General features: G+C 47.5%; 2 protein-coding genes across 3 annotated transcripts; one reads left to right on the top strand and one right to left on the bottom strand.

Moving 5' to 3' along the window:
• The first annotated feature begins 52,687 nt into the window (after window positions 1–52,687).
• Window positions 52,688–101,635, top strand: irf7 (interferon regulatory factor 7). 2 transcript variants are annotated; one of them, XM_080190103.1, is made up of 9 exons: window positions 52,688–52,755; window positions 72,297–72,462; window positions 74,788–74,962; window positions 76,801–76,919; window positions 83,186–83,246; window positions 87,765–87,926; window positions 90,317–90,685; window positions 92,387–92,499; window positions 98,460–101,635. In XM_080190103.1, the coding sequence occupies exons 1-9, from the start codon at window positions 52,745–52,747 to the stop codon at window positions 98,625–98,627; spliced, it is 1,344 nt and encodes a 447-aa protein (XP_080046229.1). In that variant the 5' UTR covers window positions 52,688–52,744; the 3' UTR covers window positions 98,628–101,635. The 2 variants fall into 2 exon arrangements, with proteins under 2 accessions (XP_080046229.1, XP_080046228.1); XM_080190102.1 differs by lacking the exon at window positions 52,688–52,755 and adding an exon at window positions 72,069–72,140.
• A 9,494-nt stretch (window positions 101,636–111,129) lies between these two features.
• Window positions 111,130–223,869, bottom strand: LOC145344430 (malignant fibrous histiocytoma-amplified sequence 1). The gene is made up of 11 exons (XM_080191567.1): window positions 223,842–223,869; window positions 218,024–218,909; window positions 208,139–208,433; window positions 206,737–206,923; window positions 129,461–129,639; window positions 126,725–127,206; window positions 125,571–125,728; window positions 118,696–118,858; window positions 115,776–115,891; window positions 113,447–113,547; window positions 111,130–111,596 (listed from the first exon to the last, which is right to left on the bottom strand). The coding sequence occupies exons 1-11, from the start codon at window positions 223,855–223,857 to the stop codon at window positions 111,576–111,578; spliced, it is 2,604 nt and encodes an 867-aa protein (XP_080047693.1). The 5' UTR covers window positions 223,858–223,869; the 3' UTR covers window positions 111,130–111,575.
• Between the last annotated feature and the right edge of the window lie 8,935 nt (window positions 223,870–232,804).

Here is a 232,804-nt window from a genome sequence, read left to right as displayed (position 1 = left end):
CCTCGCACTTGCCAACATTAAATTCCATTTGCCATTTCCTAGCCCATTCGCCCAGCCTACCTAGATCCTTCTGTAGACTCTCACCACCCTCCGCACAATTTGCCTTTCCACCAATTTCCACCAAAACATGCTCTGGCAGATCTGGTAGTTTAACTATTGCTCCCAATGGTGGGAGAGTCCAGAACTAGTTTGAGGATAAGGGGTAAACCTTTTAGAACTAAGATGAGGTGAAATTTCTTCACCCAGAGGGTACTGAATGCATGGAATTCACTACCACAGAAAGTAGTTGAAGCTAAAATGTTGGCCGATTTGAAGAAGAAATTAGGTATAGCTCTTGGGGCTAAAGGGATCAAGGGATATGGAGGAAAGGGGGATCAGGATATTGAATTTGACAATCAGTCATGAATGGTGGAGCAGGCTCAAAGGGCCAAATGGCCTACTCCTGCTTCTAGTTTCCATGTTTCCATATTAACGGCTGAACCAATTACTCTTATGATGCTCTGGAACTCAGCTGATGACCTATCAGCATCATTAGTGGTGGATCCAGGGGAGAGAGCTAGATCCTGCCATTAAACCTCAACTCAAACCACTGCCACAAATGCTAAGCTCTTCCTTGCCAAACAGAGAGCAGAAACCTTTCCAGTGCTTTTAGTTGTCCCACACATACTAAAGGATCCTGGACCTTGACTATTCCTAATCTGTGCAGCCCAGGTCTCCTGCTAAATGGGATCTGTTTTTACAGGAGACAGTAAACTATCGGAAGTGTTGTGATGTGAGGTTTTCAGTACCACTATTCAGTTTGGGGAGAAGAGATGGCAAACAATTTTTTATTTTACTCTGTAAATAAGAGGAATGTACATTAGGATTTTCTGTATTTAATGTAGCTTGCTTTGTGAATATTGTATTCTTAATTTGCACTCAGATATGTATCCACTTCTTTAATACATGTTTCCAATGAATATTGATGTAAGAACATTAAAGATTGGTTCAAATCACATTCCAGTTTGTGGGAGCTTGCTGTGCACAAATTGACTGCCATGTTTTCTACTTGTAACAGAGATAACACTTGTACATCTCATTGGCTGTGCAGCACTGGGGAATACCCTAAACTTGCAAAAGGGACAATAGAGACACTTGTCTTTCCATCTCTTTATATTGGTGGATGTGATTATCACAGAAATATTGAATTGGTTGAACTCACAGGGTGGAATTTTACTGGGTCGCCCCACCTATCGATGTAAAATCACGCGAGAGTCAAGACAGCAGGATTGCACCCAATTGCTGGGCTCTCGCGATCTTACCAGAATCAGATTTCCAGTGAGGTCAGCCTCTTGCCCATTTCCGGCGAGAGGCTGAATAATTTATTCAAATATATTTGAATGTTCATTACCACGTGTTTAGTGAGCTCGGCGCTCAATCGTCCTGTCTCACTTGTCTTTTTGGCCTCACCAGGAGAGGTTCTCTCCAGCGAGGAAAGCACCTGGTTCCCACGAATGGGGAGCTCTCATGATGGCCTCGCCAGTAGAACCGAAGGGCATTGAGCCCCCCAGGGAGGTGGAGAGCAAGGGGGGGTGCCTCTTGGCCAGTGCCAGCCTGGTAGTGCCAGCCTGACAGCTGGGCAATGCCAGCCTGGCACCTTGGCACTGCCCACTGGACAGCGATGGGAGTGAGACATGTGGGCATAGGGCCTATGCAGGTGGGACCAGAAGGGGTTCCCTCTCACACTCAAGTTAGGTAGATTGCCCCTTCGAATCCCAAGGTGTTAGGTTAGGGGGATTAGCGAGGTATTTGTGTGGGGTTGCAGAGATAGGCGGTGGTAGTCCTAGGTAAGATAGTCAGTGCAGACTCAACAGGCCATTGTCCACAGCAAACTACCCAGCCTTCAGGAAAACAGTGACCATGACAACACACAACCCTGCCACAGCAATCTCTGCAAGACACGCCAGATCATCGATACGGATACCATCATCTCATGTGAGAACACCATCCACTAGCTTCACAGTACATACTCCTGCAACTCGGCCAATGTTGTCTACCTGATACACTGCAGGAAAGGATGTCCTGAGGCATGGTACATTGCGGAGACCATGCAGACACTACGACAATGGATGAATGAACATTGCTTGACAATCACCAGGCAAGACTGTTCCCTTCCTGTTGGGGAACACTTCAGCAGTCACGGGCATTCGGCCTCTGATCTTTGGGTAAACGTTCTCCAAGGTAGCCTCCACAACGCACAATAACGCAGAGTTGCTGAACAGAGACTGATAGCCAAGTTCCTCACACATGAGGACAGCCTCAACTGGGATCTTGAGTTCATGTCACACTATCTGTAACCCCCATGACTTGCCTGGGCTTGCAAAATCTCACTAACTGTCCTGGCTGGAGACAATACACATCCCTTTGACCTGTGCTTGACGCTCTCTCCACTCACATTGTCTGTACTTTTAAGACTTGATTACCTGTAAAGACTTGCATTCCAACCATTATCTTGTAAATTGAGTTTGTGTCTTTATATGCCCTGTTTGTGAACATGATGTCCACTCACCTGATAAAGGAGCAGTGCTCCGAAAGGTAGCGGCTTGTGCTACCAAATAAACCTTTAGGACTTTAAGCTGGTGTTATGAGACTTCTTACTGTGCTTACCCAAGTCCAACACCGGCATCTCCACATCACATTCTTTATTCACACAGGGTAAGTCGGGAATCAAATCCAACATTCGGAATATAGGAGCAGGAAAATGCCTTTCAGCTTTCACATTTAAATTTCACAGGTATGATTAGCATAAGCAAGGCACACTTCCAGAAATTTTGTTTGTGTTGACTCTCTGGCAGTACAGCATTCCCTCAATATCCCTTCTCTCACATTTCAGCACACTCTGAAATGGCCCCTGACATTGTATAGCTTCCTCAATGTTGTCCCTTTAACGGTGCAACATCCCCGTGGTATCGTCTCTCCAATAGTGTTTGCCTGCCTCAGTACTGACCTCTGACAGTGCAGCACTTCTTCTGCGCTAACTCTTCAACCATACACCCGCCCTCAGTGCTGTTGCTACATCTATGTTGTATTCCCTCTGTACTGACCCTCCAACCATTCAGCACTCATTCAATTCTGACCACCTATTAGTTCACCGGCTCTCAGTTCTGACATTTGGTCATTGCACCCTTGCTCAGTGTAGGCCCCTTCAATAGGGTACTGCTCCTTCAATACTGCTGTGCTGACAATGCAGCACTCCCATATACTGCCCATTGCACAATGTAACACGGCCTTAGAACTGTCCCTCTGCCAGTGCAGCACTACTTCAATCTTGGCCTTCCAGCAGTACAGCTGGACCTTAGAACTGATGTGGATGTGCCGGTGTTGGACTGGGGTAAACACAGTAAAAAGTCTGACAACACCAGGTTTTATCCAACCGATTTATTTGATAGTAAACTCACAAGCTTTCGAGGAGTCTCCCTCTTCATCAGGTGAATGGAGACTTCTCCACTGACCCTCTGATGGTGCAGCATTATGTCATTAATGCCCCATCCCACCTGACCAGTGCAAAGTAACCTCAGTACTGACTCTCTGAAAATGTAGTGCTCCTTGGTACTCCCCAAACAGTGCAGCATTCCCCAAGTACGACCACCACAACAGTGCAGCATTCCCTGAGTAATGCTTCTCCGCTATTGCAAAACTGACCCTCCAGCAGTGCAGCACGCCCACAATACTAAGTCTTTGACAGTGCAGCACTCTCTCAGTACCTATGCTCTGACAGTGCAGCACTCCCTCAGTACTGACCCTCTGACAGTGCAGCACTCCCTCAGTACTGACCCTCTGACAGTGCAGCACTCCCTCAGTACTGACTCTCTGACAGTGCAGCATTCCCTCAGTACTGACCCTCTGGTAGTACAGCACTCCCTCAGTACTGACTCTCTGGCAGTGCAGCACTCCCTCAGTACTGACCCTCTGACAGTGCAGCACTCCCTCAGTACTGACCCTCTGACAGTGCAGCACTCCCTCAGTACTGACCCTCTGACAGTGCAGCACTCCCTCAGTACTGACCCTCTGACAGTGCAGCACTCCCTCAGTACTGACCCTCTGACAGTGCAGCACTCCTTCAGTACTGACCCTCTGGTAGTGCAGCGCTCCCTCAGTACTGACCCTCTGGCAGTGCAGCACTCCCTCAGTACCGACCATCTGACAGTGCAGCATTCCCTCAGTACTGACCCTCTGACAGTGCAGCATTCCCTCAGTACTGACCCTCTGACAGTGCAGCATTCCCTCAGTACTGACTCTCAGACAGTGCATTGCTACTTCAGTATTGTGTTGGGAATATCACCCTGGTTTATGTGCTCAGATCTCTTGTGTGGGATTTAAATCCACGACTTTCTCACTCAGAATCAATAATGCATTGAATTGAGAGCCCACCACATTGATAGTCTTCACGCATTGGCTCAATCCCAAGAAGGAAGTCAGGCTTCCTTCTGTCAAGAACATTAGTGACCAGTTGAGTATTTTTTACAACAATCTGACGGTTTGATGGACACTTTTACTGAGACCGTCCCCCCCACCTCCAAACATGTTTATTGAATTGAATTCAAATCCTTAAAATTTCATAGAGGGGTTGGAACCCAGATTCTCTGGGTCATTAGTTGAGTAACCCAAAGAATCCACTTTATCTGCTAGCAGATCTCCAGTGCCGATTCCTTAACACAATGGCCCACATCTGATTGATCAGACTTTTTACCAGATCTGATTGTCAAGGAGGAGGTGAAATCAGGGACCTCCCAGCCACAGTGAGATTTAAACTACTTTGTGGACTGACTGTGACATTAATGTCAGGAGTAAAGAAACTAATAGGCACATGAAGATTCCACTAAAATAACATGCCTTGTGGTAGAATGTTAAAAATCTGATGGATAACCCCGCAGAAATCAACAACACTGAGCAGCAGAGTGTAGCTGCTGGAAAGTAATTGTTCAACCTTACATAAGGGGGCAGTCTTGTGCATATTATAACCTGCGGGCAGAGTGTGCGTGCAGGCACACAGCTCTCTGCAGAACACAGCAAGCAGTCGATTTAACCGAGATTAACCTCCCTAAATGGTTGTGAGCGAGGGGTGGAGCACTGTCTGGGTGGGGAGTGTTTTTTGCTGGATAAATGAACTAGATAATGACTAAATACCAATGTTACAGGATTAGTTATATCAAAAGGCTCCAAGTTCATAATATTTCAGTAGTTCAGACTGCCCATTTCAGCTCCATTCCAAATATAACCGCACATTCTGAGTCGGAAGGCTCATGACTTCTCATGTGGTACTTTATATTAAAGGTATTTTAGGTGCTTTTCCCAGAATTAATAGATAGTTTGCCACAAATATTTGCCTTTGAATTGAAATCATGTTATTTATTTTCCAGTGTATGTACCGAGAAGAATCAGAAACTTGGGCAGCACAGGAGGCGCTGCACTGTCAGAGTGTCAGTACTGAGGGAGTGCTGCACTGTCAGAGTGTCAGTACTGAGGGAGTGCTGCACTGTCAGAGTGTCAGTACTGAGGAAGTTCTGCACTGTCAGAGAGTCAGTACTGAGGGAGCGCTGCACTGTCAGAGGGTCAGTACTGAGGAAGTTCTGCACTGTCAGAGAGTCAGTACTGAGGGAGCGCTGCACTGTCAGAGGGTCAGTACTGAGGGAGTGCTGCACTGTCAGAGGGTCAGTACTGAGGAAGTTCTGCACTGTCAGAGAGTCAGTACTGAGGGAGCGCTGCACTGTCAGAGGGTCAGTACTGAGGGAGTGCTGCACTGTCAGAGGATCAGTACTGAGGGAGTGCTGCACTGTCAGAGGGTCAGTACTGAGCGAGCGCTGCGCTGTCAGAGTGTCAGTACTGAGGGAGTGCTGCACTGTCAGAGGGTCAGTACTGAGCGAGCGCTGCACTGTCAGAGTGTCAGTACTGAGGGAGTGCTGCACTGTTAGAGGTTCAGTACTGAGGGAGTGCTGCACTGTTAGAGGGTCAGTACTGAGGGAGCACTGCACTGTCAGAGGGTCAGTACTGAGGGAGTGCTGCACTGTCAGAGAGTCAGTACTGAGCGAGCGCTGCACTGCCAGAGAGTCAGTACTGAGGGAGTGCTGCACTGTCAGAGGGTCAGTACTGAGGGAGTGCTGCACTGTCAGAGTGTCAGTACTGAGGGAGTGCTGCACTGTCAGAGGGTCAGTACTGAGGGAGCGCTGCACTGTCAGAGGGTCAGTACTGAGGGAGCACAGTACTGTCAGAGGGTCAGTACTGAGCGAGTGCTGCCCTGTCAGAGGGTCAGTATTGAGGGAGTGCTGCACTGTCAGAGGGTCAGTACTGAGGGAGTGCTGCACTGTCAGAGGGTCAGTACTGAGGGAGCACGGTACTGTCAGAGGGTCAGTACTGAGGGAGTGCTGCACTGTCAGAGGGTCAGTACTGAGGGAGTGCTGCACTGTCAGAGGGTCAGTACTGAGGGAGCGCTGCACTGTCAGAGGGTCAGTACTGAGGGAGCGCTGCACTGTCAGAGTATCAGTACTGAGGGAGTGCTGCACTGTCAGAGGGTCAGTACTGAGGGAGTGCTGCACTGTCAGAGGGTCAGTACTGAGGGAGCACGGCACAATCAGAAGTGTTGGTATGACGGAATGCTGCACAGTCGGAGGATCAGTACTGAGGAAGTGCTCACTGTTGGAAGATCAGTACTGAGGTTGTGCTGCACATTCAGAGGGTCAGTACTGACGGAATGCTGCACAGTCAGATGTATCAATACAGAGGAAGTGCCACATTGTCTGTGGTGTCAGTACTGAGGTAGAGCTGCACTGTCGGAGTGTCTGTACTGAAAGAATACCGTTAGCATTGTCAGTACAAAGGGAATGCTACACTGTTGAAAGTGTCAGTATTGAGACAGCGTTGCACTGTCAGAGAATCAGTACCTAGGCAACGCTGTATTGTCGGAGAATCAGTGCTGAGGGAGCATTGCACTGTCAGAGATGTCATTTTTTGAATGTGACTTTAAACTGAAGATCTATTTGCCTTCACAGGTGAATGAAATTGATTCCTTGGTACTATATTGATGAAGAGCAGGGAAGTTCTCACTAGCACCCTGGACAAATGTATCACTCAACCAATATCATTAAAAAGATTGGGCCTGATTTTAACTCACCCAATATACAATCACTTAGAGTTAAATTGGGCAGAATATTCTGTGGCTATCATATTAATGTTGGTGGGAACTTGCTCTTTACAAACTGGCAAAAACACATTCCCTGCCGTAAAACAGTAACTACACTTTAGAAAGTACCTCCTTGACTTTGGCCTGGCTTTGTGGAAAGTGTTATAGAACGGCAAGTTCTTCATTGACAGGGACTTTGGGAAAGCACTCTTTCTGTGAATCCGTTTTGTAGCAGTGTTTGGGAGTCATGGTTGGTATCCAAGTGACCTGTACATCTCCCCACCCCCAGGGGAACCCATTTCTTCTTCTTTATTCTCAAGATGTTAGTGTCATTGGCAAAGCGAGGAATTAACTCCCTCATTGTCCTGGGCTGAGTGACCTCACTTGACCCACTCCGGAAAGCAGCCGATGGAGATACCTATTGGCCAGACCAGTTAAGGGTGACAGGTTTCCTTTCCTAAAAGGCGTTAATGAACCAGTTGGGTTTACCTCAAGTTAACTCCAGAAGTTACAACCAATGTTGTTTCATAGCGGAGTGTGAGTCTGATTCATTGATCATAAACGGTTGTCTTTTTGTGAAAATGAGGATGAATTAATGATCTTATCAGCACTCAACCCCAGTCACATCTTTAGAGTTTTAGGTTTATTAAAATAAGGCAATTAAAGTTAAGCACACAAAACTCCAGAAGACTTGCTTGATCAAAAATCCCTAGCGTGCCAAAGGAGGCCATTCAGCCCATCGAGTCTGCACTGACTCTTTGGCAGGATATCTTATTCAGATCTTCTCCCTCACCCTATCCCCGTAAACACCACACATTTACTATGGCTAATCCATTTAACCTGCACATCTTTGGAGTGTGGGAGGAAACCGGAGCACCCAGAGGAAACCCACGCAGACACAGGGAGAATGTGCAAACTCCACACAGTGACCTGGAATTGAACCCGGGTCCCTGACGCTGTGGGGCAGCAGTACTAACCGCTGCATTTCTGCGCTACACCTGAGTAAGTAAACTACCTTCTTGGCAACAACCGCCGCCACCTCCCCCCCACCCCCCCCCCCCCACCCCCACATAGAGATAAGCATAAAAATACAGTAATATTATCCAAGTCAAGGAACCATTGTGGCTTTAATAAAAGTATACCACAAGACTTCGCAAACACTTATACTCTGATGTGGAATACTGAAGGAGAGGTTCAGAAACAAACTGTTCTTTGAAAACAAAGAGTCTTGTGCTTAACACTGGGTGCCTGCCTCCCATTCAAAACTTTTACTGCAACTCACACACAGAAGAGCTTGCCTTCAGGGCTTCCCCCGACAGCCACACAAACGGACACTTCAACATCCTTCCTCAAATTTGAAAATCACTTAAGTTTTTCTATTTTGCCTTTACTTTCATGTCAGTAGAACTTAATATGCCCCCCCCACCCCCGTTTACCCATGAAAACTTTGTAAGATATAAAAGTTTCTTGTCATCTCTGAACTCCCTTTTTGAAATTCAACAGCTGAAAACCAAGTTTCCCATTTATCTTACAATGCAAATTTCAGATCGAAGCAATCTCATTCATTGATTCTGTCTACACTTCCCATTGCCTTAGCAAAGCAGTTAGCATAATTAAGGACCTCACGCACCCCAGACATTCTCTCTTCCACCTTCTTCCAGTGGTAAAAAGGTACAAAAGTCTGAGGTCACGTACCAACCAACTCAATAACAGCTTCTTCCCTACTGCCATCAGACTTTTGAATGGACCTAACTTACATTATGTTAAACTTTCTCTATATCCTGGCTACAACTGTAACACTACATTCTTCACTCTCTCCTTTCCTTCTCTATGAATAGTATGCTTTGTACAGCATGCAAGAAGCAATATTTTTCACTGTATCTTACCACGTGACAATAATAAATCAAATCAAATCAAATCAAAAATTTATTTGTAGGTCAAACTAACCGTAATGTCTCACTACAAATGCATCAGCCGAACTACCTTCATCTTAGTCCTCACAGACAACTGTCCTTAGTAGCCTTCCTGTTTAAATAACCCTGGACCCACAACTTTCTTTACCTACATAATCCACCCCCCCGAATTCCTGGAAAAAGATACATCTCTTATCCCATCAGGTTTACTCTACAAGTTGGTAATGTCAGGGTGAAATGAAACCTGTTGCGTTAACCTGCTGATTTAGTGAGATGATCAATGAGATAGGGGTTACTAATATCCAGGTTTAAGTCAGCAATCTACCTTCCATAACCCAATGTGGCAGCAATATAAATCGCAGTGACGTATTAACTTCTGTGAACCCAGAAGGAGTACGGAAGGAAATTAACTAGCATAAATCTCTGGAAATTGCCATTTCCTTAATTTAGTTTTACTTCATGTTACAAGCTAATTGAAACTTAAACTGATTAAGTCTGTGCTGTTGGTTCAAGGGGATTTTATTTGCGCTGAATTTGACTCAAGTGCTTTCTGTCTTCAATTTCCCAGTACTCCGAGAGCAGGCTGTTGGATAGGCAGGGTGGACTTTATTTTCATGCAACTAATTCCAGCATGAATGCTCCTTTAAATGCTAGACCAGCATTTATTACCCATCCCTAATTGCCTTTGAGAAGGTGGTGATGAGCTGCCTTCTTGAATTTTTGCAGCCCTGGTATTGTAGGTAAACTTCCAGTACTGTTGGGAAGGCAGTTCCAGGATATTGATCCTGCATCATTGACGGGATAGTGATATATTTCCAAGTCAGGTTGGTGTGTAGAATCATAGAATCCCTACAGTGCAGAAGGAGGCCATTCAGCCCTTCGAGTCTGCACTGACCCTAATCCCACCCAGGCCCTACCCCCATAATCCGTGAGTGGTTTGAAGGGAACTTGCAAGTGGTGATGTTCCCATGCACCTGCTGCCCTTGTCCTTCTAAACATAGAAACTAGGAGCAGCAGTAGCCCATTTGGCCCTATGAACCTGCCATGGCATTCAATATCACAGCTACCTATCTCCACACCATATTCCGTAAAACCATACGACATAGGAGAAGAATTAGCCCACCCGGCCATCGAGTCTGTTCCATCATTCAATCATGGCTGATATTTTTCTCATCCCCATAACCCCTGATCCCCTTATTAATCAAGAACCTATCTATCTCTGTCTTAGTGACACTCAATGATTCGGCCTCCACACTTTTCTGCAGCCAAGAGTTCCACAGATTCACCATTCTCTGGCTGAAGAAATTCCTCCTCATCTCCGTTTGAAAGGATCGCTCCTTTAGCTGAGGTTGTGCCTTCTGGTTCTAATTTTTCCTCTCCACATCCACCCCATCCAGGCCTTGCAGCATCCTGCAAGTTTCAATAAAATCTCCCCTCATCTTTCTAAACTCCAACAGCACAGACCCAGAATTCTCAACCATTCCTCATATGACAAGATCTTCATTCTAGGGATACTCTTGTGAACCTCCTCTGGACCCTTTCCAAGGCCAGCACATCCTTCCTTAGATGCGAGGCCCAAAACTGTTCACAATTATCTAAATGGGGTTTGAACAGAGCCTTACACAGCCTCAGAAGTACATCCCTGCTCTTGTATTCTAGTCCTCTCGACACGAATACTAACATTGCATTTGTCCACCTAACTGCCTTCTGAACCTGCACGTTAACCTTAAGAGAATCTTGAACAAGGACTCCCAAGTCCCTTCGTGCTTCTGATTTCCTAAGCATTTCCCTATTTAGAAAATAGTCTATGCCTCCATTCCTCTTTCCAAAGTGCATAACCTCACACTTTTCCACATTGTATTCCATCTGCCACTTCTTTGCCCTCTCTCTTAACCTGTCCAAGTCCTTCTGCAGCCCCCCTGCTTCCTCAATACCACCTGTCCCTTTACATATCTTTGGATCATCTGCAAATTTAGCAAAAGTGCCTTCAGTTCCTTCCTCCATACCATTAATATGTATTGTGAAAAGTTGTGGTTCCTTCACCAAACCCTGAAGCACACTGCTAGTCATGGCTGCCATCCTGAAAAAGACCCCACACTCTGCCTCCTGCCGTTTATGACATGGGGATGCCAGCATTGGACAGCGGTAAGTACAGTAAGAAGTTTCACAGCACCAGGTTAAAGTCAACAGGTCTATTTGATAGTCCAAGCCACAAGCTTTCGGAGCACCGCCCCTTCATACAAAAAGAACAAAGAACAATACAGCACAGGAAACAGGCCCTTTGGCCCCCCAAGCCTGTGCCGCTCATGCTTCCAACTAGACTATTTGTTTGTATCCCTCCATTCCCAGTCTGTTCATGTGGTTATCCAGGTAAGTCTTAAATGATCCCAGCGTGTCTGCCTCTACCACCTTGCTTGGTAAGTGGGAGTTCTGTTCAAAAACAGGCCACATAAAGGCACAAACTCAATTTATAAAATAACGGTTGGAATGTGAGTCTTTACAGGTAATCGAGTCTTAAAGGTACAGACAATGTGAGTGGAGAGAGGGTTAAGCACAGGTTAGAGAGATGTGTATTGTCTCCAGCCAGTACAGTTAGTGAGATGTTGCAAGCCCAGGCAAGTTGTGGGGGTTACAGATAGTGTGACATGAACCCAAGATTCTGGTTGAGGCCATCCTCATGCGTGCGGAACTTGGCTATCAGTCTCTGCTCAGCGACTCTGCATTGTCGTGTGTCGTGAAGGGGGCCTTGGAGAATGCTTACCCGAAGATCAGAGGCCTCATGCCTGTGACCGCTGAAGTGTTCCCCAACATGAAGAGAACACTCCTGCCCGGTGATTGTCTAGCAGTGTTCATTCATCCACTGTTGCAGTGTGTGCATAGTCTCCCCAATGTACCATGCCTCGGGACAAATCCTTTCCTGCAGCTTATCAGGTAGACAACGTTGGCTGCGTTGCAGGAGTATGTATCGTGTATCTGGTGGATGGTATTCTCACGTGTGATGATGTCATCCATGTTGATGATCCGGCATGTCTTGCAGAGGTTGCTGTGGCTGGGTTGTGTGGTGTCGTGGTCACTGTTCTCCTGAAGGCTGTGTAGTTTGCTGTGGACAATGGTCTGTTTGAGATTGTGCGGTTGTTTGAAGGCAAGAGGTGGGGGTGTGGGGATGGCCTTGGCGAGATGTTCGTCTTCATCAATGACACATTGAAGGCTCCGGAGAAGATGTCGTGCCTTCTCTGCTCTGGTGAAATACTTGACGATGAAGGATACTCGGTCCGCCATGTCCCGTGTTTGTCTTCTGAGGAGGTTGGTGCGGTTTTTCACTGTGACGCATTGGAACTGTCAATTGATGAGTTGAGCGCTATATCCTGTTCTTATGAGGCGTCTTTCAGCATCTAGAAGTAACGATTGCGATCCTCCTCATCTGAGCAGATCCTGTGTATACGGGGGGCTCGTCCATAGGGGATGGAAGCTGGAGAAGTGGAGCATCATGAGCTTATCTGTAGGCTTGCAGTATAGTGAAGTGCTGAGGTGACCGTCCTTGATGGAGATGCGTGTGTGCAAGAATGCAACTGATTCCGGAGAGTAGTCCATGCTGAGTCTGATGGTGGGATGGAACTTGTTGATGTCATCATATAGTTGTTACAGTGATAATTCACCATGAGTCCAAAGGAAGAAAGTGTCATGGGTGTATCATCGGTGGAGGTTTGGAAGGTGCTTTTGGCATGTTACCGTTCCTTGTAGATGGTACATGCAGCAACAACTGTGTGCCAATGGCAAAGGGAGTGAATGTCAATGAGTCAAACACACCGAGGAAAACTTTATCCACATTCATCCTCTCAATGGAATTCCAATTGGGATTTTGCCCTTGACTTTCCGCCCTTTTCTCCCACGTTGAATGTGTGAATGATGAAGGGATGAGCAAATTTCCTGTAGCCTGCAAATTAGACTTCTTCCCAGAAAATCACTCTCATAACTGAATAGTCTTGCCCCGTCACTGGGGTAGCTCGCTGGAAAAGATCTTAAATGTTCAAGTCATATCTGGAGCTAGCAGTCACGGGGAAAACTGGGGAGTGGAGTGGTCCTGTCTACAGCCCTGTCAGATTACCGGTCTTCAGTCTGCTATTGTTGGACTTCTATGTGGTTAAGAATGCACATTCTGCAGGCGCTGGTTCCAACACAGCATCCTGCCTGTGAAATCAGTTGGTGAATCATTTCTTCCTCGCCGTGACATAACCACTGTCAACAATCAGTGGCTTATGTAGCCCAAGACTTTTGAATATGAAGTGTTTGAGAGCAAAGATCCAAATTCTCTCTCTGAACTCTGATTTCCTGGAAAGGAACTTCAGAGTTTGTTCACGGACTATAATTAGCGAGCCGTGCTCTCATTCGTCTGAAAGGCGAACCAATAGTTTTCAAAGTCTGACTGATTATTCCAAGATTGAGGAAGGGGTCAGGGGGAGGTGGGGACAACGGGGGGTTGGGGGGGGGGTTAGTGGGCATGGGGTGGTTGCAGTGTAGGGGAGGGGTTGTGAGTCATGTGAGGATGATTATCACAGGCAAACATTTTAAAAGGTACAGCAGAAAGTGCTATGAATTTTCTTCCTTTGTATAACAGATGAGGCCAGAGGGACAATTGCTTTGCGACTCCAGTCCAATCTCACTGGCTGAACAAGTATCGCTGTCCTGCCTGCCTCTGTCAGCACCTAGACTCTGTCTCTGTGTCCTGGTACCTTTATGGTTCCCACGGTTTACGAACAGCAGGTTGAATCAGACTGGTAAACTTTTCAGCCGGTTGTCACTCGCATCAGGTTTTTGTGATTCACTGAATGGGAACATGCTTTCTTCAAAGCTTACTCTTACAATCTCTTATCTACTTATCTCTTACAATCCCTCACACAATTCTTTTTTTATTCATTTATGGTATACGGGCATCACTGGCTGGGCCAGCATTTATTGCCTACCCCTAACTGCCCTTGAACTGACGGCTTCCTCAGCCATTTCAGAGGGCAGTTGAGAATCAACCACATTGCTATGGCTCTGGAGTCACATGGGGGCCAGACCGGGTAAGCACAGCAAGATTTCCTTCCCTAGAGGACATTAGTGAAGCAGATGTCTTTTTCTGACAATCGACAGTGGTTTCACGGTCATCAGTAGATTCTTAATTCCAGATTGTTTTTATTGAAATCATCTGCCGTGGAGGAATTTGAACCCGGGTCCTCAGTAGATTACCCCGGGTCTCTGGATCACTAGTCCAGTGAGAACACCATTGTGCCGCTGCCTCCCCAATTATTCTGAGCAAGTTTCTATGCCGGGGGCCATTTTTATGTGCTAAAACTGCATGGCAGGGCTGATCTGCTTTGTGATAAAGATATTTGAGCTTACGTCAATGTGATCACCTGCAACTTCTGTATTGTGTGTATTTTTGTCTATGTTTGCATTTTTTACTGAACTGTTTTAGATGCTAGGCAATGCCAATCAGAAGTCAGAGCCGTAGAATCAGGGACTCATTTAGCATTGCAGGAGGCCATTCAGCCCATCAGGTCTTTGCCAGCTCTCCAATTTGTCCCTGCTCTTTCCCCACAGTCCAGCAAATGTTTCCAAGCATTCCTCCAATTCTCTCCTGAAAGCCATTATTGAATCTGCCTCTGTCTCTCTTTTAGGCAGAACATTCCAGATCACAACAGCTCACTGTGTAGGATAAAGCTCTCCACCCTTGGAACTCCCCGGGGGGGGTGGGGGGGGGGGTCACTGTCTGTGCGGAGTTTGCATGTTCACCCCATATCTGCGTGGGTTTCCTCCAGGTACTCCGGTTTCCTCCCACACTCCAAAGATGTGTAGGTTAGGGTTGATTGGCCATGCTAAATTGCCCCTTAGTGTACCCGAACATGCGCTGGAGTGTGGCGACTAGGGGAAATTTCCCAGTAACTTAATTGCAGTGTTAATGTAAGCCTACTTGTGATTAATAAATAAACTTTAACTTTAAGTTTAACCTTCCCTCCCTCACAGCACTGTAGGTGTACCGACATCCACAGGTTACTGCAGCGGTTAAGGCACTCAGATCACCAACCACCTTCTCAAGGACAATTAGCGGTGGGCAACAAAAATGCCAGGGTGGCCAGCAACAGCCGCATCCCATGAAAGAATAAAAGGAATTGGAAACAGTAGGAGTGGGACCAACATGTCAGCTCCACAACAGATTTATTTTGTTTGCTTTAAATTCCAAAAATGTTACGACAGAACTGGTTGCAAGTTGTGCAGGGATTTGATTCGTGAGTCAGTACTGCTTGCCAGAAACTCTGGTAAAGTTAAAATCAGTTTGGAAAACTAGAACACAAAACAAAGATGCAGAATTATTAGTGATAACATTGAGTTACTGTTACTGTTTCAGTCATTCCCTGAGACAAAGCTCTTGCTTCTTTTCATGTGTGGGGCATGAACGTCTCTGACGAGACAGGGCATTTATTTCTCTTTCCTCATTGCTCTTGAGAAAGCACAAGGGAAGAAAGATTTGCATTCCCAAGAGCAGCCAACTAGTACAAAAGCATTTCCCCCAAACTGCAATGTCAACATGACCTGATTATCTGCTTCAGGGATACTGGTCCACGAACACTGCGGCAAACTGCTTTTTCTGCCTCAGAATAGTGCCATGCATTCTTTTGACCCACCCGAGAGGATAGAACGTAGAACATAGAACAGTACAGCACAGTACAGGCCCTTTGGACCTCAATGTTGTGCCAAGCTACGTCCAAAGCCAAGATCAAGCTATCCCACTCCCTATCATTTTGGAGTGCTCCATGTGCCTATCCAATAACCGCTTGAAAGTTCCTAAAGTGTCTGACTCCACTATCACAGCAGGCAGTGCATTCCACACCGCAACCACTCTCTGAGTAAAGAATCTACCTCGGACATCCCTCCTATATCTCCCACCATGAGCCTTACAGTTATGCCCACTAGTAACAGCTACATCCACCCAAAGAAATGGTCTCTGCATGTCCACTCTATCTATCCCCCTCATCATCTTATAAACCTCTATTAAGTCGCCTCTCATCCTCCTCTGCTCCAAAGAGAAAAGCCCCAGCTCCCTCCACCTTTCCTCGTAAGACCTACCCTCCAAATCAGGCAACATCCTGGTAAATCTCCTCTGCACTCTCTCCAATGCTTCCATATCCTTCTTATAGTGAGGTGACCAGAACTGCACACAATATTCCAAATATTGTCTCACCAAGGTCCGGTATAGTTGCAGCATAACCCCATGGCTCTCAAACTCAAACCCCCTGTTAATAAATGCTAACAAACTATAAGCCTTCTTCACGGCTCTATCCACTTCAGTGGCAACCTTCAGAGATCTGTGGGTATGAACCCCAAAATCCCTCTGCTCCTCCACATTCCTCAGAACCCTGTCGTTGACCCTGTAATCCGCATTCAAGTTTGTCCTACCAAAATGAATCACCTTGCATTTATCAGGGTTAAACTTTTCTGCCCAGCTCTGCATCCTATCGATGTCTCTTCACAGCCTACAAGAGCCCTCCACCTCATCCACTACTCCACCAGTCTTGGTGTCATCTGCAAATTTACTAACCCACCCTTCAGCCCCCTATTCCAAGTCATTGATAAAAATCACAAATAGCAGAGGACCCAGAACTGATCCCTGTGGTATAGCACTGGTAACTGGCCTCCAGTCTGAAAATTTTCCCTCCACCACCACCCTCTGTCTTCTAGCTGGGCTCTTGATTTAATGTCTCACCCTTGCCAATGCTGCACTCCTTCATTACTGCCCCTCCGACAGCGCAGCACTCCCTTAGCATTGTTCCACCAATAGTGTTGAACTCCCTCATTACTGTCCCTCTGACAATGTAGCACTCGCTCAGCATTACTCCTCTGACAGTGCTACACTCCCTCAGCATGTTCCTCTGACAGTGCAGCACTCCCTCAGCACTGCTTCTTTGACAGTGCTGCTCTCCCTCAGCACTGATCCTCTGACAGTGCTACACTCCCTCAGCATGTTTCTCTGACAGTGCAGCACTCCCTCAGCACTGTTCCTCTGACAGTGCAGCACTCCCTCAGCACTGCTTCTTTGACAGTGCTGCTCTCCCTCAGCACTGATCCTCTGACAGTGCTACACTCCCTCAGCATGTTTCTCTGACAGTGCAGCACTCCCTCAGCACTGTTCCTCTGACAGTGCCGCACTCCCTCAGTACTGAACATCTGACAGTGCAGCACTCCCTCAGTACTGACCCTCTGACTGTGCAGCACTCCCTCAGTACTGACCCTCTGACAGTGCTACACTCCCTCAGCATGCTTCTCTGACAGTGCAGCACTCCCTCAGTACTGATCTCTGACACTGCAGCACTCCCTCAGCACTGTTCCTCTGGCAGTGCCGCACTCCCTCAGCATGCTTCTCTGACAGTGCAGCACTCCCTCAGTACTGATCTCTGACACTGCAGCACTCCCTCAGCACTGTTCCTCTGGCAGTGCAGCATTCCTTTAGTGTAGGTCCTCTGACAGTGCAACTCTGCTTCAATAGTATCCCTCCAATGGCACAGTGCTCCCTCAGTATCGGTCGATGTCATTGATCTATTAAATGTCAGTTCGTTTGCACTTTCAGCAGGAAGAGTTCTTTTAACATTATTGGTGACTTATTTATAAGAACATAAGAACATAAGAAATAGGAGCAGGAGTAGGCCATCTAGCCCCTCGAGCCTGCCCCGCCATTCAATAAGATCATGGCTGATCTGTCGTGGCTCAGTTCCACATTCCCGCCCTCTCCCCGTAACCCTTAATCCCCTTGCCTATCAAAAACCCATCAACCTGCGTCTTAAAAATATTTAGCGAGGCAGCCTCCACCACCTCAACGGGCAGAGAATTCCAGAGATTCACCATCCTTTGAGTGAAGAAGTTCCTCCTCAACTCCGTTCTAAACCGCCCCCCCCCCCTTTATCTTGAGGCTCTGCCCCCTAGTCCTACTGTCCTTTCTGAGCGGGAAGAGTCTCTCCACCTCTATCCTATCCATCCCATTCATCATCTTATATGTCTCAATGAGATCTCCCCTCATTCTTCTAAACTCTAACGAGTACAAGCCTAATTTATTCAGCCTCTCCTCATAGCTCAACCCCCTCAACTCCGGCATCAGCCTAGTAAACCTCCTCTGCACTCCCTCCAAGGCCAAAATATCCTTGCGCAAGTGCGGCGACCAAAACTGCACACAGTACTCCAGCTGCGGCCTTACCAGTGCCCTATACAGCTGCAGCAAGACCTCCCTACTTTTATATTCAATCCCCCTCGCTATGAAGGCCAGCATCCCATTCGCCTTCCTGACCACCTGCTGCACCTGCAGGCTGGGTTTTTGCGACTCATGCACAAGGACCCCGAGGTCCCTCTGCACCGTCGCCTGCTGCAATTTTTCGCCACATAAGTAATAGTCCTTCCTACCATTATTTGTGGCAAATGCTAATCTATTTTGTCAATCATCTGTTCTATATGTTCCAACTGCAGTCTCCTTAACTGTGCAATCACGGAGGAATTTAGCTGAGGTATTGTAAAGATCAATTTCATGCATGATTCCTTTTCATCAGTAGCCTTAGCATTGCAGCAAATAACCAGAGGCTTAGAAATTATCAGAACATTTTCTGGTAAACTCCTTATACACTGCGTGGCCAAATTTCCCCTCCAACGCAATTTTCAAGTTTGTTGACGACAGCACTGTAGTGGGTCGGATCTCAAACAATGATGAGACAGAGTACAGGAATGAGATAGAGTATCTGGTGAACTGGTGCAGCAAGAATAACCTCTCCCTCAATGTCAACAAAACAAAGAAGATTGTCATTAACTTCAGAAAGTGCAGTGGAGGGCATGCCCCTGTCTACATCAATCGGGACAAAATAAAAATGGTCAAGGGCTTTAAGTTTTTTAAGTGTCCAGATCACCAACAGTTTACCCTGGTTCCCCCCATGCCAATACTATTGTTAAGAAAGCCCACCAACGCCTCTACTTTTTCAGAAGACTAAGGAAATTTGGCATGCCCACTGCAACTCTCACCAACTTTTACCGATGCACCATAGAAAGCATTCTTTCTGGTTGTATTACAGCTTGGTATGGCTCCTGCTCTGTCTAAGTCCGCAATAAACTACAAAGGGTCGTGAATGAAGCCCAGTCCATCATTCGAACTAGTCTCGCATCCATTGACTCTGTTTACACCTCATCATAGACTGCACGCATCCCGGACATTCTCTCTTCCACCTTCTTACATCAGGAAAAAGATGCAAAAGCCTGAGGCCAGACACCAACCGACTCAAGAACAGCTTTCTCCCTTCTGCCAAGAGGCTTTTGAATGGACTTACCTCGCATTAAGTTGATCTTTCTCTACACCCCCCGCTGTGACTGTAACATCACATTCTGCACACTCTCCTTTCCTTCTCTATGTGAGGGATGCTTTGTCTATATAATGGGCAAGAAACAATGCTTTTCACTGTAAGCTAACACATGTGACAATAATAAATCAAATTCAAATTCAATATGGAATAGCTCATTTGAATTCTGAGAATTGTTTTACATAATTATCTTCACTCGTACAAGCGGAGGAGGTTACTTCTGAAACAAAAACACAGAAAACAGGAGCGGGGGGGGCAGAGTTCAAACAAACACTTGCTGGAGAAAATGGCAATGTCAGTTCTTGTTCTACAACAACAACTGAAGCATCAAAAGCAGCACAGGAAGAGGGCGAGGCCTGGTCCGCCATTGGATGAGATCGTGACTGATCTGTGTCTCAACTCCATTTTGCTGCCACTGCCCCATATCCCTCGATACCCTCACCCTCCAAAAGCTATCCATTTCAGTCCTGAAATCTCCAACTGGCACCCCAGTCTTCACAACCTTTTGCAGCGCAGAGATCTACATTTCCAATCAGTAACATATTTCCTCCAGATTAATAGTCCTTGAATTTTACCCACAGAGAAAATAATTTACTTCCATTTAACCTTTTATCATTTTAAACAGCTAAATAATAGCTGTTTAATAGTGGGCGGCACAGCGGCACAGTGGTTAGCACTGCTGCCTCACGGTGCCAGGGGCCTGGGTTCAATTCCTGACATTTGTCACCGTCTGTGTAGAGTTTGCACATTACATTGTTCCCCCATGTCGACACTATAGTTAAGAAAGCCCACCAATGCCTCTACTTTCTCAGAAGACCAAGGAAATTTGGCATGTCAGCTACTACCCTCATCAGCTTTTACAGATGCACCATAGAAAGCATTCTTTCTGTTGTATCACAGCTTGGTATGGCTCCTGCTCTGCCCAAGACCGCAAGGATCTACAAAAGGTCATGAATGTAGCCCAATCCATCACACAAACCAGCTTCCCATCCATTGACTCTGTTTACACTTCCCGCTGCTTCGGCAAAGCAGCCAGCATAATTAAGGACCCCACGCACCCCGGACATTCTCTCTTCTACCTTCATCCTTCAGGAAAAAGATTCAAAAGCCTGAGGTCATGTACCAACCAACGCAAGAACAGCTTCTTCCCTACTGCTGTCAGACTTTTGAATGGACTTACCTTGCATTAAGTTGATCTTTCTTTACACCCTAGCTATGACTGTAACACTACATTCTGCACTCTCTTGTTTTCTTCTCTATGAATGGTATGTTTTGTCTGTATAACGCACAAGAACCAATACTTTTCACTTTATGTTAATACGTGGCAATAATAAATAAATCAAATAAATCAAATCTCTCTGTGTCTGCGTGCGTTTCCTCTGGGTGCTTCAGTTTCCTCCCACACTCCAAACATATGCTGGTTAGGTGAATTGGCCATGCTAGATTCTGCCTCAGTGAACCTGAACAGGCACCGGAGTGTGGTGACTAGGGGATTTTCACAGTAACTTCATTGCAGTGTTAATGTAAGTCTACTTGTGATTAATAAACAAACCTTAATTTTACTTTCATAATACCGCTCTAAATAACTTTAGCTCCACATCTCAGGGCCTCACACATTCTCACATTGAACTCAACCTTTCATAGTTTTGTCAACTCACTCATTTCTCTTGCTGCCTTCTGCTTTTACAATTTATTCTCACAATACTGGCATCGCTGTCAATGCTGCCCCTTACGCTGGTGGCGATGAGCCGTGTTCTTGAACCGTTACAGTCTGTGTGCTGAGGTTTCAGACAGAGGCAGGATGAGATGCCGCAGTTAATTTGAATCTTGTGTTTCCTGGGGAATGCCTTAATATTGTTATTATACAGTCAGGAAGTGCAGGAGGTACCATCGTTAGTTTTTACCAGTGAGTCTTCACTGGCACTGTTTCCTGCTGAGTTGGAGAATGTGTAAGAAACATAGAAAACAGAAGCAGGATTAGGCCATTTGGCCATTTGAGATATTTCATAATAATCAGGTTTACCAAAGAGGTGCGACAAGACAAAGTATCACTGGAAGAGTTATCACTCCTGCAGGAAATGCAAGATGCCTAATATAGTTGGATGCTCGATTCATTTGCGGGGTGGCACAGTGACAAAGTTGTTAGCGCTGCTGCCTCACAGCGCAAGGGATCCAAGTTCGATTTCTGAATTGGGTCACTGTTTGTGTGGAGTCTACATGTTCTCCCCGTGTCTGCATGGGTTTCTCCTGGGTGCTCCTGTTTCCTCCCACATTCTAACGATGTGCAGGTTAGATGGGTTGGCCGTGTTAAACTGCTTCATAGTGGCCAAAGATGTGTAGATTAAGTGGATTAGCCATGGTAAGTGTGCACCTTAGGGGATATGGTGGGCAGAGAGGAGAGCCTGACTGAGATGCTCTTTCAGAGAATCAGTGCAGATTCAATGGGCTGAATGACGTCCTTCTACACTGCAGAGATTCTATTTTAAAATTTTCACCAAACTGGGATGAGGCATTTTGAGCAGTTTAACTTCCCGCTGACAAACACGATCATTTAATTTGGTTGATAATGCTTTGTCACACTGCTGGATTCAGCAAAGCGAGTGTTGGTTCTTGGCAAACTTTGTGATAGAGAATGAGGTACCTTACTCACGAGTTTGGGTCTTGGAGATATGGAATGTCCTTCACACCTGCAGCAAAATTAGTTCTCAGCTAGTGGCTGGCATTCTCATTCTTAAACTAAGAACAGTAAGAAGTCTCACAACACCAGGTTAAAGCCCAGCAGGTTTCTCCTGAGCAGTACTCTGAAAGTTTGTTGGACTTTAATCTTGTGTTGTGAGACTTCTCACTGTGCCGACCCAGTCCAATGCCGGCAACTCCATGTCATTTAAAATAAGAAGTCCACGGAATAAGGCTCACACGACAGATAATGAGAATATAATTTCCCAGGAACATTGATTGACAACCCTTTAGTTTTAGAACATTAGGAAACTAATATTGAAGAAAAATGACAGTGATGATCATTAAACCAGAACAAGCCTGTCATTCAATGTCTCCACCAGAAAAACTTTTACCAAAGACCCACGTGCAACTCATGGAAATCTCTGGCACATAGACAAACAACACTAACTCAACCTCAAAAGATGTCAATAGATTTAAGGACACAAGAGAAAACTAATTGAGCATCTGCTTGTAATGTGTAATGTGTAATCTTTAGGTAAGCAGCATGAAGAGGTTCAGAGGCTGGGAATAGCAGTGAGAGGAATGTAATGAGGATTGATAACTGGAAATACAATGTCAGGATAGTAATAAGGATTAGTGATTGGGAATAGCAATGTGAAGATTGTAATGAGAACTGATAACTGAGAATAGCAGTGAGAGGAATGTAATGAGGATCAGAGACTGGGAATAGCAATATGAGGACTGTAACGATAATCAGTGACTGGGAATAGCAATGTGAGGACTGTAATGAGGATCAGTGATTGGATGATGTCTGCAGATTTCCTTCTCTTTGGAGATCTCATTTGGTATTTAAATTGTTTTACTGTGATGACCGTTAATTGTGACATTACCCTGTTCACATTGAGCTTTCTCTTATTTACATTTTGCAATAATGTCAAGGTTTACATGAAGCTTAAAATCAGATTAACGTGAAGAAATTAATTGCAAACAGCTCGCTGTAAGATTTGCAGATATTGGACCCACATCCTGCTATACCTAACAACGACATTAATTTAGTACTCTGTGGCCTCACTGGAAGACGCATGAGTCAGTGAGAGGATGTGGGCAGCATCTGCGCAGATGCAAACAGAGTTAAACTATCTGGTCTATGGCTTTTCGACAGAACAGTGGGGAGTTTGCAATGCGACAGGTTTTGAGCAGATGCAGAAGAGAATGTCTGAAAGAAGGTGAAGACAGGAGAGGTTAAGCGTCAAAAGGGATGAAGGTGAAGGGTAACAAAACCTCAAAGACTTGCAATTATACATTACCCAGCCTTAGCATGGCACGTGGCACAGTGGTTAGCATAGCGCTAGGGACTTTTGTTCAATTCTTGGCTTGGGTGACTGTCTGTGTGAAGTTTGCACATTCTCCATGTGTCTGTGGGGATTTCTTCCGGGTGCTCCGCTTTCATCCCACAGTCTGAAAGACTGCTGGTTAGGTGCATTGGCCATGCTAAATTCCCCCTCAGTGTATGCAAACAGGAGTGTGGCAACTAGGGGATTTTCACAGTAACTTCATCGCATTGTAAGTATAGGCCAACTTGTGACACTAATGAATAAAATTAAACCTTAGGATATAAGAACAGATGGTTTAGTACTTTTAGTATATTTTACTAAGTAGCCTTCATTGCATTTGCTCGATCTGTCGCTACTCTTTCAGGTAACATCCTACGACTAATGTTCATCTGTAATGATGAGGTAATTCTGCTGTAAATAAAGTCAAGGCCAGAGTAAACGTTACCCAAATGACTGGAGGAGGCTGATTGGAGAGGATCACACACGCACTTTTGAAAAAGGCTGAAATTGTAAAGGGACTTTTGGCAATTCTTTTTAAAAGATATATTCAGATGTTAAAAGAAACCCCTGTAATTTCCCCTCATTAGAAGATTGTCCCAGTGACTCCAAAGACAGCAAATGATCAGGCGTTCGATTCTGATCACCGGAGGATAACAAGAGGAGGATTGAGTCGCCATGAGATCTTGGGGCACTTATTCCCTGAAGTCGGCAGACCTGGTGAATAGGATAGTCAAGAAGGCATGTGGGACATTTGTTTTCATCAGTCGTGATATAGAATATGAGAGCGAGGAGGTAACGTTGGAGTTATGCAGAGCGTTGGTTAGGCCACAGCTGGAGTACTGCGTGCAGCTCTGGTTACCTCACTACAGGCAGGATGTGATACCACCGGACGGAGTACAGAGGAGATTCACCAGGATGTTGCCTGGGGGGATGGAGCATTTGATTTAGAAGGAGAGACTGAATAAACTTGGAGTGCTTTCTTAAGAGCAGAAACGGCTGAGGGGGGACATGATTGAGGTGTATAAGATTATGAAGGGTATGGAAAGGGTGAGTAGAAAGCAGCTGTTCCCCTTGGTTGAGGGGTCGATCATGAGGGGGTATAGTTTTAGGCTAAGGGGCAGGAGATTGAGGGGAGATTTGAGAAAATCTTTTTCACTCAGAGAATCTGGAATGCACTGCCTGGGAAGGTAGTGGAGACCGGAAGCCTTACAACCTTCAAAAAATATTTGATTAAGCATTTGAAATATCATAATATTCAAGGATATGGGACAAGTGCAGGAAAATGAGATTAGCATGCCTTTAGTTATTGTCAGTGTGGACTCGAAGGGCCACAGGGCCCATTCTGCACTGTATGGGCCCTACTGTATCATTTTGATTCTAAGTGCTGGGCAGACTTGAAACTTGAAGAGATCTGACTTTCAGACCATTCTGAGACACCTCCATTCCCACTCTGCCTGAAGAAATATCAGCGATTCCGAATCGGACTGCAGAAACCTATGGGTGGGGCTTAACGCAAACCCTGCAGCTCCGATCGGCGCCTCCAACTGCGCATGCGCAAAAAAGAATGATAGAATGCTGCTCCCCCGCCACATCCCTTCCGGGCCTCCCCCTGGCCCCCACAGACATTGCCCCAGCCCCCCCCAACATTACTGACCTTCTTATCACTCCACTCCCTCCGCCACCCAGACTGATTGTCCCTCCCCTCCCCCTCACTGATCACAGACAGAGTGACAGCGGACCCTCCCCTCCCCCTCACTGATCACAGACAGAGTGACAGCGGACCCCCCCTTCCCCCTCACTGATCACAGACAGAGTGACAGCGGACCCCCCCTTCCCCCTCACTGATCACAGACAGAGTGACAGCGGACCCCCCCTTCCCCCTCACTGATCACAGACAGAGTGACAGCGGACCCCCCCTTCCCCCTCACTGATCACAGACAGAGTAACAGCGGACCCCCCCTTCCCCCTCACTGATCACAGACAGAGTGACAGCGGACCCCCCCCTTCCCCCTCACTGATCACAGGCAGAGTGACAGCGGACCCCCCCTTCCCCCTCACTGATCTCAGGCAGAGTGGCAGCGGACCCCCCCCTTCCCCCTCACTGATCACAGACAGAGTGGCAGCGGACCCCCCCCTTCCCCCTCACTGATCACAGACAGAGTGACAGCGGACCCCCCTCCTTCCCCCTCACTGATCACAGACAGAGTGACAGCGGACCCCCCCCTTCCCCCTCACTGATCACAGACAGAGTGACAGCGGACCCCCCCCCCTTCCCCCTCACTGATCACAGACAGAGTGACAGCGGACCCCCCCCCCTTCCCCCTCACTGATCACAGACAGAGTGACAGCGGACCCCCCCTTCCCCCTCACTGATCACAGACAGAGTGACAGCGGACCCCCCCCCCTTCCCCCTCACTGATCACAGACAGAGTGACAGCGGACCCCCCCTTCCCCCTCACTGATCACAGGCAGAGTGACAGCGGACCCCCCCTTCCCCCTCACTGATCTCAGGCAGAGTGGCAGCGGACCCCCCCTTCCCCCTCACTGATCACAGACAGAGTGGCAGCGGACCCCCCCCTTCCCCCTCACTGATCACAGACAGAGTGACAGCGGACCCCCCTCCTTCCCCCTCACTGATCACAGACAGAGTGACAGCGGACCCCCCCTTCCCCCTCACTGATCACAGACAGAGTGACAGCGGACCCCCCCCCTTCCCCCTCACTGATCACAGACAGAGTAGTAGTGGACCACCCTTTCCATCCCCGCACTGATTTCATGCAAAGAGCCATCAGACACCAGGCACTTACCTCCTCACTAACTGTAGCACCCGAATCAGATTTCTATGGAGCATGTCTGTTTCTTGCCGATTCTGGATGGGCAAGCGTGGTGGTAAAGGGGGAAGTGCTGGTAAAGTGGGGCGTGCAGCCCATTAAGTCAATTTAAATGCATGCATTTCGGCAATCATGGCCATTGTCAGGCCTTGATAAAGGGGGAGTTGGTGTGGAGGCCGAAGCAGATCGGCCCACTCGTCCCACACCCAACTTTACCAAGTTTTCGTGCTTGAAAAGGGGCACAGCACGATGGTAAAAATTGGGCCTATGACTCGATGCTCCTGCTCCTGGCCACTCTCTGGGTGGGGATATTGTTGAGCTGCATGAGAACCGACCTGGTTGCAATGTTTCCATGATTAGGAAGAAGGAAAGACTTGCATTTATTTAGCCCTTTTCACATCCACCAGTTGTTTTTGGTGCTTCCCAGCATTGAATTACCTTTTGAGTCATGGTTGTAATGTAGGTACTCCGCAGCCAGCAGGTGCTCAGCAGCCTCCCAGCAATGTGATACCTACCAGATACTCTGTACGTTCTGATCGATCCTCCGTCAATCGCCACCTTGATGTGGTGGAGAGGGGATGTGTGTTTTGGTGATGGCCTGAGAAGTGTCATCAGGTTCTTCTTTCTCCTGGTAGGGGATGCCTTGCTGGCAAAGTCATTGAAGGTTCCTAGACAAAGCGCAGTCCAAAACACCTTCAATGACAATACAAAAGAAATGCGTCACACAGTGCTCCGAAGAAGAGTCATACAGACTTGAAGCGTTGGCCAGAATTTTACCAGCACACCTGCCCCGATTCCAGAGGCGGGTGAGGCTTGGAGAATGGCATTCTCCGTTGGCCTTGGTGGAATTGAAAGAACCTGGGGTGAATGTGCCATTAAAATTCCACCCGTTAACTCTGTTTCACTCTCCACAAATGCTACCAGACCCTCAAGATTTCCCAGCATTTTCTGTTTTAAGTGTGAATCTCACTTGTGGCATAGCACTCACCAAATCTGACTGCCCACTCATTCCATTCATGTGGCAATGCCGTACCCAGGATCTCTTTGATGAATTATAATTATTTTCAAGATTGAAGCGAAATCATGCTGTGGAAAATCTCGAGGCAGTTTCTTTTGTCACAGCCACTCACACAGTGTTTATTTTTTATTACTTCTTCTTTACTGGAAACTTAACCATTTGTTGTTCTTGCATTTCCTTAATTTTGCTGAGAAATAGTTTCTTTCCTTAAAACCGCCAATGTTTCTTGAAATTAATTTTATTGCTCAGCCAAACTTTATCTTTCCAAATCGGATGCCAATTAGAGCTTCTTTTTATTCATTTGTAGGACATGGGGGTCGCTAGCTGGCCAGCATTTCTTGCCCATCCCTAGTTGCCCTTATGTAGGTGGTGGTGAGCTGCCTTCTTGAAATGTTACAGCTCATATGTTGTGGGTTGACCCACAATGCTGCGAGGGAGGGAATTCCAGGATTTTGACCAGCGACTGCGAAGGAATGACAATATATTTTCAAGTCAGAATGGTGAGTGGCTTGGAGGGGAACTTGCAGGTGGTGATGTTCCCATTTATCTACAGCCCTTGTTCTTCTAGATGGAAGTGGTCGTGGATTTGGAAGGTGCTGTCTAAGGATTTTTGGTGAATTGTTGCAGTGCATCTTGTAGATAGTGTACACTGCTGCTACTGAGTGCCGGTGATGGAGGGAGTGGATGTTTGTAGATGTGGTGCCAATCAAGTGGGCTGCTTTGTCCTGGATGGTGTTGAGGCTCTTGAGTGTTGTTGGAGCTGCACCCATCCAGGCAAATGAGGAGAATTCCATCACACTCCTGACTTGTGCTTGTAGATAGTGGATAGACTTTGGGGAGTCAGGAGGTGAGCTACTCGCCGCAGTATTTATAGCCTCTGACCTGCTCTTGTAGCCATTGTGTTTATGTGGTGAGTCCATTTGAGTTTCTGGTCAATGGTAACCCCAAGGATGTTGACAGTGGAGGATTTAGTGATGGTTACGCCATTGAATGTCAAGGGACAGTGGTTAGAGTGTCTCTTATTGGTGATGGTCATTTGTGGGGCACGGATGTTACTTGCCACTTGTCAACCCAAGCCTGGATATTGTCCAGATCTTGTTGCATTTGAAAATGGACTGTTTCAGTACATGAGGAGTCACAAATGGTGCTGAACATTGTACAATCATCGACGAACATCCCCACTTCTGATCTTATGACGGAGGGAAGGTCATAAGCAGCTGAAGATTGTTGGGCCTAGGACACTAACCTGAGGGACTCCTGCAGGGATGTCCTGGAGCTGAGATGACTGACCCTCCACAACCACAACTATCTTCCTATGTACCAGGTATGACTCCAACAAGCAGAGATCTTGCTGCCTGATAACCATGATTCCAGTTTCACTAAGGCTCCTTAATGCCACATGTGGTCAAATGTGGCCCTGATGTTAAGGGCTGTCACTCTCACCTCACCTCTGGAATTCAGCTCTTTTGTCTGTGTTTAAACTGAGGCTGTATTAAGGCCAAAAATGAGTGACCCTGGTGAAACCCAAACTGAGTGTCACTGAGCAGGTTATTGCCGAGCAGGTGCTGTTTGATAACACTGTCAATTCCACTCCCATCACTTTACTGATGATCGAGAGTAGGCTGATTAGGCAGTAATTAGCTGGGTTGGATTTGTAATGTGCAACTATAGCTCAGTGAACAAAAAGTTGAGATGAACCAGCACTAGTGTATCCTCTCTCTCTCCTGCATATCTCTGTCCTACATATCTCTCTCCTGCATATCTCCGACTTGCGTATTCTCCCTTCTGCATATCTTCTCTCCTGCATATCCATCTCGTCCCTCCTGTGTATCCTTCCACCTGCGTATCTCCTTCCTGCGTTTCTCCTTCCTACAATTCTCTGTTTTGCATATCCCCTTCCTGCATCTATCCCTCCTATGTATCTTCTTCCCGTTTATCTGTCCTACATATCTCCCTCCTGCATATCCTCAGTCCAATGTATCCTCATTCCCAAATAGCATCCCTCCAGTGTATCTTCCCTCCCAATATGCCTCCGCCTACATAACCACCTTGCAACAGATTCTTCCCCAAGTGTATCTTCACGCCAGTGTGTACTCCATCCTGCATATAAAACAAAGAACAAAGAACAATACAGCACATGAAACAGGCCCTTCAGCCCTCCAAGCCTGCGCCGCTCATTTGTCCAACCAGACCATTCTTCTGTATCCCTCCATTCCCAGTCTGCTCACATGACTATCAATTTTACACACCTCTATTAAGTCTCCCATCATTCTCCGTCTTTCCAGGGAGAACAACACCAGTTTACCCAATCTCATAGCTAAGACCCACCATACCAGGCAACATCCTGGTAAACCTTCTCTGCACTCTCTCCAAAGCCTCCACGTCCTTCTGGTAGTGCGGCGACCAGAACTGGACGCAGTAGTCCAAATGTGGCCCAACCAATGTTCTATACAGCTGTAACATCAGACGCCAATTTTTATATTCTATACCCCGTCCTTTGAGGGCAAGCATGCCATGTGCCTTCTTCACCACCTTCTCCACCTATGCTGCCACCTTCAAGGATCTGTGGACTTGCACACCCAGGTCCCTCTGTGCTTCTGTACTTTTGATGTTTCTGCCATTTATTGTATAGCTCCCCGCTACATTAGTCCTACCAAAATGTATCACTTTGCATTTATCTGGATTAAATTCCATCTGCCATTTCTCCACCCAATTTTCCAGCCTGTCTATATCCTGCTGTATTCGCCAACAATATTCATCGCTATCTGCAAGTCCAGCCATCTTTGTGTCATCCGCAAACTTACTGATCACACCAGTTACATCTTCTTCCATATCATTTATATATATCACAAATAGCAGAGGTCCCAGTACAGAGCCCTGCAGAACACCACTGGTCACAGACCTCCAGCCTGAAAAAGACCCTTCCCCCACTACCCTCTGTCTTCTGTGGCCAAGCCAGTTCTCTACCCATCTAGCCACCTCTCGTTACACATTCTTTTGTCTATCCTCTCACCTGTGTATCCCCCAAACCTGGGAGATTGCTCCCTTATATCCTCCAGCTGCTTATCCTCTCCCCCATGTATCCTCCTTCCCATGCATCACTCTCCCTTCTGAGAATCCTCCTCCTGTCTATCCTCCTCCTTGTATGCATATCCCTTCTGGGTATCCTCCTACAGTGAATCTTCAGACGTGGTCATAGGAGAATGGTGGGAGAGAATGGTGAAAGACATAAACTAAAGATGGTCTGAGATACTAGTCATATGATGAGATGAAGTTTTGACAAATGCTTGCTCAGTTTATATTCTTGACTCTCTTTCCTTTTGCAAGCACAGTCTATGCCTTGTGGAGGAAGTCACATTGTAGAATTTAAATTTAGCTCTTTCCACAATGGCATCGCACCAAGTACATTGACGGTCTCAACCTCAACCGTTCTCTGTGGCAGCAAGTTCCACATTCTTACCACTTTCAGTGGAAACTAATTTCTCCTAATCCGTTATTTGTTCTATTGCTAATGAGTTTCTATTTCTGTCCCCCTAGTTGCAAACTCATGGACAAGAGGAAAAGTTCTCTCTACAGTCACCCTATCAAAGTATTTCCTAATTTTAAAGTCCTCCCCTCAGCCTTCTCTTCTCCCACAGCAAAAAATCTCAGCCTGTTCAACACAGGCTCATTTATGGAGCAGAAGAGAGGCCATTTGCTCCATCGAGTCCATGCTAGCTCCCTACAGCAATCTCATCAATCCCAGTCTCCTGCTCTATTTCTGTCAACCTACCAGTTCATTCATTTCAACTGGTCTTCAATGTTCTTTTGAAATTGTCTCTGCTTCCAAGCACCTGCAACAGGTTCAGCTTCCTGATGGTTTTCACCAACTGTCTTCCACTCTGATGCCCCATCAGCAACGCTACATTTTTAATTCATTCATGGGACATGGGCATCGCTGGCTGACCAGCATTTATTGCCCATCCCAGAGGGTGGTGAGGGATTGGAATGCCCTGCCTGCTGCAGTTGTAAATGCGCCTAGTTTGGGGGCGTTTAAGAGATCCGTGGATAGGTTTATGGATGAAAAGGGATTGGTTTAGGTTAGAGGGTCATTGTTTTTTAACTGGTCGGCGCAACATCGTGGGCCGAAGGGCCTGTTCTGCGCTGTAATGATCTATGTTCAATGTTCTATCCCTAATTGCCCTTGTTCAGAGGGTAGTTGAGAGTCAACTACATTGCTGTGGCTCATGAGTCACATGTAGAATCCCTACAGTGCAGAAAGAGGCTATTCAGCCCATTGAGACTGCACCAACAACAATCCGACCCAGACTCTATTCCCGTAACCCCAAGTGTTTACCCTGCTAATCCCACTGAAACAAAGAAGCAATGTATCATGGCCAATCAACCTAAACTGCCTGTCTTTGGAGTGTAGGAGGTAAACTGTAGCACCTGGAGGAAACTCATACAGACATAGGGAGAATATGCAAACTCCACACAGACAGTGACCCAAGGCAGGAATTGAACCCAGTTCCCCGATGCTGTGCTGCTGTGCCGCCACCATGTAGGCCAGACCACGTAAGGACGGCAGATTTCTTTCCCTAATGGACATACCAGCTACAAATCTCATCAATTTTTACAGCTATCCATAGAATGCATTCTTTTTGGCTGTATCAGAGCTTGATATGGCTCCTGCTCTGCCCAAGACCACAAGGAACTACAAAAGGTCGTGAATGTAGCCCAATCCATCCTGCAAACCAGCCTCCCATCCACTGACCTTGTCTACACTTCCCACTGCCTCAGCAAAGCAGCTATATAATTAAGGACCCCATGCATCCTCACTGGATATTCTCTCTTCCTCTTCTTCCGTCAGGAAAAAGATACAAAATTCTGAGGTCACACACCAACCAACCCAAGAACAGCTTCTTCCCTGCTGCTGTCAGACTTTTGAATGGACTTACCTCACATTAAGTTGATCTTTCTCCACACCCTAGCTATGACTGTGACACTACATTCTGCACTCTCTCCTTTCTTTCTCTATGAATGGTATGCTTTGTCGGCATAGCACGCAAGAAGCAATACTTTTCACTGTATGTTAATACATGTGACAATAATAAATCAAATAAATGGGTTTTTCTGATATTTGTTTCATGGTCATCTATAGATTCTTAATTCCAGATATTTTTTATTGAATTCAAATTCCACCATCTGCAAGGTTCATGCCCAGGTCCCCGGAACATTAGCTGAGTTTCTGGATTAGTCATCTAGCAATAATACCACTAGGCCATCACTTCCCCTTGACTTTTCAAATTTTTCCAGATGTTATCTGGAATTTCTGTTTAATGCATTGTCAGAACATTCAGATAAATGAACCTGTCGCCCCTTTGCTTCTCTACCTCCTGCTTCATTTATTCTGACCTTTTCTAACATAGACATTTCCTCCTTTCACCTGCTTTGTCTTCAACACAGTGTGCATGAAGCCCTGCTCAATTAACCATCTCTCCAAGTCACTACTCACTTCCTGTTATTCTGGATCTAGCTTGGGCTCCCACTGATGTTGAGTGACTTCCATTGTGATACTGGCAGTGTCAGGAGATCAGGTTTCAGCGCCTCCACACGGTTATTAAACAACCTTCTCATCTCACACATCACCTCACTGGCAATCCTTGCCATCTCATGTTTCCATTTCCTGCGTAACGTTTGTTCTTTTGTATCGGATGTTTGTCTCCATCCTTTCAGCCTGCTGCCTTTTCAGTGTCCTGACTCACTGAGTAATTGGCAGTTTGAACCAGAGTTAAATGGGTAAAGGTTCACTAATCTCCCTTAGGGAAGGAAATCTGCCGTCTTTACCTGGTCTGGCCTACGTGTGAGTCCAGAGCCACAGCAACGTGGTTGACTCTTAACTGCCCTCAGGCAACTGGGGATGGGCAATAAATTCTGGCCCAGCCAGCAACGCCCATGTCCCACAAATGAATGATAACTAAATGTCACATTGGCAGCTGTTTCCACATGCCTCCAGATCGATGCTACTGGGAATGAGAGGGTGGAATGGGCAGCTGAATCCATACTGCCTGCTTTATAGTAACCCTCCCAACCCTCAGATTGAAGATGCCCCTCACTGAGTGCCAGTTAGAGCCCTCAGACTGGCAATAGCAGAACATTCCCCCACAACTGCCCAGTAAAGTGCCATCAGCAATTCCAGGCTTCAGAGACTGAAAGAGACAATTCAGGTCTAAAACCAACCGGTGCACGGCAGGCCAGGTAGCATCTGGGAGGAGGTTAATGATTCCGGTGCTCTTCTTGAAAATTGGAGGATATTGCAAGTAAAAACATAGGAAGAGAAGGAGGCCATTCAGCCCTGGAGCCTGTTTGCCCCCTTCATTTGTATCTTGTATTTTGATTCCATTACCTGCCTTGGTTCCATTTTCCCCAATAGCATTAGCCAAGTAAAATCTATCAATCCCAACATCGATATTTTCAGTTGAGCCCCAGCTTCGACAGCATTCTGAATCCCATGATCATTTGTGATGAAGTGTTAAGGTATGTCCTCTTGTTCTGGACTCCCCATCAGAGGGAATAGTTTCCTTCTTAGTTTAAATGTCCACTCTGAATTTGATTCGATTTGATTTATTATTGTCACATGTATGAGTATAAAGCAAAAAGTATTATTTCTTGCACACTACAGAGACAAAACTTACTGCACATAGAGAAGGAAAGGAGAGAGTGCAGAATGCAGCGTTACAGTTATAGCTAGGCTGCAGAGAAAGAACAACTTAATGCGAGGTAGGCCCACTCAGCAGCAGGGAAAAAGCTGCTCTTGAGTCAGTTGGTACATGACCTCAGACTTTTGTATCTTTTTCCCAGAAGAAGCAGGTGGAAGAGAGAATATCCAGGACGCGAGGAGTCCTTAATTATGCTGGCTGTTTTTCTGAGGTAGTGGGAAGTGTAGACAGATCAATGGTGGGAGGCTGGTTTGAGCGATGGACTGGGCTTCATTCATGACCCTTTGAGGTTTCTTGCGATTTTGGGCAGTACAGGAGCCATACCAAGCTGTGATAAAACAGAAAGAATGCTTTCTATGCGTCTGTAAAAGTTGGTTAGAGTCGTTGCTGACGTACCAAGTTTCCTTATAAGTGAATATAGGTGAATGGTAATTGAGTGGATAGATCAGTGGATGAGGAGGGTGAGAGGTTGAGGTGCTTAACTGGGTAGGTTGGTGAGGTGACCGGGTAGGTAGGAGATTAAGGTGGGTAGATGGAGTTTGGGTAAGGGTTTAAGGTGGGTAGGTGAGTGAGAATTGGTGTTAGCTAGGTCTGGTTGCAGAGTAGTTGATTCTGGTCTGGGGTTGCCAGGTCAGATCGGGTCAATGTGGTAATCGGGTCAGGCTGGGGAGCAGGGTCGGTCAGGGGGATGGGAGGTGTGGGGGGAGGGTGCAGGCTGATCAGGACAGGTTGGAGCAGTAGTCAGGCAGTTGGAAGTTGAGGGGTGGTCTGGTGTTTTGGGGGATTGTTGAGAGTGTCATGGGATAGTCAGGGAGCCAGAGTGATAATCGGCAGTGGGACAGAGTTAGGAGGATTGATTTACCAGGTCAGTTGTGTCCTTACCCAGTTTGGAGTAGGTTTAATCTATCCAACATCTCCTGGGTTTGTCCCACAAAAATATCTGAAGTCTCTGAATTTAGCTCAGAGTTGGAGACCTTTGTGGAGGATCCCACGGAGCACTTCAAATGAATGAATTAATCTAAAAAAGCTGGAATGATAGCTAGTATTAATTATTGACCACAAAATCTTAATTTTAAAATATATGTTCCTGCAGACAGATTACTGATAGACTAGGGTGTCAAGAGTTAAGGGGGAATAGATGGCAAAGTGGAGTCGAGACCAGTGAATAGCAGAGCAGACAGAAAGGGCTGAATGGCCTACTCTTGCCCTGAAGCGTGTGTTTCTGTATCCTAAGGCATTTCACAGGAGGGTTATCACATAAATGAGATATTAGGGTGGGTGACCCAAAGCGTAGTCAAAGTGGTAGAGATGATGAACGTAAAACATAAACATAAAACATTAGACAGGGGTCGTGGGTGGAGAGGTGGACTGGTGGTGTTGAGGTGGCGGCACAGGCTCGTTGGGCCGAAGGGCCTGTTTCCCAGGCTGATTTTTTGTTCTTTGTTCTATTTAATGTAAGAGAGAGAGAGAGAGGAGGAGAGATTTAGAGTGGGAATTCCCAAATTTAGACATTCACAGAGTGTGCTGGTAATTGCTGTTTATGAGTCCCTCCACCTCCCTTCTTGTTAGGGAGAATGAACTCAGAAGAATCATTCAACACTCAAGTCTGATTCAATCGACAAACAGTTTATTGAGTTACACCAGCAGAGAGAAGCCACAGGGACTGACCATGTGCAACTCCACCCAGCAAAGAAAATCATCAATTCCTATACAGTTACTCAGCCCATTCCGGCTGGACACAATCCAATCATTATGGTTATAGGTTACATATAGCTCCAATGAAATTAGTAACTAGGCTGTGTGATCAGCTCTGAACAGTTCTGGGCCATCTAAAGACATTTACCCGGCATGTTATCACCTGTCCCTGAGCCTTCACAATCTATCTTCTCAGGGCATTTTTAGCACTGACTTGTCTGCACTGGTAACAGTCTCACAGAGCAGCTCTCTATGTACTGATATCAGAGGCTCTGTTGGGCAACTTTAATGCTCTATGACTGTGTCTAATGACTGAATAACTATAGAACTGTGTCAGCTAGCTAGCTAACACCACAATGTTTCTCAAACCGTTATACTCCATTTTGATTGATATTGTATATTGCGAGTATGAAATGGGATATATATATATTCCATACACTCCTGCCATTCCTCAAAGTGGTGATGGACAAGTCTGGTCTTGCAAACACTTGGGAGTAAAAGCTCTGGGGGCATTCTGCGATAGGAATTGGAAACTTAGACCGAAAGAAAACTGGAAGTTGGGCAATCAGCATCTGTGGGTGAAGCGGTCGTTGAATATTGCCCTTGTTTATCCTTTCATTGTACTGAGCTGTGTTCACCTTCCGCAGGATCCAGCTATTTCTACCATTCCTGGTCATATTTCATATATACACAGAATTAACAAGAGCAGAGTCAATGGGCAGAGTTTTCTAACCGCGCTCACCTCAAGGCCGGAAAATCCTGCCCGAGGTCAACGGACCTTTGCGTGGTCTGTATCCCGCCTGCTACAATTCCCATGGCGGACGAGACGGTAAAATTCCGGCCAACGTGTGACACAGGTCGCACTCTGGTTCCCTGCCACTCTCAGTCTCACTGCCCATCACGGATCCTGCCGCTGATACTCCAGATAGTGGGATATTGCATACCAGGAATTCCGGACACCTGATACCAGGAATGCCAGCCCATCATGTGGCCTCTGCATTCACATGTGACTCCATTGTGCCCCGAGCTCTCACTCCAGACAACCACTCTGATCTGTCCCATTCCCCTCCTTGACTCGCCCCGTCAGGCACCAGCTGACTCTCCCACCATGTTCCAACCTCCATCACATTGTTCCCCTGATCGATACCATCGGTTTATTGTTAAAAATGTGCTGTTTCGACCTCTTGCAGTAGGTGTGAAGGTGGATGTGAACTTGTGTATAAGCCGCCTGCAGCTAGACAAGAGGCAGCACTGACTTGAGGATCAAAAGGTGAAGGAACAGCCACTGGTGTTGAAGCTCTGTTGCCATCACTCAGTTCTGTCAGCAAGATTAATTTGGCAATTGAGACAATCATGGGATTTTTGAGTCAGACAACAGTTTTTCTCAAGTGGAAGGGAACTAACAGATAAATGTCAGCAACATTGACACATCCTGTTGGTGTGCAAACTGTGTACTTTCTACACAAATGTCAGTAGAGGAAGTTTTGAAATTAGTTTTCATTCAGGACAATTCAAATCAGTTAGTCTGGTCATATTTTAACATGTGCACGACCTGCGGGTTCTCCTTCCTATTCTTGCCACTCTGTATCTATGAGTTTGCTGTGTGGCTGGTTGATACATGAGGGCACCTGTAGTCTGCTTCCTTACTTCCTATTGGAGAACGCGGAGGCCAACCTTAGGGACCTTAAAGATTTAGGCATCATAAGGCCCGTGCAATTTATGGAGCGGACAATACATATCATTCCTGTCTTGAAGCCATATCATTCAGTGCACATTTGTGGGGATTATAAATTAATGGTCAGCTGGGTCTCTGGATTAGATAGGTTCCTGATGTCCAGAATTAATGGCTTTTATACCAAGTTAGCTGGTAGCCAGTAGTCCTCTAAGCTGGATTTGAGCTAGGCCTACCTTCAGTTCAAATTAGATGAGGCATCCTGAAAGTATGTTACGATCAATACGCACAGTGGGTTATATGAATATATAATTCAATCTATCAATCGGGGTATAGATTACAAAAGCAGAGAGTCATGGTGGAGTTGTATAGAACTTTGGTGAAGCCACAGCTGGAGTACTGTGTAGTTCTGTTCGCCACACTATAGGAAGGAAATAATTGCATCAGGGGAGTTGCAGAGGAGATTTACCAGAATGCTGCCTGGGATGAAACATTTAAGTTATGAAGAGAGGTTGGATAGGCTTGGGTTGTTTTCGTTGGAGCAGAGAAGAGTGAGGGGTGACCTGATTGAGGTGTTCAAGATTATGAGGGGCATGGATAGGGATAGGGTAGATAGAGAGCAGCTGTTCCCCTTAGTTGAAGGGTCAATTACGGGGGGACACAAGTTAAAAGTGAGGGATGGGAGGGGGGATTTGAGTAAAATTTTTTTTACCCAGAGGGTGGTGACAGTCTGGAATGCACTGTCTGGGAAGGTGGTGGAGACGGGATGCCCTCACAAGACTATGGGCTGAGTGCTGGCAAGTGGGGTTAGGTGGGCAGGTAAGGGCATTTCATGCGTTGGTGCAGATCTGTGATTCTGTGAATATACTCATCTGCCCGTTGGGGTCTCACTGGCAGGGAGAACCTCCTTAAGGGTTTCCCTACCGGCAGTATACTTGGACAACACCCTGGTCACAGGCACCTCAGATTTTCTCTCGCTCAGTGCAGTCTGTAATTGTTCAGATCAGCTGCTACTCATTTGTTACCCCCAAGAGATAAACCAGAGACAAATGATCTTCACCTCAACCACCCGCTGTGGTAGTCAGTTCCATATTTTCACCAGAAATCTCTCCTGACTTCCCTGCTAGTGACAAACACATGAGAAGATTGATGGCAAATTACAAAGAGTAGCTGGTCTACCCCCTGCCCACAAGTCACCCAGCTGTGTGGCTCTTGGGGAGGCTGCCTCCAATGGTGTCAAACTGAGGCAAGGTGGGAATTGGTAGGCAGTGTAGGGAGGCAGTCAGGGCAGTCAGGGTAGGCAGTGTATTGTCACTCCACTAGAAATCCAGAGACCCAGGGTAATGCTCTGGTACCCGGGTTCGAATCCCACCACAGCAGACGGTGAAATTTGAATTCAATAAAAATCTGGAATTAAGAATCTAATGGTTCTTAATAAATTCAACATGAATTGTTGATTGTCGTAAAACCCATCTGGTTCACTTATGTTCTTCAGGGAGGGAAATCTGCTGTCCTTACTTGGTCTGGCCTACATGTGACTCCCGAGCCACAGCAATATGGTTGACTCTTAAATGCCCTCAGGGATGTGGGGGTTGCTGGTCCAGCCAGCGACACCCATATCCCATGGGCGAATAAATTAAAATTAACTGGAATAGATTCACACACTCATGTAGTTGGCAAAGAGTGGACGTTGCAATTCAATTCCTGTCATCACTTCCTCTAGGTCCCAGGAAGATAGAAATGTCTTCTGATACTCAGCAGCTGCTCCGAGCTATTGCCCAGTCAGCACGATGGGTAAACCCTGCTGCTCCAGTGCTGCTGAGGTCAGCCCTGCGTCTGCTCTGGCCACTGTTCAAAAGTTGGTTGGATCTCATCAGACAGGGGACCGGGGCTGAACACTCCACCATGGCCTGCTGGGAAAAAAAAACCACCTGCATTTATATATCACCTTTAATTCAGTAAAGCACCCCAAGGTCTGCTTCACGGGCATGTCATCAAACATAATCGACAGTGAACAGATTGTCGAAGAGGTAGATTTTAAGGAGAGTGTTAAAGCAGGAGAGAAAAGTGGTCCAGCTCCTGTCAAGCCTTGGATTTAACTAGATACACATATGTGTTATTTACTATTTTGCATAGGACACAAAAGCCTAAACTGAGCATTGCGGTGGATTTCTGGCTGTCTCAGAAAATATTGTCCCTTTTATTAACTTGCGAACTGTATGTGTCACCAGAGAGGACATCATTGCCAATCTCTCTGATTCCTTCAGAAGGTGACGGTAACATTTCTTCCTTTGGACTTTAATATAACTGTTCAAGGGATAGTACTGAGGGAATGCTGCACTGTTGGAGGGGCTGTGCTGAGGGAAAGCTGCACTGTTGGAGGGGCTGTGCTGAGGGAATACTGCACTGTTGGAGGGCTGTACTGAGGGGATGCTGCACTGTTGGAGGGGCTGTACTGAGGGAATATTTCACTGTTGGAGGGGCTGTACTGAGGGAATGCTGCACTGTTGGAGGGGCTGTGCTGAGGGAATGCTGCACTCTTGGAGGGGCACTACTGAGGGAATGCTGCACTGTTGGAGGGGCTGGGCTGAGGGAATGCTGCACTGTTGGAGGGGCTGTGCTGAGGGAATGCTGCACTGTTGCTGTGGCAGTACGGAGGGAATGCTGCACTGTTAGAGGGGCTGCACTGAGGGAATGCTGCACTGTTGGAGGGGCTGTGCTGAGGGAATGCTGCACTGTTGCTGTGGCAGTACGGAGGGAATGCTGCACTGTTAGAGGGGCTGCACTGAGGGAATGCTGCACTGTTGGAGGGGCTGTGCTGAGGGAATGCTGCACTCTTGGAGGGGCACTACTGAGGGAATGCTGCACTGTTGGAGGGGCTGTGCTGAGGGAATGCTGCACTGTTGGAGGGGTGGTACTGAGGGAATCCTGCACTGTTGCTGTGGCAGTACTGAGGGAATGCTGCACTGTTGGAGGGGTGGTACTGAGGCAATGCTGCACTGTTGGAGGGGCAGTACTGAGGGAATGCTGCACTGTTGCTGTGGCAGTACTGAGGGAATGCTGCACTGTTGGAGGGGCTGTACTGAGGGAATGCTGCACTGTTGGAGGAGCTGTACTGAGGGAATGCTGCACTGTTGGAGGGGTGGTACTGAGGGAATCCTGCACTGTTGGAGGGGCTGTAGTGAGGGAATGCTGCACTGTTGGAGGGGCTGTACTGAGGGAATGCTGCACTGTTGGAGGGGCTGTACTGAGGGAATGCTGCACTGTTGGAGGGGCTGTACTGAGGGAATGGTGCACTGTTGGAGGGGTGGTACTGAGGGAATGCTGCACTGTTGGAGGGGTGGTACTGAGGGAATGCTGCACTGTTGGAGGGGCTGTACTGAGGGAATGCTGCACTGCTGGAGGGGCTGTACTGAGGGAATCCTGCACTGTTGGAGGGGTGTACTGAGGGAATGCTGCACTGTTGGAGGGGTGTACTGAGGGAATGCTGCACTGTTGGAGGGGCTGTACTGAGGGAATGCTGCACTGTTGGAGGGGCTGTACTGAGGGAATCCTGCACTGTTGGAGGGGTGTACTGAGGGAATGCTGCACTGTTGGAGGGGCTGTACTGAGGGAATCCTGCACTGCTGGAGGGGCTGTACTGAGGGAATGCTGCACTGTTGGAGGGGCTGTACTGAGTGAATGCTGCACTGTTGGAGGGGCTGTGCTGAGGGAATGCTGCACTGTTGGAGGGGCTGTGCTGAGGGAATGCTGCACTGTTGGAGGGGCTGTACTGAGGGAATGCTGCACTGTTGGAGGGGCTGTGCTGAGGGAATGCTGCACTGTTGGAGGGGCTGTACTGAGGGAATGCTGCACTGTTGGAGGGGCTGTACTGAGGGAATGCTGCACTGTTGGAGGGGCTGTACTGAGGGAATGCTGCACTGTTGGAGGGGCTGTACTGAGGGAATGCTGCACTGTTGGAGGGGCTGTACTGAGGGAATGCTGCACTGTTGGAGGGGCTGTACTGAGTGAATGCTGCACTGTTGGAGGGGCTGTACTGAGGGAATGCTGCACTGTTGGAGGGGCTGTACTGAGTGAATGCTGCACTGTTGGAGGGGCTGTGCTGAGGGAATGCTGCACTGTTGGAGGGGCTGTGCTGAGGGAATGCTGCACTGTTGGAGGGGCTGTACTGAGGGAATGCTGCACTGTTGGAGGGGCTGTGCTGAGGGAATGCTGCATTGTTGGAGGGGCTGTACTGAGGGAATGCTGCACTGTTGGAGGGGCTGTACTGAGGGAATGCTGCACTGTTGGAGGGGCTGTACTGAGGGAATGCTGCACTGTTGGAGGGGCTGTACTGAGGGAATGCTGCACTGTTGGAGGGGCTGTACTGAGGGAATGCTGCACTGTTGGAGGGGCTGTACTGAGGGAATGCTGCACTGTTGGAGGGGCTGTGCTGAGGGAATGCTGCACTGTTGGAGGGGCTGTACTGAGGGAATGCTGCACTGTTGGAGGGGCTGTACTGAGGGAATGCTGCACTGTTGGAGGGGCTGTACTGAGGGAATGCTGCACTGTTGGAGGGGCTGTACTGAGGGAATGCTGCACTGTTGGAGGGGCTGTACTGAGGGAATATTTCACTGTTGGAGGGGCAATATTGAGGGAATATTTCACTGTTGGAGGGGCAGGACTGAGGTCATGCTCAGAGGATCTATACTGAGAGGATGCTTCAATTTGGGAGGGACTGCGCTGATGTAGTTCTACATTGTCAGAGGGACAGTACTGAGGGACTCCTCTACTGTTGGAGGGTCTGCACTGGTGGAGTGCTGCAGTGTCTGGAAGGAATAATACTGAGGGAGTGCTGCATTGTCAGCGGAACTGTACGATGGGAGTTTTTTTTATACATTTGTGGGACATGGGCGTCGCTGGCAGGAGATGAGTTACTCGCCACAGTATTCCTAGCCTATGGCCTGCTCTTGTAGTCATTGTGTTTATGTGGTGAGTCCAGTTGAGTTTCTGGTGAATGATAACCCCAAGGATGTTGACAGTGGAGGATTCAGTGATGGTGACATGACTGAATGTCAAGGGGCGATGGTTAAATTGTATCTTATTGGTGATGGTCATTGCCTGGCATTTGTGTGGTGTGAATGTTACTTGCCACTTGTCAGCCCAAGCCTGGATATTGTCCAGATCTTGCTGTATTTGAACATGGACTGCTTCAGTATCTGAGGAGTCACAAATGGTGCTGAACATTGTGCTATCATCGGCGACTGTTACAGTGCTGTAGGGCAGTACTGAAGGAGTGCTGCACTATCAGTGTTTAGTGTCTGTACTTAGTGAGAGCTGCATCTTTGGAGGTGCTATCTTTCAGATGGACTTTAAACCAAGGGTCCATCCTCCCTCTCAGATAAACATATAAGTTCCCAAGGAGAATATTCAAAGACCAGCAGAGAGTTCCTCCCAGCGTCGTGAACCAATATTTGCCTTTCAACTGACATCAATGGAAAGGAGACTTCCTAAACATTACCACATTGCTGCTTGAGCAATCTTGATATGTGCAAGTTGGCTGTGGTATTTCCCACACAAGACTGACTACATTTGGAAAATACTACTTCATTGGCTCTACAATGTTTTGGGATGTCGTGAGGGAAGAAAAGGTGCTGTATAAATGCACGTCTGTCTTCAATCCTGACTGGAACTGGACCTTGAACCAATAGCTATACCGAGTGTTATTGTACTGCTTATCCAGATCTGCTCTCTCCCTGTCCCTTTTGTTTAAAAAGTTGGTGCGGAGTGAGTGAGTCATTCAACGTCAAGCCCTTTGACCCTTGGGACTAAGTTCAAAGATAGATCATCGGTGATTAGGAAATTCTATCTCTGCTTCATGTCATTATATAGCATGACACAACGTTTTGCTGACTCTCAAACCCAGAGATGGATTGGGGCACACCCTGTTTATGAATGCAAAATAGGCCGGCATTCAATATGATGACAACACATCCCACTTGCTGCACTGATAAATGCAGGAAGAGTTGTCCAGAGCCTATGCCTCACTGCGTCTGGAAAAAAATAGGCCTAATCCCATTTGAGGACAGCCCTTTGTAAAATCGGACAGACCTGGATGCATCAGTGCCCGATGGTCTGTAACGACTTTAATCAAGCAACTGAGGTGAGCCTGTTAGAATATAAACTCTCCGATTAAGGGCCAAATCGGTGGGCCAATTAGGGAGCCTCTTGTTTAAGCAGGCGTGTCAGTTCCTCTGGGACTCCGAGTGTAGACTGCGAACTGAAAGCTCTCCGTGTGCTGTTGTCAGACTTGTAAATAAAGAGATTGTGGTGAATGGACTTCTGCCTCCAATGACTTATTACACTGTCAATGATCAGGATAGACCTCTGTAGAAATCCCTCACCCAATGCTGTCCTGAAGACCTTTGTTGCTGATTGCCCACCCATCACCCTCTCCCCCACACACACAAAATTGCTGTTTTCTTCTTGATTACTCTCTCCCTTCCAAGCTGTAGCCCCACAGAAACTCACTGAGTTCCATTACTAATCACGCAGCAGCCTGAAATCCAATGTGGATTTTTGTTTGGGTTAAGGTGCAGGGAGCCAGTGTTGGGATCAGTCCCTGTGTCAATACTCCAGCCCAGCAAATTCCTAGACCCCGGTACCCGATGAATGAAAGTAGTGATATTAGTCATTAATCCTTCGGTAAAATCTGTGATCTTATTACCCACCTAACCATCTACATTGTCTACGCTCTTGCTCCAAAAGGATTAAAATCAGATAACTTTGCTCACCTGGGAATTTTACCCCTTATCCATACACAATGTCACATTATGCAATATTTTGCTGATTGCGCCATACAGTAAAGGGAAAACCACCATTGTAAAGGCTGTAAAATAGTTGAGATATTGGTTGTAAAGCATATTAGTTTCCACATGGCAATTTATAAGGTTGCCTTAAGAAGTTGATGAAATATAATGCTGTTAATACAGGAATTAGACTGTCAATCCTCAGAGTCCTTCACCAGTTAAAGTTAACTGCATTTGAAAGAAACATGTCAGACTTTATACTCGGGGCAATGAACCATAAGCAGTTTTGAATAACGTGATTAGATCAGTAGCTATGGACATTGTGTGTCATCAAAGGAATTCAAAATCACTTGGGTGAAAACCTCAGCATGAGGTGTTGAAATCATAAACATTTTCAATGGATTAGATACTGAGAACCTGCTTCCAGTCACAGCAGGTTCAGAAACCGCAGAACACAGATGTGAAATCATTGGCAGAAGAGCCAGAGGCAACACAAATTATCAGCATTTATTTTTACACACAGTGAGTTGTTGTGATCTGGAATGCACTGTTTGAAAGAACAGTCAAAGCAGGTTCTATAGTTACTTTCAAAAGCAATACGGGGGGCACAGTGGTTAGCACTGCTGTCCCGCAGCGCCAGGGACCTGGGTTTGATTCCCAGCTTGGGTCATTGTGTGGAGTCTGCACACTATCCCCGTGTCTGTGTGGGTTTCCTCTGAGTGCTCCGGTCTCCCCCCGGAAAGATGCGTCGATTAGCCGCATTGGCCATGCTAAATTCTCCCTCAGGGTAGCCGAACAGGCACCGGAGTGCGGACTTTCACAGTAACTTCATTGCAGTGTTAATGTAAGCCTACTTGTGACACTAATAAGTAAACTAAACTAAAAGAGAATTAGACGAACACTTGAAGGGGAAAATATACAGGGCTTTGGGGAAAGGGCAGGAGAGGGGGATGAGCCTGCATTGCACAGGTACTGTAGCTGAATGATGTCCTCCTGTGCTGTATCATTTCACCAATCACCTTATGAAGTTAGGAGTGTGTACTTAGAATGACAAGTGACTGATGACAGAACAACTGGACCCAGTGCCCATACAAGGAATGCCCCTGGAGAATAGGGAAATAATGATCGAAATGAGTATTTAAAAAGTAAAAGGTGGCATTGACATTGAAAGTGGAGTGGACTTTTTATTCACTATCAAAATGAGGGAGGGATTTTCCAGCCACAATCTCCCCAAGGCTGGAAATTCTTGGCTGAGGTCAATGGACCTTTGCATGGTCTGCTCCCGCCCAGTACAATTCCCCTGGTGTGTGGGACAGGAAAACTCTGCTGTTTGTGGCCAATTGACACAGATCTTGCCAGAGCTAAACTGTACGGGGTATAACAGAACCCCGCTGGTTTCCTGATAACTTTAGGAATACACTGACTTACATTTCATTCTCAGGTCAGGTTGCTGAACTTTGCATTCTCATTAGATAATTGAGCGGTTATCTAATCAAGAGATTTAAAATGGTGGGAAAGTCCAGAACATGAGGTCAGAAACCTTAATGTTGGAGGCAATTAAATTCATTCAGGATAATATAAGGAAACACAAAGTGTGGGGGAAATCTGTCCTCACCCCCAACTGAGTCTGGGGTCATTTAGAGCTTTCAACAACAAAAACAACCACAACTTATCTTTACATAGTGCCTGTAAATCTACAGATGGGTCTCAGGGCATAGGGTGATTGGTGAAATGATACAGCACAGGAGGACGTCATTCAGCTACAGTACCTGTGCAATGCAGGCTCATCCCCCTCTCCTGCCCTTTCCCCAAAGCCCTGTGTATTTTCCCCTTCAAGTGTTCGTCTAATTCTCTTTTAGTTTAGTTTACTTATTAGTGTCACAAGTAGGCTTACATTAACACTGCAATGAAGTTACTGTGAAAGTCCGCTCTCCGGTGCCTGTTCGGCTACCCTGAGGGAGAATTTAGCATGGCCAATGCGGCTAATCGACGCATCTTTCGGGGGGAGACCAGAGCACTCAGAGGAAACCCACACAGACACGGGGATAGTGTGCAGACTCCACACAATGACCCAAGCTGGGAATCAAACCCAGGTCCCTGGCGCTGCAGGACAGCAGTGCTAACCACTGTGCCCCCCGTATTGCTTTTGAAAGTAACTATAGAACCTGCTTTGACTGTTCTTTCAAACAGTGCATTCCAGATCACAACAACTCACTGTGTGTAAAAATAAATTCTGATAATTTGTGTTGCCTCTGGCTCTTCTTCCAATGATTTCACATCTGTGTTCTGCGGTTTCTGAACCTGCTGTGACTGGAAGCAGGTTCTCAGTATCTAATCCATTGAAAATGTTTATGATCACAGGAGCCTTGTAAAATAAAGTCTGACACTATTTTACCATTTTGATTCTAAGTGCTGGGTGGACGTGAAACTGGGAGTGTTTCAGATCTGACTATTCTCAGGCGCCTCCATACGCACTCTGCCTGCAAAAATATCAGCAATTCCGAATCAAGCTGCACAAGCCTGTGGGTGGGGCTTAGCACCCCCGAAATCCTACAGCTCCGATCGGTGCCTCCAACTGCGCACACGCAGAAGAAAATGACAGAATGCTGCTCCCCCGCCACATCCCTCCCGGGCCCGATAATGCCTCCCCCTGATCTCCACAGATACTGCCCCACCCCACAACGTTACTGACCCCCTTATCCTTCCCCTTCCATCACCCAGACCGATCACAGGTCCATCTCCCCCCTTCTCCTCCTCCCCCCCCCCCCACCACTGATCACAGGCAGAGTGGCGGCGGATTCCCCCTCACTGATCACAGGCAGAGTAGCTCAGAGACCCCCCTTCCCCCTCGCTGATCACAGGCAGAGTAGCTCAGAGACCCCCCTTCCCCCTCACTGATCACAGGCAGAGTAGCTCAGAGACCCCCCTTCCCCCTCGCTGATCACAGGCAGAGTAGCTCAGAGACCCCCTTTCCCCCTCGTTGATCACAGGCAGAGTAGCTCAGAGACCCCCCTTCCCCCCCGCTGATCACAGGCAGAGTAGCTCAGAGACCCCCCCTTCCCCCCCACTGATCACAGGCAGAGTAGCTCAGAGACCCCCTTTCCCCCTCGCTGATCACAGGCAGAGTAGCTCAGAGACCCCCCTTCCCCCTCGCTGATCACAGGCAGAGTAGCTCAGAGACCCCCCTTCCCCCTCGCTGATCACAGGCAGAGTAGCTCAGAGACCCCCCTTCCCCCTCACTGATCACAGGCAGAGTAGCTCAGAGACCCCCCTTCCCCCTCGCTGATCACAGGCAGAGTAGCTCAGAGACCCCCTTTCCCCCTCGTTGATCACAGGCAGAGTAGCTCAGAGACCCCCCTTCCCCCCCGCTGATCACAGGCAGAGTAGCTCAGAGACCCCCCCTTCCCCCCCACTGATCACAGGCAGAGTAGCTCAGAGACCCCCTTTCCCCCTCGCTGATCACAGGCAGAGTAGCTCAGAGACCCCCCTTCCCCCTCGCTGATCACAGGCAGAGTAGCTCAGAGACCCCCCTTCCCCCTCGCTGATCACAGGCAGAGTAGCTCAGAGACCCCCCTTCCCCCTCGCTGATCACAGGCAGAGTAGCTCAGAGACCCCCCTTCCCCCTCGCTGATCACAGGCAGAGTAGCTCAGAGACCCCTCTTCCCCCTCGCTGATCACAGGCAGAGTAGCTCAGAGACCCCCCTTCCCCCTCGCTGATCACAGGCAGAGTAGCTCAGAGACCCCCCTTCCCCCTCGCTGATCACAGGCAGAGTAGCTCAGAGACCCCTCTTCCCCCTCGCTGATCACAGGCAGAGTGGCAGCAGATGCATTTAAACTGCTGTCACACCCGTTTCGGGTGCAATCCTGATCGCGGCCATTTTTGGGCCTTGGCAAAGGGGGAACTGGCGCGGAGGCGGGCGTGGATCACGCTACTCACCTCACGTCCCACTTTATCAAGTTTTCATATCCAGAAACAGGCACAACTTGATGGTGAAATCGGGCCCTGAGACACACACACACAGATCAACTGGGTCAGATGACCAACACTTAGTTTGTTAAAGGGGGAATGAAAGGGAGAGAAGTGGGGAACGTTATGAACAATATTCCAGAGTTTAGGGCCGAGGGAATTGAAGAGCTGACTCCCCCAGTGGTAGAGAAATTAGAATTGGAATAGATGAAATTGGAGGAGTGCAGTTCTATCGGAGGAGTATGGTCCAAAGGGACGTTACAGAGACAAGGTCATGGGTGGATTTGAAAACAACAATAAGAATTTCAAAGTGAAGATGCTGCTTAGCCAGAAATTAATGTCAGTCAGCGAGCAAAGGGATGATAAGGGAACACGATGTGCTGTGAGTTAAAATGGTAGGGTTTTGGATGGCATCGTGTTTTTGGAGAATAGAATGTGGGAGACCAGTCAGGAATAGGTTCAAATTTGATCCAATCTGATTTGATTTATTATTGTCAGATGTATTAGAATACAGTGAAAGGTATTGTTTCTTGCTCACTATACCGACAAAACATACCATTCACAGAGAAGGGAAGGAGAGAGTGCAGAATGTAGTGTTACAGTCATATCTGGGGTGTAGAGAAAGATCAACTTAATGCAAGGTAGATCTATTCAAAAGTCTGACAGCAGCAGGGAAGAAGCTGTTGATACGTGACCTCAGACTCAGAATGGTGTAGGTAGTTTATATTATTGTGTTTGTAAGGGCTGACATTCAAAAAATGTTATCTTCCTAATAATGTATCTCATGTGGAACAATTTATAGAATTCCAACATGGTCAGAGGAGAAAGGCAGGCTAAAGGAAACATACCTTCCTCTACTGAGACTATCTGAAATCAGTTGAGGATGATTTTTCTTACAGGATGGGTTACTGTTTAAAGAAAGGGGAATCTGTTAACGGTAAGTTAATTACATTGTTGAGATATACACGTGAAGGGCGTTTTTTTAATAAACCACCATGAGCACTTATAAACAGAGACCGCTGCAACACCGGTTTGGTGGATAGGAACCAGATCTATAAATAAATCTGCTATCAAGAAAAATATTGCTATCTGGTTTCATGCATCACCACTGAGATCAAACAAGCATACGTGTGATTCATTAACTCACTATCATTGCTAAATATTCCTTTATATGTCCCCACCTGCCCTTCCACAGAAACTGCCACACCTTCAAAACACCTTCCAAACAACGATGGAATGTTTTCTTGTTTGCAGATTTATTGTCTCTTTATAAGAACATAAGAACATAAGAAATAGGAGCAGGAGTAGGCCATCTAGCCCTTCGAGCCTGCCCCGCCATTCAATAAGATCATGGCTGATCTGTCGTGGCTCAGTTCCACTTTCCCGCCCTCTCCCCATAACCCTTAATCCCTTCTCTTATCAAAAACCCATCAACCCGCTTCTTAAAAATATTTAGCGAGGCAGCCTCCACCACTTCAACGGGCAGAGAATTCCAGAGATTCACCACCCTTTGAGTGAAGAAGTTCCTCCTCAACTCCGTTCTAAACCGCCTCCCCTTTATCTTGAGGCTGTGCCCCCTAGTCCTACTGTCTTTTTTGAGCGGGAAGAGTCTCTCCACCTCTATCCTATCCATCCCATTCATCATCTTATACGTCTCAATGAGATCTCCCCTCATTCTTCTAAACTCTAACGAGTACAAGCCTAGTTTATTCAGCCTCTCCTCATAGCTCAATCCCCTCAACTCCGGTATCAGCCTAGTAAACCTCCTCTGCACTCCCTCCAGGGCCAAAATATCCTTGCGCAGGCGCGGCGCCCAAAACTGCACACAGTACTCCAGCTGCGGCCTCACCAATGCCCTATACAGCTGCAGCAAGACCTCCCTACTTTTATATTCAATCCCCCTCGCTATGAAGGCCAGCATCCCATTCGCCTTCCTGACCACCTGCTGCACCTGCAAGCTGGGTTTTTGCGATTCATGCACAAGGACCCCGAGGTCCCTCTGCACCGTCGCCTGCTGCAGTTTTTCGCCACGTAAGTAATAGTCCTTCCTACCATTCTTCCTACCAAAGTGGACCACCTCACACTTGCCAACATTAAATTCCATTTGCCATTTCCTGGCCCATTCGCCCAGCCTATCTAGATCCTTCTGCAGACTCTCCACACCCTCCGCACAATTTGCCGTTCCCCCAATCTTGGTGTCATCAGCAAATTTCGACACCCTGCACTCGGTTCCCTCCTCCAGATCATCTATATAAATGGTAAATAGCTGAGGCCCCAGCACCGACCCCTGGGGCACCCCACTAGTCACCATCCGCCAATCCGAATAGCACCCATTGACCCCTACTCTCTGCCTCCTATTTGACAACCAATCCTCTATCCACGCTAACACCCTACCCCCAACTCCATGTCCCTCGACCTTCTGCAATAACCTCTTGTGAGGTACCTTGTCAAACGCCTTCTGAAAATCCAGAAAGACCACATCCACCGGCTCTCCTCTATCCACTGCCCTAGACACATCCTCATAGAACTCCAGTAAATTTGTCAGACACGACTTCCCTTTAATGAAACCGTGTTGCGTCCGCCCTATCGAGCAATTCCCTTCAAGATGCCTCTTGCACAAATGTTTTGTCTCTTAACAATTACCCTTTCTTATGAGTGATATCATCCTCAAAATGATGCCTGTCACCGTCTTAACTCTGCCTTTCTGAGCCCCTCTGAAACTTATAAAACAGTTTCCCATTACCCGACACAGCATCCGAGGGAATGTAGATGCCAAATACTTCACCACTTTAATTCATTGATACTACTATGGATCCCGGACAAGCAGGGTTCAGATGGGACATGTCGAGTGCCTCATCCCCATGGCGTTTGACAGATCTTTAACATGTGTTTGTAATAACCTCAGGGCGACTCAGGGTGACTTCAAGTTAAAAGAGGTATATTTGCCAACCAATAAAAAGTGTATACGTGCAATAGTCAGACAGAAGTATAACACGACTACATTCTCCGCTGTCTGGCTCCAACTAAGGTTCCTCCCCGGGCCCTGGACATGTGCCCTTGCTCTCAATTGGCTCAGCTTCCTGCACTGGCTCTCCTTAGGATATCACTTGATCATGTGGCCCTTGGGGATTGCACTCTTAAAGGGGCCAGGCTACTACAGTGTTGCACTATGTTACACATATGTAAGTGACTGCCTTAGAATGGCAAACTGTATTCTTAATGGAAGAGGCTGTATTTCAGAGCGTCAGACCTGTAAGGTTTAGGCACTGCCAGAGCATTCATAGGACAGAACCAGGCCATTCAGCCCAAATGCTCTCCATGGTCTTCCTCCCACCTTTATTTCGGTATGTTCTATTCCTTTCTCCCTTGCACGTTCCCCTTAAATGCATCTACACTGTTTACCACAACCAGTCTCTGTTAATGAGTTTCGTGTTCTCACTACTCTTTGGGTAAAGACGGTTTTCCTGAATTCTCTATCAGATTTGTCAGTGGCTATCACTATGGCCCTGAGTTCTAGACTTCCTGACAAATGGAGAGATTTTCTCTATGTCTACCCTATCAATCCACTTCACAACATTAAAGACCTCAATCAGGTCACCACCTCAGTGTTCTCAGTTCCAGGGAAGAGATCCAGAGGTTCAATATTTTGTAATAGGCATAACCCCTCAGAATTCTTTCCGCACTCTCTCTGCCTTCTTTACATGTATTTTTATAAGATGAAGACCAGGATTGCTCACATTACCCTGACTATGGTCTAACTAAGGCTTGGTACTAGCTTAGCATAGAATCCCTACAGTGCAGAAGGAGGCCCTTTAACCCATTGAGTCTGCACCAACCACAATCCCACCCAGGCCCTATTCCCGCAATACTGCTAATCCCCCTGACACTAGGGCCAATAGACCATGGCCAATCAACCTAACTTGCACATCTTTGGACTGTGGGAGGAAACCGGAGCACCCAGAGGAAACCCACGCAGACATGGGGAGAATGAACAAGCTCCACACAGACAGTGACCTGAGACCGGAATTGTACCCGGGTCCCTGGTGCTGTGAGGCAGCAGTGCTAACCACTGTGCCACCATATCACCCCAGACCCTCTGGGGATAAACTCTCTACTTTTTGCAATTCAATTTCTCTAGAACTGAACCCCAGTGTTTGATATTTTATGGTCTTCCTAACCTATGCTACTGCTTACAGTACTTTAGCCAATCTATGGACCTAGAATGCCTCTATTTGTCCATCCCATTCGGCTTCTTGTTTTCTCAGGAGAATATGGTGTACAGCGGCACAGTGGTTAGTACGGTTGCCTCACAGCGCCAGAGACCCGGGTTCCTGTCTGCATGGAGTTTGCACATTTTCCCCGTGTGTGCGTGGGTTTCCTCCGGGTGTTCCAGTTTCCTCCCACATTCCAAAGAAAACTACACCATCTATTACGAGAAACCTCGTATCGAAATTACGTTCATCGTATAAAGAATACCATGAAGGAATCTTGACTAGCTGGTTTGTCTCTACATTCTTCCCCTAAGTGCTCTCCAATGTTGTTGCTTACAAGAGCAGAACCCAGTGAGGACGAAGAAGAACAACTCTGAAGTAAAGTTTAAATTCTGAATGAACAAGGGAGTTCAAGATGAGTGGAAGGTAAGGATTAAGTCGAGTTTGCCTGTTGGTCTTGAAGGTGTTCTGCAAGAAGGTTGGTATTTTAATTCTTTTACCTTTCAGAAATCCTTTCCTCCAGCACCTGCCCTGAGTCTTTCCCCTCATGTTCTCTCGTTCCTCTGGCCCAGTGGGCTGGTGGCACTGCACGCTCAGTACACCGACACAAGAACCAAGGGCAGCATTCCCCCCCTCCCCTACTATCCCCCCTGTCCAATTAACCCCTTTCCCTCCCCCTCTCTCTTCCTCCCCCTTCCCCATCCCCCTCCCTCCCCCTCCCCGTCCCGCCCCTTCCTCATCCCTTCCCCCTTCTCCTTCCCCTGCCTTCCTCCTTCGCTCCTGCTCCCCATTACTTCCCCCTTCCTGCCTCCCCGCCCCATCCCTTTCCCACCCCTCTTCCTTCCCTCTCCTCTCTCCCGCTTCCTCCCCCCTTCCTCTTCCCCTCCTCTTTCCCTTCCCTCCCCTTCCCACTTCCCCTCCCCTTTTACGTCCCTCCCCTCTCCCCCTCCCTCACTCTTCTGCTACCACTGCCTTTCCCCTTTCCTCCCCCTTCCCCATCCCTTTCTCCCTTCACAGCTCCCCTCTCCCTTCCTACCCTCTCCTCCCCCACTTTCATCTCTCCAAACCACCCCCCTCCCCCAACAACCTGGACATGGGACAGTAGGTGAAATTGCAGGATGCTTCCCCTGTTTGATACCTTTAGGATGTGTTACTATAAAAACAAGATGTTGTCATTATACTCTATCACCGTTACATCTGTGGGTGCCCTGAGGCCAGTACCTGGCACATGGTTGCCCCAAGTTTCTGGGAATATCCTCAAAACCTCGTGAAGGACAGAGTTTCCTCTTCACCCCTTTACAAGGCAGACAATGATGTGTTTGGAGGTGGGCAAATTCAGGACTAGGAATGACTGGGGATTCTCACTCCATCGAGAAATGATAGCCAAGTTCTGCACACATGAGGACGGGCTCAACTGGCATCTTGAGTTCATGTCACACTATTTGGTGAGACCACATTTGGAGTATTGTGTTCAGTTCTGGTCACCTCACTATAAGAAGGATGTGGAAGCATTGGAGAGAGTGCAGAGGAGATTTACCAGGATGCTGCCTGGTTTGGAGGGTAGATCTTATGAGAAAAGGTTGAGGGAGCTAGGGCTTTTCTCTTTGGAGCAGAGGAGGATGAGAGGCGACTTAATAGACGTTTATAAGATGATGAGAGGGATTGATAGAGTGGACGTGCAGACACTATTTCCTCAGGTGGATGTAGCTGTTACTAGGGGGCATAACTATAAAATTCATGGTGGGAGATATAGGAGGGATGTCCGAGGTAGAGAGTGGTGAGGGTGTGGAAAGCACTGCCTGCTGTGATAGTGGAGTTGGACACTTCAGGAACTTTCAAGCGGTTATTGGATAGGCACATGGAACACTCCAGAATTATAGGGAGGGGATAGCTTGATCTTGGAATTGGACATAGCTTGGCACAACATTGGTGGCTGAGGGGCCTGTACTGTGCTGTACTGTTCTATGTTTCTATCTGTAACTCCCACGACTTGCCTGGGATTGCAAAATCTCACTAACTGTCCTGGCTGGAGATGATATACATCTCTTTAACCTGCCATTATCCCTCTCTCTATTCGCTTTGTCTGTACCTGTAAAGACTTGATTACCTGTAAAGATTCACATGCCAATGATTATGTTGCGATTGAGTCTATGTCTATATATGCCTTGTTTGTGAACCCAACTCTCCATTCACCCGATGAAGGAGCAGTGCTCCAGAAGCTTGTGATTCCAAAGAAACCTGTTGGACTTTAAACTGGTGTTGTGTGACTAAGTACGGTGCCCAGTCTGTGGATGCCCAGCAGAGTCCTGGAGGGAGTAGTTATACCCTGTCAGTGCTACAGACCGGGATCTCCAAGTGCCTGATGGTTCAAACATCAAAATGTGTCAGAAATTATTGTTCAGTTTTATTCCATTTATTTACTTGATATGAGCATCGCTTTCATTATTTGCCCATCCCTAAATGCCTCTGAAGAAGGTGGTAGTTGCCTTTTTCTTTTAATGGTTCCAGTCTGTGTGGTTTAGATACACTCACAATGCAATTGGGGAAGGAAGGAATTTCAATAGCGGCAGTGAGGGAACAGCAGGTCAAAGCGGCATGTGACTTCAAGGGGAACTAGTGGGCAGTAGCGTTCCCATGCATTGTGTGCGCTTATCCTTCAAGGTGCTAGAGCTGGCAGGTTGGAAGCTGCTACCGAAGGAGACTAGGAGAGTTGCTGCAGTGCACCTTCAGAATGGTACACACTGTTCCCACTGTAGCACAGTAATGAGCACGGCTGCCTCACAGCACCAAGAACCTGGGTTCAATTCTGGCCTGGTTACTGTCTGTGTAGGGTTTGCACATTCTCCCCGTGTCTGCGTGGGTTTCCTCTGGGCAGTCCAGTTTCTTCCACACTCCAAAGATGTGCAGGTTATGTTGATTGGCCATGCTAAATTGAAACTAGTGTCAGAGGAATTAGCAGGGAGCAGCATGTTGGCACAGTGGTTAGCACTGCTGTCTCACAGCATCAGGGACCTGGGTTCAATTCCCAGTTTGAGTCACTGTCCGTGTAGAGTTTGCACATTCTCCCCGTGTCTGTGTGGGTTTCCTCCAGGTGCTCCGGTTTCCTCCCACAGTCCAAAGATGTGCTGGTTAGGTGAATTGGCCATGCTAAATTCTCCCACAGTGTACCCAAACAGACATCGGAGTGCGGCAACTGGAGGATTTTCACAGTAACTTCATTGCAGTGTTAATGTAAGCTGACTTTTGCCACTAATAAATAATCTTAAACTTTAACTTAATCCTAAACAGTTAATTCACAAGGCAATAATATAGAGCTGAATGCTGCCACTTCTTGTGTGTACCGGGCTCTCTGACAGTACTTGTCAAGCCTCTCTTTGCAACGCTGGGTTGCACTCTTCACGGTTGAGTTCCACTCTGATAAATGTCAATAGAGTCTGCCAAAAACTTTGTGACTGGGACAGGAGATTTCAATCTGAAGTGAACTGGGGAAGACAAAACACACTGAAAACTTATGGTTGACCAGAAATAAATGTATCAGATTGTCCGATGTAGAATTCTGCGCAATGTCATTACTGCTATGAACTTCCCCGGTGCTGCTGTGAGTGTGTGTGTGTGTGTGTGTGAGGCAAGAGAGATAGAGCAGACGGATTATAAAACAGGGGCTATGGACTTCACAGCTGAACGGGGCTGGGGAAATTGGGAAGTTAGGAATCAGAGCAGAAGAGGCCACAGAGGAAAAGAAAATCTGGAAACAAAAATCTACTGATGACCACGAAATCATGTTGATTATCAGAAAAACCCATCTGGTTCATTAATGCCCTTTAAAGAGGGAAATCTGCCGTCGTTACCTGGTCTGGTCTACATGTGACTCCAGAACCACAGCAATGTGGTTGACTCTAACTACCCTCGGGCAACTAGAGATGGGCAATAAATGCTGGCCAGCCTGCGACGCCCATGTCCCATGAATGAATTAAGAAAAAAGATTATGGAAGCTGAAGTCACTGGGTAAGGAACTTGGGCATGCTCAAGGATTATCTAACCTGAGTTGCGTGTGTGGTTTAAAGTATTTGGAAGTCTATAAGGACAGGCGATGATAGATTCTGCATTGGCTCAGAATATTTGTACCTACCAGGCACATCTGGCCAGGCAATCCCTGTCATGTCTCTGTCTCAGCTCTGTCTCTCTCTGACTCATTTCTCTCCTCTCCCTCTCATAAGCAGTAGGCCATGGGCAGCACAGTGGCACAGTTGTTAGCACTGCTACTTCACAGCGCCAGGGTTCGATTCCCAGCTTGGGTCACTTCTGTGCGGAGCCTGCATGTTCTCCTTGCGTCTGCGTGGATTTCTTCTGGCTGCTCTGATTTCCTCCCACAGTCCAAAAGACGTGCTGGTTAGTTGCATTGGCCAAGCTAAATTCTCCTTCAGTGCATCTGAACCGACCTCAGAGTGTGGCGACTAGGGGATTTTCACAATAATTTCATTGAGGTGTTAATGTAAGCCTACTTGTGGCACAAATGAAAATAAACATAAACAACTTTGCATCTTTCTTTACCAAGTAAAACATTGCTGCTAAATTCAGTGCGAAAGAGAAGATGGTTAAGGCATTAGATGGGTTGGAAATTGATAAATTGGAAATATTAGGAATGCTGGCTATACTTAAAATTGATTAGTTACCTGCAGCAGATGAAATGAATCCATGGGTACTGAGAGAGAGAAGGCTGGATAATGTGGAGGAACTGGTTAGAATTTTCCAATTCTCCTTGGGTACAAAAGTAGTGGACAGGATGATCACAGATACTTACAAGCCAGTTAGTTTAACCTGAACAGCAGGATAGTTTATAGAACTGATAATCCAGAACAAAATTAACAATCACTTGGACAATTGTGGTTCAGTGAAGAAAAGCCGGTTTGCATTTTATTGACTGTGTTATATTGCCACTTACCATTAGGGGGGGTAAATACAGCAGACCCCCCCTTCCCCGTCACTGATCACAGACAGAGTGACAGCGGACCCCCCCTTCCCCCTCACTGATCACAGGCAGAGTGGCAGCAGACCCCCCCTTCCCCCTCACTGATCACAGACAGAGTGACAGCGGACCCCCCCTTCCCCCTCACTGATCACAGACAGAGTGACAGCGGACCCCCCCTTCCCCCTCACTGATCACAGACAGAGTGGCAGCGGACCCCCCCCTCCCCCTCACTGATCACAGGCAGAGTGACAGCGGACCCCCCCTTCCCCCTCACTGATCACAGACAGAGTGGCAGCGGACCCCCCCTTCCCCCTCACTGATCACAGACAGAGTGGCAGCGGACCCCCCCCTCCCCCTCACTGATCACAGACAGAGTGACAGCGGACCCCCCCTTCCCCCTCACTGATCACAGACAGAGTGACAGCGGACCCCCCCTTCCCCCTCACTGATCACAGACAGAGTGGCAGCGGACCCCCCCCTCCCCCTCACTGATCACAGACAGAGTGACAGCGGACCCCCCCTTCCCCCTCACTGATCACAGACAGAGTGGCAGCGGACCCCCCCTTCCCCCTCACTGATCACAGACAGAGTGGCAGCGGACCCCCCCTTCCCCCTCACTGATCACAGACAGAGTGACAGCGGACCCCCCCCTTCCCCCTCACTGATCACACACAGAGTGGCAGCGGACCCCCCCTTCCCCCTCACTGATCACAGGCAGAGTGACAGCGGACCCCCCCTTCCCCCTCACTGATCTCAGGCAGAGTGACAGCGGACCCCCCCCTTCCCCCTCACTGATCACAGGCAGAGTGACAGCGGACCCCCCCTTCCCCCTCACTGATCACAGGCAGTGACAGCGGACCCCCCCTTCCCCCTCACTGATCACAGACAGAGTGACAGCGGACCCCCCCTTCCCCCTCACTGATCACAGACAGAGTGACAGCGGACCCCCCCTTCCCCCTCACTGATCACAGACAGAGTGACAGCGGACCCCCCCTTCCCCCTCACTGATCACAGACAGAGTGACAGCGGACCCCCCCTTCCCCCTCACTGATCACACACAGAGTGACAGCGGACCCCCCCTTCCCCCTCACTGATCACACACAGAGTGACAGCGGTCCGCCCTCCCACCCCCGCCACTGATCACAGACAGAGAGCCATTGGATGCTCGACACTTACCTCCTCACTAACTGGAGCGCCTCAATCATGTGGAACGTGCCTGTTTTGTGCTGATTCTGGATGGGCGAAGGTGGTGGTAATAGGGGAAATGCCAGTAAGGTTGGGCATATGCAGCCCGTTAAACCAGGTTAAATGCATGCAAACGCTGAGGCGGGCACGGATTGGGCTACTCACTTAACCAAGTTTTCGGACCCGAAAATGGGTACAACTTGATGGTAAAATCGGGCCTTCAGTCACAATAATGAATATATTTTTATCACAAAGCACAAGGAACCCAGTACTGAGCCCTGCAGAACCACATTAGAAAGGACCTTCCAGTCACAAATACGCCATTCGACCATTGCTCTTCCTTGTCCTTGAGTCAATGAGGCACTTGCTCTTGGACCTCACCATCATTGAATTTCCGACCAGTCAGCCATGCAGAGCTTTGTTGAAGGCCTTCCCTAAAATCCAAATGGCCACATGCAATGGACGATCCTCAGTGACCTTCCTTGTCACCTCTTCAAAAAAGTTCGCCAGACGTGACCGTCCCTTAATGAATCCGTGCGGACTGATTTATTGAAGCATGCCTTAATTGCATCCTGCCAACGTAATGCCTTCACTACACAATGTTTACTTAGCTCTATACTGGGCTGAAAGCTGCATCAGATTTTATCTGACTGTGAAGATACTTCCAGACATGCATGATTGGAGGTTTGGCCTCGGGTGATGTTTTGGTATCAGTTACTGGCAGAGAGAAGCAAGGGTGGAATGAAAAAAAAGGTTTGTTGTCAGGTTTAAACACAATAACACCAGTGTTTGTGCTGTGAAGGAACACCTGATGCCATTTGGTACAGGACACAGAGCCAAAAGCGGAACATTCTGTGAGCAATGCGTAACGTACTTTTATTTATTGACCATGAAGTCCTAATCAGGGCGTCTTGCTTCTGTGTTCAAATACTCACTGACAGCCAGTGAATGACTATAAACTGTCCACTCTCTGACCATGGGAGCTCATCCAGTGGCTACATTAAGCAATTTTAACCTTCTTCACCTGGACTGAATGAGGTGCAGACACAAGAGTGGCAGGGCGGCACAGTGGTTAGCACTGCTGGCTCACAGCGCCAGGGACCTGGGTTTGATTCCAGCTTCGGGTGGCTGGCTGTGTGGAGTTTGCACATTCTCCCTGTGTCTGGGTGGGTTTCCTCCCATTGTCCAAAGATGTCCACGTTAGCTGAATTGGCCATGGTAAATTGCCCCTGACTGTCTCAAGGTATGGAGGTTAGTTGGGGGGGGATGGCGGGTGGTTAGCAGGATAAGTGTGTGAAGTTATGTGGATAAGGCAGGGGTAAGGTGCTCTGTCGGAGGGATGTTGCAGACCTGATGGGCCAAATAGCCTCTGTCTGCACTGTATTGATTCTTGATGGGAAGTTGGTTAGTGCATTTTTTTGGCAATTGCCACAGCATTTCTGATATATTCCACTCAACATCATTTTATCTACAGGCAGATGCCTTGTTCCCATTTAAAATTCTGTTTCAATGATATCAAAAGAAATTCAACAGTATTTTTGTAGAAGATTATTGACAATGACACCGGACAATAGGCACTGACTCTGGGCACTGGCAATGGGTGCCAATTATAGGGCAGGGCAATGACATTGTTGTTGAAACTTGACACTGAAGCCTAGGCACTGGGTACTAGTACTGGGCATGGAAACTGGGGAGTGATACTTGCAATGGCACAAAGTACTGGATGTGCTCATGGGTAATGACACTGGGTATTGGGCACTGACACTCAGCATTGACACTGGGTATTGGGCACTGACACTCAGCATTGACACTGGGCATTGGGCACTGACACTCAGCATTGACACTGGGTATTGGGCACTGACACTCAGCATTGACACTGGGTATTGGGCACTGACACTCAGCATTGACACTGGGTATTGGGCACTGAAACTTAGCATTGACACTGGGTATTGGGCACTGACTCTCAGCATTGACACTGGGTATTGGGCACTGACACTCAGCATTGACACTGGGTATTGGGCACTGAAACTTAGCACTGACCTTGGTTATTGGGCACTGACTCTCAGCATTGACCCTGGTTATTGGGCACTGACACTCAGCATTGACACTGGGTATTGGGCACTGACTCTCAGCAGTGACACTGGGTATTGGGCACTGACTCTCAGCATTGACACTGGGTATTGGGCATTGACACTCAGCATTGACACTGGGTATTGGGCACTGACACTCAGCATTGACACTGGGTATTGGGCACTGACAGTCAGCATTGACACTGGGTATTGGGCACTGACTCTCAGCATTGACACTGGGTATTGGGCACTGACTCTCAGCAGTGACACTGGGTATTGGGCACTGACTCTCAGCATTGACACTGGGTATTGGGCACTGACTCTCAGCAGTGACACTGGGTATTGGGCATTGACACTCAGCATTGACACTGGGTATTGGGCACTGACTCTCAGCATTGACACTGGGTATTGGGCACTGACTCTCAGCAGTGACACTGGGTATTGGGCATTGACACTCAGCATTGACCCTGGGCATTGGGCACTGACACTCAGCATTGACACTGGGTATTGGGCACTGACTCTCAGCATTGACACTGGGTATTGGGCACTGACTCTCAGCATTGACCCTGGGTATTGGGCACTGACTCTCAGCATTGACACTGGGTATTGGGCACTGACACTCAGCATTGACACTGGGTATTGGGCACTGACTCTCAGCATTGACACTGGGTATTGGGCACTGACTCTCAGCATTGACACTGGGTATTGGGCACTGACTCTCAGCATTGACACTGGGTATTGGGCACTGACTCTCAGCATTGACACTGGGTATTGGGCACTGACACTCAGCATTGACACTGGGTATTGGGCACTGACTCTCAGCATTGACACTGGGTATTGGGCACTGACTCTCAGCATTGACCCTGGGTATTGGGCACTGACTCTCAGCATTGACACTGGGTATTGGGCACTGACACTCAGCATTGACACTGGGTATTGGGCACTGACACTCAGCATTGACACTGGGTATTGGGCACTGAAACTTAGCATTGACCATGGTTATTGGGCACTGACACTCAGCAGTGACACTGGGTATTGGGCACTGACTCTCAGCAGTGACACTGGGTATTGGGCACTGACTCTCAGCATTGACACTGGTTATTGGGCACTGACTCTCAGCACTGACACTGGGTATTGGGCACTGACTCTCAGCATTGACACTGGGTATTGGGCACAGACACTCAGCATTGACACTGGGTATTGGGCACTGACACTCAGCATTGACACTGGGCATTGGGCACTGACTCTCAGCAGTGACACTGGGTATTGGGCACTGACTCTCAGCATTGACACTGGGTATTGGGCACTGACACTCAGCATTGACACTGGGTATTGGGCACTGACACTCAGCATTGACACTGGGTATTGGGCACTGACTCTCAGCATTGACACTGGGTATTGGGCACTGACACTCAGCATTGACACTGGGTATTGGGCACTGACTCTCAGCATTGACACTGGTTATTGGGCACTGACTCTCAGCATTGACACTGGGTATTGGGCACTGACTCTCAGCATTGACACTGGGTATTGGGCATTGACTCTCAGCATTGACACTGGGTATTGGGCATTGACTCTCAGCATTGACACTGGGTATTGGGCACTGACTCTCAGCATTGACACTGGGTATTGGGCACTGACTCTCAGCATTGACACTGGGTATTGGGCACTGACTCTCAGCAGTGACACTGGGTATTGGGCACTGACACTCAGCATTGACACTGGGTATTGGGCACTGACACTCAGCATTGACACTGGGTATTGGGCACTGACTCTCAGCAGTGACACTGGGTATTGGGCACTGACACTCAGCATTGACACTGGGTATTGGGCACTGACTCTCAGCATTGACACTGGGTATTGGGCACTGACTCTCAGCATTGACACTGGGTATTGGGCACTGACACTCAGCATTGACACTGGGTATTGGGCACTGACACTCAGCATTGACACTGGGCATTGGGCACTGACTCTCAGCATTGACACTGGGTATTGGGCACTGACACTCAGCATTGACACTGGGTATTGGGCACTGACACTCAGCATTGACATTGGGCATTGGGCACTGACTCTCAGCAGTGACACTGGGTATTGGGCACTGACTCTCAGCATTGACACTGGGTATTGGGCACTGACTCTCAGCAGTGACACTGGGTATTGGGCATTGACACTCAGCATTGACACTGGGTATTGGGCACTGACTCTCAGCATTGACACTGGGTATTGGGCACTGACACTCAGCATTGACACTGGGTATTGGGCACTGACTCTCAGCATTGACACTGGGTATTGGGCATTGACACTCAGCATTGACCCTGGGCATTGGGCACTGACACTCAGCATTGACACTGGGTATTGGGCACTGACTCTCAGCATTGACACTGGGTATTGGGCACTGACACTCAGCATTGACACTGGGTATTGGGCACTGACTCTCAGCAGTGACACTGGGTATTGGGCACTGACTCTCAGCAGTGACACTGGGTATTGGGCACTGACTCTCAGCATTGACACTGGGTATTGGGCACTGACACTCAGCATTGACACTGGGTATTGGGCACTGACTCTCAGCATTGACACTGGGTATTGGGCACTGACTCTCAGCATTGACACCAGGTATTGGGCACTGACACTCAGCATTGACCCTGGGCATTGGGCACCGACACTCAGCATTGACCCTGGTTATTGGGCACTGACACACAGCATTGACACTGGGTATTGGGCACTGACACTCAGCATTGACACTGGTTATTGAGCACCAGCACTCAGCATTGACCCTGGGTATTGGGCACTGACTCTCAGCATTGACACTGGTTATTGGGCACTGACTCTCAGCATTGACACTGGGTATTGGGCACTGACTCTCAGCATTGACACTGGGTATTGGGCACTGACACTCAGCATTGACACTGGTTATTGAGCACCAGCACTCAGCATTGACCCTGGGTATTGGGCACTGACTCTCAGCATTGACACTGGTTATTGGGCACTGACTCTCAGCATTGACACTGGGTATTGGGCACTGACTCTCAGCATTGACACTGGGTATTGGGCACTGACTCTCAGCATTGACACTGGGTATTGGGCACTGACTCTCAGCATTGACACTGGGTATTGGGCACTGACTCTCAGCATTGACACCGGGTATTGGGCACTGACTCTCAGCATTGACACTGGGTATTGGGCACTGACTCTCAGCATTGACACTGGGTATTGGGCACTGACACTCAGCATTGACCCTGGGCATTGGGCACTGACACTCAGCATTGACACTGGGTATTGGGCACTGACTCTCAGCATTGACACTGGGTATTGGGCACTGACACTCAGCATTGACACTGGGTATTGGGCACTGACTCTCAGCATTGACACCAGGTATTGGGCACTGACACTCAGCATTGACCCTGGGCATTGGGCACCGACACTCAGCATTGACCCTGGTTATTGGGCACTGACACACAGCATTGACACTGGGTATTGGGCACTGACACTCAGCATTGACACTGGTTATTGAGCACCAGCACTCAGCATTGACCCTGGGTATTGGGCACTGACTCTCAGCATTGACACTGGTTATTGGGCACTGACTCTCAGCATTGACACTGGGTATTGGGCACTGACTCTCAGCATTGACACTGGGTATTGGGCACTGACACTCAGCATTGACACTGGTTATTGAGCACCAGCACTCAGCATTGACCCTGGGTATTGGGCACTGACTCTCAGCATTGACACTGGTTATTGGGCACTGACTCTCAGCATTGACACTGGGTATTGGGCACTGACTCTCAGCATTGACACTGGGTATTGGGCACTGACTCTCAGCATTGACACTGGGTATTGGGCACTGACTCTCAGCATTGACACTGGGTATTGGGCACTGACTCTCAGCATTGACACCGGGTATTGGGCACTGACTCTCAGCATTGACACTGGGTATTGGGCACTGACTCTCAGCATTGACACTGGGTATTGGGCACTGACACTCAGCATTGACCCTGGGCATTGGGCACTGACACTCAGCATTGACACTGGGTATTGGGCACTGACTCTCAGCATTGACACCGGGTATTGGGCACTGACTCTCAGCATTGACACTGGGTATTGGGCACTGACTCTCAGCATTGACACCGGGTATTGGGCACTGACTCTCAGCATTGACACTGGGTATTGGGCACTGACTCTCAGCATTGACACTGGGTATTGGGCACTGACACTCAGCATTGACCCTGGGCATTGGGCACTGACACTCAGCATTGACCCTGGTTATTGGGCACTGACACTCAGCATTGACACTGGGTATTGGGCACTGACTCTCAGCATTGACCCTGGTTATTGGGCACTGACTCTCAGCATTGACACTGGGTATTGGGCACTGACACTCAGCATTGACCCTGGGCATTGGGCACTGACACTCAGCATTGACCCTGGTTATTGGGCACTGACACACTGCATTGACACTGGGTATTGGGCACTGACACTCAGCATTGACCTTGGTTATTGGGCACTGACACTCAGCATTGACACTGGGTATTGGGCACTGACACTCAGCATTGACCTTGGTTATTGGGCACTGACACTCAGCATTGACACTGGTTATTGGGCACTGACACTCAGCATTGACACTGGGTATTGGGCACTGACACTCAGCATTGACACTGGGTATTGGGCACTGACACTCAGCATTGACACTGGGTATTGGGCACTGACACTCAGCATTGACACTGGGTATTGGGCACTGACACTCAGCATTGACACTGGGTATTGGGCACTGACACTCAGCATTGACCTTGGTTATTGGGCACTGACACTCAGCATTGACACTGGTTATTGGGCACTGACTCTCAGCATTGACACTGGGTATTGGGCACTGACTCTCAGCATTGACACTGGGTATTGGGCACTGACTCTCAGCATTGACACTGGGTATTGGGCACTGACTCTCAGCATTGACACTGGGTATTGGGCACTGACTCTCAGCATTGACACCGGGTATTGGGCACTGACTCTCAGCATTGACACTGGGTATTGGGCACTGACTCTCAGCATTGACACTGGGTATTGGGCACTGACACTCAGCATTGACCCTGGGCATTGGGCACTGACACTCAGCATTGACACTGGGTATTGGGCACTGACTCTCAGCATTGACACCGGGTATTGGGCACTGACTCTCAGCATTGACACTGGGTATTGGGCACTGACTCTCAGCATTGACACCGGGTATTGGGCACTGACTCTCAGCATTGACACTGGGTATTGGGCACTGACTCTCAGCATTGACACTGGGTATTGGGCACTGACACTCAGCATTGACCCTGGGCATTGGGCACTGACACTCAGCATTGACCCTGGTTATTGGGCACTGACACTCAGCATTGACACTGGGTATTGGGCACTGACTCTCAGCATTGACCCTGGTTATTGGGCACTGACTCTCAGCATTGACACTGGGTATTGGGCACTGACACTCAGCATTGACCCTGGGCATTGGGCACTGACACTCAGCATTGACCCTGGTTATTGGGCACTGACACACTGCATTGACACTGGGTATTGGGCACTGACACTCAGCATTGACCTTGGTTATTGGGCACTGACACTCAGCATTGACACTGGGTATTGGGCACTGACACTCAGCATTGACCTTGGTTATTGGGCACTGACACTCAGCATTGACACTGGTTATTGGGCACTGACACTCAGCATTGACACTGGGTATTGGGCACTGACACTCAGCATTGACACTGGGTATTGGGCACTGACACTCAGCATTGACACTGGGTATTGGGCACTGACACTCAGCATTGACACTGGGTATTGGGCACTGACACTCAGCATTGACCTTGGTTATTGGGCACTGACACACAGCATTGACACTGGTTATTGGGCACTGACACACAGCATTGACACTGGGTATTGGGCACTGACACTCAGCATTGACACTGGGTATTGGGCATTGACTCTCAGCATTGACACTGGGTATTGGGCACTGACTCTCAGCATTGACACTGGGTATTGGGCACTGACACTCAGCATTGACACTGGGTATTGGGCACTGACACTCAGCATTGACACTGGGTATTGGGCACTGACACTCAGCATTGACCCTGGGCATTGGGCACTGACACTCAGCATTGACACTGGGTATTGGGCACTGACTCTCAGCATTGACACCGGGCATTGGGCACTGACACTCAGCATTGACACTGGGTATTGGGCACTGACTCTCAGCATTGACACCAGGTATTGGGCACTGACACTCAGCATTGACCCTGGGCATTGGGCACCGACACTCAGCATTGACCCTGGTTATTGGGCACTGACACACAGCATTGACACTGGGTATTGGGCACTGACACTCAGCATTGACACTGGTTATTGAGCACCAGCACTCAGCATTGACCCTGGGTATTGGGCACTGACTCTCAGCATTGACACTGGTTATTGGGCACTGACTCTCAGCATTGACACTGGGTATTGGGCACTGACTCTCAGCATTGACACTGGGTATTGGGCACTGACACTCAGCATTGACACTGGTTATTGAGCACCAGCACTCAGCATTGACCCTGGGTATTGGGCACTGACTCTCAGCATTGACACTGGTTATTGGGCACTGACTCTCAGCATTGACACTGGGTATTGGGCACTGACTCTCAGCATTGACACTGGGTATTGGGCACTGACTCTCAGCATTGACACTGGGTATTGGGCACTGACTCTCAGCATTGACACTGGGTATTGGGCACTGACTCTCAGCATTGACACCGGGTATTGGGCACTGACTCTCAGCATTGACACTGGGTATTGGGCACTGACTCTCAGCATTGACACTGGGTATTGGGCACTGACTCTCAGCATTGACACCGGGTATTGGGCACTGACACTCAGCATTGACACTGGGTATTGGGCACTGACACTCAGCATTGACCTTGGTTATTGGGCACTGACACACAGCATTGACACTGGTTATTGGGCACTGACACACAGCATTGACACTGGGTATTGGGCACTGACACTCAGCATTGACACTGGGTATTGGGCATTGACTCTCAGCATTGACACTGGGTATTGGGCACTGACTCTCAGCATTGACACTGGGTATTGGGCACTGACACTCAGCATTGACACTGGGTATTGGGCACTGACTCTCAGCATTGACACTGGGTATTGGGCACTGACACACAGCATTGACACTGGTTATTGGGCACTGACAGTCAGCATTGACCTTGGTTATTGGGCACTGACACTCAGCATTGACACTGGGTATTGGGCACTCAAAATAAGGGATTTCTGCACAGTCTGAAATTCCTGTCAGGATGATTGTCCTTTTCTTTGGTCACAGGAACAATCTTTGATTTACATTCCTTTCTATGGCAGTTAAAATATAAATGGCAAGGAAATGAAACTAATTTCTGTCAGTGTCTGCTGGAGTAGAAAATTTACTTGTTCACTCAGTGTGTTTTGTATGATGAATATTATTGTTAGAGAGTGTGGAATATATGGTGTTGATGCGATGACAAGGTGTGTCCCTACGAAAGGCGAAACATCCTCCTTTCCTGATCACTGGATGTCCCAAAGTGCCTTCCAGCCAATTAGATACTTCAAAAAATATGTCACTGTTATGTTGCAGGAAAATCAGCAGCCAATTTGGACCCTTAGAGGATGAGAGGGGGGACTTAGTGGTAGGGGATGGGGAAATGGCTGAGGTCTTGGATAACTTTTTTGTTTCGGTCTTCACGGAGGAAGACGTGAATAATTTGCCGGGTGTTAGCGATGAAAAGGTGGTAGGACTGGAGGGTCTCAATGACATTATTGTTACTAGAGAGGCGGTGCTCGACAGACTGGTGGGACTGATTGTGGACAAGTCCCCAGGACCGGATGGAATGCATCCGAGGGTTCTGAAAGAAATGGCGGAGGTGATAGTGGATGCCTTGGTGGTTATTTTCCAAACGTCGCTGGATTCCGGGGAAGTGCCGGAAGATTGGAAAGCGGCTAATGTTACGCCATTGTTTAAGAAGGGTGCCAGGCAAAAGGCGGGGAATTATAGGCCGGTTAGTTTAACGTCTGTTGTAGGTAAAATGTTAGAATCCGTCATCAAGGAGGAAATAGCGAGGCATCTTGAGGGGAATTGCTTGATAGAGCAGACGCAGCACGGTTTCGTTAAGGGGAAGTCGTGTCTGACAAATTTATTGGAGTTCTATGAGGATGTGTCTAGGGCGGTGGATAGAGGACAGCCGGTGGATGTGGTCTTTCTTGATTTTCAGAAGGCGTTTGACAAGGTACCTCACAAGAGGTTATTGCAGAAGGTAAGGGGGCATGGAGTTGGGGGTAGGGTGTTAGCGTGGATAGAGGATTGGTTGTCAAATAGGAGGCAGAGAGTGGGGGTTAATGGGTGCTATTCGGATTGGCGGTTGGTGACTAGTGGAGTGCCCCAGGGGTCGGTGCTGGGGCCTCAGCTATTTACCATTTATATAGATGATCTGGAGGAGGGAACTGAGTGTATGGTGTCGAAATTTGCTGATGACACCAAGATTGCTGGAACGGCAAATTGCGCAGAGGGTGTGGAGAGTCTGCAGAAGGATCTAGATAGGCTGGGCGAATGGGCCAGGAAATGGCAAATGGAATTTAATGTTGGCAAGTGCGAGGTGGTCCACTTTGGTAGGAATAATGGTAGGAAAGACTATTACTTACGTGGCGAAAAACTGCAGCAGGCGACGGTGCAGAGGGACCTCGGGGTCCTTGTGCATGAGTCGCAAAAACTCAGCCTGCAGGTGCAGCAGGTGGTCAGGAAGGCGAATGGGATGCTGGCCTTCATAGCGAGGGGGATTGAATATAAAAGTAGGGAGGTCTTGCTGCGGCTGTATAGGGCATTGGTGAGGCCGCAGCTGGAGTACTGTGTGCAGTTTTGAGCGCCGTACTTACGCAAGGATATTTTGGCCTTGGAGGGAGTGCAGAGAAGGTTTACTAGGCTGATACTGGAGCTATGAGGAGAGGCTGAATAAACTAGGCTTGTACTCGTTAGAGTTTAGAAGAATGAGGGGAGATCTCATTGAGACGTATAAGATGATGAATGGGATGGATAGGATAGAGGTGGAGAGACTCTTCCCGCTCAGAAAGGACAGTAGGACTAGGGGGCACAGCCTCAAGATAAAGGGGGGGCGGTTTAGAACGGAGTTGAGGAGGAACTTCTTCACTCAAAGGGTGGTGAATCTCTGGAATTCTCTGCCCGTTGAAGTGGTGGAGGCTGCCTTGCTAAATATTTTTAAGACACGGGTTGATGGGTTTTTGATAAGCGAGGGGATTAAGGGTTATGGGGAGAGGGCGGGAATGTGGAACTGAGCCATGACAGATCAGCCATGATCTTATTGAATGGCGGGGCAGGCTCGAAGGGCTAGATGGCCTACTCCTGCTCCTATTTCTTATGTTCTTATGGTCTTACGTTCAATTAGCAGACAGTAAGATCCCACAAACAACATTCTGATAATGATCAGCTAATCGGATTTTTTTATGATGAATATTAACCTGGAATAAATATTAAACTGGACACTGGGCAGACCTCTCCCGCTCTTCTTTCAATTAATGCCATGGATCTTTTCAATCCTCCAGAGACACAGGCAGGACCTTGGTCTAGTGTTTCATCCAAAAAGACAGCACCTCTTCTCGGTGCAGCACTTCTTCAGTACTGACCCTCTGACAGTGCAGCACTCCCTCAGTACTGACCCTCTGACAGTGCAGCGCTCCCTCAATACTGACTCTCTAACAGTGCAGCACTCCCTCAGTATTGACCCTCTGACAGTCCAGCGCTCCCTCAGTACTGACCCTCTGACAGTGCAGTGGTCCCTCAGTACTGACCCTCTGACAGTGCAGCGCTCCCTCAGTACTGACCCTCTGACAGTGCAGCACTCCCTCAGTATTGAGCCTCTGACAGTCCAGGACTCCCTCAGTACTGACCCTCTGACAGTGCAGCAGTCCCTCAGTACTGACCCTCTGACAGGGCAGCACTCCCTCAGTACTGACCCTCCGACACTGGTACAGTCCCTCAGTACTGACCCTCTGACAGTGCAGCAGTCCCTCAGTACTGACCCTCCGACACTGGTACAGTCCCTCAGTACTGACCCTCTGACAGTGCAGCAGTCCCTCAGTATTGCTTCTCTGAAGTGTTGCACTCCCTCAGTACAGCCCTGCTAACAGTGTTGCACTCCCTCGGTACAGCCCTGCTAACAGTGTTGCACTCCCTCGGTACAGCCCTGCTAACAGTGTTGCACTCCGTCAATCCAGCCCTGCTAACGGTGTTGCACTCCCTCAGTACAGCCCTGCTAACAGTGTTGTACTCCCTCAGTACAGCCCTGCTAACAGTGTTGCACTCCCTCAGTACAGCCCTGCTATCAGTGTTGCACTCCCTCAGTACTGCTCCTCTGAAGCGCTGCACTCTCTCAGTATGGCTCTGCTGACAGTGTTGCACTCTCTCAGTACTGCCCCTCAAACAGTGCTGCGTGGCCTCAGTACGACCCTGCTGGCAGTGTTACACTCCCTCAGTACAGCTCTTCTGAAATGCTGCACTCCCTCAGTACAGCTCTGCTGACAGTGTTGCACTCCATCAGCACTGCCCCTCGAACAGTGCTGCACTCTCTCAGTACAGCTCTGCTGACAGTGTTGCACTCCCTTAGTACCGCCCCTCAAACAGTGCTGCACTCCCTCAGTGCAGCTCTGCTGACAGTGTTGCACTCCATCAGTACTGCCCCTCAAACAGTGCTGCACTCCCTCAGTGCAGCTCTGCTGACAGTGTTGCACTCCCTCAATACTGCCCCTCAAACAGTGCTGCACTCTCTCAGTACAGCTCTGCTGACAGTGTTGCACTCCCTTAGTACCGCCCCTCAAACAGTGCTGCACTCCCTCAGTGCAGCTCTGCTGACAGTGTTGCACTCCCTCAATACTGCCCCTCAAACAGTGCTGCACTGCCGCAGAACAGGGTATTAGTGGGAGGGGTTTGGGAGCTGGAGTTGTATATTTTGAATTATTCGTCAATAATGATCACTGATTAACAAAAAATCCTCAAGCGTTGTGATGTGAAAAATGAAAGCGATTCCCCCCAACATCCCCTTGCTTATCAGTAACCGGGGACACCTTTGAAACAGACGCTGTTTAATGTACAGCCTCCGGAACAAATAGATGGCCAATAATTTGTTTGTTTCGGGTGTACCAGTGCGGCGATAGAAAGCGAAACTCGGGAAATACAGCGAGCTGTAAACTGGAGTCGATTCCACGTGATTTCTGAGAAAGGAAACTGGATTGCCATATTTGGCAGGTTAGACTCTCCACCCCCCCCCTCCCCCCCCAAGCTTCTCGACCCGGGCGGCTGGAGTTTGTGGCGAGATTTTAAACCACAAAACGAGAGAGTGAGCTCCTCCTCCGGGAGGGAGGGAAGGGGCTTTCACAGCCGGCTGGTGGCAGCGTGTGATGTAACTGGTTGTTCGAGGCTCTCACTATAAAACAGGCTGGAGTTTGCAGGTTGCTTTTGAATTGAAGGCAGGCAGGCTGGCAGTGGTGTTGAAGTTTGGAGTGACTACAATGGGCAAGCAAAGGTGACTCATTCTCTCCTGCAGACACTGGGCCAGGGAAAACCCATGTTGTATTTATGATTGGCACCTTTTGTAACATTGTAAAATTCACTGCTTTCTATTATCCTGCATCCTGGTCAGACATAACAACCCCCCCTTATCCACTTTTGCATTTTACAGAATGAATAACCAGAAACCGCAGCTGGGACCCTGGCTGATCGAGCAGATCGACAGCGGCAATTACCCGGGGTTGTATTGGCTGGATCCCGAAAAGACCGTATTCCGGATTCCCTGGAAACACGCTGGCAGGCAGGACCTGTGTGAGGATGATTACAGCATCTTCAAGGTATGAGGGGCAGAGCGGCCCCCGGCTTCGAATTAATGCCTTTGCATTTGGAGAGAATAAATGTTTTCCCATCCTTAGCAGTGAAGTAGTATTGTGCACTGAGGCACTGCACTGTCGGAGGGTCGGCGCTGGGGGGGGGATGCTGCACTGTCGGAGGGTCGGCGCTGGGGGGGGGATGCTGCACTGTCGGAGGGTCGGCGCTGGGGGGGATGCTGCACTGTCGGAGGGTCGGCGCTGGGGGGGATGCTGCACTGTCGGAGGGTCGGCGCTGGCGGTGGGGGGGATGCTGCACTGTCGGAGGGTCGGCGCTGGCGGTGGGGGGGATGCTGCACTGTCGGAGGGTCGGCGCTGGGGGGGGATGCTGCACTGTCGGAGGGTCGGCGCTGGCGCGGGGGGGATGCTGCAAAGTGTTGGTTTCCTTTCGCTGTATTACTAACTTTAAAATACTTAATTGGCTAAGTACTTTGTGATATCTGTTAGTGTGGAAGTCGCTATCTATGTGCGCATCTTTTATATATTGACTTGTACCAGGTGTAGTTTCTGTTGGAATTGTTTGGGTTTTGAAAGAAGCCCCAGTCAATGATTTAAGCTCGCTTTAATTATAACTTTGCTGGAAATCGCGTTCTCAATGAATGTTGTTTTAATGTTGGCATGAAATGTAGAAAATCAGTGGTTTAGGGTGGCATAGTGACGCTGGTTAGCATTGATGCCTCACAGTGCCAGGGCTGTGGGTTTGATTCCTGGCTCGGGTCACTGTTTGCGGAGTCTGCACGTTCTACCCATGTCTGCATGGATTTCCTTCGGGTGCTCTGGTTTCCTCTCTGTCTGAAAGACATGCTGATTAGGTGCATTGGCCATTCTAAATTCTCCCTCAGTGTACCCGAACAGGTGCCGGAGTGTGGTGACTAGAGGATTTTCACAGTAACTTCATTGCAATGTTAACGTAAACCCACTTGGGACACTAATAAGAATAAAATAGTGTCAGTTCTAAAGTCAACGGGTGGCAAATCTCAGTGGGGAATGTTCTATGAATACTGAGTGAGTGAACCTCACAGCACAGCTTGCACATGTTGCCTTGCTGTGGGGGTGCTTCATATAGGAACAGTACATTGCTTGCTGCCCCAGAACATACATGATGTCTGCCTCGAGGCAGGTTGAAGGGATGTCCTCTGGTTGCTGCTCCCTTTGCTGGGGCAGGGGTGGCAGTGATCCCAGTCCATTGAACTGAGAGCTTCATGTGATGGGGGGGGGGGTGCACTGAGACCCCTCCTCAGGATCGCTCAGTGAACTGTTAGCTGAGAACCTGGGTTCTGTCAGGTAGTGATGAGCAGCTAGTGCCCACTGGGCAATGACCATGTGGGTAGTAGAGTGTACCTCCTCAATAGCAGAGGAAATTGAGTGGAGAGTTAGAGTAACAGATGAATATCAGTTCTCCTACCCATCAGAGAGAGGACTGAACACGTTAAATGTTTCCTTTCCAGTTTTGTGAGTTAGTTAAATCTAATTTATCAGCTTAGTAACCTCCCAGTGCTTTGATTAATAAACTTTAATTTGTAAAACTAATTAGTCCCAAGTAGACTTATATTAACACTGCAATGAAGTTACTGTGCAAAATTCCCTATTCACCACACTCTGGCACCTGTTCGGGTACACTGAGGGAGAATTTAGCATGGCCAGTTCGCCGAACCAGCACGTCTTTGGATTGTGGGGGGATGCTGGATCATCCAGAGGAAACCCACGCAGACATGGGGAGAATGTGCAGATTCCACGCAGACAGTGACTTAAGCTGGAAATCAAACCCAGGTCCTGTGCAGTCTGTTGGCTCAGCTCCATTGTTGTGCCTTGATTCAAGATCCTCCCATGTGTATGTTTCTAAGTAGTGATTCGTCAGTTGATTTTATCCAAAAACCAGTAATTGAAATGTCACGCAGGAAACAGGCTTGAGTTATCGCTGTCTGAGCATGTTGTTAGTCTGACAGTGTCACTTTGCCCTGTGGCTAGCAACGTGTGAGGCAGGTAGAACGTTGAGGATTTCTGCCTGTCAGCTCACCCCAAACCTCTGGCACAGTTGTCAGCAACTGTAATATCTACTCGTGTGGGAGGCATGGCAATTGCTATTTAGGGGCAGCAGAGAGGGAGTGCCACACTGCCAGACGGACTGCGCGGAGGAGGGTTTGCATGGAGGGGGTGCCACACTGCCAGAGGCGTTGCGGGGAGGGGTTGCCGCACTGCCAGAGGGACAGTATGGCTGGAGTACTGAATTGTCTCCATACTGGTATTTTTCACGGCTGTTGATTGGCAAGAATTTTGCCCCCTCTTTTTCAGGGTTGGGCCATAGTGAGTGGGAAATTCACCGACGGTCCTCGCAAATGGAAAACCAACTTCCGGTGTGCCCTCAACACCAACGACTCATTCAATTTGATTGAAGACAACTCAAAGGACTCTTCAAACCCACATAAAGTCTACACCGTCACCAACCAAAAGGCCACTCCAGCTCCTGGTATGTACCACTTGTACACTTAGATGCAGTGTAAATGTTCTAGATCACAGAAAGGGACTGAAATGCCTGGAGACCAGTGACAGATCAGTTATGGTTTAATGAAATAGCAGAACAGGCTGTACAGGGGCTGGATCACCTGTGCCTGTTTCTATGGATGTCTGTGTGTGGGTGTTTTTAAAAGATCTGCATCTTGATATAAGTGTACCATGTTCTTTCAGTGCCACAGTTTATTGCAGCTGTAATCTATTCTATCAGCTTCAGATCAATAAATAGCAACAGTAACATGGGGACTATGCTGCTGCGATAGTTTAAAAAATCTCTATGGCAGGAATTGTGTTTTAAAACTCCAATCTTGGCAAACGTTTTTGTTTTATTAGATTAAGTAGCCACTGGACCTGGGGAAGGAGGGAGATGTTTGACATTGGATTTGTTCATGAAATGAGGATGCTATTGGCAAGGCCAGTACTTATCGTCCACTTCCTTGTGTCTGTGCAGAGGTTGCACGTTCTGTGCTGGTTAGATGCATTGGCCATGCTAGATTCTCCCTCAATGTACCCGAACAAGTGCCAGAGTGTGGTGACTAGCAGGTTTTCACAGTAACTATAGATCTACTTGTGACTAATAAATAAACTCTAGCTTTACTTGTGGTCCTTAGGGAGCATGGTGGAGAGCAGCTGGTGAAAGACTGCTGCAAAACTGTGCCATCTCAGTCAAGAATGGGCTAAACAAGGGTCAGCTCACTTTCCGATTGGAGTTCACAAGTTGAGTGACCAATGCTGGGACTAGTTGTCTCCGCTTGAGTATTCAGACTTCAGTTAATGTGGAGAGATTGGAGTGGGTAGAGTTGTTCACCACAAAGCAGCTAGAACTCTTCACCTCCAAGCGAAGAGGGTTAAGCGGAGATTTAATAGAGATGTTAAAAATCATGAGTTTTGACGGGCTAAGTAACTGTTTTCAGTGGCAGAAGGGTTGGTAACCAATCGACAGGAACGTAAGATGGTTGGAATGTGCTGTGTCCAAAGATGGCAGAGGTAGATCCAAAAGGAATTGGAGAACTACTTGAGAAGGAAAAAGAACAAATTGCAGGGAAGTGGGGACCAATCGAATAGCTCTTTCAAAGAGCCAATACAGCCACAAAGGGCCAAATGGCCTCTTTCTGTGCTGGCTCATTCTGAGATGGAGATGCCGGCGTTGGACTGGGGCAAGCACAACAAGACCTCTCGCAACACCAGGTAAAAATCCAACAGGTTTATTTGGAATCATGAGCTTTTGGAGCACTGCTCCGAAAGTTCGTAATTCCAAAGAGAACCATAGAACACTACAGAAACAACTCATTCCACACTCCCACCACTCTGTGTGAAGAAGCACCCCCCCCCGCCCAATAGTCCCTTTAAACTTTTCCCCCTTCACCCTTAACCGATGTCCTCCAGTTTTTTTTCTCTCCTAGCCTCAGTGGAAAAAGCCTGCTTGCATTCACCCTATCTATACGCTTCATAACTTTATACGCCTCAATCAGATCTCCCCTCATTCTTCTATACTCCAGGGAATAAAGTCCTAACCCTATTCAACCTTTCTCTGTAACTCAGTTTCTCAAGTCCTGGCAACATCCTTGTAAACCTTCTCTGCACTCTTTCAACCTTATTAATATCCTTCCTGTAATTAGGTGACCAAAACTGCACACAATACTCTAAATTCAGCCTCACCAATGTTTTATACAACCTGTTGGACTTTAACCTGATGTTGTGAGACTTCTTACTGGATTGTTCTGTGACTTGGGATATTTGCCAAAAAATATTTGAAATAGAAGTTAAAATCTTTTTTTGATGCTATGATTTCAGATCTTTCGCAGGATGATGACAATCCAGACTCAAGATTGTACATCAGTCCAGAGACGACCCCGGCCCAGCCCAACTTCACACTCTACAACCCCCAACATTCCTTCGCATTTCAACTTCAGGTAGGATGGGACCTGGGACATTCCTGTGCTGAGCTTCGAACCATCTGGAAACCTATTAAACCGGGATATCCGGACATGTAGCGGGAAGCAGTGATCCCAGAGCTGGTTATTGACAGTTTGAGAGCTCCAGATAACAGTAGTCAACTATAGTCTTTTCTCAGTAACTGTCTCCCTTGTAAATGATTTTGGATTCATGGCAGCGGGGAGAATTCCACATTCTTAGAATGGTAGGCTGTCAGACTGTTTAATTTCTGTGTGCATCTTTAGCTTAGCTTGATTTTGTGACTTGCTGCTTGCTTGTCTCTGGATTCCTGAACTGAAGAAAAAAGACATTCTCAATCTCCCCTGAATTTTAAACAACTCGACTTTGGTAGCAATAACAGGAAGACAGATTATTATTTGAATGAGTATAAATTGAGGGAGGTGGATACTCATTGAGAGCTCGGAGCCCTTGTGCATCGGTCACAGGTACAGCAGGCAGTACAGAAGGCAAATGGTAAGTTGGCCTTCATAGAGAGATGATTTGAGTTTAGAGATAGGGATGTTTTGCTGTAATTGTACAGGTGTGGCCTCACCTATACACCGATTAGAGCATTGTGTGCAGTTTTGGCATCCTTATCTGAGGAAAGATGTCCTTGCTATAGAGAGAGTACAGCGAAGGTTACCAGGCTGATTCCTGGGATGGCAGGACTGTCATATGAGGAGAGACTAAGTCAGTTAGGACAATATTCACTGGAGTTTAGAAGAGTGAGAGAGGATCTCATAGAAACTTATAAAATTCTAGTAGGGGTAGACATGGCAGATTCAGAAAGAATGGTGGGGGAGTACAGAACTAGGGGCTATATATTTTGAGGATAAGGGGTAAACCTTTTAGAACTGAGGCGAGGAGAAATTTCTTCACCCAGAGGATGGTGAATGTGTGGAATTCACTACCACAGAATGTAGTTGAGGCGTTGTCGGATTTCAGGAAGAAATTAGATGTAGCTTTTGGGGCTTAAAAGAACCAAAGGATATGGCAGGAAAGGGGGATCAGGATGTTGAATTCGATGATCAGCCATGATCAAGATGAATGGCAGAACAGGTTTGAAGGGCTGAATGGCCTCCTCCTGCTTCGGTGTTTCTATGACTAGCTCAACCCACAACTTCCTAATCTCCAGCAAGCAGAAGGCAATCCAGTCCAGTCACTCATCACTGTGGTCTCATCATGTCTGAAAGAGGACATCTCTGAGACAGATGGTTGTGGAATTGATTTATTATTGTCACACGTGTAAGTATACAGTGAAAAGTATTGGTTTTTGTGTGCTATACAGACAAAGCATCATACTGTAGATAGAGAAGGAAAGGAAAGGGTGCAGAATATAATGTTACAGTCATAGCTAGAGTGTAGAGAAAGTAGAGGTCCTACTCTAGAAATGCAAACGGTGAGTCCAAGTGGACACTCCTGGGCAGTATTGGGGGGGTGCTGCAATGTTGGGAGGGGCAGTACTGATGAAACGCCACACTGCTGGAGAGGGCAGTACTGAGGGAGTGCTGCACTGAACAAAGTGCTGTCTTTCTGCTGAAGTGCTGAAGCCCAGGCTGCATTCTCAGATGGGTATGAAATAGCTCATGGTGAAAATGGGGAAAGAATAGCAAAGGATACCCTCTCACCCCACTGTGTGGCCCAGCAAGTATTTATCCCTCAATTAACATCATTAAAAATCTGAATAGCTGTTCATTTATTATAATGTGTTTTGTGAGATCTTGCTGTGCATACATTTGCTGCATCATTCCCCACATTCCAATAGTGACTACACTTCAAAAAGTTATCAGTTGGCTGCACAATGCTTAGGGTTGTCCTGCGGTTGTGAGAGGCACGATAGAAATTCATGTCTTGCGTTATATCACATGCAGAATCATAGAAATGAATCACAGAAACCCTACAATACAGAAAGAGGCCATTTGGCCCATCAACTCTGCGCTGACCACAATCCCACCCAGGCCCTACCCCCATTTCCCTACATATTTCACCCACTAATCCCTCTAACCTACACATCTCAGGACAGTAAGGGCAATTTTAAGCATGGCCAATCAACCTAACCCACACATCTTTGGATTGTGCGAGGAAACTGGAGCACCCGGAGGAAACCCGCGCAGACACGAGGAGAATGTGCAAACTCCACACAGACAGTGACCCAAGCATGGAATCGAACCCAGGACCCTGGAGCTGTGAAGCAGCAGTGCTAACCACTGTGCCACCCTGCATGTTAAAACCAAGAGAATTTCTACGGTGCAGAATGAGGCTACTTGGCCCACCAAATCTGCACTGACTTACCCAGGCTCAAACCTCCCTTGCCCTTTCCCCATAACCCTTTATACCAATCCACCTAACCTACGAAGGAGATTGTCATCGACTTTAGGAAGCACAAAGGTGAACATGCCTCTGTCTACATCAGCAAGGATGAAGTAGAGGGTTGAGAGCTTCCAGTTTTTTCCAGGTGTCCAGATCACCAGCAACCTGTCCTGGTCCCCCCCCATGCCGACACTATAGTTAAGAAAGCCCACCAACGCTTTTACTTAGAAGACTAAGGAAATTTGGCATGTTAGCTATGACTCTCACCAACTTTTACAGATGCACAATAGAAAGCATTCTTTCTGGTTGTATCACAGCTTGGTATGGCTCCTGCTCTGCCCAAGGCCACAAAAAAACTGCAAGAAGTCGTGAATGTAGCCCAATCCATCACGCAAGCTAACCTCCCATCCATTGACTCTGTCTACACTTCCTGCCTGCACTCTCTCCTTTCCTTCTCTATGAACGGTATGTTTCATCAGTATAGCGCTCAAGAAACAATACTCTTTACTGTTTGTTAATACATGTGACAATAATAAATCAAAAAAATCTTTGGGTTGTGGAAGGATACTGGAGCACCCAGAGGAAACCCACACACAGTATTTGTAAATGTGACATTGGGCAGAATTTTCTGCCCCACCTTCCTCACCCTCTTCATGTTTTTCATGTTGGCAAAGGCCATTGGCTGGCGATGGGACCATCTGGTCCCACCGTTGTCACCGGGATTTGCCGCTGACTTCATCTTCTGACGCTGGGAAACCCGTGACGGGTTCGCTGTCGGCGGGACTGGAAGATCCCCCCGGTGGGAGCAGGTGGAAAATTCTGGCCAATTACACTGAAGTAGAAAGAAACAGCGAGAATATCGCTGGGTAAACTGTTTCAAAAGAAAAAGAATCCATTCACTTCAGTTATTTTTGTAGCATTCTAATGAACCCTACCGTGTGTGACGTGGGAGATTGAGCTGCAAAATAAGTGACATGGAGCAGCAGTTCTGTTTGTCACTAATATATCTATTATTGCTCTGATACTAAAGGAAGCTTACTTGCTGATTAATTAATTAATGTCATTCCCAGGCAGGTATGGTATCAGCCATATCCAAAAATCAATTAGATTTTTTCTAAATTGTTTGTGGGACAGGGGCACTGCTGGCTGGCCAGAATTTAGTGCCCATCTCTAGTCACCCTTGAACTGAGTGGCTTGCTAGACCATTTCAGAGGGTAGCTGAGAGTCAACCACATTGCTGTGGTGCTAGAGTTGGCCAGACCAGGTAAGGACAGCAGATTTCCTTCCCTAAACCCATTAGTGAACCAGATGGATTTTCCTGACAATCAACAATAGTTGCATGGTCTTAATTTCATGGTTCTTAATTCCAGATTTTTTTTATATAGAATTCGGATTCCGCCATTTACAATAGCAGGATTGAACCTGGGACCCCAGAACATTGGCTGAGTTTCTGGATTAATAGTTTAGTGGTAATGCCACTAGGACATGACCTCCTCATAGAATCATAGAACACTACAGTGCAGAAAGAGGCCCTTCGGCCCACCCAGGCCCTACCCCCATATCCCTACATGTTATACCCACTAATCCCTCGAACCTCCGCTACCCTGGACACTACAAAGAACATCCCAGCACAGGAAACAGGCCCTTCGGCCCAACAAGCCCGCGCCGCTGCATCTTCCTACACCTACCCCGCCCTCTGTGTATGTGAGTGGAACCCCTAATGTAGCCAGATTCAGGGGAGAATAGTGTCAATTTGGTACACCAATCAGCCTAAGAGCACATCTTTGGGGTGTGGGAGGAAACCGGAGCGCCCAGAGGAAACCCACGCAACCACAGGGAGAATGCGCAAACTCCCACAGACACAGGCCCAAATCCATGCATCTGCACAGCTAGCAGTGATAGTCACTGAGCTGTTGCGGTGCCCATCTGCTGGTCCAGGATTAAGCACACACAACGACACGAAGTACTAGGCCACTCCCGGAACCTCCAAGAGCAGCCCATGCACAACCCACTGTGTGCATGCCCCTCGTTTGACAACAAGGTAGACCGACACCTGTGGAATAAAAAGACAATACGTTAACATATAAAACTACATTTCCGGTGTCGTCCCGAGGCTCTGACCGTATTTAATACCCTCTACTATAACCCTCCATCCTTGCTTCGCTCATGTGTCTGTCTAAGTAAACCTTAAACAAGTCCAACGTGCCTGCCTCCACCACCCTACTCGGTAGCGCGTTCCATACCCCCATGACCCTCTGCGTGAAAAACCTTCCTCTCGTATCTAAATTATACTTCTCTCCCCTCACCCTTAGATCGTGACCTCTCGTAATTGTCCCCAATTTAGGGAAAAGCCTACTCTATCTATTCCCTTCAGTATTTTATATACCTCTATCATATCCCCCCTTAATCTTCGTCTTTCTAAGGAGAAGAGCCCCAGTTTCTCCAACCTTTCCTCGTAACTCAGTCCTTCCATGCCAGGCAACATCCTGGTAAACCTCCTCTGCACCCTCTCCAGGGTCTCCACGTCCTTCCGGTAGTAAGGTGACGAGAACTGGACGCAGTACTCCAAATGCGGTCTAACCAACGTTCTGTACAACTGAAGCATTAGACGACAGCTCTTATACTCTATACCCCTTCCTATAAAGGCTAGCATTCCATAAGCTTTCTTCACAACCTTCTCTACCTGTGTCGACACCTTCAGAGAGTTGCGCACCTGCACTCCCAGGTCCCTCTGTATCTCTATACTCTTAATCGGTCTGCCTTTTATCATATAACTCCTCCTTGCATTATTCCTTCAAAGGGGCAATTTCTTAGCATGGCCAATCAACCTAACCCGCACATCTTTGGACTGTGGGAGGAAACCGGAGTACCCGGAGGAAACCCACACAGACACGAGGAGAATGTGCAAACTCCACACAAACAGTGACCCAAGCCGAGAATCGAACCCAGGACCCTGGAGCTGTGAAGCAGCAGCGCTAACCACTGTGCTACCATGCCATAACGATATAACGTTGATAATGGATGGTTTCTGGGACTTGATGGCTGATAGGCTCTGTAAAATGGGATCTTTCTTGGGATTAAAACTCTTGATAGCTCAGCAAGTTGAATTAATAAATCCCATTGACTTTCTTCAGCCTACCCACACCTTTTATATTTAATGCCTGGTAGTCCATCCACCTTTATTGCAGTATTGTTCACAAACATCCTTTAGGGTGGCAGATCTGCCATTCTTACCTTGTCTGGCCTACATGTGACTGCAGAACCACAGCAATGTGGTTGACTCTCAACTGCCCTCCAAGGGCAACTAGGGACGGGCAATAAATGCTGGCCCAGCCAGCCATGTCCCATGTCCTCCGAATAAGTAAAAAAAAATTGCATCAGCATCCATGTACTGGGAGTGATATTAATCAGTAAGGTTTTGCTGGAATTCTCTTGAGTGTGTTTGTGTAACAGCGATGGCTCCAGCCAGCTGTTCCTTTGACCCAATGTTTAATTTACTTACCCTACCTGATGTTTTAAAAAGAGTACAAAGCTTTCTGCTTGATCAGATATCTTATATAAAGCAAACCAGTGATCTCTCCAGATGAACAAGCAATCCATTTTCTGTCGTTCTCCAATGAAATCCCAGTGTGGAAAAATCGGGACTGTACTGGAAATGCCAGGCTGAGAAATGTGCTCAAGTCTCTTGGACGGGACTTGAACCCACAACCATCCTGGCTAAAATGGGAGGGAGGGAGGAGATGGGTGAGTGAGTGACACAAACAAAGATCTGCCCATGCAGCAATTCAAAACTGCTCAGCAAACGTGTTCATTAATAACATAACCACTGAGTACAATCACATCCAGAGCTAAGTGTGACAGGATCTGATGTCGTGATTGGGCATTGCTAACAGACTCAAATACAGATGTTTCCCCCTTGTTTCTGTTGACCTAGGAACAGCTGGATGAATGCATTCCAGATTTTGGATTAATGAGACTGTCGGACAATCCTGCAGGTCAGTATTTTTCTCATTGATTTGGGTTCCGTGTTATGATGGTGAAGTTAGGTTGTGTGAAATTCTGGAGTGGTGAATCCAGTGGGATACACAATACGCAACTAGATGTTCCTTTTTTATTGGCAGCTCTAAGCAGAGTGCAAAGTGTGTTTATGGCTGAGTTTGTGGGCCAGAGTGCTTGCATTTCCCCCCCCCCACCTCCCCAACCCCCTGCTTCATCCCATTTCCCCACCCCTTCAATACAATATTTCCAGCCGCCAAAACCCCCGGCTTGTGGATTGGACCTGCTTACTCCGACTGCTTCCCCACCCAACTGTTGGATGGAGCTCTCAGGAATTAAAACTACATCTCAGAAGACCGCAGACCTCCCAGCCAAATCCCTGTTCCCTCAGATACACTCCGATCCAGCTACACAACCCTACCGGGTTGTTTCCTTGAGTTCCCACTCTCTACTCAGTGGAACAGTACAGTTACGGAGCGCTGTGGCCCGTCCCCCATGAGGAACATTGCGTTAATAGCAGGTATTCAGGAAGGATAGATCGACCTTGTAGGGAAGTGCAGCACATTCACCAGATTGACACAGCAGTTAAAGATCTGTGAGAGTTTGCTGGTGTGCAAATCGGAAGATTGACTACATCCCAGAAGTGCTTCACTAACTTTGACTTTTACTGTGCTTTGGGATGTTGGGAAATGTGATATTGAAAGAACAATCTTTTTTTTTTGTTTCCTTTTTAAAGGCCAAATGGCTCCTGGCCTGTTAAATTCAGAAGACGTCTTTAACCAAGTAATGAATGGACACAGTGATCTACAGGTGCCTCTGGGCAACCCTCCCCAGGAAATTCTCAGTGTGTCCCCAGCCCAGGTTGTGCCTGGTGGTGGTGAGTAAAGAAAGTTGCTAAGTTAAACTCACTACACCCCTCCCACAACCAACCCCCCCCCCCCCCCCGCCCCACCCCGCCCCTGCCACCCACCCTCACCTCAAACAGATATGAGCCTTGTCGGGTCCCAGAGTTTGGGACATCTGTCCCGGGCCGGAGAGGAATTTGCAATGGGCAGGACGAGGATCCCATTGCTATGGTCCATGTAGTTACCAATGACATGGGTAGATTGAGAAAAGAGGTTCTGCATAGATAGTTTGAGGAACCAGGCACTAAATCAAACAACAGAACCTTAGTGTTATAATCTCTGGACTATTACCTGAACCACACGCAAACTGGCAAAGGGTGCGTAAAATTAGATGAGTTTCCAAAGAGTAGTGTGGGTTTCAGTTCATGGTATCCTTACAGGGGAGTGAGGGCTATACTTTTTGGATAGCTTACACCTGAACCGGTGTTGGACTGGGGTGGGCACAATAAGAAGTCTCAACACCAGGTTAAAGTCCAACAGGTTTATTTGGAATCACGAGCTTTCGGAGCACTCGCTCCACACACACTGTTTGTACCTGTAAAGACTTGCATGTAAACCTGTAACTATTCTGCAGGTTTACTCACCACCGCTGGGCACAACCTGGGCTGGGGACACACTGAGAATTTCCTGGGGAGGGTTGCCCAGAGGCACCTGTAGATCACTGTGTCCATTCATTACTTGGCTAAAGACGTCTTCTGAATTTAACAGGCCAGGAGCCATTTGGCCTTTAAAAAGGAAACAAAAAAAGATTGTGTCTTTGTCTATGTATGCCATGTTTGTGAACTAACTTCCACTCACCTGATGAAGGAACAGCACTCCAAAAGATTGTGATTCAAAATTAAACCTTTTGGACTTTAACATGGTGTTGTGAGACTACTTACTGTACATCTGAACGGTGCTGGGACCAATGTTCTTGCAAACTGCATACCTAGAGAGTAGAGAGAGCTTTAAACTATTGAGGATGAGTCTGGAGAGGGGATATGTAGGCTTACAAAGCAAGAGGAGATGGCAGCATTACAAGGCAGTTATTTAGGTAATGATACCCAGAGCATGACAGGAAGGGAGAGAGCTTATAGACACAAAAAAAAAGCAGCAGAACATAAAGTCAAAAGGGGGAAAGCAATGATTAAAAAGGCAAATGAATGGCTCTTCACTTAAATGCATATTGCATTTGGCAAAAAATAAATGAATTAGTGGCACAAACACAGTTAATGGCTATGATCTTAGAGCCATTACAGAGATGTGATCACGAGATCAAAGCTGGGAACTAATTATTCAGGGATATGTGAAGGCAGGAAGGATTGGGTGGTGGGGTAGCTTTTGTTGTACTCCACCTCGTACTAACAATGATCTTGGATTGGAAAATGTAGAATCCATTTGGGTGGAAGGGGAAGAAGCCGCTGGTGGAAATGGTCTATAGAGCCCCTAAAATTGCAGAACAGAGAATAAGGAAATAATAAGGGTTGTCAAAAAAAAAGGCCGTACGTTAATCGTGAGTTACTTTAACCTTCATTTGGGCTGGGAGAAATGGATTGGCAGAGGTGGCCAAGAGGAAGATTTTTTTTTACTATATTCGGGGAGTTTTCTAGAACAATGGGGGCAATTCTCCCATCCCACAGTGCAGGTGAGCCAGGAGATTCAAGTGGCGCCCAATAGTACCTCCCAGCACTGGATTTCCAGCAGCATCAGCTCCACACCAGAAATCAGTGGGGAAATCATAGAATCATAGAACCCTACAGTACAGAAAGAGACCCTTTGGCCCATCGACTCTGCACCAAACACAATCCCACCCAGGCCTTACCCCCATATCCCTACATTATTATGCCCACTAATCCCTCTAACCTACGCATCCCTGGGCACTAAGGAGCAATTTCTTAGCATGGCCAATCAACCTAACCCGCACATCTTTGGACTGTGGGAGGAAACCGGAGCACCCGGAGGAAACCCACGCAAACACGAGGAGAATGTGCAAACTCCAAACAGACAGTGACCCGAGCCAGGAATCGAACCCAGGACCCTAGAGCTGTGAAGCAGCTGTGCTAACCACGGTGCTACCATGCCGGGGAGGTGCATATGTTATTCAAATGCATGTTTAAATATATTTTAAATACAAGACTCCAGGCCCGCTAGTATCTTGTCCCCTACGCTATGCTGCTGGCTTCTCCAGCAGGAATAGGACCCTGCTAATTGATTTGTAACGTGATTCATGCTGGTGCACACTACAATGCAGAGTGTGGGAGATTCTTCTCTGAACTCCCACTCAAAAAAAACATTGTGAATTACTCCAGTTTTCATGCAAATTTGACACTATGAAGTTTTTTGGAAGCACTCCGTCCCATGTGTGTGTGGATCCAACCAGCGATCAGGCTATTTTGGATCTGGTAATAGAATCATAGAATCATCATAGAACCCTACATCGAGGGTATTATACCCACTAATCCCTCTAACCTACACATCCCTGGACACTAAGGGGCAATTATTTAGCATGGCCAATCAACCTAACCCACACATCTTTGGACTGTGGGAGGAAACTGAAGTACCCAGAAGAAACCCACACAGACACGAGGAGAAGGTGTAATGTGTAATGAGGCAGGAGGCATGGTTGGTTAGTAGTTTGCAAATGACACCAAGATTGGTGGCACCGTGGCCAGTGAAGAAGATTGTCTCCAATTGCAATGGGATCTTGATCAATTGGGCCAGTGGACTGATGAATGCAGATGGAGTTTAATTTAGACAAATGCGAGGTAATGCATTTTGGTAGATTGAACCAGGACAGGACTTACTCAGTTAATGGTAGGGCGCTGGGGAGAGTTACAGAACAAAGATCGGGGGTACATGTTCATAGCTCCTTGAAAGTGGAGTCATAGGTGGACAGAGGACGAAGAAGACATTCGCATGTTTGGTATCCTCGGTCAGAACATTGAATACAGGAGTTGGGACGTCTTGTTGAAGTTGTACAAGACATTGATAAGGCTACACTTGGAATACTGTGTACGGTTCTGGCCACCCTATTATAAAAAGGATATTATTAAACTAGAAAGAGTGCAGAAAAGATTTACTAGGATGCCACCTGGATCTGATGGTTTGAGTTATAAGGAAAGGCTGGATAGACTGAAACTTTTTTCTCTGGAGCGTAGGAGGCTGAGGGGTGATCTTATCGAGGTCCATAAAATAATGAGAGGCACAGATCTGCTAGATAGTCAATATCTTTTCCCAAAGGTAGGGGAGCCTAAAACTAGAGGGCATAGATGTAAGGTGAGAGGGAAGAGATACAAAAGTGTCCAGAGGGGCAATTTTTTCACACAGAGGGTGGTGAGTGTCTGGAACAAGCTGCCAGAGATAGTAGTAGAGGCGGGTACAATTTTGTCTTTTAAAAAGCATTTAGATAGTTACGTGGGTACGATGGGTACAGAAGGCTATGGGCCAAATGTGGGCAATTGGGGTTAACTGAGTCGTTTTTTAAAAAGGCTGGCATGAACAAGTTGGGCTGAAGGGCCTGTTTCCATGCTGTAAACCTCTATGACTCTATCTCTCCCATCCAGCATTATTTGGAGAATGTAAACTTTATGTTGACAGGTTTCAGCAATAAGAATCACTCTTTTCTGTTCCAAGTATTAGAGCAGCAGTGGGAGCCTTTCCATATCCCAGGATCCCACATCATGGAGAACGTGGCCCAGGAGATGCCAGCACACATTCCGGATCCAGATCTCGCTCCGAATTTCACTCCAGGGGCAGCAATCGGAACTACCATTCATTCTCCACTCTTCCAACAATGTACGTCAAACAGAACAGCAGCCGAACCTTGTTCAACTTGTTCTATCTCTGCATTTCATACTTAAATAGAATTTTTAGCACGAAAAGGTTTGCATTTGTTTAGCGCCCTTCAGCACCCCAGAACATCCAAAGCACATTACAGCTAATGACGAACTTTTGAAGTGTGGTCACCGTTGTGATATAGGAAATTGGGCAGTCTGTTTGCCGCTACACCATGGCACAAACAGCAACGTGACAGAGTAATTGATTTGCCATGCTGCTGGGGGATAAATACTGGACAAGACACTGGGGAGAACTTCCCTGCTCCTTCGCACATAGAACCATGTGATCTTCCACAGAGGTCGGGTGAGATCTTGGTTTTAATGTCTTATTCAAAAGATGGCACCATCTGCCAGTGCAGCGCCCCTCCACTGGTGCAAACCCCCGTTCGGTGCTCTGCCCCTCTGCCATTCGATTCAGTCATGACAAGATCTGTCTAATTCCATCTAGCTGTCTTTGATCCTATACAATTGTAAGGGCTCTTGCTAGATCTCAAAAGAAAAAATAAACAACAGTACAGCACAGGAATAGGCCCTTTGGCCCTCCAAGCCTGCACCAGTCATGATGCCTGTCTAAACTAAAACCATGTGCACGTACGCAGTCCGCATCCTTCCATTGCCATCCTATTCATAAATTCGTCTAGTTGCTCCTTAAGTGCTACTATCGGACCTGCTTCCACCACCTCCCTGGGCAGCGCGTTCCAGGACGTCCACCACCCTCTGTGTAAAACTAAAACTTGCCTTGCACATGTCCTGTGAGCTTTTTCCACACACCTTAAACCTAGTACTTGATTTTTCTACCCTAGGAAGGAATAGGTTCTGAGGCTTGTGTCCTTGAGCAGTAGTCTTTATTGGTAACACATCACTATGTGCATGTGTACAAAGTATAGGGCGGACTTCAAGCTAAATTCACGCCAGCTCAATTAGACTCTTCCTGTGAGAAACGCAGCTCACAGTCAATTTAGTCAAGTCAAGTTCTGAAGGAGCAAGATATTTTGTTTAACGTTCTTGCAAGACCAGGTGTCCAAAAAAATAGGCACACCTTACATCGATTTGCAGCACATTTTTATACTTTTTTACAAGCATTGTAATGGCTTTGCAATGTGTTGTTCTCCCCTAATTGGTGGTCCCTGTCCCATCTATGTGTTGTCATTCCCCTATTGGCTCGAGGTGCCCCAAGTTTCCATCCCCTCTACTCCCAATCTAACAATGTCTCCTGTTATCACAAGAGTGCATTAGCAAACTCATCCGTCTTACCTAACACTGTTACATGTCCAGTTCAGATCAGCAGTAATCAATCTTTTGCCAATTTAATCACTGCTGTCCCAACTATCTCAGTGACCTTTTTCCCCTTTTATGCTCAGTTGTAGAAACAACACATCGTGTATACCATTTGCTTTTACAACCTGGACCTTGTACATTCCTTCAGGATGTGGTGTATGCTTCACTGCACACCACACATCTGGTGTTATTCCTACACCACAGGCAGTTTCTTTATTGTCCCTGACTATTGCTCTGTTAGTAGCAGCGAATTTTATGTCCTATATTTGTGACTAAAATCACAGTTGTTTCCATAATGTGGGTTATCAATGTGCCTGACTATATCCAGTCTACCTAACTTTAGGCTATTTTTCTATGGTGTACAGATATGTGTTAACAGCATCTTTACCTGTTGCTCACATTCCCATAATCAGTCCACTATCAAATGATTCTCTACATCATAATGTGCGTGGTACTGTTTTCCCCAGTCCTACCTGAACCCTTGCTACGCTGATCATCTTTCTGTCAGGCATATTTTTTAAGAACAATCTATCATTCCCAGTTTCTACATTTTGGGTTGACCTCAACATCCATTTTGAGGGAGAGAGATTCCTTGTGTGATGAAGAGCTTCCTGTAGGAAGTCTCTCAACACCAGGCTAAAGTCCAACAGCTTTATTTGGAATCATGAGCTCTGAGTGCTGCGCCTTCATCAAGCGAGTGCTCATGGAGCAGCGCTCCGAAAGCTCGTGATTCTAAATAAACCTGTTGGACTTTAACCTGGAGACCACCCACCCCAGTCCATCTTCACATTGAACTGCTTCCTGACATTTCTCCTGAAAGTGCCCTTTTTCTAGCCACCCTGTAAGAGAAAAAGGTTTCTCTCTGTCTACCCTGTAAAACCCTTCAAATATTTCGATTGGATCATCATTTGATCTCTTGTCCACAAGGGAATACAAGCCAAGTCTGTGTCAGCCATCCTCACAATGAAACCATTTAGCCCTGCTACTAAAGCAGCTTAATCCTCACTCACCCTGCAGATCACGGGTAAAATCAGAGCCACTGGCTGACTAAACCTCTTCCTCTTTCTGCAGTTCCAAGAGATTTTGATATTACCATTTACTACCGTGGCAAAGAAGTCCTGCAGAGCACGGTTAGCAACAGCCTGGGCTGCCGTCTGTACTATGATGAAGAGAACGCGAGGTTTGCTCACTTGCAGCATATCAAGTTCCCAAGTACAGAGGAGATCATTGATCACCAACAGAAAAGGTTCACCGACTGTCTCTTGTCAAACGTGGAAGGGGGGCTGCTCCTGGAACATAAAAATGAAAATCTTTACGGCAAGAGACTGGGGAAGTGCCAAGTCTTTTGGATTCACTCGGAAACATCTGAGAATAAGGGTTCGCAGAAGCTGAGCCGAGATGAGGAGATCAAATTATTCAGCCTGAAAGATTTTTTAAGGGGTGAGCTTCCTGCCAATTGGTTTCTGTTGTCAAATGTGAAGTAGCCTTGGCTTCCACTGTGCTAACTGCAGTGAATGTGTCCGCTACCTCCAGTGTTCTCCAATGGAGGAGAGTGAAGAATTGAGAACAACCACTGCAGGGGCAGCACAGTGGTTAGCACTGCTGCCTCACAGCACCAGGGACCCGGGTTCAATTCCGGCCTCGGGTCAGTGTCTGGGGTTTGCACTTTCTCGCCGTGTCTGGTGGGTTTTCTCTGGGTGCTCAGGTTTCCTCCCAAGGTCCAAAGATGTGCAGGTTAGGTTGATTGGCCATGCTAAATTGTCCCTTGGTGTCATGAGGTTATGGGAAAAGAGCCTGGGAGGGATTGTTGTCTGTGCAGATGAGATGGGCCAAATGGCCTCTTTCTGCACTGTAAGGATTCTATGATTTATGAGCATTTTATGGTGGGAATGGAATTATTTTTAAGAGTCACAGTCCAAGAATAAGGTGTAAGCCATTTGGGACTAAGATGAGGAAGAACTTCTTCAGTCTGAGCTGTGAACCTGTGGAATTCTCTACCACAGAATGTTGTTGGGGCCAGCTCATTAGATATGTTCAGGGGGGAGCTGGACATGGCCCTTGTGGCTAAAGGGATCAAGGGGTATGGGCTAAAAGCAGGAGTGGGATATTGAAAGTGTATGATCAACCATGATGATATTGAATGGTGGTACAGACTCAAAGGGCTGAATGGCCTACTCAAACACCAATTTTCTTTTTTTTTAATTCTTTCATGTGTTATGGACAGCGCTGGCATTCATTGCCCATCCCTAATTGCGATTGAACTGTGAGATCTGCTGGCCGAGGGCAGTTAAGAATCGCCAGTTGAGTCTGGAGTCAGATGTAGATCAGACCAATTAAGGATGTCTGATTTCCTACAGATGACCCGGAGGATTGCTGATAGTTTGATGGTCACCACTACTGAGACTAGGGGTGGAATTTTCCCGCTTTTGCCACCGGTGGGATCTTGCGGTCCTGCTGAAGCGACCTCCCACCCAATCCACGGCAGGTTCCTCAGTGGCAGAGTGGGCAAGCTAGGCATAGACATCAGCTGGACTGGAAGATCCCTGTGGTGGCTACCTCCAACTGTGGGGAAAACACGCCGAGGAAGGGGGAGTGCAGAAAATCCTGCCCTAACTTGCAATTCCAAAAGTTCCCAGAGTATTGGCCTGGGCTTCTATATTACTAGTCCAGTGATATTGCGACTCTTTCCTTAAATCTTGACCACAATTTATTTGGGATGGAGTTTAATGGCATGCTGAATTTGCACCTTGATCAACTCCTCCGTGGGGGCTAAAATTGAGCAGGGCGCATGAATCCAGCTCTAGATTCTTTACTCAGAGAATGGTTGGGGTGTGGAATAGATTGCCTGCTGTGATAGTGGAGTCAGATACTTTAGGAACTTTCAAGCGGTTATTGGATAGGCACTTGGAGCACTCCAGAATTATAGGGAGGGGATAGCTTGATCTTGGGATTGGACATAGCTCGGCACAACATTGAGGGCCGAAGGGCCTGTACTGTGCTATAATGTTTCTATGTTTTAGCCCCAGTTCCACGGGTCTCTTATGACCAGTTAGGTTAAAATCTCCCCAGAAAACCTGTCCTCTGAATGTTGGCCCAGTGTTAAAAATGGAAAGATTAAAATCTGGCATCTTTTTTCTTCAGAATATATTGAATTCACGCAGCAGAAACGTGGAGTGCCGCAGTGCACCATCTTACTGTGCTTTGGTCAACGATTCCAAGTGGAAACTCAGAAGAAGAAACTCATCCTGGTCAAGGTGAGAAAGTCTTTGCCAATCCAACAGGGGATTCTGGAGATACCTCTTTAAGAGATACTTGCATTTATCTAGTGCCATTCACAAACTCAGGATGTTCTAAAGTGTTCTACAATAAATAAAACCTTGGTTGCAGTGTAGGAAATGAGGGAATCAAAGATCCTACAAACAGGAATGTGATAAGTGACCAGATAATCGTACTGGTTAGAACATGGAACTTTCTATTGCAAGGAAAGTTTGAAGTGAGTGGTACAAATACTGTGTGGAATTCTCCCCAAAAAAATCTAAATGTTGAATGAGTGGGAAACCTAGGGTAATTCACATTGGTTTTTACAGTGGGAGTTCACGCTAGAATCTCCCACACTCTGCACTGCAGAAGCCACCAGCCTGAATATCATTAGATTTCAGGGGGTGGGGCATATTCCCACCCAGGAGGTTTAACACATGCACTGGCCCTGAACTGTCAGCCTCCAAGTTGCTGGCCAGCTCGGGACCCCTGCGGTGCTGACCTCCCCATGGCCTGATCCCAGATGGCCCCCATCTCCAGTACCGCACCCCACGACCCCACCCGGATCACTGGTCTCCCTCCTGCCGCCATCAATCTCAATGCAGAGTGGCAGTGGGACCCCACTCCCTTGGCACTGCCCAATGGGCACTTCCTACGGTGGCCCCTGGGAATGGGCTCTTTGCCCCTGGCACTGCCCAAGGGGAACAGGTTGGCACTACCAGGGCACCCATGCCTGGGGGCACCACCCTCCCCCCCCCTTTCCTCCCCTGCAGCCTGACCCCCTAGGGACCCTCCCCTCCACACCAGCCAGGTCGGACCGAAAGGGGGGAGCTGCTGTAAACCCTGCCAGAGTGAAATACTCTGGTGGGCCTGGAGGATTCAATCCTGGTCCCACTAATAGCATTTAAACGATCGCCCCGCCTCCTGCTGATTTCCAGTGCGGAGCAGCTAAACTTTTTTAGTGCCGCGGGTTGAGGGAATCGCCCCCAGTATTTTTAAGGGGAAGTTAGATAAATGAGGACAGAAAGAACACAAGATTATGTAGATAGTGAGAGATGGAGTAGAGTGGGAGGAAGTTTATGTAGAAACACTGACTTGGAGCAGTTGGGCTGTTTCTGCACTTTACATTCTACATAATTCCATGTGCTTCATGGGGCAAGTCAGAGTAGCTGATTGGGTGAGTACAGTCAGATAAATATTTGTTGCTTATGGCTTGTTAAGGGCATTATTAAGAGGTTTAGTTTTTAAGGACTATATTCTACAATGACAAGGAATGATGGATCCTAGAATATTTGATTTTAAGTATCTTTGGAAAGGTTTATTTAAAGGGCTAAGACATAACAGAAGAAGTCAAAGCTGTGGTATGCTCCTCCTGTTCTATGTGAGAAACCAGGAACGTTTCCAGTGCCTGGAAACAGCATGTATGTGAAAGTGTCTCCAACTGCAGCTCCTGGAAGCTGGATTTCGAAGCTGGTGTGGCAGCTGTGAAGCATCCGCGAGGTGGAGAGTATCATGGATAGCACTTATTGAGAGGTGGTCACACCACAGGCTAAGAGTCTACTGACAGGAAGGGAGTGGGTGATCACCAGACAGAGCAAGTACATGACTCTCCTGTGCCCATTCCCCTTCAAAACTGGTATACAGCTTTGGATGCTGTCGGGCAGAATGGCTTCTTGGTTTGGGGGGGGTGGGGGAACAGCAAGTTCATTGCACATGGTTGGCAGTGCTGCATGGGAGAGGAATAAAAAGTGCGGGAATGTGTTAGTCATAGAGGATTTAAAGGTCAAGAATAGATTGACCTTTCTGTGGCTGCAAATGAGACTCCAGGATGGCATGTTGCTTCCCTGGTGCTAGGGTCAAGGATGCCACAGCACATTCTGTAGGGATACGGTGAACAGCCAGTGGTCATGGTATACATTGATATAAACAATATAGGTTTAAAAAAAGGATCAGGTTCTTAAAGCAGAAGTGCTCTGTGCTTGTCAGAGCAGGAATAGCAGGATATATCCGATGAATACGTAACTGGAGAGGTTGGGAGAGTTTTGGATTCCTGGGACATAAGGGGCGGCTCTGGGGAAGGTGGGATCAGCCAAAACTGGACACTTTGTACCTGGGCAAGACCGGGACTGATGTCCTAGGGCAAGTATTTGCTAGAATGGTTGGGGAGGTTTTTAAACTAAAACATGGGGGGAATGGGAACCGAAGCAAGGAGGTCAAAAGAGGGGAATACGGGGAATAAGAAAAGTGATAGGCAGAGAAATCAAAGGCCAGAGTCTCTCAGGGCTGCAGTGAAAAACAGTGGGAATGGGACAAGGAGAATTTGCAATAAAGAGGATGAATTAGTCAGCATAAGAACATAAGAAATAGGAGCAGGAGTAGGCCATCCAGCCCTTCGAGCCTGCCCCGCCATTCAATAAGATCATGGCTGATCTGTCGCTGCTCAGCTCCACTTTCCCGCCCTCTCCCCATAACCCTTAATCCCCTCTCCTATCAAAAACCCATCAACCCACGTCTTAAAAATATTTATGAAACAGAAATCATGCTTGACAAATCTATTGGAATTCCTTTGAGGGTGTAGAGCTGATGAGGGGGAGCAAGTGGATGTGATTTATTTGGTTTTTGACAAAGTCCCACATAAGAGATTAGCATATAAAATTAAAGTGCATGGATCGGGGGTAGCATATTGAAATGGATAGAAAACTGGTTAGCAGACAGGAAACAGAGTAGGAATAATTGGGTCTCATTCTAAACATTAAGCAGTGACTAGTGGGTACTACAGGGATCAGTGCTGGGACCCTAGCTATTTGCTTTATGTATTAATAATTTAGATAAGGAAACTAGAACATAGAACATTACAGCGCAGAACAGGCCCTTCGGCCCACGATGTTGCGCCGACCAGTTAAAAAAACAACAACAATGACCCACTAACCTAAACCAATCCCTTTTCGTCCATAAACCTGTCCACAGACCTCTTAAACGCCCCCAAACTAGGCGCATTTACAACTGCAGCAGGCAGGGCATTCCAATCCCTCACCACCCTCTGGGTAAAGAACCTACCCCTGACATCTGTCCTATAACTACCCCCCCTTAGTTTAAAGCCATGCCCCCTCGTGCTAGATTTTTCCATCAGAGGAAAAAGGCTATCACTATCCACCCTATCTAAACCTCTAATCATCTTATATGTTTCAATAAGATCCCCTCTTAGCCGCCTTCTTTCCAGCGAAAACAACCCCAAATCCCTCAGCCTCTCCTCATAGGATCTCCCCTCCATACCAGGCAACATCCTGGTAAACCTCCTCTGCACCCTCTCCAAAGCCTCCACATCCTTCCTGTAATGTGGGGACCAGAACTACACACAATACTCCAAGTGCGGCCGCACCAGAGTTGTGTACAGTTGCAACATAACGCTACGACTCCTAAATTCAATCCCCCTACCAATAAACGCCAAGACACTGTACGCCTTCTTAACAACCTTATCTACTTGATTCCCAACTTTCAGGGATCTATGTACACATACACCTAGATCCCTCTGCTCCTCCACACTATTCAAAGTCTTCCCATTAGCACTATACTCAACACATCTGTTATTCCTACCAAAGTGAATTACCTCACATTTCTCTGCATTAAACTCCATCCGCCACCTCTCAGCCCAGCTCTGCAACCTGTCTAAGTCTTCCTGCAAACTATGACACCCTTCCTCACTATCTACCACACCTCCGACTTTGGTGTCATCAGCAAATTTACTGATCCACCCAACTATACCCTCATCCAGATCATTAATAAAAATCACAAACAGCAGTGGCCCCAACACAGATCCCTGAGGCACACCACTTGTAACCGAACTCCATGATGAATATTTACCGTCAACCACTACCCTCTGTCTCCTATCCGCTAGCCAATTCCTAATCCAGTTCCCTAGATCACCCCCAATCCCATACATCTGCATTTTGTGCAGAAGCCTACCATGGTGAACCTTATCAAACGCCTTACTAAAATCCATATACACCACGTCCACTGCCTTACCCCCATCCACCTCTTTGGTCACTTTCTCAAAAAACTCAATAAGGTTAGTAAGGCACGACCTACCCGCCACAAAACCATGCTGACTATCTCCAATCAACTCATTACTCTCCAAATAACTATAAATCCTATCCCTAATAATTTTTTCCAAAACCTTGCCCACAACAGAAGTGAGACTCACCGGTCTATAATTCCCAGGGAAACTAGATGTGGTATCACCAAATTTGCAGATGACATGAAGCCGGGTGGAAGGGTGAGCTGTGGGGAGGATGCAAAGATGCTTCAATGTGATTTGGACAAGTTGAATGAATGGGCAGATATTTGGCAGATACAGTATAATGTGGATACATATGAGGTTATCCACTTCGGAAGCAAAAACACGAAGACGGATTGTTATCTGAATGGCTTTAGATTGGGAGAGTGGAATGTGCAATGAGACCTGGGTGTCCTTGAACTCCTGTCGCTGAAAGTATGAATGCAGGTGATGAAGAAGGCAAATGGTATGTTGGCTTTCATAGCAAGAGGATTCAAGTACAGGAGCAGGGATGTCTTGCTGCTGTTGTACAGAGCCTTGGTGAGGCCCACATCTGGAATACCGTGTGCCATTTTGGTCTCCTTATCTGAGGAAGGATGTTCTTGTTATGGAGGGAGTACAGTGAAAGTTTACCAGACTGATTCCTGGGATGGCAGGACTGACATTGTGTGAGGATTATATTTGCTGGGCTTTAGAATGAGGGGCGATCTCATAAAATTCTAACCGGAATAGACAGGTAGGTAGGTACAGGAAGGATGTTCGCAATGATGGGGGTATCTGGAACCAGGAGACACAGTCTAAGGATATGAGGTAATCTATCTAGGATTGAGATAAGAAGAAATTTCTCCACCCAGAGTGTGGTGAGGCTGCAGATTCTGTAGTAGTTTTCAAAAGGAAATTCACTAAATAGTAAAAGGGGGAAATTTTGCAGAAGCATTTAGATGAGCCCTTGATACACAATAGCATGCAAGACAATGGACTAAGTACTAGAAATTGGGATAGATAATTGATGGCCAACATAAACATGATGGGCTGAAGGGCCTCTTAATGTGCTGTAAACTCTGACTCTGGGGGCAAAAATAGAGTAGGATCAATTGAATACTCTCGCAAAAAGCTGGGGCAAGTTCAATGGGCTGAATGACACTCTGAGATCATTCTATGATGCTACAAAAGGAGCATTCTTACTTGATTCCTGGGAGGAAGGAAACTGAGACCCTGTAGCCTATCCCTTGTTAACAACACCAGCTCACCCAGGCTCTTTGCTCTGAGATCCAGCGATACCTGGATATGTGTAGGTTTGATGGGTTAGCCATGGTATATATTTGGTGTTGCGGGGAGAAGCCTGTGTTGGACACTGAGGGTCGGTGCAGACTTGATGGGCTGAACAGCTTCTTCTGCAGTGTAGAGATACTACGATTAATGCTTGAACATAGGGACTGTGACATTACTTAAGCCTAATAAATTTCACCATTGACAGTACTTGAGAGGTTTTGTTTTTTGTCCCTTTGAGCAGCTGAACCTCATTCCTTCAATGTGTTCATTCTTTCTTAGAGTTTAGAGGTTAACAGCATGGAAACAGGCCCTTCACCCCAACTTGTCCATGCTGCCTCCTTTTTTATTAACCTCTAAACTAGTCCCAATTGCCTGCGTCTGGCCCATGTCCCTCTATAACCATCTTACTTATATAACTATCTAAACACTTTTTTTAAAAGACATAGTTGTACCCACCTCTACTATTGCCTCCATTAGGGAAGATGATGGCATAGTGGTACTGTCACTGGACTTGTGATCCAGGCTAATGCTGTGGGGACTCGGGTTCAAATCCCACCACTACAGATGGTGAAATTTTGAATTCAGTAAAAATTTGAAATGAAAAGCCTTTCTTCTGTTTTCAATCCTCAGATTGTTCCTAAAGTCTGTACCTGGCTGATTGAAAAGGCCCATCAAGATGGAGCGTCCTCACTAACCAGTGAGAACGTCAGCCTGCAGATCTCCGACAGTTCCAACTTGTCCTCCATCGAGAACCTCATGGCTTTGGTCAACGAATTGGAGAGCATGGAATGGACTTAGTGTAGCTGGAGCACTGGCCCCAAGAAATGGGCTTCGAATTTCTACAACTATCAACACTGTCAACCTGTTACGAAGGCTTCCTTTTAATCTCACATAGCTAAACAAATTCCCACCCAATTCCTACAATGCTTATTCAGAAGGATCTTCTAGAACTCGTCACTGTTTCCTAACCTTTGTGACTGTAAACTCTGGGTGAATCTTAAGCTTCATCTTTTTGACCTCAGAGGGATGTTTATTGCATCTTGCTTCTTTCTAGTTACTAGTCAAAGCATTTGGACTGTTTGCAAGTGTTTGAGAAGCTGGATCAGAAGTTGCTTCTCTCCCATCTGGTTAATGCTGATAAAGGAAAGCAACGTTCAGAAGATTAAAACTCCAAGTCCTCACATCGTTCTCCACAGTGCCATTTCCATTAAAGGCAGGCAGGCAGCAGCAGGAACTACTATTGGGTAAAGAAAGACACACTAAGCTACCACTCAGAAGGTCCATCAGTGCCAGTTCTTGTTATTTAAAAAAAACACACCATCATTTTGGGTGGAGATGTTCTTCTGTGGTTACTTGATTAACTCCCAGTTTGCAATATCATCCTGTTCAGGGTTGGTAGTAAGGGAAGGAGTTCACACTGCATGCCTTGAAAATTGCCTTTTTATTTTGAAAGTTTATTTATTAGTCACAACTGGGCTTACATTCACACTGCAATGAAGTTGCTCTGAAAAGCCTCCAGTTGCTACACTCCGGCGCCTGTTCGGATACACTGAGGGAGAATTTAGCAAGGCCAATTCGCTTAACTAGCGCATCTTTCAGACTGTGGGAGGAAACCAGAACACCTAGAGGAAACCCACACAGTCACGGGGAGAACGTGCAGACTTGACACAGTCAGTGACCCAGGCCGGGAATCGAACCCAGGTCCCTGGTGCTGTGAGGTAACAGTGTTTAACCACTGTGCCACCCAAAGCAAGTATTAGTTTCTGAAGTCTAAGTGTCTTTGAGAAGTAGGCACTGACTAGATTTGGTGTTGTGCGCTGCCCTGCTGAATGATAAATTATTTTCCCAGCGTTAAATAGAGAGCTTGAGTCTTTATCATAATGAGGAGGTGTCTACTTCTCACAGGCAGATGAGTCAATCTAACACTCAACGATGGATTTCCACACCAGACTAAAGTCCAACAGGTTTATTTGGTATCACAAACTTTTAGCGCTGCTCCTTCAGTTAATCTGATGAAGGAACAGCGCTCTGAAATCTCATGATACCAAATAAACCTGTTGGACTTTAACCTAGTGTTGAGAGACTTCTTACAGTGCCCACCCCAGTCCACATCACAAATTTTGAGGCAGAATCCATCATGGTGGATGAGCAGTCACTGAATGTGGGGCAAGCTTGATAACTGTTTATTTTTAATGTGATGCAATATCTTTAATGGGTGCTGCCTTTTATGAAAATGTTGACCTCTTGCAAGTCAAGTGATTTTTTTTTTAAATTTAAAACAAGAGTTAAAGGAGAAAACCTGACCATCCATCTCATCAGTGAGTTACTGATGGCTTGAATTCAGGCAGAGTAACCTGCACTGCTGAGCATTCAGAGAGCACTGGTTACAAAGAGTCAATAGTCCTCAGGTAGGGCGGAGGTAGAAATGTTTACAGCAAATGACTTAAGGGCTTCCGTGTAAACTGTGAATTAGGACCAATCTGTATTGATCTGATTAGCACTGTGTGACGCGGTAATCATCAGTCTGGAGAATTTTGCACTATTATCGATGATGAATTTCAATGACTCGTCGACAAGGATTTGCACAAGTATCAGGTTTATAGCCTAATTTTGCAGATTTTTGATATGTTAGAATTGCCTGTGTGACAGGCCTCTGCACACACTTTGGCCGGAATTTTACCGCCTCGCCCACTCCGATTCCGGCTCGCGGAATGGAATTCTCCGTTGGCCTCGGAGCGGGATTTTACGAGCCTAGCCCATGCGAGGCCAGAAGATACCAGCATTTTGTGTTTGTGCATCAATCGTTCCTTCCACAGCTCGCCCCCATTTCCCTCCCTGTTGACCAGAGTGGGGAGTGGTGGTGGTGTGTGGGGCAAGGGTGATGGGAGACTGGGTATACCGTTTCGGTTGATCAGCTGGCATGTTGAGCGCCCTTTTTTTTTTGCTGTCCAAGATGCCAGCAGATCTTTAACGCAAATGTCACTTATTAAAAAAAAAACCAGCTCGGGAGCAGGCTGATTAGATTCCATTTAAGCTTGTTGCTTGTTGGTCAGAGCAGAATCTGCTTGTGGCTATAATCAGGGAAGTGGCAGATGCGAGTGATTTTTGGTTACATGGCCATTCCCAAAATTGGCTTTGGGAATGGAATTGGTGCTCACTAGTGGAGATTGAAGTTGCTCCGTGGTCAATGATGGGATCATCGATCCCATTTTGTTCTACCAGATGTTGGTGGTAAATGCACAATTACTCCCATTTCCCAAAGAAATAGTTTGAGAAGGAGTTTATTGAGCTGCCGAGAAGATCAGCGTGTTTGATGAACTTCTAAGCTGAATTCTCTGAAGCAGGTGATGTGTTGTGGTCCGCACTCCAGGCTCAGAATGGTTCTTGCCCTGGGGGCAAGGTAATCTGCATTGAATCCATCAGGTAGCACTGATTGTAGTCCAGGTGCCAGAATCTCCCTGGGGTTAAGGGGAGAGGGTATCCGATGTGCATTCTGGACAGCCGCTATTTGGATTTAATATGACCCAAATATAAAGAAGGTGGAAGGGGGAGGGGAGCACAATGAGGAAGATGTACATTCCAAGTGGTATTTGTTGTCTCACTGACCACGAGGAGACAACCCCTGCAGTCCCCCCACCATCCAAACCACTTTAACCTCTGCACTGAAAATCTTTTTCTCAGCCCAGCAAAGCTTGAATCATCTCATTGGGGTTTGAAGGGTGAAGTGTACATATTCCTGTGTCTCTATCTGTATATTTTATATCTTTGTTGCTGTTTAAGATTGTTAGTTTATTAAAACATGGAGAAAAACTGCAAGTCTTGTGTTTCCTTGGATTCAGTAGTTATTTTCAGTCCTGTTTTGCATCATTTAAGCTGTTATGTTGGTATTCTTTGTGATTATTTACGGAAATTGTGCCCGATGTTTGGGGAAGGACTGACGTTCCTGGAGCCTGGCTGGTTCTCTGGGAGCACGGCCACGATCCAAGTTGTACGTCCACTGGGTTTCAACAGCCCTTGAATCTCACGTTATCAGGATGTGCCTCAGTTGTTTTAATTGTAGTCACTCAGATAATTTGTGAACAGCAAGATCCCACAGCCACAAGACAAAAAACTGTTTAATCTAGCTCCATCTGTTCCATATTTCTCTGAAATGTCACTAAATCTTTAGTCACTGCATATGCACAATATTACATTTAAAGGATGACACCACTCACCCTTAATATTGACCCTCAAACAGTGCTGACTCTTCACTACCTCCACTTCAACAGGTTAGCGCTCCCTCAGTGGTGACCCTCTGACAGGGCGGCGCTCCCTCAGTACTGACCCTCTGACAGGGCGGCGCTCCCTCAGTACTGACCCTCTGACAGTGCAGCACTCCCTCAGTACTGACCCTCTGACAGTGCAGCACTCCCTCAGTACTGACCCTCTGACGGGGCAGCGCTCCCTCAGTACTGACCCTCTGACAGTGCAGCACTCCCTCAGTACTGACCCTCTGACAGCGCAGTGCTCCCTCAGTACTGACCCTCTGACAGTGCAGCACTCCCTCAGTACTGACCCTCTGACAGTGCAGCACTCCCTCAGTACTGACACTCTGACAGGGCAGCACTCCCTCAGTACTGACCCTCTGACAGGGCAGCGCTCCCTCAGTACTGACCCTCTGACAGTGCAGCACTCCCTCAGTACTGACCCTCTGACAGTGCAGCACTCCCTCAGTACTGACCCTCTGACAGTGCAGCACTCCCTCGGTACTGGCCCTCTGACAGGGCAGCGCTCCCTCTGCACTGACCCTCCACTTGCGCAGTCCCTCAGTGCATACTGGGGTGTGCTGACCTGGATTTATTTGTATATTTATAACATTTTAACACAACCAATTATCCCACACCGCTTCACAGGAACATTATAGAACAAAACCAATGGGCAAAATTTGAAGATAATTGGCAAAAGTAACTACATAATGAAATGAGACAGTGTTTTATACATGGTCAAGATCTAGAATGATGCTGCCTCAGTAATGCAATCAGAACTTTCAGGCAGGACATGGATTCTTAACTGAAAAGGAAGAATGTGGAGGACTTGGGTTGTGGGGGAGTGACACTTGCTCCTTTAGAGAGTCAGCACACACACAATGGGTTGAATGTGCAGTAATTCCTGTGATTAGGAGTTAGAGAGGTTTAGGAAGGTAATTCCAGAGCTTGTGGAAGTTGGCAAGCTCCAGACTGTGACTCCATATGAATGTGTTTCATTAACACCCGTGTGAAATGGCCTAGCAAGCCTATCTGTTGTATTAAACTGATCGAGGTTGAAGAAGATCCATCGCAAAGATCGCTCTGTTAAAGCCGCAGTGAACTGTACCGATCTGTGGCACCAAGACAACAATTTATGGACAGATAGTGACAGTTATTTGGAAAACACTTTCCCAATGCTCTGTCTCCTGTATAAGGTGGGGGTTTAGCCTTATCTCCCAGTGCGGTGCTTCCTGCTGTCACAACACAGGCAGCACGAGCATGTTGCAAAGATACGACACTAGCAGACAATGACTAAGCACAGAGAAATATACTGTCAGCATAATTCAACCAAGATGACATCTGTCTGTGTGGAGTTTGCATATTCTCCCCATGTCTGCATGGGTTTCCTCCCACAGTCCAAGGATGTGTGAGTTAGATTGATTGGCTACGCTAAATTGACCTGAGTCTTAGAGGGATTAGTAGGATAAATAGGTGGGGTTACAGGAATAGGGTCTGGGTGGGGCAATGCAGACTTGATGGGCTGAATGGCCTCCTTCTACATTGTAGGGATGCTATGATTCTTGACCCATAAATTCACTGAAAAGGGGGAGGATCCACTTCTAACAGAGAGAGCGAGCTCTGTCTCAGGTACTAACAAGTCAGGATCCATTCCCACAGCCTGAATAGTCATTGTCATTCATTCTGAGTCATTCCACAACTGCAATAACAACAACTCGCATTTAAGTAGCAGAATAAACTGCCTTGAGGGGCTTTACAGGAGCATTATAAAGCAAGCTACATCAGTAGCCAAAGACACGACCAGTAAAGAGGGTATTTTAAAGGAGGAGCTAGAGAGATGGAGAAGTTTAGGGCAGGAATTCCAGAGCTTAGGGCCCAGGTAGTTGAAGGTGATGGTGAGTAAAATCAGGGTCACTCAAGAGGCCAGAATTAGAGGAGTACAGCGATTTTGCAGAATTGTACAGCAGGATAAGATTAATTCCAGGGGCAAGGCTCTGAAGGGGTCAAAAAAACAAAGCGGAAGTATTGTCAGACTGGGATCAGTCCAGACCATTGAATACTGGGTGAATTTCACTCCCACATATCACTTGGCTGCAGCTTAGTTACAAAACAATTAGATGACACTGCAAGTGAGTTCACTGGAAAATCGGATTGTGAGTCAGGGAAAATAATGTGGAGATGCCGGCGTCGGACTGGGGTGGGCACAGTAAGAAGTCTCACAATACCAGGTTAAAGTCCAACAGGTTGATTTCGGACCACTCCTCCTTCATCAGGTGAGCGAGTGACTCATCTCGTGATGGAGCGGGGCTCTGAAAGCTCATGACTCCAAATAAACCCATCGGACTTTAACCTTGTGTTGTGGGACTTCTTACTCAGAAGAAATAGGAAGGTCTGTGAAGACAGCCATGTGCCAGAGCCCACAGTCTGAGGAAATTCTGTGTACTGTTCTGGTGATGGGTAATGCCCTGACAAGGTTGTAGAGGAAATTTTAACCCGCCAAAAACATTTCACCTGCCAGGTGAAATGTTAAAACAAAATCCGACACGCCAGCAACCCACTCAGTTCCGCTTTGTATGGAAGTGGTGCTGGGAACAGATGACTAATCCAATCCCAGGAAATGGGTCAGTCATTTTAATATTGGAATAAAACTTCTTTAATACTGGCTGGCCTTGTTAACCATGCTTCGGGGAATCTTGTTCATCTGAAGTGAGGTCAGAGCTGCAGAATGGGATTGATGGATAACACTTGCAGCACAGTTTGAGGGTTAGGAGGAACATATCTGTTTACAGAGTTGAAATATCCTGCAATTGGCACCCTCCCAGCCCTCTCTGAAGACATCACATGGTTAGAACTCCAGGAATATGTCCTACAGGATTTCACAATCTTCACCATATTACGCAAGGAGTTACTTGCCCCAGCAAATCAGCAGGGAGCTGGGGCAATTCAGGTAACATAATCGCATGGATAAATGCCTAATTTTGTCTTGGTGTCACAATCGGGAGATTGGAGGATAAAAACCGAGTGAACAGTGCAGACAGGAATGGAATTTTCCCATCCGACCGGCCATGGGAATCAGACGGGGGGACGGGGAGGTAGACCATGCAAAGATTTGTTGATTTCGGACGGGGTTTTCCGGTTTTGGGGCAAGTGTGGCTGGAAAATCCCATCCGTATGTTTGACCTCGATCAACACAATGGGCAGTGTATTGCAATAGACATTTGCTAATCAAATTAAATGTAGGATGGGTATTTCACATAGGGATAGGCAAACCACGCCAACATTTCACACAGAAAGCTGTTGGCTTCTCGATCAACACAATGGGCAGTGTACTGTAACAGACATTTGCTAATCAAATTAAATGTAGGATGGGTATTTCATATAGGGATAGGCAAACCACCCCAACGTTTCACACAGAAAGCGGTTGGCTCCCTTTCTGCAACTGTAGGGATTCTATGATCCTATGGGGCACTGACCATGGATTTCCCCCACGAGCTTTTGGACACTGACTTGCAATGGAGTCTACAGGTGCTGACGCTCAGTGGTTTTGGCTTACATGGGCACTGACTCTCGGTGGGGTATGAGTTCCAGGGAACTGGCTGGCAGAGAGATACAGTGACTACTCATTGCCCGTTCACAACTTACCCAAGTGGCCATTATTCTGTGTGATTTTAGGCCACAGGTGTGTACAGGTTGACAATGTCTGTGTAGCACATCCATGTCCATCCCTGGATATATTGATATACTGGATATGTTAGCGGACCAGAGATGTGGATTAATAATCTGACAGGACATGAAATTCACGTTATTTGGTGAATTTGAGATCATTTAAAAATCTGATAGTTAAGAAGTTCACACAAATAAAAAGGGGCTATGAAGTTGGTGGGCTGTTTGTCACCTTTGAGAAGGAAACTTGCCGTCCTCACATATTCTAGCTTATCTTTGATTCAAATCCCAGCCCAAGGTGGGGAGTTTATAGCTACCTTCTGCATTCAAGCTGTTATAATAAATAAGAAGCAGAATATCTAAAACATGGGGGCACACTCTTAGGATAAGGGCAATTAGGACTGAGATGAGGAGAAATTCCTGTGAATGTGAGGTCATCCATTTTGGTAGGAATAATAGCAAAATGGGCTATTATTTAAGTGGTAAAAAATTGCAGCATGCTGCTGTGCAGAGGGACCTGGATGTCCTTGTACAAGAATCACAAGGGGTTGGCTTGCAGGTGGAGCAGGTAATTAAGAAGGCAAATGGAATTTTGTCCTTCATTGCTAGAGGGATGGAGTTTAAAAACAGCGAGGTTATGTTGCAGCTGTATAAGGTGCTGGTGAGGCTATACCTGGAGTACTGTGTACAGTTTTGGTCTCCTTACTTGAGAAAGGATATACTGGCACAGGAGGACTGCACAGGAGATTCACTAGGTTGATTCTGGAGTTGAGAGGGTCGGCTTATGAGGAGGGGCTGAGTAGACTGGGGCTACACTCATTGGAATTCAGAAGAATGAGGGGAGATCTTATAGAAACATATAAGATTATGAAGGGACTAGATAAGACAGAAGCAAGGAAGTTATTTCCACTGGCGGGTGAAACTAGAACTAGGGGGCATGGCCTCAAAATTAGGGGGAGCAAATTTAGGATTGAGTTGAGGAGGAACTTCTTCACACAAAGGGTTGTGAATCTGTAGAATTTCCTGCCCAGTGAAGCAGTTGAGGCTACCTCATTGAATGTTCTTAAGGCAAGGATAGATAAATTTTTGGACAGTAAAGGAATTAAGGGTTATGGTGAGTGGCGGCTAAGTGGAGCTGAGTGGACGAAAAGGTCAGCCATGATCTCATTGAATGGTGGAGCAGGCTCGAGGGGCCAGACGGCCTACTCCTGCTCCTAGTTCGAACATTCTTATGCTCTTCACTCAAAGGGTTAGTGAATATTTGGAATTCTCTACCCCCGAGACTGTGAATGTTCCATCATTGAATAAGTTTAAGGCTGGGATTTTTGATTTCTCAGAGACTGAGGGATAAGGGGAAATGGGTGGGAAAATGGAGTCAAAACTCAAGACTGGTCACAATTGTATTGAATGATGGAACAGGTTGGATGGGCCAAGTGGTCTACTCCTGTTCCTATTGCTTCTGTTCTTATGGTATGTCCAGTGCCCTCCTGATGATCTCCCTAATCTAATCCCTCCTCCTCCAATCTCTGGCCAGCCAATCAATACCCACCTGCCACCCTCCCCAATCTCTCCTCTCCCACTCCCCAGATGTAATTTGCTGCTGAAGACCTCACAATCTGGCTGGCTGGGACTAGAAAACACACTATTAAAATGTTAATCCAATCCTGCTGTTAACTTGGTAACCTGTGTGAGATCTCCCCAGCTTCTGGGTTTTGATAACATTGAACATCAAAACATAGTGACATTTTGGAAGGAATAATAGCAAAATGGACTATTATTTAAGTGGTAAAAAATTGCATCATGCTGCTGCGCAGAGGGACCTGGATGTCCTTGTACAAGAATCGCAAGGAGTTGGTTTGCTGGTGCAGCGGGTAATTAAGAAGGCAAATGGAATTTTGTCTTTCATTGCTAGAGGGATGGAGTTTAAAAACAGCGAGGTTATGTTGCAGCTGTATAAGGAAGCAGGAGTTGGCCATTCAGCCCTTCCAGCCTGTTATGCCATTCATAAGAACATAAGAAATAGGAGCAGGAGTAGGCCATCTAGCCCCTCGATCCTGCCCCGCCATTCAATAAGATCATGGCTGATCTGAAGTGGATCAATTCCACTTACCCGCCTGCTCCCCATAACCCTTAATTCCCTTGTCGATCAGAAATCTATCTACCTGTGACTTAAATATATTCAACGAGGTAGCCTCCACCACCTCAATGGGCAGAGAATTCCAGAGGTTCACTACCCTCTGAGAGAAGAAGTTCCTCCTCAACCCTGTTCTAAACTGCGCTCCCCCTCACCCTTGTTATTTTGAGGCTGTGCCCTCTAGTTCTGGTTTCCTTTCTAAATGGGAAGAATCTCTTCACCTCTACCCTATCTAGCCCCTTCATTATCTTGTAAGTCTCTATGAGATCTCCCCTCAGCCTTCTAAACTCCAACAAGTACAGACCCAGTCCACTCAATCTCTCCTCATAAGCTCATCTCCGGTATCAACCTGGTGAACCTTCTCTGTACTCCCTCCAAGACCAATACATCCTTTCGCAAATGAGGGGACCAAACTGCACACAGTACACTAGTTGCGGCCTCACCAGTACCCTGTACAGTTGCAGCAAGACCTCCCTGCTTTTATATTCTATCCCCCTCGCTATAAAGGCCAGCATTCCATTCGCCTTCTTGGTCACCTGCTGTACCTGCAGACTGGGTTTTTGATCACGATCATTATGATCATGGCTGGTCAACAGATTCATTACTGTGGATTACTAGAGATATAGAAGACCTGGTTAGGAAGAAACGAGAGGCGTATGTCAGGTCTAAGCAACTGGGAACAGAGAGAGCGTTGGAGGAATACAGAAAGAGTAGGAGGGATCTCAAACGGGGAGTTAAGAGAGCAAAGAGGGGGCATGAGATGGCTTTGGCAGGTAGGGTTAAGGAGAATCCAAAGACGTTTTACTCCTATCTTAAGAACAAAAGGGTGGCTAGGGGTAAAATCGGTCCTCACAGGGACAGACGTGGGGAATTGTGCTTAAAGGCAGAGGGAATGGGGGAGGTCCTGAATGAATACTTTGCGTCGGTATTCACGAAGGAGAGGGGCTTGATGTCTAGTACGGTCATTGAGGGAGCGGTAGACCAATTGAAAGATCTATCGATTACGAGGGAAGAGGTGTTAGGGCTTTTAGAGGGCATTAAAACCGATAAATCTCCGGGGCCTGATTGCATTTATCCTAGGCTGCTTAGAGAGGCGAGGGATGAGATTGCTGGGCCTCTGACGCGAATCTTTGTCTCTTCTTTGGACACAGGTGAGGTCCCAGAGGACTGGAGGATAGCGAACGTGGTACCGTTGTTTAAAAAGGGTAGGAGTGATAGCCCAGCTAACTATAGGCCACTGAGCTTAACGTCAGTGGTAGGTAAGTTGATGGAGAGGATTCTTAGGGATAGGATGTATGCGCACATGGAGCGTTGCGATCTGATTAAGGATACGCAGCATGGCTTTGTCAAGGGGAAGTCTTGCCTTATGAATCTGGTAGAATTCTTTGAGGAGGTGACGAAAACGGTTGACGAAGGATGAGCCGTTGATGTCGTCTATATGGATTTCAGCAAGGTGTTTGACAAAGTCCCTCATGGTAGGTTGGTACAGAAGATTAAAGCTCGTGGGATATGTGGTCAGGTATCTAGATGGGTAGAGAACTGGCTTGCAAAGAGGAGTCAGAGAGTAGTAGTGGAGGGGTCCTTTTCTAGCTGGTGGTCTGTCACTAGTGGTGTGCCGCAGGGCTCAGTACTGGGGCCTCTTCTCTTTGTAGTGTATATAAATGATTTGGAAGAGGGAGTAGGTGGTGTGACCAGCAAATTTGCGGATGACACCAAGATGGCTGGATTGGCGGGCAGTGAGGAGCAGTGTCTGGCAATACAGCGGGATATTGATAGGCTGGTTGATTGGGCAGATACGTGGCAAATGGAGTTTAATCCAGATAAATGTGAGGTGATGCATTTTGGCCGGAATAATGTAGGGGGGAGTTATATGATAAAGGGTAAGCCCACAAGGAGTATAGAATCACAGCGAGACCTGGGGGTGCAAGTGCACAAGTCTTTGAAGGTGGCAGTGCAAGTGGAGAGTGTGGTGAAGAAAGCCTATGGTATGTTAGCCTTTATAGGAAGGGGTATAGAATATAAGAGCTGGAGTCTAATGTTGCAGTTGTACAGAATGTTAGTTAGGCCGCATTTGGAGTACTGCGTCCAGTTCTGGTCGCCTTACTACCGGAAGGACGTGGAGACTCTGGAGAGAGTGCAGAGGAGGTTTACCAGGATGTTGCCTGGTATGGAAGGACTGGGTTATGAGGAAAGATTGAAGAAATTGGGGCTGTTTTCCCTTGAAAGACGCCTACTGAGGGGGGATCTAATAGAGGTATATAAGATTACGAAGGGTATAGATAGAGTAAACAGAGGTAAGCTATTTCCTATAATAGAGACATGTAGGACAAGGGGCCATGGACTTAAGGTGAGGGGGAAGAGGTACAACACAGATATTAGAGGGAGGTTTTTCACACAGAGGGTAGTGGGGGTATGGAATGCTCTGCCAAGTAAGGTGGTGGAGGCAAACACGCTAGAGTCCTTTAAGAGTAACTTAGACAGGCACATGACTGAGTTGGAGATGGGTGGATATAGGAGATCCTTTTAAATAAGGGTCATTAGCATTGGGGCGTCCCTGGTAATGTAAATGGGTATAGTATGATAATAATGTTTTTTCTCTTTTCATTCACAGGTTTTAAGTCGGTCCACCTCGTGTCCAACGAGGGGCATACACACGATGGGTCGTACTGGGGCTGCTCTTGGTTGTTCGAGATTGGCCTAGTGCTTCATGTTATTAGTGTGTGCCTAAACTGGACAAGATACTGGGCAAGATGACAGCTCAGTGACTGTCACTGATTGCTGTGCGGACACATGGATTTGGGCCGGTGTCTGTGGGAGTTTGCGCATTCTCCCCATGCTTGCGTGGGTTTTCTCCGGGTGCTCCGGTTTCCTCCCACACCCCAAAGATGTGCTGTTAGGCTGATTGGCAGGAATAAATTGTCCCTAAATCAGTTTCCCTCGATCTGAATGGCCATAAAACATTAGACAGGGGTTGTGGGTAGAGAGGTGGACTGGTGGTGTTGAGATGGCAGCGCGGGCTCATTGGGCCAAAGGGCCTGTTTCCCGGGCTGATATTGTTCTTTGTTCTTTGTTTGTATCCAGCCTTCTCCCCATTTCCCTTGATCCCTTATGCCACAAGAGCTGTAGAAACATCCTCACAGATCCCTCACCACAAATATCGGGGCCCGAGGATCCAACTGCATTCTTTACACTGGTTTCACTGTCCCTGAATTTGGGATCATAGGTATGCTGCTGAATAAAGACCATGAACAACAACAGCAAATGTTAAAAGAGGGTGTTTAATGTCACCTTCACACAACACGCAATGAAAGGTCAGTTAGATATCCTTCACATGTGTTCCCCAGGACCTGCTTTCGAGGACCAAATGAGAACAGAGAAAAAGAGCGGCCTCAAAAGGTAGATTCAATTTGCCACAAGGGTAGTATCTAACTAAAACTTGGTGGTGCAAAAGATCTCAAAGGATTGAATGTGCTCAACTATCTCCACACTCTCCTAATGCTGATTAATCTTTCGCCAATCATTTGCCAGAGCGACACTCCCAGGTCCACCGCAGACAGGTCAGGATTGAGTCTATGGTAGGAGAGGGGTGTCACTGAATGCTGTCCAGGCATAGGATAGAGGTAAAGAAAAGCACATTGCACTACTCCAAGTGTCAATATTTCACTATCAGCTCCAGAAATGGATAAACCGCTCTCTCGGAAACAATCAAGAATCATGATGGAATTCCTGTGGAGATAGAATATTTTATTAGATTAAGTTTCAAATTTGCTTGTTTACAAATTAATGCAAATATCTTCAAAATGGACTGTAATCATTCTACCGTTTTTAAATATTCTGCAGCCAGTTGTATATCTAGCACACATCTTCTGTCACTTTTGGATGCCTGTGCCACACTTAAAAATAGAAGTAACTTGACACAGGAGCCAGAAACTTGTCACAAGAGCTTGGGAGACTGAGTGGGCAATGTGTTCACTAAGGCCATTCATGGTGTTTTCAGGTTTAAATCCAGCTCAGACGAGCTGGAAAGATTCCCTATTTTTTGTTACAAATGGATTTTGGATGCTCAATCTTGAAGAAAGCACCAAGACTGATAGTGTGAAATGAGAACATCACACAGGAGCCACCTGCTGGGGATTAAGGTGCAACATCATGGCTTCTTCCTAGCCTGCCCTCAAATGATTCTACCTCCAGGTCCTGAAAACAGCACACAACCCTCTAGCACTGACATCCAATAAGACAAATCTCACCAACAGAATATACAACAGGAGCATCGGTATTACACCATTGCTGATTGACAATCGGGAGGGTGAGAGAATAGCCCAGAGATGACTGTCAGTGGGTGATGCTAACGGCTATCATTGGCCTCCCAAGCGACATTCACATCACACGTCTATATTTTAGCAGAAATTTGAGTTAAGTGTCACAGAGTCATAGAGGTTTACAGCATGGAAACAGGCCGTTCGGCCCAACTTGTCAGTACTGCCCTTTTTTTTAAAACTCCTAAGCTAATCCCAATTGCCTGCATTTGGACCATATCCCTCTATAGCCACCTTAGCCATGTAACTGTCTAAATGCTTTTGAAAAGACAAAATTGTACCCGCCTCTAGTACTATCTCTGGCAGCTTGTTCCAGACACTCAGCACTCTCTGTGTGAAAAAATTGCCCCTCTAGATACTTTTGTGTCTCTCCCCTCTCATCTTAAACCTATGCCCTCTAGTTTTAGACTCCCCTACCTTTGGGAAAAGATGTTGACTATCTGGCTGATCTATGTTCCTCACTATTTTATAGACCTCTATAAGATCACCCCTAATCCTCCTATGTTCCAGAGAAAAAAGTCCCAGTCTACCCAGCCTCTCCTTAGAGCTCAAACCATCAAGTCCCAGTAGCATTATAGTCAATATTTTCTGCACTCTTTCCAGTTTAATAATATCCATGATATTATAGGGTGATCAGAATTATATAGAGTATTCCAGTGTGGCCTTACCAATGACTTGTACAACTTCAACAAGACATTCCAACTCCTGCATTCAATGTTCTGACCAATGAAACCAAGCATGCCGAATGCCTTCTTCACCACTCTATCCACACGTGATTCCACTTTCAAGGGGCTATGAACCTGTATCCCTAGATCTCTTTGTTCAATAACTCTTCCCAACGCCCTACAATTAACGGAATAAGTCCTGCCCTGGTTCCATTACCAAAATGCAACGCCTTGCATTTATCTAAATTAAACACCATCTGCCATTTGTCAGCCCACTGGCCCAACTGATCAAGATCCTGTTGCAATCCAAGGTAACCTTCTTCACTGTGTGTTAAGCCTGTGTTGTAATAGTGACCAGTGTGAAGTTACACTAAGACATTAAGTATCCATTGTATCTGGCTTAACCAGCCACGTATGTTAGGTTAAGGCATTGGTGAAACAAATGTTTATCGCACTGCTGAGAGTTCTCTGACACACAAGGACCTCAATGTGCCGAGTGCGAGATACCAATTTTCCGTAAGAGTAGCAAGTAGTGACATTCCCTCGGAACATTCTGGCATTTCTTTCAACAGAGTTCATAAAGTGATAGATTTACCTGTTCCTTTACGTTCAATGTATTGGAGTTTCCATGGACGTAGTTCCCAGTTATGTTATAAGTATTGTGGATATTCTGTGGCGTCACGGAGCTCTTTGCAACTGTAAAATCAAAAGCGATTACATTTATCCCAAGAACTGGAAGACAGTGGGGTCAAGGAAGAGTATTATGGATCAGGAAAATCATTTGGCTCATTTAATTCATCCAGAATAATCTTAACATACCCCATCAAACTAGATGCCCATTATTCCAAACACTTCCCACCCTTCCCAAATCAAACTGCACAGCCTAATTCCCAGATAGTCCATGCAACACTCCCCTAACACCCCATCTTCCACATGCACCAGCCACCAGCCTACCACCACACTCCCCACAACACTTCCACATGGCCCCAACAATGCCCCACCCCACCCACTCAGTACCCCCAATACCCCCCTGCTTCACCCCCACAGCCACCACTGCACTATGCACTATTCTACTCCCCACACACGAGCTGGCTATGCTGACAGGGTGAAGCACGAGGTAAGTGGCTTGAATGGCCTGTTTTTGTGCTGTAGATCTGATGTACCTGTATCAGCATTTTGAACAAATTTTTCAGTAAGTCCCATTCCTCCTTCCCCCCAGTCTCACTGACCCCCTACAGTCTCACTGACGCCACACGGTCTCAGTGACCCTCCCCACAGCCTTACTGACACCCGCACAGTTTTACTGAAGCCCCACAGTCTCATTGACACCCCCCACAGCCTCATTGAAATCCCACAGTCTCACTGACCCTCCCCACAGCCCCACTGACACCCCCACAGTCTCACTGACCCTCCCCACAGCCTCACTGACACCCCCACAGTTTCACTGCCCACCCACAGTATCAGTGACCCTACCCACAGCCTCACTGACCCTCCCCACAGCCTCACTGAAATCCCGCAGTCTCACTGACCCTGTGCAGTATATTTCTGACCCTCTGCAGCATCACTAACCGTACGCAGTATCACAGATTCCCAACAGTCTCACTGACCCTCTGCAGCATCACTGACCCTCCGCAGCATCAGACTCCCGACAATCTCACTGACTTTACGCAGTATCACAGGCTCCCTACAATCACACTGACCGTATGCAGCATCACTGACCGCACACGGCATCACAGACTCTGTACAGTCTCACTGATCCCACACATATACTAACTCCATAGAAGTGGCAAAGACTATCCTCTTCATGATCTCACTCATCCTCTTCATGATCTCAGGGTGAATCAGATTATTCACAATCTGCGCTTCTGATTTCATACAACGATGGAAATGAACAGCATTGAAGGAGCCATTCAGTCCATCATCTCAGCACCAGCAAATAAGGAGTCAACCAGTGTCATCTCACATTCTGGCTCTTGGAATGGAATTTTACAGCCCCTCCCAATAAAGTCAATGGAGATTTGAATAGCTCATTAATGGCCAACCCCCACAGTGACAGGGGCTGTAAAATTCTCCCTTGATCCGTGGCTTTGTATTACAACACACTGCATTTCTGCAGCAGTATCAGAGGGGAAGCACTGACAAAGTGCAGCACTGTCAGAGGGTCAGTACTGAGGGAGTGCAGCACTGTCAGAGGGTCAGTACTAAGGGAGTGCTGCACTGTCAGAGGGTCAGTACTAAGGGAGTGCTGCACTGTCAGAGGGTCAGTACTAAGGGAGTGCTGCACTGTCAGAGGGTCAGTACTGAGGGAGTGCTGCACTGTCAGAGGGTCAGTACTAAGGGAGTGCTGCACTGTCAGAGGATCAATATTGAGGGACTGCTGCACCATCGATGGATCAATACAGAAGAAGTGCTGGACCTTTGGAGAAGCTGTCTTTCAGATGAGATTTTAAATCAAAGCCCTCTCTGCTTTCTCAGGTAGATGTAAAAGATCTTATGACATTTTGCAAAGAAGAGCAGGAAGTTTTCTTTGGTATTGAAGCATACAGTCCGCTAATTAAACTTCAACCAACATCACTTAAACAGTCTGTCTGGGCACTATGGCGATTGTCCAGGGCAATAGGGTAAGATGGGGGTATGGGACCAATTAGAAAGCTCTTACAATGAATGAGCGCAGGACGATTGTTACTTTTGTGCTATGTGCTGGTCTGAGCTCATTACTGCCCGTGGAATCTTGCTGTGTGCTGTTTGGCAAGTGTAATGCCTTACATTACAACATCGGCTACAGTTGAAAAGTACTTTAACTGTTGTAAAGAGCTCTGAGACGTCCTGAGATCATGAAAAGTACAAAAAGGTAACACAGCAATGTTCAGAGAGGTAAAACAGTCCGCCTGCAGCATCTCTGATTCACAGCGACCATCACCAACCTTCAGTCGTCCCATTCAGACCTCGCGACCCTCGGCTCATGCAGAACAAGAGCTCTGTCCGGAAACCGACACCACAGTTTTCACAGGTTTTTATCTTCTCCTCCGACATCTGCTTACTGTTAACAACAACACATGCATTTATGTAGCACCCTTAATATGGTCAAATATGGTTTGCCTTCTGCAATATCCTGCTTATACATTGTCAAAAATGTGTCAAACATGATTGGTCTTTGAGTGGGGGGGGTGTGCTCGGTTATGAGGTGAGAGATCGTGTTCAAATACAATTCTGCTGCTGCTGACCCCCAGCATCTCACGGATGCCCAGTTTTGAGTTGCTAGATCTGTTATATATCTATCCTGTCCAGCACAGTGCTGGTGCCACACAACGTGAATGAGTGTGAAGGTGGGACTTTGGTTCCACTGGGATTTTTCAATGGTCATTCGTACCAACAATGTCACCATGGATAGATGGATCTGTGACATGTAAATCGGTAAAGCCAAAGGCAAGCTTTTTCCTTCTTGTTGGTTCTCTCGCCACCTGCAACAGGCTCAACTGAGTGGCTATCTTCTTCAGGACCCAGTCAGCTCACTCAGCATTGGGGAAAGTGAGCCACTCTTGCTGACAAGCATTGAAGTTCCCCACTCAGCGTACATTCTGTGCACTTGCCGCCCCCCCTGCTTCTTCCAACTGCTACTTAACATGGGGGAGCATGTTAGGTCAGCTGAGGAGCTGAGGGGGGTGTCGCAGGGAGGGGGCGATAAACTGTAATCAGCAGTTCCATGTTTGAGCTGATGCCATTATGGGGTCAATGTTGAGGACTCCCAGGGCAACTCTCTTCCAACTGTATACCAGTGTGCAGCCCCCTCTGACAAGTCTATCCTACCAATAACCATAGAATCCCACAGAACCCTTACAGTCCAGAAAGAGGTCATTTGGCCCATCGAGTCTGCACTGACCCTCTGAAAGAGCATTCTACCTAACCCCACTCCCCTGCCCAAACCCCCATAACCCCGTGCATTGATCATGGCTAATCCACCTAACCCACACATCTTTGGACACTAAGGCTCAATTTAGGATGGGCAATCCATTCAACCTGCACATTTTTGGAGTGTGGGAGGAAACCGGAGCACCCGGAAGAAACCCACACAGAAATGGGGAGAATGTGCAAACTCCCCATAGACAGTGACCCAAGCTGGGAACCAAGCCCAGGTCCCTGGCACGGTGAGGCAGCAGTACTAAGCAGTGTGCCACCATTTGGTTAAGGCAAGATACCCAGGGATGATCAGGCTGTTGCTTGGCTGGTCTGGGTGGGACAGTTCTCCCAGTTTTGACACAAGCTCCCAGATATGAGTGAGGATGATTGGGCAGGGTCGACAGACTGGTTGTGCCATTATCATTCCCAGCACCTTGCTCAATGCCGAGGATTTTTATAATTGGTCGTAAGTTTGATATGTGTGAGCAGCACACTCAGCCATTTCAGAGGGAAATTAAGAACCAATCACATTGCCGTGGTTCTTTATTGATTCACAGGATTTACACTATGGCTCAGAAACGTTCTAAAAATGGCGGGCAAATCCTGATTCTGTGATTCCCATTCCCGGTGCTTCCAGTTTTTGGGAGTGACATTTAAAGGTGTGCTGGTATGGGAGGCAAGCTTGCACCCTGCACTTCCATGCAGTCGATTCCATTGCAGTGATGGGTATGTCCTAATCTTCTGCAATTTTCATGGAATTGGGTGAATCATACTCATAGCCCATCAGCGGTATTGAGAATCACTGTCCACCTGAGGGAGCCATTTGAAAGATTCTCCCTATATCCTCCATGACAAGGTATGACCCAACCCCCTCCCCATCCACTTTCTATGAACAATGTCTGCCTAACAACCCCTTCAGCCCCCTATGTTAAGGTATGATCCCCTAAACAACCCCCATGATGCCTTTTGCCCCCATGCCAAGCTATGGTGCATCCATATCCATCACCCACTATACACGTTAAGTGTATTTACCCTATAATTCTTGTATAAAAAATGTTTTTCACAATTTTGAACACCTGGATTACACTCCTAACCTTCTGTGCCTCTAGAACAACCCAGCGTCTCCACTCTCTCCGTGTGACTTAAGTTCTTCAGCCCTGGTACCATTCTAGTCAATCTTCTCTGCACCCTCCCCAAGGTCTTAAACCAGATAGGATTTACAGCTATCCATGACAGTTACTGTGTTCATCATAACTGAGACTAGCTTTATAATTCTAGTCTTATTAAATAGAGCGATGGAATCATAAAGGTTTACAGCATGGAAACAGGCCCTTTGGCCCAACTTGTCTATGCCACCTCTTTTTTATTCAATCAATAAGCTAGACCCAATTGCCCGCATTCGGTCCATATCCTCCTATAGCCATCTTATCCATGTAACTGTCTAAACGCCTTTTAAAAGCCAAAATTGTACCTGTAATTGTACTATCTCTGACAGCTCATTCCAGGCATTCACCACTCTGTGTGAAAAAAATTGCCCCACTGGATCCTTTGTATCTCTCCCCTCTCACCTTAAACCTATGCCCTCTAGTTTTAGACTCCCCTACTTTTGAGAAAAGATGTTGACTATCTAATTGGTCTGTGTCCCTCATTATTTTATAAACCTCTACAAGATCATCCCTAAGTCTCCTACGCTCCAGAGAAAGAAGTCACAGTCTATCCAGATCCTCCTTGTAAGTCAAACCAACAAGTCCCAGTAGCATTTCAATTTCGATTCTTATTTACTGGTGTGCAATGTTCCCTGTTTCTCCTATTAAAACATGATAAGTAATAATCTTTGCTGCAATTCTCCCATCAAATAAAACATTCTGGTGACCAATTTGCCCACCACTGGAAACACCCATCTGAGGCATTCAGGTGAGCATAGTCACTGAGATGGAAACTACTTACATGTTCTCTTCTTTTTCATCCAGATCGGGCCAGTCAAAGTAATGCTGACAGTCAGGATTTCTGCAAGGGGTTTTCATTGAACAATGGAGACCTGGCCACTCTTCAATCACTTTCTCCACTTTCTGAATGGCCGTCATAATCAGGCACCACTGGCGCTCCGAACCTGAAGGAGCGGAAATGGATAAGAATTTGAATTCTGACGAAAGGTCATCGACCTGAAAAGTTAAATGCAAATTACTGCGGATGCTGGAATCTGAAACCAAAAGAGAAAATGCTGGAAAATCTCAGCAGGTCTGGCAGCATCTGTAAACACAGTAAGAAGTCTCACAACACCAGGTTAAAGTCAAACAGGTTTATTTGCTACCAAATAAACCTACTAAAATACCTAATAAAAGTTTATTTGCTGCCAAATAAACCTGTTGGACTTTAACCTGGTGTTGTGAGACTTCTTACTGTGTTTACCCCAGTCCAACGCTAGCATCTTGACATCATCTGTAAGGACAGAAAACAGCTGATGTTTTGAGTCCAAGTGACCCTCAGTCAAAGCTATAAAGCATAGAGAATGGGAGATATTTATAGTAGGGTGAGGGAATGGAAGATAAGTCATAGCCACAAAAACAAGGGGAAAGGCTGCTAATGGCAGTCCATAGAGTCCCTCACCCAGCAGTATAAATATCTCTGATTTTCTATGCCTTTTCGCTTTGGCAAAGGGTCATCTGGACTCGAAACGTCAGCTCTTTTCTCTCCTTACAGATGCTGCCAGACCGGCTGAGATTGTCCAACATTTTCTCTTTTGACCTGTCATGTTAACTCTGTTTCTTTCTCCACTGATGCTCCGAGCATAATCAAGGATCCTACACACCCCAGACGTTCTCTCTTCCATCATCTTCCGTTGGGAAAAAGATAACAAAAGTCTGAGGTCACGTATCAACTGACTCAAGAACAGCTTCTTCTCTGCTGCTGTCAGGTTTTTGAATGGACCTATCTTATATTAATCTGATCTTTCTCTACACCCTAGATCTGACAATAACACTATATTTTGCGCCATCTCCTTTCCTTCTCCCCTATGAACTCTATGAATGGTATACTTTGTCTGTATAGTCCCAAACATGTGACAATAATAAATCAAATCAAACCAGACCTGTTGAGTATTTCCAGCATTTTCAGTTGTTGCCTGATTCCAGAATCCACAGTATTTTGCTTTTGCAAGAGACTGTCAGTGTTTGAAAATCAACATCTCTCCATCAGTTTCTCTGTCCCTGTCTGTCCATCTTTCTCTCTCTCTCACTTTGTCTCTCAGCCTGTCTTTCTATCTCTCTGTCACTCTCTATTTATCTCTCTTTTTCTCTGTCAGTTTCTGTATCCTTCCTTCTCAGTCTCATGGAATCAGAAAATCATAGATTGCCAACAGCGCAGAAGGAGACCATTCAGTCCATCGAACCTGCACCGACAACAATCCCACCCAGGCCCAATCCCAGTAATCCCTACTAATCCCCCTGACACTAAGGGATAATTTAGCATAAGAACATAAGAAATAGGAGCAGGAGAAGGCCATCTAGCTCCTTGAGCCTGCCCCGCCATTCAATAAGATCATGGCTGATCTGACAGTGGTTCAGTTCTGCTTACCGGCCTGCTCCCAATAACTCTTAATTCCCTTATTGGTCAAAAATCTATCTGTCTATCTAATTAACCGAACCCACGCACCTTCGGATTGTGGGAAAAAGCCAGGGTACAGGGAGGAAACCCATGCAGACACGGGGAGAATGTGCAAACTCCATACAGGCGGTCACGCAAGGTTGAAATTGAACCGAGTCCCTGACACTGTGAGACAGCAGTGCTAACCACTGTGCTAACCTTAAACTCGGGAGCAGGGGTTGGCTCGGGGCGGGGGAGATGGTTTCCCTGTTCCGCCTGCCATGGGAGTCATAGAGGGCGGGGCGGGAACCATGCAAAGGTCCGTTGAGCTTGGGTGGGGTTTTCTGGTTTTGGGGAGAGCCTCTGTCTCCCTTTCTCTGTCTCCCTGTCTCTATCTCTCTATTCCCCTTTGGTTCCTCTCTCTCTTTCTTGCTGGTTCTGCCATTCCCTGTACCTCTTTCTCTCAGCCTCTTGTTTTTTCCTCTGTTCCTCAGTCTTTGCATAATTTCCCCCAATCTTTCGGTCTCTTTGTGTCCGTACGCTTCTTTTTATTTGTCTCTCTCTTTCTCCTTCTCCGTGTCTATCTCTTTCTGTGTCTGTTGCTCTGTGTGCATGTGTGTCCATCCATGCCTCACATCTTTTAATACATTTGGGTAAGAAAAGTCTATCCATCACAGGTTTAAAATATCCAATCGCACTCGCATCAACCAATATTTTTGATGTGTCAAAGTGTTCCCTATTTCACTCCGGAAGCTCTGGCTCTGAACCACGCTCCCCAGTGCTAGACTCCCCAATCAGCAGAAAGTGTTCCGCTCTTTACAGACTGGGCTAAGGCACAGAGTGAGGAAGCTACAGTCTGCAGCTGCTCAGGATGGTGCTAAAACACGCCAAAAAGAGGCATTTGAGTTTTTATTTACGGGACGCGCGTTTTTCTGCCAAAACGGTTGATAAAAAGCTGATGAGCAAATTCTAAACTAAAATAAGGAACGCCTGACAGACCTTGGGTCAAATTGAGAGAATGTACATCAGGTAGAATGACTTCCAGTCACGCTCCTGGTTGTTGCAGAATTTACCAGAGGAAGAACTCACATACCCTATACAGCAACAACTCACACACTGTACACAGCAACTCACACTGTACTCAGCAACAACTCACACTGTACACAGCAATTCACACTGTACACAGCAACAACTCACACTGTACACAGCAATTCACATTGTACACAGCAACAACTCACACACTGTACACAGCAACTCACACTGTATGCAGCAACTCACACTGTACTCAGCAACAACTCACACTGTACACAGCAATTCACACTGTACTCAGCAACAACTCACACTGTACACAGCAATTCACACTGTACACAGCAACAACACACACTGTACACAGCAATTCACACCGTACACAGCAACAACTCACACTGTACACAGCAAAACTCACACTGTACACAGCAATTCACACTGCACACAGCAACAACTCACACTGTACACAGCAATTCACATTGTACACAGCAACAACTCACACTGTGCACAGCAACAACACACACTGTAAACAGCAATTCACACTGTACACAGCAACAACTCACACTGTACACAGCAATTCACATTGTACACAGCAACAACTCACACTGTACACAGCAATTCACATTGTACACAGCAACAACTCACACTGTACACAGCAATTCACACTGTACACAGCAACAACTCACACTGTGCACAGCAACAACATACACTGTACACAGCAATTCACACTGTACACAGCAACAACACACACTGTGCACAGCAACAACTCACACTGTGCACAGCAACAACTCACACACTGTGCACAGCAAATCACACTGTACACAGCAACAACTCACACACTGTACACAGCAACAACTCACACCATGCACAGCAACAACTCACACACTGTACACAGCAACAGCTCACCCACTGTACACAGCAATTCACACTGTACACAGCAACAACTCACACCCTACACAGCAAATCACACTGTACACAGCAACAACTCACACTGTACACAGAACAGCTCACACACTGTACACAGCAACAGCTCACACACTGTACACAGCAACAGCTCACACACTGTACACAGCAACTCACACTGTACACAGCAACTCACACACTGTACACAACAACAGCTCACACACTGTACACAGCAAGAACTCACATATTGTACACAGCAAAAACTCACACACTGTACACAGCAACAACTCACACAGCGTACACAGCAATTCACACTGTACACAGCAAGAACTCACATACTATACACAACTCACATACCATACACAACTCACACACTGTACACAGCAACTCACATACTGTACACAGCAACAACTCACACACTGTACAAAGCAACACACACACTGTACACAGCAACTCACATACTGTACACAGCAACAACTCACACTATACACAGCAACAACTCACACTATACACAGCAACAACTCACACACTGCACACAGCAACAACTCACACACTGCACACAGCAACTCACATACTGTACACAGCAACAACTCACACACAGTACACAGCAACAACTCACACTATACACAGCAACAACTCACACTATACACAGCAACAACTCACACACTGCACACAGCAACAACTCACACACTGCACACAGCAACTCACATACTGTACACAGCAACAACTCACACACAGTACACAGCAACAACTCACACACTGCACACAGCAAGTCACATACTGTAAACAACAACTCACACACTACACAGCAAGAACTCACACACTGTACACAGCAGCTCACATACTGTACACAGCAACAACTCATATACTGTAAACAGCAACAACTCACACTGTACACAGCAACAGCTCACACTGTACACAGCAACAACACACACTGTACAGAGCAACAATTCATATACTGTACACAGCAACAGCTCACACACTGTACACAGCAACAATTCACACACTGTATACAGCAACATCCCACACACTGTACACAGCAACTCACATACTGTACACACAACTCACACACTGTACGCAGCAACAACTCACATTGAACATAATGTGCAACAACAACTCACACTGAACACATCAACAACTCACACTGAACACACCAACAACTCACACTGAACAGAGCAACAACACCCATTGCGCACAGCAACAACTCACATGCTGCACACTGCAACTCACATACTGTAGACAGCAACAACTCACATTGAACACATCAACAACTCACACTGTACACAGCAACACATACTTACACTGCAACAACTCACACTGAACACAGCAACAACACATATTATATACAACAACACACTGCACATAGCAACTCACAGACTGTACACAGCAACAACACACATTGTACTCAACAACAAGACACACTGTACATAGCAACAACACACACTGGACACAGCAACAACTCACATACTGTACACAGCAACAACTCACACTGTACACAGCAACAACTCATACTGTATGCAGTGACAAGTCATACTGTACACAGCAACAACTCACATACTGAAAACAGCAATAACTCATACACTGCACAGCAACTCACACACTGTACACAGCAACAACTCACACTGTACACAGCAACAACACATTGTACACAGTGACAAGGCATAACACACAGAGCAACAGCTCATACTGTACACAGCAACAACTGATACTGTAAACAGTAACAACAAACACTGTGCACAGCAACTCACACTGTACACAACACATTTTGTACACAGTAACGACTCATACTGTACACAGTAACAACTCACACTGTGCACAGCAACAACTCATATTGTCATATATTGTTATAATAATAAATAAACTTACAAACTCAAACAAAATTTGACAATGTGATTCATATGATTAGATGTTAGATCAGGTGTCCAAAGGTTTGCTCAGAGCAAAGGTTTTTCAATGAGTCTTAAAGGAAAAAGAAAGATAGAAAGCAGTAGGGTTCCAGGAAGTAATTGCAGAGTCTAGGACCCCGGCAACTAAAGTTATGGATAGCAATGGTGGAGTGGTTAAAATCAGAAAAAGCTCAAGAAGGCCATTGTTTTCTTGTGCCAATTCCTACTGCACTACTGATCACTCAAATTCCCTTCCTGGCTCCCATCCTAGCTCATATTGTCACTGGCCTTACTCTTCAGGATCTATCCCACTCTGCTTCAAATGTGTCCTCATTCCCCCTCCCCTCCCCAAAAGTCGACCCTTAAGCCCCTCCCTCCACCTTGCAAATTATGGTTAAAGGTGCTGTATAAATGTAATCTGTTGTTCCAATTCTGACACCTTGCGCGTTCCCTATTTCACGGCCCCACAATTGGTGGCCCTGCCTTCAGTTGTCAGGACCCTAAGCTCTGGAATTCCACCATCACCAACTCCGCCCCCCCCCAACTACCCAACCCTCCCAAACTTCTCCATCTCTCCCCCCTCCCTTAAGTTTCTCCTTTGAAACAAAGCACTTTGGCCAAACCTTTGGTCACTCGCCCTAATATCCTCTCATGTGGTTTGGTGCTTAACTTTGCCCCATAATGTGAAGCTCCTTGGAAGATTTGACTTGATTCAAGGCACTGTATGAATGCAAATCGCCATTGTGATCAATGAATGTCGAATCTGTCTTGTCACACCAGCCTTATTCAGCTGGAGGCAATAGAGAAATATGGTCATGGTTGGTGTGAATCTGCTTCGCTGTTTTAATTGAGATTTTACCCAATTGTTAATTGAAACAAACAGATTGGCACATCAGCTTAGGTTTAATCGTAGCAGTCTTGTCAATTCACTAAAGTGCAGCCAAACATTTGGATGCTGTCGCCTCAGTAACAACTTCTTCCTTGCTGCCCTCAGACTTATGAATGGACCTACCCTTGAATGTAGCCCAGTCTATCACGCAAACCAGCCTCCCATCCACTGACTCTGTCTCCACTCCCCGCTGCCTCGGCAAAGCGGCCAGCGTAATTAAGGACCCCATGCACCCTGGACATTCTCTCCTCCAACTTCTCCCGTCAGGAAAAAGATACAAAAGTTTGAGGTCATGTACCAACTGATTCAAGAACAGTTTCTTCCCTGCTACTGTCAGACTTTTGAATGGACCTGCCATGCATTAAGTTGATCTTTCTCTATGCCCTAGTAACATTACATTTTGCACTCTCTCCTTTTCTTCTCTATGAACATTATGCTTTGTCTGTAAAGCACACAAGGAACAACACTTTACATTGGATGCTAATACATGTGACAATTAATAAATCAAATAAATCAAAGGATATGAGCAAACCCACCATTCTCCTCTCCATTTCCCTTGCAGCGGAATTCGATATAACTGTTGGCTTCTTCATTGTGTTCCTTCAGGAGAAGTTTCCTCCCATTACACACCAGCAGGCATCTCTCTTTTCCAACCCAGTGAGAACAAATAAAATTGCACAGTTTAATTGTCGTCCTGTGAAATGCAGAGAAGGGAATTAGGAAGAGGATTCTTACTGACGCACGTCAAGAACCAACTGGGGTTTTCAACCACAACAAAGACAACTACACCTGCCTAATGCCCTCAACATCATAAAATTAGTCAAGGCACTTCACAGCGGCAGTATCACCCTGAACCCACAGGAGGAGATAATAAGATATCTAACAACGTGGAGGAGGGGGACAAAAACAGAAAAATGCTGGAAAATCTCAGCGGGTCTGACAGCATCTATGGAGAGAGAATAGAGCCAACGCTTTGAGTCAGCTCTGACCAAGGGTCATCCAGTCTCAAAATGTTGGCTGTATTCCCTCTCCACAGAGGCTGTCAGACCTGCTGAGATTTTCCAGCATTTTACGGTTTTTGTTTCAGATTTCCAGCAATTGCAGTATTTTGGTTTTATACGATATGGAGGGGAGGGATGAGGGAGGGGGCAAGGAGGATGACGTTGTGGAGGACTAGGTGTTAATTTTTTTTTTGTTGTTTGTTTTTTCTGCTCTCTACCTTTAGCTGCCTTATTGTTTGTGTCATTTCCGTTGCTGCCCCAGGTTGAGTCTGATTGAGACGAGGCCCTTTGGCCCATCAAGTCCGCACTGACACATTAGAAATACCTGAACTCCTCATCCAGAAACTTTTTAAAGGATGTGAGTCGACCCGCCTTCACCACCCTCCCAGGCAGTGCATTCCAGACTGTCAGCACCCTCAGGGTAAAAAAAGTTTTCCTCACATCCCCCAAACCTCCTGCCCCTTACCTTGAACCCATGTACCCTCGTGGCTGACCCTTCAACCAAGGGAACCAGCTGCTCTTTGTCCATTCTGTCCATGTCCCTCATGATCTTGTTCGCTGAATGTTCCTTTTCCTGAAAGTCATACAAAGTGGGCAAGAGACCCGTCCCTCATGTACCCCAGCCCAAGTAACTTATCAGCATTCAACAAAGAAGGGAAAAAATAAATAAAAAGGAAAGAAAGCAATACCTGTGGAAAAATCCTTGTGGAATTTCAGGCAAGAAGAAAGCGCGGATATGTAGATCCTCTTCACTGTCCTCTTCCCATCGTTCTGATACTGCCTTGGCATCAGTCAAGAAACTTGGGAATAAGTAGGAGAGAGTGGCAGCGTTCTTTGGCAGCGACCATGGGGAGCCTGGTCTGAACTCTTGCGCATTGGGATTTAAAGCCTGGGATTTTGAAGGAAGACAAATATCAAAATGTTCCAATATTTGGAATAGCTTGCCTTTCACTTCTGCATCTCCAAGCATGTCCTCTGCAATTTCATGCAGATCCTCATTCCCATTGAGCTGATGTTTGACCAGGATCCTTATGGCTTTATGATGTAGGGTTGCTTTAGTCTGAAAGTCAACAATCCATTTTTGCTGGTCTGGTTTAAAGGCCAATTCCTTCTTCAGAGTTTTGGCTGGGATGTTGTGCAACTGTATCAACAGATCATGGCGGACAATCATCTGAAATGACAAAGGAACTCATTGGAAAGAGATTCCCGGTTGACAGAACTTGACCCTGACTCTCCTATTCCTCAGTGGCATTGCTATCAAAGCCTTTCCATTCTTGGTTATATTATCATTCACTTTATTTCCCTTATTCAAAATGCCCTGAGAGACAAACAACACAGAAAGATTTCCATAGCACCAAAATACTGAGGATGGTGGAAATCTGAAACAAAAACTGAGGTGCTGGCAATAATCAGCGTATCTGCTAGCGTCAGTGGAGAGAGAAAGAGAATCCATGGACGGGATTCTCTGGTTGCAGAGAAGACTGGAATTTCCTGCCCGAGATCAAAGGTCCTTTACACAGTCTGCCAAATTTTCTGTCCCACTGTTCCTATGGTGGGTGTGACTGGAGATCTCTGGCCAATGTTTCAGATAGCTACAAGGTACTTGGTGAATGGATCATTTGTGTTGACTGGAGGAGAATGAACAGCTATCAGCATTGAGACCATTGTTTGTTCTAAATGACCTGGACATCGATACAGACGGTACAATTTCAAGGTTTGCAGATGATGCAAAACCCAACAATGTGGTAACTGGAGAGGAGGACAGGAGCAGAAAGTGAAGGGCAGACTGCAGCAATAAGACAGCAGGTGAAACTTAATATAGATAAATTGGAAGCTATGCATTTTGGGGGAACTGACAGAGAAATGTAATATAATCCAAATAGGACTGTTTTGATAGGGTGTGAGGACTAAGGGACCGGTGGGTGGTGGGTTGGGGGGGTGCATATTTGAAGGCGGCAGGGCCAGTTGGTAAGGCTGTGAAGAAACCATATGGGATATTTGGCTTTATCAAAATGAACATAAATAAGGAAGTTATTCCAGATCTTTCTAAACATTGGTTGTGCACCAGCTGGAGTATTGTTAATAAAAAGAGAAAACCCTGGAATTACTCAACAGTAGCCATGATGTGAAGATGCCGGCGTTGGACTGGGGTAAACACAGTAAGAATCCTCACCACACCAGGTTAAAGTCCAACAGGTTTATTTAGTAGCACAAGCCACTAGCTTTCGGAGCGCTGCTCCTTCGTCAGGTAAGTGGGAGTTACAGATAGTGTGACATGAACCCAAAATCTCGGTTGAGGCCGTCCTCATGTGTGCGGGGCTTGGCTACCAGTCTCTGCTCAGCGACTCTGCGCTGCCGTGTGTCATGTAGGCCGCCTTGGAGATCGCTTACCTGAAGATCAGAGGCCAAATGGCCATGACCGCTGAAATATTCCCCAACAGGAAGAGAAAACTCTGGCCTGGTGTTTGTCGAGCAGTGTTCATTCATCGGTTGTCATACTGTCTGCATGGTCTCTCCAATGTACCATGCCGGACCATTGACACGGATGCCATCATCTCATGTGAGAACACCATCCACCAGGTACATGATACATACACTTGCAACTTGACCTATGTTGTCTATCTGATATGCTGCAGGAAAGGACGTCCCAAGGCAGTCTTCTTCCTGTTGGGGAACACTTCAGCGGTCACAGGCATTGGCCCCTGATCTTCAGGTAAGCATTCTGCAAGGTGCCTTTCGCAACACATGACAGTGCAAAGTCGCTGAGCAGAGACTGATAGCCAAGTTCTGCCTCAACATGTCACACTATCTGTAAGTCCCATGACTTGCAAAATCTCACCAACTGTCAGGAGACAATACACATCTCTTTAACCTGTGCTTAACCCTCTCCACTCACATTGTACCTTTAAGACTTGATTACCTGTAAAGACTCGCATTCTAACCATTATTTTGTAAATTGAGTTTGTGTCTTTATATGCCCTGTTTGTGAACAGAACTCCCACTCACCTGATGAAGGGGCAGCGCTCTGAAAGCTAGTGGCTTTTGCTACCAAATAAACCTGTTAGACTTTAACCTGGTGTTGTGAGACTTTTTACTATGATTACTTAACAGCTCAGGCAGAAGGAGGAGTGAGGGGGTGAGGAGGATGTGGAATAGGAGAAAAGAGGGGCAGTCTACAATCGTTTGGGAGGCAGGAGAGATTAAATCACATTAGGGAGGTGGTGGCAAGGCTAAAGGGAATGGCACTGGTATAAGTAAAGCTGTGTCTAGAACAGGTGTGAATGGCAGGATCCTGAACAGCACAAACAGGCTAAATAGCTGTAAATGGCACAAACAGGTTAGGCAAAGTGGCTTCTTTCTGTGATTTACGCTTTTATGATTTGATGAAGGATGAAAAGATGAACTGATTCCAGACTGACACTCACCTTAAACAGGGTGATCAGAAATGAAGGCTTAAGGAACACAATTCTTTCCAGAGTTTCCACTTCCTGGTACCACACAATTAACCCAATCCGATGCAAGTAACACAGAATGCATTTCAACTGTTCACTGTTAACGTTATGAAGATTTATCATCCTCAGTAATTCATCAAGAGCAACGGATCCTGTTAAAAATATACAAAATTGAGTCAGTCAGTGTCTCTGAAACCCATTCTGCAGTGACCGACAGTACCTGCAGAACTGTACCCCAGCGAGAGACAGTGTCTGTGGAACTCTATCCCAGTGAGAGTCAGCATGTGTGGAACTGTATCCCAGCAAGAGTCAGTGTGTGTGGAACTGTATCCCAGTGAGAGTCAGTGCGTGTGCAACTGTATCCCAGCAAGAGTCAGTGTGTGTGGAACTGTATCCCAGTGAGAGTCAGTGACTGTGGAACTGTATCCCAGTGAGAGTCAGTGACTGTGGAGCTGTATCCCAGTGAGAGTCAGTGACTGTGGAGCTGTATCCCAGTGAGAGTCAGTGACTGTGGTACTGTATCCCAGTGAGAGTCAGTGACTGTGGAACTGTATCCCAGTGAGAGTCACTGACTGTGGAACTGTATCCCAGTGAGAGTCAGTGACTGTGGTACTGTATCCCAGTGAGAGTCAGTGACTGTGGAACTGTATCCCAGTGAGAGTCAGTGACTGTGGAACTGTATCCCAGTGAGAGTCAGTGACTGTGGAACTGTATCCCAGTGAGAGTCAGTGACTGTGGAATTGTATCCTAGTGAGAGTCAGTGACTGTGGAACTGTATCCCAGTGAGAGTCAGTGACTGTGGAACTGTATCCCAGTGAGAGTCAGTGTGTGTGGAACTGTGTCTCAGTGAGAGTCACTGACTGTGGAACTGTATCCCAGTGAGAGTCAGTGACTGTGGAACTGAATTCCCGTGAGAGTCACTGACTGTGGAACTGTATCCCAGTGAGAGTCAGTGACTGTGGAATTGTATCCTAGTGAGAGTCAGTGTGTGTGGAACTGTATCCTAGTGAGAGTCAGTGTGTGTGGAACTGTATCCTAGTGAGAGTCAGTGTGTGTGGAACTCTATTCCAGTGAGAGTCAGTGACTGTGGAACTGTATCCCAATGGGAGTCTGTGACTGTGAAACTGTATCCCAGTGAGAGTCAGTGACTGTGTAACTGTATCCCAGTGAGAGTCAGTGACTGTGGAACTGAATCCCAGTGAGAGTCAGTGACTGTGTAACTGTATCCCAGTGAGAGTCAGTGACTGTGGAACTGTATCCCAGTGAGAGTCACTGTGTGTGTAACTGTATCCCAGTGAGAGTCAGTGACTGTGGAACTGTATCCCAGTGAGAGTCAGTGACTGTGGAACTGTATCCCAGTGAGAGGCAGTGACTGAAACTGTATCCCAGTGAGACTCAGTGACTGTGGAACTGTATCCCAGTGAGAGTCAGTGACTGAAGATGTATCCTAGTGAGAGTCAGTGACTGTGGAACTGTATCCCAGTGAGAGTCAGTGACTAAGGAACTGAATCCCTGTGAGAGTCAGTGACTGTGGAACTGTATCCCAGTGAGAGTCAGTGACTGAAACTTTATCCCAGTGAGAGTCAGTGACTGTGGAACTATATCCCAGTGAGAGTCAGTGACTGTGGAACTGTATCCCAGTGAGAGTCAGTGTGTGGAACTGTATCCCAGTGAGAGTCAGTGACTGTGGAACTGTATCCCAGTGAGAGTCAGTGACTGTGGAACTGTATACCAGTGAGAGTCAGTGACTGTGGAACAGTATCCCAGTGAGAGTCAGTGTGTGTGGAACTCTATCCCAGTGAGAGTCAGTGACTGTGGAACTGTATCCCAATGGGAGTCTGTGACTGTGGAACTGTATCCCAGTGAGAGTCAGTGACTGTGGAACTGTATCCCAGTGAGAGTCAGTGACTGTGGAACTGTATCCCAATGAGAGTCAGTGTGTGGAACTGTATCCCAGTGAGAGTCAGTGACTGTGGAACTATATCCCAGTGAGAGTCAGTGTGTGTGGAACTCTATCCCAGTGAGAGTCAGTGACTGTGGAACTGTATCCCAGTGAGAGTCAGTGACTGTGGAACTGTATCCCAGTGAGAGTCAGTGTGGGTGGAACTCTATCCCAGTGAGAGTCAGTGACTGTGGAACTGTATCCCAATGGGAGTCAGTGACTGTGGAACTGTATCCAAATGGGAGTCTGTGACTGTGGAACTGTATCCCAGTGAGAGTCAGTGACTGTGGAACTGTATCCCAGTGAGAGTCAGTGACTGTGGAACTGTATCCCAGTGAGAGTCAGTGTGTGTGGAACTCTATCCCAGTGAGAGTCAGTGACTGTGGAACTATATCCCAGTGAGAGTCAGTGACTGTGGAACTGTATCCCAGTGAGAGTCAGTGTGTGGAACTGTATCCCAGTGAGAGTCAGTGTGTGTGGAACTGTATCCCAGTGAGAGTCAGTAACTGTGGAACTGTATCCCAGTGAGAGTCAGTGACTGTGGAACTGTATCGCAGTGAGAGTCAGTGACTGAAACTGTATCCCAGTGAGAGTCAGTGACTGTGGAACTGTATCCCAGTGAGAGTCAGTGACTGTGGAACTGTATCCAAGTGAGAGTCAGTGTGTGGAACTGTATCCCAGTGAGAGTCAGTGTGTATGGAACTGTGTCCCAGTGAGAGTCAGTGACTGTGGAACTGTATCCCAGTGAGAGTCAGTGACTGAAACTGTATCCCAGTGAGAGTCAGTGACTGAAGATGTATCCCAGTGAGAGTCAGTGACTGTGGAACTGTATCCCAGTGAGAGTCAGTGACTGTGGAACTGTATCCCAGTGAGAGTCAGTGTGTGGAACTGTATCCCAGTGAGAGTCAGTGTGTGCGGAACTGTATCCCAGTGAGAGTCAGTGACTGTGGAATTGTATCCCAGTGAGAGTCAGTGACTGAAACTGTATCCCAGTGAGAATCAGTGACTGTGGAACTGTATCACAGTGAGAGTCAGTGACTGTGGAACTGTATCCCAGTGAGAGTCAGTGAATGAAACTTTATCCCAGTGAGAGTCAGTGACTGTGGAACTATATCCCAGTGAGAGTCAGTGACTGTGGAACTGTATCCCAGTGACAGTCAGTGTGTGGAACTGTATCCCAGTGAGAGTCAGTGTGTATGGAACTGTATCCCAGTGAGAGTCAGTGACTGTGGAACTGTATCCCAGTGAGAGTCAGTGACTGTGGAACTGTATCCCAATGAGAGTCAGCATGTGTGGAACTGTATCCCAGCAAGAGTCAGTGTGTGTGGAACTGTATCCCAGTGAGAGTCAGTGCGTGTGGAACTGTATCCCAGCAAGAGTCAGTGTGTGTGGAACTGTATCCCAGTGAGAGTCAGTGACTGTGGAACTGTATCCCAGTGAGAGTCAGTGACTGTGGAGCTGTATCCCAGTGAGAGTCAGTGACTGTGGAGCTGTATCCCAGTGAGAGTCAGTGACTGTGGTACTGTATCCCAGTGAGAGTCAGTGACTGTGGAACTGTATCCCAGTGAGAGTCACTGACTGTGGAACTGTATCCCAGTGAGAGTCAGTGACTGTGGTACTGTATCCCAGTGAGAGACAGTGACTGTGGAACTGTATCCCAGTGAGAGTCAGTGACTGTGGTACTGTATCCCAGTGAGAGTCAGTGACTGTGGAACTGCATCCCAGTGAGAGTCAGTGACTGTGGAACTGTATCCCAGTGAGAGTCAGTGTGTGTGGAACTGTGTCTCAGTGAGAGTCACTGACTGTGGAACTGTATCCCAGTGAGAGTCAGTGACTGTGGAACTGTATCCCAGTGAGAGTCAGTGACTGTGGAATTGTATCATAGTGACAGTCAGTGTGTGTGGAACTGTATCCTAGTGAGAGTCAGTGTGTGTGGAACTGTATCCCAGTGAGAGTCAGTGACTGTGGAACTGTATCCCAATGGGAGTCTGTGACTGTGAAACTGTATCCCAGTGAGAGTCATTGACTGCGGAACTGTATCACAGTGAGAGTCAGTGACTGTGTAACTGTATCCCAGTGAGAGTCAGTGACTGTGGAACTGTATCCCAGTGAGAGTCACTGTGTGTGTAACTGTATCCCAGTGAGAGTCAGTGACTGTGGAACTGTATCCCAGTGAGAGTCAGTGACTGTGGAACTGTATCCCAGTGAGAGGCAGTGACTGAAACTGTATCCCAGTGAGACTCAGTGACTGTGGAACTGTATCCCAGTGAGAGTCAGTGACTGAAGATGTATCCTAGTGAGAGTCAGTGACTGTGGAACTGTATCCCAGTGAGAGTCAGTGACTAAGGAACTGAATCCCTGTGAGAGTCAGTGACTGTGGAACTGTATCCCAGTGAGAGTCAGTGTGTGTGGAACTGTACCTCAGTGAGAGTCAGTGACTGTGGAACTGTATCCCAGTGAGAGTCAGTGACTGAAACTGTATCCCAGTGAGAATCAGTGACTGTGGAACTGTATCCCAGTGAGAGTCAGTGACTGTGGAACTGAATCCCAGTGAGAGTCAGTGACTGTGGAACTGTATCCCAGTGAGAGTCAGTGACTGTGGAACTGTATCCCAGTGAGAGTCAGTGACTGTGAAACTGTATCCCAGTGAGAGTCAGTGACTGAAACTTTATCCCAGTGAGAGTCAGTGACTGTGGAACTATATCCCAGTGAGAGTCAGTGACTGTGGAACTGTATCCCAGTGAGAGTCAGTGTGTGGAACTGTATCCCAGTGAGAGTCAGTGACTGTGGAACTGTATCCCAGTGAGAGTCAGTGACTGTGGAACTGTATCCCAGTGAGAGTCAGTGACTGTGGAACTGTATCCCAGTGAGAGTCAGTGACTGTGGAACTGTATCCCAATGGGAGTCTGTGACTGTGGAACTGTATCCCAGTGAGAGTCAGTGACTGTGGAACTGTATCCCAGTGAGAGTCAGTGACTGTGGAACTGTATCCCAATGAGAGTCAGTGTGTGGAACTGTATCCCAGTGAGAGTCAGTGACTGTGGAACTGTATCCCAGTGAGAGTCAGTGACTGTGGAACTGTATCCCAGTGAGAGTCAGTGACTGCGGAACTGTATCCCAGTGAGAGTCAGTGACTGTGTAACTGTATCCCAGTGAGAGTCAGTGACTGTGGAACTGTATCCCAGTGAGAGTCACTGTGTGTGTAACTGTATCACAGTGAGAGTCAGTGACTGTGGAACTGCATCCCAGTGAGAGTCAGTGACTGAGGAACTGTATCCCAGTGAGAGGCAGTGACTGAAACTGTATCCCAGTGAGACTCAGTGACTGTGGAACTGTATCCCAGTGAGAGTCAGTGACTGAAGATGTATCCTAGTGAGAGTCAGTGACTGTGGAACTGTATCCCAGTGAGAGTCACTGACTAAGGAACTGAATCCCTGTGAGAGTCAGTGACTGTGGAACTGTATCCCAGTGAGAGTCAGTGTGTGTGGAACTGTACCTCAGTGAGAGTCAGTGACTGTGGAACTATATCCCAGTGAGAGTCAGTGACTGAAACTGTATCCCAGTGAGAATCAGTGACTGTGGAACTGTATCCCAGTGAGAGTCAGTGACTGTGGAACTGTATCCCAATGGGAGTCTGTGACTGTGGAACAGTATCCCAGTGAGAGTCAGTGACTGTGGAACTGTATCCCAGTGAGAGTCAGTGACTGTGGAACTGTATCCCAATGAGAGTCAGTGTGTGGAACTGTATCCCAGTGAGAGTCAGTGACTGTGGAACTGTATCCCAGTGAGAGTCAGTGACTGTGGAACTGTATCCCAGTGAGAGTCAGTGACTGCGGAACTGTATCCCAGTGAGAGTCAGTGACTGTGGAACTGTATCCCAGTGAGAGTCAGTGACTGTGGAACTGTATCCCAGTGAGAGTCAGTGACTGTGGAACTGTATCCCAGTGAGAGTCAGTGACTGTGGAACTGTATCCCAGTGAGAGGCAGTGACTGAAACTGTATCCCAGTGAGACTCAGTGACTGTGGAACTGTATCCCAGTGAGAGTCAGTGACTGAAGATGTATCCTAGTGAGAGTCAGTGACTGTGGAACTGTATCCCAGTGAGAGTCAGTGACTAAGGAACTGTATCCCAGTGAGAGTCAGTGACTAAGGAACTGAATCCCAGTGAGAGTCAGTGACTGAAACTTTATCCCAGTGAGAGTCAGTGACTGTGGAACTATATCCCAGTGAGAGTCAGTGACTGTGGAACTGTATCCCAGTGAGAGTCAGTGTGTGGAACTGTATCCCAGTGAGAGTCAGTGACTGTGGAACTGTATCCCAGTGAGAGTCAGTGACTGTGGAACTGTATCCCAATGGGAGTCTGTGACTGTGAAACTGTATCCCAGTGAGAGTCAGTGACTGTGTAACTGTATCCCAGTGAGAGTCAGTGACTGTGGAACTGAATCCCAGTGAGAGTCAGTGACTGTGTAACTGTATCCCAGTGAGAGTCAGTGACTGTGGAACTGTATCCCAGTGAGAGTCACTGTGTGTGTAACTGTATCCCAGTGAGAGTCAGTGACTGTGGAACTGTATCCCAGTGAGAGTCAGTGACTGTGGAACTGTATCCCAGTGAGAGGCAGTGACTGAAACTGTATCCCAGTGAGACTCAGTGACTGTGGAACTGTATCCCAGTGAGAGTCAGTGACTGAAGATGTATCCTAGTGAGAGTCAGTGACTGTGGAACTGTATCCCAGTGAGAGTCAGTGACTAAGGAACTGAATCCCTGTGAGAGTCAGTGACTGTGGAACTGTATCCCAGTGAGAGTCAGTGACTGAAACTTTATCCCAGTGAGAGTCAGTGACTGTGGAACTATATCCCAGTGAGAGTCAGTGACTGTGGAACTGTATCCCAGTGAGAGTCAGTGTGTGGAACTGTATCCCAGTGAGAGTCAGTGACTGTGGAACTGTATCCCAGTGAGAGTCAGTGACTGTGGAACTGTATACCAGTGAGAGTCAGTGACTGTGGAACAGTATCCCAGTGAGAGTCAGTGTGTGTGGAACTCTATCCCAGTGAGAGTCAGTGACTGTGGAACTGTATCCCAATGGGAGTCTGTGACTGTGGAACTGTATCCCAGTGAGAGTCAGTGACTGTGGAACTGTATCCCAGTGAGAGTCAGTGACTGTGGAACTGTATCCCAATGAGAGTCAGTGTGTGGAACTGTATCCCAGTGAGAGTCAGTGACTGTGGAACTATATCCCAGTGAGAGTCAGTGTGTGTGGAACTCTATCCCAGTGAGAGTCAGTGACTGTGGAACTGTATCCCAGTGAGAGTCAGTGACTGTGGAACTGTATCCCAGTGAGAGTCAGTGTGGGTGGAACTCTATCCCAGTGAGAGTCAGTGACTGTGGAACTGTATCCCAATGGGAGTCAGTGACTGTGGAACTGTATCCCAATGGGAGTCTGTGACTGTGGAACTGTATCCCAGTGAGAGTCAGTGACTGTGGAACTGTATCCCAGTGAGAGTCAGTGACTGTGGAACTGTATCCCAGTGAGAGTCAGTGTGTGTGGAACTCTATCCCAGTGAGAGTCAGTGACTGTGGAACTATATCCCAGTGAGAGTCAGTGACTGTGGAACTGTATCCCAGTGAGAGTCAGTGTGTGGAACTGTATCCCAGTGAGAGTCAGTGTGTGTGGAACTGTATCCCAGTGAGAGTCAGTAACTGTGGAACTGTATCCCAGTGAGAGTCAGTGACTGTGGAACTGTATCGCAGTGAGAGTCAGTGACTGAAACTGTATCCCAGTGAGAGTCAGTGACTGTGGAACTGTATCCCAGTGAGAGTCAGTGACTGTGGAACTGTATCCAAGTGAGAGTCAGTGTGTGGAACTGTATCCCAGTGAGAGTCAGTGTGTATGGAACTGTGTCCCAGTGAGAGTCAGTGACTGTGGAACTGTATCCCAGTGAGAGTCAGTGACTGAAACTGTATCCCAGTGAGAGTCAGTGACTGAAGATGTATCCCAGTGAGAGTCAGTGACTGTGGAACTGTATCCCAGTGAGAGTCAGTGACTGTGGAACTGTATCCCAGTGAGAGTCAGTGTGTGGAACTGTATCCCAGTGAGAGTCAGTGTGTGCGGAACTGTATCCCAGTGAGAGTCAGTGACTGTGGAATTGTATCCCAGTGAGAGTCAGTGACTGAAACTGTATCCCAGTGAGAATCAGTGACTGTGGAACTGTATCACAGTGAGAGTCAGTGACTGTGGAACTGTATCCCAGTGAGAGTCAGTGAATGAAACTTTATCCCAGTGAGAGTCAGTGACTGTGGAACTATATCCCAGTGAGAGTCAGTGACTGTGGAACTGTATCCCAGTGACAGTCAGTGTGTGGAACTGTATCCCAGTGAGAGTCAGTGTGTATGGAACTGTATCCCAGTGAGAGTCAGTGACTGTGGAACTGTATCCCAGTGAGAGTCAGTGACTGTGGAACTGTATCCCAATGAGAGTCAGCATGTGTGGAACTGTATCCCAGCAAGAGTCAGTGTGTGTGGAACTGTATCCCAGTGAGAGTCAGTGCGTGTGGAACTGTATCCCAGCAAGAGTCAGTGTGTGTGGAACTGTATCCCAGTGAGAGTCAGTGACTGTGGAACTGTATCCCAGTGAGAGTCAGTGACTGTGGAGCTGTATCCCAGTGAGAGTCAGTGACTGTGGAGCTGTATCCCAGTGAGAGTCAGTGACTGTGGTACTGTATCCCAGTGAGAGTCAGTGACTGTGGAACTGTATCCCAGTGAGAGTCACTGACTGTGGAACTGTATCCCAGTGAGAGTCAGTGACTGTGGTACTGTATCCCAGTGAGAGACAGTGACTGTGGAACTGTATCCCAGTGAGAGTCAGTGACTGTGGTACTGTATCCCAGTGAGAGTCAGTGACTGTGGAACTGCATCCCAGTGAGAGTCAGTGACTGTGGAACTGTATCCCAGTGAGAGTCAGTGTGTGTGGAACTGTGTCTCAGTGAGAGTCACTGACTGTGGAACTGTATCCCAGTGAGAGTCAGTGACTGTGGAACTGTATCCCAGTGAGAGTCAGTGACTGTGGAATTGTATCATAGTGACAGTCAGTGTGTGTGGAACTGTATCCTAGTGAGAGTCAGTGTGTGTGGAACTGTATCCCAGTGAGAGTCAGTGACTGTGGAACTGTATCCCAATGGGAGTCTGTGACTGTGAAACTGTATCCCAGTGAGAGTCATTGACTGCGGAACTGTATCACAGTGAGAGTCAGTGACTGTGTAACTGTATCCCAGTGAGAGTCAGTGACTGTGGAACTGTATCCCAGTGAGAGTCACTGTGTGTGTAACTGTATCCCAGTGAGAGTCAGTGACTGTGGAACTGTATCCCAGTGAGAGTCAGTGACTGTGGAACTGTATCCCAGTGAGAGGCAGTGACTGAAACTGTATCCCAGTGAGACTCAGTGACTGTGGAACTGTATCCCAGTGAGAGTCAGTGACTGAAGATGTATCCTAGTGAGAGTCAGTGACTGTGGAACTGTATCCCAGTGAGAGTCAGTGACTAAGGAACTGAATCCCTGTGAGAGTCAGTGACTGTGGAACTGTATCCCAGTGAGAGTCAGTGTGTGTGGAACTGTACCTCAGTGAGAGTCAGTGACTGTGGAACTGTATCCCAGTGAGAGTCAGTGACTGAAACTGTATCCCAGTGAGAATCAGTGACTGTGGAACTGTATCCCAGTGAGAGTCAGTGACTGTGGAACTGAATCCCAGTGAGAGTCAGTGACTGTGGAACTGTATCCCAGTGAGAGTCAGTGACTGTGGAACTGTATCCCAGTGAGAGTCAGTGACTGTGAAACTGTATCCCAGTGAGAGTCAGTGACTGAAACTTTATCCCAGTGAGAGTCAGTGACTGTGGAACTATATCCCAGTGAGAGTCAGTGACTGTGGAACTGTATCCCAGTGAGAGTCAGTGTGTGGAACTGTATCCCAGTGAGAGTCAGTGACTGTGGAACTGTATCCCAGTGAGAGTCAGTGACTGTGGAACTGTATCCCAGTGAGAGTCAGTGACTGTGGAACTGTATCCCAGTGAGAGTCAGTGACTGTGGAACTGTATCCCAATGGGAGTCTGTGACTGTGGAACTGTATCCCAGTGAGAGTCAGTGACTGTGGAACTGTATCCCAGTGAGAGTCAGTGACTGTGGAACTGTATCCCAATGAGAGTCAGTGTGTGGAACTGTATCCCAGTGAGAGTCAGTGACTGTGGAACTGTATCCCAGTGAGAGTCAGTGACTGTGGAACTGTATCCCAGTGAGAGTCAGTGACTGCGGAACTGTATCCCAGTGAGAGTCAGTGACTGTGTAACTGTATCCCAGTGAGAGTCAGTGACTGTGGAACTGTATCCCAGTGAGAGTCACTGTGTGTGTAACTGTATCACAGTGAGAGTCAGTGACTGTGGAACTGCATCCCAGTGAGAGTCAGTGACTGAGGAACTGTATCCCAGTGAGAGGCAGTGACTGAAACTGTATCCCAGTGAGACTCAGTGACTGTGGAACTGTATCCCAGTGAGAGTCAGTGACTGAAGATGTATCCTAGTGAGAGTCAGTGACTGTGGAACTGTATCCCAGTGAGAGTCACTGACTAAGGAACTGAATCCCTGTGAGAGTCAGTGACTGTGGAACTGTATCCCAGTGAGAGTCAGTGTGTGTGGAACTGTACCTCAGTGAGAGTCAGTGACTGTGGAACTATATCCCAGTGAGAGTCAGTGACTGAAACTGTATCCCAGTGAGAATCAGTGACTGTGGAACTGTATCCCAGTGAGAGTCAGTGACTGTGGAACTGTATCCCAATGGGAGTCTGTGACTGTGGAACAGTATCCCAGTGAGAGTCAGTGACTGTGGAACTGTATCCCAGTGAGAGTCAGTGACTGTGGAACTGTATCCCAATGAGAGTCAGTGTGTGGAACTGTATCCCAGTGAGAGTCAGTGACTGTGGAACTGTATCCCAGTGAGAGTCAGTGACTGTGGAACTGTATCCCAGTGAGAGTCAGTGACTGCGGAACTGTATCCCAGTGAGAGTCAGTGACTGTGGAACTGTATCCCAGTGAGAGTCAGTGACTGTGGAACTGTATCCCAGTGAGAGTCAGTGACTGTGGAACTGTATCCCAGTGAGAGTCAGTGACTGTGGAACTGTATCCCAGTGAGAGGCAGTGACTGAAACTGTATCCCAGTGAGACTCAGTGACTGTGGAACTGTATCCCAGTGAGAGTCAGTGACTGAAGATGTATCCTAGTGAGAGTCAGTGACTGTGGAACTGTATCCCAGTGAGAGTCAGTGACTAAGGAACTGTATCCCAGTGAGAGTCAGTGACTAAGGAACTGAATCCCAGTGAGAGTCAGTGACTGAAACTTTATCCCAGTGAGAGTCAGTGACTGTGGAACTATATCCCAGTGAGAGTCAGTGACTGTGGAACTGTATCCCAGTGAGAGTCAGTGTGTGGAACTGTATCCCAGTGAGAGTCAGTGACTGTGGAACTGTATCCCAGTGAGAGTCAGTGACTGTGGAACTGTATCCCAGTGAGAGTCAGTGACTGTGGAACTGTATCCCAGTGAGAGTCAGTGACTGTGGAACTGTATCCCAATGGGAGTCTGTGACTGTGGAACTGTATCCCAGTGAGAGTCAGTGACTGTGGAACTGTATCCCAGTGAGAGTCAGTGACTGTGGAACTGTATCCCAATGAGAGTCAGTGTGTGTGGAACTCTATCCCAGTGAGAGTCAGTGTGTGTGGAACTGTATCCCAGTGAGAGTCAGTGACAGTGGAACTGTATCCCAGTGAGAGTCAGTGACTGTGGTACTGTATCCCAGTGAGAGTCAGTGACTGTGGAGCTGTATCCCAGTGAGAGTCAGTGTGTGTGGAACTGTATCCCAGTGAGAGTCAGAAACTGTGGAACTGTATCCCAGTGAGAGTCAGTGGCTGTGGAACTGTATCCCAGTGAGAGTCAGTGACTGTGGAACTGTATCCCAGTGAGAGTCAGTGACTGTGGAACTGTATCCCAGTGAGAGTCTGTGACTGTGGAACTGTATCCCAGTGAGACTCAGTGTGTGTGGAACTGGATCCCAGTGAGAGGCAGTGACTGTGGAGCTGTATCCCCGTGAGAGTCAGTGACTGTGGAACTGTATCCCAGTGAGAGTCAGTGACTGTGGAACTATATCCCAGTGAGAGTCAGTGACTGTGGAACTGTATCCCAGTGAGGGTCAGTGTGTGGAACTGTATCCCAATGAGAGTCAGTGTGTGTGGAACTGTATCCCAGTGAGAGTCAGTGACTGTGGAACTGCATCGCAGTGAGAGTCAGTGACTGTGGAACTGTATCCCAGTGAGAGTCAGTGTGTGTGGAACTGTATCCCAGTGAGAGTCAGTAACTGTGGAACTGTATCCCAGTGAGAGTCAGTGACTGTGGAACTGTATCGCAGTGAGAGTCAGTGACTGAAACTGTATCCCAGTGAGAGTCAGTGACTGTGGAACTGTATCCCAGTGAGAGTCAGTGACTGTGGAACTGTATCCCAGTGAGAGTCAGTGACTGAAACTTTATCCCAGTGAGAGTCAGTGACTGTGGAACTGCATCCCAGTGAGAGTCAGTGTGTGGAACTGTATCCCAGTGAGAGTCAGTGTGTATGGAACTGTATCCCAGTGAGAGTCAGTGACTGAAACTGAATCCCAGTGAGAGTCAGTGACTGAAGGTGTATCCCAGTGAGAGTCAGTGACTGTGGAACTGTATCCCAGTGAGAGTCAGTGACTGTGGAACTGTATCCCAGTGAGAGTCAGTGTGTGGAACTGTATCCCAGTGAGAGTCAGTGTGTGTGGAACTGTATCCCAGTGAGAGTCAGTGACTGTGGAACTGTATCCCAGTGAGAGTCAGTGACTGAAACTGTATCCCAGTGAGAATCAGTGACAGTGGAACTGTATCCCAGTCAGAGTCAGTGACTGTGGAACTGTATCCCAGTGAGAGTCAGAGACTGAAACTTTATCCCAGTGAGAGTCAGTGACTGTGGAACTATATCCCAGTGAGAGTCAGTGACTGTGGAACTGTATCCCAGTGACAGTCAGTGTGTGGAACTGTATCCCAGTGAGAGTCAGTGTGTATGGAACTGTATCCCAGTGAGTCAGTAACTGAAACTGTATCCCAGTGAGAGTCAGTGACTGAAGCTGTATCCCAGTGAGAGTCAGTGACTGTGGAACTGTATCCCAGTGAGAGTCAGTGACTGTGGAACTGTATCCCAGTGAGAGTCAGTGACTGTGGAACTGTATCCCAGTGAGAGTCAGTGACTGTGGAACTGTATCCCAATGAGAGTCAGTGTGTGGAACTGTATCCCAGTGAGAGTCAGTGTGTGTAACTGTATCCCAGTTAGAGTCAGTGACTGTGGAACTGTATCCCAGTGAGAGTCAGTGTGTGGAACTGTATCCCAGTGAGAGTCAGTGACTGTGGAACTGTATCCCAGTGAGAGTCAGTGACTGTGGAACTGTATCCCAGTGAGAGTCAGTGTGTGTGGAACTGTATCCCAGTGAGAGTCAGTGACTGTGGAAATGTATCCCAGTGGGAGTCAGTGACTGTGGAACTGTATCCCAGTGAGAGTCAGTGACTGTGGAACTCAATTCCCGTGAGAGTCAGTGACAGTGGAACTGTATCCCCGTGAGAGTCAGTGACTGTGGAACTGAATGCCGTGAGAGTCAGTAACTGTGGAACTGTATCCCAGTGAGAGTCAGTGACTGTGGAATTGTATCCCGGTGAGAGTCAGTGACTGTGGAACTGTATCCCAGTGAGAGTCAGTGACTGTGGAACTGTATCCCAGTGAGAGTCACTGTGTGCGGAACTGTATCTCAGTGAGAGTCAGTGACTGTGGAACTGTATCCAAGCGAGAGTCAGTGTGTGTGGAACTCTATTCCAGTGAGAGTCAGTGACTGTGGAACTGTATCCCAATGGGAGTCTGTGACTGTGAAACTGTATCCCAGTGAGAGGCAGTGACTGCGGAACTGTAACCCAGTGAGAGTCAGTGACTGTGGAACTGTGTCCCAGTTAGAGTCAGTGACTGTGGAACTGTATCCCAGTGAGAGTCAGTGTGTGTGGAACTGTATCCCAGTGAGAGTCAGTGACTGTGGAACTGTATCCCAGTGAGAGTCAGTGACTGTGGAACTGTATCCCAGTGAGAGTCAGTGACTGTGGAACTGTATCCCAGTGAGAGTCAGTGACTGTGGAACTGTATCCCAGTGAGAGGCAGTGACTGTGGAACTGTATCCCAGTGAGAGTCAGTGACTGTGGAACTGTATCCCAGTGAGAGTCAGTGTGTGTGGAACTGTATCCCAGTGAGAGTCAGTGACTGTGGAACTGTATCCCAGTGAGAGTCACTGTGTGCGGAACTGTATCTCAGTGAGAGTCAGTGACTGTGGAACTGTATCCAAGCGAGAGTCAGTGTGTGTGGAACTCTATTCCAGTGAGAGTCAGTGACTGTCGAACTGTATCCCAGTGAGGGTCAGTGTGTGTGGAACTGTATCCCAGTGAGAGTCAGTGACTGTGGAGCTGTATCCCAGTGAGAGTCAGTGTGTGTGGAACTGTATCCCAGTGAGAGTCAGTGACTGTGGAACTGTATCCCAGTGAGAGTCAGTGGCTGTGGAACTGTATCCCAGTGAGAGTCAGTGACTGTGGAAATGTATCCCAGTGAGAGGCAGTGACTGCGGAACTGTATCCCAGTGAGAGTCAGTGACTGTGGAACTGTATCCCAGTGAGAGTCAGTGACTGTGGAACTGCATCCCAGTGAGAGTCAGTGTGTGTGGAACTGTATCCCAGTGAGAGTCAGTGACTGTGGAGCTGTATCCCAGTGAGAGTCAGTGTGTGTGGAACTGTATCCCAGTGAGAGTCAGTGACTGTGGAACTGTATCCCAGTGAGAGTCAGTGGCTGTGGAACTGTATCCCAGTGAGAGTCAGTGTGTGTGGAACTGTATCCCAGTGAGAGTCAGTGACTGTGGAACTGTATCCCAGTGAGAGTCAGTGACTGTGGAACTGTATCCCAGTGAGAGTCAGTGTGTGTGGAACTGTATCCCAGTGAGAGGCAGTGACTGTGGAGCTGTATCCCCGTGAGAGTCAGTGACTGTGGAACTGTATCCCAATGGGAATCTGTGACTGTGGAACTGTATCCCAGTGAGAGTCAGTGACTGTGGAACTATATCCCAGTGAGAGTCAGTGACTGTGGAACTGTATCCCAGTGAGAGTCAGTGTGTGGAACTGTATCCCAATGAGAGTCAGTGTGTGTGGAACTGTATCCCAGTGAGAGTCAGTGACTGTGGAACTGTATCGCAGTGAGAGTCAGTGACTGTGGAAGTGTATCCCAGTGAGAGTCAGTGTGTGTGGAACTGTATCCCAGTGAGAGTCAGTAACTGTGGAACTGTATCCCAGTGAGAGTCAGTGACTGTGGAACTGTATCGCAGTGAGAGTCAGTGACTGAAACTGTATCCCAGTGAGAGTCAGTGACTGTGGAACTGTATCCCAGTGAGAGTCAGTGACTGTGGAACTGTATCCCAGTGAGAGTCAGTGACTGAAACTTTATCCCAGTGAGAGTCAGTGACTGTGGAACTGTATCCCAGTGAGAGTCAGTGTGTGTGGAACTGTATCCCAGTGAGAGTCAGTGACTGTGGAACTGTATCCCAGTGAGAGTCACTGTTTGCGGAACTGTATCTCAGTGAGAGTCAGTGACTGTGGAACTGTATCCAAGCGAGAGTCAGTGTGTGTGGAACTCTATTCCAGTGAGAGTCAGTGACTGTCGAACTGTATCCCAGTGAGAGTCAGTGTGTGTGGAACTGTATCCCAGTGAGAGTCAGTGACTGTGGAGCTGTATCCCAGTGAGAGTCAGTGTGTGTGGAACTGTATCCCAGTGAGAGTCAGTGACTGTGGAACTGTATCCCAGTGAGAGTCAGTGGCTGTGGAACTGTATCCCAGTGAGAGTCAGTGACTGTGGAAATGTATCCCAGTGAGAGGCAGTGACTGCGGAACTGTATCCCAGTGAGAGTCAGTGACTGTGGAACTGTATCCCAGTGAGAGTCAGTGACTGTGGAACTGTATCCCAATGGGAGTCTGTGACTGTGAAACTGTATCCCAGTGAGAGTCAGTGACTGTGGAACTGTATCCCAGTGAGAGTCAGTGACTGTGGAACTGTATCCCAGTGAGAGTCAGTGTGTGTGGAACTGTATCCCAGTGAGAGTCAGTGACTGTGGAGCTGTATCCCAGCGAGAGTCAGTGTGTGTGGAACTGTATCCCAGTGAGAGTCAGTGACTGTGGAGCTGTATCCCAGTGAGAGTCAGTGAGTTTGGAACTGTATCCCAGTGAGAGTCTGTGACTGTGAAACTGTATCCCAGTGAGAGTCAGTGACTGTGGAACTGTATCCCAGTGAGAGTCAGTGACTGTGGAACTGTATCCCAGTGAGAGTCAGTGACTGTGGAGCTGTATCCCAGTGAGAGTCAGTGTGTGTGGAACTGTATCCCAGTGAGAGTCAGTGGCTGTGGAACTGTATCCCAGTGAGAGTCAGTGACTGTGGAACTGTATCCCAGTGAGAGGCAGTGACTGCGGAACTGTATCCCAGTGAGAGTCAGTGACTGTGGAACTGTATCCCAGTGAGAGTCAGTGACTGTGGAACTGCATCCCAGTGAGAGTCAGTGTGTGTGGAACTGTATCCCAGTGAGAGTCAGTGACTGTGGAACTGTATCCCAATGAGAGTCAGTGTGTGGAACTGTATCCCAGTGAGAGTCAGTGTGTGTAACTGTATCCCAGTTAGAGTCAGTGACTGTGGAACTGTATCCCAGTGAGAGTCAGTGTGTGGAACTGTATCCCAGTGAGAGTCAGTGACTGTGGAACTGTATCCCAGTGAGAGTCAGTGACTGTGGAACTGAATCCCAGTGAGAGTCAGTGTGTGTGGAACTGTATCCCAGTGAGAGTCAGTGACTGTGGAAATGTATCCCAGTGGGAGTCAGTGACTGTGGAACTGTATCCCAGTGAGAGTCAGTGACTGTGGAACTCAATTCCCGTGAGAGTCAGTAACTGTGGAACTGTATCCCAGTGAGAGTCAGTGACTGTGGAATTGTATCCCGGTGAGAGTCAGTGACTGTGGAACAGTATCCCAGTGAGAGTCAGTGACTGTGGAACTGTATCCAAGCGACAGTCAGTGTGTGTGGAACTCTATTCCAGTGAGAGTCAGTGACTGTCGAACTGTATCCCAGTGAGACTCAGTGTGTGTGGAACTGTATCCCAGTGAGAGTCAGTGACTGTGGAGCTGTATCCCAGTGAGAGTCAGTGTGTGTGGAACTGTATCCCAGTGAGAGTCAGTGACTGTGGAACTGTATCCCAGTGAGAGTCAGTGGCTGTGGAACTGTATCCCAGTGAGAGTCAGTGACTGTGGAAATGTATCCCAGTGAGAGGCAGTGACTGCGGAACTGTATCCCAGTGAGAGTCAGTGACTGTGGAACTGTATCCCAGTGAGAGTCAGTGACTGTGGAACTGCATCCCAGTGAGAGTCAGTGTGTGTGGAACTGTATCCCAGTGAGAGTCAGTGACTGTGGAGCTGTATCCCAGTGAGAGTCAGTGTGTGTGGAACTGTATCCCAGTGAGAGTCAGTGACTGTGGAACTGTATCCCAGTGAGAGTCAGTGGCTGTGGAACTGTATCCCAGTGAGAGTCAGTGTGTGTGGAACTGTATCCCAGTGAGAGTCAGTGACTGTGGAACTGTATCCCAGTGAGAGTCAGTGACTGTGGAACTGTATCCCAGTGAGAGTCAGTGTGTGTGGAACTGTATCCCAGTGAGAGGCAGTGACTGTGGAGCTGTATCCCCGTGAGAGTCAGTGACTGTGGAACTGTATCCCAATGGGAATCTGTGACTGTGGAACTGTATCCCAGTGAGAGTCAGTGACTGTGGAACTATATCCCAGTGAGAGTCAGTGACTGTGGAACTGTATCCCAGTGAGAGTCAGTGTGTGGAACTGTATCCCAATGAGAGTCAGTGTGTGTGGAACTGTATCCCAGTGAGAGTCAGTGACTGTGGAACTGTATCGCAGTGAGAGTCAGTGACTGTGGAAGTGTATCCCAGTGAGAGTCAGTGTGTGTGGAACTGTATCCCAGTGAGAGTCAGTAACTGTGGAACTGTATCCCAGTGAGAGTCAGTGACTGTGGAACTGTATCGCAGTGAGAGTCAGTGACTGAAACTGTATCCCAGTGAGAGTCAGTGACTGAGGAACTGTATCCCAGTGAGAGTCAGTGACTGTGGAACTGTATCCCAGTGAGAGTCAGTGACTGAAACTTTATCCCAGTGAGAGTCAGTGACTGTGGAACTGTATCCCAGTGAGAGTCAGTGGCTGTGGAACTGTATCCCAGTGAGAGTCAGTGTGTGTGGAACTGTATCCCAGTGAGAGTCAGTGACTGTGGAACTGTATCCCAGTGAGAGTCAGTGACTGTGGAACTGTATCCCAGTGAGAGTCAGTGTGTGTGGAGCTGTATCCCCGTGAGAGTCAGTGACTGTGGAACTGTATCCCAATGGGAATCTGTGACTGTGGAACTGTATCCCAGTGAGAGTCAGTGACTGTGGAACTATATCCCAGTGAGAGTCAGTGACTGTGGAACTGTATCCCAGTGAGAGTCAGTGTGTGGAACTGTATCCCAATGAGAGTCAGTGTGTGTGGAACTGTATCCCAGTGAGAGTCAGTGACTGTGGAACTGTATCGCAGTGAGAGTCAGTGACTGTGGAACTGTATCCCAGTGAGAGTCAGTGTGTGTGGAACTGTATCCCAGTGAGAGTCAGTAACTGTGGAACTGTATCCCAGTGAGAGTCAGTGACTGTGGAACTGTATCGCAGTGAGAGTCAGTGACTGAAACTGTATCCCAGTGAGAGTCAGTGACTGTGGAACTGTATCGCAGTGAGAGTCAGTGACTGAAACTGTATCCCAGTGAGAGTCAGTGACTGTGGAACTGTATCCCAGGGAGAGTCAGTGACTGTGGAACTGTATCCCAGTGAGAGTCAGTGTGTGGAACTGTATCCCAGTGAGAGTCAGTGTGTATGGAACTGTGTCCCAGTGAGAGTCAGTGACTGTGGAACTGTATCCCAGTGAGAGTCAGTGACTGAAACTGTATCCCAGTGAGAGCCAGTGACTGAAGATGTATCCCAGTGAGAGTCAGTGACTGTGGAACTGTATCCCAGTGAGAGTCAGTGACTGTGGAACTGTATCCCAGTGAGAGTCAGTGTGTGGAACTGTATCCCAGTGAGAGTCAGTGTGTGCGGAACTGTATCCCAGTGAGAGTCAGTGACTGTGGAACTGTATCCCAGTGAGAGTCAGTGACTGAAACTGTATCCCAGTGAGAATCAGTGACTGTGGAACTGTATCACAGTGAGAGTCAGTGACTGTGGAACTGTATCCCAGTGAGAGTCAGTGACTGAAACTTTATCCCAGTGAGAGTCAGTGACTGTGGAACTATATCCCAGTGAGAGTCAGTGACTGTGGAACTGTATCCCAGTGACAGTCAGTGTGTGGAACTGTATCCCAGTGAGAGTCAGTGTGTATGGAACTGTATCCCAGTGAGAGTCAGGGACTGTGGAACTGTATCCCAGTGAGAGTCAGTGACTGTGGAACTGTATCCCAATGGGAGTCTGTGACTGTGGAACTGTATCCCAGTGAGAGTCAGTGACTGTGGAACTGTATCCCAATGAGAGTCAGTGTGTGGAACTGTATCCCAGTGAGAGTCAGTGTGTGTAACTGTATCCCAGTGAGAGTCAGTGACTGTGGAACTGTATCCCAGTGAGAGTCAGTGACTGTGGAACTGTATCCCAGTAAGAGTCAGTGTGTGTGGAACTGTATCGCAGTGAGAGTCATTGACTGTGGAACTGTATCCCAGTGAGAGTCAGTGACTGTGGAACTGTATCCCAGTGAGAGTCAGTGACTGTGGAACTGTATCCCAGTGAGAGTCAGTGACTGTGGAACTGTATCCCAATGAGAGTCAGTGTGTGGAACTGTATCCCAGTGAGAGTCAGTGTGTGTAACTGTATCCCAGTTAGAGTCAGTGACTGTGGAACTGTATCCCAGTGAGAGTCAGTGTGTGGAACTGTATCCCAGTGAGAGTCAGTGACTGTGGAACTGTATCCCAGTGAGAGTCAGTGACTGTGGAACTGAATCCCAGTGAGAGTGAGTGTGTGTGGAACTGTATCCCAGTGAGAGTCAGTGACTGTGGAAATGTATCCCAGTGGGAGTCAGTGACTGTGGAACTGTATCCCAGAGAGAGTCAGTGACTGTGGAACTCAATTCCCGTGAGAGTCAGTAACTGTGGAACTGTATCCCAGTGAGAGTCAGTGACTGTGGAATTGTATCCCGGTGAGAGTCAGTGACTGTGGAACTGTATCCCAGTGAGAGTCAGTGACTGTGGAACTGTATCCCAGTGAGAGTCAGTGACTGTGGAACTGTATCCCAGTGAGAGTCAGTGACTGAAACTGTATCCCAGTGAGAATCAGTGACTGTGGAACTGTATCCAAGCGAGAGTCAGTGTGTGTGGAACTCTATTCCAGTGAGAGTCAGTGACTGTGGAACTGTATCCCAATGGGAGTCTGTGACTGTGAAACTGTATCCCAGTGAGAGTCAGTGACTGTGGAACTGTATCCCAGTGAGAGTCAGTGACTGTGGAACTGTATCCCAGTGAGAGTCAGTGTGTGTGGAACTGTATCCCAGTGAGAGTCAGTGACTGTGGAGCTGTATCCCAGCGAGAGTCAGTGTGTGTGGAACTGTATCCCAGTGAGAGTCAGTGACTGTGGAGCTGTATCCCAGTGAGAGTCAGTGAGTGTGGAACTGTATCCCAGTGAGAGTCTGTGACTGTGAAACTGTATCCCAGTGAGAGTCAGTGACTGTGGAACTGTATCCCAGTGAGAGTCAGTGACTGTGGAACTGTATCCCAGTGAGAGTCAGTGACTGTGGAGCTGTATCCCAGTGAGAGTCAGTGTGTGTGGAACTGTATCCCAGTGAGAGTCAGTGGCTGTGGAACTGTATCCCAGTGAGAGTCAGTGACTGTGGAACTGTATCCCAGTGAGAGGCAGTGACTGCGGAACTGTATCCCAGTGAGAGTCAGTGACTGTGGAACTGTATCCCAGTGAGAGTCAGTGACTGTGGAACTGCATCCCAGTGAGAGTCAGTGTGTGTGGAACTGTATCCCAGTGAGAGTCAGTGACTGTGGAGCTGTATCCCAGTGAGAGTCAGTGACTGAAGATGTATCCCAGTGAGAGTCAGTGACTGTGGAACTGTATCCCAGTGAGAGTCAGTGGCTGTGGAACTGTATCCCAGTGAGAGTCAGTGTGTGTGGAACTGTATCCCAGTGAGAGTCAGTGACTGTGGAACTGTATCCCAGTCAGAGTCAGTGACTGTGGAACTGTATCCCAGTGAGAGTCAGTGTGTGTGGAACTGTATCCCAGTGAGAGGCAGTGACTGTGGAGCTGTATCCCCGTGAGAGTCAGTGACTGTGGAACTGTATCCCAATGGCAATCTGTGACTGTGGAACTGTATCCCAGTGAGAGTCAGTGACTGTGGAACTATATCCCAGTGAGAGTCAGTGACTGTGGAACTGTATCCCAGTGAGAGTCAGTGTGTGGAACTGTATCCCAATGAGAGTCAGTGTGTGTGGAACTGTATCCCAGTGAGAGTCAGTGACTGTGGAACTGTATCGCAGTGAGTGTCAGTGACTGTGGAACTGTATCCCAGTGAGAGTCAGTGTGTGTGGAACTGTATCCCAGTGAGAGTCAGTAACTGTGGAACTGTATCCCAGTGAGAGTCAGTGACTGTGGAACTGTATCGCAGTGAGAGTCAGTGACTGAAACTGTATCCCAGTGAGAGTCAGTGACTGTGGAACTGTATCCCAGTGAGAGTCAGTGACTGTGGAACTGTATCCCAGTGAGAGTCAGTGACTGAAACTTGATCCCAGTGAGAGTCAGTGACTGTGGAACTGTATCCCAGTGAGAGTCAGTGTGTGGAACTGTATCCCAGTGAGAGTCAGTGTGTATGGAACTGTATCCCAGTGAGAGTCAGTGACTGAAACTGTATCCCAGTGAGAGTCAGTGACTGAAGATGTATCCCAGTGAGAGTCAGTGACTGTGGAACTGTATCCCAGTGAGAGTCAGTGACTGTGGAACTGTATCCCAGTGAGAGTCAGTGTGTGGAACTGTATCCCAGTGAGAGTCAGTGTGTGTGGAACTGTATCCCAGTGAGAGTCAGTGACTGTGGAACTGTATCCCAGTGAGAGTCAGTGACTGAAACTGTATCCCAGTGAGAATCAGTGACAGTGGAACTGTATCCCAGTGAGAGTCAGTGACTGTGGAGCTGTATCCCAGTGAGAGTCAGAGACTGAACTTTATCCCAGTGAGAGTCAGTGACTGTGGAACTATATCCCAGTGAGAGTCAGTGACTGTGGAACTGTATCCCAGTGACAGTCAGTGTGTGGAACTGTATCCCAGTGAGAATCAGTGTGTATGGAACTGTATCCCAGTGAGTCAGTAACTGAAACTGTATCCCAGTGAGAGTCAGTGACTGAAGCTGTATCCCAGTGAGAGTCAGTGACTGTGGAACTGTATCCAAGTGAGAGTCAGTGACTGTGGAACTGTATCCCAGTGAGAGTCAGTGACTGTGGAACTGTATCCCAGTGAGAGTCAGTGACTGTGGAACTGTATCCCAATGAGAGTCAGTGTGTGGAACTGTATCCCAGTGAGAGTCAGTGTGTGTAACTGTATCCCAGTTAGAGTCAGTGACTGTGGAACTGTATCCCAGTGAGAGTCAGTGTGTGGAACTGTATCCCAGTGAGAGTCAGTGACTGTGGAAATGTATCCTAGTGAGAGTCAGTGACTGTGGAACTGTATCCCAGTGAGAGTCAGTGTGTGTGGAACTGTATCCCAGTGAGAGTCAGTGACTGTGGAAATGTATCCCAGTGGGAGTCAGTGACTGTGGAACTGTATCCCAGTGAGAGTCAGTGACTGTGGAACTTAATTCCCGTGAGAGTCAGTGACAGTGGAACTGTATCCCCGTGAGAGTCAGTAACTGTGGAACTGTATCCCAGTGAGAGTCAGTGACTGTGGAATTGTATCCCGGTGAGAGTCAGTGACTGTGGAACTGTATCCCAGTGAGAGTCAGTGACTGTGGAAATGTATCCCAGTGAGAGTCACTGTGTGCGGAACTGTATCTCAGTGAGAGTCAGTGACTGTGGAACTGTATCCAAGCGAGAGTCAGTGTGTGTGGAACTCTATTCCAGTGAGAGTCAGTGACTGTGGAACTGTATCCCAATGGGAGTCTGTGACTGTGAAACTGTATCCCAGTGAGAGGCAGTGACTGCGGAACTGTATCCCAGTGAGAGTCAGTGACTGTGGAACTGTATCCCAGTGAGAGTCAGTGACTGTGGAACTGTATCCCAGTGAGAGTCAATGTGTGTGAAACTGTATCCCAGTGAGAGTCAGTGACTGTGGAACTGTATCCCAGTGAGAGTCAGTGACTGTGGAACTGTATCCCAGTGAGAGTCAGTGACTGTGGAACTGTATCCCAGTGAGAGTCAGTGACTGTGGAACTGCATCCCAGTGAGAGGCAGTGACTGTGGAACTGTATCCCAGTGAGAGTCAGTGACTGTGGAACTGTATCCCAGTGAGAGTCAGTGTGTGTGGAACTGTATCCCAGTGAGAGTCAGTGACTGTGGAAATGTATCCCAGTGGGAGTCAGTGACTGTGGAACTGTATCCCAGTGAGAGTCAGTGACTGTGGAACTGAATTCCCGTGAGAGTCAGTGACAGTGGAACTGTATCCCAGTGAGAGTCAGTGACTGTGGAACTGTATCCCAGTGAGAGTCAGTGACTGTGGAACTGTATCCCAGTGAGAGTCAGTGACTGTGGAACTGTATCCCAATGGGAGTCTGTGACTGTGGAACTGTATCCCAGTGAGAGTCAGTGACTGTGGAACTGTATCCCAGTGAGAGTCAGTGACTGTGGAACTGTATCCCAATGAGAGTCAGTGTGTGGAACTGTATCCCAGTGAGAGTCAGTGACTGTGGAACTGTATCCCAGTGAGAGTCAGTGACTGTGGAACTGTATCCCAGTGAGAGTCAGTGTGTGTGGAACTCTATCCCAGTGAGAGTCAGTGACTGTGGAACTATATCCCAGTGAGAGTCAGTGACTGTGGAACTGTATCCCAGTGAGAGTCAGTGTGTGGAACTGTATCCCAGTGAGAGTCAGTAACTGTGGAACTGTATCCCAGTGAGAGTCAGTGACTGTGGAACTGTATCGCAGTGAGAGTCAGTGACTGAAACTGTATCCCAGTGAGAGTCAGTGACTGTGGAACTGTATCCCAGGGAGAGTCAGTGACTGTGGAACTGTATCCCAGTGAGAGTCAGTGTGTGTAACTGTATCCCAGTGAGAGTCAGTGTGTATGGAACTAGGTCCCAGTGAGAGTCAGTGACTGTGGAACTGTATCCCAGTGAGAGTCAGTGACTGAAACTGTATCCCAGTGAGAGTCAGTGACTGCAGATGTATCCCAGTGAGAGTCAGTGACTGTGGAACTGTATCCCAGTGAGAGTCAGTGACTGTGGAACTGTATCCCAGTGAGAGTCAGTGTGTGGAACTGTATCCCAGTGAGAGTCAGTGTGTGCGGAACTGTATCCCAGTGAGAGTCAGTGACTGTGGAACTGTATCCCAGTGAGAGTCAGTGACTGAAACTGTATCCCAGTGAGAATCAGTGACTGTGGAACTGTATCACAGTGAGAGTCAGTGACTGTGGAACTGTATCCCAGTGAGAGTCAGTGACTGAAACTTTATCCCAGTGAGAGTCAGTGACTGTGGAACTATATCCCAGTGAGAGTCAGTGACTGTGGAACTGTATCCCAGTGACAGTCAGTGTGTGGAACTGTATCCCAGTGAGAGTCAGTGTGTATGGGACTGTATCCCAGTGAGAGTCAGTGACTGTGGAACTGTATCCCAGTGAGAGTCAGTGACTGTGGAACTGTATCCCAATGGGAGTCTGTGACTGTGGAACTGTATCCCAGTGAGAGTCAGTGACTGTGGAACTGTATCCCAATGAGAGTCAGTGTGTGGAACTGTATCCCAGTGAGAGTCAGTGTGTGTAACTGTATCCCAGTGAGAGTCAGTGACTGTGGAACTGTATCCCAGTGAGAGTCAGTGACTGTGGAACTGTATCCCAGTGAGAGTCAGTGACTGTGGAACTGTATCCCAGTGAGAGTCAGTGACTGTGGAACTGTATCCCAGTGAGAGTCAGTGACTGTGGAACTGTATCCCAATGAGAGTCAGTGTGTGGAACTGTATCCCAGTGAGAGTCAGTGTGTGTAACTGTATCCCAGTTAGAGTCAGTGACTGTGGAACTGTATCCCAGTGAGAGTCAGTGTGTGGAACTGTATCCCAGTGAGAGTCAGTGACTGTGGAACTGTATCCCAGTGAGAGTCAGTGACTGTGGAACTGTATCCCAGTGAGAGTCAGTGACTGTGGAACTCAATTCCCGTGAGAGTCAGTGACAGTGGAACTGTATCCCCGTGAGAGTCAGTGACTGTGGAACTGAATGCCGTGAGAGTCAGTAACTGTGGAACTGTATCCCAGTGAGAGTCAGTGACTGTGGAATTGTATACCGGTGAGAGTCAGTGACTGTGGAACTGTATCCCAGTGAGAGTCAGTGACTGTGGAACTGTATCCCAGTGAGAGTCACTGTGTGCGGAACTGTATCTCAGTGAGAGTCAGTGACTGTGTAACTCTATTCCAGTGAGAGTCAGTGACTGTGGAACTGTATCCCAGTGAGAGTCAGTGACTGTGGAACTGTATCCCAGTGAGAGTCAGTGTGTGTGGAACTCTATTCCAGTGAGAGTCAGTGACTGTGGAACTGTATCCCAATGGGAGTCTGTGACTGTGAAACTGTATCCCAGTGAGAGGCAGTGACTGCGGAACTGTATCCCAGTGAGAGTCAGTGACTGTGGAACTGTATCCCAGTGAGAGTCAGTGACTGTGGAACTGTATCCCAGTGAGAGTCAGTGTGTGTGGAACTGTATCCCAGTGAGAGTCAGTGACTGTGGAGCTGTATCCCAGTGAGAGTCAGTGTGTGTGGAACTGTAACCCAGTGAGAGTCAGTGACTGTGGAACTGTATCCCAGTGAGAGTCAGTGACTGTGGAACTGTATCCCAGTGAGAGGCAGTGACTGCGGAACTGTATCCCAGTGAGAGTCAGTGACTGTGGAACTGTATCCCAGTGAGAGTCAGTGACTGTTGAGCTACATCCCAGTGAGAGTCAGTGTGTGTGGAACTGTTTCCCAGTGAGAGTCAGTGACTGTGGAGCTGTATCCCAGTGAGAGTCAGTATGTGTGGAACTGTATCCCAGTGAGAGTCAGTGACTGTGGAACTGTATCCCAGTGAGAGTCAGTGGCTGTGGAACTGTATCCCAGTGAGAGTCAGTGTGTGTGGAACTGTATCCCAGTGAGAGTCAGTGACTGTGGAACTGTATCCCAGTGAGAGTCAGTGACTGTGGAACTGTATCCCAGTGAGAGTCAGTGTGTGTGGAACTGCATCCCAGTGAGAGGCAGTGACTGTGGAGCTGTATCCCCGTGAGAGTCAGTGAGTGTGGAACTGTATCCCAATGGGAATCTGTGACTGTGGAACTGTATCCCAGTGAGAGTCAGTGACTGTGGAACTATATCCCAGTGAGAGTCAGTGACTGTGGAACTGTATCCCAGTGAGAGTCAGTGTGTGGAACTGTATCCCAATGAGAGTCAGTGTGTGTGGAACTGTATCCCAGTGAGAGTCAGTGACTGTGGAACTGTATCGCAGTGAGAGTCAGTGACTGTGGAACTGTATCCCAGTGAGAGTCAGTGTGTGTGGAACTGTATCCCAGTGAGAGTCAGTAACTGTGGAACTGTATCCCAGTGAGAGTCAGTGACTGTGGAACTGTATCGCAGTGAGAGTCAGTGACTGAAACTGTATCCCAGTGAGAGTCAGTGACTGTGGAACTGTATCCCAGTGAGAGTCAGTGACTGTGGAACTGTATCCCAGTGAGAGTCAGTGATTGAAACTTTATTCCAGTGATAGTCAGTGACTGTGGAACTGTATCCCAGTGAGAGTCAGTGTGTGGAACTGTATCCCAGTGAGAGTCAGTGTGTATGGAACTGTATCCCAGTGAGAGTCAGTGACTGAAACTGTATCCCAGTGAGAGTCAGTGACTGAAGATGTATCCCAGTGAGAGTCAGTGACTGTGGAACTGTATCCCAGTGAGTGTCAGTGACTGTGGAACTGTATCCCAGTGAGAGTCAGTGTGTGGAACTGTATCCCAGTGAGAGTCAGTGTGCGTGGAACTGTATCCCAGTGAGAGTCAGTGACTGTGGAACTGTATCCCAGTGAGAGTCAGTGACTGAAACTGTATCCCAGTGAGAATCAGTGACAGTGGAACTGTATCCCAGTGAGAGTCAGAGACTGAAACTTTATCCCAGTGAGAGTCAGTGACTGTGGAACTATATCCCAGTGAGAGTCAGTGACTGTGGAACTGTATCCCAGTGACAGTCAGTGTGTGGAACTGTATCCCAGTGAGAGTCAGTGTGTATGGAACTGTATCCCAGTGAGTCAGTAACTGAAACTGTATCCCAGTGAGAGTCAGTGACTGAAGCTGTATCCCAGTGAGAGTCAGTGACTGTGGAACTGTATCCCAGTGAGAGTCAGTGACTGTGGAACTGTATCCCAGTGAGAGTCAGTGACTGTGGAACTGTATCCCAGTGAGAGTCAGTGACTGTGGAACTGTATCCCAATGAGAGTCAGTGTGTGGAACTGTATCCCAGTGAGAGTCAGTGTGTGTAACTGTATCCCAGTTAGAGTCAGTGACTGTGGAACTGTATCCCAGTGAGAGTCAGTGTGTGGAACTGTATCCCAGTGAGAGTCAGTGACTGTGTAACTGTATCCCAGTGAGAGTCAGTGACTGTGGAACTGTATCCCAGTGAGAGTCAGTGTGTGTGGAACTGTATCCCAGTGAGAGTCAGTGACTGTGGAAATGTATCCCAGTGGGAGTCAGTGACTGTGGAACTGTATCCCAGTGAGAGTCAGTGACAGTGGAACTCAATTCCCGTGAGAGTCAGTGACAGTGGAACTGTATCCCCGTGAGAGTCAGTGACTGTGGAACTCAATTCCCGTGAGAGTCAGTGACAGTGGAACTGTATCCCCGTGAGAGTCAGTGACTGTGGAACTGAATGCCGTGAGAGTCAGTAACTGTGGAACTGTATCCCAGTGAGAGTCAGTGACTGTGGAATTGTATCCCGGTGAGAGTCAGTGACTGTGGAACTGTATCCCAGTGAGAGTCAGTGACTGTGGAACTGTATCCCAGTGAGAGTCACTGTGTGCGGAACTGTATCCCAGTGAGAGTCAGTGACTGTGGAACTGTATCCCAGTGAGAGTCACTGTGTGTGGAACTGTATCCCAGTGAGAGTCAGTGACTGTGGAACTCTATTCCAGTGAGAGTCAGTGACTGTGGAACTGTATCCCAATGGGAGTCTGTGACGGTGAAACTGTATCCCAGTGAGAGGCAGTGACTGCGGAACTGCATCCCAGTGAGAGTCAGTGACTGTGGAACTGTATCCCAGTGAGAGTCAGTGACTGTGGAACTGTATCCCAGTGAGAGTCAGTGTGAGTGGAACTGTATCCCAGTGAGAGTCAGTGACTGTGGAGCTGTATCCCAGTGAGAGTCAGTTTGTGTGGAACTGTATCCCAGTGAGCGTCAGTGACTGTGGAACTGTATCCCAGTGAGAGTCAGTGGCTGTGGAACTGTATCCCAGTGAGAGTCAGTGACTGTGGAACTGTATACCAGTGAGAGGCAGTGACTGCGGAACTGTATCCCAGTGAGAGTCAGTGACTGTGGAACTGTATCCCAGTGAGAGTCAGTGACTGTGGAACTGCATCCCAGTGAGAGTCAGTGTGTGTGGAACTGTATCTTAGTGAGAGTCAGTGACTGTGGAGCTGTATCCCAGTGAGAGTCAGTGTGTGTGGAACTGTATCCCAGTGAGAGTCAGTGACTGTGGAACTGTATCCCAGTGAGAGACAGTGGCTGTGGAACTGTATCCCAGTGAGAGTCAGTGTGTGGAACTGTATCCCAGTGAGAGTCAGTAACTGTGGAACTGTATCCCAGTGAGAGTCAGTGACTGTGGAACTGTATCGCAGTGAGAGTCAGTGACTGAAACTGTATCCCAGTGAGAGTCAGTGACTGTGGAACTGTATCCCAGGGAGAGTCAGTGACTGTGGAACTGTATCCCAGTGAGAGTCAGTGTGTGTAACTGTATCCCAGTGAGAGTCAGTGTGTATGGAACTAGGTCCCAGTGAGAGTCAGTGACTGTGGAACTGTATCCCAGTGAGAGTCAGTGACTGAAACTGTATCCCAGTGAGAGTCAGTGACTGCAGATGTATCCCAGTGAGAGTCAGTGACTGTGGAACTGTATCCCAGTGAGAGTCAGTGACTGTGGAACTGTATCCCAGTGAGAGTCAGTGTGTGGAACTGTATCCCAGTGAGAGTCAGTGTGTGCGGAACTGTATCCCAGTGAGAGTCAGTGACTGTGGAACTGTATCCCAGTGAGAGTCAGTGACTGAAACTGTATCCCAGTGAGAATCAGTGACTGTGGAACTGTATCACAGTGAGAGTCAGTGACTGTGGAACTGTATCCCAGTGAGAGTCAGTGACTGAAACTTTATCCCAGTGAGAGTCAGTGACTGTGGAACTATATCCCAGTGAGAGTCAGTGACTGTGGAACTGTATCCCAGTGACAGTCAGTGTGTGGAACTGTATCCCAGTGAGAGTCAGTGTGTATGGGACTGTATCCCAGTGAGAGTCAGTGACTGTGGAACTGTATCCCAGTGAGAGTCAGTGACTGTGGAACTGTATCCCAATGGGAGTCTGTGACTGTGGAACTGTATCCCAGTGAGAGTCAGTGACTGTGGAACTGTATCCCAATGAGAGTCAGTGTGTGGAACTGTATCCCAGTGAGAGTCAGTGTGTGTAACTGTATCCCAGTGAGAGTCAGTGACTGTGGAACTGTATCCCAGTGAGAGTCAGTGACTGTGGAACTGTATCCCAGTGAGAGTCAGTGACTGTGGAACTGTATCCCAGTGAGAGTCAGTGACTGTGGAACTGTATCCCAGTGAGAGTCAGTGACTGTGGAACTGTATCCCAATGAGAGTCAGTGTGTGGAACTGTATCCCAGTGAGAGTCAGTGTGTGTAACTGTATCCCAGTTAGAGTCAGTGACTGTGGAACTGTATCCCAGTGAGAGTCAGTGTGTGGAACTGTATCCCAGTGAGAGTCAGTGACTGTGGAACTGTATCCCAGTGAGAGTCAGTGACTGTGGAACTGTATCCCAGTGAGAGTCAGTGACTGTGGAACTCAATTCCCGTGAGAGTCAGTGACAGTGGAACTGTATCCCCGTGAGAGTCAGTGACTGTGGAACTGAATGCCGTGAGAGTCAGTAACTGTGGAACTGTATCCCAGTGAGAGTCAGTGACTGTGGAATTGTATACCGGTGAGAGTCAGTGACTGTGGAACTGTATCCCAGTGAGAGTCAGTGACTGTGGAACTGTATCCCAGTGAGAGTCACTGTGTGCGGAACTGTATCTCAGTGAGAGTCAGTGACTGTGTAACTCTATTCCAGTGAGAGTCAGTGACTGTGGAACTGTATCCCAGTGAGAGTCAGTGACTGTGGAACTGTATCCCAGTGAGAGTCAGTGTGTGTGGAACTCTATTCCAGTGAGAGTCAGTGACTGTGGAACTGTATCCCAATGGGAGTCTGTGACTGTGAAACTGTATCCCAGTGAGAGGCAGTGACTGCGGAACTGTATCCCAGTGAGAGTCAGTGACTGTGGAACTGTATCCCAGTGAGAGTCAGTGACTGTGGAACTGTATCCCAGTGAGAGTCAGTGTGTGTGGAACTGTATCCCAGTGAGAGTCAGTGACTGTGGAGCTGTATCCCAGTGAGAGTCAGTGTGTGTGGAACTGTAACCCAGTGAGAGTCAGTGACTGTGGAACTGTATCCCAGTGAGAGTCAGTGACTGTGGAACTGTATCCCAGTGAGAGGCAGTGACTGCGGAACTGTATCCCAGTGAGAGTCAGTGACTGTGGAACTGTATCCCAGTGAGAGTCAGTGACTGTTGAGCTACATCCCAGTGAGAGTCAGTGTGTGTGGAACTGTTTCCCAGTGAGAGTCAGTGACTGTGGAGCTGTATCCCAGTGAGAGTCAGTATGTGTGGAACTGTATCCCAGTGAGAGTCAGTGACTGTGGAACTGTATCCCAGTGAGAGTCAGTGGCTGTGGAACTGTATCCCAGTGAGAGTCAGTGTGTGTGGAACTGTATCCCAGTGAGAGTCAGTGACTGTGGAACTGTATCCCAGTGAGAGTCAGTGACTGTGGAACTGTATCCCAGTGAGAGTCAGTGTGTGTGGAACTGCATCCCAGTGAGAGGCAGTGACTGTGGAGCTGTATCCCCGTGAGAGTCAGTGAGTGTGGAACTGTATCCCAATGGGAATCTGTGACTGTGGAACTGTATCCCAGTGAGAGTCAGTGACTGTGGAACTATATCCCAGTGAGAGTCAGTGACTGTGGAACTGTATCCCAGTGAGAGTCAGTGTGTGGAACTGTATCCCAATGAGAGTCAGTGTGTGTGGAACTGTATCCCAGTGAGAGTCAGTGACTGTGGAACTGTATCGCAGTGAGAGTCAGTGACTGTGGAACTGTATCCCAGTGAGAGTCAGTGTGTGTGGAACTGTATCCCAGTGAGAGTCAGTAACTGTGGAACTGTATCCCAGTGAGAGTCAGTGACTGTGGAACTGTATCGCAGTGAGAGTCAGTGACTGAAACTGTATCCCAGTGAGAGTCAGTGACTGTGGAACTGTATCCCAGTGAGAGTCAGTGACTGTGGAACTGTATCCCAGTGAGAGTCAGTGATTGAAACTTTATTCCAGTGATAGTCAGTGACTGTGGAACTGTATCCCAGTGAGAGTCAGTGTGTGGAACTGTATCCCAGTGAGAGTCAGTGTGTATGGAACTGTATCCCAGTGAGAGTCAGTGACTGAAACTGTATCCCAGTGAGAGTCAGTGACTGAAGATGTATCCCAGTGAGAGTCAGTGACTGTGGAACTGTATCCCAGTGAGTGTCAGTGACTGTGGAACTGTATCCCAGTGAGAGTCAGTGTGTGGAACTGTATCCCAGTGAGAGTCAGTGTGCGTGGAACTGTATCCCAGTGAGAGTCAGTGACTGTGGAACTGTATCCCAGTGAGAGTCAGTGACTGAAACTGTATCCCAGTGAGAATCAGTGACAGTGGAACTGTATCCCAGTGAGAGTCAGAGACTGAAACTTTATCCCAGTGAGAGTCAGAGACTGTGGAACTATATCCCAGTGATAGTCAGTGACTGTGGAACTGTATCCCAGTGACAGTCAGTGTGTGGAACTGTATCCCAGTGAGAGTCAGTGTGTATGGAACTGTATCCCAGTGAGTCAGTAACTGAAACTGTATCCCAGTGAGAGTCAGTGACTGAAGCTGTATCCCAGTGAGAGTCAGTGACTGTGGAACTGTATCCCAGTGAGAGTCAGTGACTGTGGAACTGTATCCCAGTGAGAGTCAGTGACTGTGGAACTGTATCCCAGTGAGAGTCAGTGACTGTGGAACTGTATCCCAATGAGAGTCAGTGTGTGGAACTGTATCCCAGTGAGAGTCAGTGTGTGTAACTGTATCCCAGTTAGAGTCAGTGACTGTGGAACTGTATCCCAGTGAGAGTCAGTGTGTGGAACTGTATCCCAGTGAGAGTCAGTGACTGTGTAACTGTATCCCAGTGAGAGTCAGTGACTGTGGAACTGTATCCCAGTGAGAGTCAGTGTGTGTGGAACTGTATCCCAGTGAGAGTCAGTGACTGTGGAAATGTATCCCAGTGGGAGTCAGTGACTGTGGAACTGTATCCCAGTGAGAGTCAGTGACAGTGGAACTCAATTCCCGTGAGAGTCAGTGACAGTGGAACTGTATCCCCGTGAGAGTCAGTGACTGTGGAACTCAATTCCCGTGAGAGTCAGTGACAGTGGAACTGTATCCCCGTGAGAGTCAGTGACTGTGGAACTGAATGCCGTGAGAGTCAGTAACTGTGGAACTGTATCCCAGTGAGAGTCAGTGACTGTGGAATTGTATCCCGGTGAGAGTCAGTGACTGTGGAACTGTATCCCAGTGAGAGTCAGTGACTGTGGAACTGTATCCCAGTGAGAGTCACTGTGTGCGGAACTGTATCCCAGTGAGAGTCAGTGACTGTGGAACTGTATCCCAGTGAGAGTCACTGTGTGTGGAACTGTATCCCAGTGAGAGTCAGTGACTGTGGAACTCTATTCCAGTGAGAGTCAGTGACTGTGGAACTGTATCCCAATGGGAGTCTGTGACGGTGAAACTGTATCCCAGTGAGAGGCAGTGACTGCGGAACTGCATCCCAGTGAGAGTCAGTGACTGTGGAACTGTATCCCAGTGAGAGTCAGTGACTGTGGAACTGTATCCCAGTGAGAGTCAGTGTGAGTGGAACTGTATCCCAGTGAGAGTCAGTGACTGTGGAGCTGTATCCCAGTGAGAGTCAGTTTGTGTGGAACTGTATCCCAGTGAGCGTCAGTGACTGTGGAACTGTATCCCAGTGAGAGTCAGTGGCTGTGGAACTGTATCCCAGTGAGAGTCAGTGACTGTGGAACTGTATACCAGTGAGAGGCAGTGACTGCGGAACTGTATCCCAGTGAGAGTCAGTGACTGTGGAACTGTATCCCAGTGAGAGTCAGTGACTGTGGAACTGCATCCCAGTGAGAGTCAGTGTGTGTGGAACTGTATCTTAGTGAGAGTCAGTGACTGTGGAGCTGTATCCCAGTGAGAGTCAGTGTGTGTGGAACTGTATCCCAGTGAGAGTCAGTGACTGTGGAACTGTATCCCAGTGAGAGACAGTGGCTGTGGAACTGTATCCCAGTGAGAGTCAGTGTGTGTGGAACTGTATCCCAGTGAGAGTCAGTGACTGTGGAACTGTATCCCAGTGAGAGTCAGTGACTGTGGAACTGCATCCCAGTGAGAGTCAGTGACTGTGGAACTGTATCCCAATGGGAGTCTGTGACTGTGGAACTGTATCCCAGTGAGAGTCAGTGACTGTGGACCTGTATCCCAGTGAGAGTCAGTGACTGTGGAACTGTATCCCAGTGAGAGTCAGTGACTGAAACTGTATCCCAGTGAGAGTCAGTGACTGAAGATGTATCCCAGTCAGAGTCAGTGACTGTGGAACTGTATCCCAGTGAGAGTCAGTGACTGTGGAACTGTATCCCAGTGAGAGTCAGTGTGTGGAACTGTATCCCAGTGAGAGTCAGTGTGTGCGGAACTGTATCCCAGTGAGAGTCAGTGACTGTGGAACTGTATCCCAGTGAGAGTCAGTGACTGAAACTGTATCCCAGTGAGAATCAGTGACTGTGGAACTGTATCACAGTGAGAGTCAGTGACTGTGGAACTGTATCCCAGTGAGAGTCAGTGACTGAAACTTTATCCCAGTGAGAGTCAGTGACTGTGGAACTATATCCCAGTGAGAGTCAGTGACTGTGGAACTGTATCCCAGTGACAGTCAGTGTGTGGAACTGTATCCCAGTGAGAGTCAGTGTGTATGGAACTGTATCCCAGTGAGAGTCAGTGACTGTGGAACTGTATCCCAGTGAGAGTCAGTGACTGTGGAACTGTATCCCAATGGGAGTCTGTGACTGTGGAACTGTATCCCAGTGAGAGTCAGTGACTTTGGAACTGTATCCCAATGAGAGTCAGTGTGTGGAACTGTATCCCAGTGAGAGTCAGTGTGTGTAACTGTATCCCAGTGAGAGTCAGTGACTGTGGAACTGTATCCCAGTGAGAGTCAGTGACTGTGGAACTGTATCCCAGTAAGAGTCAGTGTGTGTGGAACTGTATCGCAGTGAGAGTCATTGACTGTGGAACTGTATCCCAGTGAGAGTCAGTGACTGTGGAACTGTATCCCAGTGAGAGTCAGTGACTGTGGAACTGTATCCCAGTGAGAGTCAGTGACTGTGGAACTGTATCCCAATGAGAGTCAGTGTGTGGAACTGTATCCCAGTGAGAGTCAGTGTGTGTAACTGTATCCCAGTTAGAGTCAGTGACTGTGGAACTGTATCCCAGTGAGAGTCCATGTGTGGAACTGTATCCCAGTGAGAGTCAGTGACTGTGGAACTGTATCCCAGTGAGAGTCAGTGACTGTGGAACTGTATCCCAGTGAGAGTCAGTGTGTGTGGAACTGTATCCCAGTGAGAGTCAGTGACTGTGGAAATGTATCCCAGTGGGAGTCAGTGACTGTGGAACTGTATCCCAGTGAGAGTCAGTGACTGTGGAACTCAATTCCCGTGAGAGTCAGTGACAGTGGAACTGTATCCCCGTGAGAGTCAGTGACTGTGGAACTGAATGCCGTGAGAGTCAGTAACTGTGGAACTGTATCCCAGTGAGAGTCAGTGACTGTGGAATTGTATCCCGGTGAGAGTCAGTGACGGTGGAACTGTATCCCAGTGAGAGTCAGTGACTGTGGAACTGTATCCCAGTGAGAGTCACTGTGTGCGGAACTGTATCTCAGTGAGAGTCATTGACTGTGGAACTGTATCCAAGCGAGAGTCAGTGTGTGTGGAACTCTATTCCAGTGAGAGTCAGAGACTGTGGAACTGTATCCCAATGGGAGTCTGTGACTGTGAAACTGTATCCCAGTGAGAGGCAGTGACTGCGGAACTGTATCCCAGTGAGAGTCAGTGACTGTGGAACTGTATCCCAGTGAGAGTCAGTGACTGTGGAATTGTATCCCGGTGAGAGTCAGTGACTGTGGAACTGTATCCCAGTGAGAGTCAGTGTGTGTGGAACTGTATCCCAGTGAGAGTCACTGTGTGCGGAACTGTATCTCAGTGAGAGTCATTGACTGTGGAACTGTATCCAAGCGAGAGTCAGTGTGTGTGGAACTCTATTCCAGTGAGAGTCAGTGACTGTGGAACTGTATCCCAATGGGAGTCTGTGACTGTGAAACTGTATCCCAGTGAGAGTCAGTGACTGTGGAACTGTATCCCAGTGAGAGTCAGTGACTGTGGAACTGTATCCCAGTGAGAGTCAGTGTGTGTGGAACTGTATCCCAGTGAGAGTCAGTGACTGTGGAACTGTATCCCAGTGAGAGTCAGTGACTGTGGAACTGTATCCCAGTGAGAGTCAGTGGCTGTGGAACTGTATCCCAGTGAGAGTCAGTGACTGTGGAACTGTATCCCAGTGAGAGGCAGTGACTGCGGAACTGTATCCCAGTGAGAGTCAGTGACTGTGGAACTGTATCCCAGTGAGAGTCAGTGACTGTGGAACTGCATCCCAGTGAGAGTCAGTGTGTGTGGAACTGTTTCCCAGTGAGAGTCAGTGACTGTGGAGCTGTATCCCAGTGAGAGTCAGTGTGTGTGGAACTGTATCCCAGTGAGAGTCAGTGACTGTGGAACTGTATCCCAGTGAGAGTCAGTGGCTGTGGAACTGTATCCCAGTGAGAGTCAGTGTGTGTGGAACTGTATCCCAGTGAGAGTCAGTGACAGTGGAACTGTATCCCAGTGAGAGTCAGTGACTGTGGAACTGTATCCCAGTGAGAGTCAGTGTGTGTGGAACTGTATCCCAGTGAGAGGCAGTGACTGTGGAGCTGTATCCCCGTGAGAGTCAGTGACTGTGGAACTGTATCCCAATGGGAATCTGTGACTGTGGAACTGTATCCCAGTGAGAGTCAGTGACTGTGGAACTATATCCCAGTGAGAGTCAGTGACTGTGGAACTGTATCCCAGTGAGAGTCAGTGTGTGGAACTGTATCCCAATGAGAGTCAGTGTGTGTGGAACTGTATCCCAGTGAGAGTCAGTGACTGTGGAACTGTATCGCAGTGAGAGTAAGTGACTGTGGAACTGTATCCCAGTGAGAGTCAGTGTGTGTGGAACTGTATCCCAGTGAGAGTCAGTAACTGTGGAACTGTATCCCAGTGAGAGTCAGTGACTGTGGAACTGTATCGCAGTGAGAGTCAGTGACTGAAACTGTATCCCAGTGAGAGTCAGTGACTGTGGAACTGTATCCCAGTGAGAGTCAGTGACTGTGGAACTGTATCCCAGTGAGAGTCAGTGACTGAAACTTTATCCCAGTAAGAGTCAGTGACTGTGGAACTGTATCCCAGTGAGAGTCAGTGTGTGGAACTGTATCCCAGTGAGAGTCAGTGTGTATGGAACTGTATCCCAGTGAGAGTCAGTGACTGAAACTGTATCCCAGTGAGAGTCAGTGTCTGAAGATGTATCCCAGTGAGAGTCAGTGACTGTGGAACTGTATCCCAGTGAGAGTCAGTGACTGTGGAACTGTATCCCAGTGAGAGTCAGTGTGTGGAACTGTATCCCAGTGAGAGTCAGTGTGTGTGGAACTGTAACCCAGTGAGAGTCAGTGACTGTGGAACTGTATCCCATTGAGAGTCAGTGACTGAAACTGCATCCCAGTGAGAATCAGTGACAGTGGAACTGTATCCCAGTGAGAGTCAGAGACTGAAACTTTATCCCAGTGAGAGTCAGTGACTGTGGAACTATATCCCAGTGAGAGTCAGTGACTGTGGAACTGTATCCCAGTGACAGTCAGTGTGTGGAACTGTATCCCAGTGAGAGTCAGTGTGTATGGAACTGTATCCTAGTGAGTCAGTAACTGAAACTGTATCCCAGTGAGAGTCAGTGACTGAAGCTGTATCCCAGTGAGAGTCAGTGACTGTGGAACTGTATCCCAGTGAGAGTCAGTGACTGTGGAACTGTATCCCAGTGAGAGTCAGTGACTGTGGAACTGTATCCCAGTGAGAGTCAGTGACTGTGGAACTGAATCCCAATGAGAGTCAGTGTGTGGAACTGTATCCCAGTTAGAGTCAGTGACTGTGGAACTGTATCCCAGTGAGAGTCAGTGTGTGGAACTGTATCCCAGTGAGAGTCAGTGACTGTGGAACTGTATCCCAGTGAGAGTCAGTGACTGTGGAACTGTATCCCAGTGAGAGTCAGTGTGTGTGGAACTGTATCCCAGTGAGAGTCAGTGACTGTGGAAATGTATCCCAGTGGGAGTCAGTGACTGTGGAACTGTATCCCAGTGAGAGTCAGTGACTGTGGAACTCAATTCCCGTGAGAGTCAGTGACAGTGGAACTGTATCCCCGTGAGAGTCAGTGACAGTGGAACTGAATGCCGTGAGAGTCAGTAACTGTGGAACTGTATCCCAGTGAGAGCCAGTGACTGTGGAACTGTATCCCAGTGAGAGTCACTGTGTGCGGAACTGTATCCCAGTGAGAGTCAGTGACTGTGGAACTGTATCTCAGTGAGAGTCAGTGACTGTGGAACTGTATCCAAGCGAGAGTCAGTGTGTGTGGAACTCTATTCCAGTGAGTGTCAGTGACTGTGGAACTGTATCCCAATGGGAGTCTGTGACTGTGAAACTGTATCCCAGTGAGAGGCAGTGACTGCGGAACTGTATCCCAGTGAGAGTCAGTGACTGTGGAACTGTATCCCAGTGAGAGTCAGTGACTGTGGAACTGTATCCCAGTGAGAGTCAGTGACTGTGGAACTGCATCCCAGTGAGAGTCAGTGTGTGTGGAACTGTATCCCAGTGAGAGTCAGTGACTGTGGAGCTGTGTCCCAGTGAGAGTCAGTGTGTGTGGAACTGTATCCCAGTGAGAGTCAGTGACTGTGGAACTGTATCCCAGTGAGAGTCAGTGGCTGTGGAACTGTATCCCAGTGATAGTCAGTGTGTGTGGAACTGTATCCCAGTGAGAGTCAGTGACTGTGGAACTGTATCCCAGTGAGAGTCAGTGACTGTGGAACTGTATCCCAGTGAGAGTCAGTGTGTGTGGAACTGTATCCCAGTGAGAGGCAGTGACGGTGGAGCTGTATCCCCGTGAGAGTCAGTGACTGTGGAACTGTATCCCAATGGGAATCTGTGACTGTGGAACTTTATCCCAGTGAGAGTCAGTGACTGTGGAACTGTATCCCAGTGAGAGTCAGTGTGTGGAACTGTATCCCAGTGAGAGTCAGTGACTGTGGAACTGTATCCCAGTGAGAGTCAGTGACTGTGGAACTGTATCCCAGTGAGAGTCAGTGACTGTGGAACTCAATTCCCGTGAGAGTCAGTGACAGTGGAACTGTATCCCCGTGAGAGTCAGTGACTGTGGAACTGAATGCCGTGAGAGTCAGTAACTGTGGAACTGTATCCCAGTGAGAGTCAGTGACTGTGGAATTGTATACCAGTGAGAGTCAGTGACTGTGGAACTGTATCCCAGTGAGAGTCAGTGACTGTGGAACTGTATCCCAGTGAGAGTCACTGTGTGCGGAACTGTATCTCAGTGAGAGTCAGTGACTGTGTAACTCTATTCCAGTGAGAGTCAGTGACTGTGGAACTGTATCCCAGTGAGAGTCAGTGACTGTGGAACTGTATCCCAGTGAGAGTCAGTGTGTGTGGAACTCTATTCCAGTGAGAGTCAGTGACTGTGGAACTGTATCCCAATGGGAGTCTGTGACTGTGAAACTGTATCCCAGTGAGAGGCAGTGACTGCGGAACTGTATCCCAGTGAGAGTCAGTGACTGTGGAACTGTATCCCAGTGAGAGTCAGTGACTGTGGAACTGTATCCCAGTGAGAGTCAGTGTGTGTGGAACTGTATCCCAGTGAGAGTCAGTGACTGTGGACCTGTATCCCAGTGAGAGTCAGTGTGTGTGGAACTGTATCCCAGTGAGAGTCAGTGACTGTGGAACTGTATCCCAGTGAGAGTCAGTGACTGTGGAACTGTATCCCAGTGAGAGGCAGTGACTGCGGAACTGTATCCCAGTGAGAGTCAGTGACTGTGGAACTGTATCCCAGTGAGAGTCAGTGACTGTTGAGCTACATCCCAGTGAGAGTCAGTGTGTGTGGAACTGTTTCCCAGTGAGAGTCAGTGACTGTGGAGCTGTATCCCAGTGAGAGTCAGTATGTGTGGAACTGTATCCCAGTGAGAGTCAGTGACTGTGGAACTGTATCCCAGTGAGAGTCAGTGGCTGTGGAACTGTATCCCAGTGAGAGTCAGTGTGTGTGGAACTGTATCCCAGTGAGAGTCAGTGACTGTGGAACTGTATCCCAGTGAGAGTCAGTGACTGTGGAACAGTATCCCAGTGAGAGTCAGTGTGTGTGGAACTGCATCCCAGTGAGAGGCAGTGACTGTGGAGCTGTATCCCCGTGAGAGTCAGTGAGTGTGGAACTGTATCCCAATGGGAATCTGTGACTGTGGAACTGTATCCCAGTGAGAGTCAGTGACTGTGGAACTATATCCCAGTGAGAGTCAGTGACTGTGGAATTGTATCCCAGTGAGAGTCAGTGTGTGGAACTGTATCCCAATGAGAGTCAGTGTGTGTGGAACTGTATCCCAGTGAGAGTCAGTGACTGTGGAACTGTATCGCAGTGAGAGTCAGTGACTGTGGAACTGTATCCCAGTGAGAGTCAGTGTGTGTGGAACTGTATCCCAGTGAGAGTCAGTAACTGTGGAACTGTATCCCAGTGAGAGTCAGTGACTGTGGAACTGTATCGCAGTGAGAGTCAGTGACTGAAACTGTATCCCAGTGAGAGTCAGTGACTGTGGAACTGTATCCCAGTGAGAGTCAGTGACTGTGGAACTGTATCCCAGTGAGAGTCAGTGATTGAAACTTTATCCCAGTGAGAGTCAGTGACTGTGGAACTGTATCCCAGTGAGAGTCAGTGTGTGGAACTGTATCCCAGTGAGAGTCAGTGTGTATGGAACTGTATCCCAGTGAGAGTCAGTGACTGAAACTGTATCCCAGTGAGAGTCAGTGACTGAAGATGTATCCCAGTGAGAGTCAGTGACTGTGGAACTGTATCCCAGTGAGTGTCAGTGACTGTGGAACTGTATCCCAGTGAGAGTCAGTGTGTGGAACTGTATCCCAGTGAGAGTCAGTGTGCGTGGAACTGTATCCCAGTGAGAGTCAGTGACTGTGGAACTGTATCCCAGTGAGAGTCAGTGACTGAAACTGTATCCCAGTGAGAATCAGTGACAGTGGAACTGTATCCCAGTGAGAGTCAGAGACTGAAACTTTATCCCAGTGAGAGTCAGTGACTGTGGAACTATATCCCAGTGAGAGTCAGTGACTGTGGAACTGTATCCCAGTGACAGTCAGTGTGTGGAACTGTATCCCAGTGAGAGTCAGTGTGTATGGAACTGTATCCCAGTGAGTCAGTAACTGAAACTGTATCCCAGTGAGAGTCAGTGACTGAAGCTGTATCCCAGTGAGAGTCAGTGACTGTGGAACTGTATCCCAGTGAGAGTCAGTGACTGTGGAACTGTATCCCAGTGAGAGTCAGTGACTGTGGAACTGTATCCCAGTGAGAGTCATTGACTGTGGAACTGTATCCCAATGAGAGTCAGTGTGTGGAACTGTATCCCAGTGAGAGTCAGTGTGTGTAACTGTATCCCAGTTAGAGTCAGTGACTGTGGAACTGTATCCCAGTGAGAGTCAGTGTGTGGAACTGTATCCCAGTGAGAGTCAGTGACTGTGTAACTGTATCCCAGTGAGAGTCAGTGACTGTGGAACTGTATCCCAGTGAGAGTCAGTGTGTGTGGAACTGTATCCCAGTGAGAGTCAGTGACTGTGGAAATGTATCCCAGTGGGAGTCAGTGACTGTGGAACTGTATCCCAGTGAGAGTCAGTGACTGTGGAACTCAATTCCCGTGAGAGTCAGTGACAGTGGAACTGTATCCCCGTGAGAGTCAGTGACTGTGGAACTCAATTCCCGTGAGAGTCAGTGACAGTGGAACTGTATCCCCGTGAGAGTCAGTGACTGTGGAACTGAATGCCGTGAGAGTCAGTAACTGTGGAACTGTATCCCAGTGAGAGTCAGTGACTGTGGAATTGTATCCCGGTGAGAGTCAGTGACTGTGGAACTGTATCCCAGTGAGAGTCAGTGACTGTGGAACTGTATCCCAGTGAGAGTCACTGTGTGCGGAACTGTATCCCAGTGAGAGTCAGTGACTGTGGAACTGTATCCCAGTGAGAGTCACTGTGTGTGGAACTGTATCCCAGTGAGAGTCAGTGACTGTGGAACTCTATTCCAGTGAGAGTCAGTGACTGTGGAACTGTATCCCAATGGGAGTCTGTGACGGTGAAACTGTATCCCAGTGAGAGGCAGTGACTGCGGAACTGTATCCCAGTGAGAGTCAGTGACTGTGGAACTGTATCCCAGTGAGAGTCAGTGACTGTGGAACTGTATCCCAGTGAGAGTCAGTGTGAGTGGAACTGTATCCCAGTGAGAGTCAGTGACTGTGGAGCTGTATCCCAGTGAGAGTCAGTTTGTGTGGAACTGTATCCCAGTGAGCGTCAGTGACTGTGGAACTGTATCCCAGTGAGAGTCAGTGGCTGTGGAACTGTATCCCAGTGAGAGTCAGTGACTGTGGAACTGTATACCAGTGAGAGGCAGTGACTGCGGAACTGTATCCCAGTGAGAGTCAGTGACTGTGGAACTGTATCCCAGTGAGAGTCAGTGACTGTGGAACTGCATCCCAGTGAGAGTCAGTGTGTGTGGAACTGTATCTTAGTGAGAGTCAGTCACTGTGGAGCTGTATCCCAGTGAGAGTCAGTGTGTGTGGAACTGTATCCCAGTGAGAGTCAGTGACTGTGGAACTGTATCCCAGTGAGAGTCAGTGGCTGTGGAACTGTATCCCAGTGAGAGTCAGTGTGTGTGGAACTGTATCACAGTGAGAGTCAGTGACTGTGGAACTGTATCCCAGTGAGAGTCAGTGACTGTGGAACTGCATCCCAGTGAGAGTCAGTGACTGTGGAACTGTATCCCAATGGGAGTCTGTGACTGTGGAACTGTATCCCAGTGAGAGTCAGTGACTGTGGACCTGTATCCCAGTGAGAGTCAGTGACTGTGGAACTGTATCCCAGTGAGAGTCAGTGACTGAAACTGTATCCCAGTGAGAGTCAGTGACTGAAGATGTATCCCAGTGAGAGTCAGTGACTGTGGAACTGTATCCCAGTGAGAGTCAGTGACTGTGGAACTGTATCCCAGTGAGAGTCAGTGTGTGGAACTGTATCCCAGTGAGAGTCAGTGTGTGCGGAACTGTATCCCAGTGAGAGTCAGTGACTGTGGAACTGTATCCCAGTGAGAGTCAGTGACTGAAACTGTATCCCAGTGAGAATCAGTGACTGTGGAACTGTATCACAGTGAGAGTCAGTGACTGTGGAACTGTATCCCAGTGAGAGTCAGTGACTGAAACTTTATCCCAGTGAGAGTCAGTGACTGTGGAACTATAGCCCAGTGAGAGTCAGTGACTGTGGAACTGTATCCCAGTGACAGTCAGTGTGTGGAACTGTATCCCAGTGAGAGTCAGTGTGTATGGAACTGTATCCCAGTGAGAGTCAGTGACTGTGGAACTGTATCCCAGTGAGAGTCAGTGACTGTGGAACTGTATCCCAATGGGAGTCTGTGACTGTGGAACTGTATCCCAGTGAGAGTCAGTGACTGTGGAACTGTATCCCAATGAGAGTCAGTGTGTGGAACTGTATCCCAGTGAGAGTCAGTGTGTGTAACTGTATCCCAGTGAGAGTCAGTGACTGTGGAACTGTATCCCAGTGAGAGTCAGTGACTGTGGAACTGTATCCCAGTAAGAGTCAGTGTGTGTGGAACTGTATCGCAGTGAGAGTCATTGACTGTGGAACTGTATCCCAGTGAGAGTCAGTGACAGTGGAACTGTATCCCAGTGAGAGTCAGTGACTGTGGAACTGTATCCCAGTGAGAGTCAGTGACTGTGGAACTGTATCCCAATGAGAGTCAGTGTGTGGAACTGTATCCCAGTGAGAGTCAGTGTGTGTAACTGTATCCCAGTTAGAGTCAGTGACTGTGGAACTGTATCCCAGTGAGAGTCCATGTGTGGAACTGTATCCCAGTGAGAGTCAGTGACTGTGGAACTGTATCCCAGTGAGAGTCAGTGACTGTGGAACTGTATCCCAGTGAGAGTCAGTGTGTGTGGAACTGTATCCCAGTGAGAGTCAGTGACTGTGGAAATGTATCCCAGTGGGAGTCAGTGACTGTGGAACTGTATCCCAGTGAGAGTCAGTGACTGTGGAACTCAATTCCCGTGAGAGTCAGTGACAGTGGAACTGTATCCCCGTGAGAGTCAGTGACTGTGGAACTGAATGCCGTGAGAGTCAGTAACTGTGGAACTGTATCCCAGTGAGAGTCAGTGACTGTGGAATTGTATCCCGGTGAGAGTCAGTGACTGTGGAACTGTATCCCAGTGAGAGTCAGTGTCTGTGGAACTGTATCCCAGTGAGAGTCACTGTGTGCGGAACTGTATCTCAGTGAGAGTCATTGACTGTGGAACTGTATCCAAGCGAGAGTCAGTGTGTGTGGAACTCTATTCCAGTGAGAGTCAGAGACTGTGGAACTGTATCCCAATGGGAGTCTGTGACTGTGAAACTGTATCCCAGTGAGAGGCAGTGACTGCGGAACTGTATCCCAGTGAGAGTCAGTGACTGTGGAACTGTATCCCAGTGAGAGTCAGTGACTGTGGAATTGTATCCCGGTGAGAGTCAGTGACTGTGGAACTGTATCCCAGTGAGAGTCAGTGTGTGTGGAACTGTATCCCAGTGAGAGTCACTGTGTGCGGAACTGTATCTCAGTGAGAGTCATTGACTGTGGAACTGTATCCAAGCGAGAGTCAGTGTGTGTGGAACTCTATTCCAGTGAGAGTCAGTGACTGTGGAACTGTATCCCAATGGGAGTCTGTGACTGTGAAACTGTATCCCAGTGAGAGTCAGTGACTGTGGAACTGTATCCCAGTGAGAGTCAGTGACTGTGGAACTGTATCCCAGTGAGAGTCAGTGTGTGTGGAACTGTATCCCAGTGAGAGTCAGTGACTGTGGAACTGTATCCCAGTGAGAGTCAGTGACTGTGGAACTGTATCCCAGTGAGAGTCAGTGGCTGTGGAACTGTATCCCAGTGAGAGTCAGTGACTGTGGAACTGTATCCCAGTGAGAGGCAGTGACTGCGGAACTGTATCCCAGTGAGAGTCAGTGACTGTGGAACTGTATCCCAGTGAGAGTCAGTGACTGTGGAACTGCATCCCAGTGAGAGTCAGTGTGTGTGGAACTGTTTCCCAGTGAGAGTCAGTGACTGTGGAGCTGTATCCCAGTGAGAGTCAGTGTGTGTGGAACTGTATCCCAGTGAGAGTCAGTGACTGTGGAACTGTATCCCAGTGAGAGTCAGTGGCTGTGGAACTGTATCCCAGTGAGAGTCAGTGTGTGTGGAACTGTATCCCAGTGAGAGTCAGTGACAGTGGAACTGTATCCCAGTGAGAGTCAGTGACTGTGGAACTGTATCCCAGTGAGAGTCAGTGTGTGTGGAACTGTATCCCAGTGAGAGGCAGTGACTGTGGAGCTGTATCCCCGTGAGAGTCAGTGACTGTGGAACTGTATCCCAATGGGAATCTGTGACTGTGGAACTGTATCCCAGTGAGAGTCAGTGACTGTGGAACTATATCCCAGTGAGAGTCAGTGACTGTGGAACTGTATCCCAGTGAGAGTCAGTGTGTGGAACTGTATCCCAATGAGAGTCAGTGTGTGTGGAACTGTATCCCAGTGAGAGTCAGTGACTGTGGAACTGTATCGCAGTGAGAGTAAGTGACTGTGGAACTGTATCCCAGTGAGAGTCAGTGTGTGTGGAACTGTATCCCAGTGAGAGTCAGTAACTGTGGAACTGTATCCCAGTGAGAGTCAGTGACTGTGGAACTGTATCGCAGTGAGAGTCAGTGACTGAAACTGTATCCCAGTGAGAGTCAGTGACTGTGGAACTGTATCCCAGTGAGAGTCAGTGACTGTGGAACTGTATCCCAGTGAGAGTCAGTGACTGAAACTTTATCCCAGTGAGAGTCAGTGACTGTGGAACTGTATCCCAGCGAGAGTCAGTGTGTGGAACTGTATCCCAGTGAGAGTCAGTGTGTATGGAACTGTATCCCAGTGAGAGTCAGTGACTGAAACTGTATCCCAGTGAGAGTCAGTGACTGAAGATGTATCCCAGTGAGAGTCAGTGACTGTGGAACTGTATCCCAGTGAGAGTCAGTGACTGTGGAACTGTATCCCAGTGAGAGTCAGTGTGTGGAACTGTATCCCAGTGAGAGTCAGTGTGTGTGGAACTGTAACCCAGTGAGAGTCAGTGACTGTGGAACTGTATCCCATTGAGAGTCAGTGACTGAAACTGCATCCCAGTGAGAATCAGTGACAGTGGAACTGTATCCCAGTGAGAGTCAGAGACTGAAACTTTATCCCAGTGAGAGTCAGTGACTGTGGAACTATATCCCAGTGAGAGTCAGTGACTGTGGAACTGTATCCCAGTGACAGTCAGTGTGTGGAACTGTACCCCAGTGAGAGTCAGTGTGTATGGAACTGTATCCCAGTGAGTCAGTAACTGAAACTGTATCCCAGTGAGAGTCAGTGACTGAAGCTGTATCCCAGTGAGAGTCAGTGACTGTGGAACTGTATCCCAGTGAGAGTCAGTGACTGTGGAACTGTATCCCAGTGAGAGTCAGTGACTGTGGAACTGTATCCCAGTGAGAGTCAGTGACTGTGGAACTGTATCCCAATGAGAGTCAGTGTGTGGAACTGTATCGCAGTGAGAGTCAGTGTGTGTAACTGTATCCCAGTTAGAGTCAGTGACTGTGGAACTGTATCCCAGTGAGAGTCAGTGTGTGGAACTGTATCCCAGTGAGAGTCAGTGACTGTGGAACTGTATCCCAGTGAGAGTCAGTGACTGTGGAACTGTATCCCAGTGAGAGTCAGTGTGTGTGGAACTGTATCCCAGTGAGAGTCAGTGACTGTGGAAATGTATCCCAGTGGGAGTCAGTGACTGTGGAACTGTATCCCAGTGAGAGTCAGTGACTGTGGAACTCAATTCCCGTGAGAGTCAGTGACAGTGGAACTGTATCCCCGTGAGAGTCAGTGACAGTGGAACTGAATGCCGTGAGAGTCAGTAACTGTGGAACTGTATCCCAGTGAGAGCCAGTGACTGTGGAACTGTATCCCAGTGAGAGTCACTGTGTGCGGAACTGTATCCCAGTGAGAGTCAGTGACTGTGGAACTGTATCTCAGTGAGAGTCAGTGACTGTGGAACTGTATCCAAGCGAGAGTCAGTGTGTGTGGAACTCTATTCCAGTGAGTGTCAGTGACTGTGGAACTGTATCCCAATGGGAGTCTGTGACTGTGAAACTGTATCCCAGTGAGAGGCAGTGACTGCGGAACTGTATCCCAGTGAGAGTCAGTGACTGTGGAACTGTATCCCAGTGAGAGTCAGTGACTGTGGAACTGTATCCCAGTGAGAGTCAGTGACTGTGGAACTGCATCCCAGTGAGAGTCAGTGTGTGTGGAACTGTATCCCAGTGAGAGTCAGTGACTGTGGAGCTGTGTCCCAGTGAGAGTCAGTGTGTGTGGAACTGTATCCCAGTGAGAGTCAGTGACTGTGGAACTGTATCCCAGTGAGAGTCAGTGGCTGTGGAACTGTATCCCAGTGATAGTCAGTGTGTGTGGAACTGTATCCCAGTGAGAGTCAGTGACTGTGGAACTGTATCCCAGTGAGAGTCAGTGACTGTGGAACTGTATCCCAGTGAGAGTCAGTGTGTGTGGAACTGTATCCCAGTGAGAGGCAGTGACGGTGGAGCTGTATCCCCGTGAGAGTCAGTGACTGTGGAACTGTATCCCAATGGGAATCTGTGACTGTGGAACTTTATCCCAGTGAGAGTCAGTGACTGTGGAACTATATCCCAGTGAGAGTCAGTGACTGTGGAACTGTATCCCAGTGAGAGTCAGTGTGTGGAACTGTATCCCAATGAGAGTCAGTGTGTGTGGAACTGTATCCCAGTGAGAGTCAGTGACTGTGGAACTGTATCGCAGTGAGAGTCAGTGACTGTGGAACTGTATCCCAGTGAGAGTCAGTGTGTGTGGAACTGTATCCCAGTGAGAGTCAGTAACTGTGGAACTGTATCCCAGTGAGAGTCAGTGACTGTGGAACTGTATCGCAGTGAGAGTCAGTGACTTAAACTGTATCCCAGTGAGAGTCAGTGACTGTGGAACTGTATCCCAGTGAGAGTCAGTGACTGTGGAACTGTATCCCAGTGAGAGTCAGTGACTGAAACTTTATCCCAGTGAGAGTCAGTGACTGTGGAACTGTATCCCAGTGAGAGTCAGTGTGTGGAACTGTATCCCAGTGAGAGTCAGTGTGTATGGAACTGTATCGCAGTGAGAGTCAGTGACTGAAACTGTATCCCAGTGAGAGTCAGTGACTGAAGATGTATCCCAGTGAGAGTCAGTGTGTGGAACTGTATCCCAGTGAGAGTCAGTGTGTGTGTGGAACTGTATCCCAGTGAGTGTCAGTGACTGTGGAACTGTATCCCAGTGAGAGTCAGAGACTGAAACTTTATCCCAGTGAGAGTCAGTGACTGTGGAACTATATCCCAGTGAGAGTCAGTGACTGTGGAACTGTATCCCAGTGACAGTCAGTGTGTGGAACTGTATCCCAGTGAGAGTCAGTGTGTATGGAACTGTATCCCAGTGAGTCAGTAACTGAAACTGTATCCCAGTGAGAGTCAGTGACTGAAGCTGTATCCCAGTGAGAGTCAGTGACTGAGGAACTGTATCCCAGTGAGAGTCAGTGACTGTGGAACTGTATCCCAATGGGAGTCTGTGACTGTGGAACTGTATCCCAGTGAGAGTCAGTGACTGTGGAACTGTGTCCCAATGAGAGTCAGTGTGTGGAACTGTATCCCAGTGAGAGTCAGTGTGTGTAACTGTATCCCAGTGAGAGTCAGTGACTGTGGAACTGTATCCCAGTGAGAGTCAGTGACTGTGGAACTGTATCCCACTGAGAGTCAGTGACTGTGGAACTGTATCCCAATGGGAGTCTGTGACTGTGGAACTGTATCCCAGTGAGAGTCAGTGACTGTGGAACTGTATCCCAATGAGAGTCAGTGTGTGGAACTGTATCCCAGTGAGATTCAGTGTGTGTAACTGTATCCCAGTGAGAGTCAGTGACTGTGGAACTGTATCCCAGTGAGAGTCAGTGACTGTGGAACTGTATCCCAGTAAGAGTCAGTGTGTGTGGAACTGTATCGCAGTGAGAGTCATTGACTGTGGAACTGTATCCCAGTGAGAGTCAGTGACTGTGGAACTGTATCCCAGTGAGAGTCAGTGACTGTGGAACTGTATCCCAGTGAGAGTCAGTGACTGTGGAACTGTATCCCAGTGAGAGTCAGTGTGTGGAACTGTATCCCAGTGAGAGTCAGTGTGTGTAACTGTATCCCAGTTAGAGTCAGTGACTGTGGAACTGTATCCCAGTGAGAGTCAGTGACTGTGGAACTGTATCCCAGTGAGAGTCAGTGTGTGTGGAACTGTATCCCAGTGAGAGTCAGTGACTGTGGAACTGTATCCCAGTGAGAGTCAGTGACTGTGGAACTGTATCCCAGTGAGAGTCAGTGTGTGTGGAACTGTATCCCAGTGAGAGTCAGTGACTGTGGAAATGTATCCCAGTGGGAGTCAGTGACTGTGGAACTGTATCCCAGTGAGAGTCAGTGACTGTGGAACTCAATTCCCGTGAGAGTCAGTGACAGTGGAACTGTATCCCCGTGAGAGTCAGTGACTGTGGAACTGAATGCCGTGAGAGTCAGTGACTGTGGAACTGTATCCCAGTGAGAGTCAGTGACTGTGGAACTGTATCCAAGCGAGAGTCAGTGTGTGTGGAACTCTATTCCAGTGAGAGTCAGTGACTGTGGAACTGTATCCCAATGGGAGTCTGTGACTGTGAAACTGTATCCCAGTGAGAGGCAGTGACTGCGGAACTGTATCCCAGTGAGAGTCAGTGACTGTGGAACTGAATCCCAGTGAGAGTCAGTGTGTGTAACTGTATCCCAGTGAGAGTCAGTGACTGTGGAACTGTATCCCAGTGAGAGTAAGTGTGTGGAACTGTATCCCAGTGAGAGTCAGTGACTGTGGAACTGTATCCCAGTGAGAGTCAGTGACTGTGGAACTGTATCCCAGTGAGAGTCAGTGACTGTGGAACTGTATCCCAGTGAGAGTCAGTGTGTGTGGAACTGTATCCCAGTGAGAGTCAGTGACTGTGGAGCTGTATCCCAGTGAGAGTCAGTTTGTGTGGAACTGGATCCCAGTGAGAGTCAGTGACTGTGGAACTGTATCCCAGTGAGAGTCAGTGGCTGTGGAACTGTATCCCAGTGAGAGTCAGTGACTGTGGAACTGTATCCAAGTGAGAGGCAGTGACTGTGGAACTGTATCCCAGTGAGAGTCAGTGACTGTGGAACTGTATCCCAGTGAGAGTCAGTGACTGTGGAACTGCATCCCAGTGAGAGTCAGTGTGTGTGGAACTGTATCCCAGTGAGAGTCAGTGACTGTGGAGCTGTATCCCAGTGAGAGTCAGTGTGTGTGGAACTGTATCCCAGTGAGAGTCAGTGACTGTGGAACTGTATCCCAGTGAGAGTCAGTGGCTGTGGAACTGTATCCCAGTGAGAGTCAGAGTGTGTGGATCTGTATCCCAGTGAGAGTCAGTGAATGTGGAACTGTATCCCAGTGAGAGTCAGTGACTGTGGAACTGTATCCCAGTGAGAGTCAGTGTGTGTGGAACTGTATCCCAGTGAGAGGCAGTGACTGTGGAGCTGTATCCCCGTGAGAGTCAGTGACTGTGGAACTGTATCCCAAAGGGAATCTGTGACTGTGGAACTGTATCCCAGTGAGAGTCAGTGACTGTGGAACTATATCCCAGTGAGAGTCAGTGACTGTGGAACTGTATCCCAGTGAGAGGCAGTGTGTGGAACTGTATCCCAATGAGAGTCAGTGTGTGTGGAACTGTATCCCAGTGAGAGTCAGTGACTGTGGAACTGTATCGCAGTGAGAGTCAGTGACTGTGGAACTGTATCCCAGTGAGAGTCAGTGTGTGTGGAACTGTATCCCAGTGAGAGTCAGTAACTGTGGAACTGTATCCCAGTGAGAGTCAGTGACTGAGGAACTGTATCGCAGTGAGAGTCAGTGACTGAAACTGTATCCCAGTGAGAGTCAGTGACTGTGGAACTGTATCCCAGTGAGAGTCAGTGACTGTGGAACTGTATCCCAGTGAGAGTCAGTGACTGAAACTTTCTCCCAGTGAGAGTCAGTGACTGTGGAACTGTATCCCAGTGAGAGTCAGTGTGTGGAACTGTATCCCAGTGAGAGTCAGTCTGTATGGAACTGTATCCCAGTGAGAGTCAGTGACTGAAACTGTATCCCAGCGAGAGTCAGTGACTGAAGATGTATCCCAGTGAGAGTCAGTGACTGTGGAACTGTATCCCAGTGAGAGTCAGTGACTGTGGAACTGTATCCCAGTGAGAGTCAGTGTGTGGAACTGTATCCCAGTGAGAGTCAGTGTGTGTGGAACTGTATCCCAGTGAGAGTCAGTGACTGTGGAACTGTATCCCAGTGAGAGTCAGTGACTGAAACTGTATCCCAGTGAGAATCAGTGACAGTGGAACTGTATCCCAGTGAGAATCAGTGACTGTGGAACTGTATCCCAGTGAGAGTCAGAGACTGAAACTTTATCCCAGTGAGAGTCAGTGACTGTGGAACTATATCCCAGTGAGAGTCAGTGACTGTGGAACTGTATCCCAGTGAGAGTCAGTGTGTGTGGAACTGTATCCCAGTGAGAGTCAGTGACTGTGGAACTGTATCCCAGTGAGAGTCAGTGACTGTGGAACTGTATCCCAGTGAGAGTCAGTGTGTGTGGAACTGTATCCCAGTGAGAGTCAGTGACTGTGGAAATGTATCCCAGTGGGAGTCAGTGACTGTGGAACTGTATCCCAGTGAGAGTCAGTGACTGTGGAACTCAATTCCCGTGAGAGTCAGTGACAGTGGAACTGTATCCCCGTGAGAGTCAGTGACTGTGGAACTGAATGCCGTGAGAGTCAGTGACTGTGGAACTGTATCCCAGTGAGAGTCAGTGACTGTGGAACTGTATCCAAGCGAGAGTCAGTGTGTGTGGAACTCTATTCCAGTGAGAGTCAGTGACTGTGGAACTGTATCCCAATGGGAGTCTGTGACTGTGAAACTGTATCCCAGTGAGAGGCAGTGACTGCGGAACTGTATCCCAGTGAGAGTCAGTGACTGTGGAACTGTATCCCAATGGGAATCTGTGACTGTGGAACTTTATCCCAGTGAGAGTCAGTGACTGTGGAACTATATCCCAGTGAGAGTCAGTGACTGTGGAACTGTATCCCAGTGAGAGTCAGTGTGTGGAACTGTATCCCAATGAGAGTCAGTGTGTGTGGAACTGTATCCCAGTGAGAGTCAGTGACTGTGGAACTGTATCGCAGTGAGAGTCAGTGACTGTGGAACTGTATCCCAGTGAGAGTCAGTGTGTGTGGAACTGTATCCCAGTGAGAGTCAGTAACTGTGGAACTGTATCCCAGTGAGAGTCAGTGACTGTGGAACTGTATCGCAGTGAGAGTCAGTGACTTAAACTGTATCCCAGTGAGAGTCAGTGACTGTGGAACTGTATCCCAGTGAGAGTCAGTGACTGTGGAACTGTATCCCAGTGAGAGTCAGTGACTGAAACTTTATCCCAGTGAGAGTCAGTGACTGTGGAACTGTATCCCAGTGAGAGTCAGTGTGTGGAACTGTATCCCAGTGAGAGTCAGTGTGTATGGAACTGTATCGCAGTGAGAGTCAGTGACTGAAACTGTATCCCAGTGAGAGTCAGTGACTGAAGATGTATCCCAGTGAGAGTCAGTGTGTGGAACTGTAACCCAGTGAGAGTCAGTGTGTGTGTGGAACTGTATCCCAGTGAGTGTCAGTGACTGTGGAACTGTATCCCAGTGAGAGTCAGAGACTGAAACTTTATCCCAGTGAGAGTCAGTGACTGTGGAACTATATCCCAGTGAGAGTCAGTGACTGTGGAACTGTATCCCAGTGACAGTCAGTGTGTGGAACTGTATCCCAGTGAGAGTCAGTGTGTATGGAACTGTATCCCAGTGAGTCAGTAACTGAAACTGTATCCCAGTGAGAGTCAGTGACTGAAGCTGTATCCCAGTGAGAGTCAGTGACTGAGGAACTGTATCCCAGTGAGAGTCAGTGACTGTGGAACTGTATCCCAATGGGAGTCTGTGACTGTGGAACTGTATCCCAGTGAGAGTCAGTGACTGTGGAACTGTGTCCCAATGAGAGTCAGTGTGTGGAACTGTATCCCAGTGAGAGTCAGTGTGTGTAACTGTATCCCAGTGAGAGTCAGTGACTGTGGAACTGTATCCCAGTGAGAGTCAGTGACTGTGGAACTGTATCCCACTGAGAGTCAGTGACTGTGGAACTGTATCCCAATGGGAGTCTGTGACTGTGGAACTGTATCCCAGTGAGAGTCAGTGACTGTGGAACTGTATCCCAATGAGAGTCAGTGTGTGGAACTGTATCCCAGTGAGATTCAGTGTGTGTAACTGTATCCCAGTGAGAGTCAGTGACTGTGGAACTGTATCCCAGTGAGAGTCAGTGACTGTGGAACTGTATCCCAGTAAGAGTCAGTGTGTGTGGAACTGTATCGCAGTGAGAGTCATTGACTGTGGAACTGTATCCCAGTGAGAGTCAGTGACTGTGGAACTGTATCCCAGTGAGAGTCAGTGACTGTGGAACTGTATCCCAGTGAGAGTCAGTGACTGTGGAACTGTATCCCAGTGAGAGTCAGTGTGTGGAACTGTATCCCAGTGAGAGTCAGTGTGTGTAACTGTATCCCAGTTAGAGTCAGTGACTGTGGAACTGTATCCCAGTGAGAGTCAGTGACTGTGGAACTGTATCCCAGTGAGAGTCAGTGTGTGTGGAACTGTATCCCAGTGAGAGTCAGTGACTGTGGAACTGTATCCCAGTGAGAGTCAGTGACTGTGGAACTGTATCCCAGTGAGAGTCAGTGTGTGTGGAACTGTATCCCAGTGAGAGTCAGTGACTGTGGAAATGTATCCCAGTGGGAGTCAGTGACTGTGGAACTGTATCCCAGTGAGAGTCAGTGACTGTGGAACTCAATTCCCGTGAGAGTCAGTGACAGTGGAACTGTATCCCCGTGAGAGTCAGTGACTGTGGAACTGAATGCCGTGAGAGTCAGTGACTGTGGAACTGTATCCCAGTGAGAGTCAGTGACTGTGGAACTGTATCCAAGCGAGAGTCAGTGTGTGTGGAACTCTATTCCAGTGAGAGTCAGTGACTGTGGAACTGTATCCCAATGGGAGTCTGTGACTGTGAAACTGTATCCCAGTGAGAGGCAGTGACTGCGGAACTGTATCCCAGTGAGAGTCAGTGACTGTGGAACTGAATCCCAGTGAGAGTCAGTGTGTGTAACTGTATCCCAGTGAGAGTCAGTGACTGTGGAACTGTATCCCAGTGAGAGTAAGTGTGTGGAACTGTATCCCAGTGAGAGTCAGTGACTGTGGAACTGTATCCCAGTGAGAGTCAGTGACTGTGGAACTGTATCCCAGTGAGAGTCAGTGACTGTGGAACTGTATCCCAGTGAGAGTCAGTGTGTGTGGAACTGTATCCCAGTGAGAGTCAGTGACTGTGGAGCTGTATCCCAGTGAGAGTCAGTTTGTGTGGAACTGGATCCCAGTGAGAGTCAGTGACTGTGGAACTGTATCCCAGTGAGAGTCAGTGGCTGTGGAACTGTATCCCAGTGAGAGTCAGTGACTGTGGAACTGTATCCAAGTGAGAGGCAGTGACTGTGGAACTGTATCCCAGTGAGAGTCAGTGACTGTGGAACTGTATCCCAGTGAGAGTCAGTGACTGTGGAACTGCATCCCAGTGAGAGTCAGTGTGTGTGGAACTGTATCCCAGTGAGAGTCAGTGACTGTGGAGCTGTATCCCAGTGAGAGTCAGTGTGTGTGGAACTGTATCCCAGTGAGAGTCAGTGACTGTGGAACTGTATCCCAGTGAGAGTCAGTGGCTGTGGAACTGTATCCCAGTGAGAGTCAGAGTGTGTGGATCTGTATCCCAGTGAGAGTCAGTGAATGTGGAACTGTATCCCAGTGAGAGTCAGTGACTGTGGAACTGTATCCCAGTGAGAGTCAGTGTGTGTGGAACTGTATCCCAGTGAGAGGCAGTGACTGTGGAGCTGTATCCCCGTGAGAGTCAGTGACTGTGGAACTGTATCCCAAAGGGAATCTGTGACTGTGGAACTGTATCCCAGTGAGAGTCAGTGACTGTGGAACTATATCCCAGTGAGAGTCAGTGACTGTGGAACTGTATCCCAGTGAGAGGCAGTGTGTGGAACTGTATCCCAATGAGAGTCAGTGTGTGTGGAACTGTATCCCAGTGAGAGTCAGTGACTGTGGAACTGTATCGCAGTGAGAGTCAGTGACTGTGGAACTGTATCCCAGTGAGAGTCAGTGTGTGTGGAACTGTATCCCAGTGAGAGTCAGTAACTGTGGAACTGTATCCCAGTGAGAGTCAGTGACTGAGGAACTGTATCGCAGTGAGAGTCAGTGACTGAAACTGTATCCCAGTGAGAGTCAGTGACTGTGGAACTGTATCCCAGTGAGAGTCAGTGACTGTGGAACTGTATCCCAGTGAGAGTCAGTGACTGAAACTTTCTCCCAGTGAGAGTCAGTGACTGTGGAACTGTATCCCAGTGAGAGTCAGTGTGTGGAACTGTATCCCAGTGAGAGTCAGTCTGTATGGAACTGTATCCCAGTGAGAGTCAGTGACTGAAACTGTATCCCAGCGAGAGTCAGTGACTGAAGATGTATCCCAGTGAGAGTCAGTGACTGTGGAACTGTATCCCAGTGAGAGTCAGTGACTGTGGAACTGTATCCCAGTGAGAGTCAGTGTGTGGAACTGTATCCCAGTGAGAGTCAGTGTGTGTGGAACTGTATCCCAGTGAGAGTCAGTGACTGTGGAACTGTATCCCAGTGAGAGTCAGTGACTGAAACTGTATCCCAGTGAGAATCAGTGACAGTGGAACTGTATCCCAGTGAGAATCAGTGACTGTGGAACTGTATCCCAGTGAGAGTCAGAGACTGAAACTTTATCCCAGTGAGAGTCAGTGACTGTGGAACTATATCCCAGTGAGAGTCAGTGACTGTGGAACTGTATCCCAGTGAGAGTCAGTGTGTGTGGAACTGTATCCCAGTGAGAGTCAGTGACTGTGGAACTGTATCCCAGTGAGAGTCAGTGACTGTGGAACTGTATCCCAGTGAGAGTCAGTGTGTGTGGAACTGTATCCCAGTGAGAGTCAGTGACTGTGGAAATGTATCCCAGTGGGAGTCAGTGACTGTGGAACTGTATCCCAGTGAGAGTCAGTGACTGTGGAACTCAATTCCCGTGAGAGTCAGTGACAGTGGAACTGTATCCCCGTGAGAGTCAGTGACTGTGGAACTGAATGCCGTGAGAGTCAGTGACTGTGGAACTGTATCCCAGTGAGAGTCAGTGACTGTGGAACTGTATCCAAGCGAGAGTCAGTGTGTGTGGAACTCTATTCCAGTGAGAGTCAGTGACTGTGGAACTGTATCCCAATGGGAGTCTGTGACTGTGAAACTGTATCCCAGTGAGAGGCAGTGACTGCGGAACTGTATCCCAGTGAGAGTCAGTGACTGTGGAACTGTATCCCAGTGAGAGTCAGTGTGTGTAACTGTATCCCAGTGAGAGTCAGTGACTGTGGAACTGTATCCCAGTGAGAGTAAGTGTGTGGAACTGTATCCCAGTGAGAGTCAGTGACTGTGGAACTGTATCCCAGTGAGAGTCAGTGACTGTGGAACTGTATCCCAGTGAGAGTCAGTGACTGTGGAACTGTATCCCAGTGAGAGTCAGTGTGTGTGGAACTGTATCCCAGTGAGAGTCAGTGACTGTGGAGCTGTATCCCAGTGAGAGTCAGTTTGTGTGGAACTGGATCCCAGTGAGAGTCAGTGACTGTGGAACTGTATCCCAGTGAGAGTCAGTGGCTGTGGAACTGTATCCCAGTGAGAGTCAGTGACTGTGGAACTGTATCCAAGTGAGAGGCAGTGACTGTGGAACTGTATCCCAGTGAGAGTCAGTGACTGTGGAAATGTATCCCAGTGAGAGTCAGTGACTGTGGAACTGCATCCCAGTGAGAGTCAGTGTGTGTGGAACTGTATCCCAGTGAGAGTCAGTGACTGTGGAGCTGAATCCCAGTGAGAGTCAGTGTGTGTGGAACTGTATCCCAGTGAGAGTCAGTGACTGTGGAACTGTATCCCAGTGAGAGTCAGTGGCTGTGGAACTGTATCCCAGTGAGAGTCAGAGTGTGTGGATCTGTATCCCAGTGAGAGTCAGTGACTGTGGAACTGTATCCCAGTGAGAGTCAGTGAGTGTGGAACTGTATCCCAGTGAGAGTCAGTGTGTGTGGAACTGTATCCCAGTGAGAGGCAGTGACTGTGGAGCTGTATCCCCGTGAGAGTCAGTGACTGTGGAACTGTATCCCAAAGGGAATCTGTGACTGTGGAACTGTATCCCAGTGAGAGTCAGTGACTGTGGAACTATATCCCAGTGAGAGTCAGTGACTGTGGAACTGTATCCCAGTGAGAGTCAGTGTGTGGAACTGTATCCCAATGAGAGTCAGTGTGTGTGGAACTGTATCCCAGTGAGAGTCAGTGACTGTGGAACTGTATCGCAGTGAGAGTCAGTGACTGTGGAACTGTATCCCAGTGAGAGTCAGTGTGTGTGGAACTGTATCCCAGTGAGAGTCAGTAACTGTGGAACTGTATCCCAGTGAGAGTCAGTGACTGTGGAACTGTATCGCAGTGAGAGTCAGTGACTGAAACTGTATCCCAGTGAGAGTCAGTGACTGTGGAACTGAATCCCAGTGAGAGTCAGTGACTGTGGAACTGTATCCCAGTGAGAGTCAGTGACTGAAACTTTATCCCAGTGAGAGTCAGTGACTGTGGAACTGTATCCCAGTGAGAGTCAGTGTGTGGAACTGTATCCCAGTGAGAGTCAGTCTGTATGGAACTGTATCCCAGTGAGAGTCAGTGACTGAAACTGTATCCCAGCGAGAGTCAGTGACTGAAGATGTATCCCAGTGAGAGTCAGTGACTGTGGAACTGTATCCCAGTGAGAGTCAGTGACTGTGGAACTGTATCCCAGTGAGAGTCAGTGTGTGGAACTGTATCCCAGTGAGAGTCAGTGTGTGTGGAACTGTATCCCAGTGAGAGTCAGTGACTGTGGAACTGTATCCCAGTGAGAGTCAGTGACTGAAACTGTATCCCAGTGAGAATCAGTGACAGTGGAACTGTATCCCAGTGAGAGTCAGTGACTGTGGAACTGTATCCCAGTGAGAGTCAGAGACTGAAACTTTATCCCAGTGAGAGTCAGTGACTGTGGAACTATATCCCAGTGAGAGTCAGTGACTGTGGAACTGTATCCCAGTGACAGTCAGTGTGTGGAACTGTATCCCAGTGAGAGTCAGTGTGTATGGAACTGTATCCCAGTGAGTCAGTAACTGAAACTGTATCCCAGTGAGAGTCAGTGACTGAAGCTGTATCCCAGTGAGAGTCAGTGACTGTGGAACTGTATCCCAGTGCGAGTCAGTGACTGTGGAACTGTATCCCAGTGAGAGTCAGTGACTGTGCAACTGTATCCCTATGAGAGTCAGTGTGTGGAACTGTATCCCAGTGAGAGTCAGTGTGTGTAACTGTATCCCACTTAGAGTCAGTGACTGTGGAACTGTATCCCAGTGAGAGTCAGTGTGTGGAACTGTATCCCAGTGAGAGTCAGTGACTGTGGAACTGTATCCCAGTGAGAGTCAGTGACTGTGGAACTGTATCCCAGTGAGAGTCAGTGACTGTGGAACTCAATTCCCGTGAGAGTCAGTGACAGTGGAACTGTATCCCCGTGAGAGTCAGTGACTGTGGAACTGAATGCCGTGAGAGTCAGTAACTGTGGAACTGTATCCCAGTGAGAGTCAGTGACTGTGGAATTGTATCCCGGTGAGAGTCAGTGACTGTGGAACTGTATCCCAGTGAGAGTCAGTGACTGTGGAACTGTATCCCAGTGAGAGTCACTGTGTGCGGAACTGTATCTCAGTGAGAGTCAGTGACTGTGGAACTGTATCCAAGCGAGAGTCAGTGTGTGTGGAACTCTATTCCAGTCAGAGTCAGTGACTGTGGAACTGTATCCCAGTGAGAGTCAGTGACTGTGGAACTGTATCCCAATGGGAGTCTGTGACTGTGAAACTGTATCCCAGTGAGAGGCAGTGACTGCGGAACTGTATCCCAATGGGAGTCTGTGACTGTGAAACTGTATCCCAGTGAGAGTCAGTGACTGTGGAACTGCATCCCAGTGAGAGTCAGTGTGTGTGGAACTGTATCCCAGTGAGAGTCAGTGACTGTGGAACTGCATCCGAGTGAGAGTCAGTGTGTGTGGAACTGTATCCCAGTGAGAGTCAGTGACTGTGGAGCTGTGTCCCAGTGAGAGTCAGTGTGTGTGGAACTGTATCCCAGTGAGAGTCAGTGACTGTGGAACTGTATCCCAGTGAGAGTCAGTGGCTGTGGAACTGTATCCCAGTGATAGTCAGTGTGTGTGGAACTGTATCCCAGTGAGAGTCAGTGACTGTGGAACTGTATCCCAGTGAGAGTCAGTGACTGTGGAACTGTATCCCAGTGAGAGTCAGTGTGTGTGGAACTGTATCCCAGTGAGAGGCAGTGACTGTGGAGCTGTATCCCCGTGAGAGTCAGTGACTGTGGAACTGTATCCCAATGGGAATCTGTGACTGTGGAACTGTATCCCAGTGAGAGTCAGTGAGTGTGGAACTATATCCCAGTGAGAGTCAGTGACTGTGGAACTGTATCCCAGTGAGAGTCAGTGTGTGGAACTGTATCCCAATGAGAGTCAGTGTGTGTGGAACTGTATTCCAGTGCGAGTCAGTGACTGTGGAACTGTATCGCAGTGAGAGTCAGTGACTGTGGAACTGTATCCCAGTGAGTGTCAGTGTGTGTGGAACTGTATCCCAGTGAGAGTCAGTAACTGTGGAACTGTATCCCAGTGAGAGTCAGTGACTGTGGAACTGTATCGCAGTGAGAGTCAGTGACTGAAACTGTATCCCAGTGAGAGTCAGTGACTGTGGAACTGTATCCCAGTGAGAGTCAGTGACTGTGGAACTGTATCCCAGTGAGAGTCAGTGACTGAAACTTTATCCCAGTGAGAGTCAGTGACTGTGGAACTGTATCCCAGTGAGAGTCAGTGTGTGGAACTGTATCCCAGTGAGAGTCAGTGTGTATGGAACTGTATCCCAGTGAGAGTCAGTGACTGAAACTGTATCCCAGTGAGAGTCAGTGACTGAAGGTGTATCCCAGTGAGAGTCAGTGACTGTGGAACTGTATCCCAGTGAGAGTCAGTGACTGTGGAACTGTATCCCAGTGAGAGTCAGTGTGTGGAACTGTATCCCAGTGAGAGTCAGTGTGTGTGTGGAACTGTATCCCAGTGAGAGTCAGTGACTGTGGAACTGTATCCCAGTGAGAGTCAGTGACTGAAACTGTATCCCAGTGAGAATCAGTGACAGTGGAACTGTATCCCAGTGAGAGTCAGTGACTGTGGAACTGTATCCCAGTGAGAGTCAGAGACTGAAACTTTATCCCAGTGAGAGTCAGTGACTGTGGAACTATATCCCAGTGAGAGGCAGTGACTGTGGAACTGTATCCCAGTGACAGTCAGTGTGTGGAACTGTATCCCAGTGAGAGTCAGTGTGTATGGAACTGTATCCCAGTGAGTCAGTAACTGAAACTGTATCGCAGTGAGAGTCAGTGACTGAAGCTGTATCCCAGTGAGAGTCAGTGACTGAGGAACTGTATCCCAGTGAGAGTCAGTGACTGTGGAACTGTATCCCAATGGGAGTCTGTGACTGTGGAACTGTATCCCAGTGAGAGTCAGTGACTGTGGAACTGTGTCCCAATGAGAGTCAGTGTGTGGAACTGTATCCCAGTGAGAGTCAGTGTGTGTAACTGTATCCCAGTGAGAGTCAGTGACTGTGGAACTGTATCCCAGTGAGAGTCAGTGACTGTGGAACAGTATCCCAGTGAGAGTCAGTGTGTGTGGAACTGTATCCCAGTGAGAGTCAGTGACTGTGGAACTGTATCCCAGTGAGAGTCAGTGACTGTGGAACTGTATCCCAGTGAGAGTCAGTGACTGTGGAACTGTATCGCAGTGAGAGTCAGTGACTGTGGAACTGTATCCCAGTGAGAGTCAGTGTGTGTGGAACTGTATCCCAGTGAGAGTCAGTGACTGTGGAACTGTATCCCAGTGAGAGTCAGTGTGTGGAACTGTATCCCAGTGAGAGTCAGTGTGTGGAACTGTATCCCAGTGAGAGTCAGTGACTGTGGAACTGTATCGCAGTGAGAGTCAGTGACTGAAACTGTATCCCAGTGAGAGTCAGTGACTGAAACTGTATCCCAGTGAGAGTCAGTGACTGTGGAACTGTGTCCCAGTGAGATTCAGTGACTGTGGAACTGTATCCCAGTGAGAGTCAGTGACTGTGGAACTGTATCCCAGTGACAGTCAGTGTGTGGAACTGTATCCCAGTGAGAGTCAGTGACTGTGGAACTGAATCCCTGTGAGAGTCAGTGACTGTGGAACTGTATCCCAGTGAGAGTCACTGTGCGTGGAACTGTATCTCAGTGAGAGTCAGTGACTGTGGAACTGTATCCCAATGGGAGTCTGTGACTGTGAAACTGTATCCCAGTGAGAGTCAGTGACTGTGGAACTGTATCCCAGTGAGAGTCACTGACTGTGGAAGTGTATCCCAGTGAGAGTCAGAGACTGTGGAACTGTATCCCAGTGAGAGTCAGTGTGTGTGGAACTGTATCCCAGTGAGAGTCAGTGACTGTGGAACTGTATCCCAGTGAGAGTCAGTGACTGTGGTACTGTATCCCAGTGAGAGTCAGTGACTGTGGAACTGTATCCCAGTGAGAGTCAGTGTGTGTGGAACTGTATCCCAGTGAGAGGCAGTGACTGTGGAGCTGTATCCCGGTGAGAGTCAGTGACTGTGGAACTGTATCCCAATGGGAGTCTGTGACTGTGGAACTGCATCCCAGTGAGAGTCAGTGACTGTGGAACTATATCCCAGTGAGAGTCAGTGACTGTGGAACTGTATCCCAGTGAGAGTCAGTGTGTGGAACTGTATCCCAGTGAGAGTCAGTGTGTGGAATTGTATCCCAGTGAGAGTCAGTGTGTGTGGACCTGTATCCCAGTGAGAGTCAGTAACTGTGGAACTGTATCCCAGTGAGAGTCAGTGACTGTGGAACTGTATCCCAGTGAGAGTCAGTGACTGTGGAACTGTATCGCAGTGAGAGTCAGTGACTGAAACTGTATCCCAGTGAGAGTCAGTGACTGAAACTGTATCCCAGTGAGAGTCAGTGACTGTGGAACTGTATCCCAGTGAGAGTCAGTGACTGTGGAACTGTATCCCAGTGAGAGTCAGTGACTGTGGAACTGTATTGCAGTGAGAGTCAGTGACTGAAACTGTATTCCAGTGAGAGTCAGTGACTGTGGAACTGTATCCCAGTGAGAGTCAGTGACTGTGGGACTGTATCCCAGTGAGAGTCAGTGACTGAAACTGTATCCCAGTGAGAGTCAGTGACTGAAACTTTATCCCAGTGAGAGTCAGTGACTGTGCAACTATATCCCAGTGAGAGTCAGTGACTGTGGAACTGTATCCCAGTGAGAGTCAGTGTGTATGCAACTGTGTCCCAGTGAGAGTCAGTGACTGTGGAACTGTATCCCAGTGAGAGTCAGTGACTGAAGATGTATCCCAGTGAGAGTCAGTGACTGTGGAACTGTATCCCAGTGAGAGTCAGTGTGTGGAACTGTATCCCAGTGAGAGTCAGTGTGTGTGGAACTGTATCCCAGTGAGAGTCAGTGACTGTGGAACTGTATCCCAGTGAGAGTCAGTGACTGTGGAACTGTATCCCAGTGAGAGTCAGTGACTGTGGAACTGTATCCCAGTGAGAGTCAGTGACTGTGGAACTGTATCCCAGTGAGAGGCAGTGACTGTGGAACTGTTTCCCAGTGAGAGTCAGTGACTGTGGAACAGTATCCCAGTGAGAGTCAGTGTGTGTGGAACTGTATCCCAGTCAGAGTCAGTGACTGTGGAAATGTATCCCAGTGGGAGTCAGTGACTGTGGAACTGTATCCCAGTGAGAGTCAGTGACTGTGGGACTGAATTCCCGTGAGAGTCAGTGACAGTGGAACTGTATCCCAGTGAGAGTCAGTGACTGTGGAACTGTATCCCAGTGAGAGTCAGTGACTGTGGAATTGTATCCCGGTGAGAGTCAGTGACTGTGGAACTGTATCCCAGTGAGAGTCAGTGTGTGGAACTGTATCCCAGTGAGAGTCAGTGACTGTGGTACTGTATCCCAGTGAGAGTCAGTGTGTGGAACTGTATCCCAGTGAGAGTCAGTGACTGTGGTACTGTATCTCAGTGAGAGTCAGTGACTGTGGAACTGTATCCCAGTGAGAGTCACTGTGTGTGGCACAGTATCTCCGTGAGAGTCAGTGACTCTGGAACTGTATCCAAGCGAGAGTCAGTGTGTGTGGAACTCTATTCCAGTGAGAGTCAGTGACTGTGGAACTATGTCCCAATGGGAGTCTGTGACTGTGAAACTGTATCCCAGTGAGAGTCAGTGACTGTGGAAGTATATCCCAGTGAGAGTCAGTGACTGTGGAACTGTATCCCAGTGAGAGTCAGTGTGTGTGGAACTGTATCCCAGTGAGAGTCAGTGTGTGGAACTGTATCCCAGTGAGAGTTAGAGTGTGTGGACCTGTATCCCACTGAGAGTCAGTAACTGTGGAACTGTATCCCAGTGAGAGTCAGTGACTGTGGAACTGTATCCCAGTGAGAGTCAGTGACTGTGGAACTGTATCGCAGTGAGAGTCAGTGACTGAAACTGTATCCCAGTGAGAGTCAGTGACTGAAACTGTATCCCAGTGAGAGTCAGTGACTGTGGAACTGTATCCCAGTGAGAGTCAGTGACTGTGGAACTGTATCCCAGTGAGAGTCAGTGACTGTGGAACTGCATCGCAGTGAGAGTCAGTGACTGAAACTGTATCCCAGTGAGAGTCAGTGACTGAAACTGTATTCCAGTGAGAGACAGTGACTGTGGAACTGTATCCCAGTGAGAGTCAGTGACTGTGGGACTGTATCCCAGTGAGAGTCAGTGACTGAAACTGTATCCCAGTGAGAGTCAGTGACTGAAACTTTATCCCAGTGAGAGTCAGTGACTGTGGAACTATATCCCAGTGAGAGTCAGTGACTGTGGAACTGTATCCCAGTGAGAGTCAGTGTGTATGCAACTGTGTCCCAGTGAGAGTCAGTAACTGTGGAACTGTATCCCAGTGAGAGTCAGTGACGTAAGATGTATCCCAGTGAGAGTCAGTGACTGTGGAACTGAATCCCAGTGAGAGTCAGTGTGTGGAACTGTATCCCAGTGAGAGCCAGTGTGTGAGGAACTGTATCCCAGTGAGAGTCAGTGACTGTGGAATTGTATCCCAGTGAGAGTCAGTGACTGTGGAACTGTATCCCAGTGAGACTCAGTGACTGTGGGACTGTATCCCAGTGAGAGTCAGTGACTGTGGAACTGTATCCCAGTGAGAGGCAGTGACTGTGGAACTGTATCCCAGTGAGAGTCAGTGACTGTGGAACTGTATCCCAGTGAGAGTCAGTGACTGTGGAACTGTATCCCAGTGAGAGTCAGTGACAGTGGAATTGTATCCCAGTGAGAGTCAGTGACTGTGGAACTGTATCCCAGTGAGAGTCAGTGACAGTGGAATTGTATCCCAGTGAGAGTCAGTGACTGTGGAACTGTATCCCAGTGAGAGTCAGTGACTGTGGAACTGTGTCCCAGTGAGAGTCAGTGACTATGCAACTGAATCCCTGTGAGAGTCAGTGACTGTGGAACCTTATCCCAGTGAGAGTCAGTGACTGTGGAACCTTATCCCAGTGAGAGTCACTGTGTGTGGAACTGTATCTCAGTGAGAGTCAGTGACTGTGGAACTGTATCCCAGTGAGAGTCAGTGACTGTGGAACCTTATCCCAGTGAGAGTCACTGTGTGTGGAACTGCATTTCAGTGAGAGTCAGTGTGTGGAACTGTATCCCAGTTAGAGTCAGTGTGTGTAACTGTATCCCAGTGAGAGTCAGTGACTGTGGAACTGTATCGCAGTGAGAGTCAGTGACTGAAACTGTATCCCAGTGAGAGTCAGTGTGTGTGGAACTGTATCCCAGTGAGAGTCAGTGACTGTGGAACTTTATCCCAGTGAGAGTCAGTGACTGTGGAACTGTATCCCAGTGAGAGTCAGTGACTGTGGAACTGTGTCCCAGTGAGAGTCAGTGTATATGGAACTGTATCCCAGTGAGAGTCAGTGACAGTGGAACTGTATCCCAGTGAGAGTCAGTGACTGTGGAACTGTATCCCCGTGAGAGTCAGTGACTATGGAACTGAATCCCTGTGAGAGTCAGTGACTGTGGAACTGTATCCCAGTGAGAGTCACTGTGTGTGGAACTGTATCCCAGTGAGAGTCAGTGACTGTGGAACTGTATCCCAGTGAGAGTCACTGTGTGTGGAACTCTATTCCAGTGAGAGTCAGTGACTGTGGAACTGTATCCCAATGGCAGTCTGTGACTGTGAAACTGTATCCCAGTGAGAGGCAGTGACTGCGGAACTATATCCCAGTGAGAGTCAGTGACTGTGGAACTGTATCCCAGTGACAGACAGTGACTGAAACTTTATCCCAGTGAGAGTCAGTGACTGTGGAACTATATCCCAGTGAGAGTCAGTGACTGTGGAACTGTATCCCAGTGACAGTCAGTGTGTGGAACTGTATCCCAGTGAGAGTCAGTGTGTATGGAACTGTATCCCAGTGAGAGTCAGTGACTGTGGAACTGTATCCCAGTGAGAGTCAGTGACTGTGGAACTGTATCCCAATTGGAGTCAGTGACTGTGGAACTGTATCCCAGTGAGAGTCAGTGACTGTGGAACTGTATCCCAATGAGAGTCATTGACTGTGGAACTGTATCCCAGTGAGAGTCAGTGACTGTGGAACTGTATCCCAGTGAGAGTCAGTGACTGTGGAACTGTATCCCAATGAGAGTCATTGTGTGGAACTGTATCCCAGTGAGAGTCAGTGTGTGTAACTGTATCCCAGTGAGAGTCAGTGACTGTGGAACTGTATCCCAGAGAGAGTCACTGACTGTGGAACTGTATCCCAGTGAGAGTCAGTGACTGTGGAACTGTGTCCCAGTGAGAGTCATTGACTGTGGAACTGTATCCCAGTGAGAGTCAGTGACTGTGGAACTGTATCCCAATGAGAGTCAGTGTGTGGAACTGTATCCCAGTGAGAGTCAGTGTGTGTAACTGTATCCCAGTTAGAGTCAGTGACTGTGGAACTGTATCCCAGTGAGAGTCAGTGTGTGGAACTGTATCCCAGTGAGAGTCAGTGTGTGTAACTGTATCCCAGTGAGAGTCAGTGACTGTGGAACTGTATCCCAGTGAGAGTCAGTGACTGTGGAACTGTATCCGAGTGAGAGTCAGTGTGTGGAACTGTATCCCAGTGAGAGTCAGTGTGTGTAACTGTATCCCAGTGAGAGTCAGTGACTGTGGAACTGTATCCCAGTGAGAGTCATTGACTGTGGAACTGTATCCCAGTGAGAGTCAGTGACTGTGGAACTGTATCCCAGTGAGAGTCAGTGTGTGTAACTGTATCCCAGTGAGAGTCAGTGACTGTGGAACTGTATCCCAGTGAGAGTCAGTGACTGTGGAACTGTATCCCAGTGAGAGTCAGTGTGTGTGGAACTGTATCCCAGTGAGAGTCAGTGACTGTGGAAATGTATCCCAGTGGGAGTCAGTGACTGTGGAACTGTATCCCAGTGAGAGTCAGTGACTGTGGAACTGAATTCCCGTGAGAGTCACTGACAGTGGAACTGTATCCCAGTGAGAGTCAGTGACTGTGGAATTGTAACACGGTGAGAGTCAGTGACTGTGGAACTGTATCCCAGTGAGAGTCAGTGTGTGGAACTGTATCCCAGTGAGAGTCAGTGACTGTGGCACTGTATCCCAGTGAGAGTCAGTGTGTGGAACTGTATCCCAGTGAGAGTCAGTGACTGTGGTACTGTATCTCAGTGAGAGTCAGTGACTGTGGAACTGTATCCCAGTGAGAGTCACTGTGTGTGGAACTGTATCTCATTGAGAGTCAGTGACTCTGGAACTGTATCCAAGCGAGAGTCAGTGTGTGTGGAACTCTATTCCAGTGAGAGTCAGTGACTGTGGAACTGTATCCCAATGGGAGTCTGTGACTGTGAAACTGTATCCCAGTGAGAGGCAGTGACTGCGGAACTGTATCCCAGTGAGAGTCAGTGACTGTGGAACTGTATCCCAGTGAGAGTCAGTGACTGTGGAACTGTATCCCAGTGAGAGTCAGTGTGTGTGGAGCTGTATCCCAGTGACAGTCAGTGTGTGGAAATGTATCCCAGTGAGAGTCACTGTGTATGGAACTGTATCCCAGTGAGTCAGTGACTGAAACTGTATCCCACTGAGAGTCAGTGACTGAAGCTGTATCCCAGTGAGAGTCAGTGACTGTGGAACTGTATCCCAGTGAGAGTCAGTGACTGTGGATCTGTATCCCAATGGGAGTCTGTGACTGTGGAACTGTATCCCAGTGAGAGTCAGTGACTGTGGAACTGTATCCCAGTGAGAGTCAGTGTGTGGAACTGTATCCCAGTGAGAGTCAGTGTGTGTAACTGTATCCCAGTGAGAGTCAGTGACTGTGGAACTGTATCCCAGTGAGAGTCAGTGACTGTGGAACTGTATCCCAGTGAGAGTCAGTGTGTGTGGAACTGTATCCCAGTGAGAGTCAGTGACTGTGGAACTGTATCCCAGTGAGAGGCAGTGACTGAAACTGTATCCCAGTGAGAGTCAGTGACTGTGGAACTGTATCGCAGTGAGAGTCAGTGACTGTGGAACTGTATCCCAGTGAGAGTCAGTGACTGTGGAACTGTATCCCAGTGAGAGTCAGTGACTGTGGAACTATATCCCAGTGTGAGTCAGTGACTGTGGAACTGTATCCAAGTGAGAGTCACTGTGTGGAACTGTATCCCAGTGAGAGTCAGTGACTGTGGAACTGTATCCAAGCGAGAGTCAGTGTGTGTGGAACTCTATTCCAGTGAGAGTCAGTGACTGTGGAACTGTATCCCAATGGGAGTCTGTGACTGTGAAACTGTATCCCAGTGAGAGGCAGTGACTGCGGAACTGTATCCCAGTGAGAGTCAGTGACTGAAACTGTATCCCAATGGGAGTCTGTGACTGTGGAACTGTATCCCAGTGAGAGTCTGTAACTGTGGAACTGTGTCCCAGTGAGAGTCAGTGACTGTGGAACTGTATCGCAGTGAGAGTCAGTGACTGAAACTGTATCCCAGTGAGAGTCAGTGACTGTGGAACTGTATCGCAGTGAGAGTCAGTGACTGAAACTGTATCCCAGTGAGAGTCAGTGACTGTGGAACTGTATCCCAGTGAGAGTCAGTGACTGAAACTGTATCCCAGTGAGAGTCAGTGACTGTGGAACTGTATCCCAGTGAGAGTCAGTGACTGTGGAACTGTTTCCCAGTGAGAGTCAGTGACTGTGGAACTGTATCCCAGTGAGAGTCAGTGACTGTGGAACTGTATCCCAGTGAGAGTCAGTGACTGTGGAACTGTATCCCAGTGAGAGTCAGTGTGTGTGGAACTCTATTCCAGTGAGAGTCAGTGACTGTTGAACTGTATCCCAGTGAGAGTCAGTGTGTGTGGAACTCTATTCCAATGAGAGTCAGTGACTGCGGAACTGTATCCCAGTGAGAGTCAGTGTGTGTGGAACTCTATTCCAGTGAGAGTCTGTGACTGTGAAACTGTATCCCAGTGAGAGGCAGTGACTGCGGAACTGTATCCCAGTGAGAGTCAGTGACTGTGGAACTGTATCCCAGTGAGAGTCAGTTACTGTGGAACTGTATCCCAGTGAGAGTCAGTGACTGAAACTGTATCCCAGTGAGAGTCAGTGACTGTGGAACTGTATCCCAGTGAGAGTCAGTGACTGTGGAACTGTATCCCAGTGAGAGTAAGTGACTGTGGAACTGTATCCCAGTGAGAGGCAGTGACTGTGGAACTGTATCCCAGTCAGAGTCAGTGTGTGGAACTGTATCCCAGTGAGAGTCAGTGACTGTGGAACTGTATCCCAGTGAGAGTCAGTGACTGTGGAACTGTATCCCAGTGAGAGTCAGTGTGTGTGGAACTGTATCCCAGTGAGAGTCAGTGACTGTGGAACTGTATCCCAGTGAGAGTCAGAGACTGTGGAACTGTATCCCAGTGAGAGTCAGTGTGTGTGGAACTCTATACCATTGAGAGTCAGTGACTGTGGAACTGTATCCCAGTGAGAGTCAGTGTGAGTGGAACTCTATACCATTGAGAGGCAGTGACTGCGGAACTGTATCCCAGTCAGAGTCAGTGTGTGTGGAACTGTATCCCAGTGAGAGTCAGTGACTGTGGAACTGTATCCCAGTGAGAGTCAGAGACTGTGGAACTGTATCCCAGTGAGAGTCAGTGTGTGTGGAACTGTATCCCAGTGAGAGTCAGTGACTGTGGAACTGTATCCCAGTGAGAGTCTGTGACTTTGGAACTGTATCCCAATGGGAGTCTGTGACTGTGGAACTGCATCCCAGTGAGAGTCAGTGACATTGGAACTATATCCCAGTGAGAGTCAGTGACTGTGGAACTGTATCCCAGTGAGAGTCAGTGTGTGTGGAACTGTATCCCAGTGAGAGTCAGTGACTGTGGAACTGTATCCCAGTGAGAGTCAGTGACTGTGGAACTGTGTCCCAGTGAGAGTCAGTGTGTGTGGAACTGTATCCCAGTGAGAGTCAGTGACTGTGGAACTGTATCCCAGTGAGAGTCAGTGTGTGGAACTGTATCCCAGTGAGAGTCAGTGACTGAAACTGTATCCCAGTGAGAGTCAGTGACTGTGGAACTGTATGCCAGTGAGAGTCAGTGACTATGGAACTGAATCCCTGTGAGAGTCAGTAACTGTGGAACTGTATCCCAGTGAGAGTCAGTGACTGTGGAACTGTATCGCAGTGAGAGTCAGTGACTGAAACTGTATCCCAGTGAGAGTCAGTGACTGTGGAACTGTATCCCAGTGAGAGTCAGTGACTGTGGAACTGTATCCCAGTGAGAGTCAGTGTGTGGAACTGTATCCCAGTGAGAGTCAGTGTGTATGCAACTGTGTCCCAGTGAGAGTCAGTGACTGTGGAACTGTATCCCTGTGAGAGTCAGTGACTGAAGATGTATCCCAGTGAGAGTCAGTGACTGTGGAACTGTATCCCAGTGAGAGTCAGTGACTGTGGACCTGTATCCCAGAGAGAGTCAGTGACTGAAGATGTATCCCAGTGAGAGTCAGTGTGTGTGGAACTGTATCCCAGTGAGAGTCAGTGACTGTGGAACTGTAACCCAGTGAGAGTCAGTGACTGAAACTGTATTCCAGTGAGAATCAGTGACTGTGGAACTGTATCCCAGTGAGAGTCAGTGACTGTGGAACTGAATCCCTATGAGAATCAGTGACTGTGGAACTGTATCCCAGTGAGAGTCACTGTGTGTGGAACTGTATCTCAGTGAGAGTCAGTGACTGTGGGACTGTATCCCAGTGAGAGTCAGTGACTGTGGAACTGTATCCCAGTGAGAGGCAGTGACTGTGGAACTGTATCCCAGTGAGAGTCAGTGTGTGTGGAACTGTATCCCAGTGAGAGTCAGTGACTGTGGAACTGTATCCCAGTGAGAGTCAGTGACTGTGGAACTGTATCCCAGTGAGAGTCAGTGACTGTGGAACTGTATCCCAGTGAGAGTCAGTGACTGTGGAACTGTATCCCAGTGAGAGGCAGTGACTGTGGAACTGTATCCCAGTGAGAGTCAGTGACTGTGGAACTGTATCCCAGTGAGAGTCAGTGCCTGTGGAACTGTATCCCAGTGAGAGTCAGTGTGTGTGGAACTGTATCCCAGTGAGAGTCAGTGACTGTGGAACTGTATCCCAGTGAGAGTCAGTGACTGTGGAACTGTATCCCAGTGAGAGTCACTGTGTGTAACTGTATCCCAGTGAGAGTCAGTGTGTGTGGAACTGTGTCCCAGTGAGAGTCAGTGACTGTGGAACTGTATCCCAGTGAGAGTCAGTGACTGTGGAACTGTATCCCAGTAAGAGTCAGTGTGTGTGGAACTGTATCGCAGTGAGAGTCATTGACTGTGGAACTATATCCCAGTGAGAGTCAATGACTGTGGAACTGTATCCCAGTGAGAGTCAGTGACTGTGGAACTGTATCCCAGTGAGAGTCAGTGACTATGGAACTGAATCCCTGTGAGAGTCAGTGACTGTGGAACTGTATCCCAGTGAGACTCAGAGACTGTGGAACTGTATCCCAGTGAGAGTCAGTGACTGTGGAACTGTATCCCAGTGAGAGTCAGTGTGTGTGGAACTGTATCCCAGTGAGAGTCAGTGACTGAAACTGTATCCCAGTGAGAGTCAGTGAGTGTGGAACTGTATCCCAGTGAGAGTCAGTGACTGAAACTGTATCCCAGTGAGAGTCAGTGACTGTGGAACTGTATCCCAGTGAGAGTCAGTGACTGAAACTGTATCCCAGTGAGAGTCAGTGACTGTGGAACTGTATCCCAATGGGAGTCTGTGACTGTGAAACTGTATCCCAGTGAGAGGCAGTGACTGCGGAACTGTATCCCAGTGAGAGTCAATGACTGTGGAACTGTATCCCAGTGAGAGTCAGTGACTGTGGAACTGTATCCCAGTGAGAGTCAGAGACTGTGGAACTGTATCCCAGTGAGAGTCAGTGTGTGTGGAACTGTATCCCAGTGAGAGTCAGTGACTGTGGAACTGTATCCCAGTGAGAGTCAGTGACTGTGGAACTGTATCCCAGTGAGAGTCAGTGACTGTGGTACTGTATCCCAGTGAGAGTCAGTGACTGTGGAACTGTATCCCAATGGGAGTCTGTGACTGTGGAACTGTATCCCAATGGGAGTCTGTGACTGTGGAACTGCATCCCAGTGAGAGTCAGTGACATTGGAACTATATCCCAGTGAGAGTCAGTGACTGTGGAACTGTATCCCAGTGACAGTCAGTGTGTGTGGAACTGTATCCCAGTGAGAGTCAGTGACTGTGGAACTGTATCCCGGTGAGAGTCAGTGACTGTGGAACTGTGTCCCAGTGAGAGTCAGTGTGTGTGGAACTGTATCCCAGTGAGAGTCAGTGACTGTGGAACTGTATCCCAGTGAGAGTCAGTGTGTGGAACTATATCCCAGTGAGAGTCAGTGACTGTGGAACTGTATCCCAGTGAGAGTCAGTGTGTGTGGAACTGTATCCCAATGGGAGTCTGTGACTGTGAAACTGTATCCCAGTGAGAGGCAGTGACTGCGGAACTGTATCCCAGTGAGAGTCAGTGACTGTGGAACTGTATCCCAGTGAGAGTCAGTGTGTGGAACTGTATCCCAGTGAGAGTCAGTGTGTGTGGAACTGTATCCCAGTGAGAGTCAGTGACTGTGGAACTGTATCCCAGTGAGAGTCAGTGACTGAAATTGTATCCCAATGGGAGTCTGTGACTGTGGAACTGTATCCCAGTGAGAGTCTGTAACTGTGGAACTGTATCCCAATGAGAGTCATTGACTGTGGAACTGTATCGCAGTGAGAGTCAGTGACTGAAACTGTATCCCAGTGAGAGTCAGTGACTGAAACTGTATCCCAGTGAGAGTCAGTGACTGTGGAACTGTATCCCAGTGAGAGTCAGTGACTGAAACTGTATCCCAGTGAGAGTCAGTGACTGTGGAACTGTATCCCAGTGAGAGTCAGTGACTGAAACTGTATCCCAGTGAGAGTCAGTGACTGTGGAACTGTATCCCAGTGAGAGTCAGTGACTGTGGAACTGTTTCCCAGTGAGAGTCAGTGACTGTGGAAATGTATCCCAGTGAGAGTCAGTGACTGAAACTGTATCCCAGTGAGAGTCAGTGACTGTGGAACTGTATCCCAGCGAGAGTCAGTGTGTGTGGAACTCTATTCCAGTGAGAGTCAGTGACTGTGGAACTGTATCCCAATGGGAGTCTGTGACTGTGAAACTGTATCCCAGTGAGAGGCAGTGACTGCGGAACTGTATCCCAGTGAGAGTCAGTGACTGTGGAACTGTATCCCAGTGAGAGTCAGTGACTGTGGAACTGTATCCCAGTGAGAGTCAGTGTGTGTGGAACTGTATCCCAGTGAGAGTCAGTGACTGAAACTGTATCCCAGTGAGAGTCAGTGACTGTGGAACTGTATCCCAGTGAGAGTCAGTGACTGAAACTGTATCCCAGTGAGAGTCAGTGACTGTGGAACTGTATCCCAGTGAGAGTCAGTGACTGAAACTGTATCCCAGTGAGAGTCAGTGACTGTGGCACTGTATCCCAATGGGAGTCTGTGACTGTGAAACTGTATCCCAGTGAGAGGCAGTGACTGCGGAACTGTATCCCAGTGAGAGTCAGTGACTGTGGAACTGTATCCCAGTGAGAGTCAGTGACTGTGGAACTGTATCCCAGTGAGAGTCAGAGACTGTGGAACTGTATCCCAGTGAGAGTCAGTGTGTGTGGAACTGTATCCCAGTGAGAGTCAGTGACTGTGGAACTGTATCCCAGTGAGAGTCAGTGACTGTGGAACTGTATCCCAGTGAGAGTCAGTGACTGTGGTACTGTATCCCAGTGAGAGTCAGTGACTGTGGAACTGTATCCCAATGGGAGTCTGTGACTGTGGTACTGTATCCCAATGGGAGTCTGTGACTGTGGAACTGCATCCCAGTGAGAGTCAGTGACATTGGAACTATATCCCAGTGAGAGTCAGTGACTGTGGAACTGTATCCCAGTGAGAGTCAGTGTGTGTGGAACTGTATCCCAGTGAGAGTCAGTGACTGTGGAACTGTATCCCAGTGAGAGTCAGTGACTGTGGAACTGTGTCCCAGTGAGAGTCAGTGTGTGTGGAACTGTATCCCAGTGAGAGTCAGTGACTGTGGAACTGTATCCCAGTGAGAGTCAGTGACTGTGGAACTGTATCCCAGTGAGAGTCAGTGACTGAAACTGTATCCCAGTGAGAGTCAGTGACTGTGGAACTGTATCCCAGTGAGAGTCAGTGACTATGGAACTGAATCCCTGTGAGAGTCAGTAACTGTGGAACTGTATCCCAGTGAGAGTCAGTGACTGTGGAACTGTATCGCAGTGAGAGTCAGTGACTGAAACTGTATCCCAGTGAGAGTCAGTGACTGTGGAACTGTATCCCAGTGAGAGTCAGTGACTGTGGAACTGTATCCCAGTGAGAGTCAGTGTGTGGAACTGTATCCCAGTGAGAGTCAGTGTGTATGCAACTGTGTCCCAGTGAGAGTCAGTGACTGTGGAACTGTATCCCTGTGAGAGTCAGTGACTGTGGAACTGTATCCCAGTGAGAGTCAGTGACTGAAGATGTATCCCAGTGAGAGTCAGTGTGTGTGGAACTGTATCCCAGTGAGAGTCACTGACTGTGGAACTGTATCCCAGTGAGAGTCAGTGACTGAAACTGTATTCCAGTGAGAATCAGTGACTGTGGAACTGTATCCCAGTGAGAGTCAGTGACTGTGGAACTGAATCCCTATGAGAATCAGTGACTGTGGAACTGTATCCCAGTGAGAGTCAGTGACTGTGGAACTGTATCCCAGTGAGAGGCAGTGACTGTGGAACTGTATCCCAGTGAGAGTCAGTGTGTGTGGAACTGTATCCCAGTGAGAGTCAGTGACTGTGGAACTGTATCCCAGTGAGAGTCAGTGACTGTGGAACTGTATCCCAGTGAGAGTCAGTGACTGTGGAACTGTATCCCAGTGAGAGTCAGTGACTTTGGAACTGTATCCCAGTGAGAGTCAGTGACTGTGGAACTGTATCCCAGTGAGAGTCAGTGACTGTGGAACTGTATCCCAGTGAGAGTCAGTGACTGTGGAACTGTATCCCAGTGAGAGTCAGTGACTGTGGAACTGTATCCCAGTGAGAGTCAGTGTGTGTGGAACTGTATCCCAGTGAGAGTCAGTGACTGTGGAACTGTATCCCAGTGAGAGTCAGTGACTGTGGAACTGTATCCCAGTGAGAGTCAGTGTGTGTAACTGTATCCCAGTGAGAGTCAGTGTGTGTGGAACTGTATCCCAGTGAGAGTCAGTGACTGTGGAACTGTATCCCAGTGAGAGTCAGTGACTGTGGAACTGTGTCCGAGTGAGAGTCAGTGTGTGTGGAACTGTATCCCAGTGAGAGTCAGTGACTGTGGAACTGTGTCCCAGTGAGAGTCAGTGTGTGTGGAACTGTATCCCAGTGAGAGTCAGTGTGTGTGGAACTGTATCCCAGTGAGAGTCAGTGACTGTGGAACTGTATCCCAGTGAGAGTCAGTGACTGTGGAACTGTATCCCAGTGAGAGTCAGTGACTGTGGAACTGTATCCCAGTGAGAGTCAGTGACTGTGGAACTGTATCCCAGTGAGAGTCAGTGTGTGTGGAACTGTATCCCAGTGAGAGTCAGTGACTGTGGAACTGTATCCCAGTGAGAGTCAGTGACTGTGGAACTGTATCCCAGTGAGAGTCAGTGTGTGTAACTGTATCCCAGTGAGAGTCAGTGTGTGTGGAACTGTATCCCAGTGAGAGTCAGTGACTGTGGAACTGTATCCCAGTGAGAGTCAGTGTGTGTGGAACTGTGTCCCAGTGAGAGTCAGTGACTGTGGAACTGTATCCCAGTGAGAGTCAGTGACTGTGGAACTGTATCCCAGTAAGAGTCAGTGTGTGTGGAACTGTATCGCAGTGAGAGTCATTGACTGTGGAACTATATCCCAGTGAGAGTCAATGACTGTGGAACTGTATCCCAGTGAGAGTCAGTGACTGTGGAACTGTATCCCAGTGAGAGTCAGTGACTATGGAACTGAATCCCTGTGAGAGTCAGTGACTGTGGAACTGTATCCCAGTGAGAGTCAGTGACTATGGAACTGTATCCCAGTGAGAGTCAGTGACTGAAACTGGATCCCAGTGAGAGTCAGTGTGTGTGGAACTGTATCCCAGTGAGAGTCAGTGACTGTGGAACTGTATCCCAGTGAGAGTCAGTGACTGTGGAACTGTATCCAAGCGAGAGTCAGTGTGTGTGGAACTCTATTCCAGTGAGAGTCAGTGACTGTGGAACTGTATCCCAATGGGAGTCTGTGACTGTGAAACTGTATCCCAGTGAGAGGCAGTGACTGCGGAACTGTATCCCAGTGAGAGTCAGTGACTGTGGAACTGTATCCCAGTGAGAGTCAGTGTGTGGAACTGTATCCCAGTGAGAGTCAGTGTGTGTGGAACTGTATCCCAGTGAGAGTCAGTGACTGTGGAACTGTATCCCAGTGAGAGTCAGTGACTGAAACTGTATCCCAATGGGAGTCTGTGACTGTGGAACTGTATCCCAGTGAGAGTCAGTGACTGTGGAACTGTATCCCAATGAGAGTCAGCGTGTGGAACTGTATCCCAGTGAGAGTCAGTGTGTGTAACTGTATCCCAGTGAGAGTCAGTGACTGTGGAACTGTATCCCAGTGAGAGTCAGTGACTGTGGAACTGTATCCCAGTGAGAGTCAGTGTGTGGAACTGTATCCCAGTGAGAGTCAGTGTGTGTGGAACTGTATCCCTGTGAGAGTCAGTGACTGTGGAACTGTATCCCAGTGAGAGTCAGTGACTGTGGAACTGTATCCCAGTGAGAGTCAGTGACTGAAACTGTATCCCAGTGAGAGTCAGTGACTGAAACTGTATCCCAGTGAGAGTCAGTGACTGTGGAACTGTATCCCAGTGAGAGTCAGTGACTGGAACTGTATCCCAGTGAGAGTCAGTGACTGGAACTGTATCCTACTGGGAGTCAGTGATTGGAACTGTATCCCATGAGAATTTTCTGCAAAGGAATGTGAATCTTTGGAATTCTCTATTCTAGAGAGCGATGGATGTTCAGGTATTTGTGAATTGATTTTGCGAGTACTAAGGAGTTTCAGAGACATGGGGTTAAGGTACATTGCAGAAAGTGCAGCTGAGGTAGAGTTGCCATTATCTCCATGAACGGCAGAGTAGATTTGAAGGGCTGAATGGTCTGCTCCTGCTGCCATTTCTTCTGCTTTGGTAACTGATTGTAGCCAGAAGGCTAAGTGCTGTATAAAATGATTGACCCTTACCATGGACTGGTACTTCTGGTGTTTTAATTAGTTCCATAATGGCATTTTCCACCTTCTTGTAAGTGACAGGAAGTTTCCGGATTGCATTTAGGAAAATTTCCTTATTCCGAACAGATTCCAGAATCTGTAGCCAAGCCCCGAATATGGAATCGTATTGAGTACAGTCAACGGGAATAAGGTCCAAAACCTGCAGGGAGAAGGTCACCCATTTTAACTCAATCTTATTCAAACTGTTGTTTGTTTATATCTGAGAAGGAGGGGAGGAAGGAGGGAGGATGTGAAGGAACAATAGAGAAAGAGAATGAGGGCCGCCTGTGAGGGATGGAAGAATGGAATGGATGGGAGCAAGAGAAGGAAGGGGTCTAGAAGGGAAGGATGGATAAAAGGGAAGGGCGGAGAGAGGGAATGAAGAAAAGGAAGGGAAGGATGGAGGGATGGTAGGAGAAAGGGAAGGGGAAAGAAGGGGAAAGTTAAGGGGAACAGCAGCATAGTATCTGTGTTATAGAACTTGTAAACCAGTGGTTGTGACTTTAAATCCCACCTGGAAAGTGTTGAAATATTTAATTTATGTGATAATTTGACACCATTGCTGGTACCATGGGTGGTGCTGGGTTGTTTTAATCTCTGCCTGTCCCTTGCAAAACACATTAGGATGGGAATGGAGATAGTCTTCCTCATCCAGATTTGGACCAGTTTTGGCATATCCTTGGACGGTTATCACAGCTGCTGAGGTGGACATGGGCCCTGGGATCATGGTAAAAATAAAGAGGGCTAAATATTGTTTTAACAAGGTAACCAGTCCTTTCTGCCTCCTCCTGTTCCTCCCAAGGTCAGGCAGTGCTGTAGGTGACCCTGAAATGGCCCTTGCCACCAGCTGTATCCTGCTGATATCTGTCCATCCCTAATTCCCCAAACACCAGTTGGGTCAGCGCCAATAGAACAATTCAGTGTAAGAAAGCTTGTGAACATCTCACAGCTCATTGCCACATCTAAAACGGGTGGATTTTGATAAACGTGTCCACGTTGCAGCAAGGTCCTGATGTCAAAAACAGCCTGGAGTAACAGGTTATTTACATCGGGACAGAGATGTCGCTGTGCAGAAATGCACATCTGGTTGTACAGCCACTAGAGTTGATGCATGTCCCCTGCCAGCACACTGGAGAATCCAACACCAAGGTGCAAAGGGATCTTACAGTGAGGCAGAACATCGCAGAGTGGATCTAAGGAGTGCATGTGTGTTTTTTTTTATATAAATGTCCAAACCAAATCTCAAACAATATGATTGTTGGTTCTGGAACATTCCATGCTCAGCGAGAAAGTGAACCAAGGCACTGTCCCTTTAAATGGTCAGCATATCCAACATGAACCCTATCCTATGTTACAGAGCCACATTTCTCTTCACCTTTAAACTGTATGCCACTAAATCACGCAGTTTATTCACTTGATCGTGGTATAATTCACACAGTGATTTCTGTTTCAGTGTCTCCAGCCGCTGCTTTAAGTTCTCCTTTCTCTCAGTCAGCATCTCCTGGATCTTCTCTTCGATGTCCTCCTTCTTCCTCTGGATTTCATCCTTATCGCACAGGTCTATGTGACTCCCAATGGGAAGCACAATGGATTCTGGGACTCTCATCAAGACATTGTTGATCCAAAAACCAACCTGCTTCTTGAAGGAATCTGCATCATCCACCTGATACCTGGAGAGAGATAACCAGCATCACAAAATCAAACAGGATATCAGAACCAATTATTCCAAATCATCAGGCTCACTTCACTCACGTATGTACTCCATCACAGATACTGCCCTCGATTATTTATTTAAAATTTTATTTATTAGCGTCACAAGTAGGCTTACATTAACACTGCAATGAAGTCACTGTGAAAATTTCCTACTTGCCACACTCAGTGCCTGTTTGGGTACACCGAGAGAGAATTTAGCATGGCCAGTACACCTAACCGGCATGTCTTTCAGACTGTGGGAGGAAACCAGAGCACCTGGACAAAGCCCATGCTGACACAGGAAGAACATGCAGACTCTGCGCAGATGGTCATCCAAACTGGGAATCAAACCCAGGTCCCTGGTGCTGTGAAGCAGCAGTGCTAAGCACTGTGCCACCATGCCACCCAAACCAGAGTAGAGAATGTGGTCATTCTCCTGTCAGGGTATTATCACCATAGAGTAAAAAGAAACCTCCAGAATATTCATCCAATCTCATAGCATGGTGGCAGTGGTTAGCACTGCTGCCTCATAGGGCCAGGAAGCAAGGTTCAATTCCAGCCTTGAGTTACTGACTGTGTGGCATTTGCAAAATCCCCCTGTGTCTGCGTGGGTTTCCTCCAGGTGAACAAAGAAAATTACAGCACAGGAACAGGCCCTTTGGCCCTCCAAGCCTACACCGACCATGCTGCCCGGCTGAACTAAAACCCCCTACCCTTCCTGGGACCACATCCCTCTATTGCCATCCTATCATTGTATTTGTCAAGACGCCCCTTAAAAGTCACTCCCGTATCTGCTTCCACCATCTCCTCCAGCAACGAGTTCCAAGCTCCCAATATTCTCTGTAAAAAATCTGCCTCCCATAAAATCCCTCATCTCCTTTAAACTTGCCCCTCACACCTTAAACCTGTGCCCCCTAGTAATTGACTCTTCTACCCTGAGAAAAAGCTTCTGACTATCCACTCTGTCCATGCCTCTCGTAACTTTGTAGATTTCTATCAGATCTCCCCTCAATCTCCGTCGTTCCAGTGAGAACAAACTAAGTTTTTCCAACCTCTCCTCATAGCTAATGCCCTCCATATCGGGCAACATCCTGGTAAATCTTTTCTGTATCCTCTCCAAAGCCTCCACACCCTTCTAGTAGAGTGCCAATCAGAATTGAACATTATATTCCAAGTGCGGCCTAACTAAGGTTCTATAAAGCTGCAACATGATTTGCCAATTTTTAAACTCAATGCCCTGGCCAATGAAGGCAAGCATGCCATATGCCTTCTTGACTACTTCTCCACCTGCATTGCCACTTTCAGTGACCTGTGTACCTGTACACCCAGATCCCTTTGCGTTTCAATACTCTTAAGGGTTCTACAATTTACTGTATATTTCATATCTGTATTAGACTTTCCAAAATGCATCACCTCACATTTGTCCGGATTAAACTGCATCTGCCATCTCTCCACCCAAGTCTCCCACTGATCTATATCCTCTGATGGTCCTCATTGCTATCCACAAAACCACCAACCTTTGTGTCACCCACAAACTTACTAATCAAACCAGTTACATTTTCCTCCAAATCATTTATATATATATTATAAACAGCAAAGATCCCAGCATCGACCCCTGAGGAACACCACTTGTCACAGCCCTCCATTCAGAAATGCACTCTTCCACTGCTATTCCCTGTCCTCTTTGACTGATGTGGGTATGCCGGCGTTGGACTGGCGTAAACACAGTAAAAAGTCTGACAACACCAGGTTTTAGTCCAACCTATTTATTTGATAATATTTATTTGATACGTTGCAAGAAAGGATGTCCCGAAGCATGGTACATTGGGGAGACCATGCAGACGCTACGACAACGGATGAATGAACATCGCTCGACAGTCACCAGGCAAGACTGTTCCCTTCCTGTTGGCGAACACTTCAGTGGTCACGGGCATTCAGCCTCTGACCTTCGGGTAAGCATTCTCCAAGGCGGCCTTCACAACACACGACAGCGCAGAGTCGCTGAGCAGAGACTGATAGCCAAGTTCCGCACACATGAGGACGGTCTCAACAGGGATCTTGGGTTCATGTCGCACTATCTGTAACCCCCGTGACTTGCCTGGGTTTGCAAAACCTCACTTACTGTACTGTCTGGAGACAATACACATCTCTTTAAACTGTGATCAGTGCTCCTACCACTCACATTATCAGCCACTTCAGGTCTTGAACAGCAGGTTAGGTGTAAGGATTCGCATTTTAATCAGTAATCTCTAAACTGTCTGTGCTTTATATGCTCTGTCTGAGGCCAGAACTCTCCATTCACCTGACGAAGAGGGTAACCCCTCGAAAGCTTGCGAGTATATTATCAAATAAATAGGTTGGACTAAAACCTGGTGTTGTCAGACTTTTTACTCTCTTTGACTGAATCAGTTTTGTCTCCACCTTGCCAGCTCACCTCTGATCCCATGTGACTTCACCTTCTACACCAGCCTGCCATGAGGGACGTTGTCAAAAGCCAAAGAAGTCCATGTTGGGAATCAAGTAGATAAGGTTGTTAGGAAGGCATACGGTGTCTTGGTGTTTATTGGTAGGGGGATTGAATTTAGGAGCCGCAGCATCATGTTGCAACTGTACAAAACTCTGGTGCGGCCGCACTTGGAGTATTGTGTGCAGTTCTGGTCCCCACGTTACAGGAAGGATGTGGAGGCTTTGGAGAGGGTGCAGAGGAGGTTTACCAGGATGTTGCCTGGTATGGAGGGGAGGTCCTATGAGGAGAGACTGAGGGATTTGAGGTTGTTTTTGTTAGAAAGAAGGCAGCTAAGAGGGGACCTTATTGAAACATATAAGATGATTAGAGGTTTAGATAGGGTGGACAGTGGTAGCCTTTTTCCTCGGATGGAGAAAGCTAGCACGAGGGGCCATAGCTTTAAATTAAGGGGTGGTAGTTATAGGACGGATGTCAGGGGTAGGTTCTTTACCCAGAGGGTGGTGAGGGATTGGAATGCCCTGCCTGCTGCAGTTGTAAATGCACCTAGTTTGGGGGCGTTTAAGAGATCTGTGGATAGGTTTATGGATGGAAAGGGATTGGTTTAGGTTAGAGAATCATTGTTTTTTAACTGGTCGGCGCAACATCGTGGGCTGAAGGGCCTGTTCTGCGCTGTAATGTTCTATGTTCTATGTAAACAACATCCACTGCCCTATCTTCATCAATCATCTTCATCACTTCCTCGAAAAACTCAATCAAGTTCGTGAGACACGACCTCTTTTCACAAAACTGGCTGCTCCAATTTCCTCCCACAATCCAAGGATGTGCAGGTTAGGTGGCTTGGTCATGCTACATTCTCCCTTAGTGTCCAGGATAGATAGGTTAGGGGATAAGTACATGTGACTACAGTTATAAGGATTGGGCCTGGGCAAGAGTTAGCGCAGGCTCAATGGGCCAAATGGCCTCCTTCTGCAGTGTAGGGATTCTATGATTCTATGAATATTTACACACGAGTCATTGCTCAGACTCTGGTATTTGATGTGCTGGAGATTGTTTGATCTTGTTAGTCTGCAAGTATGCTTTTGATCCACACTGTCATTCCAAGCCTGAGGTTTAGCCAGACTCTTTCTGAGAAGTTCAACCACGTTTGGATTGAAATGCAAGCACCTACTAGAGGTCCCACCTGCTTTGCTGCAGTCAGCTATCGGACTGAAAGCCGCTGTGTCACAGTCAGTCCTAATAACAATGCACATTGAACCCATATTGTGGTGTCAGAAATAAGAGCTAAGATGGAAGTTTGAAGAGCTGTACAGAAGCACAGCTACCAAAAGAGGAACACAGAAATATTCAGGGCTGCTGAAAGCTTCCGGAAAAAAAAAGCCACTGAAAAGGAAAACCAAATAAAAAGCGCAGGCTGCAGATGAAGGATAAGGCACAATGGCTGTTAATTTTCCTTTCCTGGCATCTGTCAAAATGAAGGGCAGTTTGGCCACTAGAATGGCTGACCTTTTTAATTCATTCATTTACAGGATATGTGTCACTGTCTAGGCCAGCATTTATTGCTCTTCCCTATTGGCCCTTTAGCAGATGGTGTTGAGCTGTCTTCTCGAATCACTGCAGCCCCTGAGATGTAGGTACAACCACAGTGCTGTTGGGAGGGAAAACCAGGATTTTCATCTATCAACAGTGAAGGAATGGCAATATATCTCAATTCTATCTCACCAATATAACTGTGAATATATTTCACAGTAACTTCATTGCAGTGTTAATGTAAGCCTACTTGTGACATGCATAAAGGAAAGAATGAATTGTCAGGTAGACACTGGTGTGTCATGAAAGATCATCACCTTCACAAACCCAATGGAAATGGAACAACAAAGGTTACCATGGCAAAAAAAATGCACCACAAGAGCAATGTTCCCCAAGAGAAAACATCACCCAGCAGCACAGCGATGAGAATATTCATCATACCATTTAGACAGTGACAATGTATGCAATGCTTATACAGAGACTAACTAGAATAATGAACAGTTGGGCATTGCATAAGAACAGCGGTTGTGAAGTGGGTACCTCACAGTTACAATTTGTCTTTTGTTATTATGCAGATGGAGGTGTTTGGATTGAAAAGCAACCATGTGCTAAATATCCCAACCAGCTTGCCATAGTCACATGACAGAATAGGTGGTCAGGGATAGGTGGGAGCTAATGAGAGATTGACATGGACGCAAGACTAAAGAAGGTGCTGACAGCGACATTAAGGTAAGAGAGCAGAAAGTGTTAATAGGAGAACAAAGGTCAGTGCTTTGTGAAAGCTAAACCAAAAAACAAGTGACAGGTGGCCCTGCGGGGGAGGGGCAGTGTTTGCATTGTGACAAAAAAAAGGAATCAACATGGAGAGGAAAGTTCACTGTCCAAAGTTGTTGAACTCAGTGTTATGTCCAGAAGGTTATGTCAAATTGGAAGATGAGGTGCTATTCCTCTAGTTTGCTTTGGGTTTCACTGGAGCTATGCAGTAGGCCAAAGACACGGTAACACAGTGGTTAGCACTGCTGCTTCACAGCTCCAGGGTCCTGGGTTCGATTCCCAGCTCAGGTCACTGTCTGTGTGGAGTTTGCACATTCTCCTTGTGTCTGCGTGGGTTTCCTCCGGGTGCTCCGGTTTCCTCCTACAGTCCAAAGATGTGCGGGTTAGGTTGATTGGCCATGCTATGAAATTGCCCCCTTAATGTCCAGGGATGCGTAGGTTAGAGGGATTAGTGGGTATAATATGTAGGGATATGGAGGTAGGGCCTGGGTGGGATTGTGTTCGATGCAGACTCGATGGGCCGAAGGGCCTCTTTTTGTACTGTAGGGTTCTATAAGTCTGTAAGATGGACACGTGGGCGTGACAGCAAAATGGTGAGTTGAAATACTAAGCAACAGAAAGGTTGGGGTCATTCTTGCAGATGGAGTGAAGACATTCCCAGTCTGCGCTTAGTCTTTGCACTGTAGAGGAAACTAAACTGGGAGCATCAAATACAGTAGACCAAATTGAAAGAAGTGCAAATGAAATGCTGCTTAACCTGAAAGGAGTGTTTGGGGTCTTGAACAATGAGGAGGAGGGAGGATATAAAGAGGCAGGTATTGCACCTTCTGCGATTGGATGGGAAAGTGTTATGGAAAGGGGATGGGGAGTTGGGCATAATGGGGAAGTGGACCAGGGTATCACTGAAAGAGTGGTTCTTGCAGAATGCTGACAGGGGGGCTGAGGGAAAGCTGTGTTTTGTGGTGGCATCATACTGGATTTGGCAGAAATGGTAGAGGATAATCATTTGAATTTGCAGAGGCTGGTAGGGTAAAGAATGAGGACAAGGGGACCCTATCATCTGGGAGGGAGGGGAAGTGATGGCATTGTAAAAGGTAGTTATTGCAACTTGAACATACTTCATCAGACTGCACTGGGCACTGAAACAATGTAACATCGGGACACTGTAACAGGAACTTGTAACATTGATACTGTAACAGTGTAATACAGGAAGAATATCATATTGGCACTCTGCAACACGGTAACACAGGAGAAATGTCACACTGACATTCTGCAACACTGTAACACAGGAGAAATGTCACACTGACATTCTGCAACACTGTAACACAGGAGAAATGTCACACTGACATTCTGCAACACTGTAACACAGGAGAAATGTCACATAGGCACTGTGTAACACTGTACACAGGTACACTGTGACATTGGCACTATATAACACAGGAACATTGTGACATTGGCACGGTAGAACATTGTAACACAGTCACACTATGACATTGGCATTCTGTTATAGTGTAACACAGGCACACTATGACATTGGCATTCTGTTATAGTGTAACACAGGCACACTATGACATTGGCATTCTGTTATAGTGTAACACAGGCACACTATGACACTGGCATTTTGTTATAGTGTAACACAGGCAAACTATGACATTGGCGTTCTGTAATAGTGTAACACAGGCACACTATGACACTGGCATTCTGTAATAGTGTAACACAGGCACACTATGACACTGGCATTCTGTAATAGTGTAACACAGGCACACTATGACATTGGTGTTCTGTAATAGCGTAATACAGAAACAATATGACATTGGAACACTAACACTTGAACACTGTGACATTGGCACTCTGTACCACTAACATAGGAACAACGTGGCTTTAGCACTTTGTAGCACTATTAGACTGTAACAGAATGCCAATGTCACATTAGCACTCTAATAGAGTAACAGAGGAACAGTGTGACATTAGCACTCTGACACAGGGACAATATGATATTAGCACTTGAATAGAGTAACAAGAGAAACAATGTTACATTAGCACTCTCATAGAGTAACAAAGAAACAATATGACATTAGCACTCTACTAGAGTAATGAAGAAACAATGTGGCATTAGCGTTCTAATAGAGTAAGACAAGAACAATGTGGCATTAGTACTCTGTAATAGAGTAACACAGGAACAATGTGGCATTAGTACTCTGTAATAGAGTAACACAGGAACAATGTGACATTAGTACTCTGTAATAGAGTAACACAGGAACAATGTGACATTGGCGCTCCAATAGAGTAAGACAGGAACAACATGGCATTAGCACTCTATAATAGAGTAACACAGGAACAATGTGATATTAGTACTTTGTAACAGAATAACACAGGGACAATGTGACAGTGGCACTCTGTAATAGAGCAACAGAGGAACAGGGTTACATTAGTACTCTGTAATAGAGTAACAGAGGAACAATGTGACAGTGGCACTCTATAATACTGATGCTAAGAGTGTGACACTGAAACATGGCTATCAAAATTAGGAATAGCACATGAATAGTGAAAAAGATTGAAATAGGATCTGCTCATCTTATTTTTGAAAAGAGAGAAAAGAACAAGGCAGACAATGAAAGTCAAATGAGTAGAGGAAATAAGTGAAGATAAAAGAAAAGGAAGTAAATGAGAGTTGAAGTGATGGAAGGAATTGAACCAGGAGAGGGGGTGGGTCAGGGGATAGCAAGAGAGAGTAAAGGACAAGATGAGAGAGAATAATGAGCGGGGGTGGTGGGGGGTGGGGTTGGTGGGGGGGGGGGGGGGGGGGGGGAGTTCACTGGGATACTAGTTAGCAGCCGGAGATCTGGTTGATCTTTCCACCTAGTTCCAGTGATTCACTAAATTGAGATTCTGAAATGAAGCTGAGGCGTTCCTGGTTCCTGTTGCTTGATGCCCTGTGATGAACTGTGTTCACTCAGTGAAGTACTGGACTGCTTGAAAACACCACATATAATTACTGTGACTAAATTAGCCCTGCCCCCTCATTCACTCCGTCTGGAGGACCAACTGCCCATTCTCCTTCCTCCAGCTCTGCCTCCTCCTCCTATTGGTCTGGATGGGGAAGGGGGCAACCCAGTGAATACTTTGTCCCTGGGATGGAAGAAAAGCCTGAGTGGGGAGGATTCAGAGACTCCTGCTGGAGGCCCCAATAAGGAGCTGAAACTCCCACCCTTACACATCCAGGGAGTCCTGCTCCGTGTGCCGCCATCTTGGTGAAGTAACAGAGAGTGGGCGTGACCTCAGGGTCCCAGTGAACAGGACAGAAAATAATTGATTCATTGACAGCTCTAGGATTTGTAGAGGCTATGAACCTGGATGAATAACCGGGTGGGGGGGGGGGCACATTAATGATAGAGATTAGTGTGAAATCAAAAAGATTGTTGTCAAACCAAAACAACAATAACATCATAAAGCATGTGGGTGAACCTTAGCAGAAAACGTATAAAACAAAGCGCAACACCCAGACACACAACACGGGTTCATGATCAAAAGCCTGGGGAAAGAGATAAGTTTTGAGGAGAGCCTTAAGGTGCAATGCAAGATGGAGGGAGTTAATTCCGGAGCTTGGGAACATAGGAAGTGAAGACATGACCGGCAGTGGTGGAGCAATTATAACAGGATATTTGCAAAAGGCCACAATGAGAACAGTGCAGATACCTCCGAGCTTGTTGACACAAGAACAGAAAATGTTGAAAAAACTCAGCAGCTCTGACAGAATCTGTGGAGAGAGAATAGAGCCAACATTTCGAGTCTGGATAACCCTTCCTTAGAGCTCAGGGTAAGAGCTTTTCCAGCATTTACTATTTTTGTTTCAGATTCCAGGATCTGCAATATTGTGCCTTTATCTCAGAGAACACTGGGGCTGGAGGAGATTTGAAAGACAGGGCCATGTATGGATGTGAAAATAAGGATGACGATATTAATTCTCAACTGGGAACTACTACAGTTTGGGGACCATGGTGGTGATAGGGGAACAAGATCTTTTTTTCACAGGCAAAGTCAAGGCAGCAAACCTTGGTTTGCTTATGTAGCAGGTAATTACAAAGGCAAATGAAATTTTGTCTTTCATTGCTAGAGGGGTGGAGTTTAAAAACAGGGAGGTTATGTTGCAGCTGTATAAGGTGTTGGTGAGACCACACCTGGAGTACTGTGAACAGTTTTGGTCTCCTTATTTGAGAAAGGATATACTGGCACAGGAGGGGGTGCAGAGGAGATTCACTAGGTTGATTCCGGAGTTGAGACAGTTGGCTTGTGAGGAGAGACTGAGTAGCCTGGGAGTTTACTCATTGGAATTCAGAAGAATGAGGGGGATCGAATAGAAACATATAAGATTATGAATGGAATAGATAAGATAGAAGCAGAAAGGTTGTTTCCACCGATGGGTGAAACCAGAATTAGAGACATAGCCTCAAAATAAGGGGGAGCAGATTTAGGACTGAGTTGAGGAAGAGTTTCTTCACACAAAGGGTTGTGAATCTGTGGAATTCCCTGCTCAGTGAAGCAGTTGAGGCTACCTCATTGAATGTTTTTGAGGCAAAGATATGTTAGATTTCTGAACAATAAAGGAATTAAGGGTTATGGTGAGTGGATGGGTAAGTAGAGCTGAGTCCAGGAAAAGATCAGCCATGACCTTATTGAATGGTGGAGCAGGCTTGATGGGTTCAATGGCCTCCTGCACTGTAGGGATTCTATAATTCTGTTCTATAATACTTGGAGCAAATCAGGCATCTTTTAGGTCCTCAACCCTGCCGGTCAGCTCACCTGTGCAAGTCAATAACCAATACAACCAGGGCCTGTGGTGTGATGAAGACATGGTGAGTCAGGTAATATTCCAGCTGCCCAGCAAAATCCCAGCACAAGAAAGAGAAGTCTTCAGTTTGAAACTCATTGATCTCGATGCCAATTGTCCTGTCGCTCTCTGCAATTGTCACCAATTCTCCTTTGGTCAAACTTTTACACAGTGTTGACTTCCCCGCCATAGACGCTCCCAGGAACATGGTTTTGACCCGTTTGTCCTCCAGGCACTCGTTGGTCTGAAGTTGTTTGAAATAACTGCGGATCTGCTGCAGCCCACCGGCACAGACCTCATCGGGGGGCTCCGTCAGAGGGTTTGCCCGAGCACTGAACTTCCTCAGGCACTCAACATCAAACAGCCCGCACGGGAGTTTACACAACTTGTTGTTGTCAATGTAAAATTCCTCGAGTTTTCCTAACGTGGCAATTGTTTCTGGAATTTCCTTGATAATGTTGTGAGACAGGTTGAGGTATTGCAGCTCCTTGCAGCAGATGAGATCTCCGGGGAAGTCGGTCAGGCGATTGTTGTTAAGTTTAAGCTGTTTCAGGCCAGGGAGTTGGGAGAAAATTCCCTCTGGGATCCGATAGATTTTGTTCTGGTTTAAGTGTAGTTTTTCGAGGTATCGTAGTGCGCCAATATCAGAGGGGATATCCACCAGTTCATTCTTAGACAGAATGAGGATCTTCAGATTGCACAACTTCTGAAGGCCTGTGACATTCTTCAATCTATTGCGATCTAAATTGAGTTGAATTATCTGTGGCTGTTTCAGGATCTCTTCAGGTAAAACCTTCAGACGTTTCATGGACAGGTCCTTAACCTGTACTGAATCTTGCTCAGCCATTTGTTTCTCTTCTGCAAAACAAACACAGTTACTCATTTAAAAAGTTCATATAGAACTGGGGAATATACTTCCCAGCATGTTCCATCCCCCAATTCATTCCAGTGACATTTGATAAAGGTTGGCTAGTTACACATTCAGCAGAATACAATATGTTGACTTTCCGGGCTAGAAGAACATTGGGCATTAGTAAATAAGCTATTTATGTATCCTCACAACCAGTTGTACTTTTAACTGATAATAATTTGGGGTGAAAATTAGAGATGAGAGGGGAATATAAATCAGGGAGACTATATCAGAGTGTAAATCAGGGAGAGTAAGTAAAGGGAGCCTAAATCAGGGAGGATAAATCAGGTAATATAAATCAAGAGCTGCACAGTGGCACAATGGTTAGCACTGCTGCCTCACAACGCCAGGGACTCAGGTTCAATTCCAATCTCGGGTTACTGTCTGTCTGGGGGGTCTGCATGTTATCTCCATGTCTGTGTGGATCTCCTCCGGGTGCTCTGGTTTCCTCCTACAGTTAATTCCAATCTTGGGTCACTGTCTGTGTGGAGTCTGCAAGTTCTCCCCATTTCTTTGTGGCTTTGCTCCGGTTTCCTCCCACAGTCCAAAGATGCACGGGTTAGGTTGATTGGCCATGTTAAATTGACTTGAGTATCAGGGGAATTAGCAGGGTAAATGTGTGAGGTTACAGGAATATGTCCTGGATGGGATTGTGGTCTGTACAGACTTGATGGGCTGAAGGGCCTCCTTCTGTATTGTAGGGATTCTATAAGAGAGTTTTTTTAATTCATTCATGGGATCTGGGTGTTGTTGGCTGGGAGTTGTTGGCTTGATTTACACAGACATTAATTGCCCATTGCTGAGGACATTTAAAAGTCAAATACAATACTGTGGATACGTGTAGGCCAGGCCAGGTAAGGATGGCAGATTTCCTTCCCTGAGGGACATTAATGAATGAGATAAGCTTTTACAACAATCAACAATGGTTTCATGGTTATCTTTAGACTTTTAATTCTAGATTTTTATTGAATTCAAATTTTGCCATCCACGGTGCGATATGAACCCAGGTCCCCAGAGCATTGTCCTGGATTACTAGCCCAGTAAACTATGCCACTGCCTTCCCTGGATCAGGGAGTGTCAATCCAGGTTTGTAAATCAGGGGTTTAAATCAGTGTGTGTAAATCAGGGGTGGCAGGTCGCCTTCCCTGAAGGACATTGGTGAATCAGATGGACTTTTGCGAAAATCGACAGTGGTTCCATGGTCATTATTAAAGTTTTAATTCCAGATTTTTATTGCCCCTGAATAGTGACAGAGGAACTGGGAATATGGAATAGAATCCTTACAAGGTACAGGGTGTGGGAAAGTGTAATCATACTGGGTGTGACAGGCTTTATAGTGAATATAAATTGCTAGTCTGTCCTCAGAAACGGAAATAGCAAAGCAAAGAAAGAGAAAGTGAAGGGTCAGAGATGGACCAGGCAAAGATGACAGAAGGGTGGAAATAGAAACAAAGTGAATTAAATGTTTCAGTTCTTAACAAGAGTGGCATTAATACATCATCAGTGTACCCGGAGAGAAATGAGGGAGGGAGTCTGAGCAGGACTGAAACAAGGAACGTTCTCTCATATCCCACAAAGGGTGAAGCATAGCTGGGACACTTGTGGATACCTGTAGCAAGGCCTCTTTAGTTGGAGGAAGCGAGTGGTATTAACGGAGAAATGATGCAACGTGAGAACAAGTTCAGTAAGACGGAAGAGGGTGGATCCAGATAAAGATTTTGCCTTTACTCAAGGAAGAAACACAGAGCTCTCAGACAATCCTGGCCAAACTCTGGAGTGATTCCATTTCATGCTGAAGATGAGTTAGGGCCAGGAAACTGGAAATGGTTCATGTGATGAAGGGTGCAGAAGAGTCGCTGATGCAGGTGGGAACAGACTGGACAAGGTGGAGGGAGTGTGTGGCGGGGAGGGGGGGTAGGCAGTTGAGATAGGAAGAAATAAGCTCAGCGGGGCAGGAACTGGTTGAAGTTCCAGGACCGTTCTGTTTATGGAAGTTTGCACAGGAGAAATAACTCTGGATCTTGGGAGAGGGAACTGAAGGATGATGAGGTTGGAGGCTGCGAATAAGGATCTTGTGAAGCAACTAAGGACGTGTTATTAAAGGACAAGTATGTGGGACAGATTACAACTACTGTTGGTGGAATAAGGAAATTTAATAGGTCTCAAAAAGGAGTGAAAATGGGATTGAAGCTGATTAGTCTCAGGTCCTCAGCCTGAAACTCAAAGACATACTTTTTGCATCCCACTATTTTTGTCCAGATTTACACACTTGCTCATATGGTTCACTTAATACCCTTGCTCCCAGTTTCCCATTGCTTTGCCCCAGCAACTCCTTACTTCATCTCCTCATTCTGTGTCACCCCCTCATCTCCCCATTCCATCTATCCCTTCCCATCTCTTTATTCTGTGTCTCCCCCTCTCATCTCCTCACTTCCTGTCTCCCCTCCTCTGTCTCTTCACTCTGTCTTCCCCATCTCGCTTCTTGTCTCCTCCATCTCCCCCTTCCCAAGCCTCTTTCTCAGGAGGCTAAGGAAATTTGGCACGTCCGCTACGACTGTCACCAATTTTTACAGATGCACCATAGAAAGCATTCTTTCCAGATGTATCATAGCTTGCTATAACTCCTCTTCTGTCCAAGATCGCAAGAAACTACAAAAGGTTGTGAACATAATTTAATCCATCACGCAAACCAGCCTCCCTCCATTGACTCTGTCTACACTTCCCACTGCCTCAGAAAAGCAGCCAGCATAATCAAGGACCCCACACACTCTGGACATTCTCTCTTCCACCTTCTTGCATCAGGAAAAAGATACAAAAGCCTGAGATCACATATCAACCGACTCAAGAACAGCTTCTTCCCTACTGACTTTTTGATGGGTCTCCCATATATTGAGCTGATCTTTCTCCACATCCTAACTGTGACTAACAATATATTCTGCACTCTCTCCTTTCCTTCTCTATGTACAATGCATTTGGTTGCTTGAATCTATCATCAAGGAAGAAATAGTGAGACATATGGATATCAATTGTCCCATTGGGAAGATGTAGCATGTGTTCATGAAGAGCAGGTCATGTTTAACTAATCTGGTGGAATTCTTTGAAAACATTATATGCGCAGTGGGGAACCTGTGGATGTGGTGTATCTGGATTTCCAGAAGGCATTTGACCAGGTGGTGCACCAAAGGCTGCTGCATAAGATAAAGGTGTACAGTGTTACGGGTAATGTATTAGCATGGATAGAGGACTGGTTAACTAACAGAAAGCAAAGAGTGGAGGGTAAATGAGTGTTTTTCTGGTTGGCGATCAGTGACTAGTGGTGTGCTTCAGAGATCAGTGTTGGGACTGCAATTGTTTATGATTTATATAGATCATTTGGAGTTGGGGACCAAGTGTAGTGTGTCAAACTTCACAGATGACACTAAAATGAGTAGCAGAGCAAAATGTGCAGAGGATGCTGAAAGTCTGCAAAGGGATATAAATAGTCTGAGTGGGCAAGGGTCTGGCAGATGGAGTACAATGTTGGTAATGTGAGGTCATCTATTTTGGTAGGAATAGCAGCAAAATGGACTATTATTTAAATGGTAAAAAATTGCAGCATGCTGCTGTGCTAGGTGTCCTTGTGCATGAATCACAAAAACTTGGTTTGAAGGTGCAACAGGTAATTAAGAAGGCAAATGGAATTTTGTCCTTCATTGCCGGAAGGATGTAATTTAAAAACAATTTGTTATGTTGCAGCTGTACAAGGTGCTGATGAGGCCACACCTGGAGTACTGTGTACAGTTTTGGTCTCCTTCTTTAAGAAAGGATATACTAGCACTGGAGGGGCTGCAGAAGAGATTCACTCAGTTGATTCCAGAGTTGAGGGTTGGCTTATGAGGAGAGATTGAGTAGACTGGGGCTATAGTCATTGGAATTCAAAAGAATGAGGGAAGATCTTTTAGAAACATTTAAAATTACAAAGGGAATAGATAAGATAGAAGGAGGTTGTTTCCACTGGCAGGTGAAACTAGAACTAGGGGGCATGGCCTCAAAATAAGGGGGAGCAGGTTTAGGACTGAGTTGAGGAGGAACTTCTTCACCCAAAGGGTTGTGAATCTGTGGAATTCCCTGCCCAGTGAAGCAGTTGAGGCTAACTCATTGAATGTTTTTAAGGCAAAGATAGATAAATTTTTGAACAGTAAAGGAATTAAGGGTTATGGTGCACAGGCAGGTAAGTGGAGCCATGATTTTACTGAATGGTGGAGCAGGCTCGAGGGGCCAGGTGGCCTACTCCTGCTCCTAGTTCTTATGTCTGTATAGAACTCAGGGAACAATACTTTTCACTGTATCCCATGCATGCAACAATAATAAAACAAATCTGATCAAATCATAGCGAATGAACCAATTTCAACAACACACGGCCAGGCCAGCACACAGACTGAGGATCTCAGCTACAGGCAGGCAAGCCATACACACACAGATGTGGTGAGGCTGAGAGATTATTAAACTGGAAGATGGCAACAGGCACGGAATGAGCCACAAAACTGCACACAGCTCCGAGGAAGGGATAAAGAAACAAGATGAGAGTGCAGAATATGACTGTCAGAAAATCCTTCCGCTGTCCCTCTCTGAGTTCAGTTCCACGTCCATTCACTCCGTTATGAAGAGCCGTGCATTGCGGCCACCCAGCCGACATTGATCCGGAAATCCCAGAAAGAACTCAGAGCTCGGCAAACGAGTGCCGCTGGGGGAAACCGAGCGCAACCGGGAGCAGCCCACAGCCAACTCGGGAGAAGGGGCAACCAGTGGGCAGGACAGAAGGGGACAGACAGGGGAGAGGAGGACAGACGGCAGAGGGGAAAACAGACAAGGGACAAGGAGCAAGAGGCAGATTTACTCACCCGCTCTCCCGGCCATTCTGCTCTGAACGGAGAAACGAAACTGGAAGAGTTTCTGACGTGGAGGATTAGCCCAGAGGCTAAAATGGTAATTTAACCCCAATTAGAACAAAGTCAGCCCAGAAAGAGAGAGAGATAGAGACCTTCTCCAAGTGAGGTTAAGATTATCAGAGAGCCAAGAATGGGTAAATTTATTAACGATAGAGCAGCACTGCACCAAGCGAGGGTAAATTTATCAGTAAGGACCACTGTGCCCCAGAGAGGGTAAATTTATCAGAAGACAAATTCCCCTAGAGAGAGTAAAAATTGTTACTGCCAGAGCAGATCTGTCCTCCTATTGCAGGGCAGTTTAATAATTTGCAGGGATGTGTTGAACAGAAATTTCCAGCTCCGATCAGATGACTGGCTCTCTTTTCCATACTTTTGACTCCGGATCAGGCCGGAATGGGTTTGAAAACTGGACAGACAGCTCAGAGCTGCAGCCTCAATTCACTGTGAGTGAGAACATTGACCCTCAGACATTTCACCCACTCATGGGACACTTTCCAGACCAACACCGAAGAAAGGCTCTGCCACACATCTGTCTGCAGTTTCCCCCATCAAACACCACATTGCTAAAGGCAATGATACCGCAGGGGGCCCATCAAACACATCAGTACAGATGTCACTGACTCTCAATGGCATACATGTGGATTAATGACTTCAGGCACAGCCAACAAAGACACAACCTCCAAAAAAAATTCCAGGACTTGGGGATAATAAGGCAATGCTTGACTACCCTCCCCTCCCATACACCATAAGGCTATAGGCATGTAATGTGTATTATGGTTATCAAAAAATCATATATATTCATTGGTCCATTAAAGTTATTCATGTATGAAGTGACCCTCCTTATGCTCTGCATCATACGAGTTGTAGAACATCATCCCAGCAACTTGATACATATATATTATGTATGTATATTTATGCATCACTGGCAAGGCTAATATTTGTTGCCCATCTCTAGTTACCCTTAAGGAGGTGACCTGCCTTTTTGAACTTCTGCAAGTCCATGTGGTGTGGGCACACCCAAAAAGTACTGTTAAGAAGGGAGTTCAAGGATTTTGACCCAACAGCACTGAAGGAATGGCGGCAATATATTTCCAGGTCAGGATGGTGTGTGACCTGGAGGGGAATTTGTTGCTAGTGGTGTTCCTATGCATCTGTTGCACTTGTCCTTCTAGGTGGTATAGGTCAGCGGTTTATAAAGTGCTGTTGAAGAAGCTCTGGAAAGTTGCTGAAGTGTGTTTTGTAGATGGTACACATTGCTGTTACTGTGCATTGGTGGTGCAGGGAGGGTGGTTGATGGGGTGCCAATGAAGCAGGCTGCTTTATTCGGAATGGTGTTGAGCTTCTTGAGTCTTGTTGGTGTTGCAGTATCCAGGCAAGTGTTCCATCACATGCTTGATTTGTGCCTCGTCAGCCTTTGGGGAGTAAGGAAGTGAGTTACTCTCTGCAGAATTCCCACCTCTGACCTGCTTGTTTAGTCAGTGTTTATATGGTTGGTCCAGTTGAGTCTGTGGTTTATGATGACCCTCAGGATGTTGATGATGGATGATTCAATGATGGTAATACCTTTGAATGTAAAGGATTGGTGGCTTTCTTGTTTGAGATGATCATTGCCTTGTAGTTCTGCAGTGCAAATATTGGTTGTCATTTATTCACCTTAATCTTAGTGCATGCGTAGGAGGATTTATAAATAGAACTTAAGTGATTATTCTCACCTTCAACATTATGACAAAGGCAAGATGTCGATAAAGCAGCTGTGGATTGTTGGGCCTTGGACACTATAAGGAATTTGTGTAGCAATGTCCTTGGAATGAGATGATTAGCCTCCAACAACCACACCCATCTTCCTTTGTGCCAGGTATAACTCTAGTTAATGGAAAGTTTTTCCCAGTTATCATTTACTTCAATATTACATGAGCTTGTTGATGCCGCACTTAGTCAAATGTTGCCTTGACTCAGACCTGGCTACCGGAATTCATCATTTTTTATTTACCTTTGAACTAAGGTTGTAATGAGATGGAATGGACAGAATTTACCTGGGCAATTTTCCACTTTGTCTGATCAATGCTAGTGTCGTACCTTGGTTCAAGATACAACAGGGTGCAGGGCTTCAGCACTATATCAGGGATGTAGAAATCTTCACGTGATTAGATGAAATTTGAATTCCACATTGCTAAGTACATCACCCAAATCAGAATTGAACACAGTAGACCAGGAAGCACCCAGTATCCCAAGATCTGCAAGTAGTCCAACAGTCCAGGTGAGTGTTAAACATTCCACCATTATATCTGAAGAGCATCTGTTGATGTCCCAGCCACCATTTGTTCCATCCAATATCATCAAAAGTTAACTAGTCATACAACACAGGAAAGATAAATCAGATCATCATGAACATGCCAGCTTTTTGAAAGAGCTACCTGATTAATCCCATACCCCTTAGTCTTTGTAGAATTATAGATGTACAGCACAGGAACTCATTCAACCTATCAAGTCTGTGCCAGCTCCCTGCATTTGATTCTTTTGCCATTCATGTGAAATGTGTCCTCTGGTTTCCGACCCTCTGCCTGGAAACAGTTTCTCTCTAATTACTTTATCGAGATCCCTCATGATTTTGAATATCTCCATTGAATCTCCTCTCAATCCTCTCTAGGGAAAACATAGAACATAGATCATAGAACATTACAGCGCAGTACAGGCCCTTCAACCCTCGATGGTTCCACTGGTCAGCACAACAATCTAATGACCCTCTAACCTAAACTATTCCAATGTTATCCATATGCCTATCCACTGACCATTTGAACGCCCTTAAAGTTGGCGAATCCACAACTGCTGCAGGCAGGGCATTCCACGACCTTACTACCCTCTGAGTAAAGAACCTACCTCTGACATCCATCCTATAATTACCACCCGTTAATTTAAAGCTATGTCCCCTTGTGTTAGCCATCACCATCTGAGGTAAAAGGCTCTCACTGTCCACCCTATCCAATCCTTTGATCATCTTGTATGCCTCAATCAGGTCACCTCGTAACCTTCTTCTCTCCAATGAAAATAACGTCAAGTCCCTCAGCCTTTCCTCATAAGACCTTCCCACCATACCAGGCAACATCTTGGTAAACCTCCTCTGCACCCTTTCCAGTGCTTCCACATCTTTCTTATCATGCGGCGACCAGAACTGTACGCAATACTCCAAGTGCGGCCGCACCAGAGTTTTGTACAGTAGTAACATGACCTCACGGCTCCAAAATTCAATCCCTCTACCAATAAAAGCTAACACACCGTACGCCTTCTTAGCAACCTTATCAACCTGGGTGCCAACTTTCAGGGAGCTATGCACATGTACACCGACATCTCTCTGCTCATCAACACTACTAAGAGTCCTTCCATTAGCCCTATATTCTGTACTCCTGTTACTCTTACCAAAGCGAATCACCTCACACTTTTCCGTATTAAACTCCATCTGCCACCTCTCAGCCCAGCTCTGCAGCTTATCTATGTCCCTCTGCAAACTGTAACATCCATCCTCACTGTCTACAACTCCTCCAACTTTGGTGTCATCAGCAAATTTACTAACCCATCCTTCTACACCCTCATCTAAGTCATTTATAAAAATGACAAACAGCAGTGGCCCCAAAACAGATCCTTGAGGTACACCACTTGTAACTGAACTCCAGGTTGAATATTTCCCATCAACCACCACCTCCTGTCTTCTATCAGCTAGCCAATTCCTGATCCAAACTGCTAAATCACCCTCAATCCCATGCATCTGCATTTTCTGCAATAGCCTACCATGGGGAACCTTATCGAACGCTTTGCTAAAATCCATATACACCACGTCAACTGCCTTACCTTTATCCACCTCTTTGGTCACCTTTACAAAAAACTTGATAAGGTTTGTGAGGCATGACCTACCCTTCACAAAACCATGTTGACGATCCCTAATCAATTTATTTCCCTCTAGACGATTATAAATCCTATCCCTCATAATTCTTTCCAAAACTTTGCCCACAACAGAAGTAAGGCTCACTGGTCTATAATTCCCAGGATGGTCTCTACTCCCCTTCTTGAACAAGGGGACAACATTTGCTATCCTCCAGTCTTCCGGCACTATATCTGAAGCCAATGACGACATGAAGATCAAAGCCAAAGGCTCTGCAATCTCCTCCCTAGCCTCCCAGAGAATCCTAGGGTAAATCCCATCTGGCCCAGGGGACTTATCTATTTTCACACTCTTAAGAATTGCCAACACCTCCTCCTTATGTACCTTAATCCCGTCTAGTCTACTACCTGGTATCGTAGTATTCTCCTCGACTACACTGACTTTTTACTGCGTGAATACTGACGAAAAATACTCATTCAGTGCCTCTCCTATTTCTTCAGGCTCCACGCACAACTTCCCACTGCTGTCTCTGACTGGCCCTAGTCTTGCCCTAACCAATCTTTTATTCTTGACATACCTGTAGAAAGCTTTAGGATTTTCCTTGATCCTATCCACCAAAGTCTTCTCATGTCTTCTTCCAGCTCTTCTTAACTCTCTCTCTTTAGCTCCTTCCTGGCTAATTTATAACTCTCCAGTGCCCTAACTGAGCCTTCACGTCTCATCTTTACGTAAGCCTCCTTCTTCCTCTTCACCAGAGATTCAACTTCCTTAGTACACCATGGTTCCCTCGCTCGACCACTTCCTCCCTGCCTGACAGGTACATATTTATCAAGGACTCGCAGTAGCTGCTCCTTGAATAAGCTCCACATTTCAGATGTTTCCAGCCCCTGCAATTTCCACCCTATGTATCCTAAATCTCGCCTAATAGCCTCATAATTACCTTTCCCCCAGCTATAACTTCTGCCCTTCGGTATATGCCTATCCCTTTCCATCACTTAGGTAAACGTCACCGAATTGTGGTCACTATCACCAAAGCGCTCACCTACCTTCAAGTCTAACACCTGGTCTGGTTCATTACCCAGTACCAAATCCAATGTAGCCTCACCTCTTGTTGGCCTATCTACATACTGTGTCATGAAACCTTCCTGCACACATTGGACAAAAACTGACCCCTCTAACATGCTTGAACTACAGCTTTTCCAATCGATATTTGTAAAGTTAAAGTCCCCCATAACAACTACCCTGTTATTTTCGCACCTATCCAGCATCATCTTTGCAATCCTTTCCTCCACATCTCTGGAACTTTTTGGAGGCCTATAAAAAACTCCCAACAGTGTGATCTCTCCTTTCCTGTTTCTAATCTAAGCCCATACTACCTCAATAGACAGGTCCACATCAAACGTCCTTTCTGCCCCATAATACTGTCCTTGACTAACAATGCCACACCTCCCCCTCTTCTACCACCTTCTCCGCTCTGACTGAAACATCTGAACCCCGGAACCTGCAACAACCATTCCTGTCCCTGCTCTATCCATGTCTCTGTAATGGCCACAACATCGAAGTCCCAGGCACCAATCCAGGCTGCAAGTTCATCCACCTTATTGCGTATGCTCCTCGCATTAAAGTATACGCACTTCAAACCACCCTCCCGCCTACCAATACACTGCTGTGACCTAGAAACCTTATCCATGACCTCCCTATTCTCATCCTCCTGTACATTGGAGCTACAGTTCAGGTTCCCATCTCCCCTCTGAATCAGTTTAAACCCCCCTGAATAGCATTGGCAAATATTCCCCCCAAGATATTAGTACCCCTCTGGTTCAGGTGCAGACCATCCCTCTTGTAGAGGTCCCACCTACCCCAGAATGAGCCCCAATTGTCCAAGTATCTGAACCCTTCCCTCCTGCACCATCCCTTTAGCCACGAGTTCAAATGTTCTCTCTCTCTATTCTTCTCCATGCTATCCCACGGCACAGGTAACAAACCAGAGATAACCACTCTGTTTGTTTTAGCCCTAAGCTTCCGCCCTAACTCTCTGAATTTCTGTTTTATATCCCCGTCCCTTTTCCTACCTATGTCATGGGTGCCTACATGAACCACAACTTGGGGCTGGTTTCCCTCCCCTTTAAGAATCTCAAACACTCGATCAGAGATATCATGGACCCTGGCATCTGGGAGGCAACATACCAACCGCGAGTCTCGCTTGTTCCTACAGACTCTCCTATCCCCTTAACTATGGAATCCCCAATCACTAATCCTGTTCTTTTCTTCCCCCTTCCCACCTGAGCATCAAGGACAGGCTCTACTCCTGAGACCTGTACTCCATGGCTTACCCCGGTTGAGTCTTCCTCCCCAACAACATCCAAAACAGAGTTCTTATTTTGGAGAGGAACAGCCTCAGGGGACCACTGCTCTGACTGCTTCTTACCCCTTCTAGCAGTCACCCATGCATCAATTTTAGGAGTAACTATCTCCCTGTAACTTTTGTGGATAGCTGCCTCTACTTCCCGAATAATTCTTAGTTCCTCCAGTTCCAGCTCCAGGTCCCTAACACGGTCCTCAAGGAGCTGCAAATGGATGCACCTCCTGCAGATGTAATCAGCTGGGACACTACCAGTGTCCCTCACCTCAAACATCCCACAGGAGGAACATCGCACTGCCTGCACTGCCATCCCTATTACTTCCCTTACCAAGAAACAAAAATAAACTTAAACTTACCTGCTCTCACTCCAAGTCACTCTTTCTTCACCTTTCCAATTTATGGGGGTCGAGAGGAAAAGAAAACTACTTCCCCAGTAGTTTAACCCCAGCTTTACACTCTACACACAAAATTGAAGTCCCTCATCTCCATTCGCATGTATCTTTTCCAAACCCACTTAAAATTCAGAATTATTTTCCCCTATTCCACGATTTCAAGCGTTTATATAGTTTCCTTTTGGATATCATTGAATCTGCTTCTACCTCCTTTTCAGGTAGAACATTCCAGGTCATAACTTGATGCGTAACAATGTTCTATCAGCCCAGTTTTTTGTTGCCACAGTCTGTGCCCTGTTATTGCTCTTCCTACCAATCATTTATCCTGTCTCCAACTCCTCCACCGTACCCCATCCCCCCTCCAATTGCCTCAAAAATAATCTCTGCTAAAAGAACAATTCCATCCTCTCCAAATGACGGAAACTCCTTATCCCTGATTATTAATCTCACTGTTTGTAGGAACATAAAGTGTGCAAAAGCATAACTAAATACAATGACCACAATCCAAAGTTGTTTATTGCTGTAAATATTTTGGGATGAATTCTTTCAGCCAGAGGGAGCAATATAAGGCACCTCAGTGTCCTAATTAGGAAGGGCTTCTGTTTCTTTATGATGTGTGTGAGGTGCAGAGGCAGGAAGCAGGCTCAGCTGTGATGAATTTCGTAGTCAAATAGCATACCAAAATTAGCCAAGCTCAGAAACCATTAAGTAAGGCAACTTGGATATGTACCCCAGCACAAACAAGGGACTTGAGCTAAAGGAGAGAAAGTGGTTTTAAAGAAATTGCTCTCAGAAACAACAACAGCATATTTACATTGAAGATAAACCCTCTGAACTTTAATACCAGTCCCCATGTGTCAATGAGGATTTTACAGGGTGGAGTGGGCAGGCTGTATCTTTGTCCTATCCAAATTCGATGCCTAGGTCACATCACAGAAGTTGGCCCAGAGTGACTTGCTAGTTCACTTCAGAACAGTAGACTGAATGTTAATGTGGAACAGGAATGACGGATGGGCCAGGCCAAGATGGGAGGAATTCTCTCTCTCAATAGCAGGTGTGCTCAGCCAAGTCCTGGCTGATATTTGTCCCTTAACCAAGGTTATCAGTGATGTCTCATTGCTACTTGTGGGTTCCTGCAGTGTCACAAATTGGCTGTCGCATTTCCTACGTTCCAACAGTGGCTGCTCATCAAAAGTAGTTAATTGGTAGAAAGCTGCTATAGAAATGTAAGTCTTTGTTGTTAAAGGACATCAGTAAACTAGTTGCATTTTTCTGATAATTCAGCAGCTAGCTTTTCATCCTTTGGATTTAAAATATGGGCAGATTGGGATTGTTAGTTGATAAGTTCATAAGATATAGAAATAGAATTAGGCCACTCTGCCATTCGATCATGGCTGGATATGCTCCTCATCCCCATTTTCCTGCCTTCTCCCCATAACCTTTCGACCCCTTACCAATTAAAAATCTAACTCCTTCTTAAATTTATTCACTGTCCCAGCATCCACCACACTTTGGGGTAGTGAATTCCACAGATTCACAACCCTTTGGGAGTAGTTTCTCCTCAGCTCTGTTTTAAAGTTGTTACCCCCAGCATCCTAGAATGCCCCACCAGCAGAAGCATCTGCTCCATGTCTACTTTATCCATACCTTTTATCTTGAATATCTCAATTTGATTTTCCCTCATTCTTCTAACTTCTAGAGAATATAGGCCTAAACTGTGCAATCTCTCAGACAACAAGCCCCTCATCTCTGGAATCAATCTAGTGAACCTCTTCTGAACTGTCTCCAATGCTATTACATCTTACCACCAATACGGGGACCAAAACTGTGCACAATACTCCAGATGTGGCCTCACCAATGCCTTGATTAGTTGCAACAATACTTCCTTGCCTTTATATTCTATTCCTTTAGCTATAAATGCCAACATTCCATTCAGCGATACAAAGGAACACAGATATCCTGGCTACTTATCCATTACCTTTTACAGCCAAATTGCAGTGGTCACATTGATTCAACTCTGAAAAGGTCTCAGGACGCCTGGACTCAAAAGTTGAGAATGATTTGATTAGGAAAAACAGATTCTAATAATCGTCACGCTTCCAGTAAGCAGTGAGTAACAGACGAGAATAAAATTAGGAACATCTGAGATGCTCTCCATAGTTGAATAGTTTGCTGAAGGTCAATGTCAAGAAAACTAATGACTTCCCAATGCAGCCCACAGGACTCAGTCCCTCACAGAGATTGAGAACTTAGCATGGAATGGGCCAGGTAACCTATCACACCACAT

The sequence above is a fragment of the Carcharhinus amblyrhynchos genome, chromosome 6 (genome assembly GCF_965287045.1).
Source record: "Carcharhinus amblyrhynchos chromosome 6, sCarAmb.v2.hapA, whole genome shotgun sequence".
Lineage (NCBI taxonomy): Eukaryota > Metazoa > Chordata > Chondrichthyes > Carcharhiniformes > Carcharhinidae > Carcharhinus > Carcharhinus amblyrhynchos.
The sequence above is the reverse complement of the archived record's forward strand: the minus strand, read 5'-3'. Positions and strand labels throughout refer to the sequence as shown.

Excerpts from the sequence above, each read along its gene's own strand:
- irf7 (XM_080190102.1), top strand. Across the intron at positions 76,920-83,185 it reads CCTTCGCATTTCAACTTCAG|GAACAGCTGGATGAATGCAT; the intron begins GTAGGATGGGAC and ends CTGTTGACCTAG. Across the intron at positions 87,927-90,316 it reads TTCTCCACTCTTCCAACAAT|TTCCAAGAGATTTTGATATT; the intron begins GTACGTCAAACA and ends CTCTTTCTGCAG.
- LOC145344430 (XM_080191567.1), bottom strand. Across the intron at positions 118,859-125,570 it reads GGGAAATGGAGAGGAGAATG|GTTCGGAGCGCCAGTGGTGC; the intron begins GTGGGTTTGCTC and ends CCGCTCCTTCAG. Across the intron at positions 111,597-113,446 it reads CATTGAACGTAAAGGAACAG|GAATTCCATCATGATTCTTG; the intron begins GTAAATCTATCA and ends CTATCTCCACAG.